At 57.5% G+C, this 280,143-nt stretch overlaps 4 protein-coding genes and 2 long non-coding RNA genes across 20 annotated transcripts; 2 read left to right on the top strand and 4 right to left on the bottom strand.

The window, feature by feature from the left end:
• Positions 1–28,289: 28,289 nt before the first annotated feature.
• GADD45G (growth arrest and DNA damage inducible gamma) lies at positions 28,290–29,817 on the bottom strand. The gene is made up of 4 exons (XM_043565429.1): positions 29,640–29,817; positions 29,303–29,404; positions 28,975–29,188; positions 28,290–28,889 (listed from the first exon to the last, which is right to left on the bottom strand). The coding sequence occupies exons 1-4, from the start codon at positions 29,690–29,692 to the stop codon at positions 28,779–28,781; spliced, it is 480 nt and encodes a 159-aa protein (XP_043421364.1). The 5' UTR covers positions 29,693–29,817; the 3' UTR covers positions 28,290–28,778.
• A 60,577-nt stretch (positions 29,818–90,394) lies between these two features.
• On the top strand, positions 90,395–186,128 carry SEMA4D (semaphorin 4D). Of its 5 annotated transcripts, XM_043566804.1 has the most exons (18): positions 90,395–90,456; positions 156,391–156,739; positions 158,217–158,362; positions 160,562–160,624; positions 162,010–162,108; positions 164,640–164,733; positions 165,153–165,266; positions 165,980–166,131; positions 167,331–167,506; positions 167,596–167,752; positions 168,590–168,812; positions 169,582–169,697; positions 173,161–173,339; positions 173,423–173,466; positions 176,629–176,835; positions 182,490–182,699; positions 184,265–184,362; positions 184,904–186,128. In XM_043566804.1, exons 2-18 carry the CDS (start codon positions 156,634–156,636, stop codon positions 184,928–184,930), a joined length of 2,211 nt encoding a protein of 736 aa, XP_043422739.1. In that variant the 5' UTR covers positions 90,395–90,456; positions 156,391–156,633; the 3' UTR covers positions 184,931–186,128. The 5 variants fall into 5 exon arrangements, with proteins under 5 accessions (XP_043422739.1, XP_043422735.1, XP_043422737.1 ...); XM_043566800.1 differs by lacking the exons at positions 176,629–176,835; positions 182,490–182,699; positions 184,265–184,362; positions 184,904–186,128 and adding an exon at positions 174,272–176,453; XM_043566802.1 differs by lacking the exons at positions 90,395–90,456; positions 176,629–176,835; positions 182,490–182,699; positions 184,265–184,362; positions 184,904–186,128 and adding exons at positions 129,978–130,076; positions 174,272–176,453.
• LOC122475114 lies at positions 117,616–124,473 on the bottom strand. The gene is made up of 2 exons (XR_006295096.1): positions 122,720–124,473; positions 117,616–117,920 (listed from the first exon to the last, which is right to left on the bottom strand). It is a non-coding gene; the product is annotated as an uncharacterized LOC122475114 (long non-coding RNA).
• Positions 186,129–187,371: 1,243 nt separating the features above from the next.
• On the bottom strand, positions 187,372–227,961 carry SECISBP2 (SECIS binding protein 2). 10 transcript variants are annotated; one of them, XM_043567076.1, is made up of 17 exons: positions 227,805–227,959; positions 226,816–226,961; positions 221,594–221,843; positions 221,239–221,362; positions 219,580–219,809; positions 216,708–216,878; positions 215,135–215,299; positions 212,827–212,949; positions 211,564–211,653; positions 210,050–210,182; positions 195,942–196,105; positions 195,340–195,475; positions 193,936–194,086; positions 193,242–193,462; positions 188,978–189,132; positions 188,576–188,747; positions 187,372–188,233 (listed from the first exon to the last, which is right to left on the bottom strand). In XM_043567076.1, exons 1-17 carry the CDS (start codon positions 227,838–227,840, stop codon positions 188,130–188,132), a joined length of 2,571 nt encoding a protein of 856 aa, XP_043423011.1. In that variant the 5' UTR covers positions 227,841–227,959; the 3' UTR covers positions 187,372–188,129. The 10 variants fall into 10 exon arrangements, with proteins under 10 accessions (XP_043423011.1, XP_043423014.1, XP_043423013.1 ...); XM_043567079.1 differs by having other exon boundaries at positions 221,290–221,362; XM_043567078.1 differs by having other exon boundaries at positions 215,135–215,337; positions 216,708–216,789; positions 227,805–227,958.
• Positions 227,962–228,019: 58 nt separating this feature from the next.
• On the top strand, positions 228,020–228,788 carry LOC122474561. Of its 2 annotated transcripts, none has more exons than XR_006294938.1 (2): positions 228,020–228,136; positions 228,505–228,788. It is a non-coding gene; the product is annotated as an uncharacterized LOC122474561 (long non-coding RNA). The 2 variants fall into 2 exon arrangements; XR_006294937.1 differs by having other exon boundaries at positions 228,020–228,149.
• Positions 228,789–229,410: 622 nt separating this feature from the next.
• CKS2 (CDC28 protein kinase regulatory subunit 2) lies at positions 229,411–236,266 on the bottom strand. The gene is made up of 3 exons (XM_043567470.1): positions 233,954–236,266; positions 231,026–231,153; positions 229,411–229,743 (listed from the first exon to the last, which is right to left on the bottom strand). Exons 1-3 carry the CDS (start codon positions 234,010–234,012, stop codon positions 229,691–229,693), a joined length of 240 nt encoding a protein of 79 aa, XP_043423405.1. The 5' UTR covers positions 234,013–236,266; the 3' UTR covers positions 229,411–229,690.
• Between the last annotated feature and the right edge of the window lie 43,877 nt (positions 236,267–280,143).

Below are 280,143 nucleotides of genomic sequence, written 5' to 3'. Positions count from 1 at the left end.
TCCTGCAAAACACAAATCTACGGACACAATAAAGCGATCAGCGGCTGCCAGGGGCTGGGGAGAGACGGGTGAAGGCTGGAGCACAGGGGACTTTTGGGGCAACGAGACAACCCTGCAGGACACCGGCCATTACACATGTGTCCCAACCCCTAGCTTGCGCAACAGCGGGAGTAAACCTTAAGTAAGCTGTGGCCTTTGGGTGATGACGATGCGTCCGTGTAGATACATCGGCTGTCAGAAATGCCCCCTCCTGTGGGGGTGTTGATGGTGGGGGAGGCTGTGCATGTGGGGGGGCAAGGACAGTCTTTTGCTGTGAACCTTAAAACTGTTTAGAAAGAAAGAAGAAGAAAGAAAGAAAGAAAGAAAGAGAAAGAAAAAGAAAGAAAGAAAAAGAAGAAAGGGAAGAAAGGGAGGAAAGAAAGAAAGAAAGAAAGAGAAGAAAGAAAGAAAGGGAGGAAGGGAGGAAGTCTTAACTGTTTTTAAAAAGTAGACAGAGTGGGAAGCTCCCGCCGACTGCTCACCCGGGCTCCGTCCTTTTCCTCAGGAGGCGGCCCAGACCCCGGCCCTGCTCCCTCTCCTGGGTCCACGGGCCAAAACGGCCCCCACGGTTCCGCGCTCGCATCACAGACGAGGAGCCATGGTGGGTCCCGAGCAAAGGGTGTGTGTGGGTCACGTCCCCACACAGTGGGGCTGAGCACGTCCCACAGACGCACGCAGCAGGCCAGCACGGCCGTGTCCAGAGATCGCGGGGACGAGGACACTCGGCCAGCTGGGCCTGGAGGCAGCCTCGTTCCTCCCGGCTCACCTCCCTCTCGGGTGGACCCCGTCTTCCCTCGTCCAAGAGCTGCCCCGAGCCTCGTGCCCATGAGTGCAGAGCCCGGCCCCCCAGCGGGACAGGGTCTCATCCAAGGAGAGGGCGGCCAGCTGGAGCCACCGGGAGCCGCCGACCACGGGCAGCCCGGCTCCGCTCTCTGGCCCCGTCGTGCGAAGGGGTGGTGGCTAGCAGCTGGAGGGGGCCGTGCACCTGGAAGGACCCACGCCTGCAGGCTGCGCCTCTGCCACCTCGGCCCTGGACCTCAGGTCCGTCAGCAAGGGAGACCCACCTGGGACCCGGGTGTCCCTTACTGTGGGACACACCCCCAGCTGAACACATCAGCCGTGCTCCCGGGCGCTGTGGGTCAGGATTCGGGCTGGGCACGGCGGGGACACCGCTCTGCTCCCTGAGCCCGCATCCCCGGCAGGGGTCCCCCCAGAATGGCCGGAGTCATGGGGCCGGTGGCCTTGGGAACGCTCGCATGTGGCCTCTCCATGGGCTTTGGGCTTCCTTCACAGCATGCCGCCATGTTGGGAGGGAGCATCCTGAGAGCAGGTGTCCCAAAAGGACGAGGCAAATCTTGCAGGATTCCGAAGTCAGCAACCTCCCCCCTCCCACAATGCTAGGTAATGGGGTGAGGTGGCCACAGACCCACCCGGAATGGAAGGAGGGGGGCGGGGACCCCACCTCCCACTTGGAGGAGGGTCAAGGAATTTGGGGTCCCTGCAGTCACATCCATGTGGTAGCCCACCCTGGGGACGCCCCAGCCCTCATGTCTGGGCCTCATGGCTCAGGCTGGGAGATTCGCCTTTTTAGCCACCTTTTAAGTGAGGCTGAGGGGGGAGCCCGAGTCGGTACCACCCCAACATCATGGCCACGGCCCCCGCCTCCCGAAGCTTGAAGAAGACAAGTCTGCCCGCTGAAAAGAGCAGAACACGATTCCACAGCCCACTCATCCTCTCGAGCAGCCACAGCTCGGGGAGGAATCTGTCTCCCGCGGGAGGAGGGAGCAGATACAATCATAAACTTGGAATTCGCCGTCCCACGTGTCAGAAGGTTGTGCAGGGAACCACAACTCCTGCGAGCCACGTTAAAATCGCCATCGCCTAAGCGCTCAGCAGTCAGATGTAACTTGCCGTGGCCGGGATCCCGCCTGCTCTTTGCAGACCCAAGCATTCATGGCATGCTGTTTGTGCAAAAAAAAAAAAAAAAAAACCCTTTAAATCAAACCCGTAGACACTGAAAAGATAGAAGGATGTGGCCAAGACAAGCTTTTGGATTCTATCCATAGTGGATTTTAGCTCCAGTTTTCAAAGAGCCTCCTAATCTACTTAGGAAACCTGGGTGTTTCTAGGCCCTAATTGCAATAAAGCCCTCTGCGTGGACACGGGCTCAGCCACTGGCCACAGCACGCGGCCAGGCCCGCGGCTCAGCCATACGTAATGGTGAACAGAAACGGTGTCCCCACGTCCCCACGTCCCCATGCAAGGTCTCCCCTCGGACAGGGAAATCCACAACAAAACCGGTTAAGGCGCCATCTCGGGCACAGAGATTGCAGTCCCTGTTTGCAGCCTTTTGCACGTTTCTCTTCGTCGTTTTCCAGGGAAAACGTGGCGCTTGACGACTGTCCACGAAGGTGAGCTCGTGCGCCCCGGAGCTGAAGGTGGTGGGCGCCCACGGGCGATCCGATTCTGAGCAGGCTTGCACGGCCCGCGGGGGTAGGTGCCTCGCGCACGGGCAGGAGGGAGACAGCACCTGTATGGGCGAGCGTGTACGTGCACGCACAGCACAGCCTCGGACCGCAAGTGTAACGCTCCCCCACCTCACCTCCGTCCTTTCCTGGGTGCCTGGGTGTCCCTCCAGAGTCCCAGACGCCGGGTTTCCCAGGACACGGCCAGCTACAGGGCTCGATTACAAGTCATGTCCTCACTCACTCGCTCTGTTCCCGCCAGCTGTGGCTAGCGATGAGAACGATCCAGCCGAACTGTTTAGACGAGGCTGCTCAGCCCGGCCACCGCGAGGAACAGGTGTAAAGAAAGGGGGCGGGGGGGGGGGGGGGGCGCAGCTCAGTCTGTTGAGCGTCCGGCTCTTGATTTCGGCTCAGGTCACGATCTCACGGTTCGTGGGCTCGAGCCCCACATCAGGCTCTGTGCTGACGGCGCAGAGCTCGGCACGGAGCCCGCGTGGGAGTCTCTCTCTCCCTCTTTGCCCTTCCCCCACTCAAGTGAGCGTGCTCTCTGTCTCTCTCAAAATGAATAAATAAGCTTTAAAGAAAGGCAAACACGCGGGACATACGTCCGCGTTCGCCGGCCCACCTGTGCGGAAACTCCCAAGAGGGCTTTCCTTCTACAAGTGATGCCGAGAGCTTGACGGTGTCCTCTTGCCCATCCCGTGTCTGAGCCCAGTCCCTTCCTCCTCCTCCATCTGTGGAAGCAAAGGAAGGGAAACGCAGAGCCACAGGTCCCTAGAAAGGCACACGCCTCTCCCTCTCACTTATTCCGAGAACACCACCAGCTAAGTCCGCAAACGCGGGAAAACTCAGACGCGCACCTGTCCTCCACGTGTCCGCAGGTACACTGGCCCAGGCGAGATGAGCTTGCGGATTAACGCAATGAGCATGCATCTCCCCCCTCCCCCCGCCCCAGTCGGATGCAGGTGGGGAGGGGGTCTGCTCCACCAGTCACTCAGGACCCAGAGGGCCTGTCGCCATCCGGGCCCTCCACACCCGGCCAGCAGAACGTGAAAGATGATGCAGGAACTAAGGGACCCGAGTGCAAACAGAGCTCTCAAGGCCACATACACCTGCAGCAGGACTGGGTGCCCCAGAGGGAGAGGGAGAGGGAGAGGGTGAGCACACACCCGGTCCCTGTCACAGCGGCCTGGTTTCCGACCGCGGAACAGCAGTCCCCCCACCCCGGAAGCTGCTCCGGGAAGGACCTGACACGTCCTGCATGGGCAGTGGGGGTGGGGGTTCCCAGCCAATGCTCCTGCCCCTCCCTTAGACTCCAAGTCCGAGGGCACCCCTTCATTCCAACCACTCAGCTTCTCTCTGACAACTTTCCTTTGTGAGCACGATTCACTTTGTCACACACATTTAAGCGGAAAAGAGCCATCTTTCAAGCGGGAATATAAAATGCTTTCTCTACAGAGAACGTTTCTTTTCCTCCTCCACTGGCTCACTTCGTAACTGAAGCTCCCCACGGCAAACATGTTATCTGCCGCGGATCAAACATAAATATTTAAAATTATTTTCCAGATGTCCAGGCAAACTTGGAGGTCACCGGCCCCTTGCTTGTTATTTCCAGCAACTTTCTGCTTAGAAAAGGAAAGAGTGAGAGCCCAGGTACCTGTACAGACTGGGGGTGAGGTGGCCTGGGGACCCCCAAGAGGGGTGTGGCATAGGACACGCTTTCCACTTTATGAGGGACCAAAGAGCCGCTTCCCGAAACCTTAGGAATCGGTCCTGGGATGGTCAGTGGAGGCAACAGGTATTTTATTCATAACGTGAGGCATACGGTCCACATTTTTGGAAGACGCCCCACGTTGCTGGGAAGCCTGCCCTCAGATTCAGGAGCGTGGAAATGAATTCCCTTATTGTCGCGCACCTGTTCCGGCACAACGACTAAGCGAGAAAACTCCTCAAAACGCAGTGGCTGAGAGCGGCCGCGATCCTCGAGACGTCTCCTGGTTCTGTGGGGCGGGAGCTGGGGCAGGGCTCACCTGGGCGCCTCTGGCCCAGGGTCCTGCGGGAGTCAGCTAGGGGACGGGGTACTGGCTGCAGGTGCTCCCGGCTGGCGAGTTGGGGCTGGCCGTGGGAGCGTCTTCCAAAGCCGGACAGAGGGTCCCGGGGGCCTCTGTGCTCCTGTGGCAGGCTCCAGGGGACAGGGACCCCGGGCAGAAAGGTCAGTCACACTGGAAGAAGCGCTTGTGGGGGAGGAGGGGGTGCTGGTGTGACCTCGTCGGGAAATGCAGCCTGCCCTAGGACCCAGCGTGCGAATCTCACTCCCGGAGCTTACACAAGCCTAAAGCAAGAGAAGTGGCTTGGAGAGGTGACATTACCAGGACGGGGAGGGACGGACACTGGCACAGGGGCGACGTGGCTCCAGAGCCCCATCCCCAGTATCCTTCTAGAAAGTTCTCCGAGGGGGAGGAGGGAGTGCTCTCTCTCTCGGCCAGCACTGGGGCTGGCCCTCGCTAGGCAGAGTCGCCATCAGGGCAGAGTGACCTCAGCAAGCCTGTTTTGTCGACAGTGACGAGTCACAGCCTGGCCTGCGGCTCCTGACCCCTCCTCTCCCAGAGCCCAGCACCCGCCTCCAGCTCAGCCTCCAGCCACGTCCAGGGCCGAGGCAACACGTGGGTGCCTTTACAGGAAGACAGGAGACTGACTTTGGACACTCTTAGGCCAAGGCTGCAAAATGATGGCAGGTTGAAGACGTGGCAGGATTTCAGCGGCCGTGCAGGCAGTACAGGGTCCCAGGTCCTTCCGCTCGGTGACTTGAGCATCTGACCTCTGCCCTCTCAGACCCCGGGCCCTGCCCCTGCTGAGACCACCCAGAGCGGAGATGGGGAAATCGCGCTGGAGGTGGGTCTCTGGCCACAGGCCTCCGGGGACAGTGAACAGTAGGGCTCGGGACTCAGGGAACATGGTGGCCAGAAGCCGCCCAGGCCTGCCCTGGAGGGCACCTGCTCCACTCCAGGCTGTAAGAATTGCATGGAGCCCGGGGCGCCCGGGTGGCTCAGTCGGTTGAGCGTCCGACTTCGGCTCAGGTCATGATCTCACGGTTCGTGGGTTCAAGCCCCCCATCGGGCTCTGTGCTGACAGCTCGGAGCCTGGAGCCTGCCTCGGATTCTGTGTCTCCCTCTCTCTCTGCCCCTCCCCTGCTCACGCTCTGTCTCTCCCACTCTCTCAAAAATAAATTAAAAAAAAAGAATTGCGCAGAACCTCTCTGAGGTCTCGGAAGACGGCTGGACGACTGCCCGCGGCCCACTCTGTCTGTCCCCACTTGGGAAGTGTCGGGGGTGGGGCCGTCGGGAACAGGGCCCGGGAAGGCGTGGAGCGGTGGTAGCCCAGCAGGGCGCCTGTCATGGACCAGGTGAAGGTGGGCAGACGCCGCTCTCTGCTCCCCACCCCCCAGGAGGTCGGCCGGGCACCGGGCTGGGAGGGAGGACGCTGGTCCTGGCCCGTGGAGGTGGTGATGAGAGACCCTGCGTAGACTCCCTCACCGACCTCTTCTGGATGTGACCCCGCCAGGCCCGGGCCTCTGCCCGGCTCCTTGCCTTCCACCGTGTGTCCCCACAGCGGCCTGTGACCGAGGGGGAGGCGGGCCCCTGTGCTGTCCCCGGGGCCGGCGGGCGGACCCCTCGGGGCTCCCGTGCTCGGCCAGGAGCGGTGTGAGTGGGAAGGACCCAGTCCCGTGGGCTGCGGTCATGCCCTGTCCCCCAGCAGGCCCAGACACGCCACCAGTCGCTGTGTGTCCTCGCTGCACAGAGGGGTCTGCCGGCAGCTCCAGACCCCCTTTCTCCTGGTCCGGGGCAGCCCCCGCAGGGCCAGGGAGGTGGCCGAAGAGAGGAAACAGGACAGGTCACACCCTGACCAGGACAGCAGATTCCATGCCTTCTAGGAAGGCAGCTGACCACGCAGGCGCTGTCATTCTGGGGCCCTTCCCCGGAGCCCGCGGGCCCCCCGGGAGCACGTCTGTGCGGCCTGGGGGCTGAAATCGCAGCGAGGCCTCCCCAGCACCGCCCGCGGGCCCGCCCCCTCCTGTGCCCTCTCCTCCAGGCCTGCGCTGGCGGGGAGGGGGTCTCCGTTTTGCAGAGGGACACGGGGCACGGGGAGGAGCGAGGGGAGCTTTGCGGCGGGGCCGTGGCCGTGGCCGAGAGCACTGGCCCACAGGAGGAGACTCCGCTCCCCCGGGAGCGGGGACGGCCACTTGGCTGTGAGTTTCCCGCTGCCCCGCTTGGCCGTGAGCCTGGGGAAGTGAAAGTCTAATGTCCCTCGTTACCCGCAGTCTGCAGCGTTTCCAAGGCAGGGGCCTTGGATGCAGGGAGTGTTTACTGAACAACATGTTGCTTCTGTGTCCCGGGACCCAAGCCCCTCCCAAGGAGAGCAAGGGCCCTGAGCTCCTCCTGGGCCTGCCGGGCTTGCCGGAGGCCTCGGACTGAGGCTCCTGCGGCCGCTGACGGGGGCGGGGAGGGGAGGGGCGCAGCCTGGCTCTCCTCCCTCCTGCAGAGCCAGGCCGGGGCTCGGGAAAGGCAGGGACACCGGGAAGGGAAGTCGAGGGAAGGGGAAGGACACACGGACCGGCCCAGCAGCTGCTCTTTGAATGGAGCTGGAGAGAAGGCACGCCAGGCAGCCGAATGGAATGTCGGCGAGCTCAGGGCTGAGCAGCCCTTCCACTTCCCGTTGTGTGGTTCCCTCTGGTGCACCCTGCAGGGGCCAGGCCAACTCAGAACATTCAGTACCAATGTTGAGCTGTCGGCTCATCCCTAAAAAAAGCTTCCAGCTGCTGGCGCCACGGCTGCTTGGAAAGCAGACTTCCTGGGAAAGGAGAGCCCTGCACTTGAGAGAACACAGCCGGGGGGAGCAAGGCTTCCCGGGGGGTGGGAAGCTATGGCCGGCGTGATGGCAGCCAGCACGCTCCTGGAGTCAGGCCCCGAGCGTGCTGGGAGAGACGCCACAGGAAGGCATTCCCGGGGCACCCATAGCTCACTGCAGCCACATCCACGTCGGTTGCCCCACACGGGGCTGAACCGAGAGGGCCTTCGCCCAGGTTTTCTGATGACGGTTAATTTTGTGTCAACTTGACTGGCCAGAGAGCTGGTAAAACATTATTTCTGGGTGTGTCTGTGAGTGTCCCGAAGAGATAAGCATCTGATTCAGATGTGGGTGGGCATAATTTAATCCACAACAAGGCGGCAAGACAATAGCAAATTCGCTCTCTCATCTTGAGCTGGGATGTCCGTCCTCTCTAGTCCTTGGACATCGGAGATAGCGGCTCTCGGTCCTCCCGTCTTGGCCTGAATCGCTCCACTGCCGATCCTGCGTCTCCCGCTCACATAGGGCAGATGGTGGCATTTCTCGAGCCAACTGCTGGGTTCAGTCTCCTTCTGTGCCTACGGCAGCATGTGTCCTGGGGCCTCTGTTTCTCTGGGGAACCCCGTTACAGGTTGTGTGTGTTCAGCATGCTGCCTTCTCCCGTGAACACTGACCACAGCGCCTTCCGCACGCCTCCTTTCCGCAGTAACCAGCGACAAAGGAAAAGGTCCCATCTGGGCTGCGGACAGAACAGGGCAGTCCTGCCTCCGAGCTTGTGTAAACTGCCCGACTTCCCCTCAGAACACCCCGGGGGACCGACGGGGACAACAGGGGGCTCAGCCAGTGAGAGACGGGCAGACAGACGGTGTCTCCACGGACAACTGTGGGATTTGGCTACTTCACACCTTCTAGAGAAAACAAAGTTGCTGGAAATCTTGTTGTGTCCTTGCTAAGTGGCCTCATGTCCTGGCTGTCACTACGGAGCCTGAATGGCACCGGCTGTGACTAGAATTCCCAGGATTTGCCCAAGAACATTCCGGGCTTCGTGTCGTGGTTCTTCAGCGCGCGTCCAAAGGAAGCTTTGGCCCTGAGTTTGAAACTTGTTGCTGATGTTCTTGTTCCCCTTTGTTTTTGAGAGAGAGAGAGAGAGAGAGAGAGAGACAGAGCGTGATCACGGGAGGAGCAGAGAGAGAGGGAGACACGGGATCCGAGGCAGGCTCCAGGCTCCGAGCTGTCAGCACAGAGCCCGACACGGGGCTCAAACTCACAAACCTCGAGATCGTGACCTGAGCCGAAGTCGGACGCCCAACCGACTGAGCCACCCAGGCGCCCCTCATTCCAGTGTTATGTTCTGTCTTTGCTCTGGGTGGGCTGGCCAAGCAGGTGCACGTTTTCCCCACATAGACAGAGATAAGGGACAGATAGATGACAGATAGATGATAGATGATAAATAGATAGAGATAAGGGATAGATATATAGATATCTTTCTATATCTGATAGACAGATAGGTGATAGATAAAAATAGCGTGTCATTATTTTGCTGCTGGTACACGTGACCTTCTGATTCGGCCCACTTTTTCCTCCCAGGTTATGCCAGAAAATGATTGCAACGTGTGTGTATCTTGACGAGCGTAGGATCTAAAAAACCAGAGGTGATAGTATTTCATTCTGTCTCAGGGAATTAAAAAAAAAAATGTGTCCACAGTGGAAACAAGGAGGGCAAAGAGACGAGAGGAATCAGCAGAGGATGTGGGCGTGAGCGAGCTCGGTGGGAAGGATGGGAGGCAGGAGGGGCCGCGGCCACCTGCAGAAGCACCTTGCCCCTTCACAAAACAGCCCTCGCTAAGCTCCCCCGAGGCCAGGGTCCCACGGGTACCGCTCCTCGCCAACACACGTGTTACTAACTGTGAGCTCGCCAAGGGAACAGGACGTAGCAGGTGGCACCGTCCAGCCCGGGGCGGGGCGTGAGGGGTTGATGGCACGAGGCCCCGTGGGCCCCAGCTCCCCCCGAAGCTTCGAGGTCCTGGACCACCGCCGGCCGTCGTCTCAGTGGGTTCGGCGTGAGGAAAAGATCTTGCAAAAGCAGAGCAGGCGAGACAAACCACCGCTCTTGCCCGCCACAGTGCAACAGAAGCTGCACCATTATACCCATTTCACAGGTGGGCAAACGGAGGCCCAGGGCCCAAGCAGCCTGGTCGAGATCACACAGCTGACTCCAGAAACTGAGCCGAACAGATAAATGTGGCTCAGAATGTGGTCATTCCTCTGCCGTGAGATGTGGCCTCTTTGTGCCGACGCCTTGCCCCTCTGGGTCTCCAGTCGGAGGTCCGGGGGGCACGGAGTCCGGAGGCCGCCATATGCTAGTAGAAAGCCCAGAGTCTCGTGGCTGTTCACCCAGCGCTACGAGCCCGGAACAGGGTGCTCTCTGAGCCTCAGTTTCTCCTTCTGCAAGACAGGTTTGGTGATGCCCAGCTAGCGGGGTTATGAGGGGTTCAGATGGCCGTGCTGTGTCCGTGGAGGCCCTCGGCAGGTGTGGGCACCTGTTTCCCGGTGACTCCGCGGCCAGGAATGGAATCACTGACCGGGGGACCTTGATACCCACAGACCCCCGGCCCGAGAGCACGAAAGGGCGGCCCAGTGCAGAGTCTCGGTTCCGGGGCGGCCACAACAAAGCACCACAAACCAGAGTAAACAGCAGACGGTTCCATCTCCTGGTCCCGGAGGCCAGAGGCCAGAGGTCAGGCTGTCGGCAACGCCACGCTCCCTGCCGGATTCCGGGTGGAATCCTTCCTTGCGTCTTCTGGCTCCCGACAGCAGCCGTCAGCCCCTGGCTTCTGGACGCATCGCTCACACCTCTGCCCCTCTTCCCAGAAGCTGTCCTCCGTGTGTCTTTTCCTATAAGGACTCGGGTCATATCGACCAGGGCCCATCTGATGCCCTCCTCTTCACTCGATCACGTCTGCTAAGAACCTGTTTCCAGGTTAGCGCCAGAGGCTAACACAACACTGTATCTTTCTTTTTTTAACGTTTTTAATGTTTATTCATTTCCTGAGAGAGGCAGAGTGTGAGCAGGGGAGGGGCAGAGAGAGAGGGAGACACGGAATCCGAAGCAGGCTCCAGGCTCTGAGCCATCAGCACAGAGCCTGATGCGGGGCTCGAACTCACGAACAGAGAGATCATGACCTGAGCTGAAGTCGGACGCTCAACCGACTGAGCCACCCAGGCACCCCCATCACTGTATCTTTCTGGGGAAGGGGACACAGTTCAGCCCAGAACAACCGGGGCACACTGGAGTGACTGCCCATTGAGTCCCCTGGCCCCCAAGACCCTCCAGCTGGCATGGGGTCCACAGAAGCCCTAAGACAGACTGCCTGCAGGTGACACAGGGGCAGACGGGGACACATCGCCTGAAGGGTCCCTCCAGCTGTGCCCGTGATGCAGCTGCCGTAGAGAAAGTTGACCCTCCTGGACACCCTCACCTGGTCAGATGGCGGCTTCTGTGAGATCCGCCCGGACACCCTCAGGCCGTCCCAGCTGCCTCCGCACAGTCAGGTGGGGTCTCCAGCGACCGTCCCTCAGCTGGCACCTGAGGCCTGGGTCCTGTGAGTGGACAGAAGGCGGACGGCGCTGAGGTCCAGGAGGCCGTGAGCTGTAGCATTGACCTCACACGGGGGCTTCGTTCCGGACTGGAGGCGCCACTCACGGTCCCAGGGTCCCACAGCATCAGCCCCAGCAGAGGGGTTGGAGGCAGGCACCCAATGCACGTCCTCTGTGGGCCTGTCCGAGCCCACCCCGAGTGGGCTCGTGCTGAGTCTCAACCTTGGACCTACAGCCCGAGAGCACGCGGGAATGTCCTCCCCAGGGCAGGTCCCCCGCATGGCACCTGCAGACACGCGGCGTGCTGCCCTCCGCAGCGAGGTGTCCCCGGGCATTCCTCCAGTAGCTCTGATAAGAGCCCAAGCTTGGGCCACCACGACCCCCGGCCCTTCCCGAGACAAGTTTACAAAAGCCTTCTTTAATCCAACGTCGCGTGGGCTCCGTCCGCATGGACCACACCCCCTCGACGTTCGCCAGTCCCGAGAGGCTCCGGAGGAAAACATGCCATTTTCTTGTACGGCAGAAAGCTTTCCCTTTCGACGAGCTGCCGGTGAGTGGATACGTGCAGCCCGGATGCCGGCCAGTTAGGCTCAGAGGAACAAACGGACGCCAGCGTGCTCTGAAGGCCCCCGCGTCCAGCACGCTGGGGCCTTGGAAACCCTGCGTGCCTTCCGAGCTTGTCCGTCTGTCCGTCGGTCTGTGGTCAGCCAGGGCTCACATCCCCAAGGCCCGAGACCAGAGTGTCTGAGGGCCGCAAGTCCCGTCGGGACCATGCCAGACTCGTCCCCAGGCTCCTCGGTGCCTTCAGGGTCCGGGGGGAGGGGGTGCCGGGGGGGTGAGGGGGACAGCCTGAGGCTCTGGACGCCCCTGGACACCTGCCGCTCAGCCTGACTGCCTGTCACGTGACTGCAGGATTCCAGCACAGGAACCACACCCAGCCCCCTTGGGAGGGCGGTGGCCCCAGGGGGCCGGCCGGGGGGGGACACAGAGCCGCCAACTGTACCTGTCGAGGTGCGTGATGACAGATGGAGAGTGGCCCGTGGCGGCTCAGAGAAAGCGACTCTCGGTCCCCTGCTTCGGTCGCACCCATGGGGCCCTGACAGGGCTCCCCCGTGGGCCCGTGTGGATGTCCCGCTTACTCAGAAAGGAAGGATCAGGAGGACCCGGAAGGGGTCCAGCCCTGCCAGGGACACCCTCCCCCCAGGGGCTGCAACTTTGCCATTCTTGTTCAGCCAATGGGGGTGAATGCTCCCCAAACTTACAAAGACGTTAGCATCTACGGACGTTGAGGGGGAAAGACGGCTACGGGGGGACCATCCCCGTGGCCCGTCACGCCCGCAGCGAGGACGCTGACATTCCCCGCACCTAGCCTGGCGTCACCCGATGACGCAGCAGCCCCGACGGCTTCCAGAAGGAACTACTTGCTATTTCCCACCACCCAGCGCCCGTGGCTCATTTCCCAGATCCAGGAGGCGCATCGAGGAGACGCTCGGGGCTGCTGAGCAGGATGCTCCCTGGGAGGCCTAAGAACGTGGCGGAGGGTAAGTCCCTCCTCCCTACCCGTGCAGGGGCTGGATGGACGGTCCTCCCAGGCTCGGTCAGAAGAGCAGCAGGCAGCAGGGTCCTCGTGGACCACAGCAACACTGTCTCCCAGATCCCATGCGTCAGGCAGGGCTCCCCTCCACGAGACCCTCCGGGAGCAGCATTCTCAGTACAGCTGGGGTTTGCCAACCCTTCAGAGACCTTTTCCTTTCCGACAGGACACCGTGCCTGCGATTCGGGCCAGCTCCACCGAGCAGACAGCCACTTCCGTAGACGGGACTCAGGAACCAGCAGGTTAGAGGTTCTCCAAAGGGCCACACGCAGCCTGGCTGCCCAAGGATGCCCTGTGCACGTTTACAAAGAAACGAAAGAGCCTTGCATGCCTCATAACCGCCCCGCGCTAGAAAGAAAGTCACCACGTCACACCGTCGCCCCACCGCGGTGCGTGCCCGTCCGGCCTCAGGAAAGCGTTCGCCTTGAATCGTCAACACAGCCTTAAACCCCACCTGCTTGTGGCTTGTGATGATGTGCGCCCATCCTACCCCAGATGGGTCTCCAATTCTCAGCAGACCCTGACCCGCGTCCTGCCCTTTAACTCCACGTGGACACGGTCTAGCTGGGGACGGTCTCAGATCCTACACATTAGAGGCTCCGTCCGTCCCGCGAGGCTGCCCCCGCCCCCTCCTGTCACACTCCGGCTGGTCTAGATCGCCACCCGTGCTCGTGGCTGACGGGCTACAGATCGGAGGTTCCCACCGCCCCCTCCTGGGAGCGGAGATCACCGGATCACCAGTTTATTGCAGAGGACGTTAACGGATGTGGATCGACAGCCAGGTGAAGAGATACACAGGCTGAGGTCTCCTTGCCATGGTGACACACGGCAGCCTCTGGGCCACCAACCCAGAACCCCGTCCTTTTGGGTTTTGTGGAGGCTTTGTTACCCGGCCATGTTGATAAGTCCATGGCCATTGGCGATTCGTCCAACTCCAGCCCCCGGTCTCTCCCCAGAGGCTGTGGGTGGGACTGAAACTTCCTTCCATCCAGCTCTGGGTGGACGCTGTCACGGGGGGGGGGGGACACACGGAGGACAGCGCGCGTGGGGGAGGGGTGTTCTCCTTTGCCGAAGGGGAGAGAAGCCCCGTCTTCCACATGCTGGCTTTGAAGCGTTTTGTTACCGAAACTAGGAAAGGAGGGACTCAGAGATGAAAGGGGTATTAGCCGCCCCTCACGGGCACGGTGCCTGAGCCAAACGGGTGGCCCGCTTGTCTTTCAGCGTTCAGACTTGAAAGGATGTCTTTCTGGAAGGACGCTTCCGTGTTTCCGAGACGGTTGGTGGTTCTGGCAGAACCGGGAGCAGAAGGGGACCGAACCGAATCAGAGCCACACGCACAGCAACGCAGCAGAGGCTGGACGGGGGCGTAGTCTGGGAGCACGGAAAGTCAACAGCAAGGAAGCTGCTGGCCCCCACACCCGGCCCGAGACTCCCGGGTTCTGGAAGCGGCTTCTCGTCAGGGCACCCACAGAGGCCGCTGGGGTTCCCTCTTCCCTAGTCCTAATTACCAGCGGTGGGAGTCGTGCTCTGGGAACACTCCCACTGGGTCCGGAGATTCTCAAGGATGCCTCTCTTATTCCTGGCACGTTTCCGAGGCTTCCAGAGAAAGGGACAGGCCCTGCCTGGGAACATTCCACTCCGCGGGACAGCTGCAGAGACCTTTCCAGGAGCCCTGTGCCAGCTGGAGTGGCTTGGCACGTCAGTGCAGGGTCCAGCGCCTGGCCCCAGCCGGCCCCACCCCGGGGTTCCCGGGGACCCCAGCACAGCCTAGCAGGGGAGGTGGGGAGCAGCGGAAGAGGGGCACACACATATACACACATACACACAAACACACACACACACACATACACACACGAGAACGCGGGTTGTTCAGTGGACCCTTTAAAGTGAATTCCTCTGGGGGCACCTGGGTGGCTCCGTTGGTTAAGCGACTGACTTCGGCTCAGGTCATGATCTCACAGTTCGCGAGTTCGAGCCTCACATCGGGCTCTGTGCTGACACCTCAGAGCCTGCTTCAGATTCGGTGTCTCCCTTTCTCTCTCTCCCTCTCCCCTGCTCACACTCTACCTCTCTCTCAAAACACAAAATAAACATTTAAAAAATTCAGCGAAGTGAATTCTTCTAGAGATGCCACCTTAGCCCCAGGCCATTTCCATGCCCCCACCACAGGCCAGACAGGCCCTGAAACATGCCAGGAACCTCCTGCCCCAGGGCCTTTGCACGTACTGTTCCATCCCGGATAACTCTGCACACACACATCACCTACACCCCTGTCACGGGCCCTTCTGCTCTCAGACCACAGCCCCCACTCAGCACATTTGTCCCTGCACTATGTGCACTCCTCGCTCTTTGTAATCAGTGCTTCTTTGTGTGACCACCTGACTAGTACGTGATTCCCTGTCCCGCGTATGAGTTACTCTGAGGGCGGGATCCAGCCCGGTGCGTTTGTGATGTCCAGTCGAGCACCTGGCAGGTGGTGGACACGCAAAACCCGACAGGGGCGTCACATCACAGGGACACCCTGACTGAAGCCCCCGCATCACCGGAGGCCAGGCCCGACAGTGTCCGGGCACCCACGGGACTTCCTGTCCCCTCCAGGCCGCAATGGGAGGAGGAGAGATTCCTTTCCAGGTTTCTGAAGTCCGAACTTGTCAGAGTTCCGTCCGATCCCCCTGGAAGGTTCTGACCCCGTGCAGGCTCCTCAGACCCCAAGCCGGAGCTGTGTCACAAGGACCGAGGTCCCCACTTGTCAGGGATGACCTGCGGGTCCTCAGGTCAGCCTGTGCATACCTGAGCAGAGTGCCCCCTGACTTCTGGAAGAGCGAGAAGTGACGCACCACCTCTGGCACGGCGGCCTTCGCCCCCACGGTCCTGTGCGAACTTGGGCCCTCTGCGGCCCCGTGAGCCCCCACCCCCGTCCGGCAGTTGGGCTGCAGGAGCTCCCCGTGTGGACAGGAGCCTTGATGAAAGGCAGGAGACAGGAGAAGCAGGGGTGGGGGGATGATGCGACCTCTGGGGTCCCCGTCTCCCGTCTCGGGTCCCCGTGAGCCACGGGACTCCGACTCAGCTCCGCGCCAGGAGCCACGTCCTTGCTCCGAGGCAGCGGCAGGGTGGGGTTTTCGGCCAACGTCTGCTGAATGCTGGCTGGGGCACATGGCACCTGCCGGGGACGGAGGGGTCTGGGATGGCCCTGCCCTTGGAGGAGCCGCGTAGACGCTGCAGCGGGCGAGTGCCCACAGGAAAGCAGACGTGGCAGGGGAGGGTCTGGTCTGGAGGCCACGTGGGCGGGGGCCCTTCCGGGTCTGGCCCAGTGGCTCCGTCATCCCCAGAGAGACCAGCACGAGGCCAGGCCCGGATATGACTGTGAAAACCGGCCGGGAGCAGGGTCCCGCCCTCGGTGAGGGATGCGCTCCCACCAACCGCGTGGGCCCCGGAGCGGGGCGCGGGGCCTGGCGTGGCTCTGTGTGGCTGTGCGCAAACCAGAGCCCCTCACGGCGAGACCGCGTCTCTGGCCCAGCGATACGAAGCGGCTCAGGACAGTGAGGGCCCAGCATCAACCCAAGTGTGGCCCCCGTGTGACCGGCCGCACGCCGGGACGCTGGCCCAAGAGGCGTTCCCCGCTGGGGCGCCCCGCTGCCGCGTTCATATCGACGGGCTATGACTCTTGTGCGCAAGGAAGGCCCCGCAGGAAGGCCAAGTGTGCTTTGGAGGAAAAGGATGTGCACTGCGAGGGCCGGATAAACCCTGGAGGAGCACGCCAGCCTTCTGTCTGCACAGAGTGTGGACCACGGACAGAGCCGCGGCGCAGGCTGGAGGGGCAGGCTCCCCAGGGCCCCCCCCCCCGGCCCCATCGCAGCCTGTGCACCGGCGAGATCATGGGATCCAGCAGGACTGAGCTCTGCCGGACCTTCGGTGGCTCTCAGCCCCGCCGCGTGACGGCTGCCCTCAGGAGCTTTCCAGAACACCCTCGCCGTGGCTGACCCGTCCTCACCGCTGCCTGGGAGGGGGGCCTGTCCACACCGATCCCGGGGCCCCCGACCCCTCGGCGGCCCCCTCCCAGGATCCGCTTCCGTCTCAGGCGCGTGTCAGCCGGGTCTCCCTCGCCCTGGACGGAGCGCGGCTGGGTGACCACAAACAGGGGCCGCGGTGTGCGCTTAACAGGTGCGTGCCAGCAGAAAGGCTTGCACGGCCTGTCGCTCGACAGAACCCCAGCGATAAGAGAGGGGATCGGATGGAAAAGCTAACACTTTGCTTTAAGCTGAAACAACAGCCGTTATCGACAGCCCTAAAAAAGGTCAATTCACTATCCCGCCGTGATGTGCCCTGTTTGAACACCAATGGAAAATGCACAGCGAAGGCAGAAAGCCACATAGAATCCGTGCTGCCCGGGGATCCCCATGCCAATCCCGGGCACCGAGGCGGGGGGCCCCCCTCTCTCTGATGCCCCTCTCTCCCAGCTTCCATGCCTAGGAAACCCCTCGGCCACCTCATGCACATGTGGCTTCTTTGCCCACGGCGCTGGCTGCTGTCACGGCCACTTGGCCCTCTCTGCGGCAATGGCCGAGGGGGTGACGAAGTAAGCGTGTCCCCGCCCAACCCGACAGGTGCATCGCTGCACACACGCGGAAGCCCGACGGAGGCAGAGGCGGCCACCGGACTGCGGTTCCTGCAGCGTCCATGTCCCTCCACTATCCCCGGCCGACCCCGCGGCCATGCCCTCCACCCCAGACCACAGCTACCCGTGGACAAGACAGAGCCTCAGCGTCCCAGCCGACCGACCTCAGAGGCCCACACCCAGCCCCTCACCTGGAAGGGGAGCTCCCGAATCGTGCACGCGGCGACCACACCCAGCTCCGCACCTGCCCAGGGGATCCCCGGGAAAGAAGTGTGAGTCGTCATTGAGACAGATGCCAAGGGCAGCTGCAGTGAGGCCAGCAGGGCCTCTTCCGCTCCCTCCAGAACGTTCCGCGAAGGCTAAGGGAAGAGCCAGCTCACCCCGCGGGGGCTTCACCCTGGCCACCCTAAGTGCACACAGCTGGCTGGCGGATGCACCCAGACCAGGCAGAACGCCCAAGAAATGGGCTGTGGTCCACTGGGGCCCCTGTCCACGCCACCCCCTCATCCGCAGCCCTCCCTGGGCTCCCCCTAACCTCTGCACCGGCTACACCGCGTGAGGCGGCCCCTGAGAGGGCCAGCCAAGCAGCAGCCGGCGCCCGGTGTTGGAGGGTGGCAGGCAGGGCGCTGGGGCAAGAGCGAGCTGCCCCCTGGGCTGCTGCGGCACACTTTGTTCAGACACAGTAACAGCTATTAGGTCACACAATTGACCCAAAGAGGGAAGTCACTGCAGCGAGAAACAAAGGGCGCTCAGTGCCGCCTGGCCGCAGACAGCTGGCCCCTGGGGCGCCCAGAGCCTCTTACGTGGGCAGCAGTTTCCCTGGCCCGTGGGGGAGGGGCGCCTGCCGGTCCTTTCCCTGCCCAGACGGCCTGGGCGTGGGGCGTGTGCATGCGCCCCCCCCGGACTGAGCAAACTGGCCAGGGCCCCGGCCGAGTCCCCGTGCAGGGGCACGGCCCGACGGCGGCCAGGAGCCCAAGGGCCCCACCCGCTCGTCCTGCGCTGTCTCCGCTCTGCCCCCCGCTGCAGAGAGGTCCTCCCGGGCCTCCCCGTGCCCCCCAGCCTGCCAGAAATACCGGAAAGGCAGACAGGTGTGTATCTTCAGTGCCAAGGACGGAGGCAGGGGAGCCCCACGAGCTGTGTCTCAGGGGGGCCAGAGCGATGCAGGTAAACTACCAATTAGCACTCAACGCGGAGATAAAAATAACAGCGGTACAGGAGGTCCTGCCAGCGGGCCTGTGCCCAAAGCGCCTCGTCGCCACCCAGCCTGGAGCCACGACCCGGCGCCGTGAGGCCGCGGGCAGGTCACGCCGAGGCACCAAGGGATGGGGCTCGGCTTCTGCGTCTCCCGCAAATACCTGTGCGGTCCCGTGGCGGCACACGGCTTACAAGGTTCACCAGGCCTTGTCAACAATCCCTGGACAGCTTTGAAGGGAGGGAGTGGTGCCCCAGGAATCTCCCCAGGGATGCTGCAGGGGGAGGGGGTGCTGGGCGCTGCTCTCGGGGCGCCTCTGACTCTGGGAGCCAGGTGAAGAAATGCACAGAGCCCCGAATGATACAGGGCACGATGCCCACAACAGCTGCCCCGAGCCCCGACCCTCCGGGAAAGCGGGCATCGTGGGGGGGAAGGGGGGAGGGTCAGAATGCACAAATGGGAGAGGCGGACCAAGCTGAGGCTGCCAGGGGGTGTCAGGCTGACGGCCACACAGATGTGACTCCCAGGGAGTGGGGGTCCTTTGGGGGAAGTGCAGGTGCAGGAAGAAAATCAGCATCACCCACATTCGAGAAGGGGGAGACAGAGCCAGCCGTCCCTGGGCCGCCACCGTGGTGACCTTCACAGCTCTACAGCGTCCCCGCAAGAAGTGCCTGCGTGAGCTCCGCGGATGGAAGAGGGGACAGGGAGAGGGTGGAACTGGAATCCAGCAGTGGGTGTGCCCCGGGCAGGGGCTGGCGTCCGCTCTCCCGCAGGCGCTCCCTGGAGCCCCAGGCCCCTCTCCACGGGGGACAGCCCACTGTCCAGAGAGGGCAGAGCACCGCCCCACCCCCCTTTGCCCACAGGCCCCGGAGAGGCTGTCCCTGCACCCTCTGCAGATACGCTAAGGGCAGTGCGGTCTCGCCGAGGCCAGAGCTGGTCAGCCAGGCACGCGGGCTCTGGAATCTGCTCTCTGCGCCAGAGGCTGGTCCAGGGCAAACAAGACAGGCTCCCCGAGAGCCCTGAGAGCTCAAGTTCTCCCTCACTAATTTGCTAACCTGTGCAAGACTGAGCACGAGAATGAAAGCCACCACCTTGCAGCTCAGAACAGAATGTACTGTTCACGGGCCGTCCGTCCATCATCTTACCCCGTATTCCAGAAGGCTCAGTGTTCCATAATATAATCGTTCAGTGGAAACCGAGCGTTCTGGGCATTACTTTTTCTGTACCAGCTTGTTTATTTGGAGTAATTTGCAGTCCTGAAAGAAAAAAAAAAAAAAGCAAGTGCTAGGGACAGAGATTGCCTGCAGGAAGAAATTGGTTTAATGGTTACCCTATGGGAAAAGGCAGACCTTTGGGCTCCTTCAGCTTTGACACAGAATGGTCTCCTTGCATTTTTACGGGACAGAGGTCAGCCTCCACGGGAAGGAGCAGAGGCAAGGGAAAGAACTGCAAAGCATTAGGCACTGTGTGCAGCACGTGGCCCGTGGCTCCGTGGTGGCAGCGTCAGAGCAAGACCGGAGCACGGGAGCTGTCACCCTGGCTGGGCGACAGCCAGGCTCTCTCAGAAGGGAAGGCAACACAATCGAGACAAGCACTGCCAGTGTATTTCCCAGCGCTCGCTACTTTAATAGCAAACTGGTGGGCACGTTTGCAAAGCTCAGGCAGGATGCGGCAGGCCAGAGAGTATGGGAGTCCGGTCTGTCCCTCGGGAGCCTTGCCGCTCTCTGAAAGCGTGACGCAGCCCCTTTCTTTCCACTCGCCCTGGACCGTCTGAGGTGGACACGGCAAACCCTGCTGACCTGGTCAACAGCTGGGGCGTCCGGCAGGTCTCAGTGATTGAGCCTCACAACAGAGAGCTATGGAGATATGTGTGCGCACCTGTGTGTGTGCATTGTGTGTGCGTGTATGTGCACCTGTGTGTGCCTATGTGTGCGCACCTGTGTGTGCATTGTGTGTGCGTGTATGTGCACCTGTGTGTGCATATGTGTGGCACCTGTGTGCATATGTGTGTGCACCTGTGTGTGTGCATTGTGTGTGCATCTGTGTGTGCATCTGTGTGCGCACCTGTGTGTATGCATTGTGCGTGTGCGTGTGTGTGCATGTGGGTGTATACCTATGTGTGTGCATTGTGTGTGCGCCTGTGTGTGCATATGTGTGTGCATGTATGTGCACCTGTGTGTGCATATGTGTATGCACCTGTGTGTGTACATTGTGTGTGCATGTATGTGCACCTGTGTGTGCACCTGTGTGTGCATGTGTGTGCACCCGTGTGCATATGTGTGTTCACCTGTGTGTGTGCATTTTGTGTGCATGTATCTGCATCTGTGTGTGCATGTGTGCGCTCCTGTGTGTGTGCATTGTGTATGCATGCACCTGTGTGTATGCATTGTGCGTGTGTGTGCATATGGGTGTATACCTATGTGTGTGCATTGTGTGTGCGCCTTTGTGTGCATATGTGTGTGCATGTATGTGCACCCGTGTGTGCGCACCTACGTGTGTGCATTGTGTGTCCATGTGTGTGCATGCACCTGTGTGTATGCATTGTGCATGTGCATGTGTGTGCATGTGGGTGTATACCTATGTGTGTGCATTGTGTGTGCACCTGTGTGTGCATATGTGTGTGTGCATTGTGTGTGCATGTATGTGCACCTGTGTGTGCATATGTGTGTGCACCTGTGTGTGTGCATTGTGTGTGCATATGTGTGTGCACCTGTGTGTGTGCATTGTGTGTGCACCTGTGTGTGCATATGTGCACATGCACATGGACATGTGCATGTAAGCGGTATGCCACATATGCATCGTGTGTGCACGTGTCTATTTGTGTGCATGCATGTTGTGTGCGTGCGCGCACATGCGCACGTGGGTACGTATGTGTGTGCACAGGTCTGCATGCATATGTTGTGCACGTGTGTGTTGTGTGCATGTGTGTGCCGTGTGTGCATTTGGGGGCGTGCATGTGTGTGCACATGTGGGAGGAGGAAGCTGCCAGTAGAACAAATTCTGGGACCCCAAAACACCGGAATCCTATAATTGGGAGACATTGAGACCCGGCTGGCTTCAGTTCTTTGTTTAAGGGCAAAGAGTCCCCTGGTTCCGAGAGGCGCTGAGTGACTGAGGCAGGGACCACCGCCAACAACCCACCCAACGTCAAATCCAGGGTCACCTAACACATTGGGCCCCTCTGCACCCACGGGCCCTGTGTAAGGTCAAGTTCTTTCAAATGTGGAAATCAACGCTCAGAGAGGTAGAGGTTTCCTGAGGCCACAGCTGGGAAGCGGCCAGTGCTCAGGAACTCAAAAGCAGCCTCACCCCTCATCCCACCCAGGGCTCTGGCTCCATGCCCAGTAGGGGCCAGGAGCCGGGACCAGCCCCTGTCTGATCATGGGGCCAGCACCCCTCCCCTTTCTCCATGGCCACCTCCATAGGGTCCCATCTGCAGGGGGACAGACCCCTCTGCTGCCAGCTGTCAGCCAGACCTGGAGCAAATGGGAAGTCCCGTTCAGGGTAACTTCGGGACTAGCCCCCGGGCCCGGGGGTGCCTTGGGGGCTCAGATGTCCTCCACAGACAGTGCTCAGTGCTACCGGAGGCTTGCTGGAAATGAGCTGTCTGCAGTGAACCGGAGCTCAGGATCCACACAAGACCCCCAGACATAGCCAGGCAATTCCAGGTTCAGATGGCCACTCTCCCTGTTCCAAGAAGACCCACCACCTGAGCTGCGGTGGCCGGGGCCTGCTACCACTCCCTGAGGTGGCTGAGCCACGGGGCTGCATGGCCAAGGGAGGAGTTGGTAGCCCAGTGCACATGGGGGAGGGGCTCCTGGCAGGGGTGCAGGGCAGGGGCAGGGGTGTTACCGCAGCGAGAGGGACAGGGAGAAGGGACCTCTCTCCCCGCACCCCTCTGTTGGCCAAGTCCTAGGAGAAGCCCATGTGGTGCCCTCCTCCCCATTGGACGAGCCGTCCTGGATGCACAGAGCCCGGAGTTGGGGGCTGGGAAGCCAAGCACAGCGGGACCTCGGGCCAGATTCCAGATTGTAACATTGAGCATGTTAATTGATACTTTTTTAAAAGGTTTTTAATGTTTATTTATTTTTGAGAGAGAGCGAGACAGAGCACAAGCGGGGGAGGGGCAGAGAGAGAGGGAGACACAGAACCTGAAACAGGCTCCGGGCTCTGAGCTGTCAGCACAGAGCCGGATGCCGGGCTCGAACCACAAACTGAGAGATCATGACCTGAGCTGTAGTCGGAGGCTTAACTGACTGAGCCATCCCTATTAATAGGTGTCCCTATTAATTGATACTTTTATTTGCAAACCTAAGTCTTTGTATGAAACTGTATCACTTTTCCCACTGGAAAGGGCAGATGGTGAGTTAACGGCGAAATCCTACCCTGGATGGGATTTGAGGCCTCTTCCTCCTTGGGACCAACGGGCCCTCCCTGCCTCACTCCACAGCAGGGGGCTCCATGGAGGTGTGGGTCCCTTGAACCTATGGGCACCCCCTCTGCACCATCTCACAGCCCCAGCACCGAGCCCATGCACCATTTGTCTAACAGATGCTCGGACGGTGCAGATGTTTCAGATAAAGGGTTTGTGTTTCAGAAATTTAAAACCATCTGCTCCCTGAAGGAGTACCTGGCGGGAGCTGGGGCCAGGGTGGGGGCACAGGGAAGTAAAGCCCCAGACGCTGTGCTTTTGGGAAACAGGGTGTAGCTGAGAAGGCCAGAGACAGCAGGCACTAGGGCACACGGATATGGGCCTGGGGCCTGGCCTGGAACCCTCAGGGGGGCCTGGGGCCTGGCCTGGAACCCTCAGGGGGGCCTGGGGCCTGGCCTGGAACCCTCAGGGGGGTCTGGGGCCTGGCCTGGAACCCTCAGGGGGTCTGGTGCACAGCCTGGAACCCTCAGGTGCCAGGAAGGGCCATGTGGACCATGACTACCACACTCACGCCAAGATGCTGAGTTAACCCCTGCGCGGAGCTGGGTGGCAGGTCTGTGGCCGGATTTGTCTCCGTGATTTCTAACGTCGTGGCTGTCCCAGAGAGGAGACCGTCCCAGCAGACCGCGTGGCCGCTCCCCACCCACTGCAGCATCACGGCCCATCACATTTTACACTCCACGTGCCCCTTCTGTCAAAGTGGGTTCTAGAACCCACGAGGGGCTTGCTGGCTCAGACCAGACTGGGACACCTCTGCAAACACTGCACCCAGAACCACCCTCCCGGGATCCGAGCTCCCGTGTTAGGAGTGGGCCTGGGCTCTAGTTAGCCGGCAGAAAGCACGGAGCCTGCTCTGGGGGTCGCAGGGGGAGGTGGAGCCCCGGCTTCCAAGTCCCGGCCCTCCCCAGCCTCCCGCCAGGCCCGCAGGCCTCCTCAAGACCCCCTGGATGAAGGACAGCCTCGGGCAGCACAGAGACAGCGAGAGAACCATGAGCCCCCGTCAGCCCTGCACGACACACGGGAAACACCCAGCCAGGTTCAGGGCCCTTGGCTCCGCAGGGAAACTGAGACAGGTGCCAGGGGAAGTCCCTCCAGAAGCCCCCGGCCCCGCCTTCCCTCCAATACCTGCGGCTGGGTCTCCCCGGGCCGGGCCACCCTGGGCAGGGCGGGCGACACCTTCAGAAGCCTCCTCGCCCGTCCACGAACACCCCACATCCAGGCTGACCCTTACAGCCGGTCCTCAGGGGCTGGCAGCCAGTACCTCCTCCTGCACAGGACGCAGTGCTCCCCGCTCCCTACAGGACAGACAGTCAAACCCTCCCGCCGCTCGGCCCCACTCAGGGTCCCGCCACCTGCTCCCTCCTCTTCCTCCATCCTTCGGGAAACTGGCACTTCTCACTGCGTGTGTCTTCCTACTGACAAAAACAAATGGTGTTGCTTCCTGTAAAATATAAGGTCTCCAAAGCGTCCAGCATCTCGACTCCGTTCCCAGAACGGGCTCCTGGCAAACGCACTCGATGCTCACGAAGATCGTGCCGATGAAGACGGAAGGACAAACCCATGCCCCGTCCTGCAACAGACCCCACACCAGTGTCCCCGCGTGGATGGCTCACTTCTCCCTCTGCCATTAGACATTCAAAGCGCAGCCCTTGCCACTGTGTCCCAGGCACCGCGTTGGAGGCAGAGTATTTCAGAGGAAATTCTGTCCCTCTCCATGAAGGACGCTCAGGCTTGTAAACAGACCTCCATAGTACGTAGGAGAGGCTTGCAGGGAGAGGAGGCGGCCTGCAAAGTAGGGGGAGGCCCCGCCTGATGTGGGGAGCAGGGCAGGGCCCCGAGGGCAGCAAGAATGCTGTGGTCTCCGTTATCCGTGGGGTGACAGGGGTGCCACCATGATACCCGTGTTGTAGGCAGGTAACTGGAGCCAGTGATCAGGAAGGTGGGGTGACAGCAGAGGTCAAGGCCGGCACAAGGGGTCTCAGAGCCTAGATCTGAGGGGGTGGGGTCTGTGCCGAGAGACAGGGATGGAAAGAGACGGTGTGGAGACACGGGATCATTGCCACAAGAAATGCGAGAGAAATGCCTCTGGACGCTCCGGGAGCCTCTCCCCCTTCCTTGTCATTGTCTGGGTCCCCACGGAACCAGCACAGGAGTTATTTGCAGAAACCCCGGGCAGAAATGCACGCACAATGGTTTTCGGGGCGTCTTCCTACAGCGGTCCTCACCCTGCCTGACCTACTGTCCGCCCCCTCCTTCCTGGGGTCCATGCTTCCCATCCTGTGGGGTGGGGGTGGGGGGTGGTACAGGGTTCCAGGAACCACTGGGGTCTTGCTGAGAAACAGGATACCTTCTCCAGCCTGTATCTTTTCTTTCAACTTTGCTTTTCACTGTTGGGTCGATGTTCCCACTTAGAATTCCATTGGCCTGTGCTCTGCCAGAATAGAAACGCAACAAGTTTGGGGTGCTGGGGTGGCTCAGTCGGTCAAGAAGCGTCCGACTTCAGCTCGGGTCACGATCTCACGGTTTGTGAGTTCGAGCCCCATGTCGGGCTCTGTGCCGACAGCTCGGAGCCTGGAGCCTGCTTCAGATTCTGTGTCTCCCTCTCTCTGCCTCTCCTAGCTTGTGTTCTGTGTGTCTCTCTCTCGAAAATAAATAAACATTAAAAAAAAAAAATGCAACAAGTGTAAATCTTCCTCCTGGGTTATTCCCACTTGGGGAAGAAAAGTTGTACACGAATGTGGCCCCGGGCCACTGTCACAAAGACGGGGTAGCTGAGGAGTCCGAGCCAAAGAGCCGAATCTCTTCCACCCCCTCGCCGCACGACGGGGCTGATGCCTCCAACCCGAGACCCACCTGGAGCCCTGAACGGCTGAGTCCTGTGAATCCCACCTCCCCTCGAGGTAAAACCATAACCAGTGTGCGGGATGATGAAGAAATGGCCCATGGTTGTAGGGTCTGTGCCTGCTCTGGGGGAAGAAAAGGAAAAGCTTTTACATCCTTTTGACGCTGTTTCCTTAACTGACCTTGCTTTCCAGGACTTGGCTTTCAGACCCCACCGGACGTTCCTGTATTTCACTGACCTGCTGTCCCACGTCCAGAGGCTGGGGAGGCAGAGAAGCGTGTCTTCTCGGAGTAACGCGAAGCCACGGCGGCAACAGGAAGTTTGGCCTTAACCAGAAGACGACACTTCTAGACCCGTCAGGCCAGGTTCCCACCGTCACGGGCAGGTAGATCCGTGCTGCTCCCATCACATGCTCCCAGCCACCGCCTTCCTTCTGGAGAAGCCTCACGTGCGGCCTTTGGCACGTCGGTCAGCTGGGCCTGGGACGGACCGGCCACCGTGGGGGCCAGACAGCCCTCCACCAGCCTTGGAAACGCAGGTCTACGGGGCATCGGACGCAACTGGGACCCCCTAAGAGCTCACCAGCAGCAGCCACTTCACCTACCCGAGGTCACTTTCTCATCGGCAAAACGAGGGATAAACACCAACTACCCCGAATGGCGCCCGGAAATTTTCCTGTGGGGGATGGCGGGCCAGAACCGGGTCAGAACTGGACACCTGGACAGAGCCGGCTCGCAGCCCAGGGTCTCCCTGGACCAGAACTCGGGCCCTAAATGTACCAGCCCACCTGGCGTTCTGTGATCTGCAGCAAATGCCTTCATTAACTTTCAAGTACTATTGTCATTAACATTCATGTAGCGCTTTCCGGGCGCAGTCTGTGTGGATCGCCTCCGTGTGCCCGTGATCACCCGCTTATCTACGCATTACCACTCGCGGTTGCTGGAAGTGTGGAGGCAGCACTGTGTCACAAGCACCGTGCGTTTTATCACCTGGGTATCTCATTGTAATTGCATAAAATCCCATTCATCAAAAACAAAACAACAAAGCAAAACAAAACCAGCAGCTTTGGGGTTTGCACCGTCCAAGCGTGCATTTTTTTGCCTGCAAATTCTCCTGGCCCCTGAGGCTCCAGCAGGCACCCTGGCTGTGAGTTCCAATCCAAGAAAGCCGAGTTTCTTAAGAGTTGCCAACTGACTGGTCTATGAGGGGTCAGGCGGCCAGCAGGAGTGTCTGCCTGCCCGCTCTGTGCAATGTTCTGTGAATTCACTCACCAAAGGGCACATTTTAAAGTAATTATGCCCCATTTGTGTTTACTATAGCCTGCTGTGGCAAATGGTCGTTTGCCAGCATGCACGCTGGCGTAGACATACGCTCGAGGTTCTGAGAAGCGAGTAGGTAAAATATTAACGAAACTCAGGGACACGCACACACACACACGCACACACACACACAGACCTGAATTATTTCACTGGGCCTCTGTCTCATCAAGGGGGAAACGTCTCGAAGAGATGATAAATGTGAAACAGAACACTTTCATTCTGAGAAGAATAATTAAGCTCGAGCAGTCCTCTTTTCCTGTGAAGACTTCCAGGATTTGGAGAGAATTTAAAAAGTGGAGCCCAACTGGGTGAATCGGCCACCTGGGACGGCTGGTAACTCGGGAGAATTTTCTGCTTAGGAAAACGATACACCATCCCTCCTCTGCCCAGAAGGCCCCCTGGGCTGCCAGGCAGCTTGCTAACGGCAGGCCAGCCCCATGGGCATTTCCCCCCGCCGGACGCGGCTCCGGCCAAGCAGAGAGGCGCAATCAAGGCATACTGGCCTAATAAAAAAGATTGATTCACTCCGGACATCTCCCCCCATCCCCCGGCTCCTGGATGTTTCTCAAAGAAGGTCTTTGTGGAAAAGCTTTAAATTCTTTTGCTTCCACAAGTGTTTAAATGGGATTGTGAACACAGCCTCCTAACTCCGTGTGGGCAGAGAGCGCTCGGAATAGCAGGTAACAGAAGCCGGCTCCACTCACAATGGCTCACCCCGTTTGTGTCGACGATGTCTTCCCATTTTTGCTCAGATCTTTGAAGTTCTACCACAGCCGTGACAAAATGATGACTCATGCTTAAACACAGGCATCATGTCATCCACGATATTAATACCGTGGTGACATTGCCGTAAGCGCCGAGCCTTTAAGAGGAGAAGGTTCCCGAGAGCATTCTGCCACCATCCTTGGGGACCACAAAGGGCAGCGGCTGCACGAGGCAGCGTTCATTGTGCAGGAGGGCGCCGCCTGCATCCTGCACGCCGCTCTGATAAGCAGCTGTCAGCGGGGAGGGGGCTGCGGGCAGGAGAGGGGGAGGGGAGGGAGAGGCCGCTGTTATCAGGCTGGATGGCCAGCCTTTAGCTGCTGCCCTGATGTCTTATCTCAAGTATGCTCCTGTCTTGCAAGTTTAAAAATCTCCCTAAAAACAGACAAATGGGGGCAGGGCTCGAGTTCGGCCCTAACACGCTCCAGCGCCCCTCCCCCATTCCCAGCGCCCCAGGAGCCCCTAACTCAGCCCCACCGGAGGATGGTAGGTGCCAGGCAGTCCCCGGGGGGTCGGCGATCACCTGGAACCCTGCACACCGCTTCCCCCTCGGGCAAGGACCCCCTGCCCTCAATAAAGAGAAGAAGTTTGTTTCAGTAAATTTATTGTCAAAAACTCAAAGGTGCAGCAGCATAATCCTTCCGGAACCCGAGCATCGCCCGGCCCGCTGGTGCACAGCGGTGCTGCTCAGTCCGACGGAGCTCCTGCAACTGTCGTCCAGGCCTCGCCCGCCTGGCCTTTCCCCTCCTTCCTGTCGAGAGCGCGCGCAGGCTGCTGAGTCACGCCTGCCCGGCCGGTGCGTCCTTCCCGGCCCCGTGGCCCACGGCCCGCCTCCGGCCTTCCCGGGCAAGCGGCCGCTCCCCACACTCGCAGAGTCCCGGGCTGGGGGCCAGCCTCGCCCCTGCCGCCGCCGCCGCCGCCGGGCCCCTCCTGCAGGGGACCGCCCCTCCTCGCAGCTCTCCACGCAGCGCTCCGGACCGGCGCCCCACCTCCGAGGGCGCGTCCACAGAGCCAGCCGCGCGCTAGGCGCCCCGGGACATCACCACGTCGATCAGACCAAGGCCCCCTCCGGGCTGTCACTCGGGGAGGGTGATACTGGGCACCCAGTCGTTGACACTGCGGCTCTCCTCGCAAAACAGGCTGAGCTTCTCCAAGGCGGGGTCCTTCCACGCGTCCTCATTGGGGTTCTGCGGGCAGAGCGCAGAGGTCAGCCTGGCTGGCCGCCGGCCGCCGGCCGCGGCGGGGCGACACCCGGGCGGAGGCCACACTCACCGAAATGAGGATGCAGTGTAGGTCTCCCGACGCGGCCTCCTCGTCGCCCGCGCCCACGATCGCCGCCAGCCGCTGTACGTCGCCCACGCGCACGATGTCGATGTCGTTCTCGCAGCAGAACGCCTGGATCAGCGTAAAGTGGATCTGCAGCGCGATGTCGCCCTCGTCCTCCTCGTCGGCGGCCAGCACGCAGAAGGTCACGTTGTCGGGGTCCCTGCGCGGGCGGGGAGGGGGCGGTGAGGGCGAGGCGGCGAGCCCGGGGTGCCCCGCCGCCGCCCCCCCCCCCCAGCCCCCGGTCGCTCCCACCCGGGGCCGCGTCCACACTCACACGTTCAGGACTTTGGCGGACTCATAGACGCCGGCGGTGAGACAGCCCTGGCGCTGTGCCGACAGCAGCAGCTCGTGCAGCGCTTTCCCGGCGCCCTGCATCCTGCGGACGAGCCAGCGCCGTGAGCGGGGACTGGCCAGAAGGCGCGGCGGGATCCCCCAGTCCCGGGGACACACCCCGGGCACCCCAGCCGAGGACAAGCACCTCGGGCGCCCCGGCTCCCGCCCAGCGGCTTCCCACCCGCGCGGCTCCCCGAAGGTGGCCGCCGGACCGGCTGCGTCCAGTACACGGCCAGGCTCCCCGCGCCCCAAGATATCGGCGCCCGGCGCCGACCCACCTGGCGGTGCTTTCGGGAACCGTGTCTTGGCCGCGGATTTCCTCCAGAGTCATGGTTCGGTCGGCGAGCAGCTAACTAGTTATCCACGAAAGGAGCGAGGGGCGCGGACGCGGCGGGCACCGGGAGGCTGGGGCCACCCGGCGAGCGCACGGCTGGCAAGTGCGCCCCGGCCCGCCGCGCGCCCTTATATAGGCAGGGCCGCCCCGCCGCCAGCTGGCGCTAGGCTGCGCGCCCATTGGCCGGCGCTCGCTTTCTGATGCAAATGAGGCGGCGGCCGCGGCTCGTGCCAGAAGGCCACGTGGGGAGGGGTGCGGGGGATGACAATGCCTCAAATCTGCCGCTTTTGTCCGGGTGTTACCAGGCAGACTGGAGCCTGCAGATTTCACTCGCCTTTTTGTTGTTTTAAGTCCTTAAAAGGAAAAAGTTAAAAAAAAATATCTTGCTTGCTAATAGGACGCTGTAATTTGTGAAATACACCTTTGGAGAAACTAAAGATTTGTTTTGCACTTATTTTTGTTGCTACCTTTCTATTTTCTTCTTTACTTTTAATTTCAAGTTTAGCAGACTGTTGCTTTTAAACCGGAACTTAAAGTATAAAGCACCCAGCTCGGGCTTTAAGCTTGCAAAGGGCCTCAGCACAGCTGCGTCGGGCGAAAGCGCGAGTCCGCCCGCCAGGCCTCCCCGCACACTCAGCGCCCCGACCCCGCCGCCCTGGAGGGTCCCAGCCGACCTCCCCGCCCGCGGCCGAGCGCTGCGCTGCGGGGCGCTGGGACGCTCGAGCAGATTGCGGCCGGCGCACGCGGCTCGTTTGCATTTCTATGGAGAGCGCACAATAGCGGAGGTCTGGCGTGTGGCGGTTTGCAGGAGGGACAATCCAGGCTTTCTCTTCATAGCGACACTGTCCACCTGCCGCAGGGTGGGGCTGCTAGGGCCCCGCCGCGCGTGGGGGTCGCGGGGCTGCCCGGCGCGTGGAGGTCGGGCCACGTGCCGCTCCTGCGCGCCTGGGTGCGCATCCCCAGCAGGGGCGCCGCTTTGCATGTGATTCCCCCCCCCCCCCGAGTCCTCCCACGGGGCTCTGCACTGTCTACGCAGCCAGGTGCGCTCCGCAGGGACCCGGAGCTCTTGTCCCCAGGGACTCGAGGAAGGCAGCTCGGAATCCCTTTCCCGGAGCGCCACCTACAGGCTGTCCAGAAAGACTCGGGCTACCCCCGCCCCCACTTCCGTTGGCTTCTAGGGGGTTGGCCCTGGCGGGTCCGCTGAGCCCCAACCCAGCTGCGCACTAATGGAAACCAGAGGAAGGGCTGCGCAACCCACCCCGGGGGTGGGGCGGGGGGAATGAGGACAAAAGGACACTCCGACCCAGTCCTGATGGAGGCAGAGCCCAGATTTCTTAGGCTATTTTGAAATGTTTTAATGGCTTAAATATACGTATATAACAAGCTTGTTTGCCACTTATGACAACTAAAGCTAGAAGAGGTACGCAGCCCCTGCTGTGAGGTCACCGTTTGGGGCCCGTAAGCCGGCACTTGCAGACTGACCATGGACAGCATCACTTACGCTGTCGCGCCGGGGTGTGCTTCATGGCCCCCTTTTCTAAGATCCTGGAGCCTGCACGGGGATTCGCGGCAAGCCAGGCGCTGCTGCTAACCTTCTAGAAAGAGGACGACAGGATGAACTGGCGGCCTGCACACCCCCCAGTGGACTTAGACTCTGCGAAGGCAGGGCCGCTTCCGGGATTCGGAGAAGCCTGTGCGTGCTCACCTCCTGTCCCAGAAATCCCAGGTGTCTTCTTCTAGTGGCGAGAGCCAGGCACCTGAAGCCTTCACCTGCTGCTGCTTCCTTTCCTTCTTTGCTGGTGGTTTGCGGAATGAGGGTATGTCTTGATACAAAATGTTTATTTTTAAGGGATGGAGGTTTAGGTATTGATCTTTTTCTTTGTATTAAAAATCTTAAAATGTATTAATTCCAGGTCCCCAGGAAATGTTGCAGATAGAACTTAGCGTACATCTTACCCTAGCCTCCCCACTTTATAACAATACAACTCTGGGGGTATCCGGTCTTAGCCCCTCCTCCTACAGGAAGGCCACTGGACAGGCCTGGCTGGGGAGGGGACGCGGTGGGTGGGGCAGCATTTCCAGGTGGCACTGAGCCAACCTGGAGGAAGAGGGCTGACAAGCCCGTGGGCCATTCTCCTCTGCTCACATTTTTAGGGTATTTGGTTTCAGGAAAACCGCCTTTCTGGTATATGCCATAGGATGTGGCTTCACACGGATGTATTCGGTCAGTCCAAATGGCCGCAACGCCCTCATCTCAACTGGGAAAGAGACGTCTTGGGGCGCCTGGGTGGCGCAGTCGGTTAAGCGTCCGACTTCAGCCAGGTCATGATCTCGCGATCCATGAGTTCGAGCCCCGCGTCAGGCTCTGGGCTGATGGCTCAGAGCCTGGAGCCTGTTTCCGATTCTGTGTCTCCCTCTCTCTCTGCCCCTCCCCCGTTCATGCTCTGTCTCTCTCTGTCCCAAAAATAAATAAACGTTGAAAAAAAAAAAAAAAAAAAGAAAGAAAGAGACGTCTTACCTGGAAGCCAATGTGGCCTGCACCAGACCCAGCCACCACCACCTTGGGGTCTAGACAAATGCAGGAGCTGTTGGGTCTGCTGTTTCCCCACCTACTGGTGGGACTCCCGGGAGAGGGGTAGTGCCCGCACCCATCCCGGTTACCTGCCCCGGGCAGACCACATGCCCCACCTGCTCCCAAGCTACGTTCGGCCAGTGACTCAGCCCGCTGGAGCCCCAGGTCCTAGGATGCTGTGATGTCATCCAAACTCCCCGTGATGGCACCCCTAAGCCTTCCCCGAGCCTTAATAATGAGGGTGATAGTGACTTTATGAAACACACGTCCTCGGGGATGCTCTGTTTTAAAGACCCTTTGGGAGGTGCCTGGGTGGCTCAGTCAGTTAAGCATCCGGCTCTTGATTTCAGCTCAGGTCATGATCTCTGGTTTGTGAGATCGAGCCGCACATCGGGTTCTGCACGGACGGTGTGGGGCCTGCTTGGGATTCTCTCTCTGCCCCTCCTCTACTCGTGTTTTCTCTCTCTCAAAATAAATAAATACTTTTTTAAAAGACTCTTTGGAAATGTTACTTAACTATTTTTGCTAACCCAAAATAGTTAGTCTCACGGCCTGACTACGATGTGGGAGAGTTGCCGCTCGCTGGGGGATGGAAAGAGGTGGGCTTCGAGTGAGCAGTAAACCTTATGAGGCAAAACTTGTTTACTTCTAGAGTGAGCACATGGCCATCAAATGGCAAGCCGGTGGCCAGTGGCCGTAGGACACCGGGTTCCTTGCGCGCAGGGCTCCTCTGGCCTGTGGCTCGTCTCGGGGACAAAGTCAAAGCCAGGTTTCCAAACCGGCTGCTCTCACAGAAAATTCTGCTTTTCCAGCTTCTCTTGGAAAATGGGAAGATCTGGTCCCCATGTGCCTGCGGTCCCCACCCCCACCCCCACAGTAACCATCAGCCGGAGGGACACGCACAGGGGCCTCCAGACCAGGCGGCTCCTCTCCGGTTCACCACCGTCAGCTACTTTGCTCCTCTACATCATCTGCTTCCGCCCTTGCAAACTTCAAACGGAAACAAGTTTAGGGGCACCTGTGTGGTTCAGTCGGTTAGGCGTCCGACCTCAGTTCAGGTCACCATCTCACGGTTCGTGGGTTCGAGCCTCGCGGCGGGCTCTGTGCGGACAGCTTGGTGCCCGGGGCCTGCTTCGGATTCCGTGTCTCCGTCTCTCTCTGCCCCTCCCCCACGCATGCTCTGTCTCGCTCTCTCTCTGTCTCTCAAAGACAAATAAATGTTAAGAAAAAAAAAAGAAGAAGTTTGAGAAGCAAAATAAAAGGGCCAGGTTCTTAGAAAACGACCTCGAATTGGTTAGGCACCATTTGTGTCCCACACTGGGTGGGACTGTGTCTCGTGTGGGCCCAGGGCTCTTGGAACAGCCTGTGTTGAGCCCCTTGCAGAGGGTACAGGGGTTCCTCTTACCCCCACCCCATCCTATTTATCCAGCCCCTTCACAAGGCACAACAGGCCTCCTGGGTTTCAAAGAAGCGTTGGGTTTTTTTCCCCCAAACTCACAGATGGCAGTGTGGGCATGAGTTGGTGACAAAACTTCATTAACTCAAAAAAGAAACCAAATCTTTGTGCAAAACACACACCTATTAGCTAAAACCCAGCAGCAGCGTCTCAAATGCGCCCCGGTCTATGGGGCACAGGGCAGCGACGCCCCCACCCGCCGTCACCCCGGGGAGCTATGCGGGACCCTCGCCCCACCCCAGGGAGAGTCACTGGATGGCAGGTGCGACCGAACGGGAAAACAAGAAAGGGGAATCCCCACGGAGCACCGGCCGGACGTCTGTGGTCAGCCCGTGTGTCAAGAGGGGTTTCTGGAAAGAGCGGTTACTCACGGCTCATTGAAACCCCTGAAGCCCCTAGAGGGGTGGGGGCGGGCCATTCCTGCGCGTGGCACTTCCCCCACCGTGAGTAAGCAATGGTCGGTGACACATGTCACAGCCGCAGGCAGTGACAGCAGGTCTCACCGTGGCTGCGCTCCCCCGACCCCGAGAAGCCCGCAGATGTGCTGTCCTTCCCGGCCTGGCCGTGCGCCCGGACTTCGAGCCTGGGCCCCCACCCCCGCCCCGCGGAAAGAAGCCCTGAACGTTTGCCTTTCAGGGGCCTCCCTGGGAGTTTCTAAAGGTCACGCCAGGTCACCATTTGGCCCACACTCCGCTCTTGTTTGGGGGGCAGGGTTCTAAAATGACTTACAAATTCGCTCTGCTTGTTTGTGTAGGTGGGAGCCCCAGACGCGGCCCAAACGTCACATGGCGCGCCCCCACCCTGCCCCCCCCCCGCCCCACGCCTAGTCTCCGTAGGCGACGAGCTGGCGTTTAACTCTCTTCTCTAACAGCACGCGGGAAGCCCTTAGCGTGCAGCGCAGTCCGGGCACGTACGGCCACCAACTTCCGAACGGAAAGTCCCCCTTTATGTTTGAAGGACGATTCAGAGCAGGTGCGCGAGCACCCAGGAAAGGGCCTTGGATACTCAGGCGGCGAAGTTAGCACCGCAGGCTCAAAGGCGGGTTCCGCTGCCCACTTAGCTTTACCTTGAGCAAAAGGTTAGTGCGTGATTTCAAGGCAGAGAGAGTTCCTGCTTGTCCTCCTGTCGAACCCACAGTTCTTCAGTCGCCTGAACGAGGGCGACGGAACGTGTGCATTGCAAGGAAGTGTTCGCTGGGGCGTTCCTTCCTAACGGTGGGAATCGGAAGCCACCGGAGGAGGCAGGCGGTATACAGCAGGTGGTCCTGAAAGAAACAGTACGGGCTCATAAGAGATGCTCCGGAGACGATCTCGTGACACGACGAAACCTCAGACAAGGGGCCGTGTGACTGACTGCAGGGGCCTGTGCTGATCAGTGCACCTGACTCTAGCCACTCAAAATGTCCAGACAGAAACCCCGACTGCACCGTGCAGCGCTGGGATTGTAAAGATGGGTCGTCCTCTTCTTTGTACTTTTGTGCAGTTAAACGTTCTGCGACTCCATCGCAGGTAAGACAAATTCAAACTTCTCACGGAGAAGAGAATCCGCTCCAGCCACCATCCCCCTGACTCGTGCTCTGGGCATCGCACAGAGGAGCGATGCTGGCCATATGTCTGTCACGAGATCAACAAGGCAGACATCCGCGAGGCTGTGTTTCCGGGCGGGGCGGGGGCCGGGGGGGGGGGGGGGGGGCAACGACCTTTGACCGATCTGCCCCTCTTGACACTGGACTCCGGTCCATTCTGTTCGCAGCGGAGGGGAAGTGGTTGGTAACTCCGGAATGACCCGGAGAAAGTCTCAGATGCGCACTGAGGGCACGAAGGAGGGACAGCCGTCAAGCTCACCTGAGGTCGCGCCTTCCCGGAGGCATGCAGGTGGCCGCCACGCCCGTGTCAGCAAGCAGCCACGGATAAAATTCTTCCACTTCCCTTTTGCGAAAATGCCTGCTTCCCAGAAGTAAGTTACAGCAATAAATTGTGAAGATTGTTTCCGCTGTTTACATAACCCGGAATTCTAAAAATGCAAAATATTTACATACACTCTCAAGTTATTTTAGAGACGCTTCTACGTGCAATTCTGTTTTTCAGCGTTGAATTTCACCCACATGAGAAGAACAGAGCGGGAGCCGTGGCCGGCTCAGTCAGTAGAACACATGACTCTCCATCTCCAGGTTGTACGTTCGGACCCCATGCTGGGGGTAGAGGTTACATTAAAATACAATCTTGAAACATTTTTATACATAAAAATAAAAAGCAAATCTCGAGTGTGCTAACATTAGCGGTGTTGGTGTTATGGTTTTATTCAGCAGATTTTTTATAGGGCTGGCTATAGGTCAGGCACTTTAAAAACATCCCTGAATCGTTAGGTAGGTACTGTTGTCACATGAGGAACCCTGGGCACAGAGAGGGCCAGCAACCTACCTGAGGTCACGCAGCCAAGAGGTGGCAAAGTGCAGTTTTGAACTCACCAGCTGGCTCTGGAGCTTGTCGTGAAGAAGGGAGAGACAAACTTAGAGCTTTTGGGGCAAACTGTGTGGTGCACGAAGGATAAGGAGACTAACAAGTTTTTGAAAACCTGTCTGGCTCTCCTTAGGAGCCCTGACCTAGTGCCTGTAGGGGTTCCTTGATTGGAGTGTGGTGCCATCTAGTGGTCAGAAAGAATACAGCTCCGAGCTCAGTCAAGCAGTCTCTTCTTTTTCATCTAAACCCTTGCGTGTATCTAACCCTAACCCTAACCCTAGCCCTAACCCTAATCCTAACCCGGAAGCCCACGGGCTCTGGCCACACACAGTTGACCGTGCGCAGAAGCAGCAGCCCCGGCAGCAGGGAGCCCTGGCCCCGTCCTGCCATCCACGTGTTTGCCGCAGGCAGTGTGGACCACCCGCATCGAGAGAGCAGAGCCGGCCCCCGGAAACGTGTCGGTGGTGATGCCCCTGCCCGCCGTACAGGTGGAAAAAGTGAGGACTGGTGTCACACAGCTAGTGACAGAGCTGGGATCCTAGCCGCCCCGCTCCAGACCTCGTGCACATCTCAGGTTCATGCTGCCACACGCGCGGGCAGGACCTGGACTGTCTCCGAGCAGCAGCCCTGAGACACGGCCCCAAGCCTTCACAGGGAAGCCCGGCGACTGGGACACCTGCTTCCTTTCAAATCAGGGATGCCGTGACGCCCCACGTCCTTCGGCGTTCTGAATTCCCTAAGCGGCCACATGACACGAGCTGACGCACTATTTTTTCTCACAAACTCCTAGACGATATCAAACCTGAAGGGACCTACAAGGTAGCTTTCTCCAAAATGCTGTCAATGTGGGACACACACGGTCCCCCACATGCCAGATGATGGCGGCTCCATGGGCTGGCGCGCCCCTGACTTGTCCACCTCCGTCTGATTCCACCCTCGATAGTAATGGCAGCCCCGGGCCCCTCCTCCCACAGAGCCGTCCCGCCAGAGTCCCTGCTGGAAGGGACAACCGCATGGCCCAAGCTGCCTGTCGCCCCCTCCCCATGTCTCCTCCAGGGCACAACAGCAGCCTGACCAACCATGTTCCTCTGCCGGGGATGATTTGTGTTTGTGGCTGCGTGTGCTGGTGCAACACAACAGGTCAGCCCAGCAGAGACCAGCTACCCCCAGTCACTCCACTCTGCCAGGCAGTTGAGAAAACGCTGTCACCTTCCAGAGTGCAAACCCATTTGGGACCCCGTGACCCAGAAACCATGGGGGTGTGTGGGGAAATGCGTGTGTGGAGCCTTCGGAGACTGGCTCTGAGAAAGTGAGACTGTCCACTACATGGCCCTGCCCTCTTCAACCCTCGGAAGCCAGTGTCACCTGGGGTGGTCAGCTCAGAGGTCCTCCCTGCTCAGAGAACAGGGGTGCTCCCTGTTTACAAAACAGGGGTCCTCCCTCCTCCCAGGACAGGTGTGCTCCCTCCTCCCAGGACAGGGATGCTCCCTCCTCCAAGACAGGAGTGCTCCCTCCTCCCAGGACATAGGTGCTCCCTCTGCCAAGACAGGGGTCCTCCCTCCTCCAGGACACGGATGCTCCCTGCTCGCAGGACAGGGGTCATCCCCAGTCCCAGAGGGTGCTCCCTGCCATGGCTGAGCTCTGTAAGGTGTCCTAAGGGATGACCGTGTGCCCCAGAGCTCCCCTGTGCTCAGGAGGGGAAGGGCAGGCAGGCAGCCGGCTCCACCCTGGCCACGGTCAGTAGTTGAGTGCCTACCGTGTGCAAGGCGGTGTGCACGGGCTCGGACCTCAGGAAGTCCCGCGTGCAGGGGGGCAGGGGAGGCAGACCACCCACCGAGCACCTCCCGACCCCGCCGGCCCTCACCACCTCCCTCTGCAGCACAGGCAGCAGCTCTGCAAAGCCGAGGCAGGGCTGGGAGGGGCAGAGAAGCGCCTAGGAGAGGCTCAGGAGTTAGATGGGTGACGGCGCGGGGGGCTCGCGGGAGCACGGGCACATGGCTCTCCACGCGCGGGCAGACTGTGCCAGCAACCCCCCCGGGACGGGTGGAGCTCGCAGAGCTTCTCAAACTAGTACCGGGGGAACCCTACCCAGGGCAGATGGGACGGTGGCTTCAGACCAGCTCCATTTTTAAGCGGGTTTGGGAGGCGCCGTTGGAGGAAGCCTAGGTTGGGCGCGCCTCGGATCCCAGACTTACTTGGCCACAGGCCCCCTGTGTGGACCATAAACTCTGGGTTCCATGGGACACAGGCTGGGGACACAGGTGTCCCCAGTGTCTCCCAGCGCTAACACTGAAAGGGGTTCATTCGCAGAAGACGGCACTTCTCCAGGAGGCATCCGCACCCCCATCTCCTGGACGGGGGACTCGGGGTGAGCCAGGAGGCCAGGATTGTAACACCCCTCAGGGGCTTCTGCCCTGCTCCCATCTGAGAAGCCCTGGGCTCGGGGAGCCTCACGGCAATCCCCACATCAAAGCTGGGCTCGGAGAGGAAGGGTCCTCCAAAGGTGACGAGAGGAGAAAAGGACTTTCAGGGGCGTCCCTGGAGCTGGTGGAGGACGGGTGAGCGGTCACGCGACCAAGCCCAGGGGCGCTCTGCAGGGTGACAGAGGGCCCCCGCCCCGGGCAGGGCCCCCAGGGCCACGGCCCTCCCTCCTGCAGCCCGGGAAAAGCCGAGAGGGACATTTTGGCACCCTGTCACCACGCGGGGACAGAGACGTTTCCTCCTGTGGTGTGAGCATTGCAAACATCAACGTCAGACGGGCTCAGCTGGCCAGGAGCGCAGCCCAGACCCCAGGGTCGTCTGCAGCGCGAGGCCTGTAGGGAAACCATGCAGGGGTGAGAGGGGAAGCAGAGCCGCCTCCCTCCCCACGGCCCCACCACGTACTCGGGACGCAGAAGTCACCACCAGACACAGCCCTCACCCTGCGTGCAGCACGCACCCTGACGGAACTTTTATTGCTGGAAATGGGGCCAAAGTAAGCAGAAGTAACAGGGCGACCCCTGTACCCTGGGGTCAGTGGCAGCTCCTCAGGTCACACCCAAGGGACAGTCTGAGGCTGAGGCCAGCTGCCCACTCCCCACCGTCCACGCCTCTCCCCCCCAGGGCAGGGGCCGGCTGCATCACCGCCACCGCTGGGGGGCGTTTTGCAGGCCTCGTGGACATTAAAGACAAAGTCTAGTCTAGCACTTTCTGGACTGTGTCTTAAATGCTAGAAGGCTTCGGCTGAGGGCAAGGGGTGTCTCCACCCTGAACTCTCTCGCTGAGACAGTCTCCCTCTAACTCCAGGGCTGTCATATTTGGGGAGAGTTTCCGTGATCCCAGTCTGAATGTATACAGATGCGATTTCACACGGTAGTGTTAACTCAAACTTTCCGAAGCTCTTTGGGAAGCACAGGCATGTTTGCAGGGCAAAGGCACGGAAGGGGGACCGAGGGGCACAGAGGGCCCAGGCACTCCGGCCCAGAGCCTCTCCCTCGGTCGACGGCCAATCACGGTCCAGACCTGTGCGATGGGTCGTTCCTGAGACGTGGCTCCGTGGGCCGCCGCCACATCCCCTCCCATCTTCGGACACGGAAAGGTTTGTGGCTGTTCACCTGAGGACCCGCCAGGAACACGTACACTATGCACCCACTATACACACAGCACCCGTGGAGCACTGACAAGTGCACAGTCCTCTTCCCAGTGAGGAAGCCGCGTGCAGCCGGCAAGAGTCACTGCTCCCGGCCTTCCCGTGAACCGGTCTAGGGGGACTCCACGCCCCAGTCCTCCAGCCAGCTAGGACAGGCCACACCGCCACCTGGGCCACACCAGCCGCACTGGCCACGCCAGGCCGCGCCAGCCACACTGCCTCTGGGAGACCAGATTCCCTCTGGCCGGATGGACCCCTTCCCCCCGTGGTGGGGGCGTCAGCGGGGAGGGGTCCGGAACAGCATCAGGTCAGCGTGTGCTCGCTCGCACTGGCCCACCGGCCACTTCCATTTCAGTCGCAAGACAGTGCCGGGCACGGGCCTTTACCCTGTGGGATCAGGTGCCGCCTTCCGGGCAGATGGTGTCAGAACTGAGCTGAACTGTAGGACACCAGCTGCTTGTCGGTTGCGGGGGGGGAGGGCACACACACATTGGACTCGGGGTCCGAATCACCAGCCGTGACTCAGCAGTCGTCTAGACGCTGTGGTGCCCGGGCGTCGGAGAACCAGACCCGCTCAGGTAGCCAGTGAATTTCTGAGATGATGACCTCGCCAGCGAACGGTGCTGACGCGGTTAGCTAGGACCATGCAAAATCAAAACAAAACAACTAGAGTCAACCCTTACCTCACAGAACCAGAAAGGCTCCCTTGATTTTTTTTTTTTTCAACGTTTATTTATTTTTGGGACAGAGAGAGACAGAGCATGAACGGGGGAGTGTCAGAGAGAGAGGGAGACACAGAATCGGAAACAGGCTCCAGGCTCCGAGCCATCAGCCCAGAGCCCGACGCGGGGCTCGAACTCACGGACCGCGAGATCGTGACCTGGCTGAAGTCGGACGCTTAACCGACTGCGCCACCCAGGCGCCCCAGAAAGGCTCCCTTGAACTGGGTCGCAGATCCACATGTGAATGCTGAAAGTATGAACCTTCAGAGATAAATAATAGAAGACAGCCTTGGTCGCCTGGAGTTAGGGAAAGATTTCTTCATTGGGCCCCAAAAGCATAAACCATGTATTTTAAAACTTAGCAAATTAGATCTCGTCAAAAATTAAGAACGTTTCCTCTTCAAAAGACACCATTAGGCCAAAGGAGAAGACAAGCCATAGACTGGGGGAAAATGTCCGTAAAATATACAAGATAGGCCTTCTATCTAGAATATGTAAAGAGCTGTTACAACTCAATAATAAAAAAGATAATCCAATTTTTTTAAAAGGAGCAAAAGATTTGAACAAGGGGTTCACCAAAGTAGCTGGGGCGGCGGTGGGGACAATAAAAGATGCTCGGCGTCATTCACGCGACAGAAACGCAAAGGAAAGCCACAGTGAACTACGACTGACAAGAACAGAAGCGACGAGACTGGTCATACAAAGCGTCGGCGGAGGTGTGGGAAGAGACCCGAGCCCGCAGACACCAGCAGGAGGACCGGAAAACAGCCGCTTTGGAAAAGCACAGTGCAGAGCAGCACGTCCTGATCGGCTGACTGAGCAAGCACACGCGGTGCCCTTCTCGGGAGAGTTAAGACGCGCGTGTCAGCACCAGCATTAGGCGTGAACATTTAGTGGAGACTTATAATATCCCAAAGCGAGATACAGTGCGAATGCCCGATGCCCGCCCCCGGGGGTGAATAGATACACAAATTGTCGTAAATAGATACACAAATTGTCGTAGATCCCGCAGAGGAACGCCCTTCCAGAAGGAAAAGAAACAATGTCTGAATCGCTTGCCGGCACGATGGATCCTAAAAGCATTTTGTTATGGGAAAGAAGCCCGAGGCGGACCGGACTGCACACGGCTCGGCTCGCCGTGGAATCACCGAGGAGGAAAAGCTAGCGGTAAAGCAGATCCGTGGCTGGTGGTTGCAGGGAGAACTGGCTTCAGAAAGGCAGGAGGGGGCTCACTGGGGTGATGGAAATGTTCCCCTACAACCGCGGGCTGGTTACAAGACTATACCCATTTTCTTACTCTCTGCACTGTGCTTAACATGATGCATCTCATTGTGTGTAAACTATACCCCCATAAAACTGACCAAATAAAGAGGAGAAAAGAATTATCTTTCTAAAGTATATATATATATATATTTTTTTAAGAAATTTCTTGGGGCGCCTGGGTGGCGCAGTCGGTTAAGCGTCCGACTTCAGCCAGGTCACGATCTCGCGGTCCGTGAGTTCGAGCCCCGCGTCGGGCTCTGGGCTGATGGTTCAGAGCCTGGAGCCTGTTTCCGATTCTGTGTCTCCCTCTCTCTCTGCCCCTCCCCTGTTCATGCTCTGTCTCTCTCTGTCCCAAAAATAAATAAACGTTGAAAAAAAAAAAATTTAAAAAAAAAAAAAAAAAGAAAGAAATTTCTATGCCCAAGGCGGGGTTTGAAGGCAAGACTCCAAGATCAAAATTTGCAAGCTTTACTGACTGACCCAGCAAGGAACCCCCAAAGCATATTCTTAATTCAGGGCCACTTTGGAGAAAGTTAAAAGGAGGACAATAGTTTGAAGATCAGATTACATTTGGAAGGTCTAACCTAACAATGAATCAGCAGTAATTCGAGGCTGGAGGGGGGAGGGGGGGGAGGGGGGAGGTGTCCAAAATTGGGGCTGCAACACCACCTAGTGGTCCGATTGTGCATTTAAACTTTGATAATCTTGTGAAAGATACATATAAATGTTACAGACTTGTACTGGCTTGTCTAGTCAAGGTCTACTAAAAAGTGTTTCTGGTAAAAATTTTACCAAAAGTAATTTAATAACATTTAATATATAATAAGTAAAAAGTCGAGAAACCTAAAAAGAAGAAAGTATGACCTACCTTTGAGCAACAACAACCAAAACCACACTTCAGAGATATTCTCACTTTCGTTAGAAACAAAACAAAATTGCCTGTTGCCACGACTACTTAACATTTTTCTGGAAGTTTTAGCCAATGCAGAAGATTAAAAAATAGATAAAGCAGGAGCAAGACACAAAATTATTTTATTTATTTATTTTTTATTTTTTAAATTTTTTTTTCAACGTTTATTTATTTTTAGGATAGAGAGAGACAGAGCACGAACGGGGGAGGGGCAGAGAGAGAGGGAGACACAGAATGGGAAACAGGCTCCAGGCTCTGAGCCATCAGCCCAGAGCCTGACGCGGGGCTCGAACTCCCGGACCGCGAGATCGTGACCTGGCTGAAGTCGGACGCTTAACCGACTGCGCCACCCAGGCGCCCCAACACAAAATTATTTTAAATGTATTTAATTTAATTTATTTAATTATTTTAAAATTACCACAACGGGAAGGTGATGGAGTAATGTACTTAAAACGTAAGATGAATTCTCTTAAAATCCTTACAGTGCGTTAGGTGATCAGGTTCTAGAATAAAGGATAGAAAGCAATAGCTTTTCTCCAGCGGCAATCACAGAGTATAAGCTATACTGAGGGGAAGATTCTATCAATGACAATAGTAGCAGCAGCAAAGCGATACAAAATGCCCTCAGAGGATCCCAAAGCCAACGTCTGGTGCCTAAGGAAGAAAACTGTCAGCATGTACTGAATTGAACATAAAAAAGCTTATATGGTGAGATGTACACCATTTCTTGATGGAGAAACTTCCAGCATATGCATGTCCTGTCTCTTCAGTTTATCTTATTTATTTTATGGAACTTCACTCATATATACACACGTAGGATTTCGATTAACTTCAATGATACGAACAAATTCCCAAAGCAATGCCATAACCTGAAGTTAATCCAGATGCCGCACGTGTGTATGTCCGTAAACAGTGCTTGAACCCATGAACCGTGAGATCATGATCCGAGCCAAAGTCGGACGCCCAACCGACTGAGCCCCCCAGGCGCCCCCTGACTTGCCTTCTTGTGCATGAAATCACCTTTTTGAGATGCAGTTGTGTAATCGTGTGTGGTGCTGTGCTGGGGGCGTGCACCCCCGTTGATCCACGCTCCTATGGAAGGACATTCATGTCACTGCTGGCAGTGCAACTGTGTGACCACTCCTCACGCCTCCAAGCACAGGTGCACACATGTGACAGCAGACGCACTGGGACGCGGGCGCGCACCCCTTCACACACCAGATGTGGGGAGACAGTGCACGCCAGCCACGCAGTGATCCCCTTTCGGGGCTAAAACTGTGCGATGGGACTGAACTGTGTCCCCCAAATTCACATGGAAACCCTAGCCCCAAGTGGGATGGTATTTGGAGGTGGGCCTTTGGGAAGTGAGAAGGATTACCAGAGATCGTGAGGGTGGGGCCCCGTGACGGGATTAGCGTCTTTATAGGAACTGACACCCGACAGCTTCCTTCCTCTCTCTTCCCCTGTGTCAACAGGGGACACAGCAGAAGGCGGCTGCCTGCAGCTGGGAGAGTTCTCGCCAAAGTCTCAATCCACCGGCACCTCCCAGCCTCCAGAATGGAGAGAAATAAATGTCTGTTGTCTGAGCCGCTCAGTCTGTGACGTTCTGCCGTAGGGACCCCAGCAGATTACTGCAATATACCTCAGCTATGAAACCATGCATTTTGTTAGTAATAACTAAAATGTTACTGCCTCGATTAATAACGCTTTCCAAAACTGTTTGCTTGTTTCGGCCAGATAATTTCTTTTGCAAGAAGTTGATTCCAGGGGCACCTGGGTGGCTCAGTCAGTTGAGCGTCCGACTTCGGCTCAGGTCACGATCTCACAGCTCGTGAGTTTGAGCCCCGCGTCGGGCTCTGTACTGACAGCTCAGAGCCTGGAGCCTGCTTCCGATTCTGTGTCTCCCTCTCTATCTGCCCCTAACCCACTCGCATTCTGTCTCTGTCTCTGTCTCTGTCTCTGTCTCTGTCTCTGTCAAAAATAAATAAACATTAAAAAAAATTTTTTTTAAGTTGATTCCAGAAATTAACAATGCGGTGACATGTCCGTATCAATATTTTTTAAAGCTCTGTTATCATAGATCATGTATGAAAATAGTCAGTTGTTTTCAACGATGCAGGAAAAAGTTTGCAGATTCTGGTAGGTTTTTCTTTTTTTTTCTAAATTTTTCATTTGCTTTATCAATATCCTTCCATAATTTTTGTTCCCAGGAGCATATGTCAAATGTTTTATCATATGTAACTGATCCATAATGTTATTTTATGTTTCCTCATTGATGATTGCAAATTTTATTTGCACGGCAAATTTACCAGGAGTTTGTTCACCATTCTAATAAAATGTCAATGCTTTCTACTGTTGACGACTTTCAGGTAACATTTGCATGCGACATTTACATCATTAACCATAAAAATAAGCCCCTCGTTTTTCTTGAAATTAGCAAGTCATTTCCAGGGCCAGGGAGGACGGTCTGGGAGCAGCTGGGGCGGGGGGAGGGGCTTGAGGGTTTGACACCACGCTTCCCTGCGGCGCATGCTTCCTCCACGACCGACCGGGGATGTCTCTGCAGGTCCCAGGCCCTCCGCATTCCGCCCTGTGAACCCACCAGGCTGGCTGTCCTGGCCCAGCAAGAACTCAGCCCCCTGGGACTGCCTGCCCCTCGTCCCCTCCAGTCTTACGTCCACCACTCAAGATGCACAACTGCCATTTTCCCGCTGGTTTCTCCCTTCTGGGTTTTCACCCTCATCTGTCCTTTTCTTTCCTGCCTTTGGGGAGAAAAAGAGAGGTCGAAGTAAGCCTATCTTTTTCTGTACTCTGGGTGAAATAATTTGTTTTTCCTGAAATGAAAAGGTACAACTTGTTAGTTTCAAGAAACATAAGCTTGCTTTTTGTTGTTAATGATGCTGTTGCCGGATGCAAATGTTACGCAAAGTGGTAAACATTTATTTTATCAGAATGGGCAGGGAGAAAGTCCCTGGTGCAAATAAAGACCATTTGTAACCATCAGCGAGACAACACGTAACAACATTATGAATAGATTATACACAATAAAGCATGTGGGGGAAAGCTCGTCAAATTACATTAATAAATCAAATTACCTTAAAATTTTATTTGAGAGAGAGAGAGAGAGAGCACGAGCAGAGGAGGGGCAGAGAGAGAGGGAGAGAGAGAGAATCCTAAGCAGGCTTCGTGCTGTCAGTGCAGAACACCATGTGGGGCTCGATCTCACAAACCAGCGATCGTGACCTGAGCAGAAAAAAACAGGAGATGAGCACTCAATCCCCTGAGCCAGCCAGGTGCTCCCCACCTTTTTCTAAATTTTTGTAAAGTTTTATAATAAATCAAAATACTTTAAAAACACCGTTGCAAGTTAAAAGTTCCACTGTGGAGAAACGTCGTACATGCTAATTTACGAGGGTGAGCATTGCATAATGTATAGAACTGTCAAGACAGGGGCACCTGGGTGGCTCGGTCGGTTAAGCGTCTGACTTTGGCTCAGGTCACGATCTCACGGTTTGGGGGTTCGAGCCCCGCGTCGGACTCTGTGCTGACAGCTCGGAGCCTGGAGCCTGCTTCCGGTTCTGTGTCTTCCTCTTCTCTGCCCCTCCCCTGCTTGCACTCTGTCTCTCAAAAATAAATAAACATTAAAAAAATAATAATAATAATTTGGCACTTTCAGATACTAGACATTAAATAGAATTTACCAGATAACAGGCACGTGGGTCTATCACCGCAATCCAAATTCATGGAATCAGTTTGTTGCAAAATTCATACCTGACGGAAATAAGAAAATAATTCTGGGGAAAATACATAAATCAAAGCAGAAAACCTTCGGTCCCATCCAACGAAGCTGCCACCTTTTGAAATACAAATTCCCTTAACAATTTCCTCAAATGTAAACTCCGAGATTTTCACGGTGATGAATGGTTTTGCAGCATTATAAGATATCTGAAACCGTGTATCGAGCTCTGTCATCAGTGCTCATAAAATTTGGGCTCAGGGACCAGTGTTTATACCTGTGCCATGTCTGCCGTGTGGATGCTGGAGCACAGGACTGCAGGGAAAATACGAGTCCCAGCAGCGGTCGGAAACACGGTGATGAGTTCATACGGCGTCAGCCACAATGCTGTTCGTTTACCTCTGAAAAATGCCATAAAAACTATAAATCGGGTAACTCACTTTATCTTTTCTCGATAAACTTTATGTTTTCTACCCCATATATATTGAACCCCAGGGGGTGGGGGTTAAATAATATGTGTGGCAGGAGGGTATTAAGGTCTTGAAAGCAGGAAAGCCGTCCTAGGCGTGTAGGTTCAAGCCCACAGAAATGTGAACCCACAGTGGTCGAGCACCAGGACACAAAGCCTCTCTTTTTTTTACTTTACCGGAGGAAGGGCCGGCTGGTGGGGGCGAGTGGGTGGGCCTGTACCCAGAAAACAAAGTATGTGCAGGGAAACGAGGCAGGACCGGTCAGAGCCCCGAGGGACCATGATACTCCATTCGGAACAAAGCGAAATGAAATACCGTTCCCAAGAGGAGAACGATCAGGTTGTCCGTTACACAAAACTACACGGGTTGTTACTGTTACAAAGGTAGAAAAACACGGAACCAAAAGTCCTTTCACGCTTCTGAGTCATAAAAGTAGGCCACCTTGAGGATTGCGGATTGGAGGTAACAAAAACGGGGCAAATCAAGCCAACTACATAAAGCTTGTGCTCTGATAAGTGGGGTCCCCCGACGTAGGCGCTCACCTGCCAGCAGCCGTACTGGACATCAGCGGGTCCGGGCGAGGTGAGGTTGGCCGGTCAGGTCTCCAGAGGTGAGCTAGCAGCCTGGGGGGGGGGGGGGGGCGGGGCTGGAAGACAGGGGGTCGGGAAGGCCCCCGCCCCCACCGTGCTGCTCCGAGGTGTGGCCGCCAGCCCACAGCCTGGGAGGAGCCCGGTGTGCAGGACCTCTCTCCCTCCACTAGGGCCTGGAGGCCCTTCTGAACGAGCTCAGTCCCCTCAGTCCCCTGAAGGTGGTGCCCTTGACCTGCATTCCCCGTATCCGTCCCGTCTCAGAAGTTACTCTTGGACACACGGTCCTGACTCTGACGTTCTAAGGGCACAGCAACCAGACCAGGATACTTGAGGCTCCCCGAAGACACACGTGCTTCTGTGCACGCTTTTCTTGCCCAGCTGGGATGCTCAGCCCACCGCCCTGCCCAGGGCTAACCCCGACTTGTCTTGCAAAACCCGTGCTGAGAGCCACTGTCTCTGAGACGGCTTCCTCGGGGGGCGGGGGGCGGGGTGGGGGGAGGCTCTACACTAGGAAGGGAACATCCATGTGACCCTTCGCATGCAAGCAACAGAAACAGAATCTGGTGAACGTAAAACACACAAGAGCTTCCGGAAGACCGTCAGGCAGATTGCAGTCCCGGAAAAGCTGGGCAGCCTCAGAAGCGTGGGGTTATCAATAGAAGGGCCACAGATACCAGCTCTTTGGAACTTTCTAGAGCATGGCTCAGCTATAACCCCTGTCCGCTGTGGCCTTAGCCCAAGATGCGAATTTCTGAAGAAGAATCTGACCGGTTGCGTGGGGTCCCGTGCTCACCCCCCCCCCATTAGGGTCATGCATGGGGACAGGGCGTTTCTCTTGCCCGAGGGTCTGCAGACGTTCACTGTAAAAGGAGTGGGTGGGTTTGCAGGAGCTTCCAGAAGGGGTTCTCCAGCTCTCCCGCGTCTCTGCCGAGAGCTTTTAGCGCCTCTGAGTTTCCGTTTCTGCAGGCGCATCGCCTGCCTCGCGGGACGGGTGAGGGAAGCAGAGAGGAATGTCAGCTCTGTTTCTTATGACGCCGGGGTGGCCTTGCCTGGGCCTCTGCAGGTGGGTTCCCGCATTGCAGTACACAAGCCCTTCCCTTCATCCCGGGGAGGGGGGGGAGGGGACAGAGACCCCGCAGCAGAACCTCAACGGCAAAGAGAAGACAACCTGGGGCTCATTCTCACACACCGGAAGAGTTGGAAAATCACGAGAAAGTCGATGGATATGACAAAGAACGATGTTCATCTCGATTATTCTTCAATTACAATTTGTTTAGCAACGTCACACAGTATGAGGTAGAGGTCTGGTTCTCCCGTGTCCCTGGCTCGTCTCAGAATTACTTGAGGATCTGTTCCTCCCCCACCGGTAACCGCTGTCTCCATCTGAGATGGTTTCGGCCACGAGGAACAGAAAACCCAGAGCAAGTGGACTCCGTGAGTGAGAACGCGCTGGGGCAGGGAGGCTTGGGGCCAGTGTCGCACCGAGAGCCACGTCTCCTTGGACTCTGCCCCACTCCCTGCCACAGCGTGGCTCACTCACACCACGTGGCCCCTTCTTCCTCCAGATGCTGCGTCCTTGGAGCAGAAGTGGCAGCCGTGGCCCCAGAAGGCACAATCCTACCAGCGGCATCCAGAGGACACGGGTCTGTGTCACAGAACTCCCCGACCGCCCCCCCTCGGGCTCTGTGCCAGGGGACAGGGACCACGTCCACCTGTGAACAGTCAGCGTGGCCACCAGCACGAATCTGCCGAGAAGCGAGGTCTCCTTCTCGAGATGAGGACGGCTTCACCCTCCCCATGACCCCTGGTGGAAGAGGGGGGTGTTAACGGGTGCTGAGGAAGAACACAGGTGCTCACAGCACTCTTGCTTCCCAGGTGAGGTCTCGGACGGAACCCGCCGCAGCGTCCCGCTCACCCGGGAACTCGTTGGACCTCGGAGTCCGGACGCCCACCCTCCACCCCCGAGCTCGGAATCTGCATTTGACGAGATGCCCGGGGTGTGGGATGGCGGCCGGCCCCCGGCGGGGTGGACGGCAATGCGCAGAGGTAGGCTGGGTGCGCCACGGGGGAGCAGGAAGCCTGTCTTCACGGCACCAATTTGCCACTGGGAGTCAAAGGCAAGGTCGCCAGCCAAGAGAGGTGTAAAGAAACAGGGTGCGGCCCTCGAGGGGAGTGGTTTAGACAGCAAGGGAGAGAGCGGACCATGGCCGCGGGTGTGGATGACTCATCCTTACTGAGGACACGTGGCGGAGAAGAACACGAATGTGTCCCCCACTCATAATGCTGGCGATTTCATCCACCTGTGCATACATTGTAACCTAGACGTGACAGTGGGGTGTCTGTTGCAAGCTTGGGAGGGTTGCACAGCCTGTGTGGTCAAGGGGGGAGGCAAAACAGCGGCTGAAATTCTGCATGAGCTCTGCAGGGGAGGAGCTCACTAGGGGGGCAGGGGGACGGGCGGGAAGGACCACAAGACTCAGGGCTCAGCGCTGTCGTGGGTCCAGGGACGTGGGAGGGAGTGCCTGAGCACGGGGGAAGGGGGGGGTGACACAGGACGTGGTGCACTGGAAATCCAGCTCAGAGACAGTGCATCTGCAGGAGGGGGGGCCACTGCCCTAAAGCCCTGGCTGTCACACTGCGGTCCTCAGCACCTGCTCCTGACCCACTGCAACCAACACACATTAAATCCGGGCTGAGCCATCTCAGAAAACAAGCCAGACCACAGCCGCATATCCCGCTAACAATGCAATTATTCACCTGGCGGAGAAATAAAAACCTAATTACGTACATTAAAAGAGAGGCGAGCAGGCCCCTGAATAACATTAAGACGGTCTGCAATAGAAGATGTGATTTGACCGGACACAAGGGGCAGGTTTTCTGGTCGTTGTGTCCAGATTTCTAACTAACATTTTAATTATTTCTGAAGAGTTAAATGAGTGTGTGTTGCCTACACAAGCAACCAGCTCAGAAGGAAGCCTTCCTGGAGGAGGCCATGAAAACTCAGTAAGTTAGCCTGGAATTTAAATACTGCGGACCAAGAACCACGTGGTTAGTGCTTAGCCCGGCCTCCGTCCAAGGCAACGAGATAGAATGTAGCCAAGTGGAAAAGGGAATTTGCTAAAATGATAAGTACGACCTTCAGGACTCCTGTACCCACAGCACCCACCTCACGTGGCATCCGGCCTTCAACGCCCTGTGCAAACAGGTCATTCATTCTCCCTAGGGCCCTGCAACATGGGAAGTGCAAGAGCTACTGTGGGGTCAGCACTGGGGACTGAGGAGCTGGAGGGCAGGTCTCCCCGGGAGTTTCAGCTGGCGGGGGCGGGGGAGGCCAGGCAGCCCCGGGACAGGAGCGGCCAGCAAGCCCAGCAGAGAAGTTAGGGGACTCACTTGCTCCTGCCCCCCATTGTGCAGGTGCCCAGGCCCAGGGGGAAGCACGACTGGGTGGCGGGGGGGGGGGGGGGGGGGAGGTGTAACCCTTGCAGGCCTGGCGGGTGGAGGGGGCCTGCGTCCACATCGGGCCCGCCCTGCTCCAAGCAGGCAGAGCACCACAAACACCCCCTGGATGACCAAGCCTGTTCATTGAACTGAAGACGTGTTGGAACATTCCTGAACGAAGCTTTTGAAACCGTGAGGGTCGCAGGCCCGAAGAATCCTCTGGGCGATCGAGAGCAGAGGCACCGATGGCAACGGGACTGCTGAAGACAGTCCCACGGAAGTCTGATTGTTGGGAGACTCTTGTAGGGGCTGATGTCACCATCAGTTTGACTGGACCACAGGCAACCAGCTGCGTGCCAAACAGCATTCCGGGTGCATCTGTGAGGGGCTTCTGGGTGAGGTTCGCATCTGAATCCGCCCTCCCCGGGTGAGGGTGGGCCTCGTCCGGTGCGCTGAGGCCTGAATACGGCAGAAAGGGGAGTGACCCCTCTCCTCCTGGCTGCTGAGCGGGACCCGGTCTCTCTGCCCCAGGACCAGAATGTGCACCTGCTGTGCTCGCGCTCTAGGGCCTCCCGCTCGGGTTCCGACCCACACCACCAGCTCCCGGGTCTGTGGTGGGCCGGCCGCAGGTCAGGGGGCTCCCAGCCTCCATAACTGTGTGAGCCGATTCTTTGTAATAAATGTTGCATGTTATGCTTCCCGGGAAAACCCACACTAAGACACTCATGTTCATTTCAAAAGACAAGCCTCAAAAATAAATAAACGTTGAAAAAAAAAATTTTTTAAAGGGGCGCCTGGGTGGCGCAGTCGGTTAAGCGTCCGACTTCAGCCAGGTCACGATCTCGCGGTCCGTGAGTTCGAGCCCCGCGTCAGGCTCTGGGCTGATGGCTCAGAGCCTGGAGCCTGTTTCCAATACTGTGTCTCCCTCTCTCTCTGCCCCTCCCCCGTTCATGCTCTGTCTCTCTCTGTCCCAAAAATAAATAAACGTTGAAAAAAAAAAAAAAGACAAGCCTCAAAATTACATTTGCGTTACTTTCCCAATTTTCACAACTTGATGTACATAAATTCACACATACGCACATGTGACACAGTTTGGGAAGAAATACAGCAAAACAGCCTGGTCGTTACAACTGAGTAGTGGGGACTCTGAAGAAATATTGCCTCTTTATCCTTTATTCTAATTTCTATGTGTGGTACCAGCATAATTTACTGTCTTCAGACCATAATAAATATCCGCTTTTCTACACTCATACTGCCCACCTTTAAAGGCATTTGTTTGCAATCATCACAAACATGGAAACCACCCACGTGTGCCTCCAGTGCCACCAGTGCCCCTCTACTGGTAAGTGAATAAACCAAGAGGTAGGACCGTGCATCCGAGAGGCCACATAGGAAGGAGACCGCAGATTCATAGCTGCCCGCCGTCTACGTCGGGGAGCTGAGGCCACAACGCGGGGCTCGGTCTCGTCCAGAGGATGTCTCTGCCCCCTGCGCTCACTGGCCGTGATGAGGGGCTGTCGGCAGTCGGGTCCCAAACTGGGACAAAGCCGTAGAAGAGCCCCCACTTTGCGGGTGGCAGACAAGCCTCTGCGGGGCGGTGAGCGATCAACCGATGTCCCTCTCGCTTCCTCTCTTCAGAGCCAAAGAAAGGGCCGGGTCCTTGGGCTGTGAGCGCAAGCCGTTTGTGGCCAGGACGGGAAGGAGCATGTGCCGGCTCAGGCTCCCCGCGGCCGGTCCGCTGGCCACGTCCTCTTTATCACAGCGCCACCGTGCAGGGGACAAACGTGCGGTCCCCGCCCTTCCAGTCGCACACGCTTGTGCTTTCAGGCCCTAAAGTCGTTCGAAATCCGCATTTTGCCCCTGGGACCTAGAACCTGCAGCGGGTCGCGTCTCCAACCAACTGACTCCCAGGTGCAGAGAGCGCCCACACGGACGCCTGGTTTCCCCTCTGAGCCTCGTTCCACAGTCACTGGTACTGTCGTTATGCGGGTGGGACCCTTTGGAACAAGAGGGGCTTCTCTTGTTGAATTTGGCCAGCAGTGAGCATGGAGACGCCCGGGGGGCCGTGAGCCTGAGCTGTGGGTCCCCAGCGGCAGGGACGGTCCCTGCAGCAGCCGCAAGCCCCCGGGAGGCAGGACCCCTGAGAGACGGTGCCCGACCATCTGGGCCGTGAGGCATATGTGCTGTCTGCTGCTTCCTCGCTCCTCTGGGCACTGCCTCCTCTTTCTCAGACCCGAAGCCCCGGGGAAGCAGACGCCTGATGTCCCTCCACACCCTCGGGATCCCAGGCTCCCCGAACACGGCGGGTGCACAGAGACGGTCTCCCCCCTGCTCATTGCTCCCCCTCTGCCGCTCCCCCGTGCACCTGCTCTCCTCCAGCCATCCCGGCCCCACAGTACACTTAGCTAGCGGTCATTACCTGTGGAAGCAGATTTTCACAATAGTGGCTGTGAGTTTGGTCATTTTTCAATTTTACCACTTACGCTTTGTATTGTCTGTAATCTTTTTCCATGAAGAAAATAGCTTTTCCTCTGATGTCAGAGGCCTTGGTACGTTAGCTTGTCCCCTTGAGGACAGCTAGAAAAGCTGAGAAAACTGAAAAGTGGGGCCGGGGCCGCACAAAGCAAACGTGTTGGTGAACACCTCGATGGAGCTCGGCCCGCAGGAGGCTGCCCGTAGTGCTGGGCTCGGCTTTTCCACCAGGCTCTGCGACCCCTCGGAGGCAGCGTATCCCGGGTGGGGTGTAGCATAGCCCATGCCTTGGAAGGGACCCTCCCAGGCAGTCTGGTGCCCCTCTAGACCTGGACCCCAGCTCCCAGTACATCTCAGACCCCGCAGGACACCGCGATCCCGGTCTTCAGAGCCAAAGAAAGGTCCAGAACTGAACCTCGGCCAGTAGTCACGGGAGAGACATCCTCTCTGCGGGAGGCTGGTACCATCTTCTGCCTCTGTGTCGATTCTCTGGTTTCCAAATAGAGAATTCAGCACACAGGTGCAGCAGCAGCAGGGGAGGGAGGGGTGAGTCCCCGAAGGAGAGGGCAGGGGCTGGAGCACCAGGTGAGGCTGTGTGCCCACTGGGCTCACAGGAGGACACTCTCTGCGCTGGGCTGTGGGGTATGGGGGGTAGTGTAGGGTGGTCAGCCGGCCCTGAGTTCCCCGATGACTGGAAAACCTCCTCCCAAATCCTGATCAATCACATGTCCTTGCTGTCACCTACACAGGTGACCAGAGGAAGCCACCGTCATCCTCTAAGGCATTAGCATCTTCAGGATGAGGCGACTCAAGGTAACGGCGAGGCCAATGGCTGCCTTCTTACAAATCCTCAGGACAGCGTGTTGATGAGCAAACCCCTCGCATGTGAGTGTGGTCAGTTCCTGCCGACCTCACCGAGAGCTCTCACTGGGGCTGCGGGACAGGACTGGGGCTGGGCCCCGCGTCAGCCAGGCTCATGGTACCTGGAGCACGTTAGCTTATTAACTAGCGGGGAGAAGAGTCGGGGTGGGGACCCTCCTCGCCAAAGCGGGAGCGGGTGCCACAGCCTGACTGCCCACGGCCCCTGCCCTGCCTGCTTCTTTCCCCCCCTCCCCCACCTCCTCCGTCTCTCCGTCCCTCTCTAGAACGCTTGCGTTCTGGCCCTTGCCCTGGTGTGAGTCAGAGTGCACGGCCAGACAAGTGGGTGCCTTGGGGAAGGGGCGGAGGGTGCTGTCCAGGAGACCGTGCAGGGCACACCCCTGAGCGGGCAGGGTCCTTCACTGTCCTGCTCCCCGACAAGTTCTAAACCCTGTGAGCAGGACCCAGCTCACTGTGAGTGCTTAAAGATTTTTGGCGAATAGATGAGTATAGTCTTAGATCGATTTACCTGGGTCATCAGCTCAGATTATATATATTTACTAATTTCCCTTTATATGTACTAATTAAACATACTTGCTAATTTATAATTACTAGCCAAACCTTATCATCTCTTCACCCAAGAGTGTTTACCCTCATGACATACCCCCAGTGGTCGATACAGTAAGATTTGATTTGGGGACTTGCAATGTTAGACTAGGACATTCAATCCAATCTTTCCAACGAAGGCAAGGGGAAAAGCTGGGCCAATTATTTCTAAAGGTCTGAAGGCATCAGAGAGCTGGCCAGGAAGGGAGCAAGTAGGAGACAGAGTCAAGAGAAGCCATATTTGCAGGGACATAGGCCTGGATTCGGGCGCTTTTGCCCCAGACGTGACTGAGTGGGTCAGCAGTGCCTTTGACGTCCTGAAGGAGGTGGGGGGGGGGGGACATGGGAGTACGAGGACCGGGGGCACCCATGGTGATCTCCTGCATGTGGATTGGAACCCTGGGAGTAACACTGAATCACCAGTAAATGGCAGGAAAAGCAAAAACACCCCGAGGAGACCGTAGCCGGTGCAGAGACATCTGGGGGCTTGGAGAGTCACGGTTTCTGAAGTTGGGGTTAGGTGGTCTGGATTGCTAGTCAGGCCCCCCTCCGGGGGACCTGTGGGCCTCATATTATTTCTAGAAGGAATTTTTAAGGCAATGTCTAGGAAACGCTCAAATCTAGCCTGACATGGGAGGAGACCAGATGACAGTAAAAGAACAAGCAGAAAGAACCAATGACAGAAATAGGCCCCGGGGGATCCGAGATTAGAATTCCAGTCTGCAGGGACACCTGGGTGGCTCTGTCGGTTGACCGCGTGACTCTTGATTTCAACTCGGGTCATGATCTCGGGGTTGTGAGGTTGAGCCCTGCGTCCAGCTCCAAGCTGAGCACGGGGCCTGCTTGGGATTCTCCCTCTCCCTCCCTCTCTCTCTGCCCTTTGCCCACTACGCACGCGTGCACGCACATGCCCTCTCTCTCTCTTTCTCTCAAAATAAATAAATGAAACATCAAAATAACAGGAATTAGAATATGCATCCTTGACTTCAGTCCAGGTCTTTGCCCCTCTGGACAGGACAGCCTGGCGAGACAGTCTATGGACACCTAGTAGTGGACCCCTTCACACAAAATGTGAGCAGGTGTAACTTAGCAACGACATTCCACACCACTCCCCTGCTGTCTCTCACGCTCCCGTGACCATACGTCTATCTTCTACAATAGCCGAGCGCTTCTGCAAAGGGTTTATGCCATTCTTCTTTATCTCTCCCTTTCTCCTCCTTTATTTCTCTTTCTTTCTGCTGTGAACTGAATGTTTACGTCCGCACAGATTCCCATGTTGCAGCCCCCCCCCCCAACAAGTGGGATGGTGTCTGGAGGGGCCTTTGGGAGGTAATCAAGATAAGATGAGGTGTGCCAGCGGGAGAGCCCTCACCAGAAGCGACCCTGCAGCACGCTGACCTCCAGGACCAGGATGAATAACCGTGTCGTCTGACCAGCTCAGTCTGCGGTGTTAGTTATGGTGGCCTGAGCCAAGACACCTTTTCAAACCTTTCTTTCTCTCCTTCTCATCTTTTCCCTCCTCCACCCTTCTTCTCCTTAATATTCCATCCGGTCTTACGCTCCCTTGCTCCTAATTATCTCAGCACGTTTCCATAGGTACGGCCGTCTCTGGGCCTGTGTGGGCCAGGGGTGGGGGGGGTCCCCCACATGCATGCACCTCCTTGGCTTCCAGAATCTGTCCCTATTTGGACTGGACCTGACTTGCTTTAACTCGAGTGTGTCCCATCCGATTTTCTAGATCGGACCCCAGCTGTCCAAGCATGATTCGCTCTGGGCGTTGAGTACTGCCTCCTTTTTGATGGCTTGGGTCGTAACCAACATCTGCGGTCCACGTCTGTGTCCTTGTTAGAAGGTCGATTTTAAATGGGCGGCGATCACTTTAGAGAGCATCCCACCGTTTGCCCATTTCTTCTCTCACTTGGACTCGAAGACCAGGGTGTGAGAGAGGCGCCCATATCCTCATTTCCAGGGCGGGAGCGCCAAGGTTTGCAGACCTGAGGGGCACGTGCTCAGGGTGAACAGGCAGCTCGGGCTGGAGTGGGGGGGAGCACCGGGTCTCCTCCAGCTGATGAGGAAGAAGCGTCTCAGTGAATCACACTGGTCCCCCCAGAGCCAGCATTGGCCAAAAAAGGTGTGATACTTGCCTATATTTGCCAAGAGCCTAGAACGTGGAGTTTTATTTTTTTTTTTCAACGTTTATTTATTTATTTGGGACAGAGAGAGAGACAGAGCATGAACGGGGGAGGGTCAGAGAGAGAGGGAGACACAGAATTGGAAACAGGCTCCAGGCTCTGAGTCATCAGCCCAGAGCCCGACGCGGGGCTCGAACTCACGGACCGCGAGATCGTGACCTGGCTGAAGTCGGACGCTTAACCGACTGCGCCACCCAGGCGCCCCGAACGTGGAGTTTTAAAGAAGACCTGTTGTCACATTGTTCTGTGACCGGAGGATCAGTGCTGTGGCGGTAAACCTCCAGTAACTGCCTGGACGGGAGCCCTGACGCCCAGATTCCTGTGGTGTAAACGCTCCCTCCGTGGCCCACCCCAAGCTGCCTTCATGACGTCACTGGGGCCGAGGGGGGCAGAGAGGCAAATAGCCCATCGTTGTATTCTTTCTATCCCACTAATCCAACGGAGGCGAACATCCCCAGGAGCATGGATAATAGTAAAACAATTGCGAAGACATGAGTTTGAGTGTTTATTACCTTGGTTTTCATACGATTTAATTTTAAGTTTATACCATCTGTTTTTTCATGACGGGGGTGTTTTACAGCCGGCTCGTGACTTTCCTGATAATTGCACCACGAGCCGGCCCCGGCACGCCATTGGCTCTGAGGTCAGCACGAGCCAACCCCGGCACGCCATTGGCTCCACGGGCAGCACGAGCCGGCTCTGGCACGCCATTGGCTCTGAGGTCAGCACGAGCCGGCCCCGGCACACCATTGGCTCCGCGGGCAACACGAGCTGGCCCGACACGCCATTGGCTCCCCCCGCAGCACGAGCCGGCTCCGGCACGCCATTGGCTCTGAGGTCAGCACGAGCCGGCCTCGGCACACCATTGGCTCCGTGGGCAACACGAGCTGGCCCGACAAGCCATTGGCTCCCCCGGCAGCACGAGCCGGCTCCGTCACGCCATTGGCTCTGAGGTCAGCACGAGCCGGCCCCGGCACGCCATTGGCTCCGCGGGCAACACGAGCCGGCCCGACAAGCCATTGGCTCCCCCGGCAGCACGAGCCGGCTCCGTCCCGCCATTGGCTCTGAGGTCAGCACGAGCCGGCCCCGGCACGCCATTGGCTCTGAGGTCAGCACGAGCCGGCCCCGGCACGCCATTGGCTCCGCGGGCAGCACGAGCACGAGCCAGCCCCAGTGCTCTCTCCACTGTGTTGTCAGGACGAGCCGGCTCCAGCGCTCCGTGGGCTGCGTTAAGGTGCTCGGAACCAGGAGACACGGGAGCAAAGGTTAGGTCACAGAAGTCGACACCAGTCCAGTTGTTTGGGTTGGTAGTTTGGGCGGTTTCTGCTGCAGCGCACCACGTGTAATCGCACAGGGCGGGCGCTCCTGCAGGGGAATGGCTCAGGGCGCCTCCCAGGCGACACACGCCCAACGCCTGCACAGCTCCCCCTGGGAGCCTGGGCGCCACCCGCAGCCTCTCTGGCCTCAGGCTCCGAGGTTGCGCCCCCTCGCTCGGGAAGGGGTGGAAAACTGCGCCCCGGGGGAAAATGAGGACAGAAATTATCGACGTAGAAATCAGACCTGGAATAGAAGCTCATGAAAAAGCCGATTGAGAGGCATGAATTGCCACTTAGGTAAATATTTACCCATCGTGCGCTGCTTATGTTTGTGATCACCGTGATTGCGTGTGGAAGGGCTTCACCGGGTGTTTATGTAAAACACTCAAGAGCTAGTGATACAGCCATTTGTGATTTTAATGAAGTGTTCAGAAGCGTTTGAGTTTGCAATCAGCGTTTCAAATTTTAGGGACACCTGATCTTTGATGCACCAGCTGCAGACTGGTGCGTATGGAGAGAGGTGGTTCCCAAAGTCTGGTCTCCGGACCAGCAGCGTCAGCATCACCCGGGAACCGTTAGAAATACAAAATCTCAGGTTCTGCCCCAGACTTGCTGACTCGGAACCCCCCGCCGAACCCCCGCCGGTGTGTTTCAGCGAACCTTGGGGGTTCCAGTGCATGCTCGAGTTTGAGAACCGTTGCTCCGTGGGGGGTTGATGATGACTTTAGGTAAGTAAACTAGATGTTAGGTAAAGCGCAAAAGGTACGGGACGGCCCTTTTCATGCACTTAGCCTCTGGGACGTTAAGGGGTCCGCTATGGTCACCTGGAGATTTCTCTCCCAAGCCTTTGGTTCTCTGTTAGCCCTCATGACATGTTTCCTGACATCCATAAAGTGCAGGATGGAGCACATACCACAGCGGCTTCCTCCCCAGCTTTGGGGAGTGGTGGCGCTCCGCCGGGAAGGGCCAGCACTCAGACCCCCTCAGGGCTTGGTCCCCCTCCACCTCCCTCAGCCTGTTCAGAGCACGGCGAGCCCTTAGGTGTCCTCAGCACTTCGCAAGGGGCACCGGGCACTGTGGAAAGTCAGTGTTTCGCTGTGTGCAAAGGGTGTATAGCTGTTTTGTGTGTGAGTGTGCAGGGAGGGGTGTGTGTGTGGCTCCTGGTGCGTAGGATGGTGTGTGCGCATACGTGCGTGGCGCGTGCATACGTGTGTGTGTTGTCTGTTTTAAACCCTGTGTCCTTGGAGAGGTGCTGCTGGGCAGACTGGTGGAAGGGGAGACCCAGGACAGAAGAGGACACAGCGGGTCTGAGGGCCGTGATTCGGTGACCACCGTGCTTGCCGTGACGGTGCCCTGCGGAGTGACACGGTCCCCAGGGGAGCGGCCTGTGTCGCGGGCAGACGGCTTCCATCCTCAGCCAGGGGCCGGGGTGGGTGCTGGGCAGGACATCCGTGTGTGCCCCAGCATCCCCGAGACCTCGACACGGCCCCACGTGGCAGGAGAGGGAGACCGAGGGCCGTTTCAGGGCCAGGTCCACGTGGTTTCCTTGCATGTCCGTGAGGGCATCTGGACTTCTGCCAGCCTTGGTTGGTTCTTGGGGCCTGGCCTCCTCGCGGCCACACACCTCGTCTTGCTTCTCTGCCCAAAGCGGGCACCCTGGGCATGCCCTGCGCCAGGTGGCTCTCCTCCCTTTCGTTCTGGACGGGGCACTGCAGACTCACGCGTGAGTGAAGACACCCTTAGTGGCTGCAAACCCCGCCCTCAGCGACTTGCTGCTTCTCCCCTGCAGGTTGGTGGGGCAGAGCACTGATTCCCAGGGCGAGGGTCTCCAGGAGAGCACGGACCCCGTGGCCAACAGCCTCGGGGCTCGTTCCCACAGCCCCGCACGCGGTGTTGGCTGAGCCCCAAGTGACCTGTGTGTGTGTGCAGGAGACTCTGGGCCCGCTAGCGTTTTACTCATCGGTTCCTATCCTTAAGCTTTGGAGAAGTGAGCCCCCCCTGCCACAATCGGAGCAAAATTCTGTTTGGGGCTTGCCCTCTGTCTTCTCACCGGATTGGCTGCGTTCTGAGTGCATGGGGCAGACTAAGCCAAATCAGCCTCGCTTTCCCTGCGTGGACTTTCCCACCGCTCTTGTTCTCAGACAGCCTTTCCCCACACCGAAATCGGTGATCTATTAACTGCTTGTCCTTCTAATCGTTTTGTGGTGTGGCTAATACACAACTAGGTTTATTTTGGTGTGCGCAGCACAAGACAGAACTCAGACGGATCTCCTTTGCCTGACTATGTGGCCGACACCCTCACATCATTTGTCAAATGACCCAGTTTTCGTTCCTTTCTTTACCATTTTTTTTTTCTGGAAGACCAGCATAACGCACACACCACACAGTTCACCCGTGCCAAGCATACTGTTCAACGCATTTTAGTAAGTTTGTGGATTTATGTAATTCTCACCACATTGCAGGTTCAGAACATTCCCCCCCCCCACCAGACATGCCCTGTGTCCACCTGCTGCCTGTCCTCGCTGACACCCGCACCCCCAGGCAACCCCTGGTCTGCTCTCTGTGTCTGTGAATCTGTCTTTTCTGGGCGTTCTGTGGCCGTGCAGTCATGCTGTACCCAGCCCTGTGGTCCTGGCCTCTCCCACGTTGCATTACCGTTTTTCAGGTTTATCTGCGTTGTAGCGGTCTGTTCCTTTTATTTTTTTTTTTAACGTTTATTTATTTTTGAGACAGAGAGAGACAGAGCATGAACGGGGGAGGGGCAGAGAGAGAGAGGGAGACACAGAATCTGAAAGAGTCTCCAGGCTCTGAGCTGTCAGCACAGAGCCCGACGTGGGGCCCGAACTCACAGCCCTCACAGACCGCGAGATCATCACCTGAGCCGAAGTCGGCCCCTTAACCGACTGAGCCACCCAGGCGCCCCGGTCTGTTCCTTTTAAATGTGGAATAGTATTCCAGTTTTTGGATAAGTCAGATTTACCTCCTCATCGGTTTGTTGGGCATTTGGGTCGTTTCCGCCTTTTGGCTGTTGTGAATAGCGATGCTGGGAATAGTCACGTACAGGTCTTCGCGTGGACGGATTTTTTTTATATCTCTGCAGTGAGTTCCCGGCAGCAGAATTCCTGGGTCATATGGCAAGTTTATGTTTAACTTTTCACAGGAACTGCCAAGTTGTTTTCCAAAGCTCTGTGCCCTGCTACGTCCCTGCGTGGGTGAGGGCTGGAGTCGCTCTGTGTGCTCATCGGCACTTACTGCTGTGCACCTATGAGAAACATTTGCACCCGGGGCTCCTGGGGGGTTCAGTCGTTTAAGCGTCCGACTTCAGCTCAGGCCATGACCTCATGGTTTGTGAGTTCAAGCCCCGCGTCGGGCTCTGTACTGACAGCTCAGAGCCTGGAGCTGCTTTGGATTCTGTGTCTCCTTCTCTGTCTGCCCCGCCCGTGCTCTCTCTCTCTCTCATTCTCTCTCTCTCTCTCTCTCTCTCTCAAAAATAAACATTGAAAAATATGTTTGCACCTGTTTCCTTTTTATACTTTACGTTAGCGTGAGGGACATCGATTTCAAGTTATGGTCTGAGAGGTCCTGTATTTTCAAATCCTTCCCTGGCGGGGCACCAGGGGCCTTCCCCACCTAATGCATTCTTGTCTCAGGCGGTGCTAACTCTCATGGAGTGTATGTCCCTTAGAAGATGAAGAAATGTTAAGTATTTATTTCTCACGCCTTGCCCAATGCCTGAAAACATAATTTGAATTCGGAACCAAGTACATTTTGACTTTGACCCTTGAGCTTACTTCTTTGGGCTCTGGAGATGACAGAAATATCACCAAAGTATCCTGAGTCTTAATGCCACAACGTCCTTTTGGACACTGGGGTCTGAGCAAGACGTTCCTCCCTGTTAATCATTCAGGGGGTGCTCCATCGAGCCTGTTGTTCTGGGACCTTGACCCCAGCTTTGGAGCTGCCTGCCAGGCCCTCGGGCTGCTTGGAACAGGTCCTGGGAGGCTGGTGTCCACGCAGAGACGTGGGCGTCCTGGCCACACCCAGCTCCCAGCCAGCTCTCGGCGTCTGCTGGAGTGCCTCGCCTGGGCTCCGCCACGCTGCCCTTTAACAAAACACTGTCTCTCCGGCGAGGGATGGAACTTTCTGTTCCCTTTGATCTCCCGTCCACAGACTATGTGCCACCTGACTGGAAGGGTCAGGCACAGAGCGCCCTGCCCGATGCCTGTCCCTTGGTCGCTGTTTCTTGCCGAGAGCTGTCTCTCCAGGACGCGTAGGTGTCTCCCTCACAGCAGGCTCGCAGAGAGCGAGGCGGATCAGTCAAGAGCAGGCATGTGTCACTTGGGAAGCTGCTCTTTATTTCTGCAAAGTCCTGTGAACACCAGTCAGACCGCCTAAGTGGGGCAAGAGGTGTTGAACGGTGGGTCCTCCTCCTGCGTAGCCCTGAGCTGGAAGCCCGGGTCCCCGGATCGCACAGCGGGCAGCCCCGCTCTTTCCAGAGCATCCTGTAGGCAAGTGTTAGAGACGGTGAAGAAGCTTTTCTGCTCTTAAAAATACAGCTCTTGGGGCACCTGGGTGGCTCAGTCGGTTGAGCGTCCGACTTCGGCTCAGGTCATGATCTCGCCGTCCGTGAGTTCGAGCCCCGCGTCGGGCTCTGTGCTGACAGCTCGGAGCCTGGAGCCTGTTTCAGATTCTGTGTTTCCCTCTCTCTCTGCCCCTCCCCTGCTCATGCGCTATCTCTCTGTCTCAAAAATAAACATTTAAAAAATAAAAAGACAGCTCACTTATCATTACCATCTATTTAAAAACAATAAGCCACTTCATCCGTGGTTGCAGGATTTTTTAAAGTATCATACAGCTGACCCTTGAAAAAGACGGGTCTAAATTGCATGGGTCCACTTCTACACAGTTGTTGTTTTGATAATTACAGGACAGTACTGTAAAGGTACTTATTCTGATTTTCTTAATACCACTTTCTTTCCTCTAGCTTCCTTTATAATAAGAGAACAGGACATACACGTACAAACTATGTGTTAGTCGACTGTTTATGTTAAATCAGTAAGGCTTCTGGTCAACAGTCAGCCATTGGTAGTTGCACTTCGGGGAAGTCAAAAGTTATACTTGGATTTTTGACCACACTACGGGGGGCGGCTCCCCAACCCCTGGGGTTGCTCAGGGGTCAACTGTGTATGTATTTTCACATCTTCCTGTTGGGGAATAAGATACGCATCCAGAAAAGTTGAGAACACTCAGGACCTGTGGCTTCACTGCTTAGTGTAAACCGACCCCCTGTGTCAACACCTCCAGTTCGGGAAGCTGCAGGCGGCCAGCGCAGTGCCCCTCCGCGTCCCTGTCTCCTGGTTACCCCGCAGGCTGCTCAGATGGACGTGGCGATGACTTGTCACCTCCCCAGCTGCAAACTCCAGTCGCCCGTTGGTGCTTTCTCAGTGGTCAGTACTGAGGACCAGAAGGCTTCATTTCAACACAGGGAAGATTTCTCAGCATCTTCTCTGGTGCTTGCTGCTGCTTCTGTGTGGTTCGAGAAGTCCTTGCCGACCCGAGGCCTTGAAGGTAGGCCCACGACCCCTAGAAGCTCCCGTCGGGCCCCTTTGCAGGTGGACACCCGCCCCCTGGAGGCACGTGAAGCAGGGACCATGGCTGGGGCTTGATCCCGCCGCTTGCTTGCTGCCCCCCGCCCCCCCAGTGCTCTGCGACCCCCTGCCCGGGACAAAGTGTGGCCTCACTCAACCCTTCTGTCTCTTCCAAGCCCCAAGCTCATATCTCAAGGTGTTAGTTCCTGAGCCCTTCTCACAAATCCCGCGGTCCTGTCAAACAGGTTCTCCCGCCTGCAGGCCCTGCCGCTCTTCTTCCCCACACCACTGCTCTCCTTCCTCAATTCTAGAACCAGCCCGGCAAGTGCCACACGCAGGTGGTGAGGTGGTGTGGAACCACGCTGACTTCACAGCGTGTTGAGAACTGACATCTCCCTGCACTTACTTAGGACGTCTTCAAATTCGTAATGTTGTTTTTGCTTCACTGTCTAGATTCTTGCTCCTCGGGGTGTGTCTACGGGCGCCCTCTGGGGGCTGAGCGCGGCCCCGGAGCCCCCACCCCACTTGTAGGGCTGCCCCTCTCGTTTCCTTCTCTCCCCTTCCCACCCTGACTTGGGTATGAGTCTTGACTAAGAAGGCTGAGGACAGGGCAGACTCCTGGCCCCTCCAGGCCTCGGTTTCCCTGGCTGTAAGATGCAGAACCTAATGCCTGAGTGGCGGACACGGGAGGGTAAGTGTTTAGTTCAGAGTGTGGAATGCGAGACGCACTCAGTTATTGCTAATCAAAATAACACAAGACATGACCAGGGAAACAGGCGATCTGTAGGGTGGGCACCATTCAAAGGGAACCGGCCCCGCGTGAGGACACAGAGATGTCTGGGGGCCACTTTCCAGAGGACGTGGTCCCGGAAGGATGGATGGATTGGCACGTGGGACCGAGGGGGGAGCAGTCCAGGGCCAGGGCCCCCAGTCCGCACCCTCAGCCCTGAGGAGGGCTGTGGCTGCAGCCGCCGTGGCGAGCAGAGCCGTGGGGTGGGTGGGTTGTCCCGTCGCAGGAGGGTGGCAGCCGGCGCTAGGCGTTCTGACCCTGCACAGGTCGGGGACCTGCTGATGTCACCGTGCACCCCCTTAGTCCTGCAGGGGCAAGGAGGGTTTCAATAACCGCAGGGGAACCGAGTCACGGACTGTGTGGGACACTCTCAAGCCCCACTCCTCACGCAGAGAAGGAGCCGGAAACTCTGGCCTGGCTTCACAGCATTTCCCAACTTGCCAGGGGATTTTACAGGCAACGCTTAAGCTCACGGTCATAATGATGATTCTGAAACAGAGGGCGTTTTATAGCAGGAGAAATGGAAGGGCGCGTCGTGGGGGGCGGAGCTTGAGCCGGAGCTCGTGAGTCCAGGGTGGTCCCCTGACAGCGTGGCTGCCCAGCCCCAGCAGGTGTGTGCCCCCCAGGGCAGGCCCTGTCCCAGCAGACCCCTGTCTGTGCCCCGCCCCCCGCAGAACCCCTGCCCCCAGCCTCCCAGACAGAACCTCCTACTGCTCCTCATGGTGTGAAGGTTCCAGGCACCCCATGGTGTCGAGGGGTCTCAGGAGTGGCTGCTTTGGCTTCCAGATGAGAAATGTCGACTCGGGGACAGCGTGACCCCCGCCTGAAATGGCGCGGGGAACGCAAGTGATTCCCATCCAGGCAGGGGGCGGGGAATCTGTCTCCACTCACTCCTAGGGACCTGAGGCTGGCTCAGTGTGTGAGAAGAGGGACTTGGCGATGCTAAGGCTTTAGGGGAAACTTGGCGAGTGGGCCAGGTGGCCTCAGGCAGCCATCCCTGCACCACAGACCCCCGGGGCACCCCCGTGCCAGACGGGCTGGTGAGCACTGGGATGCGGTCCCCAGCCCCCGGCAGATGGCCACCCTGCGCGTCCTGACTCCCGTGGCGTGACAGCTCACAGAACAAGCGATACACAAGGGCAGATGAGGAGAAAAACAGCCAAGGGAAGAGGCCAGCGGTGTGCCGAGTTGCTATTCAGGAGCCCCGAGAGGGGGCAAATTGACAAGTGCGCGCACTTGACAACAGAGCCCTGAGTCTGTCTCCGGTCTCTGGACCCGGGCATCTCTCCCAGGAGAGGCACAGGTTCCGGCCATCGGGAGCCTGCAGGGGGAGCCTGGAGAAAGGTGAGTGCACAGGGTCCACGCAAACGTCCCCGCTGTGTGCCCAGGGGTCAACACGCCTTGGGAAGCCAGTTCCCTCCTTTGACACATTTACAAACAAAACCCAGTTGTGGACAGATGCCCATGTCCTGGACCCAAGGTCGGAAGGGACCAGAGAAGCGACTTCATTCTCAGACAGACGTCCCGGAATCTGTCTGACTTTCCGAGCCAGGCAGGACACCAGACAGCCTCTCAAGTCAGCAGACACCGAGGGACCGTGGGATCCAGGGGGGGTGGCGAATGACACAGCAGATGTCCTGCCCGGGGCTCAGAGCCCCCCCCCACCTCGGAACCCCCCCACCTCGGAGCCCCCCACTGAGCTGTGACATGTAGGCAGGCGTTCTTGACGTATTCTTGAACACAGTCCTTTGTCAGATACGAAGGATCCTCACTGTGTGTGGATTCCACATCTGAGAGTTCACTTGCTCACTTTAACGAATCTAACCCCAAATTAATCCCTCGGGTCTTACCCCAGTCACTTGTGAACATGCACAGAGCAGGGAAAATCGGTCCCTTGACATGCAGTTCATACTGCCTGTGTCCCTTTCATGGTCTGTTTATTGCCTCTGTGTGTGTGTGAGATTTTGTGCCTTTTCTCGGTGACACTCGGAAACTCAAGGACTGTGCTTGCAGTGCTGTCCCGTGTCCCTAAGCTCCAGAAGGCTGTGATGGGTCTCGTGCAGATACGTGTGTTTCTCACTTAAGCTTCCTGCGGGCATGAGTGTCGTGGGCCCTGAGATCAACATTCACGAATCGTCAACAGTCATTAAATCAGGCGTCCTTAAACAGAAACACACATGAAACGAGGCCACGCGTGTGAACTCAGCGTTCGAGTGACCTGATAGACCACAGCTACTGTGGGTCCCAGGAATCAACTGTGTCTCCCAAATGTTTTCTCCCCATAGGCGACTTACCTGTTCTTTCTTTACTGATGTCCCCTGATGAACGGTGGCTTTGCATTCTGATGGAGGCTGATTCACCAATATTTTCTTCTGTGGTTTTGCTTTGTGTGTCTTGAGAGGTCTCTGTCTACACCTTCTCTTCTAGAAGCCTTATGGTTTCGGTTTTACTTGGGGCCTAGAAGCCATCACACGCTTACCACCGTGTGTGTGTGAGGCAGTGTCCACACTGAAACAATGCCATGATCCCACTCTTTCCCCCGGACACACGAGGACGCACAACCCACTGAATGCACCTCCTGTTACTGAACGCCTCTGACTGTGGCCTCTAGGATCAACAGCACATTTCATTGGGAAGAGCTGGGCCCCATGCTTGTGACGTCCCCTTTGCCAGACATTAACCCCCCTCTAATATGCACGCTGGAATCAGGCTGTTAACTTGTTCATTGATTTAACCAATATTTATTCATCTCCTACTACGTGCCAGGCACTCCACTGGTTCTGGGGGTCATCTAGGAGCTCCCATTCCTGTGGGAGGGTGAGACACCAGGTGGTGAATGATCTGACTTATGATCTATGTTAAAATAGTGATAAGTGGTTTGGAGAAGCGCAGAGAGCCACATTCTGGTCCTGCGGGGAAGGCAGGGGAACCTCAGAGGCAGTGACACCAAAACTAAGCTCTAAAGGGAGGTGAGGGATTAGCTAGAGAGGGCAGAGCATGTGCAAAGGCCCTGGGGTGGGAAGGGCGTCTCCATGCTCACTGCTGGCCGAATTCAAGAAGAGAAGCCGCTCTTATTCCAAAGGGTCCCACCCCTCTAATGACAATACCAATGACTGTGGAACGAGGCTCAGAGGGGAAACCAGGCGTCCGTGTGGGCGCTCTCCGCACCTGGGAGTCAGTTGGTCGGAGACGCGACCCGCTGCAGGTTCTAGGTCCCAGGGGCAAAATGCGGATTTCGAACGACTTTAGGGCCTGAAAGCACAAGCGTGTGCGACTGGAAGGGCGGGGACCGCACGTTTGTCCCCTGCACGGTGGCGCTGTGATAAAGAGGCCGTGGCCAGCGGACCGGCCGCGGGGAGCCTGAGCCGGCACATGCTCCTTCCCGTCCTGGCCACAAACGGCTTGCGCTCACAGCCCAAGGACCCGGCCCTTTCTTTGGCTCTGAAGAGAGGAAGCGAGAGGGACATGGGTTGATCGCTCACCGCCCCGCAGAGGCTTGTCCGCCACCCGCAAAGTGGGGCCTCTTCTACGGCTTTGTCCCAGTTTGGGACCCGACTGCCGACAGCCACTCATCACGGCCAGTGAGCGCAGGGGGCAGAGACATCCTCTGGACGAGACTGAGCCCCGCGTTGTGGCCTCAGCTCCCCGACGTAGACGGCGGGCAGACAGTCCCCCGGAAGGGTCTGCATCCTCCCAGACCCCGCACAGCCTGCAGGCATGAAGCAGCTGGGGGCTCAGAAATGCCCGGGTAACAGGGCTGTGGTGTCCCTACCGTGTGGAGATGACACTGAGCTGGCCTTCTCCCCAGATTCTCCCCCCTCCCCTGGACCTCAGACCTGCTCGGACCCTGCATCTCCTGTGGTTCTTTGAAGTCAAACACCTGATGACATCCTGGTGGCCACTATCACCACCTCCTGCCTGCCATGCTGAGGGACAGCCTGTTGGCCATTTGGGGCTCCCTGGGCAGGGGGGCATGGGTGTCCCTGGGGGCTCACGGCCTGCAGCCCTGGCAGGAGTTCCTCACACCCCCGAGCCTGCCCTGAGCATGACACGGGCTTGGCCGTGACACCAACGCAGCTCCCCGGGAACAGAAATGTGCCCGTTATCATTGGAACAACCATCAACGATGTGTCAAAGCTCGGTGTCCATTGTGAGGCGTACCGAGAGTTCTGCACACACACACGCCCTACACACCCATCGTGCTCAATCCAGGCCCGTGCTTCCCGCAGTGTGAGCAATGGTGTGCAGCCCATGCCCCGTCGGGAACACCCAGGACCCTCAGGAGCTGCCCCCGTGGGCCCGAGCATCACTGACTTGCTCCCTGTGACCACAGCCTGGAGGAGGGGACGGGGCTGTTCCTGGTGGGGGTGAGGGTGAGCCATCACGAGGGCGCCTGGAACAGGAAGAGACACTGTCCTGACCCAGGGGTGAGTGCTGGGGGCCCAGGAGACTGAGGCCTTGCCGGAGATGGACATCTGGGTGAAATGGAGCCCTAGAGATGAGGAGTGTGTCGTGAGGAAGGCGACGTTTTCGGTCTCCACCGTTGTCTCTGGCGTTGTCCGTATGACCCGTCATAAATTGTGCAAACTTGGGCAGAGTTACGGTGCAAACATACGTTTATGTAGATCCTGGGAGGACCACACACACAGGGAGAGGTTAGCATCTACGTAGGGGGCTTTGCTTCCTTACCATCCTATCCCGGGAGACTGTGATGTAGGCAAACAGCTTCATCGTTCGTGACGAGAACTTTGCCAGAAGACCCATCGACTCTTTTTTTTTTTTTAATTTTTTTTTCAACGTTTTTTATTTACTTTTGGGACAGAGAGAGACAGAGCATGAACGGGGGAGGGGCAGAGAGAGAGGGAGACACAGAATCGGAAACAGGCTCCAGGCTCGGAGCCATCAGCCCAGAGCCTGACGCGGGGCTCGAACTCACGGACCGCGAGATCGTGACCTGGCTGAAGTCGGACGCTTAACCGACTGCGCCACCCAGGCGCCCCCCATCGACTCTTCAGTGGAAAATGTCCAGACAGTTTGGACACTAAGATCCTGAGATTGTTCGGCTTGCTGTTCCCCGGATCCCTGCCTGTCACCCAGTCCTAACCGAAGCCACCTCACCCTGGATGACCGATTCTCCACGGACTCTGACCTCACCGCTCCTTGGAGACATCTTTGAAGCCCTGGGGTCTCCTTCCCCGAGCAGGATGCTCGGCTCTCCTCACCTGCGGGTGCTGGTGGGACATCTGGGGTCTGGCCCCCAATGCTTGCGTGCAGATCAGGGGCCTGGCTGTGGCCGGCTGTCTCAGGATCCAGCGTCACCATCCTGGGCTGCTGGGCGTGGGGTACCGTGTGCCCCACATGAAGGTGACCCACCCCGCCTGACCCAGTGCCCTGGGGGGGTGGGGCAGCCTCGGGGGTGATGGGGGACACCTGCTTCACTAACTGCCTTTCAGGTGTGTGCGTGCCCATGGCAGGTGGCCGTGTCGATGACATGAACACTCACGGAGGGCTTGTGTGCCAAGCAAAACTTCCGGGTCAGAATTCAAATCACAAGTGGCCACCTGTGTCGTCAGCATCGTGACAAGCCATCCTGTGCCTGCTCAGATGGGCGGTCGTGTTCCACTGCCCTGGACCGCAGGATCTCCCCAGGAGCCCAGGCTCAGCCGGGACATCCTCACCAGCCCCGTGTTACCACCGTGACAGCAGGGTCCTACCCAGGGGCCTCCGTCCCACATCTTCCTCTGGGACCCCCTTGCCAGGTTACAGGGTGCTGCAGTTGGAGGGAAGAGATGCGAGGCCGAGCTCTGGCGGGGAGAGCCGGTGCACCTGCAGGGAAGGACCCCGGGCGCCACCTCCCAGGGAGGAAGAAGAGGTGCCCAGGCCTGCGGCAGGTGCGGCGAGCCCCTGACATCCTGAGAGGCTGCACAACACGACTGGAGCCGGAGAGGCTCTCGTCCAAGTTGGATCATGACGAGGAGAGTTTCCCTCGGGATCCTTCTGGATTCAGGCCCTACGTTGCTGGAGGTTTATCTCAGTGAAGAGCCCGTGAGTGAACTTGTGACTTGTCCCGTAACGTCCTCCCCGGAGGAGCGGTCTGCACGGCTGACAAGATGGTTCTTCCCCGTGGCGGTGGGGGCTGTGGGGCCTCCAGGTGGGCGCTGCTCTGCCCTTGTGGTGTCCCTGCCCCCTCCCGCCCTCCCTTCTCCTGGTGTCCATGCGACAAGCAGAGACGTGGAAGAGGCCGCGTCCCCCTTACGTGCTCGGCGCCGTCAGACCTGACGCACAGGTGATCGCGACCGTGCGTGTGGTCAGAGGAAACGCCCACGGACCCTCACGGGCTGTGGCGCGGATCATTACTGACAATCAACCGTCGGCAGCTTCAGGGTCTGGAGCAGGTCCCCCTGAGACACACTGACGTGTCTGATGGCCTGCTGCCCGCCAACGTTCACGGCGGCTGGGAAGGCGCATGTGGCAGGGGCCCGGGAGGAAGCCTGGAGACCTGGCGCCCGACTCGGCGACGTGCTGATGGCCCTGGACCGAGTGTGCGTGACCTCGGGTGCCGTGACCCCACGCAGACGGTCACCGAGTGGGGAGAAGGCGGGTCCAGAGCTGGGCTCCAGCCATCACGTCGCTGGTCCGTGTGCCTCACGTCACTGTGCGAACACCGTCCGCAGACGCGGTTCTCGCTAAAATGTTTTAAGCTTTCAAAGTGAAACGAACCAAGCAGCCTGTGTGGGGATTTTAGGGGCACAGGTGCCAAGTCCAAACGTCAGGCCCTCGAGAGTATGTCTCTCGCGCTCACTTCCGTGCCGAAGGTGTCCCGAACAGGCGGTGCCGTTGCCGCCCTGCGGGGACTCCAGATAGCCAGGGAGACGTGGGTCGATGCAAAGGCAGGGCCGTCACCTCCTAGGACTGGAGTCACCCGTGAGCCTCTGTATGCTGAGCTGGGGGTGACGGGAGGGAGCGGGCACCCCATCCCGGCCCTCCTGGAGATCCACCTGCGCTGGACCAGATGTGGACCAGATGGGCCGCGGATTCCGCCTCAGCAGGTGCATCACCTGTGCTGGTCCCCGCACTGGCTCCTCGGATGGGAGGGGGCCCAGGGGACACCCCCCCCCGAGACCCCTGCTGTGTGGGGAAGCTTGGAACTGGAGACCCCTTGCGGGGAGTTCCTGACATGTGCGGGGCCCCTGACACCCCACTCAGGCCTGCCAGGGTCCGGGGGAAATCGGCGGGGACCCGCTTGCCACATACAGAATCGTGCAAAACAGATCGTGCCATTTGCTTCCATCTGGGCATTTCGGTGGTTTGGATGCCGTGGTGAGTGACCCCGGGAAAGCCCAGTTCGGGGGTTCCAGCTCAGCTGCCCTCGATGGCATACGTCCCTGTGGCTCTCTCACCAGCCCTGCCCCCACCAGGGCAGCTTCCAGATGCCTAGAGGGCGGACTGAGGGGGGAGGGCCGCGTGATGGATCAGCTGTCTTTGCTCCACTAGCATCGGGACCCCCAACAGCCCGAGATGATTCTCGGCGCGGTGGCCCCAGCAGCCCCCCGGGACACAACACCACGTCCCCGGTCAGCAGGGGCGGCCACCTGTGTGTCTCTCTCAGTCTGTCTCTGTCTCTATCTCTCCTTATGGTCCCTCTGCTGGTGCCCGCAGAATCCAGCTTGTCACATGGACAACTACCCGATCAGGTGTCCCAAAGGAAGCAGGCACAGCCGCAGGGCCTCGTCGATGGAGCCTCAGGAGTCCCACGGGCCACAGAGCCCGCCTGGGGAGCTGTGGGGGGGATCCAGGAAGAGGTTGGCCGTCCCAAAACCCTGCCCCCCCCCCCCGCCCCAGCACACAGCTGTCTGGTTACATCCTCCCCCACCTGCAGGTGGACTCTGCAATCCACAGGGCCCGCGGACAGCTTCCCGGTCCTCCTGCATCTGGAGGTGACACCCCCAGGTCCCCTGCTCCTGCCCTGTCTGCTGACAAACGATGTTTACAGGACGAGGGATGGAAAACGCAACAGTTCTACCTGGTTGGACAGGAATGAATACGTCTGTGTGAAGCAACACGTACTCAGGCTAATGTTTTGTAAAGCCATTTCCAAACAAGAGGTTTGGGCTGCAAATACGAGAAAGCCCATCTCAGAGGGGCTCTTACAGCAATGGCATTTAGTGGTGTCACAGAAGAAGCAGACTGAGGCCGGAGATGAACGACGCCCCACAGCCGGACACGTCCTGACCTCCTGTTTCGATTCCCAGCACGAGGACTCTTAACCGTCATGCTGGCTGCCTCCTAGTTACAAAATAGCTACCAGAGTTCCAGGCATGACACCAACATCCCACACTGGAAGGAAGGGGCAGGGGGAAAGTTGATGGAGTCCCCAGGTGATTTTTTTTTTTTTTACCTCGCTCGGTCCCTTTCACCCCTGGAACAATCGGTGGCAAAAGAAAGGGGCGTTATCGCTGTGACTAATTTACACTAAAGGGATGTGGGAACCTTCTCTTCTCTGAGCTCAAGGGCTCTTTGCCAGCTACATAAATGCAGAACTGGGTTCTTCTGGTAGGTGAAGAAGTGGGGAGCCAGTGAGTAGGAAAAGGATAGTTCTTCCACGAGCGTAGGCTTGGGTGGGGAGGGTCCCAGATACGGCTTCTTATGTTAGGCAGGGCCTATGTTCAGAGCTCGTCAATAGGTCCAATCTCGACTCTGTTTGGATTAGAGAAGGAAGAACGTGGAAACGTGAGCAGTGAAGCCGACGGTAGCCTCTCATTTGAATCCCGCGTCCCGCACTTTGTCTTTGAAGCAAAAGCGACCCAAGGAGTTCGTGCCCAGTCTCCCCCGACCAGAATCCTGCTGAGGCATCGATGGCCTCGCAGACCCTCTCCGGAGGGTAAGATGAGGCCAGGTGGATGCAGGCAGGGCCAGCTGCGAGGACAGCTTCTCTGGGAGCTCCCCAAAAATGGGGATCAGCCAGCACATCAACTTCCAGCCAATCTGGGTCAGAACCCTGTGCAGACGGGTCCGAGACTCGGATCCACCTGTCAGCAGGGTATGCCAGGCTGGTACGTTTTCTCCCGCCGCAACTGTGAAAATTTCCGTCACCATATACAGTTGGGAAATGCCAGGGGCCTCTCCCCGGACGTCAGCCCCAGCACGGATGGACGTGGGGCAAGCCAACAGCAGGTGCACTGGCCAGGACCCAGCAGCGGAAGCCGAGTGCGGATGTGAGTGTAAGCGGTCGGGCCACCCGGCAAACAGCTGGCAGCTTCCCCTGGAGGGAAGGGCTCACCTGGCCTGTTAACCGGGAAAAATGAAAATACGTGCCCCCCCGACCCCTGCCAAAGACTCAGGTAAGAAAACGTAGAGCAGCTGTCCTTGTAGGAGCGAAGACGTGGAAACATCCCGAGCCTCCAGGTAAATGGGAAATGTTTCTGAGTATCTCAAAACGTGCAGGCCAGGATGCTGAGCAGGGAGCTATAAATGCCCCAGAAGGCGGCAGCTCCATGGGGAGGCCCCAGGGCAGGGCACGGGCCCCCCTGACAGGTGCCGGAAACGGTCTACTGGTCTACCTTGGCTCTCTCGGATGCTGGGACGCACAGACGCTCGTGTGTATGCGAGACTGGCTGGAAAAGTCTTGAAACTCGGCCCCAGATAACAAGCATGCACTTCAGTAGGACCTCCTGGGACGTAATTCCTGAGCAATGCTGGCCGCCCACAGCTGTGCTTCCCATTTCCAGGGCTCCTGGGGGGCGGGTCCCACTGGGGCGTCCGCCCCAGCCGTGCGGCAGCCTGACGGTCTTCTGTGGTCTTTTCTCTCCGGGCTCTTCTTCGTTTCCTCGCTCTGGTCTCTCTTCCACTCCCGAAAGGACCTTTCTAGGACCCTTGTAGGTTACGTGATCCCGAGAAGGCACTGGGATGAACTCACGGTAGAGATGAAGTCGTCCGCAGAGCACACACGTTTTCCTCGTCTGCACGGGCTTGTGGGAGAGGAGAGAAGCCTCAGATGCAAAAGGGAGAGGGCTCCAGCCCGTCCCTCTCCTAGTGCCCCCCGAGCATCCGTTGTCCCAGACCCTCCTCAGAGCCACCGAGAGGGGGTAAGATCCCGGCACAGATGCACTCAGAATCGCTGGCGCTGTTCGCATCAGAGCCCGAGCCCCGAGGACGTGCGCTCCGCAGGGTGGAGGAGGCCTTCCCGGCTGCCCTAAACCGGCCACCTCGAATCCGGGACCCCCAGAGAGGCCAAGGGCTGCTCCCTGGCCCTGGCAGAAGAGCCCCCGCAGGCTGCAGTCAATGTGCTGGGCCCCCCTCGGCACGGAGGGAGGGAGGAGGAAGAGGAGCATCCCCGATGAGGGCATCTCGCCTCAGGAAACCGGAAGGAGCGAGTCCCGAGCAGCAGGAAAGCAGCAAACCCTAAGGGCAGCAGGACCCTTGGTCTCAAGGGTCACCACCCCCCCCCCCACACTGATCTCAGGGACAGCACGGCCTTTGGGCATAGAAACGGGGTGGGGGCAGGAAGAGAGGGGACGCAGTTCCAGCTCGGGCCAGTGGCACGCTGTCAGTTACAGGGGCGCAAGAGTTGGTAATGACCAACGAGATTAAACGTGCAAACCGTCCGAGCAAGTTTGCCCAGAAAGTGTGTGTTTTAAAGACCACGGATGGGTCTGTCTTTTGCCCCCAAAGTGGAACCAGCATGCCACTACAAGGTGACCTTTGTACAGGGAGCAACACTGCAGGTGGCGGCATCTGGGGACCCTCGTCACCTGCAGGGCTAGTCGGGGCGGGGCCGCGGGGACCGCCGTGGGGGCTGGAGCAGGTCCCCGAGCCGTGAGGAAGCCCCCCTCATGTGTCCCTGGAAAACACATTTAGAAGGAGGGCTGCCCCCGTCGAACTGGATTTGCTCCTGAACAACCTTTGCAGTGAATAGACCTGCAGCCTCGTCCGTGACAACAGTCACCGGGGCTCTGCTGGGCCGGCCCCGCCCAGCTGGGCTCCACTGTCCCGGGGCCGGGGACACTCAGACCATCAGCACATCCACTTGGCGGCTCTGCAGACTGCTTTCCATGCCTCTGCACACAGGAGCAGCTCAACCCCAGGCAGCCCGCAATCCCCCATCTCTCCTGAAATGTTTCCAGTTTGCACCTGCAAAGATTCAGTTGTGTGGTGTAAGCCAGTGCGGTAAACCCTTGGATCGCAAGTAACTTGTTCTGTGAGCGTTCTGAGAGGGCAAACGTTTCCGATATATTTTAACTTGATAAATGATTGATCCCTTGAAATACAAGTAGTACGTGATGCTGAATGTCACCGGATCACAACTGGGCCAATGGTTCCTCTCTCTCTCCCTCCCTCCCTCTCTCTCCCTCTCTCTCTCTCTCTCTCTCTCTCTCTCTCTTTCTCTCTCTCTCCCCCCCCCTCTCTCCAGGATTGTGATTGTCTCCCATGCTTGGATGCTTGGTCTCAGGCTATAGTGTTTGGCAGAAATCGGTGATTTTTCAGAACATTAGAAGGTGCCACCAACTGGCACTGGTGTATTTTTTGTCACTTCAGAGCACTTATGGACAGCCCTTTGCTTTTCCATACAAGAGTGAGCTTAGGAATGCTTTGCTTCATTCTAGGTCAGGCTGCCTGCAGATAGAGACCCTTTCCTCTGCTGCCTTATTGCCAGTTACATTAAATACAGAATATGACAAGAGCTTATTAATGCTGTAATGTAGTCAACATTCGTGCGAGCGTGCGAGCGTATACAGCGGCCCCCACGCAGAGAAAGACTCCATTGAGCCGACAGATAGCAGTGATTCCGTTAGTGATAGTGAAAGTCGTTCGGCACAGTAACCCTCCTCCCTTGTCTCCCTTCACACCAGCCATGAAGGTTTTCGAAGGGAAGTGCAGGTTAATTTGTTTATTTTTCTTTGTATTTTGTATTTTCTTTATTATTTTGTTTTATCATATTGTAGTCATTTTTATATGAAGATTTTTGGGTTGTGAACGCACAAATCTTCTGAGTCTCCATCACAGTGAAACCTTGGACTGAGAGGAACTTGTTCCACGAGTGTTCCTCAAGGCGAGCAAACATTTCTAATAAATTTCGACTTGGTAAACGAGCGACGTCTTGCAATACGAGTCGTTCGTGACTCTGAACATCACGCGATCCCAACTGAGGCAATGATTCTTGAAATTCGCCTTGATGGATGAGTGCTTTGGATTACAAGCATGTTTCCAGGACGAATTATGCTCGAAAACCAAAGCACTTGTGTACTTTAATTTTTTCTCTATCTGCTAAAAAACAGCTTTTGTTGAAAAAGACAGGCTGGGGCTGAGAAGCGTCTTCACTAAATATTATTTACTAGAGGGGAGAATATTTTGAGGTTCAGGATTTAGTCTTGCCTGGGCCTTGATAGTTACTTCTACGTCACTCACGATGGGCATCAGAGAAAACATCAAGCATTCTGAGCTAAACAGTGTATAACCAAGAGCCCCAGTACAGCACTGTGGACCAGAACCCTGTCCGTAGGAAGTCTGGCGAGGGCACATTCGTCTCCCTTTTTGGGCTCTACAGTTTCCCGAGAGCTCTCGGAATGTGACAGTTTGAACAGATTGTGACAACAGATGGGGAAAAAATCACCATCTGATTTTGGCGTGACGTGGAGAAATGGGAGGTGGTGAACAGTAATTAGAGAGGCCGCGTGCAGCCAGAAGAGGCCGTCTACAGACAGTGAGGTTCCCCAAGGCTCACAGGAGGCTTGAACACCGTGAAGGAGGAAGGGAATGACGTCTGCCTTGCCACCTTTCACACCCAGGTCCCACTGACGTCCCCAGAGAACCCCTGAGCTGTTTTTATACAGTTCAAAACCTCCCCAAGAATGCAAGAGCCCCAGGGGGCGCACAGACCCTCAGCCCTGATCACACAGCAGCACAGGAGACAGGCCTCCCCTGAGTTACCTGGGGGAGGAGAGAGGACAGGGAGGCAGGGAGGCAGGGGCTCCTGGGGCGGCCGTGGCCGTGCTGGCAGCCTTTGTCCTGCACGCAGGTACCGGCTGCGTCCTTTTTCAATACCGTTTGTATGTTGTAAACGCTTAGTGGTGACATTTAAATCTTTGGACACGGAGTTTACTCCGGCGTGTGGACCCTGCGTGCACTCCGTGGAAACGGTGCTTTCGGCTGTCATCAGTCTTTCACATGCAGGTGTGCAAAGGTACAGGCCACCTGAACTCCTCAGACGCTCAGGAAAACCCTCGGCGTGGGCGCTCGTGGCTCCGGAATCCGGAGGGAGCACAGAGGAGGAGTGGAGCTCCCCGGTGCCCAGGGCAGGGCGTGACAGGGACAGGCAGTGCTTGTCCGGACTCGCAGGAGCTTGGAGCCAAGACCCAGGTCTGCGGGGTGTGATGAGGGCCGCCGCTACTTGAGCGAAGCCCCGGTTTCACTGGGCAGGCAAGTACCCTGACTCATTAAGTAGCGGGAGGTGCATTCACTTAACACAGCAGGCGTGCCACCATCCGTACCGTACCGTGTCCAGAAACGAGCACATGGGAACCGGGAGACTAAATAGAGGCATCCCTGTAGAAGTGAGTTCAAACTCTCTAGGTGGTCACATCAGTGGGCGCGTGGCGGGCGGGGAGGGGGCGGCGGGGCTGCGTCAGGAGCACAGGACCCCGGGGGCGGCAGGCAGGCACTGTGGTTTTGCCTCTTCTGGGAGAGCGCGAGGACAGTCACGGTCTTTGGAGCCCGGCAGGTGCATGTGACGGGGGTGTGCGGCAAGCTGCAAGCCTGGGATGGGCTGGCCCACGACCTGCCCTCCCCACCCGGGGACGGATAAGCCCAGGGAGCATCCGGCCGGGGAAGCGAGACCAGGGAGGACGGGTGAGCTGCGGCGAGGGGCGTCCTCCACCCCTCGGAGCCTCGCGCTCTCCGTGCCTCACTCTGCCCCCCCCCCCCCCCGAGCGGTGTGGCCCACGCTCACCCGCGCGGTGTGGGGGGCCTGGCCGTGGGGACTGCATTGTGCCGCCCACCCCGCGGTCTGGTGGAGTCCAGCCGCCTCCCTCCCCGCCGCCCCGCTTGCACACCCCCAGCCTGGCCCGCAGGGCATCCCAGGAACCTCCCCACCGGGAAGGCTGACCCACGTGCTGGAGGACAAAGGAGGCCACGCCAGCCGCGGACACGTGTCACCCTCCTCTTCTGCTGACAGGCGACAGACGACGGAGGCTCACTGGGCAGCAGGGAAGACCCCCAACCCCCCGCCCCCAGAGAGGAGCTGCTGGAGCCTGGAGGAACCCTGAGAACTGGAGAGACGGAGGAGAACGTGCGTCCCGACCGGCTTCCTCAGACGCGGGAGACGTACCGAGACCACGACGGGACACAAGCTGAACTGGAAACCTGGGGGGCAGTGCAGCGCATCCTTAGTTCAAAACGCGGGTTTGAAAACCGGACGGGCTGGCGGCCGGAGACGCGGCTGCAGGGAGGCGCGACCCAGCAGGCGTGGTGGCGACTGCGGACGAGGAACTCCCGGCGGGCGTTCCTGAGATCGCTGTCCAGCTCCTGCGGCTTTTCCGTCGGTCTGGAGGTTCTCCCGCGCAAGAAAGGGGCAGTCAGGGTGTGAGAGAAGAGCTGACGGCAGTTGAAACACCAACGGCTTTTTGGGAGCTGGAAACAGCTGGATACGAGTCGCCAACGTGCAGGCCGGGCGAGCGGAGGGCCAGAGTCACGTGGTTTGGCCGCAGAGTCGAGGAAAGTGTTGGGGATCGCAGGTCCCTGAGCACGGAGACAGGGGAGGCCCGTGGCTGGGGACTGGGTCAAATGGACGAAGCAGTGGGACTGCCCACGTGCACTCAGAGACACGGAAAACGGGGCGTGGAGGTGACAGTCCGCTGTGGGGGGCGGGGCTTCCTGCCCAGGCTGCGGCGGCGGGCTGACCCCACCGCCGTCCCCGGGCAAATCACGGCCGCGGAGGAAAGACACAGCGTTGGGCCCGAGGAGTGGCCGGCCCCTGCCTGAGTGCGGCACTGTGGGTCCTTGGTCACCAGTCAGGACGTCAGGGCTCACGCCCGATGCCCCGGGTGAGCGCAGGGTCGCCGTGAGGCGCTGCTTACGGCTGAAAGAGAGAAACAAATCAGCCCGCTAGGGAAGGAACTTGGAGGAGATAAAGAAGGTCACGTGGAATTTAAAAACCTCCCCAACGAGGAAAATGAAAACCCTCGGAGGAAAGAGATGGAGTGTGTCTGTGACATTAAAACCAGACACAAGAAAAGGGCACCTTCGAAAGCAAGAAGGACTCTTGGAAATTGAGACTCGGATCTCGGAATGACAAGGTGGCAGAGAGCTGGAGGAGGAAACAGGAGTGCACGAAAGGTCGGGCGGCAGACGGAGAGGCGGCCGCGAAAGCAGAGCATCGTCTCCCGGGGACCAGCATCTGAGCAACGGCAGCCACAGAACGACGGGCCCGGGGGGAGGAAATCAGGAAAGGAGCGATCCAGGAGGTCTGCCTAGAGAGAAACGCATGGCGGGAGCCACCCACCCCTGACCCACCCAGGACCTCACGGAACTGGGGACAGATAGAGGACCCCGAGCAGTTCCATCAGGAACCAGATGACAGTAACTGCACTGTCAGAGCAGGCGGTCACCCCTTGAGTGTGTCCACCGAGGATTCTGCCCTGGGCATGCCCTGGGGGTGGGGCGCTCCGTCCAAACCAGCGAGCCAGCTAGGAAGGGGCAAGATGGGCTCCAGCCAACAGGGGAAACAACCCCGGACAGGGGCAGTCTGTCCAGGGTGGCCCTGCCAGGAGCGTGACAGGGCGCAGCAGGTCTCCAGGACGACTCGGGGTCACAGGTCAGGCGCGGTCTCAAATTGATGGGACAGAAAATCTCCACTGGGTGGAGGCGTGCGCTCGAGTCCAGGAGAACAAAGAGGCAATCACAGAACAGCTTCCGGGGCGACCCCAGGGGGCGTGGGGGAGGGTCAGGAGCCCTGCCGCCCTGGCGGGGGGGACACCCCTTCGCAACCCAGGTCGGTGGCCCAGGGCCGCCACTTCCTTCCCCGCTTCCCTGGATGGTTCTGGCCCTCCCCCTTTCTGCAGGCGTGGTGGCTGTGAACGAGTGATCCCGCACGTGTTTTTTCCCACGTTGTGTTTTTATAGACACTTCAAGACACGTTGTGTTTTGCAGACACTTCAAGATCCAAAAGCGACCCTGTGGCAGGTGGATGGGGTCAAGGGAAGGTGAGTGTATCAGAGGGCAGCTCTGGTCTGTCACCTCATTCGGCGAAGCTGCCGTGGGGGGAGAAAGCACCCGTTGGGCCCAGGATTGGACAATGACACACACATATGTTCTAAAATGTAGGGGGGACCAGAGACGTGAGCCGCTGGGTGTGAGGTCGCGTCTCGTCCCAGGATGCGGTCAGCTCCTGTCTGAGGCTGACGCCCCAGGGAACACAGACGGCACCTTCTGTCGGGCGTCCCCGGCATGGAAAAGGGGCTCCCCCGGAGCATGGCTGGCAGGCAGGGTGAGAGGCGCTTCTCACGGTACCTCAGGGCGTCGGGTTGAACCGTTCTTTCCCCCGTGCGCGTGGTTTGCCCTGAATCCAGAAGGCATGGAGCAGAGCCGTGTGGCTCACTGACGGGTGAATTGCAGGGTGAAGTTCAAATCAGACCGTCTCGCTGTTCAAACGAACAACAGACGGAGGGAGAGAAATTGAGGCCAGCCCCGTGGAGGGCAGGGGGACGCTGACACCTCGTCTGCGGGGCAGCGTGGGCTGGAGGAAACGCACCAGGCGTCTCAGATGGCTCATCCCGGGAAGCGCGGGGAGGAGGGCTGGCCTCTCTGGGCCTGCTCACGTCTGACGCGTGGGTGAGAACGGTGACGCGTGCGCAGATGGGTTCCACGCGGGACACAGGGCGATTCCTGTCGAAACCGAGGCTTTCCCCAGCATCTCCTCGCAGATGTCTCCTTTACTCTCACTTGTGTTTTGCCTCCACAGTAGAGAACCGCACCTTAATTCTGCTTTAAACTCAATCTTCGCGAGCATACTCTTTCAAAATGACTTTGGCCGGGGCCCCCGGGTGGCTCAGCCGGTTGAGTGTCTGACTCGTGATTTTGGCTCAGGTCACGATCCCAGGGTCGTGGGTTTGAGCCCTGCATCGGGCTCCACACTGACAGCGCAGAGCCTGCTTGGGCTTCTCCCTCTCCCTGTCTCTCTGCCCCTCCCCTGCTCATGCATGCTCTCTCTCTCTCTCTCTCTCAAAATGAATGAACTTAAAAAAAAAAAAAGACTTTGGCTCTGTTTGAGTAAAATGCCAGTCAAGCGTTTGCAAGGAAGCGCAGAGAGCTGACCCCTGCAGAGGTGTCCTATCCCCGAGGGAGCCAGGCCCGGGGCCGCGGAGGGGCCGGGCCATTGTCCACCCCACTACGACAGTGGCCTGACTCGGAAGTTGCTTACTTCTGCAGGCAATCCCAGAGCCCGTACAGCGCGCTCCATCAGCCGGGCTTCTTCATAAAACCCTCCTTCGGAACAGGATCGGAACAGGCAGGCTGGGGTCGTTTGCGGGCATGCGGCGTTTCCATTCGAGGCTGCTTCTTCCTCTCCTCCTCCTCTGTGCCGGGGAAACGAGCCACACAGCGTTCTCAGCGGACGGTCGGCGCCTCCACCAATATGACTGAGCATCTCGAAGGGAAGGAAAACGGCGGGTGCAGAGACCCCTGGGACGGGTACGAAGTGAGCTCGGCCGTGCGAGGCGAAGGCTGTGTCTCAGTGCGAGGTCATAGCAGTGGTGCAGAGGCCTCCGGTTTTCTCTTGGGAGAACCCGGTTCCTCGTGCTGTCCAAGCCCTGCTGAACCAGAGGGGAGTCTGGGTCACTGAGGTTGCTGTCCCCGGGGTCCGCTGACCCACTGGTGGCCGAGGCGGGCGCGAGGTTGCGGGGCGGCCTGCGGTCCCTGGGCAGGGGACTTTACTAGCACGTGGTCCCATCATTGTCCACGTTTGCACAAACCCTCCGATGTGTCTGTGTGCAGAGAGGCACCAGCAGGAGGTCTGAACACCGGGGTCCAGATCCTGCCTCAAAAGGGCACAAACGACGCAGAATAAACGCAGGCCACCCGCCCCCCGTCTGGACAATCACCCGACAACGAGGCCAGCACGCCTGCCTGCGTGCGGGGTCACGGGGTCGCAGGGAAACCCAGCCCTGGGATGTCGGGCACAGTGCCGGCTGCCCACCGGGAGCGCTCCAGTCGGGGTCGGGCCTCTACCGAGACGCGATGGGCGTGCAGACTGCACTTTCGGGTGGGACTCCTCACACTCAGAACCGCGTCTCAGAGGTTCCTCCGTTTCCTGGCGTGGACCCTTCCTTTTCCGCTGCTGAGCAGTGCTCCACCGTGTGGACGCCTTTCTGCTGTCGTCACTTGGATGGTTCTTAATTTGAGGCTACGATAAAGCCTCTACGAGCATTCTTGCACACGCCCCGTGGTGAACGTGTGCCCTCAGTTTTGCGGGGGAAACACCCAGAAGAGGGACTGCCGGGTTAGAGAGCACGTGCCCGTCTGCCTCGGAGGGCGCTGCCGAAGCGATTTCCAAAGCGGGCGGCCGTTTCACGCCCCCACCAGCTGCTTCACAGCCTCGCCAGCACGCGGTATCGTCAGCTCTAGAATTCTCGTGGGCGAGCAGTTTCAACGTATGTTTGTTACAGCGCTAATTACGCTAACGTGCGGGGGCGGGGGGCAGTTCCTAATTGTGCCCTCGGATCTATTTCCCCTTCCTTAAGGCAGTGTCCTTGTAGCCGGGCTCGCGGTCACTCAGCTCGCGACCGCACGGCCCAGCTTCCCTTTCAGCTGCAAGCGGCCCCATGACTAAGTTCTGGTCGCTGGTGTGTGACAGAGCTGATGCGTGCCACTTCCTGTCCCACTGAATCGGTGAGCCTGCCCTTCCCCCCACAGGTGCCCACGCTGCCCACGGTCGGCCTGTCCACCCTGGCAATGTTATGTTAGGAGTAAAGAGGGGCGGGGGCGCCTGGGTCGCTCAGTCGGTTAAGCGTCAGACTTCAGCTCAGGTCATGATCTCACGGTTGGTGGGTTCCAGCCCCACATCGGGCTCTGTGCCGACGGCTCAGAGCCTGGAGCCTGCTTCTGTTTCTGTGTCTCCCTCTCTCTCTGCCCCTTCCCCATTCGCACTCTGTCTCTCTCTCTCTGCCTTTCAAAAATGAATAAGTGTTTAAAAAATGTATATATATGGGGCGCCTGGGTGGCGCAGTCGGTGAAGCGTCCGACTTCAGCCAGGTCACGATCTCGCGGTCTGTGAGTTCGAGCCCCGCGTCGGGCTCTGGGCTGATGGCTCAGAGCCTGGAGCCTGTTTCTGATTCTGTGTCTCCCTCTCTCTCTGCCCCTCCCCCGTTCATGCTCCGTCTCTCTCTGTCCCAAAAATAAATAAACGTTGAAAAAAAAAATTTAAAAAAAATGTATATATATATACACATATAAAGAAGTAAAGAGACGTCCACCTTCGTTAAGCCCCTGTATACACTTCAGGTCTATTACGGCAGTAAACCGTGCCCCCAGAGGGTGCACTGTGCTTGCACATTAGGCCTCTGGCTCTAACACAGTGGGACCCGTGCTCGTTCTGTCTGCTCAGCACCGTCCGTTCACCAGGGTGCCGCTCCTACCCAGCCCCGAGGTTCTGTGAGATGGTGGACACACCCTGCCCGGGCGCAGGCAGGTGGCCCAGGTCTGACCGGTCGTGGCTCCCCATCCTGTTCAGGGTTATAAGTTCGTGCGTGGGGCCTGAGACCCAACCCTAGCCCTCCCATGAGACTCTCAGTATGGTGATGAGAGTCTTTGTCATTATTGTGGATTGCGGCGGGAGAGGGAAACCAACACCCCAGCAGAACCAGAGGCAATCAAAGAGAGGGGAGGAGGAAGCCTCACAGAGAGGGGAGTCTCAGCCCCCGCGTCTAGCTGTACCTGCAGCACCTTTAGACGTAAGTGATCCACGACTGTGAGCTGAACTTCTGTCTCTTGTGACCAAGAGTCACATCTCCTTCACTAACAATAATATAAACACGTTTGGGAGTGATTTTGTGTAAGCATTGTGCTAGGTGGGTATATAAAGTCTGGGGATACCTTTGAAATGGTCATTCCTTTTTTTTTTTTAACGTTTATTTATTTTTGAGACAGAGACAGAGCATGAACGGGGGAGGGTCAGAGAGAGAGAGGGAGACACAGAATCTGAAACAGGCTCCAGGTTCTGAGCCGTCAGCACAGAGCCCGACGCGGGGCTTGAACTCACGAACCGTGAGATCATGACCTGAGCCGAAGTCGGACACTTAATCGACTGAGCCACCCAGATGCCCCACCTTTTTCTTTTTTTTTTAATGTTTATTTATCTATTTTGAGAGAGCCAGAGTATGAGCCAGGGAGAAGGCAGAGGTAGAGAGAGAATCCCAAGCAGGCTCCACACTCAGCACGGAGCCCGACTCTGGGCTCGATCTCAAGACTCTTGGGTCATGACCTGAACTGAAATCAAGAGTCTGATGCTCAACCGAGTGAGCCACCCAGGCGCCCCTAAAATAGCAGTTCTTAATCTGGAGAGACTTTGGAAGGTCTACACAGATGGAATGGATGGGGGGAGAGAGCTATATTTTTACCCCCTACTAACCCTAACTAAAATTAAGCATTTCCTTCGAGTGTCGATGTGGCGACAGAGCCCAGCCACGTCAGCGGGACGTGTGGCCTGCCCCCGGCAGGAGTCACAGGTATCTTCACGTCACATCTCAAAACACCGAGGAGCTCACTCCCACTGCAAAATTACAGGTTATCACACCCGATCGCTGCTAGAGTGTGTTACTCAACCTGTAAACAAAGAAGCAAGTCTGTCACCGTTTAACACATGCTGATAACCGGATTTCAGTATAACAGGTTTGCTTTCCAATCCTGCGTTTTATCTTATACATTTAAAACCATTATTCTGAAAAGAGGTCCACAGAGGTCACTAGGCTCTAGAAGCTTAGAAAAAGACCAGACGACAAAGAACACACCAGGACTCGGTCGTTGCGGCCCCTGGCGCAGGCCGTGATGGAGAGGGGTGATGACGTGGCCGTGAGGGGTGCGCTGCCCCGCCCGGGGCCGTGGTGGGATCGGGCTGGGGACACGATGCTGGGGCTGCGTCTTGGCGCTCAGTAACAGCGGGCGGGCCTTGGCAGGAGGGAGGGACACAGGGAAGCGTCACAGCTCTGTTGCTGGCTCAGCAGGCGGCTCTGGGGGTTCAGGAAGGCACGGCTGGTGCAGGTCAACCGAGGACAGCGGCTCTGGTGAGGCGACCGGTCAGCTAGGGCAGCACGCCAGTGGCCTGTTGAACTGTCCCCGGTTCCCACTCTCTCGGATCCAGCTGGAGAAGTGCTGGGCAATTCTGCGAGCCCCGCTCCCTGGAAGGTTTACGCCGTGTGCGCATGACAACGGAGTGAAAAGTGTGCTTGCGCGAAGGCTGGATTATATACTCCTTCACCAGAGGAGGCTGGCGCTCGGTGGTCTGACAGCTAAAACACCGGGGGCGCCCAAAACAACTGCGAGGGTTCAGCAAGGCTTTCATTTTACGCGGCTGCCTGAACGCCGCCTTCTAGAAAAGAACCCTTGCATCCGGTGTGGTCCTCTTCCGCTGAAGAGGGTGCTCTGAAAGTAAGGTGACCAGTGGAGACCCCGGAGGATCCTTTGCCTTATGGGGGGGGGGCACCGGGGAGGTGGGCCTGATGGGCGGGGGGGATGGGCAGGGAGGGGTGGGGTGGCCATCATGGCGTCTGCAGTCAGCACTTATCTGCACCGAGGGCCCGTCTCCGCAGGGCCCACGCGTAAGCCCTGGCTCACGGCCCCGGCGGGGGATACACCTGCAGGCACAGGTGGGCCACAGCGCACCAGCCCTTCCAAAACACCTCCTCCCTCGCTCGAACATTCCCCGCGTGGCCGGCTTCAACCTGCTCGGAGACGACTGCATCCGCGTTCTGCTGTGCCTGGAGGCACGGAGGTGGAGGGGAGGGTGGATCCCCTCACGTCCACACCGGCCAGGGTGGAAGCCCAGCAGAGCCCGTGATACTTGAGCAGCCGCCCGGGACCTCCCTTCATAGAGGATGTCATATCATCTGTGCCGTTGCCATGCTCCCCCCACAGAGACGGTGCTCCCCCACGTAGACGGTGCTCCCCCCATGGAGATGATGCCCCTCCATGGAGATGATGCTCCCCCCCACGTAGACGGTGCTCCCCCCACGTAGATAGTGCTCCCCCCACGTAGACAGTGCCCCCCCACGGAGATGGTGCTCCCCCACGTAGACGGTGCTCCCCCACGTAGATGGTGCTTCCCCTCCGGAGACAGTGCTCCCCCCCATGGAGATGATGCCCCCCATGGAGATGATGCTCCCCCCCACGTAGACGGTGCCCCCCCCACGGAGATGGTGCTCCCCCACGTAGACGGTGCTCCCCCCACGTATATGGTGCTTCCCCCCTTGGAGACGGTGCTCCCTCCCCCCATGGAGATGATGCCCCCCCGCATGGAGACGGTGCTCCCCCCCACGTAGACGGTGCTTCCCCCCTTGGAGGCGGTGCTCCCTCCCCCCATGGAGATGCTGCTCCCCCCCACCACGTAGACGGTGCTCCCCCCACGTAGACGGTGCCCCCCCACGGAGATGGTGCCCCCCCACGGAGACGGTGCTCCCCCACGTAGACGGTGCTCCCCCCACGTAGACGGTGCTTCCCCCCTTGGAGATGGTGCTCCCTCCCTCCATGGAGACGATGCCCTCCCGCATGGAGACGGTGCTCCCCCCCACGTAGACGGTGCTTCCCCCCCTTGGAGACGGTGCTCCCTCCCCCCATGGAGATGATGCCCCCCCATGGAGATGGTGCTCCCCACCTCAGAGATGGTGCCCACCCCCCCTCCATGGAGACGGTGCCGGGGAAACGCACAGATGCTCCACACTCCGTGACCTACGCGTCCAAGCCCTACATTTCTGGAGAAGCTCCAAACACATTGGTGGGGAATGGAGAAGGTGTCAGTGATTCGCTTCAGATTAGCACTGGGAGGGCAGAGGTGGGGCAGAGGGGACACAGGATCGCTACCCTGTGCACAAGGCTCATTTGGCTACTCTCACGCACAGGTTTAAGATGTCCCATAACGGGGGGCGCCTGGGGGGCTCAGTGGGTTCAGCGTCTGATTCTTGATTCTGGCTCAGGTCATGATCTCACGGTTCGTGGTATTGAGCCCCGCATTGGGCTTCTCGCCGATCATGGAGCCTGCTTGGGATTCTCTCTCTCTCTCTCTCTCTCTCTCTCTCTCTCTGCCCCTCTCCGCCACTCATGCTCTCTCTCTGAAATTTAAAAAAAAAAAAAAAAAAAGAGTGTAAACTGGTGACAAGAACAAAAAGACAAAGTGGGTCACTCCACGTGCCCCCGGCGGGGCCGCTGGGACCGGAGGCCCTCTGGGGGCCGGGTGGTGGGGAGTGACGGTGCTCACGCTGAATCCTCCCCTCTCCCCCCACACAAATGAGGACACAGGCCGCAGAGGGTCACCACATGCGGTGCTGACCCGGACGCACCCGCTCCAGGTCAGGGCGCTAACGAGAGCGTGGCACGGGTCCAGCGGCTGGGACAGGCTCCGGAGGTCACCCCGATGCAGGCCCATCCGGCAGGCTCAGGCGGTGGTGGCCCCAGGTCCCGTCTAGACGGCCGCCCCTCTGGCGGGCGGATCGGCCAGCAAGCCCTCACAGTGAGCGGAAATCTACGCTCTAATCTAATTTCCATCCATCTGTCCTCCTCGTCCTCCTCCTGCCCTTCATAACCCCACAGGGTAATCCTTCTTCCCGGACGGTTTCGCAAATATTTGGATTCCGCCCTCTCGTGCTCACACATCCATTTTTCAGGCGGAAGGCTCCTGATGTGGCGACTCCCCTCCCACAGCCTGCTGGTGGCTGTCCTTGGGCGCCAAGCAAGGGCATCATGTTCCAGACGTGTCCAATGAGTCAGGGATACAGGGGAGCGTCACCCCCACTTCTGAGTGGGCCCCTGCTCAGCCCCTGGGATGCTGTCAAGACAGGCCCACCCGAATCCCTTCCTGCCGAGCTTTAACCCCGATGGGAAGCGGACCTAGATTCACGCCCCCTCCAGCCAGAAGGAGCTTGGAAAGGACGTCTCCCCACTTCCCCGTACTGTCACCAGCACTGAACGTGGATCACGCGGGGCCGTTCTCTCGGCAATGCCCGGCCAACCTCGGGGATGGCCACCCTATCCTCACCTTAGGGAAGGCGGGACAAGGCTCCCAAGGTCACCTTAGAAGCATGAGAGGAAAGAACTAGAAACTATCAGATTCCAGGACATGACCCCCGCCACCACTCCAGAGGGAGGGGGGCGAGGTCCCACCCACCACCGCCTGCACCCTCAGCACTGGCCTCACCGTCTTAGCCTTTGCTGGCCCTCATGGGTCCACTGGTCCTAAGGCCAGGCTCCTGGGGCCCCTGCTGGGAAAGGCAAGAGGCCCGTGAAGGGGACTGAGGCTCTTGGGCTGTTGCTAATGGTTCAGGAAAGGGTTCATTTTGTAACTGTCACTCTGGCTCTCTGCAGCAGGTGGTTCCCTGGAGAACCGGCTCTGGTTCCCTCGTAGGGTGCTGCAGCCCAGGCAGCTCCGGCCAAGCCCGGGGAGGGAGCCCGACTCCTATGGGTGGCGAAATCCCCGCTGTTTCACGGGGAGCGGTGTTCCTCTCTCTGGAAAGTGTCCCTCGGCGTCCTGCTGACCCCGCCAGCCACCTTCCCAAGGTCACGTCTCCCTCCAGGGCAGAAGGGAGCAGCCTTCTGAGGGTGCCCAGGGAACCACACCCCTGCATTAGTACAAACGTGTCACCAGGGGCCACACTGGGGAACTCTTTGCCAATCGGCGCACAAGACAGTGGACGCTTGGCAAACGGGGCACGGGGCACAGAAGGGCTGTGGAAAAACCTAGATTGGAGAAGGTGACTGCCCACCTCACCCTGGGGAAATGCGGGGGGACCTGTTTGGAACCTTCTTGCCCATAGATTTACTAAGAAGCAAAGGAACAACCACACCCGCCTGGGGGCCCACATGGCTTGTCCACACATCTGTGCACGCCGGGTTCCCAGCAGAGCCACAAGAGGGCCCCCGGGGGTGCAGGAAACCTCGGGGGTCTGGGGGGCCTGGAAAGGGTGGGGTCGGGCCAGGCTCCCAGAAGGGGCAAGCTGGTCCATTAACAGGTGGGGAGGTGGAGGGTAACCCGGCACTGGGTCAGAACTGGTGCCGCACCCTGCAGAGGCCTGGCCGGAGCCGGAGCCGGGGCCGGCCTCCGGGGCCCCGCGGGCGGAGGAGGAGGGAGGGAAGAGGAGAGGTGGGAGGAGGGAGAGGAGGAGTGGAGGAAGGTGAAGAAAGGGGAGGGCAGAGGGGAGGGAACGAGACGTGGGGGAGGAGGAGTCGGACGGGAGTCGGGCGGGGAGGAGGCGGCGGCGGGAAGGGGGGGCGGGGAGCGGGGGAGGGGCCTGCGCGCGGCCCCGCGCCCTCCCTCCCGCGCCGGCCTCCGCGCCCTCGCGCGCCGCAGCATCCCCGAGTCGCCGGCCTCGCTGCCCCTCCGAGCCCGGCCCGAGCCGCCGGCAGCCCCCGCCCCGCCGCCGCCACCGCCGCCGCCGCCGCCGCCGCCGCCATTCCTGCGTCCGCGCTCGCCGGGCCGGGCTCCGCCGGGACGCGCCACGCCAGGTAAGGGCCGGCGGGCGGCGGGAGCGCGCGGGCCCGGCAGGTGCGCGGGGGCGACGGGCCCTCCCGGAGACTGCGGGTCCCCGGTGGCCCCCCCGGAGCCCCCCCCCACCTCGCCAGACCCTCCCGGAGTCCCCGCTCCGGAGCCCCCTGACTCCTCCCCGGACCCCCGGACCCTCCCGGAGTCTCCCTCCTCGGACCTTCCCAGAGTCCCAGCCCGGGACCCCGGGACCCCCGGACCCCTCCCGGGACCTTCAGGGCCCCTCCCCTCCCCGGCACCCTCCGGGCCCGGCGCGCAGGTGGCCCCGGGGGGCGCAGGGCGCGCAGCCGACCCTGGCTGGCAGCGGGGGCGGCGCGCGGACCAGGCCCGCCGCGCCCCTGGCCCCCGGGCCCCCGCCGGCTCCGGCCACTTCGGCCTGGCCCGGCCTCCGCGGGCTTCTATTTCGGTCCGGGGGCCGCGTCCCCCGTGAGCCGACCGGAGGCGCGCACTCAGACAGGTGGGGCAGGTCAGGGCCCTGGCGGTGTGAGTGCTGCAGGCCTCGCCTTCCTTCAGGGTTTTGGCAGTGTGATTCTAGAACAGCCAAGGAGACTCCCCAGCCTTAGCTGGGGCTGCACCTGTTGCAGCCGCCTGGTGAGCTGCAGGGAGCTGAATCCACTGGGGTTTTGCCAATGCACGCATGGACAGGAGACTTGGGTGGTGGTCGTTCTGTTCATTTGCTGGATTTAGTGTGTGTGTGTGTGTGTGTGTTGGGGGGGGAGGTGCATGTCAGTCTGTAGGTGGGCAGTGCCCTGGAAACAAGGCCTGTTGTCAAGGGCCAGGCCCTGCTTTCCAGCCCTGTGCCATCCAGAGCTGCTCTGCTTTTGTTTTAAAAACCTCCCCTTACCTTGAGCATGTCCAGGCCAGTGGGTGGCCAGGCCCCTGCAGGCCAGGCCGGACCTGGGGCGTGTGGCCAAGCAGCTGGCCCTCCTGTTCTGAGTCTATTCAGATCCACCAGGCGTCACCGAGAGGAAGTTTCCTTTGCAGGGGGTGAAGTGACATCGTGGCCTGTCACCTCCTATCTGCCCCAGGCCTGGGGCCAGCCTGCTGGCTGCCTGGGCACCGTTATTTGGGAACGTTGACTGTGTCCCAGAAACAGGCTGCCTCAGCCAGCGCCGGGGCCAGGATTCTGGTGGAGATAATGCCCCGATTGTCACTTGAACGGTTGGTGTCTGTGCCCATCGTCTGCAAAAATAAAGAAGTATAAAGCCGGCCCGCTCCGAGTGTCTTCGGCACCATGCGTTCCCAGGGATGAAACCCCACGAATGAGGGGACGGTGGGGGGACACACGGGGCTGTTTCTGTGGGCAGGGGCTGGCCGCCTGGGACCCTGACCTTCACTTCAGACTGAAGTTTGTCTGCACCTGCAGATGAATCGAATGAGGGGATGGAACTAATCAGCAACGCTGAGAGGTAGCTCTGCTGGGTCCCTCCCTTGCACGGTGTGGAAGGACCATGAGCTGGGTGCCGGTGGGGGTGCCCAGGCCCCCTCATGGCCTTTGTCATCTATTCGTCTGCCTTTGAGACAGCACCATGGAGCCCAGTTCCCTGCTCAGGGCCCTGGCAGGCGGCGTGCTCGCTCGGGCTGGGGTGTGGGGTGCAGCACCACACCACACAGCTGTCCAGTGGCTCCTGGGGGGCGGGGAGATGACCTTAATGACATCGTTCTCTTGTGATCCCCACCGCGAGGGTTATCTGAGGCAGATTGCATCTCGACGGCCTTCCCCGCACCAGGCAGGGCTGTCTAGGCCGGTCTTGGGAGTGCACACTAATGGCCGTCTCTGGTGCCGGAGCATACAGCAAAATCAATAATGCGTTGCAAAGACCGAGAGCCCTCTGTGCTTCTGGAGAGAGTCCACCTCTCCCACACCCAGTGTGGACGGGCCCAGGCCTCCGGCCCCTCCCTCTGGGCCCCGTTTCTGGTCGTGGGGGAGGGACGGGCAGGGCTGCGGGGTGGCTGCAGGGCCTTCCCTAGACGCTGTGTCCTGCGTGGTGAGTCTGGGGCAGAGCTCCCGGGTTGGCAGCCGGGACCCCGTCCCCGGGCATCCCCACTGCCAGCTGGGGTAGGCCCCTGCTGTTGTGGCAGTGAATTCACTTCCTGATGGTTCATAATTTACAGTGACTTTCCTCTTCGTGCTAAGACTTTGCCTGGTTGAAAGAACTCCCGGAGGTCAGGTAGGAGGCGGCGGCTCCTAGAGCCCCTGCGCCCCCAGGCTCCTCGGGGAGCAGCCGCGGTGGGCCGTTCACTGGCCAGGCGTGCAGGGTGGCTGCGCGGGGAGGCTGGCCACGCAAAACGTGCAGGTTAATTTGCTGTCGGCTGCTGGTCGAGGGCCGGCGCTGGGAGAAAGGCAGGCTTTGCAGTCCCGAGGGTGGCGGGGGGTGGGGGGCAGTGATTTCTCTCTGGACCTGTCACTGTGGCGGAAGGGAGAATGGAAGGTAAGAAGGAAAATGACGGAGCAGAAATGATGGGGCCCCGGAGGGAGGTCCCGTCTTGGGTCTGCCCCAGGCTGGGCGGGTACAGCTGCCACAGTTCTCCCGCACCACCGGGCCGTGGCCGTCTGGGGACATCTCGGGGCGTCGCCCGAGAGCAGGGCCGGTCAGGCAGGCTCCTTGGCACCTGAGACTGGGCACAGCTCACGGCCATTTCCAGGCCACTGGCTTTCAAGGGGTGACTCGGGGAAGCCAGGATTTACTAGGAGGAAATACCTGCTGATTCGAAAGGGCGCGTGAGCGGACCCTGCCTGGAGCTGGGGTGGTGTTTGTCGGCCCCACGATTAAGGTGATTTGGGGCTGAGCGAATTGGCCCATCCCAGGTCTTTGATGGCTGACTTTCCAGCTTGCCCGGCCCTCTCTGAGCGCACAGACGATTTTGCTGGCGGTGCTGTAACCGGGCCGGCTCTCCGCTGCCCTGTCACAGCCCCTGGGCATTGCAGCGGCCCGGGGCTGTCCTGGGTGCCTGGGTACGCCTCCACTGGGCTGGGGTCCCGGATCTGGTGGAAAAGTCTCAGATGCTGCCCACGAAGGCACAGACTGCCTCTGCCCGGTTACTTCTAAGCAGCTCCCTGGGATTGCGGGCGGTCAGACCAGCATTTGACTCAAGAATCGTTCCTTTCAAGAGTTACGGTGTTTATGAGACAGTTGATGTTTTTTGAGTGAATGAGTTTTAAAGAATGATCATGTTCCTTAATAACAGTGCTGTGGTTTTATGCTGAGATGACCTTCACCTGTTAGCACTGGGCTCAGGAGTGTGCGTGGGGCGGGGGGTGGGGGGGGAAGAGAAGGTGCTTGGGGTCGGCTTCCATTAGCATGGCGGGGGGAGTGAGTGGGCGTCGAGGGGCCCCCTTGTCTGTGGGTGGATGGTTGTTGGGTCTGGGGAGGGTGCCTTACGGTTTGCCGTTCTGTTGTGTCCACTTCCGTTTATTTTCAGAATTCTCAGTGATAAAAAGTTAATGGTAATCTAAGAACTACAAGTCCCCTCTCGGAGAGACGCCGAAGGGTTCTTCCCTTCATGAAATAGCTCAGGGGTTTACTTCAAAAGAAGTGCCCACGTGTGAAGTAAGAACACTGCTTCTTAGCATAGAACGTATAGAAGGAGCCGGTTTTCGAGTGCGTAGCTGCCGAGAATTATCTGGAAGAGGACACGGCGTTTGTGGAACAGATAATTATGGAGCGAGGGCTACGGACAGCAGTGCTCCAGGCCCTGGGGCCAGGGGTGGGGGCGGGCGTGTGCGTGTGTGTGGACTTGTGCGTGTCGTGTGCGCATGTGTGTGTGCATGAGTACATCGTGCATATGTGTGTGTGTGCGTGTGCACGTGTGTGTGTCGGAGGAGGAAGTGTGTGTGAGTTTTGAGGGAGGGGCCGGAGGAGGAAGGGGGGCCTGCACTCTTCCCTTCTATATACTTCCGTGCGGTTCATTTCTCCTATAAAGGAATTATTTTGGCAGTTTAGGAGTTAATTTTTAAGAAGGGCGTCTCCATTAGGTAGTATAATATAGCCTCTTGTAAATGTTCTCAATTTCTAAATCTAAATTTTTTAAAAATGGGATGTGATTTGTTGCAATCCACGTTCCTCTACAACGTAATAGGTGGTGTGGCTTACGTGAGACACTCCTGAGTCAGTGGTCAGCAGCCCCTGAATGTGTGCTGGGTGGGCCATGAAAAGACAGACATCAATGCCTTGCCCTCAGCAATAGGGGAGACAAGACCCAAACCCTGAATCCTAAACACCAGCAGACCACCCGGCAATGCCAGAGCTCAGCAGAGGTTAGTCTGTGCGGTCCTGGGTGCTGAGTGCTGGCTGGGTCCTGAGTCGTGGGTGCTGGGTACTGAGTGCTAGGTCCTGGGTGCCGGGTGCCGGGTGCCGGGCCCTGGGCCCGGGGGAAGGAGGACCTCGGCTCAGGCCAGGCCCAGTCCTGGTTCAGGTGGAGAAGATTGTTCCCCTCCGTGGCCCAGAAACAAAATCAAAGAGAGTCGAGAGCCTTTACCAGCAGGTGTCCACGGCTGGTGGATGCCCGGCCACTGTGGACAGTTCCACTCGTTTTTGGTGGTGGCTTGTTTTTTTCTTTTCATTTAGTAGAGGGCATGTTAAATAACTTCCGTCTATGCTAACAAAAAAGCATCAAGAGTGGAAAGCCTGCAAAGTAAAAAGTACAAATTGCCTGGCATTCTAAAGTTGTTTTCTTTTCCCTATTTTCCTAGTAGAGAAATTCCAGTGGCTTTAACAGCCAGAACAGAGTTTGCTTTGATCTGGCAATTGGGGCGGCGTTTGGCTCTGACGGGCGTGTGTTTTGATTGTGCACAGAAGGCCGCTGGTCCCGGGGCCTGCCATCTGTAAGGCCGGTGCTGCCCCCACCCCCCCCCCCCCGCCATGTTCCCACCGCGTGTTCCAGAGTGCTGTTTATTTGCCAGTGTTCTCTGGGGCCGAGGGGGTGCACGGCAGCGGGGGTGGGGGGTGCCGCTCTGCGCCCAAGGTGGTGTCTGTGGGGCTGGGAGCTGCCGCTGTCGCTCTGGACGAGGCCTGACCCCTTCTGTCCTTTGGATCGGTCCGCTTGCACATCCGTCCGCTTACGGAGCGCGTCCCCCGGCAGGTGTTTATTGAGCACCAATTAATTGCAGGGAGAGAGCGAGACACAGGGCTCCTGCCACTTGGAGCTTGCGGTCAGGTGGGGGGTGGGGGAAGCCAACAAGGGAAGGAAGGGATCGGTGCTGAAGGGCGCTTGGAACAACGGAGGGGTCGGGGTCCGGGTGACCCCGAGATTCTAGGTTCAGGCGACCGGAGGGGAGCAGTTGTGGGGCTCCGGGGGGGGGGGCAGCAGGCCCCACGGGTGGCGCTGTGAGCGCGTGCCCTGCAGGTGGAGGTGACGAGCCTGCTGGGCGGGCGGCCAGGGCACAGGCATGAACCGTGAGTGAGTGCGGGGGCAGAGATACGTGGGCAGGAGACTCATGGACCTCATGGGATGGAGGGCGAGGCGGGAGGGAGGCCGTCTAGCTCGAGGGGCCCGGGGCGCAGGGACTCAGGACTGACGGTGGCAACCTGGAGGTCACGGGTGACCTGACTGATGGCTGTCTGGGGGTGGGGGGTTCACGAGGCAGGAGGGGACCTGGCCCCTGTCTGCCAGCTGGTCTTGCGGGGCCTGATAATGGGGGACGAGAGGGGGGTGGCCAGGGTGACATTCAGGTCTCTGTCCCGGAGGGAGGGATGGCCATGAAGGCAGTGTGGATGGGGCCCTCCAGGGGGGCCAAGGAGGTGGCCGGGGCCCCGGGAGTCTCCCTGAGGGCAGCTGGGCCCCTGCAAGTCCGTGGTGTGGCCCGAGGTGTGCAGCATGCCTCTGTTTGGGCCCGGGGTGCCAGAGGCTGCCGTGGGGGCTGGTGACGCCTCATCTGTGAGCAGGGCAGGTGCGCACGGGTTCCCTGGAAGGCCGCCTCCCAGGCTCTCGGGCAGCGTGGGCTGCCCTCCAACTGTGCGAGGCAGGACAAGGGAGAGGGGTCAGGTCTCGGGGTGGCGGTGTGGCCGCAGGCAGACTGTGAACATCCTTCCGGGCATAACCTGGCATTCGTACGGGTGGGCCCAGCCGCCGGCGACTTAATCCCAGGTCACCTGAGCTGGGTGAGAACAGGTGTCTGAGGGCGTGTCCCCGGAGCACATCAGGTGCACCCCGGACCGCCAGTCCGCAACTCTGTGTTTCCCAGGCTGCCCAGGGGCTCGGACTGGCCTCGTGGTGGAAAAGCCGCCGCGCTGAGGCAGGGCCTGTCCCCGGGCGAGCGCTGGGGTGGACGGGACGGCCAAGACAGGTGCGCGCCCCCCGGGCCAGCGTCTCCTTCCCAGCTTTAGTGAGGCGTGGTTTCCATATGGGAACCGGTGCCCGTTTTCAGTGCGCGGGTGAGAGAGTGAGAGCTGGGCACAGCTAAGCACCTGTGCCACGATGGTGACACAGGCTCTGGGTCGCTGTCCTCGCTTCCCACTCCCCACCCCCCGCCGTCAGACCTGCCACGCCCACGCAGGCACTCACACGAGCGCCCAGCCACGGGGTCGCGTGGGGGCGACCGAGACCGTTCGGCCCGTGAGCGCTCCCCACGTTCCCTCTTTCCCTTTGCACTCAACCCAGGCAGTCACTCGTCCGCGGAGGTTAGATGGTGGCCCGTGAGGTTTGTTTCTTGAAGGGTCTCAAGACGGGGGCACGGGTTACACGTTCTGTGTGTAGCTGCCTTCGCTCAGCGCGGTGTCTGGGAGGTTCGTACGTGTTGGGCACGGGAGACCTTCACGTCTGCTTGTTGCCGAGTTCTGTGGGATTGTGGGGTGTCCCGGGGTTTGTTGATTTGTCCACCTGTTGCTGGATGTTTGGATGGCTTCCGGTCTGGGGTTATGGTGAGTAAAAGTGCCCTGGGCTGCAGCCGACGCACAAGGAGAGGGAGCCCGTGAAACAGGAGCACACGTGTCTCCAGAGAAGATCCAGAAATGACGGGAAGCGCGTGGAAGGGTGTCCACCGTCATCCGCCACTAGGGAAGTGCAAAGCAAAGCCGCGATGAGACACCACCCCCCACCCACTAGAAGGGCTTTTATCCAGAGAGGAAAATAACGAAGGGGAGCGTGTGGAGACCTTACAACCCCCGGGGCTTGCTGGGGGGAACGGGAAATGGCGCAGCTACTCTGGAAAGCAGTGTGGCGATTCCTCGAGGCGCGAAATGTAGGGTGACCCTGTGATGTCTGGAGCGGGCAGGTCCCCGGAGACAGAACAGCAGCAGTTGCCTGGGGCTCGGGGGGCGGGGGGGGGGGGACGGGGAAACTGTATAAGGCGTGTGCCGTTCCTTCTGGGGTGAAGACAGTGGTGATGCTTCCAGGGTGCTGTGAAGGTACTCAGTGTCACTGAATCGTACACTTTGAAATGGTGAATGTCGGGGCGCCTGGGGGGGCTCAGTCGGTTGAGCGTCTGACTTCGGCCCAGGTCGTGATCTCGCCGTTCGTGAGTTCGAGCCCCGCGTCGGGCTCTGTGCTGACGGCTCGGAGCCTGGAGCCCGCTTCGGATTCCGTGTCTCCCTCTCTCTCTGCCCCTCCCCCGCTCACGCTCCGTCTCTCTTTCTCTCAAAAATAAATGCACATTAAAAAAAAATAATTAAAAACATCAAGTGGTAAATGTTAACACCATGTGTACTCTGTAGCAAAAACCGATACGCAATGCTTGTGTGCGTGTGCACGTCTTGCTGCTGACGTGTGCTTTCTTCCTCCTGGGCAGCTCCGCACGGGTGCAGCGTCTGTTTAACCGTCTGAGGAACAGGCAGACGTGTCATTTCACATCCCCGCGCTGACATGCCAAGGGACGGTTTCCCAGCCCTGCCGACGCTGGCTGTCACCATCTTTAATCTTCGCTCTTCTGGTGTGTTGTGTGCTGTATGCTTAAGATTTTGGTGGAACAGCTTTACCTGCGTTTACTAGCTAGCCGTGAATATTCTTTTAAGTACCTGCGCAAAACTCCTGCCCGCTTTTGAGTGGGGTTGTGTTCTTATATTCTGAGAGTTGTTTACATACTCTGGATTCAGGTCCTTTATTTGTATTGCAGATATTTTCCCTGCCTTTAGCTTGCCTTTTTTTTTTTAAGTTTTTAAAAATGTTTATTTATTTTTGAGAGAGACAGAGCATGAGCAGGAGAGGGGCAGCGAGAGAGGGAGACACAGAATCCGAAGCAGGCTCCAGGCTCTGAGCTGTCAGCACAGAGCCCCACGTGTGGCTTGAACCCACGGACCGTGAGATCGTGACCTGAGCCGAAGTCGGATGCTTAACCGACTGAGCCCCCCAGGCACCTCACTTTTTTTTTTATTCATGAACTCTTTCGAAGGGCACATGTTTTCAGTTCTGATTAAATCCAATTTTATCTGTTGTTTGTAGTAATTTGTGTCCTGTTTACGAAATCTTTGCCAAAGGCGTGGTCAGGAAGATTTTTCTCCTGGGTTTTCTTCTGAAAACATTACGGTTTTATCTCCTGCGTTTGGGTCTCATCCATTGTGAATTAGTGTTTAATTGGAAAGGGCTGAGGATAGGGGTTCGCTGCTTTCCACGTTGGATAACCGGCTGCTCCAGCTCTTTGGAAGAAACGGCCCTTGTCGTGGTGTTCTCTTGGCATGTTGGGAGGTGACTGAGTTTATCCGAGTCGTTTTGTTTCTGGCCTTGATTCTGGCCCATTATGGCTTATTCCTCATCAGCCCCCAGCCGCTGTGTCTTTATGATTGCCGCCTTATAAAAAGTCCTGAAGTTGGGTAGTCTCCCAACTGGGTTTTGTTTCCAGGATGGTTTTGTCTTCTTCTAGACCCTTTGCATTTCCATGTGAATTTAAAATCAGCTTGTCAACTTCTGTAAAAACGCGTGCTTGGATTTTGAGGTGATTGCCTGAACTCCTTAGAGCGAGTTGGAGGAGATTGACATCTTAACAGGACCGAGTCTCCCAGCCGGCAGGTATGGCCGCCCTTCTGTCTGCGCTCACCTCCCCTCGTGTCTCTAGTGACCTGCCGTGGCCCAGGTGCAGGTTTTATACGTGTTTTATCAGATTTGTTCATAAGTAGTCCATGTTGAATGCTATTATGAATGGATTTCTTAAGGTTTTATTTTCCAGTTTCTTGCGAGTGTATGGAAATATAGTTGATATTTTTATATTGTTTGTCCTGTGACCTTTCTAAGTTTACTTGAGTAGCTTTTCACGGAGCCCCTTAAGATTATGCACGTAGATAATCCTGACGGTTACGAAGAGGCACCGTTTTGCCTCTTTCTTTCCAGTTGGAATGCTTTTTGTTTTTCTCTTTTTATTCTGTTGTCTGGGGTTTTCAGTATAATGTTTCGCAGCAGTGACGGAAGTGGATGTTGTTCCCAGTTCCCAATTATGGGAAGAAAGAACTTAACGCCTTTTTCGTGAAATATGATGTTAGGTGAAGATTTTATGTAGACGCCTTTTATGAGGGTGAAGAAGGTTTCTCATTTGCTGAGTTTCTATCGTAAATGGATGTTGAATTTTGTCATATGCTTTTTCTGTATCTTGGAGATGACTGTGTGGGTTTTCTTTTTTTTTTCCATAATTATGGTGAATTATGTTGATTAATTTTTGCATGTTAAACAACCATGCCTTCCTGTTACAAACTCCAGATGGTCATGATGTATTATCTTTCTTATATATTGCTGGATTCAGTTTGCTACAATTTTATTAAGGACGTTTTTAACTATACTCATGAGGTATCAGTATCGTGTTCTTTTTTTGTAATACCTGTCTGGTTTCAGTATTAGGGTAATGTTGAACCTACACAATGATTTAGGAAGAATTCCTTTTTCATTTATTTATTTATTTAAGTTTATTTATTTATTCTGAGAGAGAGAGAGAGAGCGGGGGAGGGACAGAGAGGAAGACAGAATCCGAAGCAGGTTCCAGGCTCCAAGCTGTCAGCACAGAGCCTGACGTGGCACTCGAACTCACGAACTGCGAGATTGCGACCTGAGCCAAAGTCGGATGCTTAACCGACTGAGCCATGCAGGTGCCCCTTTATTATTTATTTATTTATTTGAATGTTTATCCAGTTTTGAGAGAGAAAGGGAGAGCATGAGCAGGGGAGGAGTGGAGAGAGAGAGAGGGAGACACAGAATCGGAAGCAGGCTCCAGGCTCCGATCTGTCAGCACAGAGCCCGAGGTGGGGCTCGAACTCATGGACCGCGAGATCATGACCTGAGCAGAAGTCGGACGCTTAGCTGACTGAGCCACCCAGATGCCCCTATTTATTTTTTTAACAAAGAGCTTGCATGGGGCAGTGTTGTTTCTTCCTTCAATGTTTGATAGGATTTACTAGCGAAGCCACCTGGGGTTCTCTTTTCAGGTATGAATTTGGTTTCCTGACCTAGGGCTGATGACATTTTCTGTAGGTGAGTCCTGGTGATTCGTGTGTTTCAAGGAGTCTGTCCATTTCCTGCAAGCTGTCAAACTTGTTGGAGTCGAGTTGCCCACAGTATTCCTTTATTATCCTTCGAATGTCTGTAGAATCTGCATGAGGCTCCCTGTCCGGTTTGAGCCTGGAGACTTCCGGTGCCGGACCCCGCACCCACCCAGTCACATCCGAGTCCCGATGGGAGGGAGGGCACGGGCCAGTGGTTTTGCCCAGCTGCTCGGGTCATTCTGACACGCGGCCGGAGTTGAGCACCTTAAGGAGGAGGGATTCGTCTATAGTTCCCGGTGGTCCAGCAGGTGTCCCAGAGTGGGAGAAGGCAGAGCTGAGAGAGCCGAGCAGGACACGGGGCCCTCTCTCTGCACACGGGTTCTGTCTGGAGAGCACCAGCAGAAGTGGCCTTGGGGGGCAGGGGGGGGGGGTGTTGGGCTGGGGCCTCGGGTGAGGAGTGTGTTCAGGACGTGCCAGACCCTGGAGGCCACAGGAGTGGGTGCCGAGGCCTGTGCTGCTGGGTGCTGGTTTGTGTTTTTAAGTCAGATTTCCTGACGTGGAATTTGTCTGGAGCAGAATTCACCCCTTGCCGCGTCCTGTCGTGTGAGTTCTGATGCACAGTCATGTAACCGCCACCGAATCAGGATGTGGAAAATCTCCTTCCGCAGACTTCCTCGTGCCCTCTGGAGTCAGATCTTTCTCCCCCCGCCCCTGACCCCCTGCAGTTCCATTTCCTGTGCCCGTAGACTTTTCCGGAACATCACATAGGTGGACTCATACAGTTAGGTTGCAGGCGTCAGAGCAGGGATTGGTGCCATCGGGCCCAAGTGGAGGGGTGCATCTGGCGCCCCTGACTGATGCATTGGAAAGGCGGGGATGGGCACGGGAGGCCGTTACGGGAGGCGTTATGGCTGTTTCCGTGAGAACCACATTGTGAGCGATGTGCCGGATGCATTCTGTCCCCATCTCGCGGAATCCTGGCCACGGGACTCCCCTTTTTTATGGGTGAGGCCCTGGAGAACAGAGAGAAGGAGAAAGTTTTCACGGGGTCACTCAGCCAGGAGGTGGCGAACCCCCGATGCAGGCCCAGGGACTGGGACTTGAAGCCTGCAGGGACGTGTGCTTTCTGCACACAGCGTCCGAGGCATTTATTGGAGAGGGCATTTGCCAGTGTTTGTAAAAGCAGAAGCCACCGAGGGAGGGTCAGAGATGAGCAGTTACAGCGAAACCAGCGAGTCTCCAGAAATCACAGTGTGGAACGTGGCCACGGGATGGGAGATCGGCAAGCACGTCACATGGTACGACCCGCCCGTTCCAGGGCCGTAGATGCAGTGAGGGTCTGTGGTTCACCCTGGAAGTCATGGCCTGTGCTTTTGAAAATATCATAAATGCGCCTCAACCTCTCTAAAGCTTGGTTTTCAACATGACACTGAGTTCCCCGCGCCTCCCGTTTCCAAGTTTGCCAAGAAGGGGCCTTGCACTGTTGTCATTCCGTGGAGCTGTGGCCACAAGGTGGGTCTCGACGTCCTCCTGTGTTGCCCTTGGTGTGTGTCACCTGTCTCCCATTTCTCTTGAGCGTGTTACACACACACACACACACACACACACACACACACACCAGTCCCGAGAGCCCAGCGCGATTCTCGTAGGCTCGTCATACCTGCCTCGCTGAAAGAGCAGGTGGGTGTTTTACTGTTTGTCGAACTCTTAAGCGGCGAACATACTGTGGGAAGCCGAGCGGCCACATCGGCCGGTGGGTGAGGGCCGGCTCCCGAGCGGGAGCGTGCGGTGACCGTGAAAGATCTCTTCTTGGCAAACTTGGAAGTGGGAGGCATGTGGCACTCGGTGTCATGTTTGAAAACGAGCTTTGGAGAGGTTGCAGTTATCTGTAGTATTTTCAAAAACATTTTCTGTTAGAACATTAAGGGGCGCCTGGGTGGCTCAGTCGGTTGAGCGTCCGACTTCGGCGCAGGTCACGATCTCGCGGTCCGTGAGTTCGAGCCCCGCGTCGGGCTCTGGGCTGACGGCTCGGAGCCTGGAGCCTGCTTCCGATTCTGTGTCTCCCTCTCTCTCTGCCCCTCCCCCACTCACACTCTCTTTCTCTCTCTCTCTCAAAAATAAACATGCAAAAAAAAGTTTAAAAAAAAAAAAAGAGCATTAAAACTTCACGGCAGTCAGGAAGCCTGGCTGCATTCAGACCCTGACGGTGACTCACGGGTAAGACGTGCATTTTATACTGTGACCAGTGCACAGGTGTGCACGCACAGCACACCCATGCACACAGTACATGTGCACATGTGCATACCTGACACGCACACACGTGCACACACAACACGGATGCACACAACACACACGTGTGTACAGCCGCCACCAGAACCAAAGTTTTCCTCGACAGAGCACTTGCCCTTCACTGCAGACAATACCTCTGATGTTTGCTCGGTCGCATCTTCTTTAGAAGCTGCTTCTGCCCACCCCCCGGATTGAAGACGCCCCCCTGGTGTCCGACTCGGGGTGCGACTGCGTGGACGGTTAACACGCTGGCATGACGTAATCTACGTATTTCTCATTATCGTTGGTCTGGGTCTGTCTGTGTCTGTGGCCAGGCGTGGGTTGGGACCACTGGCCACCGTGGAGCTGCACGCTCGGGAGCCACAGGGCTGGGAAACTGGGTCACGGCTGGGTCCCGGCGCTGAGCAGGCAGAACCGGACTCCCGGCAGGCCTCTGAAACCCGAGGGAGAGGCTTGGGTTTCAAATGTGGGATCCCGCGACTGCTCCCGGTTCCCTCGGGCCTCCTGTGTGGGGCCCACGGTCCCCTGGCTCTGTGGACAAGACCACACGGGGACAGGCTTGGTTTCCACAGCAACCCCAGGAGGTGGTGGGAATGTGATTTTTAAAATCGATTCTGAGTGCTGAGGTCCTGGAGAGTGGCCTCTGGGGAGAGGCAGGTCCCCGTCACCTGCATGGGCCCCGTGACAAGCCCCGAGCCAGGCGCGGGCCTGCCGGGAGCAGAAAAGAGCTCCATGTCCGATGAGCACACCTCTTTGTGTGGAGAGAGTAGCCAGCTCCGCCCTCGTCCCCTTGTCGCCAGAGCTAATGCTGTCCCTCCTCTCGGCCAGAGAGGAAGCCGCCGGCACCCCGTGCGCCTCGTCCCGGGTGAGCGGGAGGCTCCTGCAGAGATTCGGGCCACGGCTGTTTGCAGGCCTTTGCTAGCACTTACTAGGTTGCAGATGCTAAACCAGACAGGAAGCTGTTTTCCAAACACAGCAGCTGTCGGGCTCCCCGGACCCCGGGCCAGCACGAGGGGCAGCGGCCTGGCTCGTTCGTCCAGAGCTGCCTCTGGAAGGGGCTTTGCCGGAAGCTGACGGACTTTGCGTGGCGGGGGCTCCCCGGAGACAGGAGCTGGGGCGACGCTGGTAAATGGTCTTTGCCCCTGGAAGGTGCAGACGCCTGTGTGCTCGGAGACGAAGGGGGATCGGTCTTGGAGGGAAACGTGGCCGTGGCCTGGGTCGTCGTCTTCGCCCTCAGAGTGACCTCCTCCTGGCCATCCTGCTGTGGGGCAGCGAGAAGCAGCAGCCGCCCACGGACAGCAGGAGAGCTCGTTCCCCCAGCAGGGGCCCCCGCCCTCCAGCCACCCCTGCCCGCGGCCACCCACGCCGCCTTGTGGTGCGTCCCCTGCCCAGCTTGGTGGCGGCCTGTCTCCGCTTCCTGGCTTGACTTGAAATGCAAGGGAAGGTCACACCAACAGAGAGGGGCAGCCGCAGAACCATCCGACTGCCCTGCTTCCCTCTCTCTCCACCTCCCTCCGCGGGGAGAGGTTTGCACGCTTTACGGTAACACGCACACAGCCTGGCTTTGCTCCAAACGGAGCCCTGCCGTGCGGTGCCCAGAACGCCCCTGGGCTTTGCTCCTTGTGGCCTCTGCAACGCACACCCCCGCGTGTCGCCCTGCCCCCTGGCTCTGTCCCGTTGCTTGTGCGTGTCCCCGTTTCCGCGCCCGCAGGGTGGCCGTTACAGTGTGGCCGGCGGGTGTGAGTGGGGACTCGCGCAAAAGCCGCAGGGCGCTGCGTGGGGACGAGAGCTGCGGTTGTACCTCCGCCGTCGCTGCCGGTGCGGGCCCGCGGTCTCCGTCCTCCCTGCGGGTCTGTGGCCTCGTGCCCGCTCAGAGCCTGGAGCACTGAGATGCCACACGAGGGGCCCGCGGCCCTGTGGCTGCCGTGGCCTGAAGGCCACGCCGTGGGGGACAGCGTGGCGGGCGGTCCTGGCCTCCGCAGCCTCCGTGCCGGGGCCTGCCTGACACACGAGGGGACCAGCCGGCACGGACCGCAGCCCTCGGCGGGCGGATCTCCCAGCGGGGGCCTCACACGTGGGAGCCCGGACGGATGTCCCTGCTGTGGCCCACGGAGCCGCGAGCCCACGCGGGTTTCAGGGTCGGAGGTCTTCGGTCGTGCCGCGGAGTGGCGGAGGCGCGGGCTCCTGGGAGAGGGCGGCGGCCGGGGGGTGCGGTGCCCCGGGAGGAGTGGAGCGTGGCCCTGACAGGTGCCGGGAACGCGATACTGTGGGTTCATCCCGCACGCTCCCCGGCTCTGGTGAACCGGCAGTGAGGGAACCGTGCCCACGCCTCCTGGAATCACGTGCACACACGCGTGGTCCCGGGGCCACCGTAGCAAGGCGTCACCAACGTGGAGGCTTAGAGGACAGAAATGAATGCTCCCCCCCCCCCCAGTTCTGAGGCCAGAAATCCAAATCAAGGTGGGGGCAGGGCCATGCTGCCTCTGGGGACCTAGGGGAGGGTCCTCCCTGCCTCTTCCAGCTTCCGGAGGCTCCAGACGTCCCTTCGCATGGCCCACAGCCTGTGTCTCCGTCCTCAGCCGGCCACCTCCCCTGTGTCTGTCCCCTGCGTGTCTCCCGTCAGGACACTTGTCAGTAGATTCGGTGACCACCCCGATGACCCAGGATGCTCTCATCGTAACTCCCTGATCTTGACCTAATTTCCCGTCCAAAGACCCGCGTCCACGGGCTCTGGGTGGGTGCTCTTGGCGACCTTCCGTCGCCCGCCAGAAGGCCAGGGAGACGGTCGTGGGGCTGGTGGCCCCGGGCTGGCCGCCCTTCACTTTCTCCAGGATGTATTTCTGCGGGACTTTATCAGCAGGAAGATGGAAACCGCGGCTGCTTTCTGCACCCGGGGGGGCGGGGGGGGGGGGTTCTACCAGCGAGAGCGCCGTGGAAAGTCGTTGTTTCATTGACTCAGAGGGGAAACAGGAAAGGGCCTCTTGTCTTTTGATGCGAGTTTTATCTCTGCCGGTGGGGCCTTTTCTGTTAAGTGGCGTTTCTGCAGAAACACTTGTTGAATTTTTGGTGTGAACAGGAAGTCAGATATGCTGACTAACTTTTCCTTTATTTTAGTGACATTTTTCTTCTCTGGAAAACGAAGCAAGACCGTGCCTCCTCGGGCCCAGGGTGTGTGCCGTTGACAGCTGCGTTTCAGAGTTCTGGCCCGTCACACACGTGTGTCTTCCCTGTCACACACGTGTGTGTGTGTGTACACGTGCGTTCATACAACATGGCGGTTTCCTGAAGGTGTGGTCACACCCTGGAGGGCGCGGCGCTGTGGTGTAGACAAGCGTGCTCGGAGACCTGCCGGGAAGCCGTGCGTGGCGCCGTGAGGGCCCTGCGCTTGGCGTCCCTCCCCCATGGTGGAGATTTGGGAGTTTCCCAGTCTGCCACATCCTTGACCACTTTTCTTCGTGTATCTCGGTGAGTGTTGTCATAGGGAAGAGTCTTCTGGGAAAGTAAGCAAAGCCTGTTTTTTTTTTTAATGTTTATTTATTTTTGAGAGAGGGAGAGAGGGGAAAAACTCAAGTGGGGGGGGAGGGGCAGAGAGAGAGGGAGACAGCACCCGAAGCAGGCTCCAGGCTCTGAGCTGTCAGCACAGAGCCTGATATGGGGTTTGAGCCCACAGACTGGGAGATCATGACCTGAGCGGAAGTCAGACACTTGCTTGACCGACTGAACCACCCAGGCGCCCCAGAAGCAAAGCCTGTTTGAAGGCCGTTCACCTGGAAGTTGTTTAACAAACACAGATGAGTCCAGATTGGAGACCAGCAGGGCCATTGCCTGCTTCCTGTGGCCCATCGGGGTGGGGTGTCCCGAGGGTACAGAGCCCCTCATGTCCAGTGCTCTCCGGCAGGCTACGGTCAGCCTTGGCTGTGCGGGCTGGGCCCCGTGGATGGTGGGGCCCAGAGAAAGGAGTTGGTGTTTGTCGTTGGCTGTGTGCGCGTGTGTGTGCATACGTGTGGGCATATGTGTGTGCGGGCACGTGTGTGCTCCTGGAAATTAGGGCGCAGCACATCTTGACTGCGTTGGAAGAGGCCTTCACAGGTTGAGGGGTGTCTGCCTGATAGGAGGCTCGTGGAACTTGTTTTCGTCCGTCTCAATTATATTTTAGCCCCATGATAAAACTCATTGCCCACTTGCCTCCGTGCCTCTCGCTTGTCTGGAGTGGTAGAGAATTGATCTCGACATTGTACGTGATGCAGCATGTCTTTCTGGGGGACAGCCGTGCGCCCACACGCTGGGTTGTGGGTCCCCTGTGGTCCACACACGTGGCTGTTCCTGGAACCGTTCATGGGGCGCCGGGTGCTCACAGGGGTGAGGTTCTGCTTGGGAGTGGGGTGGCTCAGGCTGGGTGGCATCTGGAGGGCTGTGTCCCATTATATCAGTCAGTCAGGGTTCTTTAGAGAAAAGGAACTGACGGGGTGTGTGTGTGTGTGTGTGTGTGTGTGTGTGTGTGTGTAGGGGGAGGGGGGAAGGACTCTTTTTTCTGCTAAGACCTTCAACTCATTGGACAAGGCCCACTCACATTCTTGAGGGTGATCTGCTTTACTCAAAGCGTCCTGATTTAAATGTTAACTCCAATCCAAACATCCCTTCCCAGAAGCCCTTGGAATTGCTTGACCAAGTATCGGGCACCGTGGTCCAGCCAAACTGACACATAAAATTAGCCACTGCGCCAATCAGTATCCCCAAGTGCCTCAACCCCGTGGCAGGCCACAGGTACGGTGAGTGAGCTTGCTCGGGGTGCTCACCGGGATGACCTACCTGAGTGGGTGCAACCCAGGGCTCATCCCCAGATGCCAGGGGAGCAGCCAGCCCTGGCGTGGAAGAAGGTGACATTTCTAGTCTGTGGGTGTTGGGAGCAGGCCGAGCCCGCGTTCACTGACCCGGGGCCTCCCTGGGCCTGAGCTTATTCGGGCTGGCGCTGAGGGCCTCCCCGTGAGCCTCCGGGGATGATTCCTGTCCGCCTCCCTCCAGAACGCGCCGCACTCCCCACATGGACACGGGGAGGCGTGTACTAACCAAAGGCCTCACTCCCCATGTGGACTCGGGCAATCCTCGAGAACACGCCTCACTCCCTGCTTGGACGCGGGCGGGGTGTGTACTAGCTGGAGACTTTGGTGCTGTGCCTTCTGGTACTTTCTTTTTCTGTGAAAAACCTTTGTTCAGGTTGAGGTCTTGCCGTTCTGTCCCCACCCCTCGTGAGCTTCGGAGGCTGGCCTCCTGTCCTCCTGGCCCCCTCTTATCCGGCCTCTTGACCAGCCTGCTAATTTGATGATAAATAATCAGGGTCAAACAGAAGACAAGCAGTGTGGTGTCCTGGGGCGGGCACGGCTGGCCATTTTTGTGGGTTTGGAACTGACCCCGCCTGGCGGGGAAGTGGAGGAAAGCAGGGAGCGGTGCTCCGGGCCCCCCCAGAATGGTAAAGGAGGTGATTTCTCCCTCTCTTCCGTCAGGTCTGGTGTTGGAGGGGAGCAAGTGAGAGAGTGGATGGCAGAGGGAGGAGGCTGGTCCCGGAGCCTGGAGGGGCTCAGCGGGGCAGGCAGTGCGACGGGCACAGGTGTCGGGGCCCGGTGCTCGGCGTGTGGCTCGGCTCCCCCACGGGCGAGGCTCAGAGAGGAGGGTCCCCCGACACCCAGGTCCACAGGCCCCCCTCACTCCTGGGTCTGCGAGGTCACCGTGTGGGTGCCGCGTGCCCCGGCCTCGGACGCGTCCCGCGAAGCCTCTGCTCTCCCTGTTTCCCGGCGGCCGGGGTGTACCTGTTTGTGGCTGCTCTGGGGTCCACGGGCGCGGACCCTGGTCCTTCTGCAGGGCTGGTGGGCCGCCCCGTGGGCACCTGAACCTGCCCCTGCCCACTGCGGGGGGCTGATTAGAATGTGCCGGCCCCGGCGCTGGGGGACAGGGGCCGATGGTGACAGCAGGTGCCTGAGCGAGACGGCAGCTCCAGGCCTGCCCCCAGGGTCTAACGCCCTGGCTACTCCTCTCAGGAGTGCCTTCTGGAGTTTTCCAGGGTGGTCTGGCGGGGCATCCGGGGCTCCACAGCCGGCACCCCTGGGGGCACACCGGGACAGACCTGAGACCTGACATCAGCCCCCACATTTCACCGGGAAAGGTTCAGCAGGAGGAACGGGGCAAATTAAGTGAAAACGCCTCCTGAGTCTTGCTCCTCTTTGAGGGACACACGTCTGTGCGGACGTGTGCCTGCTGGTTCCCATGCTTTCTGCCCCAGCCTCGTCCAGGATGTTCTGGGCAAGGTAAAACCTGGAGGGGCTGACAGTGGGTGAGCTGGTCCACGTGCTCTGAAGCTGAGGTTCTGCGGGGAGGTCTCGGGGAGAGCGGCCTCGCCCCCCCGGAAAGGAGGGAACCAGATGCAGTTTACAGAGATTATTTGCTGGGCCCTCTCTGTGTACGCAGGGGCGGGTGGGGGGGGGTGGTATTCCTGGAAATGAAGAACTTGGAGACGTTCGGATCAGTGTGTGTCCAGCACAATGTTTGTGATGTTCTTATTTGGATTAAAAGGACGCGATTTCTTGACTCGGGCACCAACGCAGAGTTTAAGGGGAGGTTGATTCCTGCAGAAGGCTTGCGCCACACAGAGCTGGATGCATGAGTCATACTGTGTTTATCTGTCGCTGGTTCTTGGTACCAGGGGTCCGTATGCTGCAGTTCGCATTTGCCCATCTTTGGGGCTAAGTTTCTCGGCAGCCAGTGGGGCGACAGGAGGGCTCACGCCCAGAGGCTGGCGCCCGGGGGTCTACAAAGTGGCTGCAGGTTTTCCAAATCTGGAGTGTGGGCCACACCACACGGTGAGGCTGCTGGGGGTCCGGACCTGCTGCGGTGGGGGCACCACCCACCTGCTTTCTCTGCCCCCTCCCCTGGGGAGAGCCCCAGGAGGAGAGGACGCAGAGGGTCCGACCATCTGTCACGGACTGATTTGCCCGGAGTCTCTGTGGCCGTGTGTGTCTGCATGAGGTTCCGTGTTCTGGTCCGCCCAGTCGTGGCTGAAAGTGCAGGCTGGTTCGTCAGACCTTGGATGTGTTTTACTTAGGTTTTGGTTGCCTCCTGTAGGGAGCAAAGAGTGAGTCTTTGAAAATCCAGAGGATTGGACAGAGTGACCACCGGTCTCTGCTTTGGTCCCGGTGACCGTGTGAACAGACCCCGTCCCGTGCGTAAGGGAGCCTGCCGGCTGGACAGAACAGCGATGCGTCTCCAGCGAGAGCTGCCTTCAAGTCTCTTCCTGCTTGCTTTTATGACTCGCTGTATTGTTTTATTTTTATGCAAGTACAGTTTGTTTTTTTTAAAAATTTTTTTTTCAACGTTTATTTATTTTTGGGACAGAGAGAGACAGAGCATGAACGGGGGAGGGGCAGAGAGAGAGGGAGACACAGAATCGGAAACGGGCTCCAGGCTCCGAGCCATCAGCCCAGAGCCTGACGCGGGGCTCGAACTCACGGACCGCGAGATCGTGACCTGGCTGAAGTCGGACGCTTAACCGACTGTGCCACCCAGGCGCCCCATGCAAGTACAGTTTGTAAACCTGCCATTGTAGCCATTTTTTTTTAGTTTTAGTTATTTATTGAGAGGGAGAGAGAGAGATGGCGGGGAACGAGGGACGGGGAGAGAGTTTCTGAAGCTCTGGGCTGAAAGCAGAAAGCCCACCACGAGGCTCAAACTGAAGAGCCGTGAGATCACGGCCAGAGCCAAAGTCGGACACTTAACGGACTGAGTCACCCAGACGCCCCTCTAACCATCTTCAAGGGTACAGTTTGGTGACATTAAGGACGTTCACGTTGTTGTGAAACCACCGCCACCATCTGTCCCCAGAACTTTCTCATCTTCCTGAAACTCTGTCCGCATTACATAATAAGTCCCCAGCCCTTCCCCGGCCCCTGGCGCCCACCATGTCTCCGTCTCTGTGAGCTTGACCCTCAGGGGACCTCGAACAGATGGAATTACAAAGTATTCGTCCTTCTGTGTCAGGCTAAGAAACGAAAGCGTTTCTGAAAACATCACAATCCCATGTGCACACAGGCACACCTCCTTTTATTGCACTTTATTTTCGCGTGCTTTGCCGATAACCGCGTTTTTTACAGACTGAAGGTCTGTGGGAAGCCTGCGTCCCACGGTATCTCCCGCCCTTTCCTTATCATGATATGTGTCACGGTGATCCGTGGTCCGTGCCTGCAACTCGCCAAAAGCTCGGATGACGGTTAACGGTTTTCAGCAGTAACGCGTTTGTGACTAAGGCGTGTGTGTCGTTTTTAAATTTTTAAAAAAAAAATTTTTTTAACGTTTATGTATTTTTGAGACAGAGAGAGACAGAGCATGAATGGGGGAGGGTCAGAGAGAGAGGGAGACACAGAAGCGGAAGCAGGCTCCAGGCTCCGAGCCATCAGCCCAGAGCCTGACGCGGGGCTCGAACTCACGGACCGCGAGATCGTGACCTGAGCCGAAGTCGGACGCTTAACCGATTGAGCCACCCAGGCACCCCTGTTGGGTGGCTTTTTTTTAATTTTTATTTTAAATTTTTATTTATTTTGAGAGAGCTAGAGAGCAAGCAGGGGAGGGACAGAGAGGGGGAGACAGAATCTGAAACAGGCTCCAGGCTCCGAGCTGTCAGCACAGAGCCCGACACGGGGGCTCGAACCCACGACCCGCGAGATCGTGATCTGAGCCGAAGTCGGAGGCTCAACCGACTGAGCCCCCCAGGCACCCCTGTTGGGTGGGTTTTTTTTTAATTTTTATTTTAAATTTTTATTTATTTTGAGAGAGCTAGAGAGCAAGCAGGGGAGGGACAGAGAGGGGGAGACAGAATCTGAAACAGGCTCCAGGCTCTGAGCTGTCAGCACAGAGCCCGACACGGGGGCTCGAACCCACGACCCGCGAGATCGTGATCTGAGCCGAAGTCGGAGGCTCAACCGACTGAGCCCCCCAGGCACCCCGAGGGGTACAGTTCTATTATGAGCGTTAGAGCTTGTATAGATCTGTGTGACCACCACCATGGTTGGACACAGAACAGTTCCATACCTCCCCCCGGCCCCCAACCTATCCTGTTCTCTCCCTTTGTGTTCACCCATAACTACCCACTATACCTGATCTTCTCGGTCCCTGAGTTAACCTTTCAGGAACAGCTAATATGTGGAGCCGTGTGGTGGGTTGCCTTCCGCGCTGGCCCCTTCCACTCAGCATCGTGCTGCGTGAGGGACAGTGCATCTGTTTCACTATAGCATTCCATCGCATGCTTGAACACTTGTGGGTTCCCTGAAGGCACAGCTTTGTTTCCTTGGGATGAATGCCCAGGAGTAGAATTACTAGATCATAGGGTAAGCACGTGTGTTACTCTATCAGAAAGCACCAGAACGTCTCCTGGAGTGGTTGCAGCATCTTACGGCACGACGGCATAGTTGTTCAGTCTGCAGACCCAGCAACCATTCAGTAGCTCCACATCCTCACCTGCACTTGGTGTCGCTACTTATTGCCTTTTCGGCCATCCCCGCGTGTGGACGGTGTGTCTCATTGTGGCTTTCATTGGCACGTCCCCATGGCTGATGACGTTGGCCATCTTCCCACGTGCTCCTTTGCCATTTGTACATCCACGCCGACCCAGTGTCTGTCTGGGGTCTTCCGCTCACGTTTTAACTGGATCATTTGTTTTCTTCCTGTCGAGTGCTGAGAGTTTGTCACGTGTTCCGAATACAAGTTCTTTATTGGATACACGACTTGCAGGTACTTTCTCTGTGTTTGTCTTTTAATTCTTGTAACTGGATCTTTTACAGAGCATAGCGTTCTAATGGCGGTTAAGTTCAGCTTAGCAGTTTACTATCATCGTGGAGCACGCAGATGCAGGGCTCATTTCACATTGGGGACCTCGTGTCCTGTGACTTTGCTAAACTTTCTTGTTGATTCAGAGAGCTCCTTTTTAGAGATTCCTTAGGCTTTCCAACATGAGATAATAAGGAGATGCCACAGACAGCCCTGTGCACACACGGCCCACACCGTGGAGGGGGTACCCCGATTTCTCAGTAACCGCAGACCGCCAGAACTCACCCGCGAGGAAACAGACAGCCTGCCCGGTACCGTAAGCACCAGAGCATCTGAATTCACGGTGAGGAACCTTCTGAAAAAGCCATCCCCAGACCCGGATGGGTTTACCGGAAAATTCCACCAAACATTTAAGGGGTAACAGCCATTTCACACAGTCTCTTCCAGAAAACAAAAGAGGAAAAAAATAAAAGAGGCAATCCTTCTGTCTCTTTATTTCATCTTTGCTAACTTGTATGTATTGTATATATTTTTCTTGCCCCCTTCCCTGGCCAGGCCTCTGCTGCAGAGTCAGGCAGGAGCAGGGAGAGGGGACATCCGGTTGTCCCTGTCTCGGGGGAGAGCGTTCAGTCTCCCCACTGCGGTCCTTGTTGGCTGTGGGTTTCTTCACAGACGCCCTTTATCAGGGTGTGGGGTCCCCGCCTTTCTGTGCCTCGCTCGCTGATTTTATCTTGAGGGAACACCGAATTATTTCTGGGGCTTTTTCTACATCAGTCGATACACTCAGGTGGTTTTTCGTACGTGGACTCCCAGCAAGCTGTGTTACATTTACTGATTTGCATATGGAGCCAGCCTCGCGTCCGGGGATGAACTCTATTTGGTTGTGGCGTACCTTTACGTACACATCGGATTCTGTTTATGGATATTTTCTTGAGGATTTTTGCATCTGTGTGTGAGGGATACAGGTCGGCAGTCTTTCCGTGCAGTGTTCGTCTGGTTTTGTTATCAGAGTGATCCCGGCCTCATCTAGGTTGGAAACCTTTTCTTCCTCTTCTGTTTTCTGGAAGAGATTGTGTGAAATGGCTGTTACTCCTTAAATGTTTGGTGGAATTTGCCGGTAAAGCCATCCGGGTCTGGGGATGGCTTTTTCAGAAGGTTCCTCACCGTGAATTCAGATGCTTTGGCGCTTACGGTACCGGGCAGGCTGTCTGTTTCCTCGCGGGTGAGTTCTGGCGGTCTGCGGTTACTGAGAAATCGGGGTACCCCCTGCACGGTGTGGGCCGTGTGCGCACAGAGCTGCCTGCATTTCCTCAACTGTTCGTGTGTCTCTGGAGTCCGCAGTGATGACACCTCTTTCTCCAGATACTGGGAATGGGAGCGTATTCGATCTCGTGTTTGAAATGCAGCCTCTGGAAGGAGGCGTCATCGCAGCCGGGGGCATTGCCCCATCTCCCTCAGCGCGGTTCCCTGGGCCCTCGAGATGTCCCCCGGGAGTAGCAAGTGAGGGGCGGCAGGAGGAACAGGAAGGCTGTTAAGCCGTTGGGGCAGCAGTTGGTGCCCAGGGGCAGAAAGTGCATACGCGCCCCCCAGTGACCTGCACGTCCTCGTGTGTTTCCAGAAGCATCAGGCTGCTCCCGGGGAGAGTCTCCCTAAAGGATGGGGGACGCTCTGCGCCTGGTTCATGATGCTCGAGGGGACCCTTCCGGGCGCGGGGGCTGCAGAGCTCATCAGTTCCTATTTCATCCGTTTCCGATCAAGGCTCACGAGCTGGGTTGCTCTTGAAACCCTGGCGAAGTCAGTCCACGTGGAGCTTTCTCTCCGGGTTCACGCGGAGCTTGCTGATGGTGCTGGCTCACCCGGCAGGGCCAGGAGCCAGGGTGTCTGCAGCACGTCCTCCCTTATGGGATGCCTCGTGAGCCCTAGAGTAGACGTTTCTAGGCTGACGGGCTGTGGGTTGGGGCTCAGTCCGCTCGCGCCGCTGTAACCAAGCCCCGCAGGCCGGCGGCCTCTGAACAACACAGCCTTGTTTCTCATGGTTCTGGAGGCTGGAGGCCCGAGACCAGGGTGCTGGCCCGGCCGGGCCAGGGCCTGCTTCCAGGTCTCAGGTCACAAGCTTCATTCACACTGCATCTTCACATGGGGGCGGGGGGGGGCGGGGACCTGGGGCTCCCGGGGTCTCTTCTAGAGGGTACTAGTCCCTCTGCTGGGGCTCCACCTTCACGACCCAGTCACCTCCCAAAGGCCCGCCTCCTGACGCCATCACATTGGGGGGCAGGATCTGACACGTGAGTTCTGGAGGACACAGACCTTCCTCCAGTAGATGCTGATATTGTAGCATCTTCCTATATGAGGGAAAAGGTCAGAGCTGGGGAGCGAGTCACAGAGCAAGATTAATTTTGCTTCATTTAATTAAACAGTCTGTGTCTCGGGGCTTTAGAGTAGGAGAGGGATTTATAAGCAGTCGAGGGAACGTGTTTTGCGCGTGCGGAAAGACTGCTCCGGGCACGCCAAAGCACCGTCCTGCGTGCGTGTGCAGTTTCCTACGTGATTTCACGGCCGGGCGACCACCCTGGTTGCTGGGTTTGGGCCGCCGTTGGCCTCGCTGTCCCGTGGCAGGTGCATCCTCCTGCCGCCCGTCTGCTGTAGGCTGCGTGTGTGGCGTCTGGGGCGGGGACGTTCCAGGCGGGGCGCCGGGAGGGCCGTGCGGGGTGCGGGGCGCCCCCTGCGACCTTGTCCCTGCAGCAGCTGATAGGACTTACCGCCCTTCTGGGTGTGATTTCCGGCCTTATTCTAAGGTAGCACATGTTTCCCGCACAAGTGCAGAAAGGAGAGAAATTAACATCGGCTCCTTGGCCGAGAGCGTCGGGGGGGAGGGGCATTCCCTTGGTGCCCACAGCCCCCATGTCTTCGGGGCTGAATTGTAGGCACTGAACGCCGGCGTGCTGCCTCGAGGGGCGTCCACGGGGGTCTGAGGTCTCAGAAGACGGGCAGGAGGACCGAGAGGGTGTGGAAGTGCGTGGGGGGCACACGCTCCCAGGAAGGGGCTCCGTGTCCGCGTCCATGCGTGGCCATCAGGAGGGAAGCAGGCAAGGGCCGTGGGTGGCGGTCTGTCCAGGAGAGGAGGGCCCACGCCAGGTGCGGTTAACTCTGGGGATTAATAATTCACCCTCTTTCCAGCAGGTCGGCGACATTTTAGTCTTGTGTTGTGATTGCTTGTTAAAGAGGAAGGGAGCCCGCCGTAAGGCCGAGCTTTCTGGAGCTTGTGCCTTAGAACCTCATGGTTCCATAGTAACGAGAGGGCTGGGGGCCGTGGAGACAGAGCCCCATCTTGAGGAAAGTTCCAGTCGCTGACGTCGGATTCACATTTGTCAGCGCCCTCCGACACACCCCGGAAGGCAGCCACCCCCCTCAGCATCCCAGGAGGACGGAACTCGTGGGAACGCACCTGCCGTGGGGGCCCCGTTCCGGGTATGGATGAGCACACACAGCGCGGTGGGGGGTGCCGTCTGGCTGTGTCCTGGAGGGGTGCCCGCACGCACCGACCGGCTCGGGCCCTGACACGGACGTTCCTCAGCGTGGCCCCACACAGAGGAAGCCCCCGCCGTCCCAGCCAGACCCTTGTGTGTGTTCTGGACAGGAGTGACCTCTCTCTTCCCCAGACGGCCTCCGGGGTGAGCGTGTGCCCCGCTGGAGCGTGCTCACCGTTGTCATGCGGTCCGTAGCCATCAGCGTGTCTGGGGAGATGCACGCACGCTGGCGAGGTCTTAGGGGTGTGGGGACCCGGGCGAACGCATGTGGCTTCCCTGGCAGTGGTCTCACAGAAGGGGAAGCCCTCCCTCTGCTGTGCAGGGCTCTTAGAGATGTAACCTGGCGGAGAGTCACAGATTGGCGGGAAGAGAAGGCCTTGAGCCGCCACTGTGTTTGTGTGAGAAAGAGGGATCTTTCCTTTTGTTCATGCCATTTAGCCTTTTATGTGTCTGGTCCCAGGCAGCTCAAGGCGGGGGGAGGGGCTGGTCCCCAGCTCCCCACCCCGACTCCCCTGCAGAAACACAGGAGTCCTTCTCGACCCCACCCCTCCCCATCTCCCCCTGCACCATCGCCTGGCTGGAGACCCCTTTCCTCCCGGGTCTCAGAGCCCCGCCCCTCCCCACCCCCGACCTGAGACTTGGGAATGAGCAGCTTTCTGGGGGAGCCTCTGGGGTGAGTGTTTGCACAGTTTGGTGCGATGCAAGAAATCAATAGCCACAAGGACAGCCCTCCTTGGCAGGTTGCAGATGAATTCTGTCCTCTGACCGCACAGTTGACTCCGTCCCGTGGGAAAAGCCATTCTGGGCCTGTCGGAGATCATTCCAGTATATTCCTTTACTCCACGTAATGTTTTATGGAGCTGAGATTCACATAACATAAAATGGGCCACGCTGCCGTGAACAACCCAGGGGCATCCAGGACATTCACAGCGTGGGGCGACCTCCACCTGGGTCTGGTTCCGGGACACTTGTCACCCCAGGGGAGCCCCGTCCCCATTAGGCAGTCACCCCCCCCCCCGCCCTCCCCCACCCAGCTCTCCACTTCTCCTTCGAAGAGAAGTAACACCTCGTTGGTTCCTCATGAATAATGAGTCAAATAACATTCTTCACATGTCATTTTTTTTACAACGACCTTTTAACAACCGTCCTGCCCTTGGCTGAGCCTCGGTGCCCTCCATGGGGTGCGGGGGCTGAGAATCTGGTCATGGTGGGGGGGGAGGGGGTTGGTGAGCTTCCCACGTGGGCTTTCCCCGTCTTGTCGCCTGGGCGAAACTGAGTCACCGTCCTGGCTGGGGCTCTGCCCCCCCAGGCGATGCGCACTGGTTCATCTTCCCGTGACCGGTGGCGTGTAGTGTGTGAGAGGTTCACAGCTGTGGAGAGGGCTCAGTGCCAAGAACAGAAATATATCTGAAAACAAGAAAGAAATCCCATAGCGTTCGGAGCCCACGGGCGTGCGCTGTAGCCATACGCGGCCGCAGAGCAGGGCAGAACCTCGCCGTGGAACGGTCTTGGCCCCCGTGCTGGTGGCCGGGACGTGGCCTGGCCTGTCCCCAGAAGGCTGCGGGCCGCCTGCACCCCCTGCTCCCGGCAGACTCAACATGAAGCGTGATTTTATTTAAAGCCTCCACTTGGTGAGGGCTGAACCTGTAAGTGGCCCGAGTCACGATTAGTCTGACTCGTGGGCCCTCGCCCTAGCGGGACCGGCAGGTTTTGAACTCTGTCATCCGCGACCCTGGCTTTTCCCACCCCTGCAGCCGTGTGGGGACGTGGGGACTGGCCTGTCCCAGCTCTGCAAAACCGGCAGCTGCGGGCGGGGGGTGCCGACTTGGAGCAGGAAGAGAAAGCCCCCGGGGAGCCCCACGGAGTAGATCCGGCGTTCCGGGAGACGGAGCCTGTCTGTGAGTCGGGCCGGCTCGTTCGGAGGACAGACGGCTGGCGTGAACTTCAGGGCCATCCTCAGCTCAGCGCGGGCTGTGGCTGCATCGTGGGTGGCCGTGGAGGGCGGCGTTGGTCTGCGGCCCTGAGTGACCCGCGTCGCCGTTAGCCAAAGCCCGGGATCTTAGGACATGTTCGTTTCTTCAGGTTTTAAAGAAAAAAAGTTTATTTATTTTGAGAGAGAGAGAGAGAGAGAGAGAGAGTGAGCGGGGGAGGAGCAAAGAGAGAGAGGGAGCGAGAATCCCAAGCAGGCTCCGTGCTGTCAGTTCAGAGCCCGATACAGGGCTCGAACCCACGAACTATGAGATCATAACCTGAGCCGAAAGCAAGTGTCGGACGCTCCACCAGCTGAGCCACCCAGGCGCCCCGTTCCTTCACTTTTCACGCATTCTGTCATCTTGTAAAAACCTGTTTTGTAGGGAAAACAGGGCTCACGTTATGCAGGTGTGCCCCAGAGAAAGGCATCTCCAGGCCGCGTGACTGCTCCTGCGAGCTTAAGGGGAGACCGTGGGTGTCAGCTTCCCAGCTTTGCGGGAGACACAAGGACCACAGGGCTCGTGACCCTCCCTCTGGGAGTTAGGAAGGCACCCTGTCGGAGTCATGGAGCGGAGTTCCCCACGCGTCCCGGCGTCTACACCAGCGAGAAGCTGAGTTTCCGGGATTTGCGACTCAGCGTGGCCGAGCCGTTTCTAGGCTTGTCCGGACCAAACCGAGTCCGGCCAGCTGCTGGGAGAGGCGGGTTGCTGAAACTCACCCCACCCTCTCTTAAATCCAGCCCGCTAATCCACGGCTGCTGCAGAAACACACATCAGCCCCAGGGCCAGCGGGACTCCTGGGTCAGAGAGGCTGAGGACAAGTGGTTTCTGTGCATAGGCCACTCCCCACGGGAGGAGGCAGATGGGGGCGGGGCGGCTTTTCCAGGTTTGTTTTGACAGCTTTCTTGTGTGGACACGTCTCGTGGAGGCTGGCGGGCGTGCCCGTTGTCCCTTGGCTACTGGACGAGGTACGGCGGCCCAAAGGACACACACCCACAATTTGGTGGCACTGTGGTCTTTATGTCCCCTTATATATTTAATTCTTTGGGGACGTTGTTAGTTTAAGCTGTCGAGGGTCTGCTGGGAAGGGAGTTTCGCTGTGAACACCTGCCCGTGTCCCATCCTCATCCATAGCTAACACAGGCCTCTGGAAGGTCCCGGATGGTCGTTGGCCATGTTCCTTCTAGAAAATGCTTCCCACTGACAGTGGGGAGCCCTGGGTTAGAGGCTCTTGCACATGTGTCTGCCTGAGCGGGAGCCCCAGAAGTTTTCCATCTGTGGGATATTTAAGTCACCCACCACGTCCTCCTCAGAAAGCCTGTCATGTGGACTGCACCACGTTCGGGGAGAGAGCGTTCTGTGGTCCCAGGGATCCTGGCCAGGCCTTCCCTGCCTCCGGGGGCCCAGGGAGCTCCCCTTCCGTGTCAGGAAACCCCCACTGTTGTTACCTTTCACACTGTACGTAGTCTGCTTGCAAAAGGCAAATGAAAAGGAAATGCTTAAGAAGATTTAAAAGCATATTCTAGAATGTGTGTCGAGGTGGAAAATCAGCTCATTTGAGGGATCACCTTTTCCAGTTTGGAGCGGTTCGTGAGTTCCTTGCGCGGACGCAGAGCGGTTGTGCTCTTCTGTTCCCGCTGCGGCCCATCCGTGGTGAGGGTCCGGGGGACGTGGCCTGAACCCAGGAGGCCTCTGTGAGTCGCTGACCGCTGGCTGGGGTGTCCTCCCCGTGAGGGCAGGGACCGGGCCGTCCGCGAGGCTGGCTTCGAGCCTCGGGATGGTCGGGGTCACTCACTCGTGCTTCAGACCTGTGCCCTCTGGCGCTGTGTCGACACCCTCCAGGCGCAGGCGGTCCACGTGTGGCTGGTCAGAGCCGCGGGTGTGGACATGTGCCTGCCACAGGCTGGGAAGACCTGGGCTCAGGAGGGGCTGTTCACTACCCTGTTCGTGGCTGTGAGTTGCTTGTGATTGTCTTCGGATTTGCGTTGGGCTGAGTGAAAGATACTGTAAGAACTAATTTCAGCTGTTTGTTTTTACTCTTTCCACATGACTTCTGGAAACCTCTGAAATCGCACACTTGGCTTGAATGTGGCTCACCGGGCGTCTCGGTCGGCAGCACGGATCCAGCAGGGGGACCCTGTTTCTTTTGGTTCCTGCATCTGCCAGGCCCGGCCCGGGGGGCTGGGAGGCCCTGACTAGAAACAGACACTCAGGCTTTGAGAAAACCGCTAGACCCGCGTTAAGCGCCACCGTTTCCCCTTTTCTGTGGACATTTACGGACAGATGGCCGGCCCTTATCAGACAAGTGGGATCGGCGCTCGTTTGTGTTTCTCCGGCGCGGGGGACCCAGCACTCTGCTTGGCGAGCGCGCTTGGGCCCCGAAAGGCCCCCCAGGCTCCCTGTTCTCCAAGCCTCCGTATCCCTGTTTCCCGTGGACGCAGAAACATGCGGCGCGGTGGCCCGACGCCCCCCGCCAGCTGTATCCTGCACGCAGCTGTTGGTGAGCCGAGCCCACGCGGCGGTGACGGAGGGACCTCCGTTTAACCCTGTCCTGCCCCCAGATGCGCGGCTGCGTGGGCTTCCCTGGGTCCTGCTGACGGGGGCCACCGTGGGGGCCGCTGTGGGCCGCGCGGGAGTCCCGGGAAGAGGCCCGTGGGCGTTCCCACATCTGGCTGGGCTATTTATATCCCACAAAGGCCCGTTTTCCTCTGAAAGCGTGGGCATGTGGCAATGCTGTCATGCACACGGGCAGAGCCAGTGAAACGAGCCTTTCATTAAATGACTAGCTGGTGCGTCCAACACGTTCTCATCCATGTGCCCCGGCCTCGGGGCGTCACATCTGCCCTGCTGCGTGCTGCCGGCACGTGTACTGGGCGTGGGCGGAGTGCGGCCCCCCGGGGGGCTCCACTCCCAGTGTCCTGTGTCTCGATGGCATGCCCACGCCCCCCCCCCAGGGGGAGGACAGGCCCCTGCAGACCCCCTGTCTGCACTGCAGTCCCGTGCAGGGCAGCGAGATGGTCCGGGGTGCACGGGAGGGAAATCCAGTGGGGAGGGGTGCGGAGAGGAAGAGCCTCATTGAGAAGGGCGGCTGAGGAAGGGAAGACAGCACCATGCCTGGGTTGGGGAGGAGCGCTTCAGGCAGAGGGGACAGCAGCTGCAAAGGCCCTGAGGCAGCAGTGCGCCTCCTGTGTTCAGAGGACGCGGGGAGCCTGGGGGCTTCTTGGCGCTGGGGGCCCTGAGATGGGAGCCGTGGAGCCAAGAGTTTGGAAAGGCCCGCAGACTTCCGGGGAAAATGGAGCACCTGGGGTGCAGGGTGCCCGCGTGGGAGGCCGTGAGGTGGTCTGGAAAGAGGATGGAGACACAGGCGAGGGTGCAGCAGCCGGGCTGGGACGATGGCCCGATTGCCTCTTGCTGAAAGGTGGAGCCTGGGGTGGGTGGGGGTCAAGGATGCCCTTAGGTCTGGCCGACCGACTAGAGAGTGGAGGCCAGCCCCCCACTCCCCCAGGAGGTGTCGGCGGACCAGCCGGGGCAGAGGGCCAGTCTCCCAGAGGGTGGGCAGCCTGCCTGGGGAAAAGCCTCATTCGTTCGTCCATCAGCTGAGGTTGGCTGTGCGGGACGCGGGACGGGCCAGCCCCCGGGGAGCCCCCGCCACAACTGGAGAGACGGGTCAGGTGCACGAAGGTACGAAGGTGGGGAGTGGCAGGGTTCCCAGGGGTCTCAGCAGGTGGCTGTGCGCCGGGTGGGGGCGGGGGTGCGGCAGAGGTCCTAACGGGCACCCACTGAGCTCTGCGGGGTGCTGGCCGCCAAGGCATCTAGAAGCAGGGCTGGGAGTGTGGGAGAGGCAGAGGCCACCCATGGGGAGCCCTGGCCTGGTTTTCGGAGTCTGTGCAGCCTATGTGGTTGGGGACAGGAGTGGCTTTAGGAAGGAGGTGCCTCCCTCCTCCAGTGTAGACCTCCTACCCTACCCTCCTCATGCCTGCCCCCCCCACCCCCCGGGAAGGGCAAGTCACCACCCAGGGGCATGGACGGCCCCACCTCTGGGTCAAGCGGGACCCTCCTTTCTGCAGGCACATCTGCCTGCTGCCTCACTGTAAACCAGGAGGGGCCAGGTTGTGTTCATCACAGAGGAGAGTTCGTGTGTCTTGTGGTCTCGGCCGTATTTGAGGGAGGGGATAATTACTGACCGGCCCGGGCTCCCTCGTGAACTTGGACCGGGTCCCACTTGGAGCCGCCCACCCAGGCTCCGGGATTGGTGTTGTGGTCCCTTGTAGCATGCTGAAGAGTGGTCCCCAAAGAAGTCACGTCCCAGGCCCTGGAACTTGAGTGCCACCTTGTCTAGAAACAGGCTCTATGCCGACGTGATTCAGTTATGGATGTTGTGGGGAGGCGACCCTCGGTTGCCGGGTGGGCCTGAAATGCCATCACAGTGGCCTTCTGGGAGGAGGTGGCAGGGGCGGGCAGGGAGGCTGAGACACAAGAGAAGGTGACGTGAACACAGGAGCTGAGATTAGAGTGGTTTGGGCACAAAGGCCGGTTTTAGGTGGCAGCTTGATGGGCTGCCGGTGCCCACGTACTTGGTCTGGCAGCCTTCTGGGCATGACTGTGAGGGTGTTTCTGGATGAGATTAGCGCTTGAATCAGAGGGCCCAGGAAAGCAGACTCCTCCTCAGTGGGGGTGGGCCTTGTCCAATCAGGTGAGGGCCTGGATGGAGCAGAGAGGCAGAGTAAGGGAGAACGCCCTCTCTGCTAGGCTGCTTTGGGCTGGGTCGTGGTTCTGTCCCGCATTCAGGACTGGGCTGGAGGTGGGACTCACACCATCTACCCTCCCGGGTCTCCAGCTTGCCGACAGCACATCTCAGGGCCGATCAGCCTGCACGACTGTGTGATCTGATTTATTATACTAAACTCTTTACATGTACACGTCCTGTCGATGCTTTTCCTCTGGGGACCCCGACTAACCCAGTGGCCACAGATTAAGGGATGCGGGCAGCCACCAGACGCTGGCAGGGGCAAGGGAGGGTCCCGCCCGGAGCCTGTGGAGGGGCCGCGGCCCTGCTGACACCATCGTCTCAGCCCGGTGAAACCGATTTCAGACTCGTGGCCTCCAGAACAGCAAGAGAATAGATTTCTGTTGTTCTGAGCCACCCAGTTTGCGGTCCTCTGTTCGAGCTGCCATAGGAAAAGAAGCCAGTATACACAGCCAGTATAAACAGTGCTCCCCTAAATACCCTGGCCACACGCACAGGCTGTTATTCCGTGCGTGGATTTCAGGGAGCGGGACCACTGGGTCAGGGCGTGTGTCTCTTTGTTTTGGAGATCTTGCCAGAGAGGTTTGCCAGCGTATCTAACGGTGGGTCTTTTCCCCGTGAGGACACGCGCCTGCCCTGAGCCAGGCCTGCGTTCTCAGCAGTGGGCGAGCGGGGTCTGTCCGACTGTCAGTGCGCAGGGGACGCGGCCGCGGCTTTGCTACGTGACGCGTGTGTCCCTGCGTGCTGGTGAGGTAGGGTCTCTGCGTTCTTGTTCCTCCCGGGCTGTGTCTGTGTCGCCCATTTGTAGGGCTGTTTGTTACAGGGACTGGTGATCCCTTGCCGCCTTGAACATGCTTGTTCCCTGCCCTGCTGTTCGCTGCTCACTGTCGTCAGTGTGTCCTTCATCATCAGGATCAAGTCCTTTTACGCTTGACTGTGTCTGCGTGTCTTCTACGACTTCTGGCTCCGGCGTCTGGGAGGCGGATCACACGGCTGTCCCTTGATTGCCTGGCTCGCACCGTATCGTCTTGTGTACTTGGGTCCAGCCCTCGAGCGTGTCTAGGATGCTTCTGTACAACGTGGAATGAGGTTTTCGAGGGAGGGGAGTCTGTGTTTATGTCTTTCCGGTGTCCCGGCACGAATCGATAATCCACCCTTCCACCTGTGAATCGAGCTTCCGCTCTGCTCTGCGTCACTCCCCCGTCAGCGGGGCCCCTCTGGGGACTGTCCATCCACCCCCCCACCCCCCGCCCCCGAGCCGTGCGCCGGCACCTGACGGGTAGCAGCCGTACCGGGTGTTTCCGTGCGGGTGAAGGAACCCCCTTCCCTGCGCTCCGTGACACGAGGGGGCGTCGCATGAGTGCGCGTGCACGTTGACGCGTTTTTCGTGGCCTCTGGGCGGAGGGCGGTCCGGGTGGACGTACGATAGTGCGGCCAGGGGCAGCAAGGAGGACGGTGTGGTGGCGATGGGAGGGAGAGCCAGGCAGAAAGGGACACGGAAACCGTCGCGTCGTGTACGATTACCCCTCTGTGCACACAGGTTATTGAGCAAGGGGAATAGTATCTGAGGAACGAGGCATCAGACAGGCAGCAGGGTTATCCTGGGGGAGAGACAAGACAGCACATCCCACTGGCTCCGCCACTGTATCCGGATGTGCCGTGGCGTGGGTTTCCTCTGGGTGTGGGTGTTCTTACTTTGTGCACGGTGAGGTGTGCGTGTGGATGGTACAGGTGTGTGTGTGGGGGGGAGTGCACGTGTACCATGAGGGTGTGTGTGCGGGAGCGTGCGTGCATGGTGGGGGTGCGTGTGTGGGAGCGTGCGTGCATGGTGTGAGGGGAGTAGTGCACGTGCACAGTTAAGGAGTGCGCATGCACGTGAGGGTACGTGTGCGGGTGCATGGTAGGGGGTGTGGGGGGGAGTGCGTGTGCACCATGAGGGTGCGTGTGCAGGAGCGTGCGTGCACGGTGGAGGAGTGCGCATGCACGTGAGGGTACGTGTGCGGGTGCATGGTGGGGGGTGTGGGGGGGAGTGCGTGTGCACCATGAGGGTGCGTGTGCAGGAGCGTGCGTGCACGGTGGAGGAGTGCGCATGCACGTGAGGGTGCGTGTGCGGGTGCATGGTGGGGGGTGTGGGGGGGAGTGCGTGTGCACGGTGAGGGTGGGGGGGGACTGCACGTGCACCATGGGTGTGTGTGTGCATAGTGGAGGGCTGACGTGCACGGTGGGGCGTGTGCGTGCACGTTGTGTGTGCAGATGTACCATGTCGTACACAGGTACCACGTGTGTGACTTTGGCTGCCCTCGCAAACTCATACCCAGGCACTGACTCAGAGCCTGTGAACAACGGTTCCTTGCTTCCCCGGATGCCCTCTGTGCCCTGCTGTACTGCCCGAGCTGGGAAGGCCCCACCCCTGCTGGGAGCCCGGTGAGGTCAAGGCCGGCACTTACCCCCCCGTGACCCCGGCCCCACCCACAGCACAGGGGCAGGGGTGCCTTGAGCATCATGCCCGGCACCCACAGGGCTGAAAGCTGGCAGGTCCGCAGGAAGACACCGGCCTGAGCAGGCGTGGGGCGGGGTGGGTACGGGTGCCGCAGGCCAGGGCTGTCCAGTCCCGCTCTGCCCCCGCAGGCCCTCCTTTGGTGGCTGCTGGTGGCCCAGCCTGCTCCACAGGTGGCAGGCACCGGTGGGTGGGGACCAGGGTACACATGCCAGGCAGGCTTATTTCTTTCCCAAATACCCGCGTGACAGAGTCTCCACAGGAGCAGATTGTGGTACATCTGCTCCAAGGTCAGTGGAAGGTGACCTGGGAGCCTCCCTAGGGAGAAAGATGGGGAGCAGGCCCCGTGGGCAGGAGAGGAGGATGGGGGGCGGACCCCATGGGCAGGAGGGGAGGATGGGGAGCAGGCCTCCCAGGGAGGAGGAGAGGACAGGGAGCAGGCTCTCTGGGGAGGATGGAGAGCAGGACCCCGTGGTCAGGAAGGGAGGGTGGAGAGCAGACCCTCTGGGCAGAAGGGGAGGATGAGAGGACAGGGAGGAGGCCCTCTGGGGAGGAGGGGAGGGCGAGGAGTAGGCTCTCTGGGAGGAGGAGAGGATGGGGAGGACGTTCTCTGGGGGGGAGGACGGAGAGCAGAAACTCTGGGGAGGAGGGGAGGGCGAGGAGTAGGCTCTCTGGGAGGAGGAGAGGATGGGGAGGACGTTCTCTGGGGGGGGGGGACGGAGAGCAGGCCCTCTGGAGAGGAGGGGAGGGCGAGGAGTAGGCTCTCTGGGAGGAGGAGAGGATGGGGAGGACGTTCTCTGGGGGGGGGGGGGGACGGAGAGCAGGCCCTCTGGAGAGGAGGGGAGGGCGAGGAGTAGGCTCTCTGGGAGGAGGAGAGGATGGGGAGGACGTTCTCTGGGGGGGGGGGACGGAGAGCAGGCCCTCTGGAGAGGAGGGGAGGGCGAGGAGTAGGCTCTCTGGGAGGAGGAGAGGATGGGGAGGACGTTCTCTGGGGGGGGGGGGGACGGAGAGCAGGCCCTCTGGAGAGGAGGGGAGGGCGAGGAGTAGGCTCTCTGGGAGGAGGAGAGGATGGGGAGGACGTTCTCTGAGGAAGAGGGGAGGGTTTTGTGCAGGCCCAGGAGGGAAAGCCAGGAGCAGGCATCACTAGACTGGAGTCTGAGATGAGAAGGGCTGTGATCAGTGATCAGGAAGCAGCCGTGAACACAGGGGGTGCCTCGGGAGCCGGCATTCGGGACCCTACGGCCCTGAGGAGGAGCCCCCAGGCCTGAGGGGTTGGTACCATTTCCCCTCTCCTCTGGGTTCCCCGTACCCCCTTGTCCAGCCAGGGAGCTGTCCAGGCTGTGCCCAGAGCCCAGGGTCCCCCTTGAGATCAGTACCCCGGCCACGTGGTCCCTGGCCCTGCTGTGCCGGGCTCTCTCACCTCAGGGCCTCCGGGTTCTGTGCCTGGGAACTCACGTTCTGGCACGTGACTGGACGACGGCCCACCCACCACACAGACCCCCTGGAACATCCCCCGCGATGGCCCCTCCATCGAGGCCTTGGATTTCCTGGGGGGTCAGGGGCATGGTACTCGGAAGGGCCTGGGCTGTGTTTGAAGGGTGTGCAGCATGGCTCGCGTGGCTGATGTGTGGAGGGTGCCCCAGCAGAGGGCAGGGACGAGGGGGAGGGGGGTCCACGTGGCCGAGAACGGCAGTGGCGCTGCATGGGCTTTGTGCAGGGGAGGGGTCTCCGGGAGAGAAGCCTGTGCCCTGGGTGGGCCCAGCGAAGGTCAGGTTCAGAGAGAGGGTGATGGCCCATTGTCTGTCTGAACTGTCCTTGGGGACGCTGAGGCAGGATGTGCTTTGGGGCCGTGACTAAGACCAGAATTATATATGGTGTGTTGATGGGCCAAGTAGGTTGAATTAATGTTTAAGATTGATACTGAGATGTGGTGAACCCGAACACAAGTCTGTTTTCATTTGGCCAAAACTTGTGCAGTGAGTTCTTTGCTACTTTTTTTGTAAAGGAAAGTCAGTACAGTACCTGGCCTGCAAATAGGCTTTTAAACAGTAGACACTTATGGGGCGCCTGGGTGGCTCAGTCGGTTGAGCGTCCAACTTTGGCTCAGGTCATGATCTCGCGGGCGGTGGGTTCGAGCCCCGCGTCGGGCTCTGTGCTGACAGCTCGGAGCCTGGAGCCTGTCTTCGGATTCTGCGTCTCCCTCTCTCCCTGCCCCTCCTCCGTTCATGCTCTGTTTGCCTCTCAAAACATAAATAAACGTTAAAAAAAATTAATAGTAGACACTTCTCTTGCTTCTTACTGAGCTCCGGGTGAACTCCGGGGCCGGCAGTCGTCCTGAGATGTGCCTGCTGAGCTAGCCTGGAGTCAAGTGCACTTTTTCAATGGAAATGGGATCCAGTTCAAAACACCCTGTTCTTTAAGTAGCCAGCGCAGGACTGTAAGTCTGAAAACATCCTCAAATTGCAACGCATACTGCAGACTTCATAAACGTCTCAAGATAGGTAAATTGTATGCAATTGCAGTCAAAGAACATAATTCTGGAGTTCGTTGCCTCAAAATAGCTTTGAGGCCAGAAACATTTTTGGTCTGTCACAAATGACAGGATAAAGCATGTTCTTAACGCAGGTGTCCCTGGGGCCTCTGTCAGCCTGCGATGCGGGGGTTTGCGTCTGGTTTCCTTGCGTCTGGTTTCCAGACCTGCTCAGCGCCCCCAGCTCCCCGGGCACCCGCCATGGAGTGCGCCTTCTTGGACTTCCCACGCGTGCCGTCATGAGACCGGGGAGGCCGTGAAAGTTGCCCCAAACCCACGGGAGCCCGTGTGAGCTGCACCTGCTGTGGCCACCCTGCCTTTCCTTCTCCTCCCCCTCCCCCTCTCTTTCCCCCCCTCCCCCTCTCCCTCCCCCCCCCCCTCCTCCTCCTCCTCCTCCTTCTTTGCCTGGTGCTGGGGGTGTGGTCACCCAGGCTCTGGGAGGGCGGTGGAGGAGGGAGAGGTCCCGGGGACAGGGGCCTGGAATCAGGCGGCCTGTTCTGTGCAGGGCCTGCCTCCTTCTCATCACCATCTTACTGCGTCTCCTGCCCCGGCTGCCTCGTGGGTTCCTAGGCGCCCAGTTAGAAGGGGCAAGGGCCGTCCGCTTCCCGGCTGGGAGGGACCTCATCTTCGTGTGCTGGGCGCAGGGATCTTAGACCCGGAGGTGGGGACCCAGCACGTGTCTGTCCTGCCAGGCTGCACCCTCTGCACCTGTAGCACGGCGTCCGTCCATCGCGCAGACGTGGCCAACCCCTTTCTTGCTCATAACCAAGGCTCGAGCACTCGGCGTGTTGTGATGGTCACCTGTGCCCGCCCAGGTCACATTTCTGCTTCCTTCAGCGCTGGACGCGTCAGCCAGACCTCCGTCCTGGTGACCGCTGTGACGGGAGTCAGCACAGGCTGTAGGGGGCACACGCAGGTCAGTGTCCAATGTCACCGAGCACCGCTGTGTCCCAGGCCCGCGTCCTCCTCTTGTGGAGGGTGGGGTCGCCCACGGCTTCTGTGGGAGCCTGCCCGCCCACTGCACATGTCCTTGGGCTTGTTCGAGACCAGGGTGGGCGCCACCGTCCCCTCCGGGTGCCTCTCTCCAGGCCTCCAGGTCACACGGGCGCCAGTGCTGTGGGTGAGGTGCACCCACAGGGGCCAGGAGGCGGCGCTGGTCCCTCGCCAGCACTTGGTTTGGTTCCCCGGGTGAGTCGCGCTCTGCCCAGCTGTGCCGTGGCCCGCAATGTGCAGGTGCTCTGCCTACGTCCCTGCCTCATCTGCCCTGACTGCAAACCCAGGCGCCCCGACCCTCCCCGTTTCCAAGGCCGGATGCTCGGAGGGGCCGAGGGGCTTCCTCAGGGCCCCTCAGAGCCTGCATGCTCGCCTGTCCTCATCCCGGAGCCCCAAGCCCTCGGTAACCGCGGTGGCCTGGCCTGCAGGACCCTCGGGCACTTACTGTGTGTCCTCACGTGGCTCTAAGTGGCCTTTCTCCTGGGGGAAGCACACCCCTTCTCCTTCCTCGGCCTGGGCCCTGAATGGGCCCACACACAAGAACAATCGAGCCCACATCGTGCACAGCCCGCCATTGATAGGGACGAGAATGGGGCAAGCGTGTTCCACGGCCCGAGGGAGGCTCGCCGCACCGCCTTGTCCCGCTGCTGAAGGGCGCCTTGTGGTCCCCGAGGCTGGTCCCAGAGGCCCCGCCCAGGCTCATCCCCGAGACTCCCCCTCCTCCGCGTCAGGACCGAAGCCCCTGCAGCAGAGGTCCGAGGAGGCGCCGAGGGCTGGGCCGGCGGGGTCCTGAGCGCCGTCCTCCCGTGGCCAGTGCCCGGGAGAGGTGAGGCTGGCCGGGCGGGCGGCAGGGGTTTGGCGGGCGGCCAGACGTCCAGTGTGTTTCCTTTTTTCCTGTTTTACAGAGGACATGACTTGTCACGTTCCAGTAGAAAACCCAGAGCTCGCTCAAAGCCCTGGGTACGAGAATGTGTGAAAATCCGAGCTCTATCTTGCTGAGTGTTTGCCGCCTGTGGTGGTGTTTGACCCCTCCCCGAGGAACGGGGGTGCTAGCGGCCAGCCCCGCCTGGCTGGCCGGGGACTGTGCACAGGGCGGCTGGGTCCCTGGCGCACCTGTGTGTGTCATCAGCCCTGCGGACGGACGGACGGACGACGGGCTCTCGTTTTCCCGGCTGTCGTGGCTCAGGGGAGGAGGAGGAGACAGCTGAGTTAAGGAGGCCGGCATCCTTCTGGCCCCCGTGACCGAGGCACGAATGGCCAGCCACCCTTCCCGAGGACCGGAGGAGCCTGTCCGTGAGAAGTCCGTTTGTCTGTCCCGCTGGCCAGCAGGCGTGATTCTGGGCGGGCGCTCTGCTGGCCTGGGCGTTGTCCCGGGTCCCCGCCTGGGGGGCTGATGCAGGTCCCCGTGGACGCATCTCGTGCATACTCTTCAAGGAAGCTGGTGAAGGCCGTGGGCGCCGTGGGAGTGGCCGGGGGCAGGGGACACCAGGCCTGGCTGTCCGGGGACGGCGCTGGGGAGGGCCGGTGTGGGTGGAATGTGTAGGCCAGGCTCCCGACGCTGGCAGCTCTGTGCAGGGGAGCGGTGCGGCTGCCGTGCAGGGTCTGGGCTGGGTCGTGGTGGGCACAGCCACGTGCACGCCAGGCGCCCTGTCCAGTCTGGCCTGGAGACCTGGGGCAGGTGCAGTCCCTGGGGGGGCGGGGCTGTGAGACAGGGCCAGAAGCACCAGGAAACCCGCAGCGCCTGCTTGAAGAGGCCGCCGGTGTTTAGGGGCCTCCTGAAAAGATGCTGTGCGGGGAGAGCCCGGGGTCTGGGAGCTGCTGGGGCTTGTTCTGAGCTTGGAATTCAGGCTGGAGGGGCTCTCCACAGGGTGCTTGTTAGCCTTCTAGAATTGGGGTAAAATTTGCATTTGAATGACCGCTCTGGCCAAGATTGCCTTGGAATGTGTCGGTTTCCTGGTTGTTTTGCATTTCAAGTGAAGAGTCTCTTAGATCTTTATCCTACCGGCAGTTCTTAAAGCTAACAAACCCTACCTGAAGGTTGCCCTTCTCCTGATTTCCCTGCGTGCCCATCTGTGTTGGCACCTCCCACGCAGTGCAGGAACCCTTCCCCACCGTCCTGCAGGGAGCCCCCGGGGGGCCCAGAGTTCTCAGAAGGCAGACCGGTTATGTTTGGACTTCCCAGAATGAAAAATCACGTGTTGATTACCTCTCAGCATCAAGAAATCAGAAGTCCACCAAAAAAAGTAATTTGTTTTCTAGAAACAGAACCCAGGAGGTGTGCCCGTACGGGGCCACATTACCAAAGAGCAGGAGGGGTCTGTAGGGGCCTGCAGGAGGCAGAAGACTGGCTCCTGTGGACATCCATGTCCAAATCCCTGGAACCTGTGACTACAGTTCACCCTTGAACAACGTGGGGGTTGGGGGCACCGACCCCCGCACGGTTGGAAATCTGTGTAGAACGTTCGTCTCTGCAAAGGCTTAACCACTAATATACTGAGCGTTGACCAGAAACCTGACTGATAACCATCAACAGCCAATCAACACTTACGTTGCATGTTGCTTGTATCCCTGTGCTGTGTTCCTAGAGTAAAGGAAGCTGGAGAAAAGAAACCGTCATTAAGGAAATGGTAAGGAAGAGAAAAGACATTTACAGGAGGAGACTGTATCTATTGAAAAAAATGCACGTGTAGGTGGACGGTGCGATTCAAGCCCGTGTTGTTGAAGGGTCAACTGTATGTTGCCAGTGGAGGGACTTCACATGTGTGATTAAGTTCAGGCTCTTGAGATGGGGAGATTATCCTGGATTCTCTGGGCGGGGCCTAAATGTAATCACAAGGTTCCTAAATGAGAGAGAGTCAGGAGGGCAGAGAGGAGAGAGGGGGCTGCTGGTGAAGGGAGAGACAAGCTTTTCCTCTACTCTCTTAGATCCTGTCAGTGGGGCCTGTGAATTAAACTGACAAATGACAGATTAACAGGAAAAAAGGCACCTACGTTTTAATACCGTCACATGCGCAGGAGCTTTTCAGAAAAGAAGTAAAAACCCAAGGAAGCAGTTAGACTTGGGGTTTGTGTAGGGTTGTAACCAAGGGCAATAAATTGGTAAGCGACGAGATAAAGGGAAGGCGGTTTGGGCTCCTAGGGGCCGTAAATTGTGGGCAGGTGACTAGGAAACTGGTAAGTAAGGGATGTTTCGTAAGGTCCGGTCTGCAGAGTCATCTTGGTGCCTTCTCAGGGACGCTTTTACGAAGGGAAATCTGTGTCCGGCTTTTATGCAGGATGCTATTTTCTCAGTTGCCTTCAGCTGAAAACAATCCTTCTGCCAAAGTGGCCTGCCTGGACATGGCCTGTTCTGACCCTCTTCACTGGCTCCTGAAGACAGAGGAAGGGACGAGATGAGCCCAGGAAGGTGGTGGCCTCAGGAAGCTGGAAAGCCAAGGGAATGGATTCCCCCCGGAGCCTCCAGAAGGACCCAGCCGATTCGTGGGTGCTGGCCCAGCAAGCCCCACGTCAGGCTTGTGAGCTCGGAACTGCTGTGTAACAGATTTATGTCGTGTGAAGCCACTGAGGTGGTAGTGATTTTCAGCCGTAGGAAACCAACGAGGCCCCTCGGGGTGCGGTCTTGCGCTCAGAGAAGCTTCGCGTCCATTTACAGGGACATGGCCACGAACGTGGCCACGCAGCGGAGAAGACGCGAAGGCCAGCGTGCAAGTGCATCCTGCGGGCCGGTGGTGCTCGGACCGTAGCGTGTCTCAGGATCACCTGGAGGGCTTGTGCAGACGGGGGCCGTGGGGGGCGACCCACGTGCGTGTGCCCCCAGGACCCCGCTCGCTCCTGCTGCTGGTCTGGGACGGAGCTCTGAGCCACTCCCTGTAGGCGTGGGCGCAGCTGGTGCGTAGAGCAGCGGCGCCAGCAGCTCGGGAGGAGCCGACGTCCCGCCGGTGGAGGACTGTACCCCGGGAGGGGACGGCGTGTGTCTTGGGACGTGTGTGGGGCTCGGCTTCTCTGAGAGGGATGGGGCGGGAGGGCGGGCCGTCGCTGGGCCAGGCCGGCCAGACCCCTTCCTGCCCCAGGGACCGGCCAGCGCTGTGCACGGGGTGTCGTGCCGTCAGGGTCAGTTGGACGGGCAGGCCCCCGCGTGCATGCGCAGAGGAGGTGTGAGCCGGACCTGGGAGAGCGCTTCCCCAGGGCCACACGGGCAGCGGCCGATCCTGGCAGACGCAGCCAGCAGCCCCCGGTGCGCGTGAGGGCGGCTGTGGGTTCCAGATGCAAGAGCCCGCGGCCCACCCTGGGCGCCCCGCTGCTGCCACACTGCCCTGGTCGGATTGTGCCCCGTCACGGGTCCCCGTGTGTCCTCGCCCGTGAGGCCGGCTGGCTTGTACGTCCGTCAGCGCATCCTGACCTTTGAGTTCCACACGCAGCCCCAGTCGGACCCCAGATGTCGGACCCCCTCCTTCCTCGGCCACGGTTCACGACTTGGGGTGCCTGTTTTCCAGCTCCGTGTTTGCGGGGGACACGTGTGGGCTGCCATCCTTGCGGCTGAGGACTAGCTCTGTGTCAGCAAGGCCAGCGGATTTATTTCCTTTACGGTTGCTTCCGGCTTCTTCTGGAATGTCCTGAAAGCCAGATGGTTGGAGCCTTTCTCCAGCACCCGGCCCCCGACCCCCTCCTGCGGGCCCGATCGCAGGACGCGGGACCCCCACTGCCCCGAACTCGGGTCTGGGGGGAAGTGCTCTGCGTAGGGTACGATCTGAACCTCGAGTTTGGGGGAGGTGGCATCATATAGGAGCGAGAAACGTGACACTTCCCGCCAGTCACTGTTGATGTCCCCACGGGGGCCTTCGGGGGAAGCCCACGTCAGCTGCCTCTCCCAGACCCGTGGAGAACCACGGCTCAGCTGTCCCCCAGCTCTGACCCTGGACTCCCCTTGCTTGTCAGCTCCCGCCCGCTTCCAGAACACGCACACACAGAGGCACAGACCCATGCCACACACACACCCCACACACCTCCCACACGGCCACCGCGCACATGCACACCAAGCACACATATAGTGGCCGACCTCCCCTCAGGGCTCTTCTGGACCTCAGCCTGGAGTGTGTGGCCGGGAATCTTGGTGGGAAGAAGGGTTCTTGTTCCCGAAAGCAGCCAGCACCCTCTCGACGGCCTCACTTCCTGGAGTCCGGCCTACACGGGGGCGGAGACCCTGACCCGCCCTCCACTGGGCGTCCCTGGGGGTGGTGGGGTGGTGGGAGGGGCAGCCATGGGGCAGGAACCAGGTGGACGAGGCTGACTGTGACTGACCAGGCGGGCAGCCCGAGCGATTTTTCAGAAGTCTTAACTGTGTCTCCCGGCCAGGGTCTGCCAGTCCGGAAACTCAAACGGCTGGCGACAGGTGTCAGCCCTGGCCCCCGAGGGCAGTGCTGTGTGCGTTCTCCACTCACGGAGTTGGCCCTGGCGGAAGGGCAGAGTCACCGGGAGCAGAAGGTTCTAGAAGGGAGCAGACCCCGCTGGACCCTGCCCCTCACTCCACGTGCAGGGAGCCGTGTGACCTTCCTGCCACTCCTGTGTCCCCTCGAGACAAGTCATGGAGAGGTCAAGGGCTGAGTGCTGGGCCCTGGGTGCCTGGTGCAGGCTGTGGAGCCCGGTCACCTTGGAGGGCACGGGAGGCACCTCTGACGCGGGGTGCCCGTTCCTGCAGGAGGGGACATGATGCTCCAGCAATCTAGAATCGGCAGAAGACGTGTCAACAGGAGGAAAGCAAGTGGAATTTCGTGAACAGGGGAGCCCCAAGGATCTGAGACGCTAAGAAGTGACCGAAGCAGCCTGGACAAAGAAACGGGGGGCTTGGGCTCTGGGAGCACCGTCCCGCTCTGCAGCCTTCTCGGCCCCGTTCCCGGTCTCCGGCGACACGGGTGCCTTCCGCCTCCTGGAGGGGGGGGGGGGTCCTTCACACGGGGAGTGCATTTCCCGCTTCAGAGGACAAGGGGCCAGAGTGTCTTTCTCGCGAGGGCGGTTTCTCAAGCCCCTTGAATTCTATGTGTGCGGACACCCTCACCTTGTGTTTCTGCCTCCCAGAACGTGGGAGTGCCAGCACCCGTCTGAGCCCGTGTCCGCTTCTTCCGGCGGGCTCTCCACCTGTCTCGACTTGGGGTGCCGAACCCCGAATGGGGGCAGGAGCTGCGGGGAGGAAGCACTGACGGCCGCGGTCTCGGGGCTGCACCTGCTGTGGTCCGGGCGTGTATTTCTGTCTACACGGCCGGGCTCACCTGTCACGGGGTACGCGGTCAGCCCGGCTGGCTTTTTGTTTGCTCGCGGTGCTGTCGTTAGGAAAGGCCCCCACCGCGTGTGCCTTAGTGTTTTGGGCTCTCACTGAGGCGGCTGTGATTGTGCCCCCTGTTAACAGCACCCCCTCAGATCTGGGCCCCCAGGTCCCCCTTAGGGTCCCCTCCTGGCTCTCCTCCGGGTGTGCGAAGCAGCAGCCCAGAGCATCACGGAGAGGCCACCTGGTCTGCTCTGACCACAGTCTGCCGGCCTGACCCCTGATTCTGCCTTGTTTGCAAAGGCCAGTGTGTACTCGGGTCCTCCCGTGACGGCCATTCAGGGCTCCCTCCCCTGACTGCAAGTGTTGGGGGGAGGGGTCAAGCCTGCCTCAGGTGGGTAGGCCGGCGTGGGCCTCGGCAGATGTGGGTGGAGGGATGGAGAAACCAAGGCAGGGCAGGAGCTGTGCCTGGCCAGCCTGGGGCAGCCCTGGGCCTGGCTGTTGGGGATGGCCCTGTGCCAGCCCGCTGGCTGTGTGGGTGCTGGTGACACTTTCTCTCTTCCGAGGCTCACGGTCCAACCACTGACCAATTCCGAGATCCCGTGGCAGCCACGCCTGAGAGTGGGGAGGGCCCTTTGCTTTATAGCCCCCGAGAGACTGCCACGTCCCGGGGAGCCGGCCGGCTCATGCCCGTTACTAGACGTCTCAGGAACGTGCCTTCTGGGGAGTGCAGCGTCCGAGGCAGCCGGCTCTGCTCCCGCAGGCCTCACTTTCCGGGCCCCGGGGCCTGTGCAGGGTGCGCCCACGGGGGACCTCCCTCCTGGCCTCGGCCTCGGCCTCCACTTGGCTTCCTGTGTGACCCCGACCACCCACCCCACCCCACCCCCGGGTCTTCTCCCTCTTTCTGCCTTAGAGTGTGAATGTCAGGTCCCTGCCCGGGTCAGTATTCACGCCAGCAGCTCCGGTTGTCAGGGTCCCTGAGTGAGCAGGTGCCGCTCTGCCCGGTGACATCCCTTAGGACTGGACCTGAGGGTCAGAGGCAGAGACAGGAGCACACAGAAGCGCGATGACGAGGTGGCTTTCCTTGGCACTGAGGGCAAGCTCTTCCGCTCTGAGCTCTTTCCTGGGGGGGGGGGGGGGGGGGGGGGGAGGGCAGGGAGGTATACAAAGAGCTCAACCTGAAACCTGGCAGGTGGTCATTTTGCGGCTCTGCTGCGATGGGACCCTCTCCCCAGAGGCTCAGCAGACCCCGTTTTGTGCTGGGTCTGAATCACGTCATCACGGACAGCAGCAGTTCTGTCCTCTGTGCCGAGTGAGGGGTCTTATAAAAGCCTGCACACGCGTGAGGCCAGCTCTGTCTTACAGCTCAGAACCTGAGGGCCAGAGCACGTAGGTGGCCAGGGTCACACGGCTCGAACCTGGGTGGCGGCCAGGCTCTGATGCCCTGGCTCCTGTTCATCCCTCTTGGCGGGTAAATGGGTGGCCAGCCCTCGGCGGGCGGGGCAGGGCACACGGACGTGGAGGAGGAGGAGGCGTTGACCACGGAGAGATGAAGCCGTGAATGCCCCCTCCCGGCAGAGGGGGCCACGGGGACAGAGGTGTCCCTGAATGTGGCGGGAATGCGCTCCTGGGAGCTCAGGCCACCTCCCCATTCACTGCAGGGTAGCCTGAGAGGCTGAGAGACAGAATCTGGGGACACTGCAGATGTTTGCAAACAGCATGGTTGTTCTGGAGGAGAAACGCTGAAAAGTGCATTTTCGAATATAAGAGAAATCAGGAGGTAGAGTCCGAAGAAGGTATCTAGAAATGCCCCTGAGGTCGCTGGCCCAGAACTAGGTGCTGCTTGCAGCTGGCACCCATCCCCCACCCATCCCCGTGACAGGTGGTCTCGGCCTGGCGCCGGGCCCGGAGATCAGGTGCACCTGGCCGCGGCGGGCTCACCTGAAAAGCAGGTAGCACCGCCCCGGCGGGATCGCGGAGTCTGCGTGCGTGGGTGCTGGGTGCTTGGGGCGGGGGCCAGCCCGGGCCGCGCAGGGCGTGAGCCTCCCCGACCGCTTTTGACGTGAGTAAGTGGACGTTCGGTGCTGTTGTATCCTGTCCTCCATGCGTTTAATGATACATTGTGTCCATCCGTCCTCATCCGTAAGCGTTGACCGATGCGTTGACCGGATGGTTTGTGTCGCCTGCATAGCGTGCTATGATGTTACTTACTTAGCTGGGTCCTGACAGCTACGCATTTAGACGATAAGTCTTCGCTGATGAGGCCGCGTGGACGTCAGCGTTCCCGGCTGGCGTTCTTCTGAACTGCTGAGGCCAAGGACACAGGCCTCCGGTGCTTGTCGGAGTCCTCGGGAGAGCCTGGCCGCCGCTCCGCCCTCACCGGGTGGGTTTTGCAGCCTGGCGGCAGGCACCCCCAGACAGGCAGTAACTTGTTTCCCACTCAAGATTGAGGGGCCCTTGGGGCGCCTGGGTGGCTCAGTTGGTTAAGCGTCTGACTTCGGCTCAGGTCATGAACTCCAGGTTTGTGGGTTCGAGCCCCGCTTTGGGCTCTGTGCTGACGGCTCGGAGCCTGGAACCTGCTTCAGATCCTGTCTGTCTCTCTCTCTCTCTCCCCCCCTCTCTCTCTGCCCCTCCCTTGCTCACGCTCTGTCTCTGTCTCTCTCTCAAACATAAATATTTAAAAAAAAAAAAGATTGAGGGGCCCCAGTTCACTGACACAGGGTCCATGCAGGTGTGTGTGTGAGGAGCCGCCCAGCGTGCCTCTCCTCTGGCTTTTCAGGGCAGAGGAGATGTGGCCCCAGGGACTGGATTGGGGGACGGGTGAAGAGGGGGGTCGGGCAAGCTCAGGCACGTGCTTCACATTTGTCTGTAAGGTGACAGACTATTGTGGAAAAATCCATCCGGCTCTGAAATTTTGTGACGAGTGCCCTCTCTGTGGCTGGGATTGCCATCCCAAGCCTGGGGCCTTTCCTGGGCAGCAAGGCGTGCCCACCTCCCTCAGGGCCACCCTCTCGGCTGCCCCCCGCCCCCCGGCCCCCCGCCACCACCACCAGGCCGTCAGGGAGGAGCGGCAGCCTTGGAGGCGCTGATACAGCATTTGTTTTAATGAGGGTTTATTGTCATCTGAGCGTACGTCCCCGTCTTGAGACAGCTTGACATTGAACACACACCTGGGGACCTCGTTCTGAGCACGAGACTTGTTGCCCTTCATTCCCTGTGCGGTCATCTGTTGGGGTCAGTTATTTGGTCGTGCGGTGCCTGGTGTTTATTTGGAAAGGCACGCTTCCCAGACTCCCGGGGGGGGGGGCCTGGTGCGCCGGCCGCGCTCAGGCGGTCTTTTATTTATTTATTTGTCGTTATTTTTTTAATCTTTATTTTTGAGAAACAGCATGAGCGGGGGAGGGGCAGAGAGAGCGGGAGACACAGCATCCGAAGCAGGCTCCAGGTTCTGAGCTGTCAGCACAGAGCCCGACACGGGGCTCGAACTCAAGAACCCTGAGATCATGACCTGAGCTGAAGTCGGACGCTTAACTGACCGAGCCACCCAGGCGCCCCCTCAGACCGTCCTTTATGACGCACCTGCTGTGCCCCTAATTTGAAGCACGTTTAAGATATTGGCGAGAAGCTGGATTTAAAAGTGCCCAGTTAGGCCAGGTGTGTTTCCTAACTCGGGTCAGGGTCTCCTGCATAGGAGGGGCGTTTGCTCTCCGGCCCTGGGGAGTCCTAAGGTGGTGCTGGGAACAGTCCGGGGGCAAACGCCAGGTTTCAGGCTCTGAGTCCACTGCTGGCTGCTGGCATGACCTCCGGAAGTGTCCAGGGCTTGGTTTTCTTATGAAACAGGGATGGCGATGAGGACAGTGGTCCCTGGTTCATCGCGTGGATGGAAGAGCCCCCAGAAGCAGTCGGCACGTCCCTGGTGTCATTCGGTGACCTGACCAGCTCTTTTTCCCACCCGAGGAGGCTCGTGCTGGGAAGATGGGGAGGTCCGGCCCCCAGCTGTGTCTCCTTGGCATCTCACAGGCTGAGGGTAAAGGCACCGGGAGGGTGGGGGGCGGCTGCCTCCTGCGGAAGCTCGGGGGTTGGGGGTGTGGGGAGGCGAGGACAGGGGCTGCCTCCCCGCCGGGGCCTGGTGGTCAGGGGCTGGTGGTCAGGGGCTGGTGGTCAGGGGCCTGGTGGTCAGGGGCCTGGTGGTCAGGGACCTGGTGGGTGGATGTGCTGTGTGCTCTGCGGGCCTCTCCCCGCCCCTCCCCCACACACAGCGCATCAGCTTCCGGGCCCAGAGCTTCCGGGACTAGAGGGTCCTTGAGGGACCCGGAGGCAGGTGGGGCGGGGCCACGACAGTCCCTGGGGAAGCCGCAGGCTGCTGACCAGGCCCAAAGACCAGAGGAGCCGTCTGCTTTTCCCGGTCGCCCCAGGGCCAGCCCGGCTGGGGTCTGGTTCTCTCTCCAGGGGTGCCCAGCACCCCGTGCCTGGAGGTAGGGCTGGACGCGCTGTGGGGTCCCTGTACAGGTGGAGGGCCGGGCGGGGGGCCGGGGGCTGTGTCTCAGTTTCCCCCCCATCTGGAGCGAGGCTCGGGGTTCTCCTGCACCTGCTCGCATTTGAGCCCTGTTGGGAGCCGTGCCTGGTGCCCGGCCGAGGTCCGCCTCCCTCTCTGCTGCCCAGCGGCTCCCCTGGGGCGGCCTGCACTGGGCCTTCGGTGGGCAGTTGCAGGCCTGGCCCACGTCCCTTGCTGTGTCCGGCACGCGGCTGCACAGGTGTCCTCGCAGGGGCGTGACTGGGAGGCACTGAGCGTGAGCCCAGAGGGACTCCCGGGGAGCAGTGGTGGCGCCTTTGTGTCTCGACCGCGTCCGCGTGTATGTGGTCACGGGAAGGGAGAAGTGCCCGGGTGAGGCCTGGCAGCGGGTGCTACAGCCAGGGAGGGGCCGTTCACGAAGGGGGACACGGCCGCGTTAGTCTGTGGTCAGCCCCCAGGCGTCCCCAAGTCCACAGGGCCTCAGCCCTCCCCCCAAGGGGCCCTGCACAGGCCGACCTGGTCCCACGGGCCAGGCCCCCGTGCCCTCCACCCTGTACCTGGTGTGAGGACGGCGGGCTGGACGCAGGCTCCCCGGCAGAGCTCTTCCTGGGCGGTGGCCGTCAGGGACCCGCGAGGCCCGAGCCGCAGTGCTCACGGCCCCGCGTGTCCCCGGGGCCCACCCCTGGCCGGTCCGCATGTATGCTGGGAAATATGTACCGCGCTCGCAGAGAGGGTGCCCAGGGCCGGGAGTGGGGGGCCCTGTGGGCGGCACGGCCAGCTGGCTAGGCTCCAGGTCCAGTTCTGCAGGAAATGGGGCCTCAGGCCAAGGCCCCCCCAGTCGCCAGGCCCGTAGATGTGCGCGCGCGCGCGCGCGCACACACACACACACACACACACACACACACACACGCACACACACCACTTCCTGAGTCCCTGGCAGAAAGCAGGAGAGCAGCGTGGAGGGTCACATTTCCTCAGCCCTCACCAGCCCACGTGTCTCACCAACAAGGGGCCCAAAAGATGGGAAACAGAGGCCTCTCCTCGGGCTGGTGCTGTTCTGGACCCACGTTTGGGGTCCCCTCTGTTGTGTCCCCGAGTCCCTATCCCTGGATGAGGGTGCCCAGCCTGCGTGGCCCTGCTAAGGGGCCACCACAAGCGGGAGGCGACCGGTGGGGGCCAAGACCGTCCTCCAGGGATGCCCCGGCAGGGCCATAGTTGGGGGGGGGGGGCAGCCTCATTTATCCTGGTGTGAGAATGTTCTAGAGGCTCTTCTAGATTTTTCCGTTGATTTTGGTTCCCGTGGATCATGCCTCCGTGCTGCTGGCTCCTGCCTGCTCCCTGGCACTGGTCCCGGAGGGGAGGGGGAGGGGAAGGCGCCTCCATGGGTCGGTGGGTCGATGAGAGACCATGAGGGCCAGGTCACCTCTCAGCTGGGGTTGTCCCACCTGGAGCTGATGCGTGACGGTGACACAGCTGTGGCTACATTTCCCTGTCTCGTGCATTCTGAAGCACCTGGGAGGTGACACGGGGCTCAGAAAGGGGACGCCCCGCCTGCCGTGGGGGTCCATGCCGTGGGAAGGACTGTGGGGCCAGGCTCCAGGGCACGTGATGGGGGATGGGACCGGGGTCCAGCCAGCCTGACCCGGGATATGAGGGGTAGACAGACCTCCTTCCTGTGTGGAGGCCACAGAGTGGATTCCTGGAATCTGGGGTCTGGGCTTCACTTGACCTTCAGCAGAGGTCCCTCGCAGGCACCTTCCTGCCATCTGGAGGGACGCGGGCACTCGATGTTTCCAGCGTTTCCAGTACTGTTGTCTCAACTGCCCCCCCTGCATCATTTGATGTGGCCCTCTCCTATCCCTGACACTGAAGCTGGGCCTGGAAACATCTGGAAGCTGAGAAGAACCCCAAGGGAGGGTCGATTGGAGGAGTGAAGCGGGCCCAGCATGGGGGCTCCTAGCGCTCCCCTCCAAGGTCACTCCGTGGTCATGCTTACACTGGGGTGTGCGTCTGCTGGTTGCTCGGAAAATAGAATTATGATGGAGATTCTGGGTGTAGACCGTACGCGGGTGGCCGGATGGTGGGCGTCTGAGCGGCCGTGGAGAGGCCGGGACCATCCCAGGCGCCCACAGTATTTGTGTCCTTCTCCTCAGGCTGGGGGAGTGGCAGTTGCCTCGTCTCGTTCCGTGTGCCAGTCCACCTGCCCACAGTGGCCGCATGACCCACCGTCGCTGGGGTGTGGGTGTGGTTTGAATATGGGTCGGAAGAGGCGGTCATGAGCTTTGCTGCAGGGCGCTCGGTCAGCTGCGTCCAGGGACCCGGCTGGCATTTCCGGGGGTCCCTTTGAGGGGCGTAGAAGATGGTGGGTCGGAGCAAAATGTTTGTGTGTGGAGCGTGTGCCCAAAATAGCGCAGGGAGTTCGGCGTGGCGGCCCCGCGTGATGGCGTGGTGATGTTCCTCGTGTCCTGCCTGGAGGGCCGCCCCGGGGCCTTCCTGGCGCGTTTGCCGGCGCGTGTGCGGTCCCTGACGGGTTTTCCCAAGCGGAGAGCAGAGTCCGCGTCCCGGAGGGCGGCCAGGTGCACGGACAGGGGCCTCGTCCTGGCTCAGCCTCTGTCGACGTGAGCTGGATGGCGGCCTGCGATCCAGCTGGCCTGGCTCCGCAGCCCCGCTGTGTATTTTTGAGGAGTCGCTAAACACGAAGGCGAAGAGAGTGGCACTTTGTGGTTTTTTAGACCTAAAAAAGAAATCCCCGCCCGGACCTGGGCTTGTCTGGGCTCCAGGGCCCATCCCTCCCGCTGTGGTTGGGGAGAGAGACGTCTTGGCGGTTCTGCAGCTGGACTGAGGCCCACACGAGGGGCAGGAGCAGTCTGGTCCCCCGGAGAAACTGTGCGCACTCCCCGTGTGGACACCCTGTGGGGGGCTTGAGCACCTCGCGGACCGGACGCCGCCCCGGGTGGCCCAGGGTGCAGTCCTGAGCCAGCCCCGGATCACGGACGGTTTCGGGCAGATTATGCGACACCTTCACTCCCTGGCAAGTGGCGAAGAGAAGGAGCCACCATTTCTGGAGGACCCGCTATGGGGTTGGGAGACCCGTCATCTCTGCCCTGAGCTCCTGGAGACATTGGAGCCAGAATGTGCTTCCGTGGAGCGTGGCTTCCATCCCTGCCTGCTGAGCCGTGGTCCGCCCTGTCCCCCGGGGCGATGGGCAGTTCCAGAGCCTGGGGACCTGCTGACCAGCCCTGCGGACGATTGCAGGACGTGGGAGGGAGGGAGGCAGTCCCAGCTCTGCCGGAGGCTCGAGACTCATACGTGCCTTTGTGAGTCTGTTTCTCCTCCTGGACAAGGGGGCCTAAAACCTGTCCCCTCAGGGCTCTGAGGAACTGGGGGCAGCAGGGGACACACGGCTGGTACCCCTGCGGGTGGTGTGGCAGGGCTGTGGCCTTCTGTTGCTGACTGAGGCCCAGACTGAGGGTTCCTTCAGAGGTCCAGCGTTTATGGTCAGACATGTGTGCACTTCAGGGCGTTGGATACGGATAATGTGGGCAGCCTTCTGTCTTACAGCCATAAATGCCTGTGGGGGGGCTGGGGGAGCAGCTGGGGGTGGCGGAGGGGCTGATGGAGGGAGTAGCTGGGGTGGCGGAGAAGCTACGGGAGTTGCTCGGGGACTGGAGGGTCAGTGACCTGTTCTAGTCCCCACAGCTGGGAGGTGGCATCCCTGGGCCTGGATGGGCAGGCTGGCCAGAAACCTGAATCTCCCCCCCACCCCCCACCCCGCTGCCTCTCCTGTTCGAGGAGAATAATAACCAGTGGAGTGAGACATCTGATTGGCTTGAAAGAAGTATAAAATAGATGTCATCTCTGTTTTATAGCAGAGAACATATGCCTTTTCGAAAAGAGCTCAACTCAGGGAAAAGCTTAGCAGAGTAGAGTGAAAGTAAGTTCTGGGAATTATGCGCGATGTTTCCCGTAGAGGGAAGCAGGCCTGTCAGGGCGATGGGGGTGTGCTCTGAGCCTGTTTGCTGCCCCCACTATTAAGGGACACAGCCTTAGGACCATCTTGTGGCTTCCCCTCTGTGGCACCTGGACCTCTGGAGTTAGGCTCTGCATTTCGGATGGAAGAGTTTCTGGGTCGAGTTTTGCTGGTGGTTAAAATCACTTTTAAAAGGAGGGTTTATTTTTTAATGTTTATCATTTTTATTTTAGTTTCCGAGAGACAGAGACAGAGTGCTAGTTGGGGAGGGGCAGAGAGAGAGGGAGACACAGAATCCAAAGTAGGCTCCAGGCTCTGAGCTGCCAGCACAGAGCCCGATGCGGGGCTCGAATCCAGGAACCATGAGATCATGACCTGAGCCGAAGTTGGATGCTTAACCGACTGAGCCACCTAGGTGCCCCTAAAAATGAGTTTTAAGGGGTGCCTGGGTATCTCAGTAGAGCATGCAACTCTTGACCTCAGGGTCGTGAGTTTGAGCCCCATGTTGGGCTCAGAGCCAACTTAAAAAAAATGAATTTTAAGTGGGAAATTGTCAAAGATGTGAATATCGAACAATTATCCTGTTTAATTATGGAACATCGAACAGCCATCAAAGGATGCTCTGGATGCTCACAGGATGCTGCCACACAGGAAACCCCAGAGAGCAAGGCCCAGTTCACTCCGAGGCCCTGCACTCCCCTCCGGCCAGCCCGCAGGGAACACCTCTCCCACCCCTGCGCCCTGAGCTGGGATTCACCCGCACCCACGGACACGGCATCGCCTTCCTCTGTGTCAGAGTCCCTTAGGAGCAGGAGGTCCCAACAAATGTCAGATCCACCAGAAGGAATGTAAGGTCGGTCTGCCCTTCTTGAAAACTTGGGTTTTGATGAAATCCACTTAGTAAACTTCAAAAAGGGAACCACATTTTAATAGCGTATGGCGTCGTGATTCAACACGTGCTCACCATGACGAGTGTCCCCATCTGCTCACCACGCTGCGTTGTTACAGTATCACTGGAGATATTCCGTAGGCCATGCTTTTCAGCCCCGAGACCCACTTCGTTACAACTGGAAGTTTGGACCTCTTCGTCCCCATCACCGGTGCCACCCACCCACCTTCCCTCTGAGGCCCACCGGTTTGTCCTCTGTGTTTAAGAGTCTGGTTTCTTGTTTCTGGTCTGGTGCTCAGGTACCACTTGTAAGTGAAATGTAGCATCTGCCTTTCTCTGGCTTACTTCGCTCAGCATCGTACTCTCCAGCTCCATAAACGTCTCCAACGGCGACGCACCAGGGTGCCCTTAGCCACTCTATTCTTCTTAGCAGCCGCATAGTATCGCGTCCTGCGGATGAGACGATTTACACCCAAGTAGCTCAGGCACACACAGTACACGTGTGCATACTCCGTTTCCAGAGCTTTCCTATTCAGTAGTCTCCTCCTTGGCATCTCGCGTGCGTGGGCTGTATCCACCTGAATGCCCGGGGGGAAGGCTGCTGGCTCAGGAGTCCTTGGCATGTGGTGCCCAGTGCGTGTGGACGCGGCATGTACAGCCAGCCTGTCTCAAGCCGCCCTTCTCAGAAGTGGGGAATAGCCTCTGGCTTCAATGGACAAACTCACAGTAAGGGGAAGGATAAGGGACTTTCGGAAGGCGAAGTCACATTTGCAGAACACAGGCCACATGCATGCGACACCCCGCTTCGCCTCTGCTCCGTACTGTGGTCGGAGCCTTCGTTGGACAGCGGCCACCAGGGCTTGGGCGTTGGGGCTCCCACACCCACCTGCACCATTGGGAGGGGGCGTCGGGGGGCAGAAAAGGCCAAGTTTCTCCCTAGTGAGAGGGAAACATTTCTAGGACTTCTGATTAATTTCGTTCCTTTATCTTGCAAAAAAAAAGGCCTGTTGAATTCTTTTTATGTGCCTCCCGAGACGTTAAGCGTAGTGGAAGGAGATGCATAGTGAAAACAATACGATGTGTGCTTGCGTGAGGACGGTCTCTCGCATTCTTCAGGATGGCGGTACCTAATTATAGCTTGTGGGTCCTTCTGTCAAGAAATAAAGAACAGGCGTGGTGAGGAGAACTGGGGCCCAGGCCTGGCCGTTGACTGGGCCGGAAGCGTCTATTTTTACGCAGGAACCACAGCATCAAAGCTCCTTGGTGGAGGGTGGAAGTGGTGATGCTGTGTCCTCGAGCGTGTGAGAGGACGTTTAAGAACACGGACATACACACAGGTGCCCAAACCTGCCGTGGTTGTTCGACGCCGTGAAATTAGGGTGAACACCACGCACGCCTTGTCCACCCGCAGAATGCGCCCCCTGGGCTTGTGTTTATTGAAAAGACACAGGCTTATTGAATTTCTAGCAGGGAGGAGTTTCTCAGTTTTAAAATTCTTGGCATTCATCTTGTTTATCTAAACTTCCAGCTTACGTGTGATCCGCTTTCTTTGTCCCCGTGAGTGTTTTGGGGGCGTGTCCAGGTGGCCACCGTGCCCCGCCTGCCTGTGCAAACAGGTGAAGCCAGCACCCTGGGGTCTCATTTGCTCGGGGTTCACAAGACGTGTCAGCAGCGAGGGGCCCCAGGTGACCCTGGACGTTGTGTGTTATAGGTGGGCATGTGGGAGCCAGGTACAGGCGTGTCTCTGTGCCGTGGGCGGGACTGGTCCCACTCGGGGCCGGGGGGGGGGGGGTGGGCGGTGCGTGGGAGGGACGGGGCATTGGCCGCTTCTAGGGAACGCCTCCCACTTCACAGTCTGTCTCCAGAAAAACAGCTGTACCAGCTCTTCAAGCACAAGAAAACCTAAGCTATTCCAACCACAAGAAGGTGCTAGCATCTGACTGTGAGGTTTACAAACCGTGCTGGCTCCTGCGGTCATAGAGGGGTTCCTGCGTGGATTTCCTCTACACCTTGGCGCATCCTGTGCCGTGACTTGCTGGGCTGCCCTTCTGATTCTCTGTGACAGTTTGTCATGTTCCTGGACTCCGGCTCCCCATCCTGAGGGCTCCACCCCGACTGCTGGGTTTCGGGGAGGGGGAGTTCTAGATACATTTCTGAAGTTAATAGCTGATACTTTTTTGGCTAATGGTTAACCATGACTGTGGGTCATACTCAGTTGCCTTATTCTGCAGGTCAGTGGTTGGGGACCGGCCAGCTTGCACTTCCTTTATGGGCGAGCGGCCGCACACTTACCCCCTTCCCGTTTGCACAAGTGCAGGAATGCCACGCCCATCCTGGGTCAGAGCCAGCTGCTAGAGGTTAAAAAGAATTGCAAGAGTTTCTTTCCAGTTCCTCTCCAGAGGTGATGCTGGGCTCACGTGCACGGGGAATTGAAGTGTTTCAATTTTCTCCTTTCCCGTCATTTCCTGAGCTAAGATTTCTGAAGACTCCGTCCTAGAAAGGATTGAGGGACGTTTCCAGAGGCACAAGATACAGCTAAAATCACTTCGTTTCTACACCTGTATCCCAGCCTAGCAAAGCTGACACCTCGTAGAAGCTTCGGTGGGATCCAGCAGAAGGTGGGTCCCAGTTCTGTGTGCGCTCTCGGGGGCAAAGATTGGGGTACGGCCCGTCTTGCCACATCCCACCCTGACCCCCGCCTGCCCTGTGTTTCTTTTTTGGCTCTCTCCGGGCCGCCAGCCCCTGGAGGCACTGAAAAGCTCCATTTTCTCTTCCGGGGGTGCAGGTGGGTTGTCGGTGAGGTCCAAGGAGAAAGGAAGGTTCTGTATGCCACGCGTCCCTCGCTGGGGACTATTTTGTGATTAATCTTCATTTCAACCATGTGTTTCCAGTTTTAGGGGAAAGAGAAAAACCAGCTTGGTTTAAAAACAGAAGGAAAGCCCCTACCTCCCTTCCTCCTTTTACGTGACTTCTGTTTGGTGGCCGGCCTGGCAAGGCTGTGTCGCTCTGGCCTGGGTCTGCCCCGCGGCACTGTCACAAGGACCCGCTTCACCGGTTTGCTGGGGCAGTTTTGGTGAACACAGCTTTACCTCTAGGAGTACTCAGCGCTTTGTGTGTTTATTGCCTGGTCATACACATATGTGTTTTTTTTATAGTTTTTAATGTTTATTCATTTTTGAGAGAGGCAGAGCAAGCGTGAGCAGAGGAGGAGCAGAGAGAGAGACACACAGAATACAAAGCAGGCTCCAGGCTCCAGGCTGTCAGCATAGGGCCCAACGCAGGGCTCGAACTCATGAACTATGAGATCATGCCCTGAGCCTAAGTCGGATGCTCAACCGACTGAGTCACCCAGGTGCCCCCACATAGGTGTTTTTACTTACACCTGCCCTGTCGGGCTGGGGCGCTGCTCTGCTAGGCTCCTGTGCCCTCGCTGCGCCCCAGGGCTGCCCGAGCCCCTGGGAGGTAGGAGTGCGCTCCGTGGGCAGGAAACCGAGGCTCGCCCTTGGTAACCCCCACCCTGCCCTCACCGGCACCTGCTAGCCCCCAGCCATCTTTTAAATTTCTCCCCGCCTCGTTGCAGTCTGTGGGTATTTTATTCTTAATTTTTTTAACTTTTATTTAATTTTGAGAGACAGAGACAGAGCACGAGCATGGGAAGGACAGAGAGGCAGAGAGAGAGACACACACACAGAATCCAAAGCAGACTCCAGGTTCCAAGCTGTCAGCACAGAGCCTGACGTGGGGCTCGAACCCGTGAGCCGTGAGATCAGGAGCCGAAGTCGGACACTTAACCGACTGAGCCCCTCACGCGCCCCTGTGGGTATTTTATTTTCATTTACGTTTCCGTATTAGGGAGTTAAGCATGCTGGGGCTCATTCGGAGGTGGGACGGTTTTGTAAGCTGGGAAAGAAGGACACGAGTAGGTTCCAGTTAAGGCAGTGCTGTTCCAGTGTTTTCCCTAAGTGCCTCTCACGCCTCCACCCGTGTCCGTGCAAATGACCTGCCGGTGTCAGTGCTGTCCTCTGACACTCTGGAAGCCCGTCTGGGGGTGACGTCTGGGGCTGAGACCCGTGGCATCGGCAGCCCCGTTGAGACGGCCGGGAGGCACATACTCCATGGGGCGGGCCAGCCACTTCCCAGGGCGGCCCCACTGTCCCCCACGAGCCAGCGTCCGGCCTGGACGGTCCAGTGGCCTCCCCTGAAGGAGCCGCCGGGAAAAGTCAGGCCAGTGGAGGAGAGCGGTTTATTGTCCCCAGAGCTGAGCCGGGGCCGGGGACGTCTGCAGGAGCCACACACCTCCCAGGAGGAGACGTGTTGTCTACGGCCGCGTAGGGAGGGTCTGGTGATGTCGTGCAGGTGGCGTGGCCTCTTTGCCGGGGCAGTCCCCGCCGCCCCTCTGCAGGCCCCCCGCCCATCTCTGCACCTGCCGGCCCTCCGACGGGTGGGCCGGTTGGTAAGTCCACGGCCCCACTGCCGTCCGTCTGCTCCCGGAGGCCCGTGCTTGGCACACGCGTGGCCGGGTTCAGGCGAGGGAACGAGGGTCGAGGCGTGTCGGGACGCCCCCGTGGCTTGTCTCTGCGAGGAGGTAGAGGGTGAGCAGGCGTCCGGCCGTCCCGCCAGGTGGGGCCAGTGGGATCCGGCTCCAGGGCTGAGCACACGCCTCGCGGTGGGGCTGGGTCATCGTCGCAGGGCTTGTTGTAAGTTCTGGGGAAACGGTGAACTGTTCTGCACGGGACTGAGGAGCCTCTGCGCCCCGCCCTGAGTCTTGAGGGGACAGGGCCAGTTTTGCAAGGTGGTAACATGGGCCCCACAGCCAGGGGTGGGGCAAGGTTGCTGGGGGGTGGGGGGGGAGCCAGCCTGGGGGCAGGCGAGGAGGGGCGGGGTTGGGGCGTCATTCAGGGAAAAGCACGGCGAGTGTGGGGGGCAGCTGTGGAGTGGGAGGTCAGTCTGGGGGCAAGGGCAGACACGGGGGTGTGGGCCAGCCTGGGGGAAGGGATGGGGTGGGGGGGTCAGCCTGGGGGTAGAGATGGGGGGGCCAGCCCGGGGGCAGACACCGGGGCTGTGGGCCAGCCTGGGGGCAGGGATGGGGGTGGGGATGGGAACTGGGATAGAGGGGGTCAGCCTGGGGGTGAAGATACGGGGGGGGGGGTCAGCCTGGGGGTGGAGATGGGGGGGTCAGCCCGGGGGCAGACACGGGGGCTGTGGGCCAGCCTGGGGGCAGGGATGGGGGTGGGGATGGGAACTGGGACGGAGGGGGTCAGCCTGGGGGCGGGCAAGGGCGTGGAGAAGGGCCCGGGGTCACAGGGTCACAGGGTCGGGGGTCAGCGTGGGGGCAGGTGAGAAGGCTGATCCCAGCTGGGAAGGGAAGGTGTGGGCAGGTGCGTGTCCCGTGCTGTCTGGGCTGCGGGGTTTTCAGGGAGAGCGACTTCGCCGGCCCTGCCTGGGCAGACCCGAAACGGGTCCTGAGACACTACCCACAGCGGTCCCCCGGAAGCCCCCTCACAGACCCCCGGCAGTTCAGGCTGGTCAGTGCCCTTCCAGAGTTGCTTCACCCCTGCTGCTGATGGTAGCCCCGCCCTCCGTGGGGGAGGAGCGGTGTCCCCTTTGTGACCCACCCCTGTTGCCAGAGACGGTTGGTCCCCTGGTGTCCGTCTCACGGGTCCCCAGCTCGCGGTCGCCGATCACATCTGGGAACCCCAGATCAGAATTTTTATGGTGTGGCAGAGTGCACGCACACCTCGCGTGCGTGCACACACACACATGTACATACACGTGCACACGAACATATGCACACGTGGGTATGTGTTTACGTGAACGCGCACAGGTGCACATACACGTGCGGGTGTGCGCGGGTGCATTGCACACAGGTGTGTGGCTCACACATGCGTGTGCACGCACAAACGTGCGTCATATGCACATAGATCCGTGCACGCACACACCCACATTGCACGTGTGTGCACACAGACGTGCAGACGCGTGCACACTTGCGGGAACCAGCCCTCACCCTTGCTGGTCCGCGGTTTTCTCTGCTGTGGGCCCCTGACTTGTTTCAGGGCCAGTCAGGAGTGGGACAGGCGCGCAGACGGCCTGAGTGAGGCTGTCTCTCCTGACATTAGAAGGGGCCGTGCACTCCTCGTGAACCAGCACAGTTACATGTAGGTAACGGGAGCGACGTTGCAGAACTCCGTCCCGCTGATGGGCTCCTGCCTCAGTGTCCCTCATCCCCACGGGGGACGGGAAATCACAGCCCTGACACCCGGCTCCCAGCAAGACGCCTCTGCTTCTCAGAAGCGCCCAGGAGAGCCACCACGATGGCACTTTATCCAGGTGTTTCCGTCCTGATGCCTAGGCTGTGATTCTTACCGCCTCCCGGGTTCCCGCGGCGGCACACGGTGGCCTTGTGTCCGGGTGCGCGTGGTGCGCGCCCTGCTTAATGGTGCTTGAGTCCCGCCGAACAACGCGCGCTTGCTGAGAAGGAAAACGTCGAGCCCTTCCGATGTCATAAAGCAGACCGTGCAGCCCCCGCCCCCCCAGGGAGGGCATCGGGGTGGTGGGGGCCCTCTTACCTTCAGCTGTTGGTATGGATTTTTTAAAGCCCATTCTGGAAGGAGAGGCAGCGTCGGGCTGAGGCCATCGGGAAGCCCGCTGGCGCCGCAGCACCGGGAGCTCGCTCACGCCCTCCAGCGCGTCGGCGGGGTGGCCCGGGGTGGCTGGGAGCAAGCGGCCGCCGGGCCCCTGGATGGCAGTATCTGGGTGGGTCCAAGTTACAGGGCAGTTAAGAAAAATGCTTCCTCTTCTCACACTGACCAGCATGAGCAGCCCGCGCAAGCGGCATGCGCTCCTGCTGGCAGGAGTGGCCCTGGGGCCAGTGTCACTGTGGGGGAGGCCCGGCCACCAGGGTCAACGAAAGAATGTTCTGGAAGAAGGGCAGCTTGTGCCCAGGCTGGGGGCACCTGTGGGGTGGAGCACGGGATGGGACATCGGACTGCCGTGGAAGCGAGGGTGGGGTTCTTTGCCTCCCCGCCCCCTCTAGAGTCACCTGCTTCACCTTCTGCACCCTCCGGGCCTCCGGCCCCGCACCCTTAGCACCCGCTCTGCACCACACGGGGTGTCCTGCTCGGAGTCGTTCTTCCTTCTCGGGAAGGGACACGCGAAGCGGCTCCCTTGTTTTGCTGGAGCGCATCCCTCAGTAGCTTTCTGAGGAAGGGCGTCAGGGAGGTAAGAGGCTTGGGAAACGTTTCTGTGTACGCTCAGCTCACGTGTCGATAACTGGGTTCGGGACAGGATTCTGGGTGAGAAGCCTCCTCCTCCGGGATTCTCGAAGCATCCCGCCGCCTCCTGGCCGTCAGGGTGGCTCCCGAGAGGTCACTGTGGAAGCTCCCGGGACCCCCTCTGTCTCCGAGGGTCTCTGATGCCGGCTCAGTGCTCCGGGTGCGGTGGCCTTCATTCATTCATCGTGCTGCTGGGGACTTTCGTCCTGTAAACACGTGTCTTCCTGTTCTGGACACTCTCTTCTTCTTTGTCGGCTAATCCCTGTGTCTCTGCTTCCCTCTGGAACATCCACGAGCTAGGCGTGGGCCTCCGGACTCCAGGATCCAGCTCCCTTCTCTTTTCTCCCCTGGTTTTTATCTGAGTCACTTTGTGCACCTTTTAGGAAAACTGAATTTTATCTTCCTGACCTTCAACTGGACATTTTGTGTCTTTAACCAAAATTTTAAGTTCTAAGTTCACTTTCGTTTGCTCAGATTCTTGGTGGTCTCCTGTCACGGGGTCTGGCCACGGCTCTCCTTTGTCCACAGAGTCCCTTAAATACCAGCCGCGGTATGCAAGCACTGGCGGTGGGCGCAGACCTTATCAGAACCGCACCACACAGACTTTGATGCACGGTATTGCAAACAAAGAACTTGCCGTTCCCCAGTGCACGTTCCTGTTGCCTGTGCTATTACCCATCAGTGCCATGCTCTTGAAGCCACAAGCCTCCCGTGTCCGTGTGGCGGGAGGGCCGTGTGCTGGTGGCCACCGCGCATCCGTCCTGTCTCTGTTCGGTGACTTTGTACTGGGAGCACAGAAGCGCCATTTACGCCCCAGAGATGGGCACGTGCTGCGAAGCCGGCTCCGCACCCCTGCCCCTTGTCCCCAGTTGCCGGCACACCGCTGACGATGTTCCCGTGTCCTCTTTCCAGTTCCCAAGCTCTGTTGGATTTTCATGGGCTGACGTGCTGTCCCCATGTTTGCCCTTACGGTTTCTGTCCCTTAGATGCCACTTGATTGGGCCTGAGAGGAGACTGAGATGAAGCTCTGAGTGTGGGTGCCGTGTTGCACAGGGGTTCTGCCGTCCCCTGCGTCTGGGTTCTTAGCCTGGCTGCGGTGTGCGTCCCGGGATGTCCCAGGCCAGTGACTTCTCTTGGGGACCTGAGTGGGAAGTCACTGTGTCGTTGGGCCCTTGCAAACATTTCTGCCAACAGAGGGGGGGAGGGGGGTAATGAAACGTGTCCCCGGACCTCGAGTCTGCCACCAGAAGGTGCTGCGGGCTGTGGACACGCTTGCCCAAAACCTCACACGCGCACCTCTTGTGATCAGGAAGCGCCCCTGCGCTGGTGTGTGTTTTGGCTTTTAATGAACTCTGTTTTTCTGAGCACTTTCAGAGCCCCAACGAAACCGAGCAGAAAGTACACAGAGTTCCCTCACACCCCGTCCTCACACACACACGGCCTCCCTGGGTCAGCAAGGATCCTCCAACCCAGCACTTACCCCTCCTCCCCTCCTGCCTGCCCTGCAGCCCCCGGTCTCACCACCACCCTGGTGTGGAGCATTCCCGGAAGCCCTCACCCGAGCGGGAGCTCAGAGTTACGGAGGCTCTGGGAGCCACTGCCGGGGACCGATCAGCCACACGGGGAGAACGTCTTCTCGGGTAAACGAGACCGTGCCGTGGGCTTTACACGCATGATCTCTGGAGCAGACGCATTTGGGGATGTTGTGAATGGTGCTGACAGGTTGCAGACGGGCCCGTTCAGTGTGTCCAGCTGTGGCCTGGACAGAAAGGTGGGGGGAACGTGAGACGCAGAAGCTGTAAGGGAGGTGAACCATAGCTCCCCACTCAGGTTGAATCCAAGAAAGAGAGAGAGACGTTTTGTGTGGGAAAGTGACACGCTCTGATTTACGTTAAAAACCTTACTGCGGCCACTGCTGCTGTTTCCTAAATGTACTAGAAGTGCGTTTGGAATTAATCGGACTGCTGGTAACAAAAACCTGCAAAACAGTAACTTAGAGATTATTTGCTTACTAACAAGTGAGGTAGGCAGAAGAAAGCAGGTGTGAGGTCTTCCAGTATGTTGTGAGGTCCCCAGTGGATTTCCACTCGGCTGGTTTTAGAATGAGACCCTTATCTTCATGTTCACAAGGTGGCTGCCAGAGCTCCAGCCATCACATTTGAGCTCCAGGCACCAAACAGAGGGAAAAACGAAAGAGAAAAACCCGCAAACGCTAGCTGAGTCAGCCTTCTTCAAGAGCCTTCCTGGAATTCCTACCGAATAGCTTCCGTTCACATGTCTTTGGCCAGAATGCCCCAGGGGAAGCTGGGAGGTGAGGCTAGCTGGCCACATTGCCATCCCGGGTACAGTCAGGGTTCTGTTCGTAAGAGCGAAGGGACGCGGGTGCTGGGACAAGCGGGTGGTTGTCTGCAGCACGCGGCAAGGACGGAAGCGGGGTGAAGGCCTGGGCAGCCGCGCAGAGGTCGGCTGGGGGTGGGTGTTGCTTAGATCACATCCGTGATAGGGGTGGCCCTGGGGGCGGGGAGCCAGGGGGCGCCCGGGGCTCGTGAGCCGCCAGCAGCATCCGCACAGACCGCTGCTCCCCCGGGCCTTGTGGGATTTCTGCAGGGGTGTCGAGCGCTCACCGGACACTGAGGTTGCGTCACGAGCGGGTCACGTCGGGGACGCGGCACAGTCGAGTCCCCCCCTGGCCTGGGCTTCCGGAGCCGCCTCGTTCCCCTCCTGAGGGCGGGAGGGCGTGGTCCCCGCCCCCGGTGAGCGCGTGCCGAGCCGCGGGGAGCCGGCTCCGTGGGCCACAGCCTCCTTCCCTCCCCGCGTGGGCTTCCCGGCGCATCTTGGGTTGCGCTCAGAGACGGCCCGCCGTGCTGCGGATCCCCGGCGCGGGGCTTGGCTTTCAGACCGGCGCCCGTCCCTGTAAGTCGTTTAATTGGCACGCAGCCACCCTCCCCCGTTCACGCAGCGGCTGGCGCTGCTTTTGCACCACCGCGTGGACCTGAGAGCCGGGACAGAGACCGCAGGACCCAAGACCCCCCAAAATAATGCCCCCCCGGCCCCCGCCCAGGAGGTGCCCGTCCCTGCAGAGAACGGGCTCCTCGCCTTCAGGGGCTGATGGTGGCCTCAGGCCGAGGGCAGACACTGGGTGGATGGGGCCCCCTGGGCGCGCCTTCTGCGGGAACAGGAGGTACGGAGCGGGTCCTCCCCCCCAGGGAAGGCGGGTGAGCAGCTGAGGCCTGGCTGTGCCCGGGGTCAGCCCTCTCGCGGAGTCCCCCCCCCAGGGGGCAGGAGCTCAGGACAGGAGCCCTCCCCTCCCCGCCGTCAGTCCTTCCCTTACCAAGTGCACCCCGTGCACGCGAGTGAGAAATAGACGAAGTTAAAATAGAGAAGACCCCCGTTAAGTCCAGAGTGATGCTGAGGACAAGCCGTGCTGGGCTTTAAGGCTCAGACAAGGATTCCAGGGGCAGGATGAGGGAGGAGCCCCGGAGGGCTTCCTGGAGGCAGTGGCTTGCCTAGGTGAAGAGAAAATGAAAACTTCTCCCAAGACTTTCTTGGGAGGTTTGGTTCGGCCCGAAGTGTCAGGGAGCAGCAGGGGCTGGTACAGCAGGTTGCAGGGGCCCCGGGGAGGCTGCGCAGGAGAGGACTGTCGTGGGGGTGCGGAGGTGCGGGCCGCCCCTTGTATGTCCCTGAGGGGTGGTGCCATCAGGGGGCTGAGGGGAGGGCTCCGGAGAGGGGCCCAGGGCTCCGTGGGACTGGGAGACCTGCGGGGGGAAGGAGAAGGAGGTGAGCCGTCCCGCACGGCAAGGTCACGTGTGCGCGTGCATGTGTGTGTGCAAACACGCCCACGGCTCAGCCTCCGTGCGGCTCGCTGCTCTTTCGCCCTGGCTGACCTCGACGGGGTTTACGGGAGCTGGGAAGCCAGGGTCTTAGAGGGAGAGCGTTCCCTGGTTCCACAGCTTTCCATCACGTCACCAGCTGGCCGCGCAGGGAGGAAGCTGGGCGGCCAGGCGGGCAGTGGCCCGGTCTGGGTCCCCGCGTCTGTCCCACGCTCTGCAGGCCCGAGGGGCGGGAAGCTCTGACCTCCTGGAGCCCCGGCCGCGCCCCAGGTGACTGGGGGACGGGGTGTCAGTGTGGTCAGTGCAGGGCTGCCCCCGAGAGCAGACAGAGCAGGGGGCAGGTCGAGGAATGGAAAGCTGGTGTTAGCACACGCCTCCTGAGCCGTAACCTTTCTTCTCACTTGCTTCCAGAATTTCTCCGTGAGGCCGGAAAGAAGCATACTGTGTAAGAACCGGCTGGCCTTCAACGTTCGCGGTGGTGACCTTGCCCGGCGCCCGGGAGATGCGGGTCCTCGGGGCGCGTCCCGCCCAGCGTCTCCGGGCTGTGCTGTGGGTCACAGCTCCTAGGCTCTGAGCAGCATCTGCCGTGACGCCCACCGTGGCCCCCCCGCCCACGAGCGTTTGCTGCCAGAGCCCCCTCTGCTGCGCCCACCCATGAGGATGTGTGTCCCCGTCGGGGGGCTGCTGGCCACCCTGGCCACGGCGCTCGGGGTGGTGGTGGCGTTTGCTCCCGCCCCCAGGATCACCTGGGAGCACAGAGGTAAGGGCCCCCCTGCTCTTGGGGTTGACAGGTGGGCGCCCTTGGGTAGGTGGGTGCACGGCCGCGTGGGGGGAGGTGCCTGGGTCACGGGGAGCACGTGGGGGCTTGCTCAGGGCCTGCTGGCCGGGTTTCTAAATCGGGCCCCTGGAGAGGACGCGTCTCTCCCTCGCGCCTGACGGCCGAGCACAACCACACTGAATGGCCTGTTTTTAGGACATTTAACCTGTGTGGCTGAGCTTCCGGCCGGTTGCTTTCATTTGCCCACGGTTCGTTTCTGATGTATTTCCCCTCCCGGGGGCTGTGTCTTGAGACCCCTGGCTGCTCGCAGGGGGTGCCGAGTGGTCTCGCGCACAACCCCAGGCAGCGCGTGCCGGGAGGGCCTACGTCCGCGTGCATCCGTGCCCAGCACGGGGAGGTCAGGAGAGCAGAGAGCGTGAGCCCCAGTGACACATGGAAACCCAGGTTCACGGCTCACCCAGGGGCGCCTGGGGGGCTCAGTCGGTTAAGCGTCGGACTCTTGATTTTGGCTCAGCTCACGGTTCGCGCGTTCAAGCCCCACGTCGCGCTCTGTGCTGATGGTGTGCAGCGTGCTTGGGATTCTCTCTCTCTCCTTTCTCTGCCTCCCCTGCACGTGCGCACTGTCGCGCTCTCCAAATAAATAAACGTTTAAAAATCTACATAACGAAAGATAAAAAGATACGCTGATGCCGGACGGACAGAGCGGAGAAAGTGCTCTTTCAGAAATAACGCCCATGCGTTTATCCTCCTCCTGAGGAGCTGACTGTTGAGTCTCTCGTATTCGGGGTTACGGATGCGGTTACCTGATAAGTGAGAATTCTTACTTGTTTCTCTCCTTGACAGGTTTGTGGTGGTTATGCCTGAAAAATGCTTGGGTTAAGGGGCAGATTTACTGAAACAGAGTGTTTTTTAAAGGTTTTGAGGTAAATCATGATTTTTCTCAACAAGAAGAGCTTAACTAGCTTTATTCCTCATACACCTGTTGCGCGTTACGGTTAAACACATGTAGACGAGAGTCTGGGAGACACGGCGGTCGGCAGCCTGAGGCGTGAGGACGGCCTGCGGTCTCCTGGGCGGTCACACGCTTGATGATCACGTTCCTGGGAGGTCACGTGCTTGGAGGTCACGCTCTCGGGAAGTCACATTCGTGGAGATGACTCTCCTGGGAGGTCACGTGCTTAGAGGTCATGCACTAGGCGGCCATGCTGCCGGGAGACCACACCGAGTGCAGGGCTCGAGGGAGCTCAGGGGATGTCGGGCCACGGTGCCGGTCGAGCGCAGTGGCTCTGGGGCCTCGCGGGGTCCCGCGCTCTGGGTGACCGTCCTAGCGGGTCTGCTCTCGCACAGGCGCCCGAGCTCTGGGGCAGCGAATCCGCCACGGGCCTGGCGACGTGAGTGTGCGTGGAAGCAAGACAGGGACTCGGGAGGCACCCGGGCTCATGTCCTCCCTTCCCCCCAGAGGTGCGGCTGGAGAAGTTCCACGAGCCGGGCATCTTCAACTACTCCGTCCTGCTGCTGAGCGAGGACAAGAGCACCCTGTACGTGGGGGCCCGGGAGGCCGTGTTCGCCCTGAATGCACTCAACGTCTCTGAGAAGCAGCACGAGGTGAGGCGAGGGCGCCCCGCTCTGCCCCCCGGGGCCGCTCACTGCGCTTCTCCGGGGGCGTCAGGCCCCTTCCGGGCCGCGGCCCCTCATTGGTCCCGCACGCCCACCGGCCGGTCACCCGGAAGCTTGCGTCCGGGCCGCGTGTCCCAGGTGAGCCGGGCGGCCTCTGCCCTCCCTGGGCCGGCCACTCACCCGGGCCCCCCTTCTCCTCTTGGAGTTTTGCACTTCTCATGACGGCAAATCTCGGCCACCCGGAGGGCAGAGGAAGCGGTGACCGTGAGGCCTGTCCCCTCTCGGGTCCTGCAGCCAGGTCGCCCCCTTCCGCCCCTGTCCTCGTGCTCTGCTCCCTCTGGAGGCTTTGAGACTGGTCCCAGGCGCACTCTTCATCACAGGGCTTCCCCAGGTGTCTCCCAAAGGAAAGGACTCTTTTTGTGCACGTAACCGAACCACCATGGTCACGTCCAAAAGTGTCATCAAATAGCTGATGTTCGGGTATCAGAGACTCTCCTAAGGATGCTTGAATGCCGTTGATGCGGGGCCGTCCGCGAGGCCGTCCGCTCTGCCCGTCACATCTTAACATCCAGCTGCCGTGCTGGCCCCTTACTGGGAAAGCCACCGCTCTGCGCCCTCAGTGACAGGCCGGCCCCTTCTCCGAGGCAGGGTCCTCGCCCCAGCCCTGGGCTTGTGCAGAGCAGGGCAGGGCCACGGGTGCCTCCAGGATCGCAGAGCGGGATTTTCCGGCTCAACGTTCCCTTCTTTGTTGGGAGCAGGAAGCTGTCGGTCTTGGGGGGGGGGTGGGGAGGGCACACCTATCTGCTGCTCACGTCCCGCGGGGCCAGCTCCTTGGAAGTGGCTGGATCAGCCCTTAGAATCTTGGCTGTTATTTGCCAGTTTTTAATGAGTTCCTTCCCTCCAGAGGGAGAGAGTGGTGTTGGGATATTTGGTTTTTGAGAATGACCTTGGGGCCGTGTTTGAAGGGCCTGGATCCACGGGCACCCAGAGCCGCCCCGGATGCTCAGACCGTCCCTTCCCCGGCGGGCCACCTCTCCCCCACCGCTGGCTGCTTAGCCGCCACCCCAGCGGCTGGGGTGGGCTGCTTCTCTCTGGAATCGAGAATCTTGATTCTGCCCCAGACCTCTGTTTTGTCTCGGCCCCCCGACCGCGTGCTTATTTCTGCCTGACTCACGGACGGGGTTTTGTGGTCATCAGCCTTTGAAGATAAGGGGAGTGCTGACCCCGTGGGTGCCCTCAGAGCCTCACTGCTCTGCTGATGCGTCCTTATCCCCTGGAGGCCTAGGGCCTCAGGGACATGACAGATAGAAAGGGAAGCCTGGGTGAAACCCTAGGAACGTGACCGGGACCCGTCAGCGCGCGCGTCCCGGGTCCTCGTGCACTTCACGTAGGCATCAGTGAAACGGTTTGCGCATCAGCCTCCGAAGGAAGTCGCCCGTTGCCGGGACATTGCTTTTGCATGTTCCGGGTAGGACTTCCGCTAAGACGTCCCGCACTGCGGATGCGGGAGGCGAGTTAGCGCAGGACCGCGTACACGGGGACTCGCCACTGTGCCAGCAGGCAGCTCCAGGCGCGTCCTGGCCTCTGAGCACCCGGCGACTGGCTTCGTCTGGGTACTGGCCATGGGACTGTCACACGGGGAGGTGGGACAGCTTGGGGACAGGGGGGCAGGCGTGGGGGAGCCGCCGTCCTCTGGAGGGTGAGGGGCTGGGGCACGTGCCGGCCCCCCATGACGCGTCCCCTGGCTCAGATGCTGGGAAGGGGGGAGGGGGGGAGCGGGAGGTCGCCCCCTCACGGCCACGGTTGCGGAGCTGAGGGAAGCCGGTCCTGCCGTCCACCGACGGCCAAAGGAAATGCAACCCGTGTCCTTTTCTTCCCGCCCTCCGTTCGCTTTGGGGCGAAGGAGCCCGCGCTGCTGTGTGAAAACACCTGTGGCTTGGCTCGCTGTGACGGACTGAAAACCCGACTGTCAGCCCTTCGAGCTTTCCTGCTGCTTTGCGGCGACTGACGGGATGCTGGGCGGCCAGGGGGGGCTCTGATGGCTCCGGACCCCGGCGTCTGCCGGCCCAGCCTCGCTTTACAAAGCCTCGCTTGTGCGCTCTTTGTAAACTGTGCATTTTTACACCGTGTCCCCTTCCCCCTTGAACGGGAGCATGTGGTGAAACGGATTCTCCTCTCTCCCCGCAGGCGTATTGGAAGGTCTCAGAAGATAAAAAGGCAAAATGTGCAGAAAAGGGGAAATCGAGACAGGTAATTTCCGGTCTCGGGACCCAGCAGCCCGGTGACGTGGTCGCGCCCCATCCTGCCAGGCGCCCTGTGCCCAAGCGATGAGGCAGGGTCGCTCTGAGCAGGTGCCAAATGTGGCGGGCATCTGAGAGATGTTTTTAAAGTTTGGCTTCATTGGATGCATTCAAGTGGCCCCAAAACTTGGTGCCTTCTGGTACCTTCTTCTGGTGCCTGCTGGCCGACCCCCGCTGCATCCCAGAAGCCCGAAGGGGCGCCGTGGGATTTCTGGAGTTTGGGCAGCAGCCACCCCTTGAGAATCTGCTCCTCCCCCCGGGAGATGCCAGGCCGAGCGTCTGCCTCCCCCCGGGGCTCTGGGCGCCCCCCGCCCCCAACCGGCACCGGGCCCGTGTCAGAGTCTCCGAGCATCAGAGCCCATCTTCCGTGGCAGTGGGGGGCAGGATAGCTGAGTTAAGGTAAATTTCAACAGTTGGCTAATTGCAGAATAATCAAAAATGAGAAAAGAGAAAGTTTTTGCTGAAGTTTTTTTAGCAGAACATCAGACACCTGTACTGAAGTCAGTAGATCCAAAGTTGCCCTAGGAAACCGGGAGAATGCGGGCTTTGTGACGTAATGACTGGGGCTGCGGGGAGGGTCTGAGTGCTGTCAGACCAAGGGCTCACCCGGCCCAGCGCAGAGGCCGCACGGGGACGCAGGCCCCTCCCGGCTCCTGTGGGCAGGACGAATTATTGCCAGCCAGTTGCAAACCTTCCTAGCGAAAAGAAACCCACGAAGCCTCGCCGAGCACAGCTAATTTCAGGCGAGAGCGCATGCCTCCCGGTCCACGCCAGCCCTGGAGAGTGTGCTCCTCAGTGACATCGGGTTTTCGCCCTTTCTCACGCGGAGCCGGCTCGGCCCCTCCCTCCCAGCCTGTCCCCTGCACTGGGGCCGGCGGGGTGGGGTCTCCTGGGGGCGAGGAAGGCTGGCGGGATCCCGCCTACTTCCCCCTCTGCCGCTCTGGCCGCACGTGTGAGGCACGGGCTGTGTGTCGGGTGCGAGTAAATGCGGATTTTCGGTGGCGGGTGTCCGGCAAGACTTGAGTCCGTGTGTCTTTGCTGAGTGTCGATCGGCGGCTGAGGTGAAATCCCGTGGCCCCTGGCGGCCGGCGGGGGGGACGCCGCACAGAGCAGAGTGCTGGGTCCAGCGGGCAGACGCAGGTCTGTCGGGGGGCCTGGGGCTCCGAGGCTGTGCCCGCCCCCCAGGCAGGGCCGGGCCAGCACGAGAAGATGGGGGTGTCCGAGGTGGCAGGTGAGGGGCGGCCGGGAGGCAGGGCCGTGAGGAGCCCGCATCAGGCCCGGGCGGGTGTCCCCGGGGGCCGGATGACGGCTCACGGGCGCGTTTCTCTCCCGCAGACCGAATGTCTCAACTACATCCGCGTGCTGCAGCCGCTTGGCCCCGGTGCCCTGTACGTGTGCGGGACCAACGCCTTCCAGCCAGCCTGTGACCACCTGGTGAGGCTGTGCCCCGCCCCCTGCCCCGCCCTGCCCCCCCCCCCCCCCCCCCCCCCGCCACCTCGTCCAGGGTCGGTACTGCAGCTGGTGGGGCCCAGGCGGCGTCAGGGGCGCGGGCGTGAGGGTGTGGCCGCTCACCAGGGCGGGACCCATGGGGCCAGCGGAGCTGGCAGTGGGGGACCCACTGGGAAGTGTGCTGGCGACACAGAGAAGCCCCAGGGTGCCACGGTCCGTGTCCTTTTTGCCACGTTTTGTGCTCTGCGGGGAGCCCTGCCGCGGCCTGCGTCCCGGTCAAAGGGGGGAGTCAGGACTCTGCCCCCAGACTACGTGTTCTCGGTTCACCTGTGTTACCGCCCGAACGTGTCCCCCACCTCCACACGTTGTAGCCCGAATCCCGCCATGTGTTGGCATTTGGAAGTGGGGCCCCTGAGGAACTGTCACGGTTACATGTGGTCGCAGAGGCGAGGCCCTGATCCCGCAGGATTGACAGCCTTCTGGGAAAAGCCGCCAGAGCCCCCTCTCCACCACATGAGGACAGAGAGAAGGGGGCCCTCGCCAGGCACCGGCCTTCCGGATCCCTGACCTCAGCCTGCAGCCTCCGGAGCCGGAGGGAATGGGCGTGTGTGCGGAAGCGCCCGTCTGTGCCCGCTGGGACGGCCCGGCCCGGCTGCTGTCCGCTCCTGGGGCCTCACCATGTGGGTCTGCCGTGGACACGGAGCGTACCCCCTCCTGGGGGCAACAGCACCGCACGACTGTGCGAGCACCTCCCTCGCCGACCTGCATGGGTCCTGCTGAGCCGGGCGCGCCTGCTGGTGCACTGGGGCCTCTGCAGAGGGGCCCCCACGGCGTCCTCCCAAGGCCCTCGCTCCCGGGGCACGTTGGACGGCAGCATCTTGCTGGGAGAAATTCCTTTTACTCGGGCACCTGATGAGCCATTTGTAACAACCACCGGGAGAAGAGAAGACGCGTTTTAAACGCACGTGGGGATTCAGAGTGAGGCACGTGGTCTAGTGACCGTCCCCGACTTGGGACACAGAGTGTGCGTGCCTCAACCAAGAGCCTCGTTTGCTGGAACCCTGAATTAACTAGAATTTAAAGAAGATTCTCCAACCTTGAGTCAGAGATAAACGACAGCCCAAAGTACGGGCAGACGGAGTTTGCGCACGGACCCCCGGGGTGGGCGCACCCCCCGCATGGCCGGCTGGCCGTCTGAGCCCGCAGACGCTGGCTCTGTGGGGTGCGGTGCTCTGAGCTCTGAGTCTGGGTCCTCAGGACAGACGTCACCTGGTTCTGCATAAGGGAAGAGCGTGCCAGGTCGTGTGAGAAACGCCCACACGTCACAGGGTTTGCTGGCTGGAGTCTAGCCCCTCCGAAGCTGAAAACGGATGGAGACTCCAATCCCGTAGTTGTGAGGGGGTCAGGTGTTTCCTTTAAATCCGGGCCTGTTGTTCGGCCCCATATTTTCAAGAAGGACGTTCACGCCGACGGGAAAGTGGATCCCGCCTGTGTATCTGGCACCTAGATTGCGTGGGAAGGGACACACGTGGGCGTGCGGCACCCTGACCCGCGACCCCTAAACGCCTACCTGACCAACGGCAAGCCTGTCGTCGCCCATGAAGATTTACAGTCCTTGCCAACGCCCTCTCGTGTCCGCTCTGCCCCCCTCATTCAGGCGGCCTCCAAACCTCCCCTAGACGGGCCATCCGTTCATGCCCCAATTTGTGCTTTGAGACCTGAGAGGGGGGTCGGCCTGGAGAGGTGGGCCCAAGGTCCCCCGGCCCGTGAGCCCTCCCTCCGACGGGCGACGGGCCCGCACCCACTCCCACCGCTGTCCGTGTTCCTCAACTTCTCCGCGCTGGAAGGCGGGAGGTGGTGCCCACCTTCACTCGCGCAGGCCCGTCCCGTGTTTCTGGCAGCAGGCGCGTGACTTCCCGCTCTGCCTCCGCGGTGGGTTTCTTCTCTGACCCTCCAGCTTCCCTGCACTGTGCGGGCACGTTCCAGCCGCTCACCTGTCCCCGGGCTCGGGGCCCCGTGTCTCTGTGCACAGAGCTCGCTCGTTCCTCACGTCTTGGGGCTGCTCCCTCCTTCCTCGGCTGGTTTTGGGCTCTCGGGTCAGGCCAGGAGGGTCCCCGACGCTGAGGCCGTCCCCCGTGCTTTCTGTTAGTACGGGATGGGGTGGCAGGAGGTGGGGACGCCGCTGCTTCTGCCCGTGGGTCCGGTCCTTGTTGGACGTAGTTGGCGCACGGCCTTCCGATGGCTCCCTGGGTGCCTCCCGCGTCCGGTCTGCCCTGGCCGCTCTGGGGCCCTAGAGCCGCCAGCATCTTACAGAGGAGTAAACCGAGGCTCCGAGGTCCCGTGCGGCTCTCGTGGCGCCGGCGTCCAGACCTGGGACTCGCGTGGCTGCCCACGCGTGCTCTCCCCTCCGTGCCCCCGGGTGGCGAGTCTGTGAACGCAAATGGCAGAGCAGGAGGGTGCTGGGAGACTAGGAATTCAGACACCGCGTGATGCCCTTTCCTCTCGTTCGCTCGCAGAACTTAACGTCCTTTCGGTTTCTGGGGAGGAGCGAGGATGGCAAGGGCAGGTGCCCCTTTGACCCCGCACAGAGCTACACGTCCGTCATGGTCGGTGAGTCCCGCCCCAGGTCAGCACGGGCTCTGCCGCCTCCCCCTGTCCCGGCGGAGGAGACGCAGCCTCTCCGTGGACCCCTGTACAGCGCTCGGATTCACTGCAGAAGGGTGACCGGCCACCCCCCATGGCCAGAGGTCACATGTGTGGGAAGAGGTCATTTTGTGTCCGTCCCCTGTGCGCGTCCCGTGGCCCCTCTTACACCCGAACGTGTCACTTCCCGGGTGCGGGTCCCCTGGGGTTCCCGCCCCAGCTGCTCGGGAAGCAGCTCTCACGTGGAGCACACAGTCGTCCACGCGAGGGACCGAGACGGAAGGCTCGCGACGCAGCATCCGTGGCCTCCCCGCTTCCCTGGGCCGGGGGCTCGTGTCTGGCTGCCGACCACCCCTCCTCTCCTCTTTCTTCCGGGGCCACTTAAGATGGGGAGCTGTATTCCGGGACGTCCTATAACTTTCTGGGAAGCGAGCCCATCATCTCCCGAAACTCGTCCCACAGTCCTCTGAGGACGGAGTACGCGATACCGTGGCTTAACGGTAAGAGGCAGGTGCCCCTGGGTCTGTCTGTCTGTCTGTCTGTGGCTCTGAGTCCTAGCGAGGGGCCACGGACACCTCCGGGCTGGGACGGCCCCATGTGGGATGCTTCTGGAGCTGCCGGGGCTCCGGACTGGGGCCTTCCTCTCCCTGAACACAGAGGTGGTGGTTCTTTGTGACACGAGAGCCTGGTGGTCCCTGCACCCAGGCTGACCGGCTCGCTCACCTTCGGCTAACGTGTGCGTGGTGGATTCTCGCAGCTGCTCACGCGGGGCTCTAGTTGGCGCTGGCCGGCGGGCCGTGACCTCCTGGAGGCAGGCGGTCTGGGGGCGGGGAGGAAGGACCCCTGGCTGCCCCTCACTGCGGGGCAGGTCTGCTGGTCGGGGGTTGTCCGCTTGAGGCACGTGCTGTTTGCACCAGCAGATGCATGTGTTCCGGCGGGTCTCTGGGACCTGGGTCCCCAGGGTCCCCAGGGTCCCCAGGCTGCCTGCCATCGGGAGGCGCAGCCTGGGTTCTCGGGGCCGGCCCAGACCGTGTGTGTTACAACCGCGATCTCCAGCACCTCCTTATGCCGAGGAGGACGGATGGGCACCATGCCCGCCCCGGGCCCTGGGGTTTGTCTGGGGCGTGGTGCATGCACTAGCTTGCGCCTTGGCCGGGAGGTGCCCGGGCCCCGCGCTGTGGCGGGGGGATAACCGGATGTCTCTTGCCCGCAGAGCCAAACTTCGTCTTTGCGGACGTGATCCGAGAGAGCCCGGACGGCACGGACAGCGGGGACGACAGGGTGTACTTCTTTTTCACCGAGGTGTCCGTGGAGTACGAGTTTGTCTTCAAGCTGATGATCCCCCGGGTGGCGAGGGTGTGCAAGGTGAGCCCACTCCCCGATTCCCCTCTGGTCCCGGCTGGGTGCTTCGTGCCTCTGGAGGACCGGTCTCGTGGCCCGGGCTCCAGGCCTCCTCCTCCGAGATGTCTGTTCACCTACCTCATCGTTCTCCCGAGCCACGGAGGGGTGTGCGTGGCCTGCCCCCGGGCAGTCCGGGAGTCTCCCTGCGGGCCCCGGAGCATCGGTGCCGAGTGTGGCCAGAGAGAGGCCCAGCCTCAGCAGGCCTGCTCTGGACACACCGTCCTCGGACCTCCCGGGCCATATAGGAAGTTGGCTCGTGTTCGCCGCGTGAGCTAAATTCTGCTAGAATTGGGATTTCGGCGTTCCTGCATCAAGGCGGCGAGGGGGGGTGTGCGTTCACTGCCCCCGAGTGAGGATGCTCTGGTTCCAGAGTCTTTGGCATCCAGATCTCTGCGTTTCGGGGCTCCCTCCAGAGCAGGTCACGTCAGGCGTGTCTGTGATTGTCCCGGGGGTGGGGGGGCAGCCCACAAAACCTGTCTGGGGGGGACCTGGCCGAGGCCCTTTGAAACGACTGCCTCCCTCTGGGACGAGGAACGTGTCTGGGGGGACCCCCGACGTGTTGGCCCGAAGCAGACGGGAGCCCCCGCTCCGTGGCCCTGGCTCCAAGGCTGGCTCGCAGGGGCGGGGAGCACGGGGAAGGGGCGCGAGGCTGGCGGAGGTTCTGCCGCTGTGACGCCGTGCGCGGCCCGCCGGCCCCTCCGGCCGCCTCCGGGTGATCCGCGAACAGGCCTTTCTTGGTTCTGTGTTTTAATCTGAGACCCCACGCCTGGGTGGCGCAGTCGGTTAAGCATCCGACTTCAGCCAGGTCACGATCTCGCGGTCTGTGAGTTCGAGCCCCGCGTCGGGCTCTGGGCTGATGGCTCAGAGCCTGGAGCGTGTTTCCGATTCTGTGTCTCCCTCTCTCTCTGCCCTTCCCCCGTTCATGCTCTGTCTCTCTCTGTCCCAAAAATAAATAAACGTTGAAAAAAAAAAATTTTTTTAATCTGAGACCCCAGTCGGCGCAGACCGGCTGCCGTGGCCACGTGGCCATCCACGGCCCTTCTTTTCCCACCGTGGCCTCCGTCCACCGAGACGGGGACGCTCGGGGCCGCGTACGTGACTGACTCCCAGCTGCCTACGGGGAGTCAGCCCTCCCCCCACTACGCACGTCTTTGGGGTTGCAGGGGGACCAGGGCGGTCTGCGGACCCTACAGAAGAAGTGGACGTCCTTCCTGAAGGCCAGGCTCATCTGTTCCAGGCCGGACAGCAACCTCGTCTTCAACGTGCTGCAGGCCGTCTTTGTCCTCAGGGCGCCGGACCTGAAGGAGCCCGTGATCTACGGGGTCTTCACCCCACAGCTGTAGGTGCCCCGGCGGGCCGGCGGGCGGGCGGGCTGCGTGCCTTGCGCTCCCCCCACCCAGGACGGTCACCCTGCCCCCTCGTCCCCAGGAACAACGTGGGGCTGTCAGCCGTGTGCGCCTACAACCTGTCCACGGCCGAGGCGGTCTTCTCCCGCGGGAAGTACATGCAGAGCGCCACGGTGGAACAGTCCCACACCAAGTGGGTGCGCTACAACGGGGCCGTGCCCACGCCGCGGCCCGGGGCGGTGAGTGGGGGCGGGGCGGGAAGGGTGGGCCCGCTCCCCTTCCCGCGTTCCCCTCACCGCGTGCCGTGGCGCGGCTGTCCCTGACCGGGCCCGCGCCAAGAGGCTCTTCCGGCCGGCAGGGGTGTTTTGTAGAATCAACGCTGTGATAAAAATAGGTCTGTCTCACGTGCTGCTCCCCCCCCAAAAGCACGGTTTCTCGGCAGTGGGCCATACCCCCCACCCGTTAACGTGAGTCACGTTTGTGTCTTCCCGAAAGTAGTGACTCTTGTGTGGAAACCGGCATCTGCCTGTCATGTGGCTGGTGTGTGGGGCCGTGGGTGGGGCCGCGGTGGGGCCGTGGCCCGGGCGAGTGGCCTGGGGCTCCTCCCTGGGGGTCCACGCCTGCCAGCAGCCGTCAGTTCCCTCCACGGGTGTCATGAAGTAAATCGTGGTCACGTGATTACGAATTTCGGTTGACCTTTGTGCTGTTTGGAACCGGACCGTTTTTAGTGATTTTAGCAGAGATGTCGAGGAAGAGCTATCAAGCGATAAGCCGTTATTTTTCAATTTCAAAAGCTCGATACAGTTTTCTCATTTACAAATAGACACCAGCAAGTTCGCTGTGTGTCGTGAAGCGGGATTAGATCTCGTGGACACACGCACAGCTGCCCTTCCCGACCGGCTTTCGGGCCACGTCTTCGGATTCCTGGGGAAAGGTCGCCGCTCACTTTCCCCGTTGGCAACAGCGCTCCGCATGGCGTTGTCACAGTCTGCGCCCCGCGGGGGGCCTGCGTGCGGGGCTCGTGCGGGCCGTGCGTCCGTGAGCACGCGCGTTGACGGCCGGTCTGCCCCCCGCAGTGCATCAACCGCGAAGCGCGGGCGGCCAACTTCTCCAGCTCCCTGGGTCTGCCGGACAAGACCCTGCAGTTCGTCAAGGACCACCCCCTGATGGACGGCTCCGTGACCCCAACAGACAACAGGCCCAGGCTGGTCACAGGCAACGTGAACTACACGCAGATCGTGGTGGACAGGACCCGGGCCCTGGACGGGACCGTCTACGATGTCATGTTCATAGGCACAGGTGGGTCCGGCCCCCCCCCCCCGAGGACGCCGGCAAATGCAGCTCCTTCTTGCCGTGAGGCCAGCGTCTCCCGGGGCGCCCGGAGGGGTCTCCGGCAGGGTTTCCGAGAAGCCGCCACCCCTGGCTGGCCTCCGCCGTCTGACCGTCAGACCGCTGGGGTGCTGACTGAATGGCCGAGTCCCGGCCCCCGTGTGGGGATCCAGGCCCGGTGGGTCGGGGCTGGTGCACCAGGAGTGGTGCCCGTGTGGGCCGGTTGAGAGCAGGTGGCAGAGAAGTCCCACATCCCTGCTGGCTCCAGACGGGTCCCCGCCTGGGACTCTCATGCAAGCGTTTCTGGAAGGCGGGGGTGGGGGGGTTGGGGGGGTTGGGGCCGGAGCAGCAGCGGCCAGAGGGCGCCGGGGTCGTTCCTGGGGGCTCCAGCGTGCCCTGAGCCCTCCCCTCCCCGGGGCCTTCACCACACGGCGCCCCGGAGGGCCGCTGATGCCCGAGAGCCACCTCTCCTGTGATGTGGTGGCACCGTGTCGTGGCCCTGACTTCCACGGGAGTCAGCAGTGGGAGGTCCGTTTCTTTTCCAGGAAACAGTGGAGTGACCGGTGCCGCTCACGCTGTCAGCCCGTGTCACCAGTGGCTTCTCCTTCCGACGTCCAAAGTGCGGACGGCTTCGGCTCCTCAGCGTCTCATTGAGGGGAGGAGCCGAGAGGAAGAACGGGGGCTGTCGGCCGCCGTGACCGTCCAGGCGCGTCCCTGACCTGTAGCTTTGCTCTTGCAGACCGGGGCGCCCTCCACAAAGCTGTCAACCTCGAGAATGATGCCCACATCATTGAGGAGACCCAGCTTTTCCGGGACTTCGAGCCGGTCCAGACGCTGCTGCTCAATTCTGAGAAGGTAGAGAGGACAGGCGGGCGGCCTCCCACATCCCTGGTCACCAGGCAGACAGGTGGCCTCACGCGTCCCTGGTCACCGGCCAGGCAGGCGGGCAGCTTCACACGTCCCTGGTCACCAGGCAGGAGGGCGGCCTCACACATCCCTGGTCACCAGCTGGGCAGGCCGATCATCTGTGTGGTCCAGATGAGCTGACCTCCGGGTTCTAACAGAGGGCCCCATGAGCCCTGGGCTTTGGGACAGAGGGAAGGCTAACTGGGGAGATGGAACAGTCGCCTCAAGTTGACCGAGCGTCCCGAGCTACTGGGGTTGACGCCCGTCTGCAGGTGCATCTGTGGACACAGAAGAGCCCGCCCCAAGGGACGACGGTTACGTCTGTGAGCCTCCTCCCCCAACGAGGCACCTTCTCCCCCATCAGGGTCAGGATCGCGGCACCTTTGCCGTAAATGCCGGGAGTGAGCGTTTGGGGCTCGGGGGCTGTAGGGCCCTGCCGTTGTGCACAGGCAGCCATGGGACGTCCGCACACGGGTGGGCCTGGCTGCCTTCCGGCAAAGTCTTTTTTATGGAAATAGAGCTCAGGAGATCATGTAATTTTTGAATGTCATGGAATATTATTCTTTTGATTGTTTTCCAATTATTTATATAAGACATGTTATTGGGTAGCACAGAAACAACCAGGGCCCTGGGTCCGCTCTGGAGGCCGTCCCCTGCTGTCTACCCACGTGGCCTTGGGACACGTGCCTCCCGATTTACAGCCAGGGTGGAGCAGGCTGGGGCCCCATGATTCGTGGCTGCGTGAGCCTGGCAGGCCAGTCCTGCCTTAGTCTCCTCCTCTGCATCCAGGGGTCAGCAGACCCAGGGTGGCCCGGCCCTGTCCTTTGACTGTGGCTGACGACCTCACTTCCTGTAGAGCACCCACAGGGCCTCGTGGATGTCCCCACGCCGCGAGCCCTGAGCCGACGGGCTCTGGGGACTTGGCAGAGCCAGGGTCAGGGCCAGAAATGGGAAGCCCGGCTGCGAGCCTTTTCCCTGAGCTGCAGTCTGGCCGTCACCTGTACCCTGCCTGTAAAGCCTCGCTCTGGACACCAGGCCCACTGCCCTGCCTCGCAGGGCGTGTCCCCGATGCCGAGGGTCTCCTGTCTGACCCAGCACAGTCCCCAGCCTCCCTCACACCTGGAGGGGGTTGGCCCGCAGCCCCTCAGGGCGGCCTCCCGGCCTGGTTCCTGATGGGGACAGCGGGCAGCAGGAGGGGGCACCCGTAGCCAGGAGAGAGAGAAAGGCAGAAGTCGACTTGTCGGTCAGAGCCACCCGTGGGTCCCGCCATCGTGAGTGTCAGAACTTGGATCTGGTTTTCAAACTTCCGGGGTCACCCAACCGGGTCGTCTCCGCTGCCGGAAGGGAAGGAGACCACTGAGCCTAGGCGGGCTCTGAGCCGGCAGAGACGCGGCATCGGAGCCTCGCGGGCCCGTTAGGCCGCCCTTCCCCACCCCTGCTCCCCGGCTTTGCTGTGGGAACAAGGAAGTCCTCCCGGCTGCGGCCCCGCTGCTCGGGTGCTCGGCTGGGCTGGGGCGCGTGCCCTTGGGGCCCCCAGATTGTCATGTGTGCACAGAACAGAGGCTGGGCCCCCGGTGCAGACACTCGGTGAGACCACAGCCCCGCTCGCCAGTGTCATCTGGGGACGCGGGCTTCTGGGCATGTGGGCGCCGGTCCTGCGGGACGGGTGAGGTTGAGGAGGATCTGGGTCAGCCCTGTGCTCACCCGTCCGCCCACTGGCCATGCGGGGAGCCACTGGCCCGTCCTCCCAGGAGCCCTGCACCGGGGCGGCCTCGGCTGTCTGGCCCTAGCGGGAAGGTGTGCGGGCCGCGGCCCCCGCCCTCTCTTCGGGCTGGCGGGCCTGGGTAGGCTTGGGATGGCATGTGCGCCCCCGCAGTGGCAGGAAGCGGCTGTTCGGGGTGGAAAAGACGCCCGCCGGCAGGTTCCTCTGGGCCAGGACGCTGGCCTTCGCTGTAGAGGTCGGCCAGCAGCCGCCGCTGGTCTGGGCCGGTTCCCCATCTGTCCTCATCTTGGTGGCCTGCTTGGTTGTACAGAGTTTTGTGGAATGATCCCGGTTTCCTCGTGCTCAGATGGGGCCGAGGGTGTGGGGACGTGCCCGTGGAGAGCACGGAACCCACCACGCGGGGCCAGGCCGCGTGTGCTGAGTTGTGGACGTGTGTTCAGACCCTGAGGGGCTAATGCTTGTTTGTGGAGGGACCGCAAGACTGCCCCCGTCAGTCCGTCCTGTCTGCTGACTTGTGCACCCACCAGTGGTCACGGCCACCCCCTTTCAGGGAGCTTTCCTGTCCCCTCCCCTCCACATCTGTTACTTGGTGGCCGTGTATCACGGGAGCCCGGCCCTGGGGTGGGGGTAGGGCAGGGATATGGAGCCCGCCATGCACACAGGTCAGCGTCGGGCGGGGCTTCCCCGGCAGAGTCGGCGTCCTCTCCCGGGTCCCTTGACCTCTGTGAACCAGACTGTGATCTGGGATGGCGTCCCTGGTCCTGACAGCCTGGCAGGCACGTGATGTCACGTACCTGGGTCCCTGCTGACTGCTGTCTCTCTCTGCCACTTGTCACGTGAGAATCTGTTCCAGAAGGGACTTCCTTCCTCTCGGCTGCACTCGCGCACAGTGGGTCACGGGGCGGGCGGCCCCAGGGCCTCAGAGCGGAGCCGGACTCGAAAGTTAACTCACAGCCTGTCCTCCAGGGGAAGGGCTGCGTGTCGTCTGGGTCGAAACCACCAAGTTCTGTGGAGCTTGGGAATGGCCAAGGTGTGTGCAGACGTCGGGGTGAGGTGTCGTGGGCAGAGGACGACGTGCACGCAAGTTCCGGAATTGCCACCCCCCCCACCCCGCGGCCAGGGCTACACGGCAGGCGGTGTCCCGTGGGGGATCCCCCGTCCCAACTGAGCCCGGGAAAGCAGCCGCCCCGGGTGGGGGGGTCTCGCACGTGCTGGGAGCTCGAGGGACCCCGCCTGGCCCTGTGCCCGGAGCACAGCTGTGGGTCTCCCCGTGCCCGTGTTCCTCCCCGCACAGCTAGACGCGTGCTGGAATCCGTGCTCCGCCCACGCTCGGTGGCCCCTCCTTTCCTGGATTCGGACCCTGACTCGGGCTTCTGTGTGGCTCCCGTCGGGTGGGCATGAAATGGGGCTCTGACCGTGCCCTTCGGCCTCCGTCCTGTGGTGGGGGGCGGCCCTCCACACGGAGCGGCTGACCCCCGGCCCCAAAGAGGGCAAGGTCTCGGACGGAGGCCCCGAGTGCTCAGTCGGCGCGTGGGCGGCCGTGACGCTGCCGCGAGGGTTTGTCTCGGACCCCACCCCGCCAGGCTCTGGTTCTGGAGGCTCCTGGATCAGGCGACGTGGGCACGCGGGCCGAGAGGCGCACGCCGGCTGCCCCCCCACGCACCCGTGCCCTCCGTTTCACACCTGCAGGGCGGAAGGCTTGTGTACGCGGGCTCCAGCTCGGGTGTGGTGCAGGCCCCCGTGGCCTTCTGCGGGAAGCACGGCACCTGTGAGGACTGCGTGCTCGCCCGCGACCCCTACTGCGCCTGGAGCCGGGCGGCCGCGGCCTGCGTGGCCCTGCCCCCGCACCGGACGGACGGCCCCAGCAGGTACCGAGGGCGGGGGACCCGCACCGCGCACACCCGTCGGGGGGAGGGGGCGCGAGCCTGACCCGGGCCCGGTTATCTTGCAGGACTCTGATTCAGGAGATGAGTGGAGACGCGTCCGCCTGCCCGGGTAAGTCGGCCGTCCTCGCCGAGCTCCCTCGGGGGGCGGCCGGTCCTCGTACCCATCTCAGGGTGCTTCGGTGTCGTGGCGTTGCGTCCATGCGGGTTCTCTTTCTCTGCTCCGAACAGAGGTCAGGTATCCGTGAGGATACGGAGGCCGACACCCCGTGATCCCGTTTTATCGCAGAAAAGGGCGTCTGAGGTCGTGGGGGGGGGTGTGTTTGTTCCACAAACGGCACTCGGCGTCCACCCTGGGACACCCGCTCTTGAGATGCTCCTCTCTTGGCTGAGCTCGGGGCTGGTTAAACAGACCCTGAGGGTCCCACGGTGGGCGGGCGGCGCGGCGGGAGGGGCGTCCTCACCCCTTCGTCCCCTCCCAGGCAGCCGTGCCCCGGGCTCTCGCGTTCCCATCCCTCCCTGACCCGACAGCTGTCGCCAGCTGGGGCAACTTCGGGGTGGGCCCCTCGCGCCCAGAGAGGCCGCGAGCCGGGAGCCACGAGCAGAAGCCTGGGGCGCGTGGCTCCCGTGTCGCCGCTCGGCCCCCGGGGGAACCGGGACGCCAGACGGGGTCCCTGCCGCTCGACTGTCTCCGACTGTCTTGTCTCCGACTTCCTTGTCCCGCTGGGCCGCCATCCGGGGCTCATCTTTGCTTTTCTGTCACGCATGTCTTTATCTCCTTAGTTGTCCTGGAAGATTCCGTGTGGCTCCAGTGGGTGGAACTCTCGTGTCCTCTTGTGCGTGTTGACCTATTTTTAGAAGGAGCTGAGTAGCGAGCCGCGTTGTTGATGCTGTGCACGTTTATTTTGATGTTCCAGATAAAAGTAAAGAAAGTTTCCGGCAGCATTTTTTCAAGCACGGCGGCACAGCGGAACTCAAATGCTCCCAAAAGTCCAACCTGGCCCGGGTGGTGTGGAAGTTCCGGGACGGCGTGCTCGACGCCGACGGCCCCAAGTACAGCCTGGTGGGCAGGAAGCACCTGCTCATCTTCAACCTGTCGGAGGGGGACAGCGGCGTGTACCAGTGCCTGTCGGAGGAGCGGGTCCGCAACCAGACGGTCCTGCGGGTGCTGGCCAAGCACGTGCTGGAGGTGAAGACGGCCCCGAGGGCCACAGAGGCCCCCGCCTCGCCGGGCGCCCGGACGGAAGGCGGGAGGACCACCGCCCGGGCGGTGACGGAGCCCACCCGCGGCCCCCCGCCGCAGACCTCCGCCGCGCGGGTCCCCGTGCCCGGGGCCGTCGCCCCGCCGCCCAGCCCCGCGCCCACGGGCACGTCCTGCGAACCGAAGATCGTCATCAACACGGTCCCCCAGGTGCACTCGGAGAAGACGATGTATCTGCAGTCCAGCGACAACCGTCTGCTCATGTTCCTCTTCCTCCTCTTCTTCCTGCTGTGCCTCTGCCTCGTGTCCTACAACTGCTACAAGGGCTACCTGCCCGGGCAGTGCCTGAAGTTCCGCTCCGCCGTGCTGCTGGGGAAGAAGCAGCCCGTGGCGGACTTCTCCGAGTTCGAGCAGAGCGCCAAGGAGACGCTGGTGGAGCCGGGCAGCTTCTCCCAGCAGAACGGGGGGCAGCCGCGGCCGGCCCTGGACACGGGCTACGAGACGGAGCAGGACACCATGGCCAGCAGGGTGCCCACCGACAGGGAGGACTCGCAGAGGCTGGACGACCTCCCGGCCAGGGACGGGCCCTTCGACGTCAAGTGTGAGCTGAAGTACGCCGACTCGGACGCGGACGGGGACTGAGTCACCGCCGGGAGCCCGCGTCAGCACGCCTGTCCTGTGTCTTGTCTCTTGCGTCGAGCTTGTGATTTGGTCTTCGTCCTTTCGGAAAACGGCGAGCATCGCCTCCCGGTCCCCCGCCGGGCCGCGGCGTGAGACGCCCCCGCGGGCGGCACGTGGGGCCGGGCTGTCCCCGGCCCACGGAAGTTCGCTCGCGCCTGGAGCGTCCCCTCCTCAGAGCAGCCACTGAAAGATCCTTGAATTCCAGATTGGAAATGACGTTTTTGTTTATCAGATTGGTAACTTATCGCCTGTTGTCCAGATTGGCACGAACCTTTGCTTCCCAGGAATTATTTTTTATGGTTTTGCTTTTCTCGTGTTAGGTCGTTTCTGTTTTAAATCACCGAAGCAGACGTTCCAATATTGCGAAGATGTGCATCTTCCAGGTTTTGTTGTACGTTAGGGGAAAGATACAGCTTACGTTGCTTACGATTCTCAGGGATAAACTTACTTTGGGTAAATGTGTTCTCTACCTTTTAGACACGTAGACGAAACCATCTCTTGAGTACACGTTTTTTTTTTTTAATTTTATTCCTTGAGGGAAGCGTCCTTTTCAGAGAGATTTTCTTTCTGTGGTTTTTTCTTCCCCCCTCTTGTTTTAACTCTTTCAAAGAACAGAAGACGGTGGAAGGCTGGCCCGTGAACCAGGCGGGGCCTTGAGCGCGGGTCGGCGGAGCCGGCTGGCCCCGAGCGGAGGGAGCGTGCGTTTTGCCATCGGATGCCCACGGCCACGGCTTGAAACCTCCCGTGCAGATGGACGGACGGACGTTCACCGGGCATCCGCAGTCACGTCTGGCTTCTGTCTCCCGTCCACCGCCCACCCGGACGACCCGCTCGGCCGAACCGAGCTGTCCGCGCCTTCCGGCAAGCAGGACCGCGGTGGCCGGACTGGCCTGTGTCCCCACGAGGCCTGGCGGCTCGTGACCCCACGCCCCACGGCCCCGCGTGGCCCGGCGCTATCCTCGAAGGTGCGAGTGGGCGAGACGGTTCAATCTCCACCTGTTGCTTCCCGTGCGCCGAGAAGGCTCTCTTTCCCGTGGCGAGGAGCAGTGACCTCTGGATCTGTGTGCCTGCGTGGACAGTGTTGTCTTAAGCATGATAGGACTCGACCGTTGTGGTGTACACATTTGTGTTTTATAAGATTTCCTTTGTTTTTATTTTTCTACTTTGAATTGTATACATTTGAAAAGTAACCGAATAAACGAGCAGCTTATATCCTCGGCGCGGGCACGTGGTTCGCTGCGGCGGGGACGGTGTGTGACCGGCGGGCGGGTCTCGGGGCGGCCTCGGTCCCCTTTCTTTTCCTGTCTCTGCTTCCCTTCTCTGGCGTGCAGGCCCCGAGCCTCGTGACGTCTGCCTCAGCGGCCTCTCTCTTTTCTGTCCTCTGTCTCGCAGCCTCGTCTCTGCCCTTCCCTCCTCCGGGGTCCTCCTCCCTGTCCTGTCGGGGCCCCGGCTCATCTTCCTCTCCCCGAAGCCCCTGGCCGGCCTCGGCCTCGGGGCCTGACCGCAGCCCGCGGGTCGCCTTGCTGCCGCCCTTCCTGAGCGACCAGGCCCAGCACGTGCATGCCCTGGGGACCTTCCACCTCTTCTGCCAGGCCACAGGTGAGCAGGGCGCCTGTCGGGCGGCGGGTGGGGGGCAGGGCCCCTGACAGAACACCCTTCCTGCGGCTTCTCCCACGAGGAGCCAGATGTTCACCGTCGCAGGCCCGGCAGCCCACGGTCGGTCGGTCTGTCGCGGATCTCGGCCTCCTCAGCCCCAGGGCCCCACGGCGGGCCGGGCTTGGCCCCGAGACCTCGGTTTGCCAGTCGCCCGTGTGCAGGGCTCCTCGAGCGTCTGCCGACAACTCGGGGGTCCGCCTCTGTGTCATTTGGAGGTTGCAGACGTCGCTCCGGAGCCTCCAGAAGGGGCGTCCCCATGGCTCGCGTGGCGATGCTGACGCGCACGGCGGGCTGGGAGGGACCCGGAGGCGTCTCCGCTGTGCCGCGGCCGTGCCGCTGGTCAGTAGCTGCAGGGAGAAAACGGGCGGTGTGTGGTTGCCCCGAGGGGACGAGTAGGGCCACAGAGAGAAAAAGAACAAACCTGTTTCTTTTTGAGACTTTCGGCGGCGAGAAGCCGCTCCGGGTATGAGCCGGTCCCACGAACTCCTGCGTGCCGGGGGGAGCGCGGGGGAAGTTGCCCGGTGGGTGGGGCGCTGTGGAGACGCACCTTCAGGGCGGGTCCGTGTGGCCCCGGGTCGCCAGGCCCGGGCCGGGGCCCAGCCTGTGCTGGGTCCCCCACAGGGCTGTTGGGCCGCGCGATTTCCCGTGGGGCCTCCCAGGCCCTCCATGCAGGGGCCGCCGTCCTCCACGGGCACACTCGGGGGCCTCCCCGTCGCTGGGAGAGCAGGGGTCGCACGACCAGGGGAGGGGCCCAGAGCCAAACGCTTTGAAACGTGGCTTCTCTAGGAGGTGCCCGTTAGCGGGCGCAGGTGCACTCGTGAGCCGTCCTTGTGACTCGGGGGCTGAGAGCGGTGTCTGGGCCAGAGCGGGGAGCACGGGGACCCCGTGCAGGGCCGTGGTGACGGGGCTGGCGGCAGCCGGGGAGCAGAGGGGCGCGGTTCCCAGGCAGCCAGGGCAGGGGGCACCGCTGGCCGTGGGGCGGGTCACCTGGAGCCACTCCACCCTCCCTGCCCTTCTGCTGCTGAAGTCTGAGAGCCGGAGGGGCATTTCTTCCTCCCGACTTCCTGGCTCTTGTCAGGCTCCCAGGTGAGGCCCCGGGGGCCGAGGATGGGGCCCACGGTTGGCGGCTCACAGCCCGAGGGGACGAGAGAGGTGGGCAGCGTGGGGAGAGAGGGCAGTGACGGGGTGGACTGAGCGGAGGGACCGCAGCCCCCGCCCCCTCCCCCCACGCCCCCATGCTCCTTGCTTTCTGTCCCACCTGGACCTCCCGTTCCACGAGGCTCCCCCTGAGGCTGTGAGGCAGCCTGGGAAGGACCGGCTATTCCCAGGGGTCCCGATGTGTCCTGTGCCACCCAGAGGGAGGGCCGTGCATCCTCGTGAGGCCTGCTAGGCAGCGGTGACAGAGGCGGGTGCTAGAGACCCTGCAGTGGCCACCCCAGCCTCCCGAGCGCTCGCTTCTTTCTCCTTGACCCGCCAAGCTCACTGGCATTGGGTCCCCTGGTGACACGTGCACATCCAGACACCTGTTCCCCTAAACCCAGCCCACAGGACAGCGCTAGCTGGTTGTGCGAGCGGCTGTCCAAGCACGTGGTTTCCAAAATGACGGCGTCTCTGGCCCTCTCTTCCCTCGGGTCAAGGAAGGGGCTGGAACTCGGGACCAAGTTCCAGGCCGCTCTGGCTGAAGGCACCTCCCTCTCAAGGGTACCGTCCAGGCGGTCCCCAAGTGGTCTGCAAGCGGTCTCCCTCCTGCCTGAGGGGGGTCACTGGTGTCACAGTGGCAGGGGCTGTGGTCCGAGCAATGCCACGTGGACTGTTGGGACGGGCACAGCCTCGGAGCCGTGTGACTCAGCGGGCTTCTCTGCTCACCGTGTCCCCGGTCCTCTCTGGGCTGTCCCAGCAGAGCGCGTGTGTGCGTGCGTGCGTGCCGCGGCGGGCTGCGGGCTGTGCTTTGTGGCCACGTCTCTGTTCGTAGGGCCCTGGCCTGAGCGTGGGGAGGAGCAACCCGGGGTCCGGAGCGGGTCTCCCAGCCAGCCGCTCCCTCGGGGGAGCCGTGCGCACCCGTCGGGAGGTGGCAAAACACGGGCAAGGGGAGGAGGGGGTCTCGAGCCGCAGAGACTCGGGCAGGCTTGTGGTCGTGTTTGGCGTTCCAGAAGTCACGAATGCGTGTTCCTCGTGGCGGAATTAGTTCAGATAAGCACAGAAGTCACCCGCACTGCAGGCGAGCAGGCTGAGCGGCACTCGGAGACACGGGTGTAAATCGCGTCTGAGGACGGAGCCCGTGCTTCTTACACAAGCGGAATCTGTCGTGTCTGCCCCGCGGGCCCTGCTGCATCCCTGACGTGACCGAGCTTCTAAGTCAGACGCGTGTCTCTTTTAAAGCTGAGGACGATCCCCTGTACTTCAGGGGCCGCGTGGCTGTTCGGGGTTTTGGTGGCTTAACTACGGTGGTAGAAACAAGCGCCCTTTCAGGGGCTGCAGGGGTAGCAGAGGGTGCCCGGCCCAAGTCCCTGATCTCCCACGGTGGCCGTGGGTGCTAGTGTTTTGGGGCGCGGCTGGGCCCTGGGGGTAGTTGACGTGAGCCGGTCATCTTCCAGAAGGGTCAGAAGCCCGTCCGTGGGCGGGTGAGGCAGATCTGTGACCTTGCCGGGGTCTCCGTCCTCAGCATGGAGGGCGTGGTTTCGCTAGAAGCTGTGTGTCTTCCGTCGTGACGACACGCGTGCCTGTACGCAGCCGTCCTCGTGTGTGGGACGGCCACGGTGGCTGGCACCTAAGAGGCTGGGCGACTGGGCTGCTGACCCCTGCCCCCCACGGGTTTGTCTGTAAAGCGCCTTTTGCCACATGCAGTTCCAGAGGTCGGGACCTGGATATTCTGGGGGTCACTCTTCAGCTGGCCCCAGGGTGTGGATAGCTTGTGACAGCGAAGCATGGGGCACTCTGAGGAAGAAGGTGGGACTCTGACAGAACTGCGGTGCCGGAGGCCCAGGAAGCGCCCCCCCCCCCTCCTCCCACGTTTGGATCCTGATTTTCTGTGCAGGTGTGGACCCGGCCCGCAAGACAGCGCCCGCAGAGGGTCCCCTCCAGTGGGAAGTAGCGTGCGTGGGGACACATGCGTGGGGACAGCTGGAGGAAGGATCACCCCTGGGGCCCCTACTGGGGATGTAGCCCAAGGACAGGGGCTGCACCCATCCCACACACCCCCTCAACTTGGGGCTCTCCCAGCCCCGAGGGGCTCTGGTTTTGTCACGGAGCAGGGTCAGCTCTGCGCTGGCGGCCCCCTCGGCTGGCGTGGGGCAGGCTGGGGGCAGGGTGGAGGCAGCGGCCCCGCCGTGTCCCTCATCCCTTGTGGCTGCAGACCCGGGGGCAGAGGGGTCGCCCTGCCCGGGGGCATGTGCTGGCTCTGCCGCCTGGTTGTAACTGTCGCTTTCCCTCCCTGCCCTCATCTGCGTTCAGGAGCTGGATAGCTTTAAAAAACAGTAAGTGCAACGTAAGTACTCTTAAACATTTTTAGTGCTTTACTGTGCTGAACACACGCTGAAAGGGTATTTACCAATGCTGAGTTTAAGGGTTTCGGGATACAAGGGCACGTGGTGTTTCCCGATACAAGGGCATGTGGTGTTTCCCCTACGGGCCATTCTCCAAGGCACCTTGGGTCATCTGGGGATTTTGCTCCTGAAGGGTCCTGGCCATATGGCTTGGGGTGACAATTCGGCTCTGGCTCAAGCCACCCCAGCTGTTTGTCCTAAGGATGCAGGAGAACCTTCCAGAAGCTCCTGTGACCCATGCTGGTGGCTCCAGTCCTGGGCGGGTCTCCATGAAGGTCACCATTGGACAGTGGGGATGAGGGGGAGTCCAGGCCTCTCTGGAACCGACTTCGGTGTCTATTCACAGAAAACTTCACGTTCTCGATCACAGTGCCCCACGAGAACCCCTTTTAAATTTGACCCCACCGAGGGGCTGTCCAGGAACGTGGTGGCGGGCGGTACGCCCAGCAGTGAAGGAGGCTGTGTGTGCCAACTGATGGGCAGGTGCACGCAGACACGTGTGTGTATGCAAGTCTGTGCACACACCTGCAAGTGCCCTCAGGTGTGTGTGCATATGTGTGATACACAACATGGAACTATTCACAGGTAGAGGGCAGAACACTTGGGGAAAAACCAATGGTGCAGGTGGAAGAAAAACCCAGAAATCCTGCCCAGGACACAGTCCACGGGGGCCTGTCCACGAGGCCAGGGGGGCCAGTGCACTGCTGCGCGAGACCCTTTTGAACGCCTTCTGGAATTTGTTTTAGAGCCTGCGGCACATTCTTTCCAACAGCGTGTTTTACGCCGGCTGTAAAAGGATGCGTCCTACCGCATCCGAAGCTCCAGGAAGTGGTTTAAGCACCTCAAATTCTCTGAGGGCAGCACCACCAGCACGACGGCCACGTAGGCCTTCTTGGCGGGCCCCCGCGGGAACGTGCACGCGCTCCTGCATGCACAGCCATAGGCAAGTAGGCTCCCGCACACAGGCTCCCCCCGCTCCCCTGCACACGGGCTCCTGCAAGGACTCCCACACACACACAGGCACACCCCCCCGACACTCCCCTGCACGTGCACTCCCGTGCACACGTGCTCCTGCACACCCAGCGCTATTGCTTCGTGTACTGGGCTTTAGCCCTTGGCCCCACGGATTCCTCCTTGCTCCACATACAGACCTAGTCCTTCCTCTGCTGACCAACCTCCACGACACTGCAGTTCAGGTCATCCCTGGGTGGTTGGCAACTACATACAATTTTTTTTTTTTTTTGAGACAGAGATTGAGTGAGTGTGTGTGTGCATGAGCAGGGGAGGAGCAGAGAGAATCCCAAGCAGATTCCACACTGTCAGCACAGAGCCCAATGTGGGGCTCGATCCCACAAACTGTGGGATCATGACCTGAGCTGAAATTGAGTTGATGGTGAACTGAGCTACCAGGTGCCCCAGAATCTTGACTTTAGAAACAGGGCTCTCAGGGAGATCATGGCCAGGAGGGGCTGGCTTTGGTCTAGGTCGGCTCACAGCCCACCCCCTGGTGCCGTGCCGCCTGGCACAGGCAGAGAGGAGGGGGCGGTGGGGACGGAGGGGGTCTTCGGCCCTTCTCAGTGCCCTGCCCCCAACTTAGGTTCTGGGGAGGCAGGGGCGGCCCCCACGGAAGCAGAGGTTCTGGTCACAGATGGGAGCAGGGCTGGGAGGTGGAGTTCCCAGGCACAGACCCTCCGTGCAGAATGGACGCCTGGCCCAGGGCACGGTCACCGGGCACTCCATGGGGGAGGTGCCCCCTGACGGCCTCAGCGTGTGCTGCACGGCACCGAGTTTTGGTTTGAAAGGACATCTGAGGTGAAGGAGCAGGGAGCCCGGGGGAGGGCAGTGAGGGCCCGCCTCTTCTCCCGGGGTCACACGCCTCCTCCGGGGACACAAGGACTGGCATGGAAGCTGTCCTGCCCCTCACCGTGGGTCCAGCTGGGACAACAGAGGCCCCTGGCGTGGGTGGCTCCACACCGCCTGTCCCCACCCCGGTTCCCATGGGTCCTCGGTGGGAGTCCGGGGGCCACCGGGTAGAGATGGTGTGTGTGTCCCCAGGGCCCGCAGACGTCCACTTTGTCTGGGAGAAGAACGGCCGAGAACTGGAGATGTGCGTCCCCACGCAGACCCACGCGCTGCCCGACGGCAGGGCCCACGTGCTCAGCTGGCTGCGAGACGCCATCCGAGAAAGCGCCGAGTACCGCTGCTCCGTCCTGTCCTCTGCGGGCAACGGGACCTCCAAAGTGCGGGTGACCGTCGTGAGACACGGTGAGTGGCCCCCGCCCCTACCGCGCTCCCAGCTCCGACGGCGGGCGTGCTGGTGCCCTGGCGGCCGGCAGAAGGGAGGAGCGTGTGGCCCGTGCCCGGCCAGCCTCCCCGGCACTGGTGGCGCTTCCGCACCCACCTCCTGCCACCCGTTTACTCCTTGGCGCGTCTGGGACGCCGGTCCTGAGAGCCCGCGTCTCCCTTCTCTGTCCCCAAGTCCCCTCCCCTGCCACGTGGAGGCCTGCCTCACGTCACGTCCGCATGCTTTGCGCACGGCCGCCCAGGCCTGCTGGGGGTTTCCCACCCGGCCGGCCCGGGGGGCCGCTGGAAGCCTGCTCCTCCTCGGGGAGGTGTGGACACTTGTTTCCTCCACTCCACTCTACTTCCTGTGCTCTTTCTGGACCCGTTTCCCGAGCCGTTGGCCGCCTGTGAGGCAGCGCATGTGCAAAGGGCCCGGCCCCCCACCCGAGCGTCTGGCCTCCCCGTGGCTGGCCTGGGGTCCCGCTTTCTCAGGTCTGCTCAGTTTCCACGGGTGCCTCTGCTTTTCAGATTCCAGGTTTTTGGGGTTTCCTCTTCTGTCCGCTTGCGAGAGTTTACGTTTAGGGCCCTGCTGAAAAGGTCCCTGTCCTTCCAGTACAGGAATGGGGAGAGAAAGTAGTAATTGCAAAGCTCTCCCGGCGGGAATCCCTGTTCTTCCCCTTTCTGGAAGGTGTCCTGCCTGCCTGCGTCAGGTAAACCGAATCTTCACGTGAACACAGGGGCAGCACTGTCCGCAAAGAGCTGAGCGGAAACACAGAAACCACCATGCTCACCCGTCACCCCGGCTGCCTGGGAGGCAGGCTCTGGTCCTCGGTTCACAGACGGTGACCCGACCTTGATCTCGGGTGGCGGGCTAGGACGTGAGCACAGTCGGGACATCTCGGGACGTGCCTGCCTGCCCACCCAGCCTGTCGTGTCTACTGACGGGGGTGCCAGGGCAGGGGTGTTAGGAACGCAGGGACTCTCTCAGGACGGGAGTCCCTGCAGGGTCCCCTGGGGCTAAGGACCCCTGAAGGTGCCTCTGGAGCCCAGGCCCCGGCCCAGTCCTGCTCAAGGAGTAAGTTCCGCTTTACGTCTCATGGGCTCAGGTCCCTGGCGCTCACTTCTGAAACGAGCAACACGGGCCACGGGCAGAGCAGGGACCTGGTGCGTTTCTGTTTCCAAACAACCACAGCTGTCTGGCCTGTGCCACCCTCACAGCCCCACAGATCAAGCTCCCGTGGCCTCCTGGGGGAGGTCCCTGCATCACCCCAAAACGTGGAGGGAGAGCGCCTTTCCTGCCTGGACAGGACTCACGCAGGATGAGGACGGGACCGGCGTGACCCTGGGGCTGGTGGCCTGGGGAAGGGCAGGAGGGGGCTGCTGACCGTGGAAGTCCCCACAGCCAGGAGGCGAGGCCAGAGGAGTGAGCGCCTCACCCGCTACCGAACCAGAGACCCGGCTCTCAGAATGGCCTCGGCGGCCTGCACGCACCCACCGTGCCTCAGAGGCCGGCAAGGCTGACAGCCGGCGCCCCACTTGTCTTGCAGAGGCGACCCACCAGGAGCAGTGGACCAGAGAGCTGGCCGCCTGGAAGGCTGTGGCTGGGGAGCACGACCGCATGATGCACAGCTGGAGGAAGGCGTGGGTGTGTGGCCGGGCCCAGGGTGGGCAGGGGCTGGCGGGGTGGGTCCTGCTGGGACCCCACGTGTGTGCTCTTGGCCCACAGTCACTCTGCTTTCTGTAACCTGCAGCCTCTGGGCTCCAGGCAGATCCCTGGGAAGGGTCAGCATGGCGGGGGGGGAGAGGGGGGAACAGATGCAGGGGAGGGCCCGCTGGCTGCACCCCCTCTTGGTGGGGGGACTGCTGTCCCAGCAGTGAGGAGATAGGACAGGTATACCCAGCTCCCGGGTCGCTAATGCAGCCGGGAGGGCAGCTACAAGGCCAGAGATTTACCGGAGGAGACACCCTGTGGCTCGAACACAGGCCTTCAGACGTGAGCTCTCTCCTTGCTGCCAACACAGGCTGAGCGTTTGTGAGTCCTGCAAACTTAGCCCGCATGGGCCCCCTTCCTTGAAGGCCCTCCTAGACCCAAAGGAGGTACACGTGGTCCCGTGTCTACGACAGTGGGGGGAGCGGGAAGGGCACGTGTTCTGCCAGGAACTCACAGTTCTGCACTGTTCTTTCAGGAAAGCTGTGACAAGGGCGCCCTTTAGGCCCCAGGACGTGGTGCTGACTCCCAGCCGAGCCCGCGGCCACTGGAGAGACCCCAGGACAGTGGCTGCCACATTGCCTACTGAGATGTGACCATACCCCAGCTTCTGTGACAGAATCCAGAACCTGTGTTAAAAAGTTAGGTGCTTATGTGGGACAGAAGGGTCTGGCAGAAACAGGAAGCCAGGACAGTTCCTGAGCTACAGACAGACCTGGAATAGGTAGACGGTGGTGTGCGTGACGGGTCCTCTTCCAGAAACACTGCTGTTGCGCTCCGCGGCCACTCCGCGTCACCGGGGCGATTTCCTGGTTCAGCACGGGCAGGAGCCCCGCGTTAGCCCGGCTGCTGCTTGCCACCTTCCCGCAGGGCTGCTGAATTGCCACATGGCAGGGACAGGGCGTCCAGGCCAGTGGCAGGAACTGGCCTCCAACCTCGGGTGACCACGAGGTCCGACCCAGGGACCACAGGGACTGAAGGCCTCGTGGGCTTCCTCCCCGGCTCCCTCATGGTCTCAGGGCGCCGGGCTGCTTTAGAAAGTTCTGCGGGACCCGAGCTTGCAGGAGGCGCAGGAGCCGGCAGGTCGGTCCAGGTTCCTCTGGGTGGCGCCACCTGGCGGGTGCGTCCACATGGAGCCTAACGCCACACAGCCTGACCTCAAGGACACCTCCCGCTTACAGAACGGCGGCTTTTAACGGAATGCACGTACCAGAAAACCAAAGCCTCTGTTCAAAGCAGAGCTGTGGCTCCCCATGACCCAGCACACGGACATCGCCTCCGCTCGCAACCTCAGCCTGCGGCCAGGCCCCTCGTTACGAAGCCACACACGTGTCCCGCCGGCTACGTGCGGGATCCGCCGTGAACGCGACTTCCTGAGGACGGCCGGCTGGGGCCAGATCCGCCCCGCTCACGCCATTACCCGTGGCGACAGCATTTGCCGTGGAAGGCCGCGGGCGCGCAGCGTGGGTTCCCGAGCAGGTGCGGCTCCGGCCGCCCGGGGAGGCCACGAGGGCTCTGAGCCCGGGACCTCCGGGTGCCGCTCGCCGTGTCTGCGAGGCTCGCCCACGTGCGCTGTAGCCCGAGCGCTCTCGTGCCCAACAGAAAGCGGGACGCGGTCAGCCCCCGGGGAGGGCTCTGCTGGGAAACGTGGTTAGGAGGCATGTGCTTCTCTGCGCTGGTGAGAAAAATAAAACTAAACCGGACGAGGTGTGTGCGCTTCCTGCGGCACCGTCGGCACCGCGCGGGCCGCCGTGTCACCTGTGGCAGGAGCCTCTGCTGGGGAGGTGATGCGACCAGGCCAGCCCCAGCGCTGAGTCACACGAGGAGCACCAGACCCCCTCCCCTGAGCTCCACGGGCCCAGGGCTGGGGCTCTGAACACAGGGCCAGCATCCCCCGCCGAAATTCTTCAGTTTAACGTTCTCCCTATAGGTTACCTCTGGAAATGTCTCTCTCCATAATCTGAGTTCTATACCCATGACAGCAAACTTGGGACATGCTGACCGGGGACAGCAGGAAAAGCCCTGCCCACGCCACTCCTCCTGGCCCCCAAGGGAGAACCCTGGGGACAGGACTGAGGGCCTGGGCGGCCTCACTGCACGTCTCCCCACTTAATTTTAATTAGTTATCTACTTAAAGTTTATATATTTTTTTTTTAATTTTTTTTTCAACATTTATTTATTTTTGGGACAGAGAGAGACAGAGCATGAACGGGGGAGGGGCAGAGAGAGAGGGAAACACAGAATCGGAAACAGGCTCCAGGCTCTGAGCCATCAGCCCAGAGCCCGATGCGGGGCTCGAACTCACGGACCGCGAGATCGTTACCTGGCTGAAGTCGGACGCTTAACCGACTGCGCCACCCAGGCGCCCCAAAGTTTATATATTTTGAGAGAGTAAGACTGTGCAGAGGGAGGGGCAGAGAGAGAACATCCCAAGCAGGCTCCGTGCTGTCAGCACAGAGCCCGACACGGGGCTCAATCCCATGAACCAGGAGATGGTGATCTGAGCCCTGAGCCGAAATCAAGAGTGGTCGCTAAGCCGACCAAGCCCCCCGTTTAAACAGCTCAGGACGCAAACAGAGAAGCAGACACACACTAGGAGCAGCCAGTGTCCAGAAGACAGGACAGCCTGGTGTCTGACACGTCCACACCACAGGCCGCTTCTGTCGTCACTCACTCTGGCTCGCCACAAGCCACTCGCCTCTCGGGTACAGCACGTGACATGACCGATCTCACCTAAAAGTGTTTGCAAAGCCAACGCGAGTCGTTGCTGAGCTGAGCACCAGTGAAGCCCCGCCTGTGCCGCTTGCTGTGTGACAGGAGAGGAGCAGGCCGGGCAGGGTTCGGGCACACAAACCCCGCCCCGCTCGGGCCCCTGCCATTCAAGCCACAGCACCGAGGGGCGCGGGCCAGGCCGCGGGGGCCCCACGAGCCTGAGCTGGCCAGAGGTGCAGGGCTCTCAAATCATCACTCTTTATTCCAGATAAATACGCCCTCCTACAGGAGAGCACGCGGGCAACATCCTGCTGGCCTCCCAGACAGAAACCACGGTCACAATATGTTCGTTTACGAGAGAAAGAAAGGATTTGTAGATTATCAAAACTGAAATTTAGGAACTTCAATATACATCGCTTCTTTGAAAAATAAAGACAAAAAGGAATAATCCGGATCAAGAGGTCACAGATTAAAGAACCAATTTTCCCTCTGAGGCTCATTTTAGCAAATCCTCCAAGTATCCCCACATCTTCCAGCCAGAAAGCCAGGTCCCCAGCAAGTCCCCTGCCTCAAAAGCGGCCCCGCCCCGCCCGGCTACTGCTTTGCGGCCCTGCTGGGTCCGTGGCCAAGAGCAGTGGCCAAGAGCAGCGACCCGGCCGTGACCCCACGGCTCCTTCCACAAACGAACGTGGCTCAGCTCTGCCACATCGGAGGCGGTTCCTTCACGGCAAAGAACTCCGAGCAGCACACACATTCCAGTCCTTTCCAGACTCCGCGTGCTCAGAGACCCAAAGCCACGACTTCGGAATTTTTGGAAAGGTTCCCGCCAGCACACCCGAACGCCCGTCCCCGGGATGCACATCTCGGATTCGCCTCCCAATCGAACAGCCACACAGAATACACGAGGCCAAGAAGAACTGTGAAGAAGGCCCCAGAGTCTTCCACACCCCCCTTCCTCACCCCAAATACACAACACACCCCGAGGAGTCTTCCTATAAGTTCAGGTTCATCATCTGCGAGGTTGAAGCCTCCAGAGAGTCCTCCAGCTCCAGGGCACCCCGACTGTAGGCTTCTAGGTGTTCTCTCCAGATTTCCACTAGAAGGGAGACAGCGGCATAGCTAAGGGACAGGCTCCTCCGGGAGGCGTGCCGCCCGGGGCTCAGTCCCCACTCGGGCCTGGCACGGACTCCCCCAGCCAGCCATCAGCACACACTGGCCTCAGGACAGCGCTGTCCTCACGGCCACACTCCACTCAGGTGCCATCTGCCCCGAGGTCTGTGTGGGACCAGCTCTCGGGACACCAGGCGGGACCCGAGCCGGCCTTCAGCAGCGGGCCCTGCCGCGGGGTGGCCGTGCTGCTGTCCTGGGCGCTCCGCCCATTCCCACCTCCCCCCGCCACGTCCCCGCACATCTCCGCCCCCGGCCCCCCCGCACTCACTGTAGCGCGGCTCATCTCTCCCGGCGGCAGGAGCAGGGGGGCCCTGCGGGGGCGGGCTGCCCGGGGCCGGGGGCCCAGGCTCCCCCGCCAGCTCCTGGCGTGCGTTCTCCAGCATGGTCTTGTACGCCTGCCGGGCGGCCATCGTCAGCTCCACCATCCTGTGGAACTGGTCCTGGGACGGAAGCGAGGGCACAGGTGACGCCCCCTCCCCACGGGGGGGACTAAGGGTCTCTGCCCGTCGGGGACGGCGCCCTCCCTGGGGAAGCAGAGGGACGGCCGGCGGGGACGCTGGCCACGTGAGGCGTCTCTGAGCAGCGGCGAGCTCAGAGCCGATTCAGAATCGCCGCACGTGCCCTGTGGGCCCCGGGCTCGGGGCTGCCCTGCCGGGGACGCCCGGCTCACCTGGGCCCCGTCGTAGCTGAAGATGCCCACCACGCTGACAGGGACAGCCTTGTTCAAACTGCGCCCCAGAGCCTTGCGGTTGAGAGCGAACACGAAAGGGATGTTCTGCTCGCAGGCATAACCGATGATGGTGTGCAGGGTATCGTCCAGCCCGCCTGGTCAGGGACAACAACCGACGGGAAACGCGTCACACGCAGCGTAGCAGTGACCCTGGTCGCAAAGGGCTTTTTTCTACAGACAGCAACACGGGCCAGCCACTCTCTAGTCAAGCGGGGGCCCGTGCCGCACGTCACCGGGACGAGCCGGTCACTGCCAGGGCGTGGCCACCCTCGAGGCAGAGCGCAACTCTCCAAAAGAGGCACTCCCTCAACGTACTAAAACACGTCTGCGTCGTCATCCTAACGGACCGTGAAGTCTCAGTCTTCTAGAAGTGTCTCTGGACCCAGTTCCCACATGGGCGGGGGCCACGCCACCAAGCAATTCTGAGACCACACTGGCCGTGCGAGAATTCCGCCCCTCCCGACACTCTTGCCTGGAGAGCGTGTCAGACCGCACAGGGTGGGTCTGTCCCAGGAGACCCCCCTCCCCCCGGCCCCACCTCTGGTGCCCGCACACGTCCCTGCGTTCCCCAAGCTCTGGACCAAGGGGCGACACGCTGCGGGGCCCCACACCCTCTCCTTCCATTATTCTAAGTTGCTAGAGGCTCACAGCGCTCACCCCAGAAAAGCCTTGCTCACGTTTGCCCAGTTTATTAAAGGACGTGACAAAGATCTCGAGTCGCCAGAGCGGGAAGAGACGCACAGGGAGGCCATGCCCACTCCGGGTGCGCCACTACCCCGGCGTCTCCTGTGCACCAACCGGGAAGCTCCCCTACCCCAGTCCGGGCGGGACTGTGGAGGCTTCCAGACTAGTCATAGGATCCACTAAGTCGTGGGCTCCACCCCACCCCCTCCCTGGGGGCCAAGGGTAGGGGCCAGACTGGGACCCAGGTTCCAACCCTCTCATTTCTCGGCTGGCTCTCTTGGCAACCAGCCCCAGCTTGGGCGGGGTCCAAAAATCACCTCATTAACGTAACAAAACACCTTTCTTGTGGTCCTGGGAAACTCCAAGGATGTGGGGAACTGTGAGCCAGAAACCATGGACAAAGGCCAAACAGGAAGGAGAAATCTATTCTGGTCACGTGAATGAGCCAACTGCGCTTAGTGTTCACTCAACACTCGCTGTGTCTCAGGCCACTGGTCACCTGTCCCCTGTGTATCAGCTCCCGTGTGCAAGGGACGGGCTGCACCCCACATACAGAGGTCACTGAGGGTCCTACACCAACGGGCGGGCCGCAGGCTCACCACCCACCCTGCCTCCGAGCGAGGCACCAAGGACTCTGTGTGCAGGTGACGCGCCCGCCACCCCCAAACCTTTACTACAAGACAGCTGCACGTGGGTGTCTGTGCACAAGTCACACACACCTAACGAGTCCTCACGAAGGCCAGCAGTGCCATCAAGGGTGGGTGTGGACAGCCACCAAAGACCACAGCAGGTAGGACCAGGTTTATCAAGATCTACAGAGCAGCTTCAAGGTGCTCCGGGAACAAAGATTACAAAGGGGCCTGTGCTCTGGGACACAGTGGTCCCGGGACCACACACCACTTCTGTGTTCACCTGAAACTTCTGAAATACTCTCACTACAGTTAGGATTTTTTTTTTTTTTTTTTGAGGAAAAATAACACGACAGAAATATCCAAGTGAGAAGAAGCCTTTTGAAAAAGGGAACTACCGTCAGGCTAGCCTCACCAGGTAGGAGAGCTTGCTGTAATAAGGTGGGTTCCAGAAGCGACCCTACTGTGTGGGACTGACCGCTGTTGGGGAGAGCACTGTGAAGCAGAGGAAAGAGGACAACTGGGTCGGCCTCTGGAAAGACCCATCTGAAATGAAATATAGTCTACCTAAACACAAAAATGAAAACGTGGAAGAACTAAGAAAAATGATGTAAAAAAACCTTTAATAACCTTGGAGTGCTGTGATTGAGAAATGGCATAAAACCTAGAGCCAATTAAAAAAACAAGAATAAAAGACACCAACATCATAACAACACCCAGGATCCTCGCGTGGCCAAAACGATGTTTTGAAAACAGGCAAATGACAAACCAGGAAAGTACAACTCTTACCCAAGGAGCTTTCCTATTATATAAAAAGGCACACGTCAGTATTAAAAAGATCAACATCCCCAAACACGAGTGGGCGAAGAACATGAGCCAACAGTTCCCAGGAAAGTGCAAAGCTGCCCCCCACCTACACAGAAGGTTCTGGGTGCAGGTGCGTAACCCACACGACCCCCAAATGCACCAGCCCTTTCGTCCTCGAGATGTCCCCACCAGAAAGGACAGCATGCACAGCGCATCCCTGTGCAGCACTAGAGACGTCCAGAAACCACCAGAACATCCCTAAGTCCCGTCCGAGCAACACAAGTGTGTGCAGAGTTACGAGCTGGCTCCCCAGACAGACCATCAAGCTAAAAACCAAGGTGCCAACAGGGCCAGGACCAAATCTCTCTCTCTCTCTCTCCTCTCTCACACACACACACGCGCGCGCAGACACCATCAAGGACACGTCAAATGTGGGAATGGTGGCTCCTCTGGGGGTCAGGAGGAATCTGGAGGGCTTACCCCTCAAAAGAAAGGAGCGCCAGCACCGGGCTTGCTGCGGGGTCCTGGCCCAGCTCCTCTGTGCACAGACAGACCCCCGTGTGGAGCACCTAATATCTGCCTGGGGAGAAAACGTTGCCCATGTCCCCCAGCACCTGGCCCCTAGTTACGTAGAACTATTTGATTTTCTTCCGAGAGAAACTTCTTGAAAGCATACACCGCAGCACTGGGAACCGGGTCAATCTGCAACCAGTCTGATTAACATTTAAGCTCCACATCCCTCCATTCTGCCCAGACCCTGGCCCAGATGCATGCGGGGACCAGGGAAGCATGCTCTGGGGGCAGAACCATCCAAGGACTAGCACTTCTGGGCCGACAGGAGGTGAGCGCACAGGAGGGGAGGCGGGCGTGCTCCTTAGCCACAACCACAGCGAGCTATTCCCCACTTACTGCTAGAAACTGCGGGAGCCCCCTCTGGCCCGTGTCCCCCACCCCTAGAGCTGACCACAAATGCCAGGGCCCCTCTGGTCCATGTCCCCCACCCCCAGGGCTGACCACAAATGCCAGGGCCCCCCTTTACCCTGTGTCCCCCACCCCCAGAGCTGACCACAAATGCCGGGGCCCCCCTCTGGCCTGTGTTCCCCACCCCCAGAGCTGACCACACATGCCAGGGCCCCTCTGGTCCATGTCCCCCACCCCCAGGGCTGACCACAAATGCCAGGGCCCCCCTTTGCCCTGTGTCCCCCACCCCCAGAGCTGACCACAAATGCCGGGGCCCCCCTCTGGCCTGTGTCCCCCACCCCCAGAGCTGACCACACATGCCAGGGCCCCTCTGGTCCATGTCCCTGTCCCCCACACCCGGCGTTGACCACAAATGCTATGTAAGCAGCGACACCATGGGCACTGTCCCTTCAAAGGGCTGCTTCTCAGGGGACCCATGGCCAGAGCCACAACTTGGGTCTCGGGAGGGCTCCCCACACACCGCCGTGAGAGGGGCTATGGGGCAGGCACGAGGGGGCTCATGCTGAACACCACCTCCCTCTGTGAGTCAGGCTGGGCACAGGGTGTCCACAACCAGCCGCCCATAAATCCCCTGGGAGGGACACCCCTGGGTGCGGATGGTGAATGGGCTCCCCGGGTGGACGACACCCCCCGCGTGTGTTCCATGTGACTCCCCGGGAGAGACTCTGGGACGGTCCGCTGCTCCCAGCCCTCAGTGTCCGCGAGAGCGGAGAGCCCCCCGCCCCCAGGTGTGACCTCCCAGTGCTCAGACGAGACAACCGAGACGAACAGAACGCTCAGACAGCTGCCACTTAAAACTCAAGTTCAGAATCGGCAGACGAAAGGCCCCTTGAGCAGACGCGGCACTCGCGCACAGTCCCAGGCCGCCTTACCAAGCGGTCCCTGTAAAACGACCACAAGCCGCCGGCTCCCTCTTCCTCGGACACACGGACGAGACGCAGTAAGTTCCTCTGGCCTCAAAGCAAAGAGGCCGCAGCCTCGGCGGGAACACAGAGCGGGGCCCCGGGTGGGCAGGTGGCCCCCTGGAAACGGCCCCCGATCACAGGCGGGGAGAAGCCGCCCCGGCTGCGGCTGTGCAGGGACGACACGGCCCAGCTCGTTACCTTTCGACTGGATCTTCTCACAGTTGGGGGAGATGATGATGCACTTCAGCTTCCTGAGCTTCAGGTGCTTGAGCACCTCCCTCAGCCCCAGCACCAGCCGGCGCTTGGTCTTGGCCTTGACCGGATCCTTCTGGTACATCCGGTCTTGGAAGCGCACCAGCTCTCTGAGCAGGTCCGTGACGCAGGCGTCCACCTCCTTGCTCAGCATCTGGCTGCAGTAACTGAAAGAAAGGGGCCGAGGCAGCTGCGGCAGCCGCACAGCCCTCCAGGGGCCAAAGACCCGGGGCTCCCAGCCCACTGGGTTTCGTGTCCTCCCTGAGCCCCGACCACAAGGGACAGAGCCACTGTGCCCGGCTCCCCCAGCGGCCCGCCACTGAGCCCCACAGCAGCTGCTGCTCACAAAACCCACACCCCGAGTGTGGACTGTGCCCTGGAAGGAGGCGGGCTCCCGAGAAAGCAGAGCACGAGACGGAGCCGGCCGCTCCCCGCTCATGCCCCCGCAACGCCAACCTCGACTGCACAGCGCCTCTGCCTTCACACCAGCAGGACAAACACCCCGCAGATCAGGTGGCCGGACGTGGGGTCAGGACGAGGACGGAAACCGGGCCTGGCCCCACGGCCGGGGCACGTCACGACAGGAGGGCCCGGCACTCAACGCCAGAGCAAGCACCACCCGCCCCGGACGGTCACTCACTCCCGGAATCTCCGGCTGTGGATCCTGGGGCAGCCGGCGCCGTCGGGGACCGGGCAGAGGCCGTCCGCCTCCTTCTGGGACTCGGTTCTCGGCGGCTCTTCTGACTTGCGTTGCCCCGTGGGAGTGGGGGCCGCCGACTCCTCCGTCCCCTCTGCGACGCCACAGAGAAAGAGGCCGTGGCACGCACCTGCGGGCTGGGGGCTCCAGAGCAGCCCCGTCACAATGCCACCGCTGGACGCCACACCGGGCGGGCTGGTGACGCGACGCATGCTGACGGCTTGGGAGAAACAGGACCACCTCCCGCTCTGCTCCCTCCCCAACCCGACTTAGCCACTGACGATGGCTGGAGGGACACTCCTACAATTTACCATGTTAGCCGTCCCGAAACGGGCAGTTCAGTTGTCAGATTTAATTTTGAAATTTAACCTGAAGTTCGTATCGCCCAGTTTTAAATTACACAGTTCTTGACTCTTCATACAAAACGGTTCAGACGGCTTCTTCAGCAAATGACCCTTTGGTGAGATCCAAACTCAAACATCCCAACTACGAGCTTCAAGCTCATGGTCCCCGTGACTTCTGGAGACTTCCAAGTACACGGGAGGGGACACGTCACCAGAGGAGTCTGCCCACCAGGACAGCACATGTGACGGACGACGTCTGGGGGGCGGACCCGGAAAAGCCCCGGGAAGCCCGCCTGGCAGAAGGCATCTAAGGGTGGATGGCAGTGGACCCCCAAGCCCAGAGCCCCTCCAGGCACATGCCGACAGGAGGGGGTGCCCACATCCTACACACACACACGCACACACACTGCCGGTGCCCCTGCTTCTGGTGACCCCAGAGCGGAAACTCCCTGGACGCCCACCTGCCACGTGGCCTGTGAACACACCCCAGTGCCACGCGGCAGGGGACTACCGCCACAGGCCACAGACACGCCGCGGGCTGGAGGGGCACAGGTGGCAGGATTCCCCTGGAACAAAGTCTGGGTGAGGCCCCGGGCCGAGGGCACGGGGGCTGCTGTGCTTCTGAGCCGGGCGCCGTGCTCGCTCTGTGAGAAGTCCGCAAACCGCAGGCTCACACTCCGTGTCCTGCTCTGAGCGCGTAGCTCAGTAGAAGCTCCCGAGCGTGTTCTCCACACGGCACCACGACCCACGCTGCTGGGAGAACTGCCCTGCACTTACTGGCGGTCACCGTCACGGCCACTTCAGGTCGCGGGAACCGTTCGAGGACTCACGGATTGCCCTGGGGACCTCGCCCCGCTGTCCCCGAAGCCTGGAGCACAGGCGCCGGGAGATGTGTCCGCCCACGGGGGCTCCGACAACGACCCGCCTTCACGACCGGGCTCCCGATGGCCCCGCACACGGCCGCCCCCGCTGGAGCCCGCGGGGCAGCAAACGCGCTCCGTACCTGAGGGCTCGGCTTGTTCCAGGGCCTCGTCGCCACCGCTCTCTCCGTCCAGCGCGGCGTCACTGGCAGGAGCCGGGCTCACGGCGTTTTCTTGGAGACGCTGCTGCTTTCTCTCCTGCCGTTCTTTCAAAATAATCTTTAAAATTAAAGAAGCGATTAAAACACCGACACGCTTGTCCTCTTAAATGAAAAGCTCTCCTGCAAAACACGCCACCCGAGGTCAGCTCGCGGACACCGCGCCTCCCCGGGGCCTGCAGAGCCGGGCACGCTGGACCCGGGCCACCCTCCGCCGGCCGCGACAGCCCCAACGGGACCCGTATCCATGGAATCTAAACGGCAGGCAGATGACCCCAGGTGGGGTGAGAAGGAGGACGTCACGGCCAAGCACTCCCCGCCTGCAGCAGCAGGGGCGCCCTGCCACGTCCCCTCTGCCCTGTCACCCGGGGGGGACCGCTCTTCAGAGAACCACACACGCCTCTTCATAGGGCACATGCAAGGGGAGTCCACATCCACACGTAAAACGCTAGGGGACGGAAGACGTAACGCACACACAGGAGAGTCCTGGGTTTTCCCGCGCCCAGTTTCAAATGGCCACCCTGTACCTTCTTCAATGACGTCGGCTTCTTGGCCTTGGGGACCTCCCTCTGCTTCCCCTTCTTCATCAGCGGGGCGCTGGAGTCCAAGGGGTTGTGTGGGGTCTTCACCTGGCTGAAGTGGCCCTTCTTCCCCGACGCGGGGTCTCTGGAGAGAACCGGCACCGCCCCAACTGCCACACGGAGGGGACGCACTCATCAGGCCGCCGCCACACTGCCCGTCCGCCCGTGACCTCCCTCGCCCTCATCCAACGGATGCTCACACAACCCTGTCACGGGCAACGGCTCTCAGGGGAGTTCAGTGTCTTCTGGGGGAGATCCAAAAGAGCCATCAACTGATCTGGGGAGAAGCGTCGTCCTATCCCTGTGATGGCACCTGCACGCTGCCCGGGAGAGGGCAGACTGGGGGTGGGGTGGGCCCCCACCCTCCTGACACTAGGTATTTCCAGACAGCGCGTACTCACGACGGCTCTCCCAAGGAGTGCCTCCCCATTTCCAGCTGACCCTGCCTCTGCAGAAGGGGCCATGGGTTTCCACACATCCCTCCTCCCTCCCTAGCTTATAAGATTCTAGGAATTCTTCTGGCGGATTCTCGAGTTTTCCAGACATAAATGCACTCTCCTCGATCAGCTCCTGTGCAGCTGGTGACATCAGCCCACCATCCACACAAGATCACAGTTGTGCCTTGCCCATCCTGCTCCCCTTCCCAGCTCGTTCTGGCTGCGAGGAAACCCTCTTCCCTTTCTCTGGGACCATTTCCTCACACACACCCCAGAAAAGAGAACGGGACAACACCCCCCACGTCCCCACCATCCAGCGTCAAGGACCCCACTATCTCCCTGCCCTCCTCGGGTCTGGAATACAGAGGTTACTGGCGTCTTCCCTGGCGGCACGCCGGGTGCCCTGCTTCGGCACACAACGGGTCTGCACTCCGGCTCCAAGCCACCGCCGGCCCCGTGCAGCTGCTGGGATCTCCGAAGCCGTGCTCCCACGGTCGGTTTGAGACGTACAAGCGACGAGCCGTTCTTGAACCACCCCGTGCTGACCCTGCTCACATCCGCTCGCTCTGTCCCTAATGCCACCTCCCAAGGCAGGACCTCCGCCGGGCTCCTGTGACTCCCGCCACCTGGGCCCCTCCCGTCTGCCCTCCGCCAGGCGACTCTCCACACACGGCACGAGCGGGTCGCCTGGGATCCCTCCCACATGCACAGTGAAGACGCCAACCCCCAGCCCCAAGAGCAGCCACCAAGCGGGACACAACTGTCATGACCGATCACGTCAGCCCCCTCGGACGCGACCAAAGACTGACAGCAAATGACACAGCTCCACCGGTGCTCCGTCGAGGTCCGGTGGGAACAGCACGGTCTGGGGCATCCCGTCCAGGGTGCTCCCATTCTCCCCCTGCCGACAGCTGGCTGCACCAGGGCGGAGGAGCACCCGCGAAAACCTGCAGCTTCACGGTCTCTGCCGGAAGGGGCTGCTGGATTCAGAGCGTGAGCGTTCAGAGAGGTGACCCGGCAGCAGGCAGGACAGGCAGCCTCGGCGGTGGTCGTCTGCGGGCAAGCGGCAGGGCGAGAGCCAGGCCGCCCACATCCCTGCCGGCGACAGAGCCCTCGTGCGTGTGCAGGCATCACACGAGTCCCAGGGCCCCGAGCCACGGCCGGCCTGAGCACGGCCCGCAAGCGCACACACACCTGTGACCACACGGGTGGAGGCGCCTGTGCGATCTCCACGCGTTTGAGCACAACCTCCGGTGTGTGTGCCGTGCAGATGCAGGAGTGACCCCTGGAGCGCCACAGACAGTAGGAACAGGGAAAAGCCACCGAGCTGAGACACCAGCGAGCTCTCAGATTCAGACCTGCGCAGTTACTAAAAAATCCCCAACGAAACCACTGCCATCACTGCTCTCGGGGGTGGGGGTGGGGGGTGGCGGGATTCAGAATCCCGAGCTGTGACAACATGCTAACTAAAATGTTCGCTATCCTCAAGAAATTCTGAGACTTCCAGAAAAGGATGAGAAGAGAAGCGGGTGAGCGCTGCTAGCTGCGGGACGTGGCCGACGAGGGACTCGAGGCAAATGTGTGAGCACATCTGAAGCCAGGGATTCGGTGAACAGAAACCGTAGAGAGGGCCCCGCAGTAGACCTGACGCGGCAAAAACGCCAGTGAGGACGAAGAGGAATCAATACAAGCGATTCAGTTCCAAGAAAACACTCAAAGGGATTAAGAAACGCGACCCGACCTGAGGACAGTGGGGCGACGGCCCGCAGACTGATGCACGCATAACCTGGGGTGAGGGAGACGAGAGAAACGGGCCTGAAAGTTCCCGAGTCTGAGGAGAGCATCGGTGCCCAGAGCCAAGGCACAGCCAAGGCAGGGCGCACGGAGATAGATGCACACCACACTCACCCGGGCCCAGTGCCGAAGGTCGACCACAGAGAGCAGGGGGACAGCAGTTCACCACAACGGGAGCGGGACCAGGGGCACCTGCCGTCTCGCGGACGACAGTGGAGGCCAGAGCGCGACGGCACCCGGAGCACGGGCACTTGTGTTGGCCAGTCTCCCGGCGCCATTTTTCCAGTCAGATTTGCACCCCGTGTCTCTCTGCAGCAATTCGCACAAGATCTTAATCTTGTTCATCATTATTACTGCTTGTGGTGACCTGTGACCAGTGATCTTGGGACTTCCCACCGCAACTGTTCGGGGCCCCACGAACCACGCGCGTGTAAGACGCGGAACCTAATCGGTAAGTGTTATGCACTGACTGCTCTCCTGACCGGCCGTTCCCCGGTCTCTGTCCCCTTCCTTGGGCCCCCCCAGGCCCTGAGACACAGCGGCACTGAAATCAAGCCAGCTGACAATCCCGCCAATGGCCTCTACGTGCTCAGCCACAAGAAGGCCCGGTGAAAGCCGAGACGAGCCAAAGGCCTAGAGCTCTTGTGACCGCCACGGTGGTTCCTGAAGGGCGCTAACTGCCACTCCAGCGAACGCACGGACAGTAAGAAAGTAGAAGCGGGAGAGCCTGGGTGGCTAGGCCGGTAAAGCGTCCGACTCTTGATTTCGGTTCACGTCACCATCTCACAGTCACGAGATCAAGCCCTGCATCAGGCTCTGTGCTGGGACCTGCTCAAGATTCTCTCTCCCCCCTGCCCCTCCACCACTTGCATGCCCTTTCTAAATTTTTTTTTACTGTTTATTTTTGAGAGCGCGCACGCCCTAGCAGGCTGGCTGAAAACAGGCCTAGGGTATTCGGAAAGGGGGAGGGGCAGAGAGGGAGGGAGACACCGAATCCGAAACAGCCTCCAGGCTCTGAGCTGTCAGCACAAAGCCCAACGTGGGGCTCAAACCCATGAACCGAGAGATCGTGACCTGAGCCGAAGTCGGACACTTAACTGACAGAGCCACCCAGGTGCCCCTCTATTTCTTAACAGAAAAAAAAAAAAAAAAAGGGAAAACAGCCTTACTGCTGATGCAGAGAACGTTTTAGTGGTCTGGACAGAAGATGAAACCGGCCGCAGCCTTCCCTTCCGAGAAGCCTAACCCAGAGAAGCCTAACCCAGAGCGAGGCCCTGACTCTTCAGTCCCGTGAAGGCTGACAGAGGTGAGGAGCCTGCAGAGGACGAGTCTGAAGCGAGCGGAGGTGGTTTCCGGAGGTCTGAGGAAGGAGGCCGTCACCCCGACGTGGAAGTGCTGGAAGGGGCAGCTGCGGCAAGTTCTCTAGAGCATCCGGCTGAGGGAATCACGACGGCGGCCGCACTCACCGGCAGGTGTTCGGGGCCGAGGCCAGAGCCTCCCATAGGAAGAAGATGCCACCTAGGACTTCCCGTGGCTGGAGAGGAGAAGTCGGCGCCTGGCTTCAAAGCTTCCAAAGACGGGCCGGCCGTCTCATCGGGGCTAATGCGGCTGGTGACTTTAAGTTGAAGCCAATGCTCGTTGACCATTTTGAAAATCCTAGGGTCTTTTAAGGCTAAATCTTACTTCTGGGGAAGACAGCAGAGTAGGCGGGTCCTAGGCTCAGCCCATCCCATGGTTACACCTAGATAACAGCCGCGTGAGTGTAAATAACCCAGAAAAGGACCTGAAGACAGGCAGAACAGACTCTCCACAGCTAAATGTATGGAAGAGGCCACATCAAAGATGGTGGGAAGGGTGGAGACACGGCCTGGAGCCAAATGGACCTGTAGGACCGTCCACAGGAGGGAGAAATGCACCAGGTGCAGAGTGGAGAAGAGAGACCCCACACCAGACACCCAGAACCCACAGTGGGAAGATGAATCACCACACTTGGCTTTGAAAACCGGACAGGTCAAACACTGTGGGGTTCTTAGTCAAGCAGGGCACAGCACCTGAAACGTTAAGAATCAATAACTCTGCGCCGGGAGAACTGGAGGGCTACGGGAGACGGAGACCCACCCTCACAGAGACAGCACGGTAGCCTTGCGGAGATACAGCCTACAAGCAGCAGGCTGAAAACAGGCCTGGGGTATGCGGGAGGAAGATGCGTTTACTGATCTCAGAGCATGCGCCGGAGGGGCAGGGATCCTCGGAAGACTTCCCCCAGAACAAAAGAGCTGGCAGGTGCCATTTCCCTCCCCCACCCCCCAGCCGAGACACCCAGGAACCTGTGGGAACCAGCACAGAGTGAACACTCTCCACCTTTCTTGGTAACACTGTGTCCTGCCCACACCCCAGCCCTGCCCTCTCCTGAGGACCTGCCCCCCGACCCTGGCCTCGGCAGCTTTCTGGGGCAGAGATGCAGGCCCCCTCCCACAGTGGACTGGACCTTGCCAGCACTGAGCCCCTCACTCCCATGCTCTTCTGCAGACCTACCCCCTGCATCCAGGCCCGCCTCCGGGAGTTTTCCTTGTGCACCACAGGTCCCCAGTGGCAGCGGACCAGCAGGGACCTTGCTGGTATCAGGAGCTCCGCCCCAGAGCTCTCCGGTCAATCTCCCCCTCCAACGTGCCCTGGGCCCAAGCCCATCCAAACCAGTGCCACAAGCCAGGCAGTGAGCAAGCAACTCCACAAGAGCCCAGCACCACTCCCAAGTGACTCCTGCCCCAGGACAGGGGACAATCACCACACACACCGGTCCGACCGTGGCCCCAGCAGTGGGCAGGGGTCGGACATCTGGTCTGATTGCAGGACCCACCCACCAACACAAGCTTCTCAGGAGACAACACAGGGAAAGCTCCCTGCAGTTCGGTCGGTGCTACTGCATTGCTGGCAAACATCCGGTCTGACTCAAGCCTACAGCAGCCCCTGACTGGTGAGCTCACAACACTCACAACACTGTTTGGGACCAAACACTGCCCAAAACAGGCACAGAGAGCCACTGCAGACTGAAGGAAAAAGTGCCTAGGCCACAACAGTAGGGCACATGCAACACGTGCAGGTGACGTCCCTGAAATGCCAGGCCCTAGGGAACAGGGGACACTGTACCACAGGGCACTGCAGAACCTCTTCCTCATAAGGCCACGACTTCCAAGAGCAGGAGACACAGCTGACTTTCCTAACACACAGAAACAGAATTAGACAAAATGAGGAGACAGAAGAGTATGTCCCAAAGAAAGAACACGGCAAAATCGGAGCAAGAGAGCCAAGCAAAATGGAGTTAAATGATATTCTTGACAGAGATTTAAAGTAATGGTCATAAAAAAAACTCAGTGGACTTGAGAAAAGAGTGGAGGACCTCAGTGACACCCTTGACAAAGAGAGAGAAAATGTAGATAAAGAACCAATCAGAGACAAATAACTTAATAACTGGATTAAAGTGCACGAGATGGAATAAACTGTAGACTAGAGGAAGCAGAAGAAAGAACCGATCAGTGACCTGGGGAACATAACAATGGGAAACGAAAACCATCAAGTAGAAAAGGAGAGAGAAAAAGAATAAAAAATGAAAAAAGACTAAGGGAAGGAACTTAGCAGCACCATCAAGTGTCATAACATTCATATTATAGGAGTCCCAGAAGAGAAAGGAGGGCAGGAAGCTAATTTAAAGAAATAATAGATGAAAACTTCCCAAATCTGGGGAAAGAAACAAAAATCCAGATGCAGGAGGCACAGAGCTCCCCTGCCATACACACAAAATAAACCAAGGAGGTCCACCCCAAAATACTTAGTAACTAAAATGGCAGAGGGGCACTGTGTGGCTCAGTCGGTTGAGCGTCTGACTTCGGCTCAGGTCATGATCTCACAGTTTGTGGGTTTGAGCCCCGTGTCGGGCTCTGTGATGACAGCTCGGAGCCTGGAGCCTCCTTCGGATTCTGTGTTTCCCCCTCTCTCTGCCCCTCCCCTGCTCACACTCTGTCTCTCGCTGTCTCTCAAAAATAAATAAATGTATAAAAAACAAAAAACTTAAAATGGCAGAAATTACTGATAAAGGGACAATTTTAAAACCAGTGAAGGAGAAAACAATTACATACCAGGGAAACCCCATAAGGTCATCAGCTGATTTTTCAGCAGAAGCTCTGCAAGCCAGAAGGGAGTGTGGCACGATCTAGTCAAGATGCTGAAAGGAAAAAACTTGCAGCTGACAACACTCTAGCCAGCAAGGCTGTCATTCAGAATAGAATGAGAGATGAAGAGTTTCCCAAACAAACAAAAGTTAAAGGAATTCATCACCACTAACCGAGCCCTACAAGAAATTTTAAAGGGGCCTCTGTAAGTGGAAAGGAAAAACCACATAAGCATGAGTAAGAAGGCAGGGAGCACAAAAGCAGTAAAATTAAGCATTATCTATAAAACTCAGTCAAAGAATTCACAAAATAAAAGGATGTAAACTATGACACCATATACCCAAAACACAGTGGGAAAGGAGTAAAAATTTCGTGCTTTTAGAATGGATTCAAACTTAAGTGACCAACAACTCAATACAAACTATGTATAAGATATGATATGGAAACCTAATGACAACCACAAATCAAACACTGGTAACACATATGCAAAAATAAAAAAAAAGAACTCTACATATATCACTAAAGAAAGCCAGCAAACCATGAGAGAAGAGAGCAAGAGAAGGAACAGAGACGATCTACAAAAAGAATCATAGAACAAGTAACAAATTGACAACGAATACGTTTCTATAAATAATTACTTTGGATGTAAACGACTAAACGCTCGAGTCAAAAGACATAAGATAGAATGAACTAAAACAAAACAAAACACTTAAATGTTGCCTACAAAAGCCTCATTTCAGACCTAAAGCCACATGCAGATTGAAAGGGAAGGGATGGAAGAGAGTTTATCCTGCAAAGAGAAATGAAAAGATAGCCAGCGTAGCAATGCTTTTATCAGACAAAATAAACTTTACAACAAAGACTAAAACAAGAAACAAAGAAGGACACCCTATACTCATAAAGGGGACAAGGCAACAAGACAATAACTGTAAACATGTACGCACCCAACGTGAAGGTGCCCAAACACAAAGCAGCTACTAAAAAACATAAAGGGAGTAATCAATAGTAACACGTTAATAGTAGGGGACTTTAACGCTCCACTTATGGCAATGGGCAGATAATCCAAGCAGGAAATCAGCAAGGAAACAATGACTTTGAATGACACATTTGACCAGATGGATCCAACACATATATTTAGAACATATCATAAAACAGAGTGTACACACTTTTCAAAGCGCACATGGAACATTCTCTGGAAGAGATCACAGATTAGGTCACATAACCAGTCTCATCGAATTCAAAAAGAGAGAAGTCATTCCATTCATCTTTTCTAACCACAGCACTATGAAACCAAGAATCACAAAGAAAAATTTGGAAAGACCAAAAATAATTGGAGGTTAAACAACATACTACTAAACAATGAATGGGTCAACTAAGAAATCAAAAAGCACGTGGAAACAAATGAAAATGAAAACATGACAGTCCAAAACCTTTGGGATGCAGCAAAAATGGTTTTAAAAGCAAAGTTTACAGCAATACAGGCCTACCTTAAGAAACAAGAAAAGTCTAAAATAACCTAACCTTACACCTAAAGGAGGTGGAAAAAGAACAAACCAACCCCACAAATCAGTAGAAGGAAAGAAATCATAAAGATTATAGGAGAAATAAATGATATGGGAACTAAACAAAAAACAAAACAAAACAATAGAACAGATCAATGAAACCAAGAGCTGATTCTTTGCAAAGATCAACAGAAGCGATAAACTTTTAGCCGGACCCATGGAAAAAAAACAGAGGACTGAAATCAACAAAATCAGAAATGAACGAGGAAAAATAACTAACACCACAGAAATACAGAGGATTATACGAGAATATTATTGAAAATTATATGCCAACAAACTGTACAACCTGGAAGAAAGGATAGATTTCTACTAACATATAACCTCCACTAAACTGAATCAGGAAAAAATACAAAATTTGAACAGACCAATTACCAGCAAGGAAATTGCATCAGTCATCAAAAACCTCCCAACAAACTCAAGTCCAGGACCAGAGGGCCTCATAGGTGGATTCTACCAAGCATTTAAAGAAGAATTAACACCTATTCTTCTCAAACTATTCCAAAATATAAAAGAAGAAGGAAAGCTTCCAAATTCATTCCATGAGGCCAGCATTATCCTGACACCAAAACCAGATAAAGACACTACAATAAAAGAGAACTGCAGGCCTCCATCACTGATGAACACAGATGCAAAAACCCTCAAGAAAATATGAGCAAACTCAACAACACATTAAAAAAAAATCATTCACCACGATCAAGTGGGGCTTATTCCTGGGATGTAAGTGGGGCTCAATATTTGCAAATCAATGAATGTGATACATCACATCAACAAGAGAAAGGATAAGAACCATAGGATCATTTCAACGAATGCAGAATAAACATTTGACAAACTACAACCACCATTCATGTTAAAAAGCCTTAACAAAGTAGATCTACAGGAAACACACTTCAGCATAATAAAGGCCACATATGAAAAATCCACAGCTAACATCATCCTCAATGGTGAAAAACTGCGGGCTTTCCCCTAAGGTCAGGAACAAGACAAGGATGTCCACTCTCACCACTTTTATTCCACAAAGTACTGGAAGTCCCAGACACGTTAATCAGACAACAAAAAGAAAGAAAAGGCTTCCAAACTGTGAGGAAAAAGTCAAAATTTCACTATTTTTAGATATGATACTATATACAGAAAACTTTAAAGACTCCACCAAAAACTACTAGAACTGATAAATGAATTCAGTAAAGTCACAGGATACAAAATCAATGTACAGAAATTTGTTGTATTTCTACACACTAAGAATGAAATAGACTAAAGAGAAATTAAGAACAGTCCCATTTACAACTGCGGCAAAGATAATAAAATACCTAGGAATAAAGTTAACCAAGGAGGTGAAAGACACATACTCTGAAAACTATACAACCCCAGTAGAAGAAATTGAACATAACACACACAAATGGAAAGATATTCCATGCTCGTGGGTGGGGAGAACAAATATCGTTAAGACGTGCATACTACCCAAAGCAATCTACAGATTTAATGCAACCCCTATCAAAACATCAAAGCATTTTTCACAGAACTAGAATAACCCTAAAATCTGTATGGAACAACAGAAGACCCCGAATAGCCAAAGCAATCTTAAGAAGAATCAAACTGGAGGCATCATAATCCCAGACTTCAAGCTCTACCACAAAACTGTAGTAATCGAACCAGCACAAAAACGGACACACAGATCAATGGAACAGAATAAAGAAGCTAGAAATAAACCCACAATTGTATGGCTCATGGACCTTCAACAGTGGAGACAAGAATATATAATGGGAAAAAGTCTCTTCAACAAATGGTGCTGGGAAAACTGGACAGTTACACGCAAAGTAACGAAACAACTGCTTTCTTACACCATACACAGAAACAAGTTGAAAATTGATTAAAGACCTAAATTCGAAACCTGAAACCATAAAAATCCCAGAAGAGAGCATAGGCACTAATTTCTCTGACACTGGCTGTAGCAGAATTTTTCTAGATATGTCTCCTGAGATAAGGGAAATACAAACAAAACTACTGAGACTTTATCAAAATAAAAAGCTTCTGCCCAGTGAAGGAAGCAATCAAACTTAAAGACAACCTTCTGAATGGGAGAAGTTACATGCAAATGACATAGGCAATAAAGGATTAGTATCCAAAATACATAAATAACTTACACAACTCAACACCAAAAAAACAAAACAAAACAAAACAAAAAACCAAAAAACCAAATAATCCAATTAAAAACAGACAAAAGGAGCTCCTGGGTGGCTCAGTTGGTTGACTGTCCAACTTCGGCTCAGGTCATGATCTCAGTCTGTGGGTTTGAGCCCCACACTGGGCTCTGTACTAATAGCTCAAAGTCTGGAGCCTGCTTTGGATTCTGTGCCTTCCTCTCTCTCTACCCCTCCCCTGCTCATGCTCTGTCTCTAAAATAAATAAAAACATTAAAAAAAATTTTAATAAAAAAAAAAAGACAAAAGACATGAACAGACACTTCTCCAAAGACGACATTCAGATGGCCAACAGGTGCATGAAAAGATGCTCAACATCACTAACATCAGGCCTCTAAAAGCCCTCCCTTTGCTCCTGCCCTGTGCCTGCCGTCTACCCTGTTGCCAGCAAAGGCCACACCTCCTATCTCTAAGAACCTGGGAGTACAATAAACTGTGTTCTCCTGAGCCTCTCCTCTGTCTCCTCCTGTGGCCACACCTGACTCACCATCCCATTAAAAAATACAGAACAAGGGGCGCCTGGGTGGCGCAGTTGGTTAAGCATCCGACTTCAGCTCAGGTCACGATCTCGCGGTCCGGGAGTTCGAGCCCTGCGTCGGGCTCTGGGCTGATGGCTCAGAGCCTGGAGCCTGTTTCCGATTCTGTGTCTCCCTCTCTCTCTGCCCCTCCCCCGTTCATGCTCTGTCTCTCTCCGTCCCAAAAATAAATAAACGTTGAAAAAAAAAAAAAAAAAAAAAAAACACCTCAGGAAAATAAAAGGTAGGGTCAGAGATGCAACAAGACCGACACAGCACTGACAAGTGCCGGAGCTGGGTAAGGGGCACGTGGCGGGAGGGTGCACCGCCTTCTCTCCCTTCCGTTACCCTCCACGATAAAAAGTGAAAAGCAAGAACCAAACAAAAAATCCTACCGAGTGCTCCTTAAAAACACCCCCCCCCCCCCCGCAACAGTGATTCTGGTGCCCCTGACGCTCAGCCTGAGCCGTGCCCGGAGTCCGCGCCTCCTGCGCACTCCCCACTGGTGGTGCCACGGCAGGCGGTCCTAGGGACGCGGCACGAGGGAGGGACACTGGACGGGGGACATGCTGCCTACTGGTGCCTCGACCCCTGTACTTCGGCTGAATTAACTGCATTCAGATATTTCAGGACTGTACACTGGGCGTTTAGTAAACGTCACCATGAAAGTAGCACACAACCGTCCTCCTGCCGTAGCCACAAGAATGCGATTCAGAAATGCTCAGTACGTACCACTCAGCGGCCCGTACAAAAACGATCCACAGGAGAGACAGCATTTCCAATTTTCAGCTTCAAAAATACGCCACCTGCACCCCCCACCGCCCCAAGAATGGCTGGAATGAAGACCGACGTGACCAAACGTCGGTGAGAACCAGAACTTTCACACGTCACCGGTGAGTGCAAAACACACACAAGCAGTACGGAAAACGGTCGGGTACGTTCACCGACGAGGTATATCCCTGCCACGTGGCCCAGCGATTCCACTCCCAAGAGAATCAGAACCAGATACTCAAGTACTGGTTCGTGAACATTCACAAGAGTATCATTCACACAGCCAAAAGGTGGGAACCACCGGCATGTCGGTCGATGGGTAAGTGGCTACACCTGTGGCCACCGGACTACAAGTCAGCCACGAAAGCCAGTCGAACGCCCACAGGAACACGGACGAACCCCAAACATGTTTTGCTCCGTGAAAGCCGACCGACACGAAAGGTCACACAATCGCACCATTCCGTCTATCGAGCACGTCGGAACGGGCAAACGCACAGAGAAAATGCGAGCTGGTGGCTGCCAGGGGCTGGGGAAATGCAGGGCTGACTGGGTGGGGTCTCCCTCTGGCACGATGGAAACGTGGAACCAGAGAGACGAGGACCACACAACGCTGTGGATGAACTCCACGCCACCGAACGGTGTCCTTTAAAATGCGTACTTTTGTGGTACCTGAACATCACCTGAATGAAAAACAAATAGGAACGACAGACACACATATACAACGTGAGTAAATCTCAAAAACAAACACCCTGACGCACGAAAGAAGCCTTACACGAAGGAGCGTGTACCACCAAGTCCCTTCACGCGAAGCTCTGGGACAGGAAAAACGATTCCGTGGCAGACCTAGAATCCACACGGGGCTGCCTGGGGCAGCGGCAGGGACGGGCTGGGAGGGGCCGGACGGAGCTCCCGAGGATGCTGACGGGAGTCTGGGTCCCACAGGTCTGCGTGTGCCAAAACCCTGCAGAGGGCCTACCCAGGATGTGCGCACCGCACCATATGCACGCTTCGCCTCCAAAGAGAAACGACCCATAAACGGAGGCTGAGCTCTAGGTGATGACGTGCACGCCCCCACAGGCAGGGGCAACGTCGGCAATGTGCAACTTGGAAATACAGCAAAAAAACAAAACAAAAACAACACAAAAAAAATGATGGGCGGACGGGCCAGGGTCCGCTGGGGTCCCTTTCTTAAAGGGCCAGAGAGTAGACATTTCAGGCCCCTGAGCATCCGAGTGTTGCAATATTTAACCGTCACTTCTAAAGTTATCACGTTTAAGTAACTTGTAAAAATCTAGTCTCTTAACCATTCCGAAACGCACAACCCGGGGCATCAATCACGCGCAGTGCTGCGCGACCATCATCGCTCCCCATTGCCCAAGGATGTTCGTGCCCCCACGGAAAGTCTGTCTCCGCTCAACAGGAAGTCCACGTACCCTCAACCCCCACGACCCTCTAATCCACTCTCTGCGTCTTTGTCTACTCCGGATACTTCCCGCACCACGTGCCCTTCGGAGGCTGGCTCGTTTCGTCAGCACACCGTTGTCACGTCCACCCACGTGGGCGCGGGTGGCAGGGCCGCCTTCCTTGCCAAGGCTGAGGAGCGGCCACCGGACGCCTGGACCCCGCTCAGTAGCCGTCTGCGCGGGTACACACCCGGGGCGTGGGGGCTTCCGCCTTTAACTGTGGTGATAAAGCCGCTACGAACACCGGCTTGCACGCGTCCGAGTTCCTGTTTTCAACTCTTCCGGGGGCACAGAGGAATGGAATTGCTGGGCACGTGACAACCCTCCACTTAGCGTTCTGAGGAGCTGCCAGCCGGCTTCCCAAATCAGTCTCGGCATCTCACGTCCCCGGGAGCCCCCCATCTCTCGACATCCCCGCCAACGCCTATTTCCCGTGTCTGACTGCGGCGACCACAGCAGGTGTGAGGAGCCAGCTCGCTGAGGCGCTCGCTTGCATTTGTGCGATGACTGATCCTTGGAGCATCTTTTCACGGGTTACTGGTCCCGTGTGGATCTTCTTGCGGAGCCGAGTCAATGCCTCTGACTGTTTTTCAGCAGGTGTTTATCGTTGAGTTGTAGGAAGAGTTCGTAGATCTTTGGACATCAAACTCTCATCAGATATGTGACTTGCAAACATGGTCTCACATTCTGCAAGTAAATTATCTTTCCACTTTCTTGAAAATATCCTCTGGTACACAGAAGTCCTTGGTTGGTTTTTATTTACGTGGTCCTGCTCGCTGTCTAATTACGAGTCACGAAACTGACTTTTGTTTTCTTCCAGCATTTTTACGGGTTTAGTTCGCACACTTAGGTCACTGCCCCATTTTGAGGAAAATGATGTATATGGCGTGAGGCAGAAGCCCAGTTTTCTGTGGTGTGTAGAAATCCAGCTGTCCCAGCACCATCTTTAAAAGTGTTCCCTGTTCTTTTAATGAACATATTTGGCCAAAGATTCACCACCCATAGATATGTGGGTTTACCTCTGGACTCCCGATCCATCCTGCCGGTTATCTTTCTCCTTACCCCACTACCATGCACTCTGGATTCTACAGAAATACCTCTGATTACAAGATACAACAGTCACAGAGCAGTCGGGATGAAAAAACCCTTACCCGAGAACACCACCGGCTTGGAGGACGCTCTTGCGCTCTGGGTGTGCTGCTTCTTTTCCAAGGCTGCCAGCATCCCCCCCAAATCCAGCTGTACTGGAACCTGGCTCTTCTTTCCACTGTTTTTAAAAGTATTCTAAGGAATTAAAAAATCAGAAGTTTATTTAGAATACTACATCTCACAACCCTTTACTTTGTGACAATCCTCTACAAGATAAAATGAAACAGATTCATAGAGACCGTAAAAATCTTCTAAAAATTAAAGAAATCCCAGACGATGCCACATTATCTTTTTTTTTTTTTTAATGTTTATTTTTTGAGAAAGAGACAGAGTATGAGCTGAGGGGAGCAGAGAGAGAGGGAGGCAGAAGATCCCAAGCAGGCTCCAGGCTCTGAGCTGTCAGCACAGAGCCCGACACGGGGCTCGAACTCACAAACCGTGAGATCATGACCTGAGTCGAAGTCGGATGCTTAACCGACTGAGCCACCCAGGGGCCCCCCACGTTATCTTTCGGTATTACTGCCACGGTTGTTTATTTCCTCCTTCTCTCAGAGCCCTGGGTTTATAATGAAACCAGCAACATTTCAGTCTACGGCTACACTGTGAATAAGAGTGCATACTTATGGATAAAAAACCAAGACCTGTAGGAAGTCTGGCAACAAAAGTTTGTGTGAGGCTAAGTGACTGGTGTCACTGACTCACCCATCCAGTCTGCAACTGCCCAGGTGAGTCAACTGAATGCCGTGAAGTCATGGGGAGAGGATTCAAGATACACACAGCAGGTAAGTATTAACTTTAGGCAGAGTGGGATATACTCAGCAAATGTAAGCTCTGTCTGGAAGACTGCTGCATGCATGCACTCCAGCACCCCCACTGCTGCCCTCCTGCCCGGACGAGGGCCCACGTCAGGGGCGAACACAAAGGGCCCCACAGACCTGCTACAGAGACCTCCGCAGGCAGGCATGGAAGGTGACCCAGTTATGACACGGGAATCCCGTTAATTTGCACACGGGCTGAGAATTTTACTTCTCGCAAACGTGAAATTATTCCACCTCAAAAGGCGAAAGGACAACGAAGATGCTGGAGACGAGAGAAGACACCGGCCACGTGCAACCTCTCCATCTAGGTGGCGAATCCCAAGTTCAGCCCTGAATCCACCGGGGGCGGGTTCAAGGGGACCCAGCTCTTCACTTTGTATGAACCTTAGAGGCTCTCTTATTTTGGTTCCATTAGACACTGCTGCCTCACAAAGGAATTCTTGTCCCCCCGTACCAGCAGCCTGTGCCCCTCCTTTCTGACACAGCAGTGGCAGTCAGTGACCAAGTCTCGGCACAAAGATGACAAAACATTTGAGCTTAGATCACGTTTATGTCAACATGCTGGATGTGATTCTCCAGTGAAGGAATGAATCACAACAAACCACCTGTCTTGGTACATAAAGAAATCTGGAAAACAAGGTTTAGCCGAGCAAGAAAAGTTCAGCCTGGAGCGGTGACGGGTTTGACCGGAACATTACCTGTGGCTGCTGTCTGGATTGAAGTCGCGGAGATGCCCCTCGGTCCCTGCGCTCAGACGCGGCAGCCAGGCTGGGAAAGTCCTCGGCGTCCTGAGCAAACCACACACCCTTTAGCCATCCGCGGACCACGAGGAGCAAGTGTGCCTAGGTGCAAGCCCTTCCTTGCTCACGTCCTTCTGTCTGTAACGAGCCCCACACAAGTCCTCAAGGGCACCCACACCAGCCCCACACCGTCTGGCTCTTAGATTTACGGAGCAATGTTGTAATCCTCCCCCCCCCGCCCCGCCCCAGAGGGCAGCGAGCAGGGTCCTGAGGACATGGGGGCCCCTGACCCCCTGGGCACAGGCTGCAAGCGTGTTGGTCAGTCTAGACTCAGGAGACAGAACCTCCCTGTCTCGTGTGCTGACCCCAAGCTAGAAAATAGGGCAGGGGGCCTCTAACGACGACGTTCCCGCCATTTAAAAGCACCTCGCGTGCTTCTGTTAACATCTCAGCTGAGTCGCAGAAGTTACGTGGGAAACGAGGGCACAAACACACGAGCTCCTCGTTGGCACAAACCAACGCTCTACAGGGTCGTAGGTCTTCAAACGCGCGACCCCAAAGTCCTCGGGGGGGAAGTTCCAGGAGCCCCGGGAGCCCCTAAGCATGCAGGAAAGTGTCAGGTCTGGCCCTATGCTGGATGCTGAGACACACTTCTGCCAGCGCCAGGAGCCAGGCCACTGAGTCTGGAACGGAGTCAGAAGCCAGCACGACTCCGTGCAGGACACGGGCTTTCTCAGGGCGCCACAGAAGAATTTACAGAGCAACGCTGGAAGTTGCATGTAACTCCCTCGGCCAGGGCCCCCGATGGGAGTTGGGGCCCTCTAACTTTCTCTCCAGAGTAAAGCACACGAAAGTAACACTGCTGGATAGAAAAGCAGACCCCACAAAAGCCAGCGTGTCAGGGCAAGGGAAGACCAGGTGAACGAGACACTGAGGGTAAACGTGAGCCCCACGGTACACACGCTACCAGGCCCCAGGCGGCAGTCCGTGTCTAGACCGCTCGCGCACTCTCGCGCTCGCTGGGCGCCCGTGCCAACTCGGGGACTATGCCGGGCCACCACAGTGAAGGAGAAGGGGGACAACTATTTTCTGTAGCACTGGGCAAAGACTATTAAAGAAAATAATGGAGACTTTCCCTTCGGAAGCCAGCACGAACCCACGTTTCTATCACAACAGACCCACTGTTACGTCATACGAGGTGAGTCATAAATATAAATGTACTTCAATCCTTGGCGGCTCTTGAATGGTCAAAACTTCGTATTTCGATTTAGACTTTTCTTTCTTTTTCTTATGCTTTCTTGAGGCTTCATTTTGCTCAGGATCGCCACCTTGTGACGCTTTGGACTAGAACAAAAAACAGCAAAAATCATGGGTTTTTAAGACATTCACTAGAGTGCTTACTCCCATGAGTCAGCAAACTTGAGATATCAGGTTGTACGACCACAGGGCAGCTCTGCTCCGAGTCTGGCTCCTCGTCCCTATTTTCCAGAGAGCCAGCGTTCAGCAGAGTAATCGAGGAAAAGAAGTCTGCTGAAATAGTTGTCACATCCGGTTATTTTTAAACTGGTAGACGTGGACAAACCTACTTTTGAGCCAAAGAAGATGAATGTCTCTAATACCGACTCGGAAGTCTTTTCAAACACTCGCGTGCCCCTTCCGGCACCACGGCCCGGTGGTCCCTAAACTACACATCGGAACCCCCTGGGGAGCCTCCGGATGGGAGAACTGCCTAGGCCCATCCCACACCGGCTGATGTGACGCCACTGTTCCCACGCCCCCTCAGTCCCTTGGCCTTTCTTCAATCAGGTCAAATGCACCTTGGCCTCAGGGCCTTTGCACTCGCGCCCACACTTGGATGTAGGCTAGGACTGTACCGTCACTCCGGCTCAAGAGCAATGGCATCTCCTCGGAGCCTCTCCCTCTTCTTCCCCTCCGAGGCACTAACAGTACCTGTCTGCACAGCGCCGGACTGTCAGGACAGAAGCGCTAACAGAGCAGGGGCTCCAACAGAGCATCTGGGGTCCTGCCTCATCCCCAGCGGGGACTTGGCCTCCAGTGGTACTGAGAAGAAGGTTTACCTACTGACCCACGGGACCTGTCCATGGAATCTTGTTCGTGAACAAGGCAACTGTGAAGGATGATGTGTACAGAATGACCCCATTTTTGTCTAAAAGAAAAAAACCTCAAAGAGCAAAACAAAAAAATCTCTATCTGTTGATGCTCTGGGGACCGTGAGGTAGCTCACATACCAGGCTGTTGACACAGGCTTCCCTGGGAGGGAACAACAAAGGGAGGAGAAGATGACCTTGTTCACAAGCAGGTCTTTGTGGTATTACGTTCTGATGTAACATTATCGTGGTAATAAAAATTCACAGCAGAAGGCTTCAGAGGGAAAAACCATTGTGACCCCGTCATCTCCGTTACACACGAGACCACGCCCTCTGGGTTATCAGGCCACAGGCGATCCCAATTTTCTCGTCTCTGGCTTAGAACGCTTCTAAAACTTTCCTTGTGCCTATAATCAAAATAGAATTTTAAAAGAGATTCTGGGAAAACAAAACCTCTCCACTCTAAGAATTTAACTGAGCGCCAGGAAAACTGGTTCGGATGGCGAGACGGCAGCAGAGGGGAAGCAGCAGCCAGAGGCCCACGCGTCCCATCCTGCGGCCTGTGCCCACGCGCCCCGAGCTGGCGGCACCGAGTGCAGAGGGGACTCGGCCGCTCCGCTGGAGTCCCGCACACGGTTCACAGAGCCGTGAGGGCAGGCACACAGGTGTGACCTCACCGTACCTGTCGCCAGCACACCTTCTCTCCCTCAAACTGACCGTCAACGCACAGCTCCCGTTTGCGGGGGACAGTCTGTGACACCAGGGGTACGAGAGAGTATCCTCGCCCTCCAAAAGACGGGACATCATTGCACTACACACATACGGCCACGTTACGACCTGAAATAACGTACCAGTACACACTGAGATTCGAGAACAAAATCTAGACCCATACAAAAGGCTCTTTAAGAAATGAAACGAAGGGACCAAAAAGATGACAGCTTCAAATTATTTGAGAGGAAAGAGAAACGTGGATTCTGAAATGCTATCTCACAACAAGAAAGCTGCAGTTAGCCAAGCATCACTGACACGCAGCTGATCCCACAGCGTGGAACTCAACTGTTTTACTGTTGAGTAAACAGGGAGAGCAGCTGGAATTCAACAGACGAAGGACGGGGGGGGGGGGGGGGGGGGGGGGGGCGAAGGAGCAAGCCTTTACACGCCAGAGCGTTACGCTTCTGCCGGCGTCTCTCCCTCAGAGACTTCACGACGGCTCACGGCCACGGAGACCACGGGTCTGAAACGGACAGGGCCCCTCCCTCTAAAAGCTCCCGCTCGTGTTCCCGGACTGGGGTTCGACTTTCTCTCAAGGCAGATCGGGACTACAGTATAGAATGGGACACTCCCCTAGGTGCTGAGAAGAGATGACGAGACTACCCGGTCAGTGGCAGAGAAGACCAACGTAGCCCACGTGGGACACATACCTTCTTAGTAGGGTGGACGTGTTTCTCTTTGCAGGAAGGGTCCGCAGAGAAAACTTCAGAGGGCGACATACTAGCGCTTTTGGGGTCTGCTGATGAAGCAACCGTCTTTAGGTTTATCATGGAAGTAACGTTTTTAGGGGCCGGTGGCCGTTCTGTAGATAATGTCTGCCGAACAACATAACCCATTGGTGTCCAAGATAACTCTGCTCAAAGATAACCAAAATCGTTGAACAATCTCAACAGTAAAATAAAAAGACTCAGAAACTGCAAACACGTCATCATGTGAGGCGACTACTCAGGCGTAATTACACTCAGACTAGAGCTCTACACCTTCTCCCGGAGACGACCGTACTCACTAAGCTCTCTTCCTGGAACGGGCTGAATTCACTTGTGAGCCTAGGTGCTCTGCCCGGAAACCGGATTTCCAACTTGGGGGTGCAGGTGGGGACACAAACTGTAGTTCTGATTAAAAACTACTCCACGGTTAAGTCCATACGGTAAACACGCGAGATCAACGAGGCAGAGAGGAAATCTTGGCCCTGACCTCGAAATGGACCTTCAACGCCACAGGTCAAAGATCACGGATCTGAGCCACCACGGTAACTGGGATTTCTTGCTTTTTAGGTCTCAGGCCTAAGTACGGCAATGCCGCTCCTCAGGCGCCCACCAGACTCTGTGCGGGCACAACAGGCCCCAGGCAGGCTGTGGCTCCCCCCGCCCCCGCCCCGAGGACGCCAGACCGAGCCGCACACCATCCGAGTCACCTCTTAAGTGAAAGCCATTACTGAACCACACACGTCCCAGACGTGAGAAACGTAAAAATGTCTTCGGTCAGGACAAGCTCCTTAGACAAACCGAAGGCAGAATTACTGAACTCTTCGTGAATGTCACTTCTGGGACAGGCCGACAGCTCTCAGTGGGGTCTGAGGCTCCCAAGACCCCGGCAGGGCCCGCGGGGTCAGAACCGACGCCCCGACACACACAGCGGGCCCGTGCCTCCCCGGGCGCTCTCCTCCGGGCCACGGCCGGGCTTCCGGACAGCCGGGAGCTGGCTCAGCCCGCCCGACGGCCCGACGCTGAGGCCGAGCCTTGGGGAGCCGGTGGTCGGTGGAGAGCTGCACAAGTGCAGAACGAGACTGCTCTCCTCATCGTGGGGTTTTCATCTTGAAAATGTTATTTTTCACAAAAACACACTGTTAACAGGTACCGGGGGACCGGGGTTACTTGTAAGGGAATGACTATTTTGAACCGAGAATACTGCCGATCCGGACAGCGGGCACACACACAGCAGCTCCCCAGGGCTGGAGGGGTCGTAAGGGGTCCTGGAGCCAGAACCTCGGAGAACCACCAGGGCAGGTGATCGTTCAGGAAGCAGGTGTTCCTGAGTCCATATAACGTCTCACTTCATCGGACACGCCGGACGCATCTCTCTAGAATTCTCTGCTCCCGCTTCACAGCCCCGCGCGCAGACGCGGGGGGCTCGGGGCTGGCGTCCGCCTCCCGCCCCCACGAGGTCTCCGGGATGGCGTCCGAAGGGGCCCCGGCAGCCAACGGAGGCCGCGGCCGCTCTTACCTCTGGCGCACGAGGAGGGCCCGGCCGCGGCGCCGGCGGCCACGGACTCGGCCGCGCTCGGGCTTCTCGCCGCTCCTTCACCCTAAAAGGCAAACCGGCATTTTCCTGCTGTTGCAAAGTGAAAGCAATTGCTTCATTTCTAAATACAGTGTCCCTTGCCGTTCTTAAAATCTGCAAGATACGCGCGAATGAAAAATTCCAGATAAGTGAGGCGCCTAGGTGGCTCGGTTAGGCATCCGACTCTTGGTTTTTGGCTCAGGCCACGATCTTACGATTTGTGAGTTCAAGCCCTGCATCCGGCTCCGTGCTGACAGTGCTGACCCTGCTCGGGATTCTCTCTCTCTTCCTCTCGCTCTCTGCCCCTTCCGCACTCTCACGCTCAGTCTCTCTCAAAATAAATAAACTTAAATTTTTTTTTTTTTTTTACAAATCCAAATAAATAATAAGTGCGAAATGCCAAACCTCACTCCTGTCAGGAGAAGCCGCCCACCAAGCTCAGCTGAGCCCCCAGAGCTCCCTTCGCTGCCAGGCGACAAACACCTATGCGTTGCTTTTATGTGCACCCAGTAAGGGGATCGCAGCACACATACCACACCCCTTGTAAAAGATCAGTGTGACACGACTTCCGCACCAGCACACAAGTGTCCACACCGCCTGCGGCCGGGGGCCCCCGAGAGAAGGCGGGAGCCACGGTTCCCCACACCCAAAGTCCACCCGAAGGTCCAGAGACAACCCATGTACGTCTTGTAACCCACACACCCTTCTGTAAAGCCAAAAAGGGCCACGGAGCACGAGGCGGCAGACGACACGGGGGCAGGTGGGCACACGAAGACTGCCCGGTGACAGGCAGTGCTCAAGGCAAAAGGTAAGTGACACATTCAAATCAATGGGTTTAAAATAAATTCTAAAGCTCATATCCTTCAAGAATTTTCCCACTTTGCCATTTCATTAAATCTGAGCCCAGTAATAAAAAATAAAATTACTTAAACACAGCCTGTTCTTCTAATAAATATAACTTACACGCTCACCGAGGCCAATGAAACACCAGAAACCGCTTTCAAGAACAATCATGTAAATTACACATATCAATAAAGATTCAGCACCACCGGTTTTCACAAGATACTTACAACAAGGAAAAATGCCCTAAGTTTTAAAAACTCAAACATGGGTGCCTGGGTGGCTCAGTCACTTAAGCATCCGACTCGTGATTTTGGCTCAGGTCATGATCTGTTTGTGAGTTCAAGCCCCGAGTTGGGCTCTGTGCTGACAGAGCGGAGTCTGCTTGGGATTCTCTCTCTCTGCCCTTCCCCTGCTCTTTCAAATTGAGGGGAATCCCCTTAGTTCCCACAACGTTCCATTAAAAAAAGATTTAAGTGCTTAACACAGTTTTCTCTTGTACAACTTCAGACAAATACAGATGTTGAGCAACCTGAGGGTTGGGGTGCTCACCCCTGGAGTTCAGTTAAAAATCCACATGTTAACTCTGGACTCCCCCCAAAACTTAATTAGTAATAGCCTACTATTGACCGGAAGCATTATTATCGACCACATGAAGGGTTAACACACACATCCCACATTAGGCTGTATTCTTATGACGAAAAGAGCTGGAGACGGGAGAACATTTTAGAGAATTACAACGAAGAAAAAATATGTTTACAGTACTGTACTGATTTTATCAGGAAAGAAAAAAAAAAAGAAAACTCCACAACTAAGTGGAGTTCAAACCTGTGTTGTTCAAGGTCAACTGTTTTTTCCTTGTATTTAAAGATCTACTACTAAGGAAAATCTTCCTTCTAGAAGGAAAAATTTTAAACTCCACATGTAATTTGAGTGTGAACATGTCACAAGGCCATGAGTCTGTAAATGTCCTGACACAGCACGTGTGCCTCACTTCGTCCAGATCCGCAGTGCTCAAGCAGGAGCAGGTGACCACGGCAGAACGTGTCAGACCCTACCCGCTGCGGCCCTCCTCGGAGTCCTGTCCCACTTCCCTAGAGTGCTCACGGGCTCGGATACGCACAGAGCAGCGGTGATGCAGACGGGGGCCCCTGGACGCTCGGCTATCACACACACCCAGCCGGGGCCACACCAAGCGGAGAGCCTTGTACGTGAGGCGGCCAGCCGGCCCTCCCTGTCACGGCTGAGCCACCAGAAAGCGCCGCGGTGCGACAGGGACAGGGGCCACGTGGGGGAACAGTGGCTCTTCTGCCCGCCTCGGCACCCAAGAGCGTATGAGGAGGCAGAATGCCCGCTCCGCTCAAGGGGGAAGTGGACGGGGGAGCCGCCCCCTTCCTGGTGTCCGTTCTCCTGGCCTTCCCGCCCTCCCACAACAGATATTTGTCACAAGCCGTCTTAGGGACTACTGACCTGATCATGTTTTTCCTGGAACCTGGATGAACTCAAACCGTGAGACCGAATGTGGAACACGGCATATGTTAAAGTCACTAAGCGGCAAACAAAACACACGTCCAGCCATCATTCTGCAGAGTCTGCGGACTCATCAGCGAGAGGTACGGGTCAAAGGCCAGAAAAAATCGGAAGCTACTCCCTGCAGTCCGAGACACTACTGTTTGACTACAACGACTTCTGTCGGTACCGCTAAGCGAGCTGCCCAATGCCACGCTGGCGCAGATGCTCTCGAGGAGCCGTGTGGGCAGCGGGACGCTCACCAGAACTGAGCGCAGCTGAAGCAGCAGGCAGCAAACACAGAGCGGCTAATTAGGGGATTCTTCTAGAACAGCAGCTGTACTCGGGGCCGCAGCCCACACAGAAGGTCCTCTGGCGACCCGCACACCAAGACCCATCGCCCGTGACAGCCACACGGGGGCGACGGGGAAAGAGGAATGGAACGGAGAGGAGGCCCCGCACTCACCTCTGCTGTCCCCGCGGCGGGTTCCCCCACCTCTCCCAGGAGAGAGAGGTCAGCTGAGGCGGAGCGCAGAGGCCCCCACCGGGGCTGCTTCCGTGTCTCTGCGATCTCCCTGTTCTCTGGACCCTGCAGTTCAGGAAAATCCATCCTGGTAAATTCAAACTCTGGTTTGGAGGCAGATGCACTTTTCTCGATGATTCTGGATTTCCTGTCCGTTCGTCTGTGATAACCATCTGTGTTTGCAGAATGAAAAGCGGGGTAAAGATGGAGGGGCCGCGAGCTGACCCGCACTCACGCTTCAACCGCACAGCAGCAAGTCTACTGCGGCTGACGCGGCGACGCGGCACCGTCCAAACGCCCTCGCTTTTGCTAGTGTTGCCAACCTGCGAGACGGTGGAAAACGGAAGGGACCGCAGGGGCCAGCTGCTCTGGCCGGGCCAACGGGCAGAAACAAGCAAAGCACACCGCCAAGGTGGCGCGCAGTTCTAAAGCCAACGAACGAGTTCCCCAATCTAATTATGCTGCACCTATAGAGTTCTGCAAATTTACAGGGAGGCCAACGATTTTCTTTTCGGTGTCGAATCTTCCACACTAGAGAGGAATTTTGAAACACAGCAACTAAAATTAAACTCGGAACCTCTTTCCCATTTTTCTCCTTCCAAAACCGACGAATCCTAACGTGGGCTGCGACACCACGAAGCCCCCGCATTTAATTATGAGACCAGAGTCATTACGGTTGACTGTTCAACTTCCCTTTCACGTTCCCACGTGCCAAATGGTTTTGGAGTAAAGTCAACACAAAGAGAAAAGTTTGTATACCAAGTAATGTAAGTTACACGTGTAAAGAAGTTGACCGTTCCCAAAAAATAAAGCTACTACAAAGGCTTTAACTCTTGGGATGCCCAGGTGGCTCCGTCAGTTGAGCATTCCAACTCTCGGTTTCAGCTCAGGTCACGATCTCACAGTTTGGGGTGTTCAAGCCCCGCGTCGGACTCTGTGCTGGCAGCATGGAGCCTGCTTGGGATTCTCTTTTCCTCCCTTCTTCCCTCCCTCTCTCTCTCTCTCTCAGCCCTTCCCCTACTCATGCTGTCTCTTTCTCAAAACAAACTTAAAAAAAAAAAAGACTCTGACTCTACATAAATAAGCCATTAAACTACACTAGTACATGATTTACAGGAAAAAGCACCACGCAGAATCTCTAACTTTCGGCCACAGCCTGGAACAGCAGTTTCCAAGGCCAGAGTAGACATGTCCCCTGGGTAACTACACCGCCCAGGTCTGCTACTGCTCACGATGGGATGTAAACAGGAAACTCTCCCACCTACTAAAAAGCGTCCCACATGAACAGTAGAGAAGCGACCTCAAGAACGAACATGGTCAAACACAGTAGAGGATGTGGCTGCGATCTGCTTAAGGACATGTTCCGAGGCCTGTGGTGTCACCTACTCGCCAAGTGGGTTCTTGCACAGGAAAGGGCACATCATGGAGCCTCCCCAACAACAGGTCCTTCCCCGGGGGGAGAGGCCTCCAGGATCCCACAGGAGCCCACTGGCCTCTGCTCTTCTCAGCGAGCATGCTCGCAGGAACCGGTGTACAAAGGACAGTGGCGTTTCTGGGGCGAACGGGGTAGGACGATATAACATGAGAGTCTGTCACCGTCACCTGATTTCAAATTAGCATCCGTGAGAATGTAAGTAGGATGTGAGCCTCTACCCGATTTTACATCAGATGGCAGAGATCCGTCAGCCTTCTTGCTATCAAACTTTTGTTCATCATACGTTTTTTTCTGCAGGAAAAATTAAAAAGTTAACATGAATTAAGGAAACCTACCCTCATATAAAAGGCTTAAAATTGCAAATCTGTAACTACTCACAACTCAACCATTTCAAAAAAGCTTAAACAAAAATCAATTCTTAAGGACACAAAAGTGATAAGCGACACTTAAGTATCACGTGAGAATCGACCAACTCTGCGTCTTAAACGCTCAAGCAGCCGACACACCACGGCACCTGCGAACCTTAAACACAGCTCTTGTCCCTTGAGGGAGAGCGCACACCTGCTCGCTCCGTGGCTTCGGGGTCTGAAACGCTCGGTAACAGCCGGGGTGGCCGTAAGCATACGGGGCGCCGGGCACCGGGCACACGCGCGGTGTAGACTCCACGGGGTAAGGAGAGTAGCTGCACGGATGGACAGCGAGCTCAGAGGACAGATACTGAGGTGGAAAAGCTGAAGCTCCAAAGGCCACATCTTCAGTGTAGAGTTTCTGCCTAGATAAAAAGGGCAAATTGAGTGACAGGTTTCGTACCACAAACCAAGGAGCACTTCTGGACTAGACACGTTTCAACTTCTCACTGCTGTTGAGGTCATTTGTTCTAGCACCGAAAGGTCTGTAATAGCCAAATAAAACCTCCCAGCATTTCTTTCCTGCTCTGCAAGGACAGACGCAGACCCAGTCCCACGTGCTCCCAGCAGCACTGAGGCATCCGTGACCGAACTGTGTCACACGTGTGGCAGAGCCCAGGGACGCCCCAGCTCCTCCCCAGCTCCTCCCTCCCAGGGGGTCAAATGCTGGGGCAAGACTCCCACAGCCACACTGGCCAGCAGGGCCATCCAGACCACTCTCCCTGTAGAGGGGGCTCTAACAGGCCCTGCCGCCCAAACCCATCTGCCAGCCCCACCCAGAGCCTGCAGGCAAACGGTGGCCCAGGAGCTGCAACCCTGCCAACGACACGGGCACCAGACGCCCCATCTGCTCGGGCTGCCGAAATGTGACTTAACGCCGACTCTGTTAGCAAACGTGGTTTTCAGCCAGGGGTTTCAACCTCCTTGCAGTGAAAGCCGAACAACGGCGAAATGCTACGCAGAAGAGTTAAGACACACAACAGGACCTTCTGAATCCCACAAATAAGCACCAGATGTGTCTGTGACTTCCCAGAGCTGCAACTCTTCTGGTGGAAAATCAGGGAAATCCCAGAGTGTGCGGGGCCACTGAAAGGCGGGAAAAATCAGAGCTGACCAGCACACACCTGCATCACCTTCTCGCTGTTCAACGGCCAGAAGGTTCAGGCACGGGTTCTGCTCTGCTGCAAGGAGCAGCCTGCGCTGCAGGAGAAGGGAGTCACCGCCCAGGTGACAAGGCTAGACCTGCTACACACTTACCAGAATGTCCACTACATTCACGCCCACACGGTACCTAACTGTGGACAGCCTGCTATCACGGTCTATGAACCCACGACATTTTAAATTTTTTTTTTTTCAACGTTTATTTATTTTTGGGACAGAGAGAGACAGAGCATGAATGGGGGAGGGGCAGAGAGAGAGGGAGACACAGAATCGGAAACAGGCTCCAGGCTCTGAGCCATCAGCCCAGAGCCCGACGCGGGGCTCGAACTCCCGGACCGCGAGATCGTGACCTGGCTGAAGTCGGACGCTTAACCGACTGCGCCACCCAGGCGCCCCCCCCCCACGACATTTTATAATAAGCTCAGACCTTGTAAGATCGTCCACTAATTCTAGCAATTAACTACTCCTCGTGTACCTGCCTCTGTGCACCTCGTCTAGTGCTGTTCTCTGCAAAGAAAAAGATTCAAAGCTTCATCCCACTATGCTAACTCTAGATGCAAATCCGTTTTATTTTATCTGAAGCTCAGAAAATCTAATAGGGAGCAGATAAAAGTGAAGAATCTGTTCTTCAGAAGAGAACACGGGCGAAGAAGACGGGTTGACAGCAAAAAAAAAAATAGTAAAAAAGATGACGGCCCAAGTCCCAAAACAGGATAAATGAAAAGAGTGATGAAACAGGTTAGGAAGAAAAAGGGACACAGGATCCGGTGGTTTTGAAGGCTGTGGTCATCCAGAAAATGTCCATCCAGGAGTCCAGAGACCTTGGTCCGGGTCCCGCCTCTGCTCACAATCTAGTCCCGCTTTGCACAGGTCACCATTGGTCTTTCTTCCCACCGGAAAGTTGGTATTTTTCCTTCCAATCCAAGCCCAGTACAATTACGTGCAGAGAGCACCACACAATCAGATGTCACAGAGACATCCCACGGCATCTGTTGGGGCTTCAAATGGCTTGTCTGTAAAACTCCAGTTGCCACAAACTGCCCAGATGACCCTAAACCACAGAACACACCTCCCTCACACCCATCGTCTCATCCCACCCCCCGCCTTTACACTGGCAGTGCTTCTACAGCTGGTCTGCCACCCCCCCCCCAGTCCCCATGCTCACACGATCCCACTGAGCTCCCTACTGAGCTCCCTGCCCACTTCTCCCTGCCCCGTCCCTACCAACAGTCCCGAGTCTCCAGGACATCCTTCCTGCAAGCCCGGTCGCCTCCTCGCCATGCCATCTTCGGGGTCTGGCCCTCTGCCACATCACTTCAACAGCTCCACTGGTCCCATCCCACCTTCCAAAAGCTTGTCCATGGAGGGTGCTCCCCTGTACTTTCCCTCCTCTCCAGTCAGACTCGGGAGCCCACACCTGCCCTCCTTCCCCCCAAGACCTCACCCGCACCTGCAGGCCCTTACCCTCGCCAACTCCGGGCCCTGCTCTCCCACCTACAGGCTGTCCCACCGAATGGCTCACTCTTCCCCAAGTGGCACTGGAGCACCAAGCTGTACAGCTAGTCCCCAAGCAGCCCCTCTTCCCACCCACACTCCCAGGAGAGACCCCACCGCTGTGCATACATTCAGCCAGAAATCACCACAGCCTGTCTCCCACCAACACCCACACGGACCACTGAAGACTGTTCTCCTTGCAGCAGGGCTCCCCGTATTTTCTTCTCTAGCTTCGGTGCCTGCAACCCAGTCAAAGCCTTCAAGCCCCTCTCCCTCTGAGTAGAACAAGAATCCAGGAGTGAGCATAACAACACCATTTAAAACGCAACCAACAGTTCCCTACCGCCTGCCTAAACCATGCAGGCTTCTCCCAAGCCCTACACCTGCTCCTTTGTCCTTGATGGTCGTGCAAAGTCTTGCCCCCAGTCCCTGCAGCCGGGCCAGGATGTGTTGGGCTCCAGCCACCCAACAGACCTGAGCCACACTCTGTCCAGGACTACAGGTTCTCACTGCTGAGAGATTTTAACTTAAAAGCACCCACATAGGGGGCACCTGGGTGGTTCAGCCGGGTAAGCATCCGACCCCTGATCTCATCTCAGGTCTTGATCTCAGGATCATGAGTTTGAGCCCCACAATGGACTCCACACAGGGCGTGGAGCCTACTTAAAAAAAAAAAAAAAAAAAAGGAAAAAGCACCCACATCTCACAGCACACTGCAACACACTGAAAGGCTCAACACTTGCCAACATCACAGCAGCTTTGGGGACTATGCATGAACACAGGTCAGGACAGACTCTAACTCTGGTTTGGGCGCTACCTACTGAATAACTTTGAACACATTCTTCTAGCCTTGGTTTCTCAGGTGTACACTTCCCCGCCACCCCTTGGGTTGGGACAAGAGCATGGAAACAAGTTCCTGATGGAAAATGCTATCCTTATTTTCATCAGAGGAGATCCCCATTTACACAAAACCTGGCTCATGCAAAGACTTCTTAGCCTCCATGAGAACAGACCAGATAATCAGTTCTCAAATATGTGTATCCCCATTTTGTCCCCTTCAAAGGCCCCTGTCTTTCCTGACCCCGCCCCTCTGCTTTCGTGCCTTTGTCCTTGTTTTTTTCTCAGGAAGGAATACTGTCAGCCAATCTTTTCCTTGCTTATAAAGAACTTAAAAAAAAAAAAAATCAAAGCTAAAAAAGGACAAGAGATAAAGAAACTTCATTTTTAAACTTAGCAATCCTATAAGCCTCAATTTCATCTCCATTCATGCCACTGCCAGAACATTACTTTAGCTGCAGGAATGTTTTCCACCTTTATTTTGGGTAACTGGAATCCCACCCAGTACATGGCTTCGAATCCTCGCCACTGAGTGAAATATATCTCCTACTTTATCTTGTGAACCACCTAAGGTACGGAACAGCTCAAACGTGATCCATGCCAACCTTCCTTTCACCTTAAGGATGAAATTACAATGGAAAACCTGGGTATTCCTACCCTAGCACATACAGGTAGAACCTCCAACCCTGTCAAAAAAAATACAACCTAGGGGCGCCTGGGTGGCTCAGCTGGTTGAGAGTCCGACTTCGGCTCAGGTCACGATCTCGCAGCCTGTGAGTGAGTTGAAGCCCCGCGTCGGGCTCTGTGCTGACACCTCAGAGCCTGGAGCCTGCTTCGGATTCTGTGTCTCCCTCTCTCTGCCCCTCCCCCACTCATACTGTCTCTGTCAAAAATAAACATTAAAAAAAATTTTTTTTAATTAAAAAAAAATACAACCTAAGTACATCAGACAACTTGATAATTTTATTATTTATTCCAATTTTCATCTTTGAGAATACCACTGTAGAATTTATATGAAGTTTAAACTAGTTTCAGACATGGAAACTGCATGGTATGCAGACATGGAAAAGAAACAAGTATGACCCACATTAAAGGAGTGTAAAGACGATTCTCACATGAAGGGGATGCATACCTTACAAGTAAAATCTACAAGTACTCTACAGAACAACACAAAACGTTTAATACATGTTTTTCTAAACTCAGCTAATAACAGAAACCATTTTCTTAATAAAGAATGAAATCTCAAGAAGGAAAAGGAACACTTAAAAAACAACATAAGCCTCCTTTCAACTCAAACGTAGAAGAATTTTATAACCCAAACTTGAAGAATCCTTCTCCCCAGGACGCTTATAAAGAAAAATGGTTAAAGCAAAACTCCACAATTTCCAAAGTACTATCCACACAAAGCAGCAGCCATGTTTGAGAGTCCCCACTCCTCCCCAAGCATGATTTTGAAATGTTAAACCCTAAACCCAAAGAGCAGGTTTCTTTGTCTGGGCTTCTGTCTGCCGCCCATTCCCTGTCCCATCAGATACCTGATATAGTTTCAAACCCTATGCACAAATGATCCCTGAAATTAAGTTTCCTACTAAAGAATGCAACGCAATCCCCATACTTTCTTTGCCCCAAATGATGGCATGAGTGTGGAGAAAGGAAGGGAGAGTTGAGGTTTCCGTCTTGATGCAGGGCACGGTTAGGTGGTGCCACTGGCTCAGACCCTTCTCGGCTGAGGAGCATCCTCCAGTCTTTCGACAACTTTAAACAGGTTAGGTGCGGTATATATCGAAGTCTAACCTCCCTCCATCGGGTCCCCGGGTACCACAAGACATTGAGAAGGGTACGTACTCAGGCCCCGGCAGCTCCTGAGCACACGGATAATACGGGGCTGCACAGCCAGGGAACACATGAGCTTCCGAAGACTCTGACCACACCACATTGAGCCCAGCAAATTTGGGGACAAACGGTTTGACATCTGCTGACAACTTGATGCCCTGAGGGAAAAAAAAAGGGGGAGAGGTGGTTAACTACAGACATTCTGAGGCAAGCCAAATGTGAACCAAAGAAACCCAAGAAAGCGGCTCGGTTCTAGCAGCCCCAGAAACGCTAATCCCAGTACCGTCCGTTGTTCAAATACCTCGCGCTCATAAAAATAATAATTTGTTCGCTAACAACTTCTCCCCCAACGCTTTATATATATATAAAAAAAAAAAAGTATTCTACCAAATATTACAAAGGGCGAGGAGGGCAGGCAGTGAGAGCGGAAATAAAATCCCATCCAGAACACGTAGTGAGGACAACGGACAGCGCCCCCTTCGCTCCCACCCGCAGTGCGGGGATTCCGACCTCTCTCCACCTGAGTCCGGGAAAACCCACAACCGCCCGCCAGCGGCCAACGGAAACACAAACGCACCGCGCAAGTTTACCTCCACCGAATTTCTCAAAAGTTACATAAAACCGTTGCTTTTCGCTCGGCGAACCATTAAGAGCTGTCTTGTGGGGACGCAGAGGCAGGCTTTGCTAGAAATCGTCCTAGCGCCCCACACCCTTGGGACTTGGACGTAAAACCCGCTCTTTCGGTTTCTTGAAGCGCACTAACATTGACTTCCGCGGACGCGCTTACAAAGCACACTCTTCCCTTCGCGGCGGGCCGGCGGCGGCTACCGCTCCAGCGCACGTTCGCACCGCTACTGGAAGCCGGCCGCTCCCCTCCACGAGCGCGGCGAGGCGGCGCGGGGTCGCCTCCCCCGGGCACCAGGACGGCCTCCCTCCAGGGGCCGCGTCCTCCCCCGCTTAGGAGGCCGCCCCGCCGCCCCAGTGCGGGGCGCCGTCCTCACCTCGCCCGCGGGCTCCCGCGGCCCCTCCGACGCCATGGCGCACGGCTCGGGGGAGACCCTGCCCTCGAGGCCAGCAGCCGCCCCGTCGGCAGGTGGCACGGACGCGCCGCGCTCCTCCCCCCCGCTTTTCCGCCTTCGGAGAGGACGCCGGGAAGCGCGTCACAGAAACGCGCCCGGCCCCGCCCCGCTCCCGGCCGGAAGTGCGCAGGGCGGCGGCCGCGCGGGGCCCGCGTGGGGCGGGGCGGGGCGGGAGACACCGGAGGTGGAGGAAGGGGCCGCGTACCACGTGGTGTGTGGAGCCGAGGAAAGCACGGACTTCCAGCACCCGGGAAGTGAGCACGGAAAGTCAGTTCACGGCTGCCGCGTTCCTTCCGGCGGACAGCCGGTGACCGCGAGGAAAGAAGTCAGGGAAAGTGGCGTGGTGTGGCCGTGGCGGGCGCGGGCGGCCTGGGGGTTGGGTTGGGCACCACCACCCTCCCGCCCCCCGCGGGCTGTCTGGCCAGTAGGGGTTAATTAGGAGCCCAGCCGCAGGTTTGCAGCCCCCAGTATGGACGCTTGGGTTCGCGGACCAGCAGGAATTTAAGGCGGGAAATGGGGACGGCTAGGTTCACCAGGTTTGGGCCTAGGAACTGGCAGCCACCGCTGCTGGAGGCCGAGGCCGGTGTCCCCTCTCACTCTGTACCGTTTGGTTTACCCACAGGGCAACAAGGCTCACACAGCAATTCTGTCATCTTGCTTGCTACCCCTGGGCCCCCAGGGGCAGAAAGGAGTTCTAGGCTGCTGCTCAGCACCACTGGTAGGATTTGCAGTCCTCATCCACGTATGAAGACAGAGGAGCAGAGGAGGGACACCAGACTGTCATCTGAAAGTGTTCCCCAGCACAGCAAAGACAGTGTGTGTTTGCATCCACCCTAGAGTACGGTAGCAGCTGAAGGCAATTTGACAGACACAACATGTATCTGGAATAAAAGGTGTTTCACAGTGCCTTTCAACTTTAAAACTGCGGTGGTATTTTCTGGGGAGCATTACGCCTACTTGGTAAATGGAGCCGAACAGGATTCAGTGGTTTCCCTTAAGGCCACCAGATGGGACAGTTTTTTGTTTTTTTCCAGATGGGACAGTTCTTAGACACATTGGACCGTTCTCCAGGAACTAAACTAACAGCAGAGCAGTGAAATCTAATGTCTCTATGAAACTTAGTCCTGTTTTTTTTTTTTTTAAGTGAACTCATGGTACCCTCATCAAACCAAGCCTTTTTAAACCCATTTAATATTTCTTTACATTTATCTCCTCCAGACCAACATTGTAAAACTGAAATCATCTAACCACCTCAGTAGACACAAATTAACCTTAAGAAAAACCCCTTGGGGCACCTGGGTGGCTCAGTTAAGCCTGACTCTTGATCTCCACTCGAGTCATGATTCAAGGTTCGTGAGATCATGATTCAAGGTTCGTGAAATCAAGCCTCCCTCCCCCACCCCCTCCCCCCTGACAGCCAGGAGGCTGCTTGGGATTCTCTCTGTCCCTCCCCCATTGGCACTCTCTCTCAAAATGACTGAATAAACATTAAAACAAAAATGGTTTTAAATAAACAAACCCCAGTAAATAAATGCAACATATAAACTTTATTTAACAAAAATAACAGGCAAAGTCAAACAGGCACTTATATTAAGAGAAAAACTGACTAGAAGCAATTTATCTTGAATACCTTACAGTAACCTACTTGCAGTTGCATTTAACTGAGCTCTGTTGCTGTGAAGAATACAGCTGATGCACAGGTATGGATGAACGATTTGTACATTTTTCAAGTATTCACTGAATACTACCTTATATACACATATACATTAAATTTGAAAAAGATTTAATTGACCATCCCCAGATAGACTTCATTTTTGTTGTTCTTTTGGAAGAGGTCGTCTAAAGAGAAGAATATGTGGTTCTGTGGAAACAAAATATTTTATATAATTTTAATACAATACAGTTAATTTTCATTCACTAAATCCAAAATTCAAATTCTGAATTGAAGCAAAATAAAATCAATCCACGATCAACTGTTACTTATTGAAGTATCCGAAATACATTTTGCTTCAAGTCACTGTCAACTGTAAACAGAAAACAAGATGATAATGTCAATATTCCCCTCCAAGTTTTTTTCATTTTACCTACCCTGGAGAAAGAGACGCTAACTAAGTAGAGAAATCACTTTGAAGAAAACGGTTCCTACCTTTAGAATCTCCATTCCGGTGCAAAAGAGAAAGGTTACCTCTCTCCATTAGAAAAAGACACCGAATACCAAAATCAAAACCCACCGGCCTGTAGAAAGTACAGATCCCTGGGGCCCATTCCCAAAGGTTGTTTCTTTGTAAGTGGGGGCCCCGGGTTCCCTAGTTCCCCAGTTTGCTCTGGTATTAGCTGGAGAAAGAGCTTTTTGAACTGGGATACGATTAAATGCCCCAATCCTTTAATTCAGTTTCTGATGCTGCTACTGCTGATTTTCTTCAACAAGCAGAAAACAAGACTGCTCTAGTTTCACCTAATTCAGCTGCTATAGTATGCCTTCAAACTTTGTCGAAAGCATTAGAAGTTGTTTAAGTTAGATTTATTAGTAACACAAAGGTAGAATTTAGCCCCACAAGTTTTACTTTACCATCTCATATCTGGAAAACCTCACACATCAACACAAACACTCATAATGCACCACACACATAGCACGGTTCACTATATTATCTAATTTCATCTTAATGTGGTAGATAACAATTATCCCTTACTAGAAGGCTAAACAAAAAGTCAAACCAAAATCACTTCAAATTGCATTAACTTCTATGCATAGAACTTGAGGACACTTCAAAGTATCTTAAAATAAGTTCCTCGTTTTCAAAGGCAGGGGTGGGAGGGAACACCAGCATTATAAATATACTCCTGGCAAAATTAGATACTATTAATAACAACACATTAAAAAAAAGACATTTTAAAATAAAACAGAATTGCCTATTTGTTTCTACTCCTTGTCTTTTTGCAGGTAAAATAACGTGTCACTTTCACTCGTGTATTATGTACTTTATAAAATGGAAATTCTTTCTAGGGAGGAAAGCAATCGGCCATTCAAACTCACTGGTTACTTTGGGATTATCACTCAGTATCAAATATTACTCAACAATTTTCAACAAGTGCAACCCTACTATTTTATCTCAGTTAATGCCTCCCTAAATGGCAGAACTTACCCGGCTCATGAATCATGTAGTGGACCCAGCCTAGACTCTGCTGGACACCGAGTCTCCTCCACTCCTCTTCAGACATCAGATGGGTTTTTGGTACTTGTTTGGAAAGTTCTCTGGGTAGCATGACATGCCTGTTAAGATACAGCCAAGAATTAGTAAATACACCTTTCCTACAATTATGAGCACTTTAGAAATACATTTTCAGGGTACTCAAAATCTGAGTTCAAAATAAAGATTTTTCAAGCAACTCTTGTTATGTTACTGTTGGCATCAATCTTCAGAACCATCTAATATCTCTAATTCTGATTTTTGATGGCCTATGTTCAAAATACGGAGAGAAGCATATATGGTCGAAAAGCAGAAGACATTTTTTTAGGACTCCTCTTTTCTTCTCCAAGAGACTGCTTGCTACTTGTCCCCATGTTCTTCAGGAACAGAAGCCCCATACCTGAAATCAGGCTCATGGTTCTCCAAAACATCCCAACCAGCCCTACAGCTACCTCTGAGGACTTAAATCCTGGCCAATAGGGTGTAAGGAGAAAATATGCCACTGATGGAAACTGCCTTCAAAAGGGAAGAACGTGCCCAACTCTCTTCCTCGTTCTTTCCTGTTGGTTATGAAGCCGACCGATGTGATCAGGGAGCCAGAGAAGCCATCTAAGACCACAGAAGCCTTGTAAATGGGAGATGGTTTCTGACTGTAGAACGGTCGTCCCAGACCCACGCAGCCTTTCACAGAAGAGGGAAAAAAAACTAATTTGTTAATTTGGGTTTCCCACTACTCAACGTTATAGATTTGCAGCACACACAAGTCCTTATGTACCCTAGAAGTTTTTTCCAAATCCAAGTCAAAAACAAACCCAAGTCCCACATATACATGTGCCTGACAACCTTACACAACGACCTTCAGTTTTCCATAAGTTACAGACTTCTATCCAGATGACCTATATCCAAAACTTACTAAGTTTTTTCAGGAAGGCTTGCAATACTCTCCAATGTCAAACCATCAAGAACATAATTGTAACTTCACACAACTTAAGAACAAATGTGCACCCTGCTTAATTACAGTAAAAAAATCTTTATAAACCACCATTCCCAGTAGCAGTAAAGTTGCACAGTCATCCATAACCACGTTTCTTGACCTGTGTAAAATATCTACCACCTGAGTCCGTTGGCCAGGTGGGGTGACCCTTTTCCGCACGGGAGAAAACGGAACCCAGAGCCCATTAGCACTCAGTCATCAACTTAAGTCTGTGACTGGTGAATTAAATACCCGTTTCGTATTATTTACAAAAAAGAAATGAGCCTCAAAACAACTGTGTTGCCAGACCTGCCACGAGGCTGCGGAACCCAATTATGCTCTTTTTACCAGTGCCAGTGAACTACAGTTGAGCCCTGAACAACACGGGGTCAGGGGCCCTGACCCCCTGCGCGGTTGAAAACCCACAGGTAACGTGAGGCCCCCATACTTACTGACAGCCAACCTCTGACCCGAAGCCGTCCTGCTAGTACAGCCAGCCAATAAACGTGTGTTTTGTGCTCCCTCGAAATGCTGCTTTAACAGACACGTTCAAGGCTCTACAAATGTCGTCTCCGCCTTCTACAGCAACGGCTGTTCCATTTCTCCCAGAGAAGCGCAATGGAGCCAACGCTACGCACAACCGCGGGAACAGGCTGTTTCCGGCCAGGTAACACCGGGAGGTGGAAGCAGCCTCACCGAGAGAACTGCGGCTGACTGCACAGGGACGCTTCCCAACTCCGTGTGAGAAAATACTGCCGAAAGCCAACGTTCCCCTCCCGACCGCGGGCGCGGGGGCAGAGGCCAAGGCCAGGTACGCGGGAGGCTCTGAGCAACAAGACACGGCCGAGGAGGGCGGACGGCCGACTGCCGACAGGACCTGGTCTGCAAGTCCAGGCGCAGAGGAGCCTCAGCATAAGGAAACTAGGAAAAGCCACGTCTGTACCTACAGCACAAACCAAACACCCAACAGACCCAATTTGCCGCTGCCCTCTCCCCCCACGAACCGCTCGGCTAGCTGGGCTACGAGCCTGGGGGGGGGGGGGTCTACCTTGCGCGGTGCTCCTCACTAACCGCGCCGGGGTCCGGAAACCAAGGGCGGAAGTACCGCCCCGAGTCCCGGAAAGTACCTTCCCCACTTGGGGCCCCCCGGTGCAGGACGCCCCGTCCCAGCCCCGATTGCCCGCCGTCGGACGCCCGCAGCGCGCCACTGCACGTTAGGCCCACGCACCACGGGAGAACCGTGTCTGTGCTCTTCCTCTACAAAACTGGGCGGGCAGACTTCAAATCCACGTGTGGCAAGAAAACCGCATTTTCTAGCCGGGGCAGGAATGACTAATCGGTAGAGCTGCCCGGAAACACGCCCCGTTTTTCCCCAGAAAACACATTTCTAAGACCCAGAAGAGCGGAGAAACACCGACTCGAGCCCCGCCCCCGAGCCCCGCCCGGAGGGTGCCGGCCCCCCGCACGGCCACGGCCGGAAGTGCCGAGCGCCTCCCAGCCGCCGCGTCCTCGCTGCTGGTCCCACCGCCGCGGGGAGTCCGGGCGCGTCTCACGGCGACTAGGGAGCCGAAGGCCCCCCTGGCCGGCACACCGAGGCCGCGGGACACGGCCTTGACTAGAGGGAGGGGTAGGCGCCCCGCCGCCTGCCCCGGTCCGCCGAACCCCGACCCCCCAGCCAGGCAGCTCGCCCCCTGGCCCGCTTGGCCTCCTCGCCTCCGCGAACAAAGGGCGGAGGCCGGCGGGCCGCACGCGCCCGCCCGGGCGGGGGCGACCCGGCCTCGACCCCGGCCCCCCGTCCTTCAACCCCGGCCCGACCCGACCTCCGACCTCGGGCCCCGACCCGAACCCCGGCCGCCGCGCTGCGACCCCGACTTCGGTTCCGCCCAGAGCCCGGCCGGCTGGCCCCTCACCGGTACTCGTAATGCTCGTCGAAGTACTTGTCCGAGTAGTAGATCTGCTTGTGAGCCATCCTGCGGGCGGGCGGGAGCGACGGGGCTCGAAGAGCGGGCGCAGCAGGACCACACGTCCACGTCGGGCCAAGCCAACGACTCGACTGCGACCAACCGACCGCAGGCCGAACGCTCCCGGTTTGAATCCGACAGCCCACCGCTGATTGGACGGAGGCGTCGGCCAATCACGCTTCGCGCAAACTGCCGGGAGGCGAGACCGGCTCACAGCCTATCGCCACCCCCCATCCTAGGCGTTGGCTCCCATGATGAGCCAATCAGAGACCTGTTGCGAGGTCGCTCCAGGGAAGAAGTGGATGATTGGCAAGACGTGGGGACGAAAAGCTCCCCGAAGGAAAGGGGCGTGGCCGAGGAGGGCGGAGCCGGGATGTTAAAGGCCGCAGGGCGCGTGCGCAGAAGTTTAGAACGTTCCAGGTCCGCCGAGCCGTTGGGTGGGCGGGTCGGCGCGAGGGGTGAGGTATCGCGGGGCTTGGAGAAGCGCGGTGGGGTTGCGCGCCTAGCGTCCGCCTTCGCGCAGGCGCAGTCTGGGCGGCCCAAGAAGGGCTTTGGAAGCGTGGGAGGTGAGGCAGTCCGGGCGTGGGGAGGGGGGGGAGCCAGCTCCCCTGCCGCCGCGGGCCTGGCCTCGGGACCGGGAGGTAACGGCGCCCGCGGCGGGCGGGCGTGGCCAGGCCCTGGGCGGCGCGGTCCGGAGCCCACGTCGGGCAGACTGAGGTCGCCGGAGGAAGTACGCGGACCCGTGAACCCGCTGTCTGTAGGTGGCAGAGCGACCTCGTGGTGACTGACGCCTCGCGTTCCGCGCCGGGCACACGCCCTGCGCTTCGGGACCGGTGTGGATCGCCGCTGGAGCAGGAGCATCGGCGGGCGCAGGGCGGGGATCCCACCCGGTCCCGCACCTGCTGGTGCCCCCGCCGCCCACCTGCGCGCCGCACCTGCTGGGTCCCGCCCCTGCCCAGCGCCTCTGCGGGCCACCTGTGCCCAGCACCGGGCGAGCATTCGGAGGCCTGAATAATTGGGGGTAATGAGGTGCGGTGATGGTAAAGATGTGATAAACCGTCACGGGAGGTGGACAGGGGGACCTCTGGCTTTCTGGCAGAGCCTAGGAATGAGTAGCTTTCTAGGAGATTTATTTTTACAGAGACGTATCGAGGAAAATTTTAGGTGGAAAAGTGGAATAGTATAATCACGTCCGGGGTACCAGTCACTGAGCTTAGCGGTTAATGTTCTGGCCATCTTGTTTCACGTACTCCCCTCTTCCTTTTTCCCTGCACATCTTTAAGGAGAGTCCCAGGTATAATGTCATTTCGCTTTAAAAGGGTGCTTATGAGTATATCGCTGTATTTATGGGGTAGGTCTTAAGAAAAACTTTAAGAATATTTAGCACCATGCCACTATTACACTTCTATAATTCTTATGATCCTCTGAGGGCTGGTTTAGAGTCACATTTCCCTGACTGTCTCCCTTTTGACCTCCACATCCAGACCTGGGCCCCAACATGCAATTTGGTTGGATCCATCCCTCACCCCCCCCCCCCCCACACACACAAGGTGACCCACCATCCTTTATAATAGAGATTTCAATGAGAAAGCAGGCCAGTGGTGCCTGCGGAACAGCAAGCAGTCTGGATTTGGGTAACTGCTTCCTTGTGGCGTCCTTTACCTTTTTCCCTTATAATCGTATTTAGATCCAGGTGAAAACAACACCAATAACTACTTGTCCAAATCCATTTAGCAAGTAAGTGGCAGACACTGATTTGAACCCCAACAGTCAGACTCCAGAGTTTGGCCTCTTAACCACTACTGTGCACTGTCAGGGACCTGCAGGTGGAAACCCGGTATGTGCTGGGAATGTAGAATGCAGAGGTCAAGGGAAGGAAGGCCATGGGGCGTGAATCTGGGAGGTTCGAGGTCATAGACAAAAACAGCCCCAGAGATGTCCATATCCCGATCCCCGGAACCTGTGGATATGTTACCTTGTCTGAGATGGTGCGATGACCCTGCGTTATAGTGGCTGGTCCAGGGGTATCACGAGGGTCCTAACAAGGGAGGCAAGAGGGCCAGAGGAGGAGCTGTCCCAGAATGAGAAGTCAGAGTGGTACGAACGCAGGTGGCCCCTTGAGCCTGGAAAAGGAATGGGTGGCTTCTCCCCGAAAGTCCCAGAAAGAACACAGGTCTACAGACTCCTTGATCTGAGCCCAGTAACACCTATTTCAGACTTCTGATCTCTGTTACTGTCAGATAATAAATTTGTGCTGTTTTAAGACACTAAGTTTGTTGTAATTTGTAAAAACACCAATAGAAAACTAACTGAATTGGGCCAGACTGGGAAGGGATTCTTGGACTCCTTGCTGATAAGTTTGGGCATTTTGATGACTGTGGGGTGGCTGATGTTCTCAGCAAGATCAGGTCAGATGAGATGTGATAAAGGTAACTGGGAGGAATGGGGGGATGGGGCGGAAGGAACCACCTCACCAGGGGCTCCCCGTTAGAAAGAGACTTCGCTTGATAGGAAGAGGGAAGCTACTGTACCCTGCTCATGGACTGAGCACAGTGACAAAGAGGTCAAGGGCAAAACTAGCCCGTCGGTCCATATTCAGTCATTCAGACCAGGCAGTGTGCTAAGAGAGCCTTCCTCCTGGGGAATGCATTCTTTCTTTCGACTGCTCCAGTTATTAACTGCCTGTCTAGAAGGCACCGTACAGTTGGCATAAACATTTTTTTTCTTTGTCCCTTCTGGGCCTCCACATCAATCATATGAAGGACAGCAGTGCAAGTACAAAGCCTGCCTTGACCCCAATTTCCCGTTCTAAACAAGCTGAAATTTTAAATGTACATATTATATGAAAAGCAGTTATTCACCACATCAGTGGAAGACGCTTCCGATGATCAAGTCTGTGTGTAAGTAGGACTCAGTATATTATTTGAAATACGAGTTTCTCTCTGTTCCACTAATACAAGCACAAGGTCATGACCTCATTCAGGACCGAGAGCACATAGAACAAAGCTCAAGTTTGAGCTCTGAATGCTTACTCTCCATCATCTTGACTTTTCTGTGAATAATTATACGTGAGAAAGCATCAGATTGCATATGCCAGCTTCAGCGACCGCACCCACTGCTGTTCAGTGTTAGTGTACTTTTGAATGTAATTCTCAATTCCCACCAAACTCCTAGCGCTCTTCCTAGGAAGTTTTATCCCATTTATCTTTGACAATTAAAGAAGTAAAAAATATTTATTAAAAGAAATAAGGTGTCCGTTCGTTCCTTTCTCAACAATCCTGTATCACAGATTTAACCACTGATTTAAACACCATGGATTATCCACATAGACTTTTTTGTACATTTAATACAGACGTATCAGTGTCAGAATTAGGGACTCATCTGTACATCCTTAGTTTGTAATATTCTTTATAAATATAATAAATTCTTTATAAATACAATACTACTTTATAAAATATTCAACGGTTTGGTTTTTTTTTTCACCCTCCTGGGACTCCGGTAACGTGAATGATCACTTCCGGATCTTGTTGAGGCCTTCACTGTTTCGTTGAAAGGGTGTTCAAGACTCTCCTTCCATCAATGCTGGCCCTTCCTGGTCTCTGTTGACTCTTCTGCCTGAGGGAGCTCCACAGGGCTCAATCCTCGGCTCCCTGTGGTTCTGCTGAGTTTTGCCGCGTGGATTTGGCGACTTTGTTAATTGGTTGCACTTAAGACGGCTCTGTCTCCGTGGCAAGTAGACCATCGTATTAGGTGACGTCCCTCCTTGTCTTGGTAATTCTCTTTACTCTGAAGTCTGCTCCGTCTGATACGAATATAACCTCTTCAGCCTTTCTTTCAACAGGGTTTGTATCCTACAGCTTTTTCCATTCTTCTACATTTAACCTACCTATATCTTTCTATTTGAAGTGAATTTCTTGTAGGCACCGTATAGTTAGGTAAACTATTCCATCTCTTAATTGGTATTTAAGGCCTTTCACACTTCATGTAATGACTGACTTTCGGCTTTAAGTCTGCCATTTTATTATATTTTCTATTTGGTGTCTGTCTTTACTGTTCTGCTTCCCCTTTCTTCTTGCACTGGCTCAAGAAACAAAGAAAGACCGAAGGTTCCTATATCCATTACACTGAAGCAGTAACTAAAAGTCTTCCAAAGAAAACCCTGGACCCACACGACTTTGCAGAAGAGTCTGTTCTATCAGGCAAGAAAATGTTGATTGAAAAACCAAACGCGGACAATATGAGAAAGGAAAGTAATGCCCCTCTCACACAAACAGATACATACATGTTAACACCCTAAGTAAAATGCTGGTCAACTGCACCCAACTGCATTTTTAAAGACAGCCTGCCATCCTACAAATGTAAAGGTAGCGTAATATTAGAAATGTTAGAAAATTAGCAGCACAAAGGAGAAAAAAGATGCTCCTCTCCAACATGCAGAAAAAAAAAATTGACAAATGCATCATGCTTTTAGAATATAAACAGTAAACTCACCACTCACTGGTGATACCTCTCTTAGTGATAAAAGTAGGAGGAAGCTTTGTTAACCTCATAGAGACCACTATAAAAAACATTTAACAGAATTCTTACGAAGAAATATCAGAAGTATTCTCTTTAAAATTTCCTATGATCTCCAATTCTATTGAGCAATGTCCTGAAAGTCAGAGCCAGCACAATAAAGGAGAAATTGAAGTTACAGTAATTGGAAAGGAAGATCTAAAACTTTGCAACTGATACACTTATCTTTATATCTGGATGTAAGATCAATGCATAAGTCAATTGTATTCCTACCTACCAGAGCAAATAACTAGAAGACATGCAAAAAGAAATATGATTACATTAGCATCAAATGTCACATACTGGGGATAAGCCTAAGGGGGAAAAAAAAAACCAACGTAAAACACAAAGTCCTGATAAGCAAAATTGTGAACCTTTAAGAGAGAAAAAGACACGCGACTGGAGAGATACAGTGTGTTCATGCTTGGGAAGCCATAATGTGGTTAAAACACAAATTCTCTCCAAACTGATCATAATGTCAGTCTAATTGCAATAAAAACACCACATTCAGAGAATAAGTTCCTTGGATGAGAAAAGGGCCAAGAATAGCAAAGACACTTCACTGGACTCTGTTGATGCAAACTGACCAGAAAGCACTCTAATAAAAGAAGAAAACACTTTTATTTGAGCCCAGATTAGGACATCTGTCTGGGAAATGTGATCTTCACAGGGAGGGCACTGCCCTGGTGAAGGAACAGTTTTTTACATGGCTATATGCTTTTTTGCATAAAGATCCATAAATCAATATGTCAGAAGCACATTCTTGCAAAGGTTCAAAAAAAGACTATAGAGTAATGCGTAGGCAGGAATCATGAGTTTTATTTAACGTCATGGAAAGTAGGGAGTAAGAGCACTGTTTGTTTTGGGGGGGTTGTTTTTGTACAGACGGAGAGGGAGTGTGCAGGGGAGGGACAGAAGGAGAGAAAGCCAAGTAGGCTCCCTAAAGAAGGCTCAATCCTATGACCTTGGGATCATGACCTGAGCTTAAATCAAGTCCAACTTCAGCTCAGGTCATGATCTCACCATTCATGAGTTCAAGACACATGTCGGGCTCTGCTGACAGCTCGGAGCCTGGAGCCTGCTTCGGATTCTGTGTCTCCCTCTCTCTCTGCCCCTCCCCTGCTTGCGCTCTGTCTCTCTCTCTTTCAAAAAAAAAAAAAAAAAAAAAAAAAAGAGTTGGCCACCTAACTGACTGAGCCACCCAGGTGTCCCGCATTGATCAATTTCTTTTATTTTTTATTAAAAAAAATTTTCTTTTTAAATGTTTATTTATTTCTGAGAAAGAGAAAGAGCACAAGCAGGGGAAGGGCAGAGAGAGAGGAAGACACAGAATCCAAAGCAGGCTCCAGGCTCTGAGCTGTCAGCACAGAGCCCGATACTGGGCTCGAACTCACAAACCATGAGATCATGACCCGAACCCAAGTCGGCCCCTTAACCGACTGAGCCACCCAGGTGCCCTGATCAATTTCTTAAGGACAAGATGTTCCTCAGGCTAGTCATTCACACAAAGCGGATGGACAAGGCACGCTTGAGGAGCCCTGGATCAGTCATTTGGTTTAAACAAAGTTTATGTACAGTCATGCTGACTTAGAAACCTAAAATGACTTCCCTTGTCTTTCAGGCCTTTAGAGAGTTTTTCTGTCCTCAACTCTGACAGAGATCATGATCTATGAAGAAACTGTGATCATGAAGACTGTGGCAGTAGCTTATAGAAACTGCAACACCATGGTACAAAGTAGACCAGCTGCCTTGGGGATGAGCCAGGCAGCCCAGGGTGATGTTCCCCGCACCCGCACTGTCACGGATAGCCTTCACCATTCTGGGGATGTGCTATTTCACTCCGGTTGGCTAAATTTTACTCATAAACACTGTATTTAATCAGACTTCAACCTTTCTTTTTTTGTACCTATGACTGACTTTTTTTAGAATTATGAATATAAGTGGTAAATACTGTAAAAGAGATGAAAAGGTATTAGTAACTGCAGCCTTAAGGATGAGTCAAATAAAAAAAAAATGCAACAAACTGAAAGCACCGTGGACACTAAAGAACAAATCAGCGAGCTAGAAGATCGGGTTGGGTAGCAGTCCAGGGAAACATCAGGAAAAGACAAAGAGATGATAGATATGAGGTAATTGCCATGAGGAGAGGAGTCCCAAAGGGGGAGAAAAAATAAACAGAGAGCAGCAAATTCTAGTAAAAATAATGTGAACCCCCCCCAGTTTTAAAGAAGATAAAAGACTTCAGGCTGGAAGGGCTTGTAGATTGCGGAACAGTGTCGATAAGAAAATATGACCACAAAGGAGCGCCTGGGTGGCTCAGTCGGTTGAGCGTGTGGCTTCGGCTCAGGTCATGATCTTGCTGTTGGTGAGTGCAAGCCCCGTGTCGGGCTCTGTGCTGACAGCTCAGAGCCTGGAACCTGCTTCCGATTCTGTGTCCCTCCTCTCTCTCTGCCCCTTCCCCACTCATGCTCTGTCTCTGTCTCAGAAATAGATAAACATTAAAAAAAAATTAAGAAAATATAACCACAGAGAAACTATAGTGCATTCAGGAACACCAAAGACAAAATAAAGTTCTAGGAGCTTCCAGAGAGAAACCAGACCGCTCCTACAAAGCAACGAAGGGTGCACAACGCCAGTCTCAAAATCGGCACTGCATTCAGGAAGAAAATGGGTTGCTGTTTACAGAGTGTTGAATGAAGGACTAGAAACAAATTCTGGACAAAGTTCACTATATATCGGAACTGACTGAGGATTTGAAACAACGCTTATTAACAACTCAGCAACCAGCGTGCCCAGAAGAGGGAGGACGGGAGGGAAGTGAGGACACACTTCCTTGCAGCTGCCGAAAAATTTCAGAAGGTGGCAGAGACTGAGAACCCATCACTAGAACGGTCCGCTCCAATCGCTTTCTTCTTGCCACCAACTGCCGTAGCAAAATTAGATGCTTCAGTACCACGTCGGAAAGCTTAACTTACGGACCCAACTACCTCCCATCTCAGGATGCATGCCCTTGGTTCACAGTATGACTTTCTCTTTAGACCCCCATCAACAGGTGGAGTCCTCTTCTCCACCCTTGGTCTGGTCTTGTGACTTGCTTTGCCGAGCAAAACATGGTGGAAGGGATATCATGGGACTTCTCAGGCTAGTTCTTGTGAAGGATGGCAGATTTTGCCCTCTCCCTCTTGGAATGCTGCCCTGGGATGCGCTTCATCATGTGAACAGGTCAGGAGGGAACTAAGTGGCCCAGCCGTCCACTGGCACCAGCCACCAAACCTGTGCCTTAGGCGCTGAATGCAGCCTCCGAGTCGAGTGAGACAAGAAAAATCAGGACGGAACCGCCCAACCCCCACCCCGGGGAATCCTGGGGAAAAAATCAATCATTGTTGTCAGTCACTAATTTGGGGGAGGAGGTAGTTGACTAGGCAGCGGCAGTCACCTGACAGTCTCCCCTTTTATCTTTGTTTTAGATTCAAGTCTCACACGAGTCAATCTGATTAGAGACAACGAAATTACATACAGCATCGCAGGTGCAATGAAATCCATGAGGTGCTTTTAGTTGTCCAAGCCCGGTCGCATTGGCTCACATTTGGCTCAAAAACAAAACAGCTCTGAGTCTACTGGCAGTGAGCCAATCTATGAATGTAATTCACACACAGTGGACAAAAGGAAAGAAAGCACCCTGTTAATACACGCAGAAAAATCATCTGATGAAGTTGAGCCCTGATTTATAAAACAAATTATCAGCACAGAAGACTTCCCTACGTGATGGAAGCTACATACCAAAATCCTACAACAAACACATATGGAAAGGAGACACTTTGGACACGTCCCCTTGAAGATTGGAAATAGTGCAAGGTTGCCTGGATCACCACTTGTGGATCATTTCCTAGGGGTGCCATGACGTGAAAATTTGAAAACGCTGCTACAAAATATCTAAGACAACCTAGCAACGAAAGCACAAGATCGTTATGAAGACAACAGAAGACCTATACCAATGGAAAGTACCACAATTACGGTTATTGGCAACGTAACACTGCGAGACGTTAGCACTCCCCGAGTAAATTTGTACACTCATTGCCATCCCAATAAAAATTCCAGAGGTTTTGGGGAAGCTGCAAAATGTTTTCTGAAATTCATATGGAGGAGGGGGCGCCTGGGTGGCTCAGCCAGTTGTGAATCCGACTCTTGATTTCGGCTCAAGTCATAATCCTGGGATCAGTCCCCACAGGGGGCTCCATGCTGAGTGTGGAGCCTGCTGAAGATTCTCCTTCCCCCTGCCACTCCCCTGCTTGCTTGCACTCTCTCTCTCTCAAAATAAATAAACAAACAAAATTTATATGGAGGAATAAAGATCCACAAATAGCTAAATCAATTTTGGAAATGATGGGGAATCTGGGAAAAACAAAACAGTGGAGCAGATTAAGGAATGTGGAAATAGATCCACGTAGAGTGGGAGTGGAAACATAGTGCCATACAGCAGCAGGGAAAGCATACAGTTGACAAAACTGTTTCACTGTGTGGAGAAAATGTGAAAAAAAAAAAAAGTAACTATGAGGCTAAAGATAAAAATGTTGGAGGAGGTCTTTATGACCTTGGGGTCACAAGAGGCAGGATATTTATGCAACAGTAACCATAAGCAAGCAACTGATGGTTTTGACTACAAGAAGAGTGAATAATTCTGTTCAGTAGGGACACCTAGATTGGACAACATCAGTCGGGAGACAAAATACATTGACATCAATTTCATCAGGTGTTTGCACAAGATATTTGCAATACAATTCCAACATGAAACTCATATCAAGATTCTACTAAGAACGTCAATAGAACAATAAAAAAAAAAACAGAAATTCAACAGAAAGTTGGCCAAAAATATATCAAGATATGACCACACTCCTCTATAATCAGAGAAATACAACTTAGAAAAACCATGGCTGCCTCCTTAAACCCATCATATGGGCGAAAATCATAAAGCCCAAGTGTTAGTAAGGATGTTAGGGTGTGGGAACACTCCTGGTCCATGGTGGAGTATAAGCTGATACGTCCCTTCTGGAAGCAGCCTGGCAGTATTTAGTGAAATTCGGGCTGTGTATTCCCTATGACACAGCAAACCCACTGTAGGTTTGACATTCCAGGGCACAGCTCACCCGGATTCATAAGGTTCACACCTGTATAGATCTCTGTATCTACCTGTCTCTCTACATGCCAACGTGATTAGATCCAGAAAGAGTTAAGCAGAAAAAAGTTAAAAAAAAAAAAAAAAGAATTAAATGTACAACTCGAAATCACTTTTGTAAATGAAAACCATAATTTTTTTCCATACTGAAAATACATGGAAAGTGACATTATGTATTTTACAAACGTGATTTATATTCATATCCCCAGGTTCGATCTAGAACACGTGCTCGTGGGTACCTACAGGGAAGAATGAAGTGGGAGGAGAGAGGGTGGGTGATGGGGACCACAATAACGGGGATTCCCACGGGCCAGTGGTAACACAGTTCCACCACCTGAGAAGTGTGAGCAGTTCAGTTCTCCACCCATCGGGTCCACACACGTCCCCCCCCCCCCCCCTCCCAAACTGAAGGTCTGGCTACCTGATCAAATTGTTACTGTTGTTGTAACATTTTCTGTTAATTTTTCATAGGCGAAAAAGATTTTTATTAATTACTTATCCGGCTACGGAATCTTTCTTATAAAAGGTGTTCTAAGATGTGAACAGAAGATGCTAGGAAAGAGCGCCCATGGGTCGTTCTGCGGTTCCCCGGGCTCCCTGCCAGACCGCTTCCATTTGGGGTGGGTCCATGAACAAATTAATTCTGCGTCACCAGTAGGACTTCTCCACTGCAGCTTGCTTTTTGTCCCTATTAATTGTATGGCCGATGAGAACCAAACACAGACCGTGACTAATGAAAACAACAGGTGGACCACGGGCAGGTCTGCAGTTGTCCGAGAAAGTAAGAAGAGAATTGTCTTTGTTCCTGGTCACCGGTCCCAGCGTGCAGGGAGGGGTGCCCGCCCACCACCGAGTCGTTCTCAGACGCCAGCTGGGTGTCTGTCCTATAGGCCAACTCGGGTCCGACACCATCCACCCAGCGACGGCACAGAATCAGATCCCAAGAGACCACTGCCCCCACCCCTCCCACCCTCACGTCACCTGGTTGTCCCCCCTGTGCTTCTGACCAACCGGCTACGGGATAGAGGCTCCAGCAGCCTCCTCCAACTCAGGATGAAAATCACAAGCCACGCGGTCACCCGCGCTCCTGGCCGGTGGGCTACAGATCCCAGGTTCCCACAACCCCTCCTAGGGTTCCATCTGTTTGCTAGAGCGGCTCCCAGAGCTCAGGGAAACGGGTTACTTACTAGGTCACCAGTTTATCGTAGAAGGACAGAAGTCAGGAAGAGCCAGAAGGAGAGCCAGCGACGGGGAAGGACGCCCAGCTTCCCCGCCCTCTCTGGGCGCACGGCTCCCTCCAAACCTCCAAACGTTCACCACCCCTGAAACCCTCCACGCCCAGTTCTTGCGGGTTTACGGAGGCTTCCTTACTCAGGCCCTAGGGATTAAATCATTAAATCATTGACCCAGAGGTCAGAGGGTGGGACTGAAGGTTCCGACTCTCCAATCACGTGGTTGGTCCTCCGGGCAACCAGCCCCCGCCCTCGGGTGACCCAGGGGCATTCCAAAAAGTGCCTCATTAACATAACAAGAGACACCTTCTCCATTCTCTGCACTTCGGAAATTCCCAGAATTTTTGGAGCTCAGTGCTGGGACTAGGTTAGACCAAGCATGTATTTTTTTTTTATTGTAAATCACAATATCACAATTTGAACAATCAATAAGCCCAAAGGTGATGGTAAGTCATGCCAGCCTCCAAAGAGCCCACCCTTACTACTCTACTGTATGTGTGTTGATGGTCAATGACTGGTTTCAGCAAAGCAACATTGCCCATCACACTAAATTTAAGCCAATTTAGTTTGTATTTAAATTTTTTAATGTTTATTTATTTTTGAGAGAGAGAGAGAGAGAGAGAGAGAGAGCATTAGCAGGGGAGGGGCAGAGAAAGAGGGAGACACAGAATCTGAAGCAGGCTCCAGGCTCTGAGCTGTCAGCACAGAGCCCCACGAGGGGCTCAAACCCGCGGACTGCGAAATCATGACCTAAGTCGAAGTCACCTAACTGACTGAGCTGCCCAGGCACCCCCAATTTAGTTTGTATTTAAACTGAAAGTTAGCTTGTGTCTAATTAATATTTTTTATTGTTTTTAATTGTTTAAAAGAGATAAACCTTATTCCGTTATTATAAGTGACATTATGATAAAAATGCGGAGATTGGATATAAAATCAGAACTGATCTGAGAGACGTACTTCCCTTTAAGTGATCTGTACACGTCTGTTTGGAACTCTCTGGACTGGCGGGTGCAGCCCGGGCAGCCACGGGGCATCCTTAGGTCAGGTGGGCAGTGCCCCCTGGAGGAGTGCAGAGGCCCGGCTGCCTCCACCACACGTCACACAATCCTTCCCCTGAAGGGGACAAATTTCACCCAGAGGCCTAACATTCAGAGGTTTATTTGGTGAAAAGTAAAGTTTTAGGAGAAGGCAGATAGATGCTGGAAGCTTGAGGAACTGACTCCAATTAATCATTTTGCCACGGGCTCACCGCTAAAATGCACCACACCATGGACAGAGGCTCAGATTTTTAGGGGGAGAGAGGGAGTACATCAATTTCACTGGAGGAGAGAGAGGCCTACCTGAAGAAGATTCCTTGGAGGAAGTGTCTGCATGTCTGGAGATTCTCAAGGAAAGGGAGGGAATCTGCCAAACAGGATGAAAATTCTGGATCAGCATACAGCCTCAAAAACACAAGACTTAATCCTGGGGCCACGAGCCACGGACGTCTGTCATATAACCTCATATAACCGTGGAGTGCCATGATGTCCCCAGTCCTGCTCCTGTTAAATACTTCGGGAAGTAGTTTTTGTATGCCTAATCACTTGCAGAGAATGTCTTCACCTTCTTCTGATAGTTCGGTAGGATGTGTGACAATTTCCCGGACAGACAGGTTAATGGATCACAAAAGGGAAAAATCGTAAAGAGGAAAACCGGACGACACCTTAACCAAGTGATCAAAATTCACGTGGCCCCTGTGGGGCAGGCGACAGTCCTGTGCCTTCAGATGTGCCCCTGAGAAGCCATACCGCCACTTAAGCCGCGAATGTGGAACGCCGATCTCACAGCGAGGCAACATCGGAGAAGAGGGGTAGTCTATTAACAGGAAAGACAAAGGCTGAGGGACAACTCCCCATTGAAGGAGGCCACGGGGACGTAACTAAATGCAGTTACACAGAATCCGAAGCACCCAGAAGACGACATTTATAAAGGACACGGAAGACATTTTTTTTTTAATTTTTTTTTCAACGTTTTTATTTATTTTTGGGACAGAGAGAGACAGAGCATGAACGGGGGAGGGGCAGAGAGAGAGGGAGACACAGAATCGGAAACAGGCTCCAGGCTCTGAGCCATCAGCCCAGAGCCTGACGCGGGGCTCGAACTCAGGGACCGCGAGATCGTGACTTGGCTGAAGTCGGACGCTTAACCGACTGCGCCACCCAGGCGCCCCGGAAGACATTTTTTGAGACATCCAGGGGACGGTGGATTGGATGAAATGTCAGTGTGAAATTTCCTGAATTTGCTAAGCGCACCGCGGCTGGGTGAGAGCGTCCGCATTCTTACCAAGTAGCAACTTGGGTGTGAAGGGTGAAGCAACAGCGTGTATGTGTCCGTGGTTCTCACAGGCGCTGAGTCATCACATATTAAAAATCACTACGTGCGCGCGCACACACACACACACACACACACACACAGTATGTCCTCGGACGAGGCCGTTCCTCTACACGTGCCTGTGAGTGTACAGAGAAAGAAAGAGGCAGGGAGAAAATGATAAAGTGAATGGTGCAGGATGTAAAATATTGGTCAATCAGCGATGAAGGTTGTGAGAGGGTTCTCTGAATCATTATGGCGACTTTTCCCATAAATTTGAAATCATTTGGAAGTAAGACATTAAAAAAAACTCAGTACGATTTATAAACTTAAGCGTGGCTTTATAAAATAAAAGTTGCTGGGGTGCCTGGGTAGCTCAGTTGGTTGAGTGCCCCATTTCAGCATCAGGTCATGATCTCGCGGTTTGTGGGTTCGAGCCCCGTGTCGGGCTCTGGGCTGACAGCTCGGAGCCCGGAGCCCGCTTCGGATTCTGTGTCTCCCTCTCTCTCTGCCCCTCCCCTGCTCATGCTCTGTCTCTCTCTGTGTCTCAATAATAATAAATATTGAAAAAAAAATTTTAATAAAAGTTTCTGTATGTGCCACTAGAAATTCCTCCGTTAACGCTGGTGTAGATTCGGGGGATTTAACACGGAAGCACCAGGAGAGGTCCCGGTGGGCAGGCCCTAGCCCCAATGTCAGTGGGAACCGAAAAGTTCTGGTGCGTCTCCTCTGGTTTTGTGCTTGAAGGCAGGCTCCTCAGGATGCCTTAAATCTCATCAGAAATGAGGAAGCCCTCTTTGCTGTGTCCGGGTGGACCCCTCGGACCGCCAGAGCCCCAGGCTGGGTTGCCCGCACTTTGGTGGGTGCCTGGGGGGCTCCGGGAAGCGCTGGGGCCCTGGCCCAGGCTGGGAGAGCCAGCACTGACCGCAAGCGTGTCCAGTACTTGTCATGGGTCCACAACCTGTACCCACCCACGGGGATGTGCAGACGTGGGGAATGTGCCCCGCCGTCACTGGTTCTGAGCACGCTGTCCTCTCTCCTACACACCCCATGAGGGACTGAAAGCCTGAAGCCCAGTGGTCTGGTGACCCCAGAGCAGGCTGGGTGTCCTTCCCAGAGACCCCTGGCTGACCCCTCCTGCTCTCTGACCTGTGAGCCACTCGGGGGCAATCTCCTTTCTGGGATCCAGCCTCCAAACACCCTCAATGACTTACTTCTTTTTTTTTTTTTTTTTTAAAAAAAAAAAGCTTTCCCTGGGCGTGACTGCAGGCCTGCGGGACCCCAGGAGCCTGGGGGTGCGGGAAGTGCCTGTCTTCGGGGGTGGAGGGTGGGGTGGGCCAAGATCCCAGGGTGCTGGGAAAGCCGCGGGTGCACAGGGTGGGGGGCCACGGCTGCAGGTCCCCCAGAGGAGCTGGAGCCCCCCACCTGGAGGTGGGACGTCCCCACCTCAGGGTTCCTCGGGAGGGGCTGATTGAACAGGGGAAAAGAGCTCTGTGCACCTGAGGGCCCCTGCCAGGCAGGACGTAAATCGAAGGTTGCTCCTTGCGTCCGTGGCCCTGACACCTCTGGAAAGCCCACCTTCAGACATGGATTTTGTGGGACTTGACATGGGGGGGGGCCCACGAGGGCCCGGTCAGAGGGCTCGGGGACCCCAAGTCCCCAGGCGCTCTCCCGCGCCCTTCCCCCATGCTTCTCTGGCTCCTGGAAGCTGCCCCTGCTGTAGAGACAGCGCGTTCCTCCTGCTCCACCTGTCCCGCCCCCAGCCGGAACTCACATGTAACCCGCCTGGGGTGTGCGTGTGGGGTTTGCGTGTGTGGTGTGTATCATGTCTATGTGTAGCGTGGGGGGTGTGCATGTGGTGTGTGGAGGACAGCGGCCGGCACGGAGCAGGGCCCGCCGGGCCCCGGGAGCACCAGGCAGCCCTGTGTTGGGCTGAGAGGCACCCAGTGACCCTGACCGGAGAAGGCTGGGCGCTCTCACAGGACGGGGATGTGGGGTGCACGTCCTTGGGGCTCTGGCGAGTGCAGCTGTTTCTAGTTTAACCAGAACTGGAGGGGGGGGGGCTGTTGCTAGGTTCATGCGCTCTGGGGTCTTTGGGACAATCCTGATACCTGCTACTGGACAGGGAGGTGGGGCGCACGGCGACAGGAAGGGGAAAGGTGGAAGCCGAGAGTGCAGTGGGGACCCGCCCTGTCTACGCGCGTCCTTCACACGGGTCCTGTCCGTGGTCACTGTTCTGAAGGCAGCCAGCCTTGAGCAGGGACCTGGGACTACGTCACTGGTGGGAACAGACACAGGACAGAGAATGTGAGCGCCCGGTGGATGCTGACCCCAGCCCTTCACTGGGGGCGGACGGATAATCACCAGAATCTGTTTCTGCTCTCCGGGGCTCACACCACGCAGGCCATTTGCTCCAGTCGTGTGTCCTGTGTGCCACAATCAATCCCGCGTGTGGCCCCGGGCTGGCCCAGGTCTGGCTCTGGACGCACCCGCCAGGCGTCGGCTGGTGAGCGCCCGGCCGGTGAGCGAGCTTGCGGTACTCACAAGGTGTTCGTCGAGGCCCCTTGGACACGCAGCGGAAAGACAGTTCTGTGCGCGTGCTGGAAGGCACACTTCCGCCCTGACTCCGTGCGGTTCCTGGGACTCTGTCCCCCAACCACAGGCCTCGACGGCACAAGTTAGAACCAACACATCTTTTCTTGCTGGAAAGTGAATCTTGAACGGAGACACCCAGACACAGGAGGTAGTTGGAATGACAGTGACCTTAGGTGATGGTGTAGGAATCTGGTCACGGAGACCTTGGGTTGCTGTGGTTTCTGTGCCTCGTGATGCCTGATCGCCTCGATTGACCAATAGTTTCGTGCATCACCCAATACCAATGCGGCAAGTGCCATTTTTGCTCACGTGGACTTCGACACCTGTACCAAACAACCACAGCTGGCACGGTGTTTTCGTTACCTTAAAGTTAGTCATTTGTATGTTAGTCTCAACATACAGACTGTGTACGATGTGGAGCGAGGGTCCATTTTTTGTCTCCCCAGGGCCAGCACCTTGCCTGGTGTGTTGTGGGTGCTGAGTCGCTCCTGTTCCTGGCTTGCTTGATCACGGGCAGAGTCATTTGTCATTTAAGTGGTCGCCTCTGTCCCCATCTATGCTCGTGATCAGTAAGAGTTGCAGAAGACCAAGCAAGAAGAGTCCGCGTGCTCTGAGGACGGTGGGAGAAACTCTCACGAGGTTAAGTGCAAGAATTCCGTGCGATTTATTATCACTATTATTTACTATCACCTTTACTCTTTCTACCAGCATGCTGGTTGCTTGGGATTTGGGATTTGCACTTCCAGAACCTTCCAGAAAGGTGGAGTATTGCCAGGGCCTCCCTGCGGCGTTGTAGCGAGCAGCCTGGGGGACGGGGTGCACGTGTGGAGGACGGCCAGTCTCCCCGGAGCAACACCCATTTTGCAGGCAGCGCCGGCGGGAGATCTGTCGTCCGAGGGGGCGTGTGGGCAGGTGGGCGGCCTTGGATTTCGGCCCAGGACCGATTTCCGCCCCAGGTAATGTTCATTGTTGTACAGTTAACGCCCTCTGTGCTTTTCAGGCAGCTGTAGCATTCAGAGATCGTCCGAGATGACTGGTGGCCAGGAAAAAGACAAACGCAAACTATCCATAATGACAATACCTTAACTCCTGTTTGCAATCATTATCAAGTATTTTCAATTACGTGTGTTGTAAAATGTATTTGCAGTTGGCTGGCGCTTTTGTCTGCATGAACGTTTGAGTTTTCACACCCACTGCTCGAGAGAACATTCCATCGTATGTGGCCTCATTCGGTGCCGTCATTACGTGTATAAATTACTTATTGCTAACTCACTTAGGCTTTCACGGCTTGCTCTTTCCGAGCGTCCGGTGAAGCTTTGCTTCTAAAACCACGTACCAGGACACCGTCGAAGCGGAAAGTGTTGGCGAGGGTCTCCGAGCGCCATGCTTCAAGTCTCTGGTTGGCTGGGGGGGACCTCGTGCAAGAGAGACCTCGCACCTGCCAAGCGGCCCGTCATCTGTCTGCCAGCGAAAACCAGGCTCAAGGACAGACTCACGTGAGGTCTGCCTCCGCCCGGGCACCGGAAAGGCAGTCCCGCGGAGAGGACTGGCGTGTGGGTTTCGTGTGCGATGTCTCCGGGCAGACGGGCTGCTGCTCTCTGCCTCCGGGAGACCGGGCCAGGGAGGCACCCGGTGTGTGTGTGCTTCACTCTTTGTCCTCGGGACCCCGGGGGGCGTTTTTCCATAGAGAAGAAGGTCGGAGGGCCTCCACCTGGGCAGAATGAGGATGGCAGTTTGCCCAGAAAGACGTCTTTGGGGGGAATTAGTCACGCTCTGAGGCTCGCCCCCGGGGCACGGCGGTTCCTGGGACCCGCCCAGGCCGCCCCCCACGGGAGGATTCAAACAACTGTCCGGAAGCTTTGCTGGCCTCTCACAGGCTTTGAGCAACATGAGAGGAGTCACAAGCCTCGTGGCACCCCGTGGGTAGTCTCAGAGCGCTCACATTGTATCCACTAAACAGAGATGTGAGATTGGCCTTCTGAAGTGTTTGGTGCCATCAGTGAGTCATTTGGTGCCACACAGTGAGTGTGCATTTATACACCTATAAATGTAAGCAGCGGCCATCGAATCCCTTCCCCTGCGGCTGCTGGGCTGCGGACGCCGGTGGAGACCTTCCCTGACAGTAACTACTCTCCCCTCCGACGTCAAGGAGAAACAGAAATGCTGGAGAATACTTCTTTTCAAAATAAAACACGAAAAACTCAATATTTTGAGTTCTTATCCCAGGAAGATGTAATGTAAAAAGAAGCCCATGAATAAACTTATTTTAGGAATCGAAATGACTTCCAGTGGGAAGTTGCAAGCCCTGCCAGCAATGAGTCACGCGTGCGGTGTTTGTAACACTTTATTTCTGCGATGACATTTAAAATTAAAAAGCGCTACCTGTGAAATGCAATGTGATCCTGTTTTTTCACACGGTGTCGCGTGTGTATTTTAAGGGGCAAGTCGGATACGGACGGACAGGCTAAGATAGGTTGATTCTGCTAATTCAACTTTTGAGTGTTAGGGATCTTTCCTTTGAGTGTTAGGGATCATCTGCAAGTTTACTTCTGTTCTCCAGAGGAAGCTAATACATATATATTTGAGCATCATTGATTTTCACCATCATTCCAGACAACTGTGTAACCAAGCCGATGGGTCTCCCAGGATGGCGACATTAGCTGCTAGAATAAGGGCCAGCCCCGGGCGAGCTGGGCGAGTAGGTCACCCTACACCGGGTTGGGGGGCTGGTGGATGCTGGGCTCACGATTCTCTCGTCTGTGGACGCCTGTAGCCTTCCGATGACTCACACCAGGGGCCTGCCATGGGGGCAATGTTGTGAGCAAGACAAACACGGGCCTTATTTCCATGGAGTTTCCAGCTTCTGTTCTACTGGGCGGTCAGACGGCAAAGACGGAGACAGGGTGATTCCAGGTAGAGGTAGGTGTCAGCAGAAAACCAGGCCGGTGGTGGGACCGATGGATGGGTGGGCGGATGGGTGTTGGTTCAGAGCGGGTCCCCAGAAAAGGCCCACTGAGGAGCAGCTGTGGAGTTTACCGCTGCCCAGAAAGGGGACAGCCAGGGGAGAAGAGGGCGGAGCATGGGAGCCACAGGACCTAGGTCTCCAGGGACACCGGGCTGGGTGACGAGTCTGGGTTTTATTGTAGATACAGTGGAGAACCATGGGGGGGATGAGAGGGAGGGGTGGCCTGATGGGGCAGCAATGACTGGTCTGCCCTCCTCACACGGGTTCATGGGATGGTTAGGGGACACAGAATTTCGGGGCACATCGCCTTGCCTCTGGCACACCCACAATAACCCACGGAAAATGCAGGCGCGTAAAAAAAAAAATAAAGAAATCGGGTATTCCTTCTATACGAGAACAAAGCTTCTGAAGAAGGCACTTCTGGGGCGCCTGGGGTGCTCAGTCGGTTAAGTGACTCCATTCCAGCTCAGGTCACGATCTCACGGTTCGTGGGTTCGAGCCCCGGGTTGGACTCTGTGCCGACAGAGCAGAGGCTGCTTGAGCTTCTCTCTCTCCCTCTCTCTGCCCCTCCCTTGCTCTCTTTCTCTCTCAAAACACAAATACACTAAAAAAAAAACAAAAAATGGCCATCCAGCTGTTGAAAGAGAGATGTGTAAGTGACATCCTCCGGCGGCGGGAGGCAAGTCGCCACGGAACCCAGCCGTCCACACGGGGGTGTTGGGTCCTGTAACCCGCCTCCGCTGCAGTTCCGGCGACGGCCACGGGGCGGCCCGCGGCTCGTATTGCCCGCAGTTGATTTGGAGCCGCGGGTCCCTCCCGCTCTAGGGCTGTGAGCAGCGGAGGGAGGCCGGAGAGAGAAGACCGCCGCTCCCAGGGACAGAGAGCTCTGCCGCGGGGCCGTGGCTGGGAAGGAAGGGTTATCCCGAAATGTGGGCCTTTCTCATCAGTACCTCTTAAGCTAGCAAATAAAAGGAAAAAAAAAAAAAAAAAAGAACAGGTAGCAGGAAAGCAGAAAATAAGAGAACGCGTTTCCTGGATCCAGGATTAAAGATACTAAGAAATGATGAGTCGTCGGTAGGAGTAGGGACGCTGAAAACCTGGATCGTGGCACCGAATATCCACGTGCAGGGAAATAAACACTGATTTCACTTGTCATAACTAGGCTTATTCCCGACTCTGTGTTACTGGTTCAGTACAGAGCTGAATCCATGGAAGAGGTTCACAGAATGTCTGTTCAATTTTGGTAGATTTCATATATTTCTTCATTTAAACATTTTTAATGTTTATTTGTTTTTGAGAGAGAGAGAGAGTGAGGGAGGGAGGGAGGGGCAGAGAGAGAGGGAGACACAGAATCCGAAGCAGGCTCCAGGCTCCCAGCTGTCAGCACAGAGCCCGACGCGGGACTCAAACTCACGGACCGCGAGATCATGACCTGAGCCGAAGTCGGACACTCAACCGACTGAGCCACCCAGGTGCCCCTCATATATTTTTTATTGCAGTCCAAACACAACATCTCCAGTACCTTGGAAGAAAAGGAAAATCCTGTAATTGTTGGATTTCCCAGGGATCTGAGCCTGTTAACTGGGTCGTGTAAAACTCAAAGTCAGAACAAAAATAAAATTAAAGGGAAGACATCGGAGGGAAAGGAAAATGAAGTGAGTGAATTTCGTCGTTCACAAAAATATGCTGCGTTTGCACGTAGAAGCCACCTGCCCAGGTGACCCAGAGGTCGCAAGGCACGAGTCCCCGCGGGGGGCCCCAGAGCAGAGGCAGCAGCCCCTGGGGGCTTGCTGGAAATGCAGATTCTCAGGCCCACCAAGACCCGCTGGTTTAGCAACGCCAGGGCTCGTGTGTTTCAACCAACCCTCCTGGAGAGTCTGACAGTGGCCGGGTCTCCGGAGTTGGTTTTCGTCTGGCCACTTGTACTTTCCCTACTCGAGACTGGCCCAAGACCCAGGCCTTATGTGGACACCTGCTTTTCTTTTTTTAGAGAGAAAGAATCTTTAGCAGTCTCCATGCTCATCGTGGAGCCCAGCTTGGGGCTCGATCCCACGAACTGTGAGGTCATAACCTGAGCTGAAACCAAGGGTCAGATGCTTAACTGACTGAGCCACCCAGGAGCCCCTATCTATTTGTTTTTTAGCATAAAATTTCATTATGAGATAAATCTTAGATGCAAAACACAATATCTAATCAGTGTGTAAAATTAAAACAAGAATAATAAGACCAACACTCAATTTAGGAGCTAGAGTATCTCTAGCATGTAAGACTTCTTGCATCCCAGAGGACTTGTTCTCAGAGATAGAGGCCAGGGGACAGCAAGGCACTGGTGGTTTTTTATGCCCCTTCTGCCTCAATGACTTCAGAGTCCATACTATTTATTAGTTAGACCCTTTCAAGAAGGAATTATAACTTTGGGCACCTGAGAGTCTCAGCTGGTTGAGCATCTGACTCTTGATTTCAGCTCAGGTCACGATCTTATGGTTCATGGGATTGAGCCCTGGGTCGGGCTCTGTGCTGACAGCACAGAGCCTGCTTGGGATTCTCTCTCTCCCTCTCTCTGCCCCTTCCCCGCTTGCACGCTCTCTCTCTCTCTCTCTCTCTCTCAAAATAAATAAACATTAAAAAAAAGAATGAACCATAGCTTTAATGCATAGCTTCCAATTTGTGTTCTCATTTATAGTGTCCTCATCCTCGATAATGCTCTGGATGAGTCAGTTCCTTAAAAATATTTCATTTTTGTAAACTTCAGAGTCCACATGACTGGTTCGTTTTGAGGCTGCAACATACCAGTTTCAATTACCCACAGCTTCTAATTTTTGTGGTAATTCATAATGTCCTCATTAAAATTCTATGATTCAGTCCTTCCTTCCTTCCTTCCTTCCTTCTTCTTCTTTTTCTTCTTTTTGTAAAAATGTCTGGTGTTCAGGCAGAGACTGATTAAACCAGCTACACAGGCATTAAAAGTTAATGCCTTTTTGTTTCATTTTTATCCACATATCAGGAGTTACCATGGTTACCGAGAAGGGTCCAGGTAGCACCAACTTGCCGATGTGCTATGTTTTCCCTGGCTCGGTCTCTTGCTTACCGCCCCATCGCAGTAGCTAGTTCTCAGGGAAAACATTCTTTTCTGTCCTCGATTGGTTTGGGGACCTTGTTGTCTCTTACCGCACGCCCTAGATTCGCCTTCTCCCGGTGCCCGGAGCACTGTTTCAGCTACGGCGGGGCAGACACAGGCAACCCACACAGAACTCGTAAGAATGGCAATCCTTCTTTCCTCTCACCTATATATTCATTTATTTTTCACCAGTAATGCCTCATTTCGACAGTGAAATGGGACCACATTCTCCATGATCTCCGCGGGGGTCTTGGAACTACGTCGGTCGCAAGCAATGGAAACCATCCGGAGAAAGGGATGTTTCATGCGGCCAGGGGTCGGGATGCAGCTGGAACAGAGGACTGGAGATTCTCTGTGGTTTCCTGCCATTCTTTTCATTCTTGTGGTTGTAAGAAAATGTACATGACACAGGGGCACCTGGGTGGCTCAGTCGGTTAAGCGTCCGACTTCGGCTCAGGTCAAGATCTCACAGTGCGTGAGTTCGAGCCCCGCATGGGGCTCTGTGCTGACGGCTCGGAGCCTGGAGCCTGATTGGGATTCTGTGTCTCCCTCTCTCTGTCCCTCCCCCTCTGGCACCCTGTGTCTCTCTGTCCCTCTCAAAAAAAGAATACACATTAAAACAATTTTTTTAATGGACGTAATACAAAATTCACCATTTTTATTTAGCATTGTGAACGTACGGGTCTGTGACCACCACCACCATCCGTCTCCGGAACTTTGTCATCTCCCCAAACTGAAACGCCTAATGCACGTGTAGCCACCCTAATGGGCCTGAAGTGATGCCTCGCTGTGGTTCTGATTTGCATTTCCCCGACGATGAGTGATGTTGAGCGTCTCTTCCAAATAATGATACCTTAATGGACTGCGTGCTGACTCAGTAGCCAGAGGCTTGGATCATCCGATGAATGGGGACACTCTGCTGAGATCATTAATTAACCAGTATTTCCGAAGGAGCTCGTACTGTTCCAGGCGCAGAGATACAGCAGCGAGAACAGTGATGTCCCTGCCCTCGGGGGGCATTTGTTCTAGTGGTCACAGGAAGGAAGAGGAGAGGGTAACTTCCAAGAATGCGGTTGGAGAGACCCCATGTAAACAGCTGTCCATACTAAGCCGTATACCACGCATACACATTATGTGTGAAACTCATATTCTCGGGATAATTTTTTTTTACGAGCATTTTAATAATCAAAAGTTACATTGGGGCACCTGGGTGGCTCAGTCGGTTAAGCGTCCGACTTTGGCTCGGGTCACGATCTCGTGGTCTGTGAGTTTACGTCCTGCCTCGGGCTCTGTGCTGACCGCTGGGAGCCTGGAGCCCGCTTCGGATTCTGTGCCTCCCTCTCTTTCTGCCTCTTCCTGGCTCACGCCGTCTCTCTCTATCTCCCCAAAATAAAGAAACATTCAAAATATATATATTGTTTAAAAGGTCACACAAACACCATTCCTAAGTGATAAGAAGAGCTTTTGCAAGGCAGAATAGAAGAATTTGTAATAGGGGATGAGCAAAACGATTGGGTACCACAGAGCGGTTAATTTTGAGGGAAATCGGGTTTGGGTGGAGAAAAGTCAAAGACAAGAGCATTTTGGTAGGACTCTGGGTAATTCACGGGTGTGTGAAAGAGGATCACGTGGTTATTCCTGCCTGGGAAAGAGAGAGCCACTTGTGCAGAGAGGGCCCAGGGACTTGGATGGGGCGGGTAGGGGTGACTGAGCCTTGGCCCCGGGCAACGTGCACATATTTGTCCGGGAGAGTGGTGAAGGAGCATCCCGGAGTGGCCCGAGGGACCACTGCTGTCCCCAGGGAGATGCGCTCTTATGGTGTGTTACGGAGGGCCGGTTACATGTCAGATGATGTCGTCTCATGCGCTGGCGAGGGCTGGGACGGTGGGCTGTGCTTTCAGACCTGGGTGGTGGGGGATTCTGGTTCCACCACCATAGAGGACCTTAGACGAGTGATTTAATTTTTCTGAGACTCGGTTTCCTCGTCTGTGAAATAAACACGAGACTCAATCTGCTGAGGTCACAGGGGTTGGTATTTCATTTTTCCTTTGAAAAAACTAATCATTGTCAACTCTGCTTCAGTAATAATAAACAACGCTGACCAAACCAAGAGCCGGCAGGCGGGCGGAGGTCTGCTGGGGCCAAGTGCGGGGGTCCACTCACAGGGTTAGCACGAGGTGCTGGCTGCGGGGTCGTTGAGCAAATTATGGCTCATTCATACACTGAAATCCTAGCTGGCCATTAAATATGGTGCTACAAAAACATATTTAGCATCCTGGAGAGCGGTTCAGTGGAAACACTCAGATTAGAAAATAGTTGGCTTGACATAATCGTTACTTTACTTTTAAGTGCATTGTGTACGTGTGGGGTGTGGGGGGTGTTGATGGAGGATGACAGATATACACCAACGTTTAAATATAGGCAATAGGGGCACCTGGGTGGCTCAGTCGGTTGAGCATCTGACCTCAGCTCAGGTCATGATCTCATGGTTTGTGGGTTTGAGCCCTGCATCAGGCTCTGTGCCGATGGCTTGGGGCCTGGAGCCTCCTTCGGATTCTGTGTCTCCCTCTGTCTTTGCTCCTTCTCTGCTCACACTCTGTTTCTCTCTCAAACATGAATAAAGATTAAAAAAAAATTAACAAAAAAAATAAATATAGGCAATATGTATTTTCTATGTTTGCTTACCTTTACTTGTTATGGCTTACAATGAGATGCCCCAAATACTGGTTTTGTTTTTAATTTTTTAAATGTTTCTATTTATTTTGAAAGAGAGAGAGAGAGAGAGAGAGAGAGAGAGAGCAGGGGAGGGGCAGAGAGAATCCCAAGCAGGCTCCATGCACTGTCACAGCAGAACCCAACGTGGGTCTCAATCTCATGAACTGTGAGATCATGACCTGAGCCGAAATCAAGAGTTGGATGTTTAGGGGCGTCTGGGGGGCTCAGTGGGTTAAGCGTCTGACTTCGGCTCGGGTCGTGATCTCCCAGCTCGTGAGTTCGAGCCCCAGGTCAGGCTCTGTGCTGACAGCTCAGAGCCGGGAGCCTGTTTTGGCTTCTGGGTCTCCCTCTCTCTCTGCCCCTCCCCCACTCACTCTCTGTGTCTCCCTCTCTCTCTCTCAAAAATAAATAAACATTTAAAAAATGAAAACAAAGGAGTCGGATGCTTAACCTACTGAGTCCCCCAGGCCTCCCACAAATCCTGTGTTTTAAATAAGGCTCTAGCCAGCCCTGAGAACCGTCCCTACGTGTTCACACCTCCTGACCTTACAAACCATCTCCTAGCGGCCAGGGCGTCAGACTGGAGGAGTCACCGCTTGCCACGTGCTCGGGGCATCCCTCACTGTCTGCACTAACACACTCTGGGTCCCAGTTAATCTAGAGGATGGCTCCACCCTGCACTCGTCGTCCTGGTGAGCCAACGTGGAGACCCACGAGTGAGTGTTGGTGAGCCACGTGGAGACGTGAGCCACGTGAACCATGTGGAGATCCACGAGTGGGTGTTGGTCCTCAAGGACTCAGCTCCGCAGGAAGAAGCCGCAGCTCCCCATCGCCAGCATCTGGGGGCTCTCCCCGCACCCCACCTCCGGGGTAGCCCAGCACCTAGCTTGGCCGCAAGTCCCAGATGACCGTAGGACTGTCTCTGCTGGGGCATCCCTCCCGTGTCTGGCTCCTGGGCTGCCCAGCCTTCTTATTTCCACCGTGGGTGCTCCCTGGCCCCCACCCCTGCATGCAGAGAGCAGGCTGTGCTCAGGCCATCCGAGTGGGGAAGGAAACTAACCTTCACTGCCCTGCTGGGGAGCCAGTGTGGGGTCCTCGTGGGCTCTCTCCACCCAGAAAGAAAGGGAGCCTCCTCCTAGAAGCTGGAGGTGAGTGCTGGGTTTCTAGAGCCCCCAGAAGAGGGGGAAAGGGATCACAGGATTAGAGGTGCATCCGGGTCCCAGGCTGTGAACCTCCCTGGGAGCTCTGGGGAGAACCCGTTTCCCCGCCTCCTCTGGCTTCTAGAGGTCACCTGCACTCTCTGGCTCTGACCTCCTCCCTCCATCTCCAGAGGCAGCTTGCCAGGTCCTCCTAGGCTCCTGCCCTCCTCCACCCCTTCCCTCCTCCTTTAAGGACTCCTGAGCCAGGCTGACCCCACCTGGGCACAGGGCACTCTCCGTCTCGAGGTCCGGGCCCGTGATCACACTTGCTAGGCGGGGAAGCAGTCTAGGGGTGTCCTTGGGGCTGGGGAAGCACATGGCTTGGCCTGGGATGTTCTGGACTCGGGTCCAGCCCTGGCTCGAGGTGGGACGTCAGGTCTCCCTTTCCTCGCTGCAAGATGATAACAGTGGCTGCATCTCAGGGCCTTCAGGAGAGTTAAGAAGACCGAGTGCAAGAAGGTGTCTGGCCCAGGCCTGGTGCAGGGCACGTATACCATGGACTCTTCTTCCAGGAGCCCGCGGAACAACAACCCCCAGAGCTCTGCGGGCCGGGGACACAAGGCTGGCCTGAGTCACTCCCCTGAGGTGGGACTGCCACTTGTAGGCAAGAATGTTGATTTTGGATTTTTATTTTTTTTATTTTTATTTTTTTTTCAACGTTTATTTATTTTTGGGACAGAGAGAGACAGAGCATGAACGGGGGAGGGGCAGAGAGAGAGGGAGACACAGAATCGGAAACAGGCTCCAGGCTCCGAGCCATCAGCCCAGAGCCTGATGCAGGGCTCGAACTCCCGGACCGCGAGATCGTGACCTGGCTGAAGTCGGACGCTTAACCGACTGCGCCACCCAGGCGCCCCGTGATACTTGTTTTAAAAGCAGTCTGAGTCCGCTGAAATGCAGTGAGTTCAAAAAGATCAAGCGAATTAGCTCACCTGAGAAAACTCATTGAGGCTCTACAAGGAACGGATTTCGGTTCTGTGTCCAGGCTGTTACGTCCCCACGGGGCCACCACGCACGGAGCTCCTTCCATCTGCCTGGAGGTCTGGGCCACAGTCCTAATTGGACACCTCAAAGAATGAGAATTGAAATTGTCTTCATTCCCCGCGGCGCAGGGAGCGTCCTCTGCGTGTGGCCCGGCAGCCCGTGGGCAGAGCCAGGCCGCCCGTGCCCGCGTGGTCAGGCCACCTCTGTCCCCTCCCTTCGCTCTGGGGTGGCCGTCGTCACCTGCAGCGATTCGGCATAGGACAAGGGCTGCAGGGAGGAGACGCTCGGCACCCGGTCAGGCCCTCCTTTCTGACCTTGTTCTGCTCCAGGGGGCCTCTGATGGCCACTCGGGGCCACTGAACGCTTCCAGAAGTTGCATATTTTTCCCTTTGAGGTTTAAAAATGAGGGGCGCCTGGGTGGCGCAGTCGGTTAAGCGTCCGACTTCAGCCAGGTCACGATCTCACGGTCCGTGAGTTCGAGCCCCGCGTCGGGCTCCGGGCTGATGGCTCAGAGCCTGGAGCCTGTTTCCGATTCTGTGTCTCCCTCTCTCTCTGCCCCTCCCCCGTTCATGCTCTGTCTCTCTCTGTCCCAAAAATAAATAAACGTTGAAAAAAAAAAATTAAAAAAAAAAATAAATAAAAAAATAAAAATGAGGGCATACACGTACGCGTGAGCACACGCACACACACACGTGTGCACACACACGTGCACCCGTGCGCACACGATGCAGTCTCGGTCACACCAATGCCAGGCCTCAGCCCTAGACATCCTGATTTCATTGGTCTGGAGCAGAGCCTCAGTATTATTATATTTTTAGACCAAACACACACAAAACAGAAAAATATCCTTAAGCCCGTGACTACAGACTCGTGACAGACACTCCTTCAAACCCAGATGACGAGCGACATTTCACACTGTTTACACGTGGTTTTCAGGGTCGGATCGGCAGAGGAACCATAAATGTTAAACGTCAACCCTACGACTCTGAGAGATCTGATGTCAGTGGGGGCAGCCTCTCAGGAGCCGCGTGCGTGTAGTGCTTTTGGGTGACTTGAATTCGTAATGACAGGATGGACTCCGGCTTAGAGCACGGCCGCGCCACGACCTTCCATTGGCTCCTGGTGGGGTCCCCAACTGTGTGTGATGACTACACCAGGTCCTGCCCCCTGCCTCTGATGGGTCCCCCGGGGGAAGATCTGAGGGGTGGGAAGCAGGTGAGGGATCGGGCTGCCTGTGTCCCTCTGCTGGTGACCATGCTTCTGCCAAAGTGGCCCTCTTCACAGAACCCCCACCCCCCGAGGCATGGGGACACAGGTGGGCACAGCTCTTCCGTCACCCCACCTGTGGTTTTTGCTGCGCAGAGACAGAGATGGGCCGGGCTCCCTTGTCACCAGACCCATGGTTCTCCGTGGTTATGGACAGGGGTGGGAACGGCTTCTCTGTCACAGCCCCATGGTTCCAGGCCAGATGGTCACATGAGCTCTTCATTAACCCTCCTGCGGTCACCCTAGTGGATAAGTTTTCATCTGAATGGATACTACTGAAAAGGGGTATGTTGACGTTGTCTGTGAGACCCCCCCGGGAATGCCCATGCAGGCTGAGAAGGGGACACGTGCCCAGTGCTCATGGCCGTGGGGCACAGCAGGGTGTCGGTGCATCCCACACACCGACCTTGGGGAGGGTGCATGATCACAATGGCATTGGGGTGTGCTCAGAGATTCATGGATAGCGCTAAAATACCATGGTGTTGGGGAGGGGATCCAGAGGGAGAAGGTACAGAACGATTTATGTACCTCAAGTACACACACACACACACACACACACAGAACCATTTATGTACCTCAAATACACACACACACACACACACACAGAACCATTTATGTACCTCAAATACACACACACACACACACACACACACACCACAACAGGACAACCTCACGGGAGCACGGTGAGCACCACTGCAACACAGACCAGGGAACCGCAGAAGGGGCTGGAGGGGACAGCGGAACAAGAGAAGCTTCCTGCACAGACTGGTCCCAATTCTAGTCCACAAATGAAAGAGCGTGATGAACTCAACTCACTTAACCCAAGCTGAGAAACGTGTTTAGTAAAGGTCCGCCCAGCGTAAAACACCCGAGCGGGGCGTCTTCAGAACTACCTCTCCCGATAATTTTATCTCATTTGTGTTTCACACAAGGCTTGATTTTGCCCGAAGAACCTGGAATTCATTCCTCCACACTGTGTTATGGCAAAACATGTGTTACCATGGTTTCTTAGAACAAAATTTCGATTAGCAGATGGGACTACTGAGAGGGAAGCGTGTTCCTGGTGTAGGAATTTGGAGCAGCATTAAGGCTAAAATAAACACGCTCCAAAAACTCCTACCATTTAGAATGATCGTGAATGACTGCCAGCAGGATGGTGGTACATTAATTACTGTGTTGTACATTCTTGATTGATATGCGTATCGTGAAGATGAGAGAATTCAGTACCAACGTTTGGTTTACAATACTTCTTAAACATTTTATCGATACTATTTTTAAACTTGGAGAACGTTGGACAGAGGTAGATGAAATCCAGAATTAGAATGCACCGTGGGTGATCATGAACTATTGGGAATGTTTTGAAAACGTTGAAATGAACCAAAGGAGATGATCTAAATCATCCCCAGAATTTAAACGTTGCTATCTCTGCAGGGTATCTGAAACGCCGCGGGATCACGGGGCACGGTACCAGATCAGGGTTCATCACCACCGGCGGTCTGTTCTCTCGGGAGGGGGGTCTGGGGGGCTTGCGGCTGCTCGGAGGAAAGACCACATTTCCCAGCATGCCCTGCAGCTACCCGTGGTCTCGTGGCTCCGGGTCCTCGTGAAGACTTCCTTAGGACGCAGCAACCTGCTCGCCTTGCCGTCTTTAGTCATTTCTCCTTGTTTCTGGAAGATGGGTGTTTCCACCTGCGAGAGAAATCAGCATCTACCCGGGGGAGCAGACAGGTGTGGGGTCTGTCACTTACAGAGGAGCCTCATCCCAGTCACTGCATGTCCTCTCTTCCGTAGATACAGTTTTGAGATGTGCCCGACAGGTCCTCCCAGACACATACCTTTCACGTCTCCGTCCCGAGTGTCTGCGGTGATGCTGTAATCTGTCTTCCCACCTTCGGGCACCCCAGATGGGGCTTTGAGCCTGGCTGTTCCTCCCGTGGGGCGAGCCGAGGATCAGGTGCCACTTTGGGTCGGAGAGCCTCCCCGAGCCCCGCCCCCTTTACTCCGTTTCTGGGTCACACCCCGCTCTGCAGAAGCAGGAGACTGTGGTCTGGGGCACTCACCTCCTGCCAGGCTCCTTGAATCCTCTCTGTGTCCCTGGTCTGTGTCTACACAGAGCATGGAGACCACATCACTCCCTGCTCAAAAGCCTTCAGAGACTTCCACATAGGAACAGGGCCCAGATCCTTCCGCGTCCGTGGAGGCCTTACGTGGCTTGCCCTGCTGGCCTCCGGGATCTGTTCTACTCTCCCCTTCTCTCTGCTCTCCAGCCACTTGGCCTCATTAAGTGCTTCCCACACTCCTAGCCCCTCTGGCCACAGGGCCTTTGCACATGGCTCTCCCACTTCCAGAAACACTCCTCCCAGTCAGGCTTTTTAGATCTCAACTCCCACATCACTTCTTCAGTCCCTCCAGATGAGGTATGGTCCCATTGTTCCTAGACTTAGCACAGAGCATGCTCAGTGACGTAAGGGAGCTTAGCTGGGCAACCCCAGGCCTCAACCTCACCGACTTGCGACATTTGTGTGAATACAATTTGATGTATTTACAGGAATACCCATATTCTTACAATAAGGAACTCTCTACCAGGTTTCACTACATGTAAATATCGGGAGGAGTCATTGGAAATGCGGATGATTGCAACATGGACAATATTGTCCTGCCCCGTTTTGGTAGCACAGGCATCCCCGTGCTTATCAAGCCTGGTAGTGCCGTTGAATTGCAACCTATTTGCTGGTCTAGTGAAGGACGGCCCCTGGCTGACCAAGAGCCTCTGACGACCAGGCCCCTTCGCACTCCCTCTGATTTCTGATGTCAGCACCGTGCCGGCCCCATGTTACATGTGCAGAAGGTCTTTTTTAATCATTGGGGTGACTGAAGAAGTTGGCCGTAAGTTCACACCTGTCCATCCATCCATCCTTCCATGGATCATCTGTGTTTCTGTCCCTCTGTCTCACTCTGTCTCTTTCTCTCTCTGTTTCTATTTCTCACTCTCTTTCCCTCCATCTCTGTCTTTCTCTGTCTGCCCCCCGTCTATCTCTCTGTCCCCCTGCCCATCTCTCTGTCCCCCTCTCTGTCTCTCCATCCCACGTCCACCTCTTGTCCCCTCTCTCTCTCTGTCCCCGTCTGTCTCTCTGTCCCTCTATCTCCCGTCCCCCATTCATCTCTCTGTCTCCCCATCTGTCTCTCCATCCCCCTGTCCATCCGTCTGTACCGAAGTGTGTTGCACACACAGACCAGGCTCCAAGCACCTTCACAGATGACACTCTGAGTCACCAGCACCAGATAAAGGACAGGAGCTTGAGTGGTTGCGCCCCTCGGCCTCTCGTCCATTGCTAATCCTCTAATGACACCAATTACTTTTGCCTGTTGGGAATACTGTGTGCACTTTCTGAGGGTCTCAAATGTGGCTTCGGTCTGGCGCCCACTGAAGGTAACTAGGGTGGCCAGCTGACCGAGTTCACCTAGGACGGAGGACAGCAGGGACGGGACTTCGGGTTCGACACGGGAACGGTCCTTGGTACCAGGGACCTGTTACCTGCCGAGGTTTGGGTCCATGGGGCTCCGGCGTGAAGAAATGCCCAAGGTCCCGGTGAGACCCCGGGAGGTCACGCGAGCGTGTTCCACGATGCTCTGCCTGTCCTGCCCTGGGTCTCGGCTCACTGACGTGCGGCTCTGACTTGCCTCGTGCAGATGAGGTGTTTCCACGAAGCGCCTGTGTGAGAAGGTGGGCCTGGCCTGACGGGGAAGGGGAGGGGCCGGGCTGAAGGCTGGCCCGAAGGCTGAACTTGAACTTGGCCCGCACCGCAGGGGCCTCTGGCCTTGCCCTCCCAGGGTATGTGGGGAAGGATTCAGGGGCCAGAACACAGCCCTTGCCCCTATATCTTCTGTCCCGGGAAAAGGGTTTTGCCGACGAAGGTGCCGGGGCCTCAGACTCTCGTTAGGAACATCTCTGCTTTGTTTGTGGACGCTTCCTCTTCCGAAAACAGGAAGCAAATTTACAACAGGTCTGATCTGGGAGAATAAGGAATGTGATTAGATGGCACAGATAAGTGAAGTGGAGGAGAACCTAAAACACTTAAAAGAGAGGTGACCAGCGTCAGAAAGCGAAAACGACACGCTTTTTCCTGATGGACTCTGTCACCAACAATTGACTCGACACTTTCAAAGTGCTTTCCGCAAGTGTCTGGGGCTGTTACAATGCAGATACGGTGGTAAGGGAGGAATGTGGGGGCACAGGGCGTGGTGCCTTCGGGGGGTACCGGCCGACCGTCCCAGACCCGGCACGTAGGCAGTGAAGCTCCCGGACTGGCACAGGCACACGGCCCCGGGTGGGGGGGGGGGGGGGACACTGGGTTTCAAAAACCTTTGCAGTGGGGGTTGGGAGCTGGCGGGATGGCACGTGTCACCAGGTCGAGTCTGCTGGCGGGGAACCACGTGGTGACTGTCCCCGAATCGCCCAGGCTCGTTCCAGAGGAAGGAGGCCCGTGAGGCGCCCGTGCCCTCTGCCCCAGGAAGGTCAGGATTACAGCTGGGGAGCAGAAGTGCCCCGAGTCTAGATGATTCTAGATTCACCTGCCCATATGGCTAACGGTGACTGAGGTAATAGTTGCCCCTGGGACCACTCTCCTGACGCTGCTGTCTGCAACCAGGCCGGGAATCGGGACCCTCAAGGGTCTGTCTCGTCTTGCAGACAAGGAAGCCACGCAAGCCAGTGTGATTCAAGGTATTAGGCAGAGTTCTGGGGAGGAGCAGTGGGCACCGAGCAGTACAGCCAGGAGGGTGCCAAGGGTCGGTTCCGGACTCTGCCCGGGGCCCTCGGTACCAGGACGCACACCCCAGCTGCCCGGGGACCTTCTGGACGCACCGCCCTCACCTGCGCACACCCTCGCTCTGGATGAAGTGTGAACCACACGGGCTCCTTCTAACTCCGAGCCAGCCAAGGCCGCCGCCCTCCACCCTTCGCCGCGCTTGGGAAGTGCTCCACGTACACAAGTGTCCTAGCCATTCCCTCCCCACAGACTGTTTCAGGGAGGCCTTCTAGAATAGCTATGAGGAGAGTCTTTTTTTTTTTAATTTTTTTTAAATTTTTTTTTCAACGTTTATTTATTTTTGGGACAGAGAGAGACAGAGCATGAACGGGGGAGGGGCAGAGAGAGAGGGAGACAGAGAATCTGAAACAGGCTCCAGGCTCTGAGCCATCAGCCCAGAGCCTGACGCGGGGCTCGAACTCACGGACCGCGAGATCGTGACCTGGCTGAAGTCGGACGCTTAACCGACTGCGCCACCCAGGCGCCCCAACTATGAGGAGAATCTTAATGGAAATGAAGAGGTGGCTCAGTCGGTTAAGCATCCAACTTTAGCTCAGGTCATGGTCTCGCTGTTTGTGAGTTCGAGCCCCGCGTCGGGCTCTGTGCTGACAGCTCGGAGCCTGGAGCCTGCTTCGGATTCTGTGTCTCTGTCTCTCTCTGCCCCTCCCCCGCTTGTGCTCTGTCTCTCTCTATCAAAAATAAATAAATAAAATGTAAAAAAAAAAAAATTAAAAAAAAAAGAAAGGAAATGAAGATTCCGGGTCGCCTGGGCGGCTCAGTCAGTTAGACGTCCGACCTGGTCTCAGGTATGATCTCACGGTTCGTGGGTTCGAGCCCCGTGATGGGCTCTGTGCTGACAGTTCAGAGCCTGGAGCCTGCTTTGGATTTTGTGTCTCTCTCTCTCTCTGCCCCCTCCCTGCCCCACCGTCAAGAATAAATAAATATGAAAAAAAAAAACCCACCCAGAAACGAAGCTTCCTGCCCAAATGCAGCAGAAATATATGCTATTAAAGCACAGAAAGATTTTGTTCCTAATTCCAAGCCACTTTCTTCACCTCCACTGATTACAAGTTCTCATCTTCCTCCTCATACATCATCTTAATACTACACAGTCTTACTGATTTAGTTATCACCAAAGCATTGTTTCCATAAATGCATACGGCTTTGCTCCTTTTCGGGTGCACACGCTCCAGGATTCATCTGTTCTGGGAGAAGTCCCTTGCGACTAAGATGCCGTCACAGACAAGTACGATTCTGATGTCACTGGGGTGGAGGTGCCGGCAGCCCTTCCTTCCGGACGCGGATCCCAGTCCCTTCTCCGTGATCCTGGGCATCGCCGGCCAGCCCCACACCCCCTGGCCGACGTGCGGCCCGAGTCCAGACTGGCCAACCAACGCCGTCGCCGGGACTGGGGGAGATGGCGTGCCACGCTTCTCTCTGGACATGGCGCCGGGCGTCTTCGCTCCCGAGTGCAGGGAGCAGGCGGGCAGACCTGAGACAGACGCACAGATGTGACTCCATGGCAGGCGGCAGACCCAGGAGGGAGCGGGTACGCCTTGCCTGAAGCCCTGAAGCCCTGGACCAGCCACGCTGGGAACGCAGACCCGCCCCGTGGCTTCCCAGCTGTGTGAGCCCCTGAGTCATTTCCCGTTGTCCTTCGTGTAAGCTAGTGTCTCGTTGGCTTTTTGATGAAGCTTAACAAAGTCGCATTGTGGCGAGATGCGCATACCATAACATCTATCATTTCGGCCGCCTTTAAGCATACAGTTCGGCAGCCTCACGTCTCTGCACGCGGCTGGGCAGCCACCGTCCATCCACAGAACTTCTTCATCTCTGGAAACCATCCACTCCCCGTCTCTATGAGTTTGATGACTCTGGGGACCTCGGACCAGGGGGGTCGCATAGCACTTGTCCTTCTGTGACTGGCCTGTCCCGTGCAGCGTGCTGTCCTCAGGGTTCGTCCGCGCGGCAGCCGGTGCCGGGATCTGCTTCCTTCACAGGCTGAATAGTATTCCATCTGTGTGCCCAGCATGTTTTATTTGTCCGTCCATCCGTCCGTGGACCCTGTGAACAGTCCTCTTGGCTGCCGTGAATGACACCGCTACGAACACGGGGGCGTTACGAAAACGTCCACGTCGAGATCGTCGTAGATTCACATTCCGTTGTAAGAAATGGGAAACGTGCCAGGTTCCCTCTCCCCGGTTCCTTCCACGGTCACTCGTGGAGGGTTTTACTGCGTGCCAGGCGGCATCGTGAGAGCTTTGTGTGACTGACTCCGGCTAACTCAGAACACAGGAAACTGAGGCGAAGGGGAGCCGGATCACTCAGGGGCTGGCAAGCTTCTGCTGTAAAGGGCCAGGCGGGGAATCTGCTGGGTCTCATCTGTCCCAGCCATTCAACTCCGCTGTCATGGAGTGAAATAGACAGTATGCACACGAGGGACAGGACTGTGTTAAATAAACGTTTATTTGCAAGGATCAGGCAGGTGACTGCCTGTGGCCTGTGGGCTGTAGGTCACCAGCCCCTGTACCAACCTCTGCCGGGAGCCACACTTCCAGCAGACGCGGAAGGACAGGGAAGACTGAGCCCACGTCCGGCCACACGGACGGGCAAGTGGAGGCTCTGCAACGGGAACACCACCAGGCGGGCTGCGATGTGGTGTTGGGCGGGGTGCGGCCGCCGGGAACAGTCCCGTGGTGGTGTGACGGCACCCCAGGGTCTCGAATGACGTCCCTGATGAGCGAGCGTGCGGACCCCGTGTTGCCATGGAAGGAAGGCTCCAGCGGGGAGTTTGCATTTTAGTCTCCCCCGTTGTGGGCGGTCGGCTGGGAGGGAGCCCAGCGTGGTGGCGGACCAGAGCTGGACTCCCCCAAGGGAGCCAGGGAGCAGCCCCCCTCGGCTTCGGCACCACTGAAGCGTCCGCGTGACCAGGCGTGTGACGACCACCTGGGAGCCGGCATGTCATTCCAGCCGTCCGTGCGGCCGGGCGGCGTTGGCATGAACGAACCCTACGACGTCACAGCTGCTAGGAAGGCGCGTGGGGTGGGAAAGCAGCGTGGGCTGTGCCGTCCGTCTCCTGGGGGGGACCGAGGGCCGCGAGCCCGTCGCACCTGCAGAAGGGGTCTGCCGCCAGCACGTTTCCCAGGCCGCTCTGTCCGGTGACGGGAGCGGTGACGTTCCAAGATGAAGGTGCTCTAAGGGAAGAAACGGGCAGTCAGATCTCGGGGAAATACGGCCGTAATCGGCTGTGGGCGGGCGGCGTGCACTGAGGCTTAGAAACAGCAGCAGAGGGGCGCCTGGGTGGCTCAGTCAGTTGAGCGTCCGCCTTCGGCTCAGGTCATGATCTCACGGTCCGTGAGTTCGAGCCCCGCGTCGGGCTCTGTGCTCACAGCTCAGAGCCTGGAGCTTGTTTTCAGATTCTGTGTCTCCCTGTCTCTCTGCCCCTCCCCCGTTCATGCTCTGTCTCTCTCTGTCTCAAAATAAATAAACGTTAAAAAAAATTAAAAAAAAAAAAGAAACAGCAGCAGAGACGTAAGAAGGGGCTCTTCCTCCCACCGCTGCTTCTACCAAAATGTAATTGGTGGCCTAAAATCAACGTGCATTTGGACACAGGTGCAATGCTGCTCCAAGCGGGCCAAACGGTCCACATGTCTCGCCAGGAATCGCACTACTTTGCAGGCTCGGGGTTTTGTTGTTTTTTTTTTCCCCCTTGTAATGAGAACGTTAGTAAAACCATTCTCAACAATGCTTTAAAAATACAAAACAAATGGTTTTCTCGATGTATTTCGAAAACAGGCGCCATGTAACAGCCTTAGAATACGTTGCGGCAAATAGCTTTCTGAATGATTTGTACTTCGAAAAAACATTCTCATTTTAAGCCCGAGGTTAGTGTGTGGTTTGGGAAAAAAGAAGCGAACGTTAAAAATAAACGTAATCCACATAAAATTCATCCTGTGTAGGTAGCATGTAAAAGACATGTGACTTTCCTTGCTTGGTCCCTGAATCCGTGGTTAGGACTTGTCCCCACGGGGTGGAAAGGTCCCTTCTTTCCTCTTCATTTCCGTGACAGTCCCCCCCCCACCATTCATTCACAAGGTGAGATGATGAATTAAAAATTCTTTGTATCACAAAAATCTTTTCTTTTAAATGTTTATTTATTTTGGGGGGGGGCAGAAGAGGGGCAGAGAAAGAGAGAGAGGGAGAGAGAATCCCAAGCACTGTCTGTGCACTATCAGCACAGAGCCCAACACGGGGCTGGAACTCACAAACTGGGAGACCATGACCCGAGGTGAGATCGAGAGTCGGATGCTTAACCAGCTAAGCCACCTTGTAAATAAGACAAAAGATCGTCTCCTAAAGTTTAGAGAAAACCATTTCGAACACCTTCAAGTCTGACGTTGAGGCAGTGTTTCACTGCAGCCCCCTCTAACTCCCACCATTCCCCTGGACTCGCCTTTCCCAAATTGCCAGTTTTCTTTGCCGTCCACCTTTGTGTGGGCACACATCATTAAACACAGAGACAAAGCACGGTTTTTACAAGGTTGTTTATTAAAAAATAAGTACAGATTCTTGAAATCCAACCCTTGCCTTCCTGGGGTTGGCTTATATTTTCATTCTAGTGATTTTGGAAAACTCTGCTCCCTCAGGGAGATGTCGAGGCATTTCCATCCCTGCAGGGGCCGGGGCTCAGGTGTCCCGGCACCTGCCGAGAGCAGGGCCTGTGTGAGGGGGCGTGATTTGTTTCTGCTCCCCGAGAAGGGAGTGTGGACTGTGGGCGCCTAGTCTACAGGTTGCTGAGGGTGCCCGTTTCTTCTTTGCCCTCTTTCCCTGTTCCGGCAACGTTTCACACACGGGTATACGTACCCTTTAGCAATATGGAAAACAAATATTCAACTAATTAAAAAAATGTTTAATATTTATTTATTTATTTTGAGAGAGAGAGAGAGAGAGAGAGAGAGAGACTGAGCATAGCAGGGGAGGGGCAGAGAGAGAGGGAGACACAGAATCCGAAGCGGGCTCCAGGCTCTGAGCTGTCAGCATAGAGCCCGACGCGGGGCTCAAACTCACGAGTCATGAGATCATGACCTGAGCCGAAATCAAGAGTCGGATGCTTAACCGACGGAGCCCCAGGCACTGCTCAAGTGCTTAGTAATCTTATGAGCACAGTGAAGAAAGGACAATCTAGCCACGGATCCAACGAAGTGAGAACAGGGTCCATCCTGGGGACTTTGTGCGCAAAGGGCTTCTTTCCCTGAAATTTCAGAGACAGCAGGTGCTGATGCAGTCACCGAGGGGCTTAGAGCCCAGGAGATGCAGGTGGCTGGCAGGCAGGTGTCGGCAGTGCCCAGGGCTTTGCAAAGCCCGTCTTCTGGAGAAGAAGAGCCGAGGAGACGGGCAGCAGGGGCCGAGCGCGCCTCGGGATGCAATCTTTAGCTGCGGTTTCTCCGGACATCAAGTGATGAGGCGTGCCAGAGCCTGGATCTTCCTCAGGACGGAGCCACCATGGGCTGTCAGGTGGGTTGTTCATTGCACCAGGGCACCCGGCTGAAGGGGAGGTGGGGACTGACTGCGTGCCGTGCCCTGGCCACTGAGAGGGTCGCATTTCAGGAAGGGCCCTGGTCCAAGGTAATGATGCCTCCCCCCCCCCCGCCGAGTCATGAGTCACGGGGAGCTCCCTGTGCGGCCCTCTGAGCTGGCCGTGGGAGCTCCTCACCCCATCACGTCCACCACATCCCGCCCCCCCCCCCACCTACGGATAGGAAGGAAGGCCCGGCGGGGATGCTCGGGATGAGAGAGGAGGGCCCAGGCGGCACTGGGGGTGGCGGCTGCGAGCGGGGGCACGACAGGTGTTTCCCGCCCAACACGGTCTCTAAGTATAACTGTCTCGACTGTTCCCTCCGCCCGCACCGAGCGCCACATCAGATGGTGCTTTACTTCAGCACAAAATATAATTACAGAACTCGTGAGGTGAACGGCGGTCTATTATGCACACCTCTATTTTTAGCCCTTCTGTTGCTCTTTTTTTCATTGCTGAAGGAAGGTCCCAGCTCGCTTCCGTTGCCGGTTCCCTCCTGTTTGGAGAGCTCTCCTAATTTTTGTTGTTGTCGTTAGTACGGAACGATTCGTGAAACTGCACGTCGTCCTTCCACGGGTCCCTGTTGGGGTCCCCACTCGGCCCGGTGGGCTTCTCCTCGCCTGGCCCTTTGGCCACAGTGGGCTTTCCTGGCGTCTGTCCTGGCCCCCCTTCCGGGCCCCGTGGGAGACACAAGAGCATCCACGGAGCTCCCGGGGCCACCCCCGCTCACACTCAGCTGTGTCCTTTGTTCTTTTCATCGTCCGTTAAGTCGTTTCCGGAATTTTAGCTGCATTTAGAGAAGGGGAGCAGTGTCATCTTGTTCCAGAACTAAAAGTCGGCCCCTGACGTTTTTCAAACCTGGATTATTAGTTTGCATAATGCGTCTACTGTGCGTGTCCATTTAAATTTTTTTTTTTCAACGTTTATTTATTTTTGGGACAGAGAGAGACAGAGCATGAACAGGGGAGGGGCAGAGAGAGAGGGAGACACAGAATCGGAAACAGGCTCCAGGCTCCGAGCCATCAGCCCAGAGCCCGACGCGGGGCTCGAACTCACGGACCGCGAGATCGTGACCTGGCTGAAGCCGGACGCTTAACCGACTGCGCCACCCAGGCGCCCCAGTGTGCGTGTCCATTTAATGAGTTGGGGTTTTTTTCCCCCCTTGGGGAGAAGCAACTTTCAAAAAGAGTGCATTTCTCCGAATGACTTCCCGAGCTGACCCTTAGGCTCAAGGCCAGAGGGCAGGTTGGCGTGGAGCCTGGCGTCCTCGGCCGCGCCCCCCTCCACCACCCCCGCCCCGCGGACGCGGGGCTCTCCTTCTGGAAGCTGGCCCTCCCCTATTTTCCGACGCTCCGATGACACAGAGCGGAAAAGCTTCTCATCTCAAGCAAAAGAGGCCTCAGGCGTGTAGGTGCACTGGGAGCTGTCTCACTTTTAACTTTTTCCTTCTGTCATCGGCAGTCTTTGACTTTTCCAGGAACAGCCTGTGTGTTGCGAGGTCAGACTTCAGTAACTTTCATTAGTTGGGAAGGCAGGGAACTAAATTGACCGGACTCGACCCGGTGAGAGATTCTGGGCCCGTCCAGCCAGGCGGGGTGTATCAGCAGGGGATTCACTGTGCTGACCGAGGGAGGAGCGTCCTTGAGTTAACTCGGAAAGGGTCACTCAGCAGGACCCAGAGAAAGGCCCACGGGTCAGCAGGCTTTGGAGAGGAACAGAGGCACGTGGCAGGGGAGGAGGTGGAAGGGTCGACCTTCACAGCCGCAGGGATGGTGAGAGCCGGAGCTGAGCCGGGGGCTGGTTGAGCAGGCATCCGCATGGTTTCCCTGGCAACAGACGCCCCCCACTCTCCCCCCCCCCCATACTGAGAGTCTTAGGATTTGATAAACTCCAAGCAGACGAAGTGTGTGGTAACAGAAGAGCATGCTGGTTCTAAGCCCCGCAGAGAAGGGCTGGGAAGCAGCCCTACAGGGAGGCGATGGCGCGGGAGCCTCGGGGGTAAGGGGACGGGGAGCTGTCGGCCCAGCTGGTGCACACCTGTCATGTTGTCTGGTGTCGGGCACGTGGGTGCAGGTGTCAGACTGAGACTACAGGAAGCCATCCTGGTTCCCTTGTCTCCTGCTTCTAGCGCGGAAGCGAGCCCGGGGGACAGGCTGGGAGTCTGTCCCCTCATTTTGTGTGTGTGTCCCCTTGAGCTGCAGACTCCCCCCGGCAAGGTGGACCTGCCTCCTCATTATGGATGTGGAATTAGCCCAGGTGGGTCACCTGCACACGACCACCCAGCCAGCCAGCAGCGGGGGCAGGGCCCTTCCAGACCCGTGGGCCTGTCGGGAAGACAGAAATAACACGCCCAAACTCTCCTCTGTGTTCCGTTCTGTGGGGGCAGCCCGTTGGTCTCTCTCTCTCTCTCTCTTTTTTTTTAAGTGTTTATTTATTTTTTTTAGGGCAGGGGAGGGGCAGAGAGAGGGAGACACAGAATCCAAAGAAGGTTCCAGGGTCTGAGCTGTCAGCACAGAGTTCGCCGCGGGGCCCCAACCCACGAACTGTGAGATCGTGACCTTAGCCGACGTGGGATGATTAACCGACTGAGCCCCCCAGGCGCCCTGGTCTTCCTTTTGAGCCTGTGGGTTCAACATGCAGAGAAGTCCGGGCTGGCGATTTACAGGGTCTCAGGCTGCTGGATTGGAAGTGAGGGCGAGGGGGAGGCAGGTCCCGACAGGTGGAAGGCAGAGGATTAGAAACATGGCGAGAATGTGTGCACGTTAACTTGTAAATTACCGCGGCCTCAAAGGGTGCGTGCAGCGCGCTCTCCATACTGTGACAGAGGACAATTTGCCCCTTGATAGATCTCAGAAAGATCGGCATCCACGGAGATGGAGGACAGAGTAGATGAGCCCATGATTTTACACCTGAAACATCCACCGCCCCGCATCGTATGGCTTTTTTTGGATACATGAAAGGAGGGTCCATTTTCTGCTGAAAATATGATGAGAACCTATAGCGGAAAGTTCCCAGGAAGCTGTCAAGAACGTCCAGTTCGTGTGAGAATGTGGACTTGTCCTTACGGACACCACCGTCCCTACAGCGTGCTGGGAGTGCAGCACTCGGGGTGACTTTTGCGGGGAGTCCTCCCTGGCCCTTCTATCACCATTCCTCCCCATCCGTGTGGTTTGTGCGGCACTGGCCCTGATGGGCAGAGTGCCCGCCCTCTGGCCACAGTGATTGGCTGGGAGTCTGGCCATCATTCATACCAGCCCAATCATCATCTTCTCTGGAAGGTGAGCCGGAAAACCCCTCTCTCTTTCTGGAGGAAGATGGTTGAAAGGACCCCTTGAGGCGGGAGTCAAAGGGGGGCCATCTTGCTTCCACGTGGAGAAAGTCTGCCCCAGAATGAGGCCAAGAGCAACAGAGAGAGAGAATGGTGATACCATTTGAACACCTGGATCCAGCCTCACCTGATGCTAAGGACTTCCCAGTCACACGAGCCAACACATTCCTCTATTTTTAAAAAGCCTTATTTGAATTGGGTTCAACTGAGCAAGTCCTGATGAATGTCGTCAGTGTAGAACACAACCGTTGTGCCAGAGGGGTGGGGTTCTCAGCTGGTTTTTCTTAAAGCGATTCCGTTAGCCAACTAAACGCACAATCACCCTTTCACGAAGGCCCTATGCTGCTCTCAATAGCAGTGTGGCTGACTGGCCGGAGTCGTGATGGCTCCCATCGCTGACGGCACCAGGGCCACTGCCTGCATAGGGGGTGCTGTGGGCTGAACTGTGTCCCCAAAATTCCTAGTGAAAACCTGAATCCTGCCCGTGATGGGATCAGGAGGCGATTTGGTCTCGAGTGCAGGTCCCCATTAGGATTAGTGCCCTAACAACAAGAGCCCGGAGGGCCTGCCCTCTTTCTCCCTCCGACTGTGAGCACGCAGAGGGAAGGCAGCCGCCCACAAGCCAGGAAAAGGGCTCCCACCCGAGGCTCCATCCCAGGCCGCCAGCCGCCAGAACCGTGGGGGAAGTGGTGGGGTGTGGAGGCCACCCCTCTGTGCTGAGGCGGCCCGAGCCAGCGCCCATGGGGGCTTCGCGGGGTCCCCACAGCGGGAACTGGCCTCACAGACCCTCAACGCACACAACTCTTCACTAGGGAGGCACAGCCCCCGCCCTGCAGAGGGAGGCTCCCCGGGAGGAAATGCTAACTGTGCGTCGTGGGGTGAGCTGCTACTCCTTCGGCCTTTCCCCCGACCCCCGCCTCTTACCCAGTCTGCCTCGTGTCTTCGTTCTTGAGGAGAGAGGGGTCAGAGCAGGAGCTGGCGCCAATGGGGGGCAGAGGAGCAGCCCGACCCTGCAGAGGGAGGAGGCGTTGGGATCCCAGCGTCCGCGACTCCCGCTGACTGATGTCCCCGTAAGAGAGGCGGAGCAGCCGTGCGGGAATGCTCTTCCTCCTCCGCCTTCCGGAACCTCTGCCTTCGCCCCACAGCACCACGTCCACCGCGTCCCTGTGGCCACTGAGGGGGGTACAGACAGTTGGTCGGCCTTCCTCCTATGTCTCCGTGAAGACGTCTCCCTGTTAGCAACACGCAAACTGTCCACCGCGTTTGCTGGGTGTCGAGCACATGGTGGCAAGCTTTCTCCGCGAAGGGCCAGGTAGGAGGTATTGTAGGTGTCGCGGGCCACACGGCCACTCGCTATGCCCGCCGTGGGTAAGCAGAGCAGGCAACACGTCAGCAGGTGGGCATGGCCAAGTTCCAGTAAAACTTTATGGTCAGGGGCGCCTGGGGGGCTCAGTTGGTTAAGCATCCGACTTCGGCTCAGGTCATGATCTCACGGTTCATGGGTTCGAGCCCCGTGTTGGGCTCTGTGCTGATGGCTCAGAGCCTGGAGCCTGCTTTGGTTCTGTGTCTCCCTCTCTCTGCCCCTCCCCTGCTCCTGCTCACACTGTCTCTCTCTCTCTCTGTCTCTCAAAAATAAATAAACATTAAAAAAAAGGAAAACTTCATTTATGGCCAATGACATTTGGATTTAATTTCACTTTTATGCGTTATTATATGGTATTATTCTTTTGATTATCCCCCCTAATCATTTAAAAATGTGAAGACCATTCTGTGACATCAGGAGGAGCCCAAGGAGACAGGATGTGTAGACAAGAGCCTGGCAGCCTGGATGGGATCCCGGGACAGCAAAGGATGTTAGCGAAAACCGAGGCAATCCGAATAAGGTGTGGACTCTGGTTACCAATAAAGTAGCAGGTTCATCGACTGTGACAAATGTGCCCTTCGAATGAGAGACGTTAATCACAGGAGTGGGTGGGGGCTGTGTGGTCTTGTCTTGCCAATCTCTTGTATGTTAAAAACTATTTTAAAACATCAAGTTTATTAAAGAACAACAACAAGCATTTTTAGCTTACGGACGTACAAAAAGAGACGGTGAGCTGATTTTGGCCTGAGAGCAACAGCTTCTCCGCTCCTTGTATAAAGGATAGGACGGAAGGCTGTGTGTGACAATATGGTAGCCCAGAAAGTCTCCCTGATTCTGTCAGTGAAAACAGTTAAATGTGATGATTAATAATAAGAAATACTCTGGGGTGCCTGGGTGGCTCAGTCGGTTAAGCATCCGATTTTGGCTCAGGTCATGATCGTGCAGTTCATGAGTTTGAGCCCCGCATCGGGCTCTGTGCTGATGGCTCAGAGCCTGGAGCCTGCTTCAGATCCTGTGTCTCCCTCTCTCTCTGCCCCTCCCCTGCTCACGCTCTCTCTCTCTCTCTCTCTCTCAAAAATAAACATTAAAAAATTTTAAACATTTAAAGAAATAGGTCCCTGAAGTCTTCAAATATTTTAGACACAGGATACAGAGTAACTGCAATTAACACGTTTAAATAAAACACAAGGAAGTTTGAAAGCAGAGTGAGTGATGGACGAGGAGCTGTAGAATGACCAGGGCTGCTTAACCTGCTGGCACGGAGAGCACCTGCCCGTCTCCGAGCGTCAGGGAGCGTCAGAGGCCGGAGGTCACGCGCCCGCCCCACGGTCCCCGGCCGCGTTAAGCCAGGTGTCCTCGGCTGTAACATGGGGAGCTGGCACTCTTCTCTTACAGGTGGAAAAGCCCCGAATTACGAGCGAAGCACACGGCGGGTCAGCGTCACACGTCCCTGGCTCCTTCCTTTGCAAAGCACCAGTTTCTTATGTTCGACGTGCGTCCTGAGATGACGTCTGAGTGGAACAGGGGACCGAGTGCACGGTGGGGGGGTGGGTGGGGGGGTGGAGCACAGACAGGAGGTGGCTGACCTCAGGGTGTCAGCATCACCAGGCACACGTCACCGGCCCCCCAGGAGGAGCAGAGGGGTCCTGTGACAGAGGCTCTCAGGCAGACGGGGGTGGCTGGTCACCGAAAGGGCCAAAGCCTTCTGTTCTCCAAACCTTCCTTATGTGGCCAAGTGCTGAGGGAGCAGCAGGCGTGGTCCTGCTGTGGGCTGAATGCTGTGTCCCCCCAAACCCACTCCTGGTGGGATGGTGTCTGGAGGGGGCTCTGGGGGTGATCAGGGTAAGACGAGGTCACGAGTCTGGGGCCCATGATGGGATCGATGCCCTCAGGAGCAGAGACATGAGAGCCTGCTCACCCCCCTCCACCATGTGAGGACATGCGCGAGGGCTCCATCTGCCAGCTGGAGAGCCCTCACCAGGTCCCCCACGCTGGCCTCCACAGCCGTGAGTGCCTGTGGCCGAGCTGACCGAGAGGTCTGGAAGTGGCTGTGAAGGAGGGGGCTCCCGTGGGGCCCCCGGAGACCCAGGACTCACCCCTGCGGGCCCTCCCTCAGCCGCTCAGGCTTCCCCGACCAGTGAGGCCGCCTCTCTGGGGCTCCGCCGGCCAGGCCTAGGGGGGCTTGCCTGGGGGTTGAGCGCTGTACCTGGAGCAGCTGGTGGGGAGGTAGAGGCTGAGATTCAGCGTGGCCATTCTGGGTGGCGAGGGCCGGGCCGCCAGGACTGGCTTCTGGAATCTTCCAGCTGGGCTGGGCCACCCGCTGCATGAGGTTCTCGGTCCCTGTTTCAGCCAAGGACAGCTGCCTTGGTGCCATCATGCCATCAGGAAGGTCCTCCTGCGGAGGACAAAAGCTCAAAAGGACGCGGAGCTCAAAAGCTAAAGAAAAAGGAACCAAGAAACTTGGACCACTTTAAGAGATGGTCACTTACGACAATATAACTTACCCCCGCAAGTGAAACATTCAATCAGAGTTGGCTTGATGGAAGGTTCTGGATTCCGATCAGGATTCTGATGAAATGTTACAATCTGCCAGAATATGATTTTGCAGACATTGAAAAGGAAACTTCAAAAATATTTTGATTTGCTTCATTTGGGGCTTTCTAAATATTTAATGTTTAAAATCTTTCAGATTATTGATTCAAAATGATGTTTATTTCCTACAACTTATGTTTGGTTTATATTTGGCATTTATAAACACTCAACAAAACCAGTCTTATGTGGCATTTGGTAATGTTGGTAATTGCTATCACTGTTTTTTTTTTTTTTTTTTTTCCTTCCTAGAATTCCGGGGTTTAGTCACAGGAGGCTGGTGAAAATGAAGGCCAGTGTCATCCAGGGGACATAAAAGCTCGGGG

This window comes from Prionailurus bengalensis, chromosome D4 (assembly GCF_016509475.1).
Source record: "Prionailurus bengalensis isolate Pbe53 chromosome D4, Fcat_Pben_1.1_paternal_pri, whole genome shotgun sequence".
Lineage (NCBI taxonomy): Eukaryota > Metazoa > Chordata > Mammalia > Carnivora > Felidae > Prionailurus > Prionailurus bengalensis.
The sequence above is the reverse complement of the archived record's forward strand: the minus strand, read 5'-3'. Positions and strand labels throughout refer to the sequence as shown.

Coding starts and splice junctions, on each gene's coding strand:
- GADD45G (XM_043565429.1), bottom strand. CDS start 29,692: ATGACTCTGGAGGAAATCCGCGGCCAAGACACGGTTCCCGAAAGCACC. Junction 29,405..29,639: donor GTTCCCGAAAGCACCGCCAG/GTGGGTCGGCGC, acceptor GCTCGTCCGCAG/GATGCAGGGCGCCGGGAAAG. Junction 29,189..29,302: donor TCCGCCAAAGTCCTGAACGT/GTGAGTGTGGAC, acceptor CCGCCCGCGCAG/GGACCCCGACAACGTGACCT.
- SEMA4D (XM_043566800.1), top strand. CDS start 156,634: ATGAGGATGTGTGTCCCCGTCGGGGGGCTGCTGGCCACCCTGGCCACG. Junction 165,267..165,979: donor CGCGATACCGTGGCTTAACG/GTAAGAGGCAGG, acceptor TCTTGCCCGCAG/AGCCAAACTTCGTCTTTGCG. Junction 166,132..167,330: donor GGGTGGCGAGGGTGTGCAAG/GTGAGCCCACTC, acceptor TTGGGGTTGCAG/GGGGACCAGGGCGGTCTGCG.
- SECISBP2 (XM_043567076.1), bottom strand. CDS start 227,840: ATGGCGTCGGAGGGGCCGCGGGAGCCCGCGGGCGAG. Junction 215,300..216,707: donor GCCCTCCTCGTGCGCCAGAG/GTAAGAGCGGCC, acceptor GTTGTTCGGCAG/ACATTATCTACAGAACGGCC. Junction 194,087..195,339: donor GGAACAAGCCGAGCCCTCAG/GTACGGAGCGCG, acceptor GTGGCGTCGCAG/AGGGGACGGAGGAGTCGGCG.
- CKS2 (XM_043567470.1), bottom strand. CDS start 234,012: ATGGCTCACAAGCAGATCTACTACTCGGACAAGTACTTCGACGAGCAT. Junction 231,154..233,953: donor GACGAGCATTACGAGTACCG/GTGAGGGGCCAG, acceptor GTATCTTAACAG/GCATGTCATGCTACCCAGAG. Junction 229,744..231,025: donor CTACATGATTCATGAGCCGG/GTAAGTTCTGCC, acceptor TTGTTTCCACAG/AACCACATATTCTTCTCTTT.